The 288,358-nt window shown below is 42.2% G+C and overlaps 7 protein-coding genes and 1 pseudogene across 12 annotated transcripts; 5 read left to right on the forward strand and 3 right to left on the reverse strand.

The window, feature by feature from the left end:
- Positions 1-4,891: 4,891 nt before the first annotated feature.
- Positions 4,892-83,005, reverse strand: TMEM104 (transmembrane protein 104). Of its 5 annotated transcripts, none has more exons than XM_036757583.1 (10): positions 82,902-83,005; positions 81,869-81,994; positions 80,203-80,324; positions 74,471-74,552; positions 73,642-73,744; positions 72,826-72,906; positions 70,315-70,414; positions 69,718-69,823; positions 35,273-35,366; positions 4,892-7,753 (listed from the first exon to the last, which is right to left on the reverse strand). In XM_036757583.1, the coding sequence occupies exons 2-10, from the start codon at positions 81,911-81,913 to the stop codon at positions 6,993-6,995; spliced, it is 1,494 nt and encodes a 497-aa protein (XP_036613478.1). In that variant the 5' UTR covers positions 81,914-81,994; positions 82,902-83,005; the 3' UTR covers positions 4,892-6,992. The 5 variants fall into 5 exon arrangements, with proteins under 5 accessions (XP_036613478.1, XP_036613476.1, XP_036613474.1 ...); XM_036757581.1 differs by having other exon boundaries at positions 69,718-69,826; XM_036757579.1 differs by having other exon boundaries at positions 69,718-69,826; positions 82,736-83,005.
- A 142-nt stretch (positions 83,006-83,147) lies between these two features.
- Positions 83,148-91,360, forward strand: NAT9 (N-acetyltransferase 9 (putative)). The gene is given in 8 exon segments (XM_036754012.1): positions 83,148-83,220; positions 84,263-84,370; positions 86,398-86,507; positions 87,005-87,148; positions 87,773-87,832; positions 88,076-88,170; positions 88,262-88,371; positions 88,373-91,360. Coding segments are annotated over 7 exon segments (654 nt in total). The 5' UTR covers positions 83,148-83,220; positions 84,263-84,293; the 3' UTR covers positions 88,431-91,360.
- On the reverse strand, positions 91,042-112,484 carry SLC9A3R1 (SLC9A3 regulator 1). The gene is made up of 6 exons (XM_036754011.1): positions 111,792-112,484; positions 98,808-98,969; positions 97,574-97,727; positions 94,075-94,115; positions 92,503-92,589; positions 91,042-92,085 (listed from the first exon to the last, which is right to left on the reverse strand). Exons 1-6 carry the CDS (start codon positions 112,254-112,256, stop codon positions 91,894-91,896), a joined length of 1,101 nt encoding a protein of 366 aa, XP_036609906.1. The 5' UTR covers positions 112,257-112,484; the 3' UTR covers positions 91,042-91,893.
- Positions 112,485-113,794: 1,310 nt separating this feature from the next.
- On the reverse strand, positions 113,795-208,935 carry RAB37 (RAB37, member RAS oncogene family). Of its 2 annotated transcripts, XM_036758174.1 has the most exons (10): positions 208,861-208,935; positions 136,397-136,507; positions 121,387-121,497; positions 119,968-120,009; positions 119,224-119,290; positions 119,040-119,092; positions 117,563-117,628; positions 116,377-116,433; positions 116,211-116,287; positions 113,795-116,026 (listed from the first exon to the last, which is right to left on the reverse strand). In XM_036758174.1, the coding sequence occupies exons 1-10, from the start codon at positions 208,933-208,935 to the stop codon at positions 115,918-115,920; spliced, it is 768 nt and encodes a 255-aa protein (XP_036614069.1). In that variant the 3' UTR covers positions 113,795-115,917. The 2 variants fall into 2 exon arrangements, with proteins under 2 accessions (XP_036614069.1, XP_036614070.1); XM_036758175.1 differs by lacking the exons at positions 136,397-136,507; positions 208,861-208,935 and adding an exon at positions 124,301-124,393.
- On the forward strand, positions 159,733-174,269 carry LOC118849093 (CMRF35-like molecule 1). Its single transcript, XM_036758173.1, has 7 exons — positions 159,733-159,820; positions 164,080-164,412; positions 167,445-167,556; positions 168,481-168,593; positions 170,109-170,131; positions 170,651-170,812; positions 173,597-174,269. Exons 1-7 carry the CDS (start codon positions 159,784-159,786, stop codon positions 173,738-173,740), a joined length of 924 nt encoding a protein of 307 aa, XP_036614068.1. The 5' UTR covers positions 159,733-159,783; the 3' UTR covers positions 173,741-174,269.
- A 28,554-nt stretch (positions 208,936-237,489) lies between the features above and the next one.
- LOC118846995 (AMMECR1-like protein) lies at positions 237,490-238,281 on the forward strand. The gene is made up of 2 exons (XM_036755648.1): positions 237,490-237,662; positions 237,774-238,281. Exons 1-2 carry the CDS (start codon positions 237,490-237,492, stop codon positions 238,279-238,281), a joined length of 681 nt encoding a protein of 226 aa, XP_036611543.1.
- A 6,833-nt stretch (positions 238,282-245,114) lies between these two features.
- LOC118846996 lies at positions 245,115-247,730 on the forward strand (annotated as a pseudogene).
- Positions 247,731-280,082: 32,352 nt separating this feature from the next.
- On the forward strand, positions 280,083-280,371 carry LOC118849203 (mitochondrial import inner membrane translocase subunit Tim8 B-like). The gene has a single exon (XM_036758277.1). The coding sequence runs from the start codon at positions 280,083-280,085 to the stop codon at positions 280,332-280,334; it is 252 nt and encodes an 83-aa protein (XP_036614172.1). The 3' UTR covers positions 280,335-280,371.
- The last annotated feature ends 7,987 nt before the right edge of the window (positions 280,372-288,358 follow it).

Raw genomic sequence — 288,358 nt, forward strand, 5'->3', positions numbered from 1 at the left:
CTGGGTTATTAAACATAGTTTGAGAAAGACTGGCCCCTGGCCGCCTTCTGTATCTTTCAGAGGTAGACACCACATAGCCTTTTCCCATGCTCTGGGACATGCGTATCCTCATGGCTTCATGACTGAGCCCAGATAGGTCACCAGGCAGCATCTAAGGCCTCAGCCAACCACTTCTTCCTCCCACTTCCCGTCCCTTTTCTGTGGGAAGCCACCCTGGGCCTTCACCAGGGTCTGTAGGGATGCTAGGGAAGTAGAGTCTGATGGGCTCTGAGATGGCCCCACTGGCCTGCCACCATGCCTGAAACCCTATCTTTAGAGATCCATCCCTTTGAGTTAGAAAGCAGTCATCCTAAAATGTAATGCCTTGGGGCTCTGGGGGTTTGCCCATATGAAGGGAGCCCTAGGTATAAGGCACTGGGGGAGAAATAGGATGTGGAAACTGGTCATGCAGAAGTCAAAGCTTGCCCAGTGCCAGGACCTGGGGATCACTCTGCAAGAAAAAAGTGCCCCTTAGTGGGTGAGGAGCTTCTTGCTGAGGAGGACAGTGATGGAGCCTGACTCTCTTGCTTCACTTTTCTCCCAGCTGGCTCTGGCACCTGGTGGCAGTGGTGGAGAGAGGGAAAGAGAGAGAAAGGGAGAGAGAGAGGAGATAGAACGTGAGGAGGAGGAAGAAGAGAGGGAGAGAGGGAGAGAAGGAGGAAGAGGAGGGGAGAGAGGGAAAGAGAACGAGAGAGAGAGAGAGAGAGAGAGAGAGAGAGAGAGAGAGAGAGAGAGAGAGAGAGAGAGAAAATAGGCTGGGAGGTTAAGCAATTTGCCCAGGGTCACACAGCTAGTTAAGTGTCTAAGGAAGGACTTGACTTAAAGTCTTCCTGAATCTAAGTCCAGAACTTGAACCATCATATTATGGTGCCTCTAACATGGCAAGTAATTTGCACGTCACGCAATGACATGTACCGTAACTGCTCCTGAGCAGAGGGGCTCTGGGTTTTTAAGGGAAAGTTTTGGGTTCCTCCTCCAGGTAGGGCCTGTGGTCATGGGGGAAGAGGGAGACTAGCTGGAACAGCAGAAGTTGGGAGTTACCTTTGCTTACCTAAAGCTTCCTTTGCTTTCCAGAGGGTAGGCTGACACAGGCTGGGAAAACGAGGGGTTAGTCTCTCCTAAGATGTCCCCAGCAGCCTGCTCCATAGTCTTCTTTTTTCACTCTCTACCTTGTTCCTGGCCACTCCCATGGTCAGCCTTTGGCCCATCCCTCTGCCTCTGATCCTGGTCCTGCATGGACCAGACAGGCTATGTTGCCTAGGTTCTGAAGGAGTTATGGTTGCTAGAAAATCACTTCCCATCCTCACAGGCCCTTCTCACAGAGGCCATGTCGCCCCACCACCCCAAATCCTATAGGGGATGAAGGAGTTTGGGGAACTGGCCTGAAAGCACCGAATTATACCCCAACCAGTCATTTCTTTAGGCTGAGCAGGGGGTTGGTTGGGAGAAAACAAGGAATGGATTTAGGAACACTGACTTAGAACTGGAGGGTCATCTGTTTCTTTTTACAGAAAAGGAAACTGAAACCCGGAGAACTGAAGTGATTGGCCCAAGGCTATAAATGGCAAAGCTGGGATTTGAATCCAGATCTGCCGACTCCAAAACCACCCTCCTTTCCATTGCATCATGCCCTCTCTCCAGAGTCGACAGTTTAGAAAATCTGCACGAAGAGACCTTGGGAGCAGGGCCTGAGGGCCCGCCAGAGGGCAAGAGATCTTCAAAGGCTCAGACCACTCCTGGTTTCTCCCTCAAACGTAGAAACAGTGTGGACCTCCCACCAGAACCTTTGGAACCCCTCTGGGGGTGTGGGGTGGTGGTGCTTGTGGCTAGCTTAGATAGCTGTCTGGAAGAGACTTTGGAAGTCATCTAGGACTTCTACGTCACCTCTGGCCTCCTCATTTTGCATAGGAGGAAGCCAAAGCCCAGAGAGGGGTCATGAAGTAGCCAACGTCACACAGCTGCTTCATGAAGTGCTGGGACAAGAACCCAGCTCCCCTTACTCCCAGCCCAGTATTGTTTCAACTGCGCCATGCTGTTTGGGGAGCGTAAACAGAAGAAAGGTTGGTATTGATTGGGAAGGCTGGGGGAAAAGGAACTGGCAGACACCTGGAGCTGAAGATTTTGGGGCGATCCTTTGGGAACGAGAATCTGAATGGCTACGGTCTGGGCATCAAGGGAGAAATCTCTTGGTATTCAGCCCCTACTCCGGCCTGCCTCTGGTATCTGACATGACAAACGGTGCTCTGCACAGGAGTTGGTTGTGGTGGATGGATGGGTCTAGGGATGGGAGGAAGCAGTTCGGGAGGAGCCTGTGCTCGCCCAAGGTCCCCAGATAGTCCTTCAATCTCTCCCCACTGAAAAGAGGGCTGTATTTGGAATAAGAGGGCATGAGATCCGATTCTGGCTTGGCTATTTCACCTGGGTGACCTTGGGTGAACTCACTCTTGGGGATGGTTTTCTCACCAGTAAAATGAAGGTGCTGGTCTAGACGATCCCTAAGGTTCTTTGGTGCTTTAAATCTACCCCCAAAACTGGGGTAGGGGAGATTGGCCCACTGTCGCCACCTCTGACGGTTCCATTGCTGGGGCTGGGGTAGGAAGCTGCCACAGAGGGGGAGGGGAAATAAGAGCACCCTTTATCACTCCTCGGTCCAAGTTCATTAACAATAACTGGGAAAATAACTAAAAGTCCATACCAAGCTCCTGGAAGGAGGCTCCTATTGCTGGGAATCGGGCCTCTGGTACGTGGGGGAAGGGGCTCAGGGCTGGATTGTCCCGGCATCACAGGGTCACAGGACTCTTACGCTACAGGGGTGCAGTGGCTCCCTAGCCCTCTCCAAGGTCAAGGCCTCACGCTGTCACAAGGAGGGATAGAAAAGCTGTTCCACAGTGTGAAGTCTGGAGGTGGAGATGGTGGACAGAGCGTCAAACCCACCACAAAATAAGTTCCCACCTGCAGAGAGGCTGCCTGAATCTTTCCTTCCCATCAGGACTTCCCATAAACCTTGGACAAGTAGGGGCTGCTGGTGTTTTTAAAGATCTTCAAGGAAAGCTTGTCCCCAAGTTGCCCACCATCAGGTGCCACAGGAGCAGCAACGGCTTTCCCTATATCCCCCGGGGGAGCATGGGAGACCCTAAAAAGAATCTGAAGTTGGCAAGAGGGACAGGGGCAGAAAGTAGATGATAGGCTTGAGGTTCTAGCAGGTCTCTGTACCTCCTTAATCAACATTAAATAAATTCAGTAAAAGAGGTGTCTTGGGGAGAGATCTCTGGCTCTAGGGCTATGAAATTAATTCAATATCAATCAACAAGCATTTATTAAGTCCTAACATGCCAGGCACCACACTAAGAGCTAGAGCTATAAAGAAAAAAAGCATCGTTCAGAGGGGCAGCTGGTATAGTGAATACAACACTGGTACTGGAGTCGGGAAGACCGGACTTCAAATCTAGCCTCAGTCACTTACAAGCTGTGTGACCTTGGCCAAGTCACAACATCCGTATGCCTCATTTTCCTCAACTGTAACCATGAGGATGATGACACTATCTACTTCCCAGGATTGGTGGAATGATTAAATGACATCTATTTATAAAGTGTTCAGCACAGTGCCTAGCACATAGTAGGTGTGTTACACACAAAGAGAGTCCAGAAAGACATTATTTCAAGTCAAAGTCCTATTATGTACACAGTTGAGGAACCTGGCACATAATGGGCACAGGCTGACTTTTGTTGGGATCTAGGCTCCAGGCACTGTCCATTCTATGAACAGGGATTCCTTTGTATGGCCTACGCATCACTCTATCAGTCCCCAAAGGGCAACCTTGTCCAAGGAACTGGGACCCCGGCAGTCTCGGCGGAGCTGCTGCCCTGGGAAGGGAGCCAGCGTGGTCCCAGCGGTTTCTCGTTGTGAGCTCAGGTTTCTCTGCCTCAGTTTCTGCAATGCTTCAGAGAAGAATCCTCATCCCTATGCACCCATTTGCTCTCTCTGTCTTCAGCTTCTGACTGGTGTTGAGGTTCTTGTGGGGCTGGGGAGAAGACACTCTGTCCTCAGTTCCACTCTGACTTTGGTCTTTGCCTGTTGCTAAGGCTGCTCTTGGCTTCCATACTGTGAGAACAGCTGTGTGGTTGTGGGCCTGGCAAGGTGCCCTTTGCTCACCTTCCATCACTTAGCAATGTCTACACCACCAACCATCTGTCCCATCCAATAAGCCTGAAGCTGCCCCTCTAGCCCTGGCATTATTGGTAAAAGGAGCTCATACCTCAGAGTTGGGCACCACAGTGCAGGAGGAGATAACTGTTCTGATCCCTGAATCCCTCTAGTCCCAGGGATGAAGGTGGACATGAGACAAGGCCTGCTCCATTCTGATACAGTTCCAGGAAGTTGGGTTCCAATTCAAAACAGGGCATTTTTACAGAGTGAGATCCCTTTCTGCCTTGGCAACTCACCTGGACCTCAAACATTAGTCAGAGCATCCTTTGAAAATCCCAGTAGGGGCCTATGGTTCTTGGTGGCACAGGCAAAGGACCAGCCTTGACTTCCTTTGGATAGTACCCTAGGAAATGGGATGGATGCTCCTGTTTTCAGCTTCTGCTCTAGAAAAACAAAAGGAATCAGACAACTGAGTATTGGGCAGCTTCCCAGCCCCAGCATCTATTACATCTATGCCAAGCCTTCCACACCTGGAGATGCTGGTGTCTGAGTCACTGAGGTAAAGCAGGACAACAGTGAATGGCGGCTGTGCAATACCTCTATGTTTAATGTATCAGACCCTGCCTTACGATGTTCTTCAATTTGCCAGTACCATCTCTGGAGCCCAAAACAGTGAGACGGCTTAATTTTCTTTGTCCTTTGTGAGGGAATATAATTGGAAAAGAGTACAGATGTTTTAATCAAGTTTTTAGCAAACAGCTAGGGAGATCTGGGGACAGCCCAGACAGCAGGATGGGCTAACACCTCATTATTCTTGTCACTGAAGGCCCAGATCTCTCCTTGCCCCACCCCATTCTCCAGTAGCAGCCAGAGACAGCATAGGAAGTCACCATACGGCAGATGGGGAAGGGGCATTTATTTTTCAAAAGGCTGGAAAATAATTACACGTAGTGATGAGCTATGAGACAAAACACAAGAAGACGGATTGGAAGAAGATAATGTCCAATTAAGCCAATCTAACTCTCAAAAGCATCCCGCTGGGCTCAGGCAGCATGAATCTAACAGCAGGGATGTGTCCGCTTCCCAGGGCCCCATCTTCACGCTTAAGGCAATTCTCCTTTCCTCACCCTATGCTCCCACAGTCCTCTGGCAGAAGTCTTCTTTAGATCATCTTTACCCTCAGGGACTGGATCTTTTCCTGACAGGGAAATGTGTGGGACGCATGTGAGGAGAAATAAAAGGTGCTGAGCAAGGCACTGAGATTAGGTGTGTTGCAGGGAGGGGATCAGGACCAACCTTAGAGAGAAACCTCCCCCCTCCCAACAGAACCCTACCGTCTACATTTGACTGCTCTCGACCCCAGCCCACGGGAGCACAGAGAACGTGGGATAGTGTGAGAATAATCTGGGCCCTACTGTATCTCGGCAGGAGGGACCCAGGCCCTGATGCTGGAGAAGGCACATTTGATGTAGAGTTCGTTAGAGTCTGTATGAAAATGACAGGGCAGCAGCAGTTGTGAACATAGCGAGCGGAGAAGTGAAGAGCAGACAGAAGGGGGCTGGCCTCGTTTCAGAATAGCATGGCCTGCAGCAAAGGGATGATACAAGACGAAGAATTCTTGGGTCTATGGAAGAAGGAAATGGTCGGTGGAGGGGACGCGGGGCTCCCTCCCATTATCCTAGGTGTAGCAAGATGATAAAGGAAGCATCAGGTGGCTGGCCACTGGCTGCTCAGGTGCCTCTCACTCTTCTCTGTTGTGAATCAGATCAATGTCGGACCCCCAAAGGACCACTACTCTCTCCCTGGGAGCTGTGATTTCAGCTGTCAGACATGTCAAGAGTCACCCCAAAGGTGACCAAAGGCACCGAGTGTGTCTGAGATGATTGTCCATCAGGGGGGTCCCAACTTACTGCCCATTCCAATGCTATGCTTAACTTGCTTCAGAAAGATAAGCTCAGGGCACTGGCATGGGGCTGCCACCAGAATGTCCTTGGCCTGCAAGAGGGTACAGTATCTCCTTCACCCGGCATGCCTCCAAAGTGAAGATTCAGAGATTCCCTTTTATTTCTTGCCCTTTCTCATTAACCCGGAGGACTTAACAGAGGATTTAAGTCCTGGGGATGTAGAAAAGATGAAAGGGCCATTTTATTTTCCCTCCTAGGGAATACTAAGGCCCCAGTCAAGGTAGGAGCCCTGGAGCTGACTCCAGAACTAGGTCAGTATTTTAGTGGCCTAGTCTCTACTTAGCACCCACAGCAGGGGCGCCCACAGCTCTCCTCCAGGGACCCTGCGGTTAATCAGCTCTCCTAGTCCTTGCGGCTCCAGGCCTTGTTTGCTTCTCATCGTGCTAAGGCAAAAGGGACATGTGCTTTCACTATATTGGTTTCTTAGCAGTTCAGGAAGCAAGACGTGTTCTGGGTGAAGGAGAAGCAGGTAGGAGGGGTTAGGGTTCAGTGTCAGTTTCTGCAACAGATCTCCTAAAACAAAGACCTAAGTCCTCCCAGAGCCTAGGTGGGGGTGAATGAGTAGAGAGGCACCCATTCTGTCTAGTATAAATAAGATGTCACAGTGCCAGCACTGCTTCGAGATTCCACCCAGGGTACCATGCAGGGGACTCAGCAGTTCATCTCTGGTTGGATCTTGGGAGTGGAGAAAGGTAACGGGCCTTGTAACAGCTATCAGACTTGATTACCAGCAATGCCATTGTCTGCCCTGTGGTAGAAGGATAGTGGGCATGAAGGTGAAGGACAGAGGAAGGCCTGCAATCCTGCAGAAAGGATCCAAGTGTTGGGAAACGTTCCCACAGTTAAAGCTTTGTCTCACTGAGGATTATGTTGGCTGTGACAAAAAGGAAGCAAGAGAAAGCCCAGACAAGTACAAAGCCCACCCAGAAGGTACTTCGGAAAGGGGACTTGTGCTTGTTGACAGTACCAGAGCCAAAAACAAGCTTGGTGTCTTTCCGGCTGTAGTACACCAAGAAGGCAGGGATGACATACTGAATTCCATTGCCAGCATAGGCTCCTGTGATCCCCACTAGGGACTCCAGGTCATGGGTACAGAAGGCCACGAGGATGGGAGGTACCAGAGTGATGACAGGGAACACAACTCGGTCTACCACCCATGGGTACATCTCTCCCTCCCGGTGGAAGAGCGTCTTCCAGTTGTTGCGCAGAGTCACAGCGATGATGGGGAAATTGGTGCTAATGGTGAAGACGGGGAAGAGACCCAGGAAGAAGCGAATCACGGCCAGGCGTATTATATCACAGCCAGTGAAGTTGAGAGTATACATGTCCATGAGACTGTCACTGTGGAAGCAGAAGATGGCAGTGAAGGAAAGGAGGCTGTAGAATGCCAGGATCAACACATAGTCCAGCAGCACCAGCTGGGTGATGTGCTTTTTGGAGGAAATGGGTGTGATGAGGGATGGCAGCGAATGCTGGCACATGAAGGAGTAGACACACACCCCAAACAGGTTGCGGATCCCAGAGAAGTCTGCTATGGGCGGATGCCCTTCTCCTTGCCCGTGTCCAATGCGGATCAATGCCAGGATAATCATGATGGCAAAGGCTGGGGAATGAAAGATATCAGTCAACAATGATTGAACACCCACTGTGCGCAGCACTGAGTATGGTTCTCCTACGACAGCATGCTGCAGGAGGGCATGGGGAAAAGAGAGCAGGGTCTCTGGCTTGGACCAACCCCCCCCCCCCCGGCACAGACGGGTAGAACCTCAGAATTGGAAGGGACCTCAGAGGACATTCTGTACACCTGCACCTGAACAAGAGTCTCTCCTACAACATCCCTGACAACATCCAGACTCTGCCAAATGTGGGAGACAGAGAGAGAGAAAAAAGGCAAATGTGGAATTAAAAGTCATGTAGTTGAGACGCTACCAAAGTGCTAGGTCTCAGCCAGGAGTGGCAGCGTGAATTGACACAAGACTTCTACCTGGGGCGTATATCTTAAAAATATACATACATATACATATTGTGTGTGTGTGTGTGTGTGTGTGTGTGTGTGTATTTATTTAATTTTACTTTACAACATTCAGTTCCACAATCTTTTGAGTTCCAAATTTTCTCCCCCTCCTTCCCCCCAAGACAGCATGTGATCTGATGTAGGCTTTACATATGCATTCACATTAAACATATTTTCACATTAGTCATGTTGCAAAGAAGAATTATAACCAAAGGAATAAATCATGAGAAAGAAGAAAAAAAACAAAAAAGAGAGAGAGCAAATAGTTTGCTTCAATCTGCATTCAGACTCCGTAGTTCTTGAGTGGGGCACAGAATCTTTCTTCAACTAACACCTCAACAGGGATTTAAGTGCCCATTTAGTGGGGTGGGAGTGGGGACATATAATATTCACATAAATAGGTGTATACAAAACACACCAAAGTGGGGGTGGGGGGGTGGGTGTGGTGGGGGAGGCACTAACAGCATGGTTGTGGGGACTAGGAAAGGCTTTGGGTGGAAGTTGAAGGAAATTCTAGGCAGTAGTGAGAACAGGAGGTCACCAAAAAGGCCAGCATGGCTTGTTCCTGGACCTTGCAGGGGAGACATCACTCCTTTTTGGAGAGTGGTAATGCCACAGAGATAGGATGAGCTGAGAGACAAGAGCAGGCAGCCTCTCACAGTCGGTGGCAGGGAATCCAGCTGAGGAGGGGGTGCAGGCTTCCTGTCTGACCTTTAACAGAGGATCACCAAGCTCACCCATCCTCCCTCCAGGAGCCTGCTTAACAAGGAACTGCCTGAAATCAAGGTGCATATTTTCCTTTCTCTTGTCTTGGATTTCTTGATTTTATCTGAGACAGAGTCCCTGGAGGGCAGAGTTTACTGTCCTTCAGTTAATAATAACAGCTAGAATTCACACAGCACTTCAAGGTTTGCAAAGCTCTTTCCACGTTCTCTCAACTGATCCTCACGACAACCCTGTGAGGTAGTTGCTACTATTACCCTCATTTTACAAATGAAGAAACTGAGGCATGAAGAGGTTAAGTGACTGGTGCAGGGTCACCCAGCTGGATGAGCCTGAGGACTAGATTTGAATTCAGGTCTTTCTGACTCCAAGTTGAGCACCTTACTCACTGGGCCACCTACTGTTACAGCAATCAGACTGTTCCCAGTTCTTCCCTTTTGGGATGCTAAGACTATCAAGTCTCCCCTTGGTTTGAATGGGTGGAAAACCTTTTGCTGTCTTTGTTGTGGAATATTTCTCAGCACTGGAGGCAATCAGGAATCACTGACTTGTACAGGATGTGATACTGGGGATGGGGAACTTCCACACACCCAGCCTGGCTCTGAACAGGATATAACTGAGGTGAGCTTGGTGTTTGGCTTTTGGGGTTCACTCACGGAAATGAGTGTTGAGACTCTGGGCAAGCCGCTGTGGCTGTCCCCACGGCTTTGCTAACCCAGACTCATTGGTTCTTTGGTAACTATGAATTGTGATTTGAATCAGACAAGGTTTGTCTGTTGATGTTTGTAATTTCTATTCGTACTTGCTCTGAAGTTCAGGGTGCTGGCTTTTCCTCCTGAACTAAGTGAATGATATTTGTATGTTTGATTAAAGTGAGATTGTTTACCCCTTTAAAGTTACTTTCCTTAGTAAAGCAGATCAACAGAACCTGTGCTGGCAGCTTTTGTTGCTGGTGTTATTGGTTTTACACAGTAGCTGCTGGCCACATTGTTGCTACACCTACCTGCCCACAACAAATCTGAGGGTACAAGCCACAAACCCATCTAGAACTATGGGGCTGGGAAAGGATAATCTTGGGGCTTGGACAAGGGGGTGTGGACTTACTGAGAATGACCGAGGCTATCCTAACAACAGAGAGAGAGACAGCTGAGAGCACAAGCAGTTGAACCTCAGCTACTCACTCTGAGAGTGCAGAGACTTGGGACTTTAGGGACTGTTACCAAATACCAGAGAGCACTCTGGGCACTGGGGATGGCTGGGATGTAGCGTACGAAGAACAGCGAGAAGGCCACTATGGCTTGTTCCCAGATCCTCTTGGGAAAATGAGAAGCTTACGGGAGGGATTCCTGGAATGGCTGCCATTCCTAGGACAAGCTGGGTTCAATCTTCATCCAAGAGTTGGCTGACTCCATTTAGTTACCCCTATCTTGGATCCCTTAACCCAATCCCCACTAGAAGAAGCTATAGTTGTTAAGATTCATGGTATTAAGAATTTCCATTGCAGCAGCAGAATTGGGTCCCTTTCGATCTGGCCTATGCTCCCATCTAAACAGATTCTTGGCATCTGCAATCAGAATCACTTGAAGGCCTCAGAGCACCCTTCTCTGGAAGAAATGTCCTCAGTGGCACTGATAAAAATACTTTACAGCAGCGCTCCCTCAACTTTTCACCTTATGATCCCCTTTCCTTCCCTACCAGATCAAACGTCCCCTCCTGAATGAGCCCCAATTCCTAAAATAATGACAACAATGAGTTTTCAATAAATGCAGAGGTAGGGGCACCAGGTGGCACAGTGAGTAGAGTGCCAGTCCTGGAGTCAGGAGGACCTCAGTTCAAATCTGGCCTCAAACACTTGACACATGTACTAGCTGTGTGACCTTGGGCAAGTCACTTAACCCCAACTGCCCAGCCAAAAAAAAAAAACCAAACCAAACAAAAACAATAAATGCAGAGGTTGTTCATGGGAACTGGGCAGGAAATGCCTTCAAATCTTAGTCATATTGCCATAGAGAGCTCATGATAGGAGGTTCCCATAGAAAAGACTTAAGAGTCCAACTCCCAAGGAAGCACATGTGCCTGGTCCACAAGAGCTGTCTGCATATTCTCATTTCTGCCCATGTAATTGCTCTCCAGGAACCAAAAAAACCCAAGATAACATATTCAAAGAGGATCATGGAAGCTTCCCTTATTACTCCTATTAGAATTTTTTTTAAATTTGGAAGTTTGAATTTTTTGTTAAAAAAAAGTAAATTTTTTAATGTTTCATTCATTTATGTGCATATTTTAGGGTATAATTTATATATACCCCTCCTTTCATACTACCTTATAATAAAGGTTTAAAAAGAAAAAAAGCAGTTCAGCAAACCTGACCCATCCACTAAGCAGACTTCCCCACCTCTTCAACAAAGAGAGAACAAAGGAGATACCCATCAACTGGGAAGGAGCAGCGTGTGCATGTAACGGACTATTTCTGTGCTGCAAGAGATGATGGATAAGACAAGTACAAGGAAGCATGGAGACTGACACGAACTAATGTCGAGTAAAGCAAGGAAGACCTAGAAAAGAACACACACGATGACTACAACGATGTAAGTGGGAAGAGTGCCACGCAACAATGGAGGCCGAGAATGTTGCACAATTCCAACCAAGAGAGGGAGGTGCATTTTCTCATCTCTCCCAGGCTTGGTCATTATTATGATGCAACGTTCAGTTCCATTTTGTTGTTCTGGTTTACATGGCTGTAGTTGCTGAGTGTGACGCTTTCTTGGTTCCGCACACTTCACTCTGCTTATCAGTTCATATAAGTTGTTCTGTGAATCCTCCATTTGCCTCACTTTTTACAGCACAGTATGACTCCACTGCACCCCTGTAGCACAATTTGTCTAGCCCTTCCTCAATCGATGGCACCTAGTTCTCTATTACTTTTCATCAAAGGCATCCCAAATTTCCAATCTCACTCTATCACTGACAAAGCCAGAAGAGAGAAATGAAAGAGAAGAAGTAAGATATTGCATTGCTAGCAAACACACACACACACACACACACACACACACACACACACACACTTTTTTCTTTCTCTGGAATCCTGCTCTCCCCTCTCTCCCCCACCATTCATTCCTGGCTCTCCAGAAGACCAGTAATTCTCTCCTTGCTCTAAAGAAAACATCAATCTTTATAGTTACCATTCAGTCAAGGGGAAAGAATTGACCTATTTCCTTCCCCTAGACACTCTGCCTACGTAGCTGTCTCTAATTTAACCCTTTGCTTAATTCCTCATGAGAAGCTAAGGAACTTCCTGCTCTACGAGAAGTCATTTAGCCCTAAAAGGTGCACTATGAACATTTTAGTGCAAGGTTTCTTAACCTGAGGTCTGTGAACTCTGCATTCTAAATGAAAAAATAAATAAACAAAATCTAAAATATTATTAAGTAAACATTTACTTTCAATTTAGATAACCAAATTTAATTATTAAATAAAATTAAAATTTCATATTATAAAAATATATGCTGGCTTCCTCTATAATGCTATGTATATTTTATGCATTTAAAAATGTTATTCTGAGGATGGCTCCATAGGTTTCGATAGACTGCCAAAGGGGTCCATGACACAAAAAAGAGTTAATCACCCTCGTTCTGGTACAATGATGTCTTACGTGTGTTGGGGTAATCACAATGGAAGGGAGAGGACAGCTGGCATATGTCTTTATGTGATACAATGGGCATGGGATGTGAGAGATGGTGGGAGTGGACAGATGGCACAGGTGGCTGGATGGACAAAGGAGAAAAAAAGGACTCCACAGCATATGCCCGCAGGTATATCACAGCTTAGAAAAAGCTTTGGCAAAAATTGGAGATGTGGAGATAGATGGGGCTCCCTGACCGCCATTAAAACAGGCTGTAAAACTCTGGGTTGGTTATAAACACTTGGAACTTTGAGTTTTGCAAGTCTCTCCATGTTTAGCTTCAAATAAGTTTCTGTGGAGTTATGAGACACGGAGGGAAAATAAGGGCAGCTGACTGTGGCTGGTCCGGAATAACAATAAACATAAAAATTTTCAGGTGTACGAAATGCTTTATTCACAACCACCCTATCAGGTTGGCGGCCAAAAAGCAGTATCATTCCCATTTTACAAAGGAAGAAAATGAGGCTTATGGAGGTGAAAAGACGAGTCTAGACTAGCAGCCAGTCAATAAGCATCTAAGTTTCTCAGGTGCCAGGCATAAGGCTTGAGACTACAAAAAGTCCCCAAAGGGCAAAAACAGTCCCTGGTCTTCAAGGGGCTCACATTCTAACAGAGGAGACACTCTATAAATAATGGAGCACACACAAGAAGTGCAAAGAGCAGACTGAAGGTGTTCCTCCAGGGGAAGGGGCAGACTGAATGAGGCCTTCTGCCCTCAAAGAAGCTGGGGAAGAGGACAGGAAGAGGTGCCTCCCAGGCACAGGAAGAGAGCCAGCTGCAGAAGAGGCCCATCCATCTGCACTGTGGAGCTCATGGAGGGCAGGGTAAAAAGAATGGGAAGGGGGGAAAGAGTCAGGTTACGAAGGACTGTAAATGCTAAACAGAGAAATTTCTCTTTGCTCCTGGACCTAAGTGGAGGTCCCTGAAGCCTGCTGAGTAGGGGATGATGTGGTCACAAAAATCACTTTGGCAGCTGAGTAGAGGATGGACTGGAATGGGGGGAGACCAGTTAAAAGAATATTTTAATAGTCCAGGCCAAAAGGGTTGAGAGGAGTGACTGTGCAAGTGGCGAGAATGGGGAGGTGGAGGGGGAAGGAGCGATGTTGTGAAGGCTTGGCCATGGATCTGATAGGTGGGGTGAACGAGACTGAGGAAGACAGCAAAGTTGTGAGCCTGAGTGACTGCCGGGATCATCATGGTGCCCAACAGCAACAAGAAAGTTGGGAAGAGGTTTTGGGGAAAAGAGTAACGAGTTTGGTTTTAGACATGAGTTTGAAGCGCCAAGGGAACATTCCATTCAAGATGTCCAAGAGGCAGTTGGTAATTTGGGCCTGTAGCTTACACGACAGACTAGGGTTTAGATATACAGATATGGGAATTATCTGCATAGGTCATAACTGAATCCACAGGAGCTGATGAGATCACCAAAGGAGATAGCATAGATCAGAATGAGAAGATGGCCCAGCCTAGAGCCTCAGGAGACACTCATGACTGGCCGGCAAGACCTGGATGAAGAATCAGCAAAGGAGACTGAGGAGTGATTAACAGCTAGGAGGAGAATTGGGAAGGGCAGGGTCCCCAAAGCTGGCATTTATACAGCACTTTAAAATATCTCCTTTTATCATCATAACAATCCTTGGAGATAGATGTGACTGAAGGAAGAGCAATTCTTATTTTGGGGCTGGAAAGCAACTCTCAACAGTCAAATACCTCTTCCATGCCTCTTCTCTACCCTGTGTTCACTAAGCTGGATTAATGAGCAGAAAGCTGCACCAATGAGGAGAAGAGGGCAGATACTTTTACTCAGCTTGAAACTCATTTCAGATTTTTTTAATTAATTGCCCTCTTTAAGGGTCTGAGTTGCCTGGTGATGGGATAAATTGATATAGGAGGTAAACAGGTGAACAGGCGTTATACCTAAAGTGAAATATGTCTGAGGGCTGGTACATGCTATATAGAGCTTACTTTTTGGGTGAAAAACAGGAAAATGACTCCAGCTCTCCTCTCCTTCTGAGGAACAGTAGGGAGGGCTGACAGGGCTCAGTAATTAGCTTGTGCCCCACTTTCCAGGAGCCAACCATTGGAAAATCAAGGGGGAATCTAGGGGCCTTGTAAATGTCATGTGTTGGTTCCTACTGGAAAGATAAAACCCATGGGAAGAAGCAAGCCCTCTTTATGTCTCTCCATGTCAGCAGAAGCTCTCTCTCAAGATGGTATCATCTATTTTTTGAGCAGAAGTGGCTATAACCCTCCTACTCTTCTGAGCAGTGACAACACGGCATGCCCAGGGTTGGGCTCCTGCCCTTCTCTTGTAGTTCTGGGGTGGTTTGCTTCAGGTTGGCCTACCTCACCAAAAAACTTCCGAGGCAAGGCAAGGGCTTTATAAGCCAGGGCTAAAACAAGGCTTGGCTTGGTCTAGTAAATTTACTCAGCTACTGCTCTCGAGCCAGATTTCCCAAGAACTTGTTATTCTTTCCCCATTAGACTCTTATTATGACCTTCTTGTAACACAGTAGAAAGTCACAGGTTTGGACACTTGGAGATTTTTGCCATTTTGCTTTTTTAAAACTGTTATCTTTGAATTTTAATAAGACTCACTGCTTAGACATGCCTGTACTCTTTCCCAAGACTCCTCTACAGCATGGTGGCCACAGAAAATGTTTGGTAGAGAGGCATACCCATCTACCATGAACAAGTACTTTCTCCAGGTTCCTGTAGTTAGATCTATGTCCTCTGACTCCTACCTCTGGTTACTTTTCTCTGACATACAGAGAACTCAAAGGCTCGGGATACTGAGCTTCACTTTTTTAAGTGAAAGACTCCAGGTTCCTTCATGCTTTGGTAGCCTTTGTGGTAGACTAAAATGTGGAAGAGATCACGGGCCCTAGTGATCCTCTGGGCTCTCAAAGTGGTCATGCTGGGGGCTGCCAGCTGGCAATTCCTGAGAAAGAAACAGTGAGAGAAAGAGCCTGGGAATAGTATCTAATAGAGCAGAACTCCTCTGAAAGCATGAGACTCTTCTAGGCCTTAGAAATGTGGACTTTTGAGATTGCTGAGGAGAGAAGACAAGTCACTTGTGCATCTTAAGCAAGGTTTTAAAATTATGCCACCTGGGTAACTGCCCACCAGGGGTTCTGTGCCTTTACTAAAATATATGTGATTTATCACAAAATACATACCTACTTGCCACAGGCGGAGGAATCTTCTGGCATTATAAAGTCCTACTTTTAAAAGTAATACTATAAAGTACCCCTTGTTGAGCCCCACTGTCTGTTGCATCCTAGGCAGCTGTGTCCCTTGCCTATCCCTAGTTCAGGACATTTGAAGGAGTCAGCAGCAAAATAATGATGATAAGTAGAATGGAAGCAAGCTAAGGCTGTAATATGCTCTGCTTTCCCATCTATCTTAGTTCCCAGGATACTTGAAGGGTATCTAATACACTGAGTCATAATTCTTAAAAAGCCAAGATACAAGAATGGCTTCTGCTGTCCCCATGCAACAGTCCCCCAGCTCTGGGAAGTCAAAGTCAGGGAAGACAGTCTTGGGTCTTGTGGAGAGGCTACTGGGACATGGGAGTCAGAAAACCTTGGGTCAATCTTAGCTCTGAAAGTGACCAGCTCTGTGATCCTGGGTAAGTCAATTCAAAGCGCGCACACACACCCCCATGTGCTAAGTACAAGGCACTGAAAATACAAAGACAACAATGAAACTGCCCTCACAGAGCCTCTGTAAAATGGAGATGACACTTGTACAACCTGCCCCCAGTGATGATGACAGTGCACTAGATGCCTTAAACTATACAAACCTGAGTTGTTATTATTTGCAATCATCCATCTCAGGGCCGTTTCCTGAATAGCAACCCTACCCAGGCTTGCTGATTTCAGAGGATGACTCTTGACAGCTTTTCAAGGTACTGAAGGTGGGGTAAGGTCCACTTCTGTGCCCCAACCTGGCCTGCCCCAGAGGGGGCCAAGGGTGAACACTTCCGAGTCTGATGCTAGGCTGTTGTTAATGTTAAACCAATGACCAATGTGGCCACGCTACAGTTTTGACACATCCAAGACAGAGCTCATTCCTCAAGGTGGCTGTCAGGATGACAGAGCTCTCCTCTCCAAGCAGAGAATCAATATACCAGGGGCTAATGATAATGAAGAGCTGGGCGGTGTGCCTGCCAACAGCTTGGTTGCTAAGGCACTCCAGACAGTGAGATGAATTCTGTCTTTTGATGGGGAGAAGGGAAAAAAAGAAAATTTGGCTCAAGGTGTCTTGCCTTTTATCCTATGCTTTCTTTCTCCTATACCTTAGAAAGGGCATGTGGGAATATGTGCATTTACTTAATTTTGTGCTCATAAATGTACTTCCATGAGCTAGATGGCCAGAAAATAGAGCTGAGACATGAGATCAGGGACTGTGGGGAGGGGGGAAATGTTACGAAGGCAGAAGCGTCACAGTGATGTCCTAAGAAAAAGAACTTAATGAAAATTCAAAAGTAACCCTTGCTTTTAAAAATGGGATGAATTTTAATTTCGTATTTGCCCCCTAAAGAAATATGATCCCCAAAATATAGACACTAAATTGGCAGGGGAATGGAAAGGCACATCTAAAGTAGCCCTGGTGAAATGGAGGTCTTTGCCTTGGGGTTGGTGGGGAGGGGTAACTGAGCAGTAAGGTCAGAATCAGTGGAAAGAGGATCCCAGACAAAAGGGTATCCCTCATCATTGTTCTGAACCACATGGTCCGTCCACTAGAAGTCAATGAATTAGAGACCAATTTAGGGAAACCTAGGGCCAAATCCAGCCAGCCACCTATTTTTATACAGTCCCAGGAGTTAAGAGCAGCTTTTACATTTTTAAATAAAACTTAAAAAATGTAAAAACTGTTCTTAGCTGGGAGCATACAGAAACAGGTGAGGTTGGATTTGACCCACAGGCTATAGCAGACCCCTGGTCTAGCTTTTACTCGAGAGCTGCCCTGGCTGAGACAATCTTATATACTAAAAATGAAGTTTTTAGACTTCTGAAAAATACAGCGTCTGGCTCCTGAAAAGAACAAGGCTCTGATCAGACCTTTTTTTTTTTTTAATCTATCCAAGTAGACGAATTTGGTTATTACATCAGTGTTACTTTAGCCACCAATGTCTACTAATCTTATTGTCACAAATTTTACAGAAATATACAGACATTGTTCGGACAGCCTGGGCTAGAATTTTAGCTAGGTGACAGCAGTGGGGAAGGTCCTATAAAATCCTATCCATTCTTTGGTACCCAATCTGTGTTTGCTTATATAAATCTGACCTGTTTCACAACATTTTGTCTTCTCAGGTACATGCAGGCCTTACAGATATCATAAACCCATCAGAGACTTGCAGGAAAGTGGAAAATTACTCTTACTGGAACACTTTCTTGTCCAGTCTTTTCCACAGTGATTCCTCCTAGGACGTTGACCTCTAGGGTCTGTGGGACTCAGGTGAAATTTCCTTCACAGAATCAAAATTATTCCCTGTTTCTGGATGGGAAGAAATTTTCTTTTGGAAAATCTGGGTAACTTTCCAAAAGATCCCACTGGTCTTAGTCTGGTTTCAGTCCAATTTGCATCTGAAGTGATCACAGAGTTTGGGCTTGTGCTGATAACCTAGTATCACTTCAATTTACACCGACCTGAGATAGTCTGAAGTCAATCTGACCATCTTTCCATGCTCACTTTTCCTTGTGACTTTTGAAAAGAGCCTGGCTCAATCCATTCACCAGCAAAGCAGAAGAGAAGATTCTTTTAAATAGCTCTTCAGAACCAGGACTCTGGCCCGGTGCTACCTTATTTGTCCCCAAGGACTCTGACAGCCTTTCTAACTACAAAAGTAACACAGGAAAGTGGCACTTGATAAAAGAGGTATGTCTCTGCAGCAATCAAGATAAAATATGAAATCATAGGTTCTGGCCCATTTTCTCTCCTCTTACAACTTCTTTATGCCCTAAAGGATATTGCAAATGGGACAAAAGAGGGCAAAGGTCTATTTACTTCATTCTAACCCTGGCAAGGCTAACTCAGTTTTTAATCATTGCCAAACGGCAGCTGAGAGAAGTAGGGCCAATTAGTAGATTTATCTTCTTCTAGGAGATTGGAAATGTAGAAGTTCAGGTACTGTCAGCATCTTTAAGGGTGGCTGCACCTACCTACTTTTCCATTTCCCATATAGCTAGCTAAGTCAAAAAGTAGGGGAGAGGACAAGGTAGGAGAGTAGATAAAGAGCAGTGAAGTATATGGAGAAAGTAAACAAGCTAGCTTTTGTTGGGGGAGAAAGATAGTGGCGAGTGAGGACAAGCGTCTTGGGAAAGAATTGGGGTTAGTGATAAGGAGCAGTGTCTGGTGGTGCTGTGTTTTGTTTTGTTTTTTGACACTAGGTTTCCCTATTTTGCCCAGACTGGAAGTGCAGTGGCCAGTCAAGGGCACAATCCCACTACTGATTGGCAAGGAAGATTTGACCTGCTTTTCAACCTGGTGCTTCCCCTTCCTCCCCTCCTACCCATCCCCAGTGGGTCACCATATTGGTGCTAAACCTGGTGTGGATATCTAATTAGCTTTAGAACTTCTGAGCAAGTGATTCATCAGCCTCGGCCTCCCCAGTGGCAGGGGTTACAGCTGTGTACCATTCTGCCTGGCCTGGAGCTCTAGTGCTCCTAATCTTAAAAGGGTTACATTGGCTCCATAGAGGCATATGACTACCTGAATTTGTTCCTAGTTCAAAAGTTCAATCTATAATACATCACAGGGGGCAGCTAGGTGGCGCAGTGAGTAGAGCACCGGCCCTGGAGTCAGGAGGACCTGAGTTCAAAGTCGGCCTCAGACACTTGACACACTTACTAGCTGTGTGACCTTGGGCAAGTCACTTAACCCCAATTGCCTTGCCTTCCCCCCTCAAAAAAAAGAATTATAATACATCACAGCTGTTAGTTATTATTGGACAGATACAATACATTACATTAAACACATTGTCTTGTGCTTGTCTTCCTTAGTCTACATTTCACAGACTGGCAAGTCAAGGCACCTTAGAATAAAAATTATTTGCACCCTCATGGCCTGAATCTGGGACATGGATATCACATTTCAATAGCGCAGGAATCAGAGATGCTCACATTTAAGGTTATCCAAAGAAGAATTAAAGCTGAAGTGGTAATGGCTTTTGTTGAGGAACAGTCAGTCTATTAAGATAAATTAAGTGCCTACTACGCACTAGGCATCGTGCTCAGTGCTGGGGACACAAAAAGAGAAGAAACACAGTCCCTGCCCTCAGGATTTAATGAGGGTGACAAGTGAAAAAATACAAACATGCTATATACAGGATAAAAAGGAAATAATAGAGGAAAAATACTTCCTATAGGAGATGAGATTTTAGTTGGCCTCAAAGGAAGCCAGGGAGGTCAGGAGTCAGAATGGAGAAGGGAGAGTGGTCCAGGACTGGAGAAAAACCCAGAGGGAATGCTTGGAGCTGAGAGATGGAGGGTCTTATGCATGAAACAGTCCAGAGGCCAGTGTTCATGGGAAATGGGAAATTTCCCATGTTCATGGGAAATAAAGTCTAAGAAGAATGGAAAGGTGGGGGGTGGGAAGAGATAGGTTATGAAGGGCTTTGAATGCCAAACAGAGGATTTTGTATTTGATTCTAGAAGTGTGTACTGGTGGTGGCAGTGGCAGGGATCAGGGAAAGATGACATGATTGGACTCGTACTTTAGGAAAATCACTTTAGTGACTGAACGTAGCATGGAGTGGAGCTGGGAGAGACGTGGGAGAATTCTTGAGATCAGCTCTGATGTGAATGTAATATAGAGAATTTGAATAAAGAGCTACTTTGCGGTTAACTTTTGATTAAATACCTACAGCATTAGGAAACTGCAGCTGTAAGATGTGGTCTCTGATCACACAGAGATAATAAATTAAAAGTAGAAATGAGATGAAAATAAAGCCAAAACAGACATAAAAGAGAAAGTGGGTTTTCCTGCTTCATCCCGCTTTGTTGTGTCCATATAATAAAGGCAAAAAAAAAAAAAAGCTGCAGGGTAGTTAGGGTGATGCCCTTAAGAGATAATAGCTATGAGCAACAGAAATGGAAAAAAAAATATGTCTGCTAAGTATAAGGAAAGGTTATGAGCACAGTTGTCACATTTAGACTGTCAGATATTTAGGTTACCCAAGGCTATTTACCATGAGTTATTCAGGCAATGCAGGTCTGAAGAGAAGGTGATGGCTTATCTAGTACCCCAAAAACATACCGCTCCTTGCAAAAAGTGCAAACCATAAAAAGGTCTATGGGAAGAAAGTTAAGACTCATTGCAATGTTGAGGAACTGCTACCAATCTGAAGTTCTTTTCCCTTCTGAGGGAAGCCCAAACACAGAGTGGTGCTACAAATTCTGAGGATTTTAGGGTCTTAGAGGAAGGTAGTCTTCAATGTACAGGGAGAAGAATCTCATCAATTGTTTGTGGGCCAACAAGAGCCTGGTACATGTGTCTTCTGCATTTTCTGTGGGAGAGCAACAACAGGTGACCTCTATTCAATAAGCACATTGGTCACCTCGATTACTGCAGGGCAGGGGATTTGGGAACACTCTTACCCAAACGTGAGCTATTTTATGAGATTTCCCAGAGGCTACTCTGGATGGGGGCATAATGAGCCAAAGAATGGTGTGATAATTTGGGGTAGCTCCCAAGATTTAACTTGGTCCAAGTAAGCCCTGGGGTTGGAGTCTGTATCAACCTACCCTCCTGGCTGCATTTCAAGTTATCCGCCCCCCTCCATGTACTCCATGTTTCTAATCGAATAGACTACTAGCTATTCTTGAACTGGATAGATTTCCTGACTGTATATTTGTACAGTCTGTCCCTGTTGTGTCCCCCATACATTTCTAGTGCCTAGGATGCACTTTCTCCTCATCTCTGCTTGCCAAGATCCTTATCTTCCTTAACAGCTAAGTTTGAGTCTCCAGCTCCCCTGCACAGACTTGACTGATTCCTCAGCTGAAAACATCCTTTTTTTCTGGTTACATTTTCCTGGAGTAACGTGCCCAGATCCCTTCTTGGTTCCATCACACCCAAGCCTGTCTTGTACTTACCTTGCATACACTGCTCCCCACTAACAGAGTATGTTCTTTGAGGGTAAGGGTTGTGATACTTTTTGCCTTTACATTCCCAGCGCTTAGCGCATGGTCTTGCCCTCTTGCACATGGTGGGTGCTTAAAAAACACTTGCAGAAGTGAATTAAAAATCCAGCGACTGTCCTGAAACTGAAGCTACCCCAGACAAATAAAGGATCTAGCTCTTTACAATCTAGCCCCAGGCTATCTTTCTCAACTTGTTTCACATCATTTCCTTTCACACACTCGATAGTCTATTTATTTATTGTCCCTTGGATTAGGCCTTCATATCACGCCTCCAGGCCTTGTTTAGGCTGTCCCCCACAGGTGGAATGTACCCCTTCCTCACCTTGGACTCTCTGAAGCCCTGGCCTCCATCAAGGCTCAGCTCATGGGATGCCTTGCTCCACCCCCCTCATTAGTTTCTCTTCTTCCTCAAATCATCAGAGTGTGTGTGTGTGTGTGTGTGTGTGTGTGTGTGTGTGTATGTGTTTACATGTTGTGTCCTCCCGGGAGAATGGAATTTTCTTAAGGACAAGGCCTTTTTTCTTTTGTGTTTGAAACAGCAACCGTTCAGCACATAGGAGGTGCTTAATAAATGCCTGTTAGGTGAGGAGACCAGTTAATTTTAATGATCTTTCTTGAACTTCTAAGAAACACCACAGAGCAGGGGTTTGTTTCTTGCCAGCATCTAAGCTGGGTATTGAGTGCCCACAAGATATGAATCCATTGGGAAATTGTGACAACAGGGCTTAGAATGGGAAAGATGTGAAATGGCAGCCTCAGACACACAGTCCTTTTTCACATGCTGGTCCGTTCTCCTTAGAACCAATGGACGATCTGAGGACACAGATCAGAGAGCCCAATCTTTAAGTATAAGGGAAATAGCCAAGAAATGCATGGGGGGAAAGTCTGATTGGGGAGGTGGCGGGGAATTCTTGTGTGAAAAATTTGCTGTGTTCAATCGTTCCAAGGGAGACTTCCAGCCTTATTTATACTAGCCAGTCCCACTGACAAATATCTACCCAGTCTGGAAAACAAATATGGGGCATCTGTCAGTTGGAGTGGATAAAGTAGAACAAGGAAACTTTATGAAATAAGCTTAAGCTTGTCCATGAAAGATGAGGAAGGAAAGCATCTGACCCATCATAAAGGGAACAGAGACAAGGAATAATATGAGAACTGTTCGCTTAAAGTGCACAAATGACCAAAGGGAGCCCTATAGGCCCACAGCCACAGGAACTGAGGGAGGGGCAGCACTATCCAGAATGGTCTTTATCAGAGAGACTTTTTTTTTATTATTGTCAAATCCGTACCCTCAGAAGCTGTTTGTGGCAGTCTGCCAGCAGAGGAGTCAAAAACTGGAGCTAAGTAGTCATTCTGTCACAATCCCTTCAAGCTGGAGAGTTTGAACAGTATACCGGAAGTCCCAGGCAGTAACAAATTCCAATTACAGTCATCCCTTCCACATTGTGACTTTCTCCATTATGATTCTGATATATCATGGCTTGGCATAAGAAATTAAATGGGAATTTTTTGGGAATTTTGTGGGAGCTGCAGATGACACAGAAAAAGTTTAGAAACTCAGAAATGTATAAAATATGTGTATAGTATTATGTAATATTAATATATTTTATCTTTTAATACCATAGTAATTCAGACTTCTCTGGTGCACAGAGAGGGCCAAAAAATTTTACACAGATTTTCCAGACTGTGGGGGCAGGGGATGCTATGCCCCTAACCCCCATGATGTAGTTGGTTTCTTTGATTGATGAGCAATACTCTAAAGCAGTGTCACACTCAAATACTGATTTAGAAAACCACAAATTAACATTATCTATGTGGCATTATGTATTTTCACTTATTTTGTTAAGCATTTCTCAACTCTATTTTAGGGCCCCAAGTCTGACATCTTCATGCTAAAGCATCTGTTGCTGGGCCATCAGTCAACTCCTGTGGTAGTTTCTCTCCTACGTTCCCTAACAGTGTCCCACTGATGGATATAGATAACTCTAGATCTAAAGCAAGGGCCCACAGGCTTTTTGTTAGTGAAAGCCACTTCTCATTTTCCTCAAGCTTTTAATCAGTAGAAAGGAAAGGGTACAGATTAACAGTGAAGTCCCTAAATAAAGGTGAAGGGAGAGGGCAACAGCATGCATATTTTCCTCTTTTTCTTTAAATAAGAGAGGTATAGGGGACAATGGAATATGATGGCAATAGGCTTGGAGGCCTAACATATAATGCTTGGAGGTCTGGCTGGGTACTCCCTCTCCACTTAAAAAGGTGAAGACTGCTTTATACTTCTCCCCTGAGGCAAATGTAGCCACCTCTTTGACCTCTCTCCCATCACCAAAAAGACTCTGAAGCTCTCAGAATCTCGGAATCATGGATCTCTTGAACTGGAGACACACAGAGATTACAAAAAGGGATCTGCTAAGACTCTGCACTCATACTCTTATAACTGGGACCTCTCCTCCCTACAGAAGAGATGTTCTTCATATAAATAAATTCAAGAGTTGGCAATTCTAACTTTTATTTCAATACAGAACTATTCTAAGTCTATCAACCTTGCTTCATTACAAAGTGTTTGGTGTTTATTATTTCAAGTAGTTTTTTACTTGATTCTCCAGGATTCTCTAGATAAATCATCATATCATCTGCAAAAAGTGATAATTTAGTTTCTTCTTTTCCTATTCTAATTCCTTCAATTTCTTTTTCTTCTCTTATTGCTACAGCTAATGTTTCTAGTACCAAATTGAATAATAGGGGTGATAATGGACATCCTTGTTCACCCCTGATCTTATTGGGAATGCATCTAGTTTATCCCCATTACATATAATGCTTGTTGATGGTTTTAGGTAGATGCTATTTATAATTTTGAGGAAGGTTCCCCTTATTCCTATGCTTTCTAGTGTTTTTAATAGGAATGGGTGTTGTACTTTGTCAAAGGCTTTTTCTGCGTCTATTGAGATGATCATATGGTTTCTGCTAGTTTTGTTGTTGATATGGTCAATTATGCTAATAGTTTTCCTAATATTGAACCAGCCTTGCATTCCTGGAATAAATCCTACCTGGTCATAGTGTATTATTCTCGTAATGAGTTGCTGCAATCTTTTTGCTAATATTTTATTTAAAATTTTTGCATCAATATTCATTAGAGAAATTGGTCTATAATTTTCTTTCTCTGTTTTAACTCTACCTGGTTTGGGTATTAGTACCATATTTGTGTCATAAAAAGAATTTGGTAGGACTCCTTCTTCACCTATTTTCCCAAATAGTCTACAAAGTATTGGAATTAGTTGTTCTTTAAATGTTTGATAGAATTCACATGTAAAACCATCTGGCCCTGGAGATTTTTTCCTAGGGAGTTCGTTGATGGCCTGCTCAATTTCTTTTTCTGATATGGGGTCATTAAGAAATTTCACTTCCTTCTCTGTTAGTCTGGGCAGTTTATGTTTTTGTAGATATTCCACCATATCTCTAAGGTTGTCAAATTTATGGGCATACAGTTGGGCAAAATAATTCCTAATTATTGTTTTGATTTCCTCTTCATTAGAGGTGACCTCACCCTTTTCATTTTTTATACTGGTAATTTGATTTTCTTCTTTCTTTTTTTTAATCAAATTGGCCAAAGGTTTGTCAATTTTATTGGTTTTTTCATAAAACCAGCTCTTTGTTTTATTTATTAATTCAATAGTTTTCTTGGTTTCAATTTTATTAATCTCTCCTTTGATTTTCAGTATTTCTAATTTGGTATTTAATTGGGGGTTTTCAATTTGCTCTTTTTCTAGCTTTTCCAGCTGTCTGCCCAGATCATTGATCTCCTCTTTCCCTATTTTATTCATGTAGGCATTTAGAGATATAAAACTTCCCCTGAGAACTGCTTTTGCTGCATCCCATAAGTTTTGGTATGTTGTTTCATTATTGTCATTCTCTTGAATGAAGTTATTAATTGTTTCTCTGATTTGTTCTTTGGCCCACTCATTCTTTAGAATTAGATTATTTAGTTTCCAATTAGTTTTTAGCTTATTTTTCCATGGTTCTTTATTAAAAATAATTCTTATTGCATCATGATCTGAAAAGGATGCTTCTACTACTTCTGCCTTTCTGCACTGGATTGTGAGGTTTTTATGCCCTAGTACATGGTCAATTTTTGAGTATGTGCCATGTACCACTGAGAAGAAAATATATTCCTTTTTATCCCCATTCAGTTTTCTCCTGAGGTCTATCATATCTGCCTTTTCTAAAATTCTGTTTACCTCCTTAACTTTTTTCTTATTTATTTTGTTGTGCACAGCCACAGATATATGGATTCCGTGAGGACCAACCCTGACATACTGCGCTTTTCTCAGCAACCTAAAGGGCAAGGACAACTCCAGGGGACTCACGATGGAGAATGCTATCTTCATTCAGAGAAAGAACTGCGAAGTTTGAATACAGACTGAGGCACACTACATGCTCGCCCTTTCTGCTTCTCTTTTGTTTTTGTGTTTTTTTTTTTTTTGGTTCTGTTTCTTCTTTCTCATGATTCATTCCATCGGTCAAAATTCTTCTCCACGACCTGACTAGAGCATAAATTAATTCAATGCGAAGTTATACATGACAGTTATATGGGACTTCATGCCGTCTTGGGGAGGGAGGGGGGAGGGAGGGGAGAAAAACTGGAACTCAAAACTATGTAGAACTGTGTGTGGTAAACTAAAAATAAATAAAGAAATTTATTTAAAAAAAAAAGATATGTAAACAAAGTGTTTGGTGAATAAACTAGCATCATTTACCACTTATTCTACTCATTGTCATTTGTTTTGGATGACTGGTTATGTGTAAGAATGTTTGGTCTTTTAGAATTCCAGTTCAGCAGCTGGCAAGAAGCAACTGGGGCCAGTGAACAGAACCAATTCCCTCCCAACAATATCGCATCTTGAGAGCTTGTGGCCTTGCTTTCTGGGCAGGGGCTCCTGGAATCCAGCCTCATTTCAACAGATGGCAAAACAAATTCCTAATTAAGCACAAAAAAACTTTACAATTCAACACATTTATTTATGATTGTCCAGTCCCTTTGGTGCTCATTTTCCCCCCTCGTCTTTGTGGAGGCCAACCCAGCATATTGCCACCCTAAGTTCTTACCACCCCTCTAGCTGTGAAAGGAGCAGCCCCAGTCAGAGTCAGGGTAGAACAGGGTGCTGTCGTGTGGGAAGAAAGGAAAGATCACGGAAGGTGCAATGTGACACTGCCACTTTCCAAAGACAAAAAAGTTAGACATATTAAAGGTAAACTGGCAATTTTGCATCAACTTGGGTGAATAAACCCAAATTGGAACTTAGAAAGGGAACAAACTGGGTTTTCACTTTCATCATTTGTGGAAGCAGACATTTCTTGGGGTGGGCTTAGGCCAGAGGAAATTACTTAGAAAGTTTTTAGTATCTTGGCTCTGAGACAGCATTAACAGTAGATGGGTGGGTAGGGAAGGGGAGGTCCTCCACCTATTAGAGTTAAATAGTCTGTCATGTCTGGCTGCCTCAGAGTTTGAAAAGCTTCCATCTTTCTTCAGCTGACCTTAGGGTAGTGATATGGAAGAAAGTTTTCTGCCAGATCCAAAATGAAAAATAGCCAAGTGGCTCCAAAAATCCCAGGCAGAAACTGACCCCTTAGGCTTAGCTGCATTTTACAGTTTAATTAATGGGACCAATTCTTCTTTTGGCCCAGAGAGGCTCTATGTCACTGAGGTTTATTTTTTAAGCCCCAAGAAAGGTCTGGATACCCCATGGAGAAAAATCAGTCAAGTATTTATTATGTACCTAATATGTGTCAGGTATTATGTTAGCATTAGGAATATAAAGACAAAAATGGAACAGCCCTTGAACCCAAATGGAGTGTGGAGAAGTATTTAGAATCCTGGGCTTTGAAGGAAGCTGGGGATTCAAAGAGGTGGAGGTAAGGAGGAAGAGCATTTCAGGCATGGGGGTGGGAGGGCAACCTATGCAAGGCCAGGGAGATGGCAGACCTAAAACCAGCTGTGAGGAGCAGCAGGTAGGCCAGGTTGGTTGGCACACGGAGCACATGAAAGAGAGTAATGTGTTATAAATCAGATATGTCCCAAAGCAGGGGACAGCCAGATTGTGAAGGGCTAAATTTGCATCTCATCTTGGAGTTGTTGGGGCTTTTGGAGTAGGGGAGTACCGTGGGCAGACCTGTGCTTTAGAAATATTACTCTGGCAGCTTTGTGGAAGATGGATTGGAAAAAAGAGACTAGAGGCAGAGAGAATGACCAGGAGGCATTTGCAATGGTTCAGGCAAGATGGAATGATGGCCTGAATTAGGGAGATATGCATGTGAATGCAGAGAATGGAGCAGATTCAAGAGACATTGTAGAAGCAAAAGTGACGAGACCTGGCCACTAATTGGACATGGGGAGTAAAGAGTTAAGGCTATCTCTGAGGTTGTGGACCTGGGTGATCGGAGGCACAGTCTGGCTTTCAACCAAAAGAAGAGTTGTTGAGGCTTATGACTGTTTGCGACTATTACCTACAGCAGCACTCTTGAAAAAAGTACAAGGCACTGAACAGAGAACTGACATTTGGTTACCACTTGGATCAGGAAAAAAAAACAAACTGGAAGTAAAAACAAATGTCAAAAGCAGTGATGTCACCACCAAAACCAAAAGGGCAAATGACCTTCTTAGGCTGCTCTCTGCTCTGTCTTGCAGCTGCCAAGAGCCTCCTCACCACTGTCACCTTTTTCCAGAAAGAGGCAGGGACTAGAGATCTAGGAAAAGGACCAGCTCTCAGAATGGGAGAAATAAGGAAACACTGGCAAAAATGAGGGAATGATTCATATTTGTCCAGGGGTAAGCTGGTAGCAAAGATGGGTCTTTAGATGGCTACAGCTGAGAGGAAGGCAGCTTCCAGGGTCCAACTCTGTATATCCACAAATGAGGGACTAACTTATGAAGCTATTAGTTATTTGACAGGACACTGCCTTCTAGTTAAGAGAAGAGAGAGAAGCAAAGGCTCCTACTCAAGAGACAAAAGCCTTGTCGGCACAAAAGCTCAGCCAGATTCAACTTCTGAATACTTTCTATAGCACCTCAGAAGCTAATTTTGTTTTAAAAGCTGGAAAGGATGGTAGTATAGTCCATAAAGAAGGTATGCCCATAAAAATTGGACTGAAATAGGAAAAATGCAGTAAAAGAAGAAATCTTCATGGACCTGGAGGCCTTTCTGGCAAAAGGTCAAAGCCCCCTTTGGGGGTGGAATTCTGGGTCTGAATTGAGCCCAGTTTGTCTCACATTCTGCACTGCCAAAAATCACTACTTCCTTCCATTTCCTTAATTTCTATCCCTTAATAAATGTAGTGCTCACAAGACAGAGAAAAAAAATCCATTGCACTAAATAGTCACAGAGGTACTATGAAAGCTATTAACTATAATTATCTGGGGCAGTTGTCTCTTGATCACATTAAAATATGAATTTCCCCTAAACCTTTCCTAACATTGCCTCTGTCCTCCCTGACAAGGGGAAGAAAATAAGAACAAGACACAGCATTTGTGCCAAGATTTAATGATCCTCCTCCCCACTGTCAATATAGTGAGTGCAGGACCGACCAATCATGAGCCAGACAGGTGTCAGGCTCTCAGGGACCCAGGGTGAGCTGCAAGGATAGTGTAACTGGGGCAAAAGGATTTGGACCAATGAAGGGTTTGCATTTTTCATCTTTATGCACCACTACTTAATAAAAGTACCCCTTTTTCTTTGAAGGGCATTAGAGTTTGCAAATCTTTAATGTTTACAGACTCTCAATAAAAGAAGTAGATGTCCTGTATTTCTAGGCCACCCTGACTTCAGACATATAGAGACATTACTCAGGGTGACTTGTTGTTAACACTACTATCCATGGGCATGGTTAATCGTGGTGTTACCAATTCACATGGTTATAGCTCTTCCACAACAAACAATGGGGCTGACTTGCTTAGAAATTTGAGATGAGAGCATCACCTCTCAGAGTAACATACATGAACTAAGGAAACTGAACTAAGGATTCAGACTGTGCTATGTATTAGATGAGGTTTCTCAGGGGAACAAAGAAAACACAGATAGGATATGTGTATCAGATTTACAAAGTTGAAAGAAAGAGTTAATAATTTGAATGTTAGAATCAAGTTTTAAAAAGATCTCAAGTTGGAAATTTTGTGAAAACAAACTAGTTTATCAAAACTACCAAGATGAAATTTGCCAGTGATAAATGTAAAGGTATGCATTTAGTTTGAAAAAGTCCAGAGCACAAATAGAGGGTGAGGATGACATGGAGAAGCTTCAGATGACTAATATGAGACAGTAATGTGATATGACTACAAAAAAGGAAATATGATTGTAGGACAGATAAGAATATAATGTCCAGAATTAGGGAGGTAAGAGTAGCTCTGTACTCTGCACTGATCTGACAACAGCTGGAGCACTGTTTAATTCTAGGCACTTTGGCAAACCGGTGTAAATCCAGAGGAGAATGAACAAGATTGGAGAAAGATTGGAAATCGTGTTATATAAGGGAAAGGCAAAAGAATTGTGGTTGTTTAGACTCTAGAAGAAAAGATTTAAGTAGGGTTATGATACTAGTCTTCAAAGTAAGAAAGGCTATCTTATGGAAAAGGGATGAGACTTATTCTGTGCCATTCCTGAGGGAAGAATGAGCAAAAATAGAAATTATAGGGAGGCAGATTTTGATTCAATCAAATGAAGAATTTCCTAACAATTAGAGCTACAGAACGTAGTGAGCTCTCCAGAATTGGAAGTGTTCAAGCAGAGACTGAATGACCATCTGTCAAGGAAATTATAAATGGGATTCATCCACAGTATGGTCGGTTGGACTAAATTACTTCTGAGGTTTCTTCCAAAGCTAAGGCTCTATTATCCTCATTACAATCTAGTTTGTAATGCTATAGGTGAGAAAGCTAGAAGTTTATAGACAAAAGGATGCCTGAAAATGATCTGAATAGCTTTGGTGTGCACCGAGTCTGTTAGTGTAGTTAATTTGAGTCTTTCATGAGGCTATAAGCAAGGTGCTCTGTTTGCAGAAGAAGTCATGCTTAGTGAAAGGGCTGGAGAAGGAGACTGGGGAACAGCAGCGCTACAAACACAGAAGAAGCTCCATTCCTGTGGCTTCGTTTATGACCTCTATCTTGAAACTCACACGAAGACTGTGATGTTGGGTGATCCAAAGCTGAAGCATTAATTTATAATCACTTGTAATTAAACAGACCTATCGTAACTATTCTAAGCTAGGACTAAACTAGACCTTTTGATTCAGGCTCAAGGATTAAAATGAAATGAGGTGCTCATGAATCATAAAATACAATAAAAACATCTTTACTAATCAAACAACTGAAAAAATGTATCTTCTAAGGATAAAAGGATATATGATTCTCTTCCACTCTTCCACTCTATCTTCCACTGAGCAGTTGAGAAGGGAAAGTGGAAGAGGAGGTGAAAGGAAAAGGAGGAGAAAGAGGCTCTGACTACAATTAGGCTGTAGATGAGACCCTGTCCTCAGAGGTACACAGCTCCTCCTAGGGCAACAGCACTTCCCCTGACATCTTCACAAAGTAAACAATTCCTACTACATTCGAATTCCCTTGGAGTTAAGGTCCCAAAGATTTCCTAGGGGACACTCTACCACCAAAATAATCTTAAAACAACCCTAGCAACAGAAGGAACTTCATAAAAACATAAAATATAAATAATCTTTTGAAAAATGGAAGGTAATTTCAGGGGCAGTTCATAATGTCTTCTGAAGTAAAAACTATTATGATAGCCAGAGGCAGCACCAGAAACATCAGGTTCACAGAATAATTGACAATATATCTGATACAATCACAGGTCTGGATCATTTGAATCAAGCCAGTTATGAGGTAACAGGACTCTTGACTCTAGCTTTCTCCAGAACCTAAGTTGATACTGGGACTCTGCACTATCACTCGCTTGGGTGTTCCCTCACTCACAAAGTTAAACTTCCCCTCCCTCACAGCCCCATCAAGGGGATGGTGCCAAATTTTGGTGCCTACACAGAGGAGCTCACTCCTTTCTTTTACAGGTGTTGGAGGAAGATTCCCTTTCACCTTTGCCTAGTAATTAAAGTTTACCACCAAGTCAGCCAGAGGACCTTCCTTTTTCCAAATGAACTCATTTGTTCAGACTGTAAAAATGGAGTTTCACTTCCCTCATCTCAGTAAAAAGAAAAATAATCTCCCAACAGTTGCACCACTTGGTCTTCCAAAATCTTTTTAGTAAATAAAGAGCTGTATGAACTATCTTGGGGGAAAGGGAAACAGAATAGTTTCCCCAGGTTGTACAGGGGCTTCTGAAGAGGGAAGGGGTCAGAAACTTTGAGGCTCAGACACTCTGCATGAAGGATGGACTGAGGAAGAGCTAGAGAGGGTCAACTAAGTCTGTTCAAAAGTAGTTCAGTCTAATATGGCAAATCCTCCTAAAGCCTGGGGCCTAGACACCATTTGGAGTGAAATGCCAGCCACAAAACTTGAAGCTTGGCAGAATGGGAGGACTTGCTATGTCTCCCACCTCTCAAAGTGTCCCTAGTGACTGGATTAATCATTACCAAGGTCTAGTTGCATCACTATCTCTCATAACGGGCACAACCAAGCAAATCAACAGGCAAACCAAGCCGAACAACGTTTCTCAGGTTCTTGTAGGCAGGGGTCCATTGGGTTAACGGAAGAGGCAAAGTATTGGGGCTGGGACTAAAAGTCTTGGCCTTTTGCAAAATCACAACCTAGTCATGAAAGGTATTAACAACTGGAGGGTCCAAGTAAGCATAGTCTTGGATGTGCCATTTCTATTTAACAATGGAAGCCTCCTATGCCCCACCCATTTTGTTGGGCGAACTACACGGAATGGCTCAGTAACCTCCAAAGGCTTCTTTTTCATCCTACCCACAATAAAAGGCATAGAAGCTACCATATGCCTTTTTACAGATACTGACTCCCAAGATTCATAATATCCATGCCCACAATATACTCCTCTTGATCAACCATTATAATGAGAACCCAAAAGGGGGTCCTTCCCTCAGTGGTATTTCCTCCAAAACCCCAAGAGAAACTAGGATACCTTTATGAGGTTGTTGAGATTCCTCTGTTCTGCTAGTATTTTGCAGCCCCTTATTTGTTTGGCAGCACCCTACTTTCAAAGCCACAGTGCCAACTGCAGCCCTCACCTTCAGGGAATTCATTACAACAATCCCTCAAATTCACAAAGAGTTGAGTGGTTCTCATGATCAGAGATAAGAGGTTTTGGGGATGTCTTAAATTCTGAAGACAGAATGACCTTTACTGCCCTGATATATACCCTAATATAATTTTCTAATATTCCTCTCACCTCCAAGCTAATCACCAATAATCTTCCTATTTACCCTGTGTTTGAAAAGCCACACCCAAAGCTCCTCAGAAGAGCTGCTCACCTCTGTGCACCTGACATAATGGTAGACCCTGTGGCTTCTCCCATCGTGCCCAGAGTGCCTATTTGTGTGGTGAGCTTTATTTGTGCTGACAGTTACTACAGTTTCCCAAATCTTCAACAACTGATCTGCCTAGGCTTCTACAGTGTCCTGTCAAGGAGGAGTTCATGTCTAAAGCCTGGTGCCATTCTAGTAGGTGTCTGACCCAAAGATAGAGTCTAACAATACTCAAAACTGGCTGCTCATAAGAAGTGGGGGGCTGAGGCAAAGGTGTATAAATGCAATCCACCAAACCCATCTCTTTAAATATTTTACTCCTTCCTTTGCTGTCCTCCATTAATGGCTGTTCTGGGAATTCATCTTTTATGGGGCCAAGTATGCAGAACTCCCCACTTTACCCATCTAAACATACAAAGGGCAATCCCCATCTGGAGCCTACAACTGATTCAGCTGACTCTGTAAGAGCAAATCATCTGTAAGTTCTTCCAGCCAAAGGAACTCTGTAATTGACAAAGTCTAAATTGTGCCATTAGATCACACCCTTATTAGTCATGGTTCTAATGATTCATTAGCTTACTGAATAAATTTTTTTCCTGCAACCTCCCAAGTTCCTTGATATTAAAAGCCCATCCTCTGAATTTCCCATAGAGGAAATAACTTCTCTGGTAAAGGGTGAGAGGGAGGGAAGGACAGTAGTAATAAGGTACATTTGAGGTTTTTTATTATCTGACCTAATTTTCATTTACAATCATCCTAACAGCTATTTTCCTCCCTGGTTTCCACAAGGTTTGACACGTGCCAATGAAAACCTCTAGGTTAATGGTTATGTTTCCCACCAGCAGTATTGGAGGGGGAGGGAGGGGGAAGAATTAGCAAAGCCTTTTCACTTATATGATTACCAAATCCACTGATCTTTCTTATGCCTTTCAAGGTATCTCTAACTGCCTAATAAAGAACAATTTATTTTTACTCTCTTTGTGTTGGCCAATCAGCCTCTCCAGAGCTGTCAATTAAGAGTCATGGAATACTCCATTCTAGTATATTCTCACCTACCTTACCAAACTTTCATTCCACCAATTCCACAGGGTGAAGAGTTTTTTCCTTGCCCCACAGAAAAGCTTCTCCAGAAACACCAAACAAGAATTTAGCTACTAGAAATCAGGGCCTGTATTTGGCTGTCCACTTAATCGGGTCTCTCCTTCCACAGCACCCTTCTCCAGCAACCCACTCACTTCTTGTGCAAAAGGAACATATCTCTACCACACTGCCCAATCAACCAACTGTAACTACTCATTCCTACTAAAATGTGCTGGAGGTATTAACAGGTTCATTCCTTCCTCTAGATACCTGGAACCAACCAAAACAAAAGTCCTATTTGCCCCTGGATGGAGGGTTTGTTGACACAAGGGAAGAAAGAATCCTAAATCCTCATACATTTAATTCTAGGTGGATAAGACGGTATCTTGGCCTAGGACAGATTGATTTGGCTGAACTATCTGTGATAAAATTGTTATGTGTGCATTTTCCCAAACTGTACCTAAGGAAGTTGACTGATCCTGTCTAATAGGGCTTAAATCATTTTTAAAGAAATTCTTGGGCTGCAGTGCCTCTTCATGAATGAATGCGCTGGGAAGTTTCTAACTTGACAGTAAGCAACATATATGACAACTAATGATTTGTGGCTGGCCCAATACTCTTTGAAGGGTGCAGAGCAAAGTATTTAGCCTTCATAAACACAGCAATTAGCATTCTGCTTCAGCAGGAATGCAGCTGGGAACCTAGGGCCCTGTCTCATCACTGTGGGACACCGGCCAAGTCATTTATCCTTCTGGGTCCTCAGTTTCTCATCTCTAACAATGGTGTTACAAAGAATACACCTCCGTTTCCCATTTACCTTGCAGGGCTAATTAGAGAATAAGTGAAATGACATGTGACACTCTCTCCCACAGGTGTTTGAAACTGTTCTTGAATTAAGTGCTCAAGCTCCTTGGAAAGAAGGCATTGTCAGTTACGATGATGATTGACAGACAGAATTCCCAGAAAGGCATAGGATAGGAAGTAGGAGAGAAAGAGACAAAGGAAATGGGATGGCCTTGTAATATTTCTCAGACTTACCAATCCATCTCATCAGAGATGTCAAGATCTGGAGGTACTTGGTCTTCTGCACATCAAAGAAGGTGAAAGGTCCAAGAAGCAGTGTGAACATAGCCTAGGGAAGAAAAACCAGAGGAAAGGCAAAAAGAGAAAAAGCCAGTCTGTAAATAACCTAATGTTTACGTAGGGAACCACAACAATAATAACATTATAATAGTATCTGCTCTTATGTTCCAAGCACTGTGCAAAGCACTTTTACAAGTACTCTCTCATTTGACCCTCACAACAACCCTGTGAGGTAGGTGCTACTATTATCCTCCCCTTACAGATGAGAAAACTGAAGCAAACAGAGATGAAGTGACTCACCCAAGGTCATACATCCAGTAATTATCTGAGGATGGATTTGAACTCGGGTCCGCCTGACTCCAGGCCCAGCTGCCTCCAACTATCATATGAATGTGGTTAATGTCTAATTCAATTTACCTCTGGGTTAGTTTAGGCTGAGTGGGGTGAAACTATCCTAGACTTGCATAAATTGCAAGGACCAGCGATGGAATCAGAAATGAAAACTATTCACTTTCCTCTTAAGAGTTTCTGAGATGGCATTCCTTGGCAAATCCAGGGTGCCACCAAGAGGATGGTTGAGTCACCTGTGTATAGAACTCTGCACTAGATCTCAGGGAAAGGAGAATGTGAAGACATAGATGATCACTGACCACAGAGAGATAGCATACATCAACAGACCTAAGAACACTTACAAACAATGCATTAAGTACAGATTAATACAGTGTAAACTGAGGAAATATGTGATGAAGTGACCTGGAATGAAGAATCAGTTAGGTAGTAATTAAATAAATCTTTTAGCTTAAACGGATGAAGAAGAGACCTGGAGGAGAGTACCCAGGACTGACCTCTGAGGCAAACCACTTAGAGCAGCAGCATTATAGGATGAAGAGAAAAGGAACCAAATCTGGCAAAGATTTGTGGTGAAGAGGAGGAAGAGATTGCAGACCTAGATTACCTGGGACAAGTAGTTCTCTCTTTTCTTCTAGCCGCTGGAAAAAGTACTTACAAAAGATTTTTATCATTTCCCTTGGAAACTGATCTCTGAAAAACTGGAACTCTCTTTATACAAAAGTTTTGCAAACTATTGACTCAAGAGTGTGGAGAAGACTTTCATGCCAAATTTGCTGCTCAGGGTGCAAGAGAAGAATTAAGTTGTTAGTTGGAGTTAAGATGATGGTTCCATTTCCAATCTGCCACTCAGAAGCTGCTCTTAGCATCAGACCTTATTAACATTTACACTGTGCCATTTTCTCACATTAATGCTAATGATACCCACCAGAGATGCACCAGACTGGGCTCCCGAAAGCTGAAATGTAGAGAGAGGGACAAACTTCTGGGAGCTAGGCTCCAGTCCTGTGATCTCAGTGAATACATTAGAGCTGCTCATCACGGCCCCTGTGACAGGCAGGCGCTTGGCACAATGGGGAGGATGAGCTGTACTACCTTCCCCCATCCCTATCTGCCTGGAAGAAGAGGGATGTGGAACAGAGTGGGGGCGTGGGGACAGCAGGATGTGTGAAGAAGCTGTGACCTCTTATCCAAGTCCATTACTGCTGTGAGAATGAATGACATTAAAGACTAAAGTGTTGCTCAAGGAAAAGGCTCTAATTAGGCAGGGCGGATAAAGTCTCTTGGCAGTCACCAGGGATGGGGAGAAAGAGCAGAACTGAGAGCTCTTATTCACTTGTGGGAATAGGGATCTCTGCTGACTTTGTTCAAGACAGGGGAAAGCTAAAGCACTCGGGTGGAACTGGGGGGTCAGGGAGCTCTGGGAAAAACCTAGGGGACAACAAGAATTCGGGTCTTCTTCCCCTCTCACCTTGCCTCCAGAGTGGGATGCTGAGAATGCAGTCATGCAGGCAGAGTCACCATTGAGATTTCTGTAGCAAGTCTGTATGCAGCACCATCACTAAGTCATTTAGGAAAATTACCACTTCAGGGAAGCTTTCCACTGATGAGTTTCTTTTTGAAGGGTGGGGAAGATGAATAAATACAAAGTCATTTGCTACAAATGTTCCCAAAGGACCGCAGCACACTAGAAACAACTCCTGGTTCAGTTCCCCAATTCTCTGCTTGACTGGAGGTCAGTCTCACCTTTCTGACCTTCGGTTTCTCCGTGTGAAAAATGACAAGGCTATCTGGAACTCATTTTGGTGCCACTAATTCAATGAACGATAGAGCTGCAAAGAGTCTTCTGAATGGCTTTAGTAGAGAGATGAACATCAAGTTTGAAATAGGGCAATTAGGACTGTTAAAATGCAAACACAGAGATATTATCCATTTCTGTGCATCACAGCCAGGACTCTCTCTTCTTTAAAAGGCACTTCTACTTAGCACTGAATGGTAAAGGGTTAAGGATGCGCTGACCAAGGACAGTGCCAAATAGGTCCTGCTAAAAAGCCCTAGAGAATAGTGGCATATGTATTCTGGAGTTAGTCTCAAATTGAACAGGACAGGGAGTTATCTGACAGCACAACTGAGTGAGATGGAAATGCTGTTTCAGAAGCCATTTGGGGGAAATTACAGGAGTGGTTCTGGTGTAGGCTGGGTCAGTATTCATTATGGGAAGCCATATATGAAGTCTAGAAAGAGCCGGAAGGCTGAGATCACAAAGAGGAGTCCAAAAGGTGGTGGGGATTTAAACGGCATGCGAGTTTAAGAACGGGAACACAATGCAGGACAAATGAACAAGAACAAAGCCTGGTCTTTGTGAATATGACTGCTGTCTTGCAAGTAGCTGGATGTGGCTTTTATGTGGTCCTAATCATCCCTCCACTACTTGCACTAGATCTTTCTTCACCATCAACCACTTAATGAGTGTCTACTATACGTAAGGAATTGTGATATGTTAGGGATACAAAGAGAGAGAAGGCAAAGGCCTTCTAAAAGTTTAGTGTTGAGTAGTGATTGGTTCATGCTTTGTGTTTGTATCCCCAGTGCCTAGCACAGTGTGGGGCAATCAATCAAATACACATTTATTAAGCCTCTACTATGTGTCAAGCACCCTGCTAAGGCAGTCCTTGCCCTCAAGGAGCTTACAACCTAACTTCGGGGTGGCAGGGTGGGTGAGGGGGGCAGGGACAGGACACACACAACAAACAAATATGTACAAACTATATATGGGATAAATAGGAAAAAACAAAGGGACAGCACTAGTATTAAGAGGGATTGGGAAAGGCTTCCTGTATAAGGTGGGATTTTAGTTGGGACTTAAAGGAAGTCAGAGAGGTCAGTAGTCAGGGATGAGGAGGGAGAACTTTCCAGGAAGGGGCACAGCCAGAGAACATTCCCAGAGCTGAGAGATGGAGTGTTTTATTTGTGGAACAACAAATAGACCAGCGTCACTGGATGGAAGAGTATATGTTGGGGGAGTAAGACATAAGAAGGCACGAAAGGTGGGGTTGGTGGGGACAGGTTAGGAAGGAGTTTGAATGCCAAAGAGAGCATTTTGAATTTGATCCTGGAATGAGGAAGCGATGAAGTTTGAAGCGATGAAGGGGTGTCATGACCCAACTTGTACTTTAGGAAAATCATTTTGGTGGCTGAATGGAGAATGGAGTAGTGTGGGGAGAGACTTAGGCGGGTAGAGCCATCAGCAGGCTACTACAATGGTTCAGGTGTAAAACGATGAGTGTGTGTACTAGAGTGGTGGCAGTGTGCCAGGAGGGAAAGGGGCCTATTTGAGAGGTTGCAAAGGTAAAAGCAACAGGCCCTGGCAATAAATTGGATATGGGAGGGTGAGAGATAGTGAGGAGTCCAGATTGACTTCTAGGCTGTGAGCCTGACAGACTAGGGGGATGGTGTTGCCTTCCACAATAATAGGGAAGATATCTGTGACAAGATCTTTTTGAAGACACAGTCTAGCAATTTAATATTCAAGGCCAGTCAGCAGACAGGGCTGGTTTTTGTAACAATTTTTAAATAACTAAGCATACAGAGTCAAGTACACCACTCATGACCCAACTTTGTTGTGGCAAACACACACAGACTGTTAAACACCAGCCCCTTTCAAAGAGCTGATTAGCTCATACATCGGACGCAACTGAGACCATGAATCAGAGGCAACTGAGACAGAGAGAGACAGACAAAGGCTGGAGATAATTAAGGAACAGGTGTCTTTTGAAAATTAGCACAAACCAGAACACAGTAGCAGCAAGGACCAGGCATTCAAAGTGAGAAAGAAAGAGGACTCAAGAGAGAAGCCAAGGAGTGTTGTCACAAAACAGTAAAGCTGCTTTGGGTCCTGGGAAGAAGCAGGGTCTTCAAGAGACAGAGAGAGGCACCAGCATCTAAACGGAACTAAAAGTTTTAGCTGCAGGCTGAGACAAAAACAATTTATGAATTATATGTATCCTCTCTAGTAGCAATGTTCAAAATTGTTCTCATACACTGCTTCCTGCCCCCCCATCCTTGTTTCTTAAATAAGAGCTAGATGACTCCCTTGGATCTTCTAGTTAAGCCCATACAATATTACAGAACAGCCAGCTCCTAAAACAATTTCCTATTTCCCAAATGGTATTATCAGGTCAAATTTACTTAAAAGGAAAATGTTTTTGGTATAATAAAATCCTTAAATCGGTCACCAATAATAAGCTAGACCCACCTATACTACCTTGACATAGACTGATGCTGCCATATCAATACCTACCCAGTGATCTAGAGATAATGGCAGCCTGGAGATCCTCCCACCTTCCTGGATCAATGGACATCCAAGGAGCAATAAAAAGGTTTGCTAGGGTCTTGACTGGATAATTGAGATGATGTTTACATGGCACCAAAAGATTCTTCTTTTTTGGAGGAGGAGGTGAGGGTAGTAGTGGCAGTGGTCACTGTACATATGATTTAATTGCTCCTGTTGAGGAATTTCTTCTACCAGTGCTGCAGAGTTAAGGTGTTAAATCACTTATCCAGGGTCACACTTCCAGTGTATGGCAAAGGTAGAGCTTGAACCCAGACTATGTTTCTTCTTGCATTCCATGCATTAACAGAATAGGTACTATGTTCACTAGAATATAAGCAGCAAGGACAGGGGGCTGACAGGAAGGAGGCATGACCTCATTCCTTCCAATCCTGGAATTTAAGGACAGTAGACAGACTTCCGTTCTTAAGACAAATCTGATCCATGCTAATCTGACCTGCTAAAGATGTGAAGATCTATTTTTCAGGAGGAGTAAAGGGTACAGTCTGTGTTTGAAAGATGTGGGAGAGAGGGAGAGAAAAAAATCCAAAATGGGCTAATCAGGGCTAAACTCTGAGAGATTTCTGACAGATGACACTTTTGCCAGGAACAGAAAGGAAAAAGTCACCGTTAACAGAGGAACACTCATCTTAAAAGGATATTAATTGTAGACAAGAAATGAATCATTAATAATAAGTTCCATTCACCTCTTGGGAGTGGTATGAACAGACCCATTTTGTACAGTTAACACCTAGTAACATCATAACCTCTTCACAGAAAAACTAATAATACTTGGGGCAGAAGAAACAGTGTAGTCTAGTTAAAAGCACGTGCTACACTTGTGGTCAGGAGACACCTTGATTATTACTTTGACTCTGATACATGTTCTTCTGACACTTATTTGCCATGACCCCGGACAAGGCACTTAACCATTCCTAGATTCAGTTTTCCCAGTTGCAACATGGAGCTAATGATATTGTTTGCTGTCATGAGAAAAGTGTCTTGTAAACCTTAAAGTGGTACATAAAAGTGAGTTACTATTAAGGAAGAATGTGGCATATAACTTAAACCAATATGATCTGGATCATACAAGATTTACGATGAGCTTTATCTGCCACATAGCTACATCTTACACAGTTTTGTGTCAATCCGTTTTACAAATAGAAGGCTTCAATGTACATGATCATTCCTTTCTTAATCTTGTTTTATATAAAACGCACACACCCACACACACACAGATGCTGAAGAGTGGAGATACGGTATATCTTTCATTCAATTGTTCCAAAAAGGAAAGCAGAACATGTGTGGGCAAGCAATACACATACACATTACACACACATGCACATATATATACATGCACACACATGTACATACGCTACACATATATAATATATACATACATATATGCACAATAACACAATAACCTTTAGACTCATCTCTTCTGTCCCTATATTCTGCTATATGGCTGGAATGAAACTCACATTTAGCACTACAAGTTAAGGAGCTTTAAATTGTCTGGCTTTGAACATTACAGTAAGTATGAACTATTCAATCCTAACTCTACTAACCTGCCCAATGTTATTTCCCACTATTCTCTAATAATATAACTAACTTTCTTTCCAGTTAGGAAATTCTCCCAATCCCCTGTAAACCAAGTTCTAGTCTTTGCCCATGCTGCTCTCTTCAACCTGGACTGACTGCCTCGTCACCAAATTTGCCCTTTCCTTTCAGGCCCAGCTCAAATTCCTACTGGTTCCGTATTTTCCCCAACTACCTTAACCCTTAGTGGTTTTTCCCTTTTGAATCCTTACCACATTACTTAACAGGTGATAATGCGTCAGTTGTAATTCCCCAATGAAACACCAAGGGGCCTTTCTCACAATTCTTAACACAATCTGGGCATAGTATATACTAAATAATTATTTTTTGGTTGCTTTAGTGGAAAGAGTGCCAACTAACTAGTGTTAGTACCAGAGAGGGGAAGGTGAAAGGATTCCAGTTCTGCTAATTTGTTAAGCTTCCTTTTTTGGAGTCAATCCTGCCATTTATTGTTTCTGCTTTGGTGAAGCAAAGGCTACTTGTCACTTGCCAAGTGTGGAGAGTATGCTACTCTGCTTGACAACAGCTAACTGTAAAGGGAAAGAACAACTACTACGAAGCAAAACGGAACGTTGTAAAATTACCCAGAATAAAGTTTGCCTCAGAGAAGAGCTATGAGAAGACACCCACCCCCTCAGCATTCTCCTCTGCTGCAGATATTGGGGTCCCTAGGTCAGGAACACAGTATTTGACACCAGATTTTTTTAATGTATCAATTTTGAATTTTTTCCTATTCTTTTTATTAAAAAAAAAGATTCGTTACCAGGGTTGGCTCTAGGAGGGGAGAGATGGAAGACTGTACACAGGGAAATCTAAATTAGAAATGGCACCTAAAATAATTTACTACACTGGTGTCAAAAAGACCATTTTCATAAAGAGGCAAAAGTTGAAGAGGCTGTATGACCACTTATTAGGGATTCCTTTTAGATACAAATTGGACTAAAAGGAGTCTCTTCTAACTGTCAGATTCTGTGATTTTCCAGAAAAGAGTTTGAGGCTAGCATGTTTTTTAAAAGTAATTTTTAAAAACCAAACAAACAAAACCTGGTTTTTTTTTGTATTCATTAGTTAGATGGGACTACTGGTACTTTTCTCTTATGAGAAAATAAATTTGTCTGGAAAGGGCTTGGGGAACTGCACTGGTAGATCAGGACTATGTTGCCTATTATCAGTTCCCAGGGAGTCAGTCCTATTGCATTTTCCTCTGCCAACCCAATCCCCACAGTGGTGTTCTTAACCCTACGGACTGAAGTTTCCACACCATAATCCCAAGCTGTCTTGCTGTTTTATAAGAGGTCCTTACAAATCTCATTATCATTTGCAGCCAACTGATGATTATTTCTCAAATACTGTCATAAGTTGTCTAAAACATCAGTTCCCCCAAAGCTCCCAGGTTCTCTCAAGAATTGATGACCTTCTCTCTCCAGTAAAGGATAAACTGTAACTGCTAATCAAGATTCAAGTTTAGATGGGGCTCAGTAACACTGGTCCTCTTCTTTCTCCCCTCTATCATCTTCCAAAAAGACAAGCAGCAGAAAGGGGAAGGGGTGGACATATACCCTTCCTGCAGGGGGCAGAAGGAAGTGGAGAGAGAACATCTGCTATACAGATGGATATGGGATGCATGAGGAGGGCAGTGGGGTTTTCAGTTTCACTCTGTGCCCCTGCCATGTTACCCTCTGGAATGAAAGCTAGTGAACTGAGAAGGGCAGACAGCTAGTGGTCTTTTTAAAAGAAAACTAAAAGAAGGATAGCTCCTTTGTAGCACTGGCCTTGAGGTTAAAAAAAAAACAAACAAAAAACAGAAAAGGCAGTCAAGGAACTCCAGAATTGGGCAAGAAGGGGATGGGGATGGGGATGGAGTATTTCTTCAATATTGAGGCAGAGGAAAAGCTGGGATCTTAATGGAAAGGAACTGAAGACAGTAGTTTGTGAACCACCCTGTGCCCAGCAGGCTATGAGCACTAAGCAGTAGGCTCGCTAAATTGCTACATGGGTAGTTCTCAAAGCATGGGCTTATTTATTTTCCCCTAAAAACATATTTTTTTCCCTTAGCTTTTACGCTATAGTGAGTCAGAGTTCCTAGGAGCCAAAAACTCAGCCCTCAGCAGCTTTTTCCACCTGTGAGCTCCTGGGGCTTTTACATAAAAGGCAGGCAGATTCACACAGAGCCTCCTTGTTACAGGGCTAGAACTCAGATTTCTCTTTATTTCTAGCTGGTGTAACACTAGCTTTTCAGAGTGGTGAATGGGGCTTATGCTGACTCTTTTCCTATAAAAATACTGGGATATACTATACAGCTAGTTACTATACATGTGAGTCTCACGTACATATGGAGAAGGAAGCCTGGGTCTATAGGTACACAGTATAACACACTGTTGATTCATTGTTGATGGGCAATCTGAACTAACCATGAAGTGATCCTAAAACTACTCAAGCTCATGGAGTGATACAGAAAGTTCAACTCAAGGCTACTGAAACATTCTTGTTGGGAGGTAGGTACTGTGAGTTAGCTAGGGCTAAAGAATAACCCACATGAATTCTTTCCCTAAATTAAGACTTAACTGGACATAAACAATTTAAAGAATACCATTTTTATTTCCCAAAAACTTGTATGCCTCTCTGGCTCATAATTTTTGATTCTTTTGGGGATTTTCTAGTCTAAGATGATTCAAAAGGAAAAAGAAACCAAATAATTGCAAATTTGCAGTTGAAGTAATTCGGTTCTCCTTTTATCCTTAATTCTATTCTTAAGTGATGAGCGTCACATCCTAAGTAAATATTTTTCAGTCCTTAGAGTATTAACCAAAAAGCACTTATTAAGGGCCTACTGTGTTCTAGGTAATGTGGATACAAAGACAAAAATGAAACAGTCCCTGTTTTCAAGGAGCTCACTTGCATTCTATTGAGGAAGACAACATGTACATATAAAGCTATACAAAACACAAAATAAATACAAGGTGGATTAAAGATGGAGGGCAATAGCAGTTGAGGAAATTAGGAAAGGCTTCATATAGAAGATGGTGACTGAGCTAAATTTTGGAGGAAGTAAAGGACTCTATGAAACAGGAGTAAAGGGACAGAGCATTCTAGGCATGCGGGATGGCCAGTGCAAAAACACGGAGATGTGAAGAGTGCTATGTGTAAGGAACAACAAGAAGGCTGGGTTGGGTAGACCGTAAGAATGGAAGTCAAGAAGTAATGTACAATGAGGCTGGAAGGTTAAATTGGGGGCAGGTTGTAAAGGGCTTTAAAGTCAAAAAGAAGAGCTTATATTTTATCCTATAGACAATAGGGAACCTCTGGAGTTTATTGAATTGAAAAGAGACACGGTCAGATCTGTGCTTAAGGAAAAACACTTTGGCAGCTCCATGGAGGATGGTAGGAAGACCAACCAGCAGGTTATTCCAATAGCTCAATGAGGTGATGACGGTCTTTACCAAGATGGTAGCTGTGCTAATAGTGAGAAGGGGATATATGCCTTAATTAAAGACCTCTCTAATATGACCTCATGGTATGGAGATAACCCTGACTATGCCAATGCTTTTGTAGGATCTATCAGACTATGGGTCTGGCCACTGTTCAAAGATATATCTACTTAGTTCAGAGAGGGTCATCATTGGAAGGTTGGTTAAATGGTAATCAATGGAATAAAGGGGTTTCAAGATCAGTACTGGTGAAATGAATAACCATTCACTCAAAAATTTAGATAGCATTTATTGCATGCAGAGAAATGTGTTAAGCACAGAGAGAGATAGTTTAGAAGCTCTTACTTATATGGACTTTATATTATAGTGGGGGTAGGGTAGCATGAATTCAGATGACTATAATGCACAATATTATAGAATAAAGGTATTTTTCAAGGGCAAAACAAAATTCTACTTCATGTCCAAGGGAAAAAGCTGACTTGAAAGAAAAGGAAAAGATCTGTGGAGAAAGTGACATCTAAATAGGGCTTTAAAGAAAAGGTGAGAATTCAAAAGGCAAAACAGAGGAAGGACATTTCAGGCAAAGAAAGTAACAAGGCAAGGATGTGGGAAAATATGTGATAGTTTCTGAAACAGAGAGTAGGCCAGTTTGGTCCAGTTAAGAGTATGCAAATGATGAATGCTGGAGAGGATGTGAGAAAATTAGGGAACTAATGCACGGCTGGTGGAGTTGTGAATTGATCCAACCATTCCAAAGAGCAATTTGGAACTATGCCCAACTGGCAATCAAACTGTGTATGCTCTTTGATCCAGCAATACCACTACTATATCCCAAAGAGATCATAAAAAAGAGAAAAGAACCCACATGTACAAAAATATTTATAGCAGCTCTTTCTGTGGTTTCAAAGAGTTGGAAATTGGGGGGAATATCCATCAATCAAGGAATGGCTAAATAAGTTATGGTACATGAATGAAATGGCATACTATTGTGCTATAAAAAATGATGAGCAGGAAGATTTCAGAAAAATCTGGACTTATATGCACTGATGCAAAGTGAAGTGAGCAGAACCAGGAGAACATTGTACACAGTATCAGCAACATTGTGTGATGATCAACTATGGCTGACTTAGTTCTTAGCGCAATACAATGGTCCAAGACAAATCCAAAAGACTCATGATGGAAAATGCTACCCACATCCAGATGGAGTCTGAATATAAATGAAAGTATACTATTTTTACTTCCTTTGTTTTTTTCATGGATTTTTTTCCTTTTATTCTGTTTCTTCTTCCACAATATGATTAATATGGGTATATGTTTTATAAGATGGCACATAACCTATATCAAATTGCTTACTGTCTTAGGGAGTGGGGAGAGGAGTAGAGAGGGAGAAAATGTGGAAATCAAAATTTTATATAAAAAAATGAATGTTAAAAATTGGTTTTACATGTAACTAGGAAAAAAAATACTATCTATTGGGGAAAAAAGAGTATGCCTGAAGTATAATGATATGAGATGAATGAATAAGCATTTATTAAGTACTTAGTATATACCAAGCACTGTACTAAACACTGTGGATACAAATATAAAAGTGGATTCAAACCCTGACCTCACAGAGCATACATTCTAATGAGGGAGATAACATACATAAGAGAGTAGTTGGTCAGAGAGACATATTTTCATTTAGAAAGCCATACAGATGGTGAATGAAGCCATGAAGGACTACAGCCAATATGTTGGCTATCTTGCCAAACCTTGTATCATCTGAAAATTTAACAAGCTAGCAATACATGCTTTCATCAATCAACAGTTTCCCTTGGGGCTGGGAAACAAAGACAGCAATGATTTGAGTTGAGAAAGCGAATAGCAGCAAGATGGCAAAGCTGCAAGAAGTAGAGAGAACTCAATGCCACCTCCATCTCTGTCCTCCCCACCCCTGAAAACAACAAACCTCCAATGAACATATCTAGAAAATGTACCAGATAGAATCCTGATAGGGAAATCCAAGAGAAAAAAATCACCATGAGCCATTTGGTCATTTTTCTAGCCCAGGTCAGCATGGAGAGACAGAGAGATCTGTGGGTGCTAGGGATGGGGTCTGGCCAGGAGCACTTTGTGCAGAGTACAGCAGAGAATGGCTGTGTACTAGGACAAGAGGAAGTCCTAGACATGGCACTGAGACCTCATGCAGATGCTGGAACAGGTGCCAAATGGCAGGTGTCCCTGAGATCCTGGAACAATACAACCTTCAATACTCTGAGAAAGCAGCAACAGGACCAGCCTAGACCTTTCCTCCAGAAGAATGCAGGGCCCAGTCCTAACATCAAACCTAAAGTCAGGAAGTAGGCTGTAAAATGAGCAAATAAAGAAAGAACTGCACCCAAAAAAGCTACCATGGCGACAGGCACGCTCAGGACACAAATCCAGAAAATAAAAGAATGACTCCAAAACGTCTACAAGCAAAGCCTCAAAGAAAAATACAGCTTGGGCGCAAATTCGACCAGAATTTATGGGAGAAAGCAAGAATTTTAGGAAAAAGAGTTAAGTCATTTTCATAAATTCAATAAGAGCACTAGAGTAAAAAAAAAACTGGAAAAGAAATGAGAGCTATGGAAAAAAAGAATTGGAAAGGGAAATAATAGCCTGGCACAAGAGGTACAAAATTTTGCTGAAACAACTCCCTGGAAATCCGAATGGACCAAATAAAAGCCAATGACCCCATGAGACAACAAGAAATATTAAAACAAAGTCAAAAGACTGAAAAATTATAAGAAAATGTAAGGTATCTCCTGGCAAAAACAACTAACCTGAAAAAGAGACTGACGAGAGAAATTTAAGAATTAGTGGATTACTTAAAAGCTATGACCAAAAAGAACCTAGATATCATAATTCAAGAAATCTTTCAAGAAAGCTGTTGTTAAATTTTCAGTGTGAGCATTTATACCTCAGAAGTCAGGGCTTGATTTACTGTATGTTGGTTAGACTTAACAAGTGGTTCTCACAAGCAGGATTTCTGTACATTTTTAACTTGTTTATTGGGAGCTCTGAGAACACCTATCAATTTTCTTTTTGGTGAAGAGTAAATCTTTTTAGAGCTGCCCCACATTTTGTTAATACTGTCTAGGTTTTTGTTTGTACACCTGGTGGATCCGTGGATCCATTATCCATTTTACCATGCTAAAAGTATATGTTGACTGTATTGTGTAGGTATTAATTGCTTTAAATTTGTTTTACCCATTAAGCTTTGATTTTAGAATGCTGGTCAGTCCCTTGACATATTCAGTCTCACCATTCTCCTTGATAGGCTTATGCTCAATGTGTCTTACCTGGAGAAGACCAGAGTATTTTTAATTATTTCCTTCATCCATTGTTTCAATTTGACATCTAGATTCAAGTTCAAAACCTTATCTCTATTCTTCCTTAGCGCATATTAAGAATTTTACACTCGAGTCTAAATGATATTTTGAAATTGTTGGAGAAAACTTCCATAAGATGAAGTAGTTATTTAATATGTTTTACAGTGGAGTCGTGTGTGATATTATCCACGTATATTAAGTAATTGATATCATGTTTTGGTAGGACTCCTTCTGCCTTGAAAGTCATACTCAGTTCTATTCAGGAGTGATGACATGGATTTGAGAATAGGCAGAACCACAGGAGACTTATTAAATTGTTTCTTGGGAAGAAGTCACATTTTATATCAATTGTTCTTGACAACAGTATATTGGGTGTCATGTTAAAAAGAATAATATTTTCACATGAAGATCAACTCTAGCATTATCGCTGAGGTAGGATCTATTTCATATATTTGTTCTTCATGAATAAGTCACTGGAGGAAAATTTTGTCAAAAGCTTTTCAATAATCCACAGTCAGGGAGCAGTGCATTATGGGGCTTTCAGGTGGCCTGTTTCATTAAACTGATAATGATGATACTTCTTGTACCACCACCACCATCATACAAGAGGAAGACTACGTTGATAGTGGTATGGGGAGGATGTGGAAGCAAGATTTGTGAGGAAAACTACTGCAATAGACGGGAGGGTGGTAATAAGGACCTGTATTAGCATGTTAACATTAGGAACCAAGGGGAGACAATAGATGTCAAAGATGATACAGAGGTAAAGTCTTGGTAAATGAATCGGATATAAGCCGAGGAAGAAGCATCAACAACAACCCCAAGGTTGTGAACATGGGCGAAGTGGTGCCACAGGCACTAAAAGTGAAATCAGACAGAGAAAAAGGTTTTAAGGAACGATAATGAGATTGGTCTTGGACATGTTGAATTTGAGGTGCCAGGGGAACCATTCAGATAGAGATCTCCGAAAGGCAGCTGGAGATGTAGATCTGGAGCTAGGAAGAGAAATCAGGGCTGAAGATACAGATTTGGGAGTCATCTGCGTAGACAGGTTGTTGCAGTCATGGGGTAAACAAGATTTCCCAGGCAGATCATATAGAGAAGAGAAAACAAGGCTAAAAACGGACCATTAGAGAAAACACACATGAATATAAAATGTCCAGAATAACGAAACCACAGATCCTGATGTACTAAATTAAGTACAATACATGATTTCACCAAAAGCTCAATGATTCCACTGGAGGATGCGAATGGGACAAGTTCATGTTCTACTGAAATTAAGATCTCTCAGAGCTAAAGAACTTTTGGCTAATATTCTTTTAACAGTTCTATTACTTCCAATTAGACAACTCTAGAACAAAGTGGATTTAGATGATGCCATAATTTTCATTGGGCAAATGTGAAGTATTTTTTAACATGAAGAAGATGGTTTTGAAAGGAAAGCTAAACAAGTAGTACATCTGTGGCTTCTTTGAAATTCATAATCCAGTGAACTATCCAAACCTATACACCCTAAATCTGTGATATGATGATGCATGATGGCACCTAATATAGCCCATTTGATCTTAGCTGTATAGGTGGTATTTCATAGAGAACTGTTCAATAAAGATTTCTTAGAAATGACAATGAAATATTTTTTGTACAGTATTTCTATGTCTAATGAGCATACCAACTTAAAAAAAACAAACTCTAATGATACATCCATAGAGAGAAAATATGGAATTTTATATTCATGGATGAACTATGTAGTATGTTATGGAATAATGGCACTGCTATTTCCAAAGGTAATTTCTTAGTATATTATATTAGTATATTATGATGGTTAACCTAATCATAATATAGGTGCTACTATCCTCTCACCTACTGATAAATCAAAACATTGTTTACTTGGTGGAGGTAGAGTAAATGAAGACAGCTATTAGATCAAATTTTTTTTTCAAAGTCAATATAGAGAAGATTTAAAAAAACCAGAATCAATGACTATAATAGCTTCAGAGGGTGGGTATTATTTTGGGATGAGACAACATGGCCACTTCATTAATCAAGGTTGTTATCCTGTGCCATTCATTAGCATGCAAAACAATACAAGCCCATTTTGAATGACAGTTGCGAAATCATAAAATGTCTAACTAAAGCTAACATTGCAGAAGGGAGAACAGGCACTGGATCATCAGTGGAGGTCAGACAGTATCCCAAAGCTAAAAGATTACAGCACAGAGAAAAATCTAAAGCCACCACGTGATCAGATGAGAGAGAGAGAGAGAGAGAGAGAGAATATGAATGAATAAAGCAGCAGGAGCTAGGTGGTGCAGTGGCTACAGCGCTGGGCCTCGGATCAGGAAGGCCTGAGTTTAAATCTGGACTCAGACACTAGTTGTATGACATTGGGCAAGTCACTTAACTTCTGCTTCAGTTTCCTTATCTGTAAAACGTGGATAAAAATGGCATCTACCTCCCAGGGTTGCTGTGAGGATCAAATACATAGTAACTGATACAGTGATTGTAAAGTGCGTAGCACAGTGCCTGGCACACAGTAAGCACTATAGAAATGTTAGCTGCTATTGTTATTAACAATATTAATTATTAATAATTATTAATAATAATAACAAAAAGTAGCTAAGAATCAGAGGGTAACATGACTAAATGGGTTATTTCAATGAATAATGCTGCTATCCTAATTGAAAGGCCAAAATTTTTAAAAAAAGCTATAAAACTCTTACAGCACAAGACATTTGGATTCTTCCACATTTAACTCATCACATGGACTGCAACAAAACTCTACAAACCCGCTGATCACATGCTAGTAGGTCCACCCTTATTTAGTAAGTGGCCAATAATGAGGATATTTCTAGTGCGGGTGGAATCTGACAGAAATGAGTCCAGGAGAAGACTTCAGGCAGAAACCAAAGAAAGAGATGACTGTTTTGTCTCTGATGCTGAATCTGTAGATAGGCACTGAAGCGGATGAAGACGTCCATGTTACAGTGCGCTCCCAGAATACCACAAGACAAAAGTACAACTGTCACAAACCCAGTCACAATGATACTTCCAAGCAGATGGCAGATTCAGTCCATTTGTGATTTTTGCCAAGGAAGGAAGGAAGGGAGGGAGAAAGAAGCCTCTTTGAATAGAACTGAGGAAAACAAGTGCTTGAGTATGGTTGTCAGTAAAGTGGTAGTTCTGATATGAGCTGAGAGTTCCCAGGACTGCTCAGAGCTGGTTTACAGAGTTTGAAGGCTATGTGGAGATGTAAGGCCTGGCTGCAGGGTAGTCAACAGCTAACAGAGCATCACTCAGCAACTCCTGAGAAATCTGGGTGACACCTACTGGGCTCCCCAGAGATATAGGCCTGTCAACATGGTAGTAGTTGAGGTTACTTGGCAGGTGGCTCTTGGGTTTAATGTTGAGTTTCTCCACTAAATGTGCTGACAGCAAAGCAACCCTTGACTAATCTGGCATCTACAAACATCCCCAGGGCTCCTGAAAACCTTGACTTCTTATCTAACAACAGCCAGGATTAGGAACAGTTCTAGGGAGAAGAACCAGAAGAGCTCTAAATTGAATCAAAACTTGCTTTTGATCGATTTCCTTCTCTTGCCCTCTCCACTCCATTCTCCAATCCCCTCCCTTTCCAACAACCACAGACATCTAATCTATTCCCACAGAAAAACGTGCATTTCTTAAAAGACAAGTCTTCAAGGGACAGAAATTGTTTTCAAAATATTTATAAATTACAAATGAACACACAAAAACATGCTCCCTATCACTTATTGTAAGAAAAATAAAAATTAAAACAACTCTGGGGTTTCACTTCACTTCATGTAAATTAACAGATTTAAAAAGATAGGAACAATCAAATGCTGAAAGGTCTGTAGGGAGAGAGGTTCACCAATGTACTTTGTGAAGTGGCCCAATTTTTCTAAATTTCAATTTGGAATTGTGTAAGAAAACTTTCTAAACTATCCACTACTGGGCCTGTACCTCAAGGAAGAAAAAGTCAGAATCAAAGGCTCAATATAAATCAAAATATGTACAGTGACATTCTTTAGTAAGAAACTAGAAATAAAATGAATTCCTATTGATTGGGATATGGTTAAAAATAATTATGGTATATGAATGCAATGGAATATTATTGGGCATTAAGAAATGATGAAGATTTCAGAGAAATACAAAAAGTTGCATAAACTGATACAAAGAAAAACAAGTAGAACCAAGGGAACAATATATATAAATACAACGACAAGGCAAATAGAAAGTTGATCTCTGAGTAATAGAAAAACTAGTGGAGGCCTGTTCTTGGAGAAGAGAATAACAAAATTTTCTCCTTCATTATGGCAGAGAGGTTGGATTATTAGGAGAACAGGGCTTCTGTATAGATATTTTCTTTAATTGTTTTGGTAAGGGCAGGGGGGCTCTTCAGACTAGATGGGGGAAATAATTGAGATATAAAGATGAAAGATATCAATAAAACAGTTTTTGAATTGTAGAATACATGACTCCAATAGACTGAAATCTCTGCTTCCTGCAAATGGCACCAATTTTTATTTATCCTCAAGAAAGTCCTAAAAGGGAAATAAGACCTTTCCCTTATTTAATTGATGAGAAAGCAGAACAACACAAAAAGGCCAGATATTTCGGACTAAGTAATATAGCTAGGTTTGGGTTACAGCTAAAATCTGGGTCTCAACTCCCACTAGAATCGACTGACTTAAAATGTTTTCCTTGAAATCTTTGTGAAAAGGGTTCTACATGGGTAGCCAAATGTCATCAGATCATTCAAGTGTCCCTTGGGACAGAGCCCTTAGAACAGGGTAACAGAGCTGACACAAATGACTCTGTATTGCAATGTAGAGGCTGGGAAATATTTATACCTCTAAAGATAGCTCTTAAAAGGAATAAAATCGAGAGAAATGGAACAAATTGCATATTCTAAGGAGCATGTGTCTTTCCTGAGCTCACACACTAGCGCTCAGTAGCATGTGATCAGCACCCCTGAGCAGTCTACATATTCGCACCACCATCTCTTCTCCGTCCCAGTCTCTAGAAGCCTGACATACCACAAACCTGGTGTCTATATCACCACCTAAATGCTTCAGCTTAGGGAATGGTCAGGTGGTGACAGTGTTGCAGTTGGGGGTGAGAGAACAGTTCTGTCCCTGAAATAGAACCCTCACTCCCAACCACCATGTCTACAAACTTCAGGGCTTCTCAGGAGCCACTGAAGTTCTGGCACTCTGACCTGTCATCACTGCAGGGAAGGTTCTGCCCTCCTGAGGCTTTTTATTATACTGCCTAAGGATCCAAAGAAAAGTCCCCTCTGATCTGTCATCAAGGTTTGCTTCCTTGGTAGGGTAGGGGGAAGGTGGTAGCAGGGAAGGAAAGATTCCATAATCTTGCTCCTGGGTCAGCTATTCTCATGGCTGAAAAGCCAGATGGCATGATGCCAAAGCTGGAAGGGTCAGGGGAGGTAGGGGAAGGTGGGGGGGTGGGAAAGACTGGTTAGGGTGGCACTCAACCTGCTGCTGGGGAGGCCTCGGCCTCAGGTGTTGGACCCCCTGCTAAGCTGCAGCAGAGAGAAAGCTGATCAGATATGTATACCAAATATGGTACCACTACAGTGATCCTGGGAATGGAGGACCACCAGGCTACTGAAGAAGGGGTGACCTGACCCAGGTAGGTAAAATGGAGCAGGTTAAAGCTTCCATGCTGATCAGCATTGGGATCAGGCCCTTGAGTGGCTGCTGCCCTTTCAGCCTGGGATAGGGAGGAAGGAAGAAAGGAGGGAAGGAGGGAGGGAAAGAAGGAGGGAGGGAGAAGGGTCTATTCACTTAATGATCTTAGCAAGCAGGCTTTAGAAGAATTCTAAGTTCTTATACAGAGAAAATGAAAAAAATAGAAAATAGGTTCAATATCCCCCACAAAGGTAATCATGAAAATCAGACTGTTACATCATTTTAAAAGATCTCTCCGTGTCAATAAAGTGGGGGGAGGGGGCGGGGAGACAGAAAAATCAAGCTAATGACAGCACACGTGGTAGTTGAAGGATGGGGGTAAGATTGAGGACAAGTCACAGTTTTGCTTGAAAGATGGAAAAAGAGGCCACCTACTTCTCTCTTCCTGTCTGCTTTCTAATCACCAAAGATGTGGCAGAATCAGGAAAGCAGACTGGCACTGAATTGATGGCACAGCTTCTATGGGAGTAGATTGTGGGAAAAGAAGTAAATAAGAGGACTTGAGCTGAATAAGGAGAAGGAATTTGTGAAAGTGATTTGGAGGGGTTTGGACTGGAAGGAAAAAAAAATCTCTAGGACCAGATTCTACTTCTAGTTTCTGTGAGAGAAGACTAAAGAAAAAAAGCAAATATTCAGGAGGATCAAGAAACAAGGCCCTGAATGGAGAATGAGTCAAGAAGAAAGACTCAAGAAAAATAAAAATGATGAGGCAGTTAGCAAAGTAAACAAGAAAAGTTATTACTGAATCAGATGAACTGGCTTAACAAATAATGGGATAATCTGAAAATAGAAGGAAAATAGCCTAGTGCCTCTAATGTTGCTGTTAAAACTAAGGAAATGGAACTGGGTGTGCCCAACTAAGTTACTAAGAGGTGCTAAAAAGTTGAAAAGGTCCTAATAGGTGTTTCGGAGATAAGGTCTAACAACAGGTAATTTTTTTTTTAAGGCTGAAAATCTAAATCATTATGAATAGCAGAGAGAATTTTTCAGTGACCATACAATATTTCTATTACTGCCAAGTTACTATCTATGCTGCAGGTATAGAGTGATCTTTCTTCCTTCTAGGGGAGAAGTCAAAGAGACTCGAAAGATGCCTTTCTACACTCTAAGTTGAGAAGGACAATGAAATATTCCTAAAAAGAACAGAAGCGGGGCTTCAAGAAGGAAAAAAAAGTCTTGAGTGTTAAAGGAAACCTTTGACACTTGTCAGGAGACTGGAAAAATGTCACTTAGAAGAGGAAGGGAAGGAATTCCAATGAGAAAAAATTGGGAATTATTTGAAGAGATGTGCGGCTACACAGGGAGCTCACCAAACAATTCAGATTTTAAAGTTATATAAAGATGTCAGAAAGAGCGGGTGATAGAATGAATATAAAAGCATGACAAAGTCCTGCAAAAATGGAGTCAGGAGTACTTGAACTTAGAATAAGCTGACGCTGGTTAGGGATGCAAAGGACAACAAAAACACAATTTTTTAAGCTAAGAGGGGACCAGCAGAAAGCACTGTTGGGGTGCATGAGGTGTAAGTAACAACAGAGAGAAGGCAGAGAACTATCCAATTTTTACTGTGCTTCTCTGACAAGCAGAATAATCTCTACACTGGAAATGACAGAGCAAAAATAACTAACAGGGATTTGATAACCAAGATAAGGAAGTAGATTGTAAGAGCATTGTGTATGTGTGTGTTAAGGCACAAAAGCCCAAAGTATAATGACAAGTTAAATTAAAAAACAACCAAACAAATAAATAAAATGGCCAGTTGTCATCTGGATAACACACAGACTGTACAATGATGTATAGCATGAATATGAAAATGTTGGTCAAAGTCAGATTGTGAAGTTCCCTCAATCCCAGGCAGCAGAGTTTATCTCTACTTCTGGAGTACAGACCACAATGATTCTCTGAATTTTTTTGAGTCCATTTGATTGTAAGAACACCTTATCTACTTGATGAATTCAAGTCACTTGGCTTAGATAAGTTACATTCCTAGCTACTAAAAGAACTGGTAGGTATGACTAGCAAACAATAGTGGCATTTCAAAGATCATAGAGAACAGGAGAGATATCACAGAACTGAAGAGAAGCAAATGCCTCAATTTTCAAAAAAGGCAAGTTGATAGAGCATGTAAGCAACAGGGCAGTGAACTTGACTTCAATTTTGGAGGAAATTCTTGAAAAGAGAGTAATTAGAAAGAACCAACATAGCTCTGGCAAGACCAGGCCATGTCAACCTAAGCCCATTCGTTTTTTTGACTACGTTATCATAAGAGACAGAGAATTTGTATGACATGTTACAGGAATAAAGACAGGGTCTCTTGGTTTTAGCTAAAGTAATGACTGCTGTTTGGACCTGGCCAGCAGAACGCCCTATATGCAACACCTGCTTAGCTTTGAAGTGACCAGCAGAACTCATTTATCTATAACAAATGATTAGAGAGCTAGCAGCTCTCTAGGCAACATAACTAGAGGCAGTTTGAACAAAGAGACTTCCCTAATTGACTCTCTGAAGCCTCCACATGAATTAAGTCAGTGATACAGAAAAGCATTCTACAGTGTCTTCACCAGAAATTCCCCCTGCTGCTGGATATGTGAGCTCATCCCCTTAAAGTTCTTTTTGCTACTGTGTTATGGTTCTTGTTATCCTGGTAATTCCATAATTTGAACCCAGGTCCTCTGGGGACTACAGTTACTAAACAAGCAAGTAGGTAAGGGTAATGCTATAGATATAATTTATCAAAAAAACATTGCACAAAAGGTGTCTTATACTATTCTTGTAGAAAAGATGGAGAAGTGTGGAATAAACAATAAAACTAGATGGATTGAGAACTGACCAAACAATAGTGGCTAATGATGTACTGTCAATTGGCAGGAGGTCTCCAATGGAACCCAGGCATCCTGGCTCATCCTGTCTATCCTGGATAAAAGCACAGATGACAAGCTTATCAAATCTGGAGGTGACACGAAGCCTACACACCAGATGATAGGGATCAGATCCAACAATATTTTGACAGGCTGGATCACTAGGTCAAATCCACTGAGGTGAAATTCAATAGGCAAAATTTTACACCTGAGTTTAAAAAAAAATCAACTGTGCAAGCAGAGGTTGGGGGAAAACAGAGTTAGTTGATAGTCTGAAAAAGACTGGAGAGTTTTAGTGAACTATGAACTCAATACAAATCAGCAGTTGATGTGGCAGCCAAAATAAAAAAGCTAGTTCATTCTTGGGGGGCACTAAAGAGAACGCAGCTTCTGGGAACGAAGGAGGTGACAGTCCCTCCATGCTCTTTCCTGGTCAGACCTCATCTGGAGTACACAGCACACTTTAAGAGATTAGTGATAGCCATGTATAGTGCTGCAACCTTGTAATCCCAATCCCTGCTCTTGGGGAGGCTGAGCCTGATAGTTTGATTGAGACTAGAAGTTCTGAGCTGCAGGGCACTAAGTCAATTTGCCATCCACACTGGCACCAATATGGTGAACCCCCGAGGGTGGAGGGATAACTGCAAGCTGGCTCAAGTCAGAAACAAAGCAGAACAAAGCCACCTGTGCCAATCAGCAGTGGGGATCAGACTTGTGAGTGGCCACTGCACTTTCAGCCTGAAAAGAGAGGTAGACCCAGCCTCCAAAAATAACCCCAAACAAACAAACAAAAGAACACAGATAAACTGGAGAGCATTCGGATCAGGGCAGTGAGTATGGTGATGTGTCCTGAGCCCCTTTCCTATAAGGGGTGGTCAAAGGAACAGAAGATGTTTAGTCAGGAAAATAAAAAAACTCAGGATTTCATGATAGCCGTATTCAAATATATAAAGGGTTATCATGTGAAAGAAAGATTAGATTTGTTCTCTTTGGCCCAGAAGGCAGAACGAGGAATAACTGATAGAAGTTTCAATGAAACAAATTTAGGTCTGAATTAAGGAAAAATTTCCTAATAATTCCAAAAACTGAATAGGCTACCTAAGAAGCTAATGAATTGCTCCTCAATGAAGGTCTAGAAGAAGCCAAATGGCCATTTGTCAGGAACGTTATAGTGGGGATTCCTCTTTGAGTATGGGTCACACAAGATGGGCACTAAGATCTCTTACCTTTCTAAAATTCTGTGATTCTGTGAGGATCTCTTTCAATTATGTGCCCCTCCCCATTCCATCTGAGAGGAGGAAGAGCTTCCTAAGTAGCTGCTCCATATTTCCCTGAACTCTGCCACTTTCCCCACAGGGCAGGCCCTGGATTGGCATCAATCATTCAGAGGTAACAAATGCTGCCAATGAAGGGAGAATGGGCCTAGCTTTATCTTGAATTGGGAATAGCTGAGTGGCATTCAGATGCTGCTGAGCTTCCCGAGCAATCAACAGCTCTCAGGATAACAAGAAAGGAAGGTTGGCACCTGTGCCAAGACAATTGTAATGCAGTAACCCATAAGCACTGTTTTTTACCTGATGTCATGTTTGTGGGCTAGCAAGAGCCAGGCACAACCAATCTCAACAAGACATAACTAACTCCTCCTATTGCCAGCCACTGGGTGTAAGCCCTGATGGTGACAGGAGTAGAAAAGCCATTACCACCTCCCACCTCTAAAGATGCACAGTAATCACAGCTAGGCAGAGCTGGCAGAGTATTCTGACTCCAACAGTTCTTTTTCCACTACATCATCCTACATTGGTTACTCCAGGGGAACCCTGGTACCAGTAAACTCTCTATAGCACCCCATGCCACAGGGAAAGTGGATGCCCTTCTTTTAGTGGGTTTCAACCTAAGGTTGGACATTTCCTGCAACTAAAGGGCGAGGTATGCCACTCCAGGTCCTTACTTGTTTGTATGCCTCCACAGACTATTTAAAAAGCCATTACAATCCTTGCTTGTGGCACCTGGTCAGAGGTACTATAATGGAGGTCACAGAGCTAACTGTCCAGGCAATATCACCTGATGTGAATGGATCCTCTAACTTTGGAGATACTACCCACACACCGGCATTAAGTATGCCCCTTGTACTGCAAAGGGGTAGATGCTGTAGGATTCATTTGGAACAAAAATAGCAGTTTACATCTATATCATATTTTCAAATGCAAAGTACTTTATATTCATAATCACAATTGATCTGTACAGCAAGAAGTAGTGTAATTACTTAAATTTTACAGGTGAGGAAAGGGAAGGAGATCTAACTTATCCAAGATCACATGGCTAGTATGTGGTAGAGGTGAGATTTGAACCAAGTATCTTACACTGAGGTGTGAAGTAATGATTCCCTGGTTCACTTAAATTCAGAGCCCATCAATAACTCTGGCTATGTTTATAAGACACTTGCAATGCCAGAAAAATTTTGGGCTTCTTCAACTGATAAAGTTGAAAACAAGTTCCTTGCTCTTTCATCTTTTGATCTCCCTATAGCTATGGAAAGACTTACATTAATTGATGGAAAGTGAAGGGAGGAAAGTCAGAAGAACAATACACAAAACGATAAATGAAAATCAGTATTGGGAAATTACAAAGAGTAAGTTTGACCCCAAAGAAGAGATATGAAGAGACACCTCCCCGACTCCTTTGAAGATCTGAGGGACAGAGGAGGGCAGGGAATCCACAAGTGAATGGCAAATTTTTTTCTATCGGTTTTGCTGAAACTTTCTTCTCTTTTTCTTCTTTAAAATAAAAATTCTTTGTCACAAGAGATGATTTTTTGGGGGAGTGGAAGGATATAGGTGGAAATCTAGACAATGTGAAAATAGAAGATATCAATAAAAATCTATTTAAAAAAAGAAATCTCCCTAAAGGGTAAAAGCCATTTCTTTCACATTATTTAGGCCTGATGGAGATTCAGTTCAAAATGCACTTTTTATTCACCTGCCATGTTAAAGGTAATATGCGAGGCACTGAGGATACAAAGACTAAGTGACCAGCCCTGGTCCTCAAGGACTATTACACAGTAGAAATGTCAGGGAGAGGTGGGCAGTTACTTCAGCCCTCCTCATTGTCAGGTCATCTCTGTGCTATGTGGCCACAAATCCCAAGGAACAGGGTGACAGTTGGATCAGTAAGAACAAACCTACATCTCAGTTTTCCTAAGGGAAAACTGAATTGTCAAGGGAACACAGATTACTTGCTACTAAGGACACTTCTACCTTCTGTGCTGTGAGAAAACAGAGGGCTCAGAGCCTCAGAACTGTCAATTTGGCACTTAACCAAATTCACTTGGAAAAACCACTATCACAACCCCCTCCCCTCAACCTGTTTCTATGCTTAGAATGAAATAAACCAGATGCCTCCAAGAATGTGAACAAAAGTCACTGTAAGCCAGCACTATGGGCCCTGGCACCTGGAGACTTGGTTCTATCGCCAAAAGCCAGCTCATGTTTTGACAGCATAAATATATTTCTTGAATCATTCTTTCAGGAAGGGAAAATGGAAACCTGCAATTTCCCTGACTGACTACTATCTAATTTTCTATAGGCACAATATTTATGACATGTGCATTAGTTAAGTAATCACTTCAGTGGCTCCTTGACCTCTCACCTTCCTTCATGCCAAATTTCCTAATTATATTACCCCAGGAAGAGCAGAAAGTGGTGGGAATGCTTGGATTTGGAGGGGAAGGAGAGAAGTCAGGTGCCCAAAACACAGAATCCCTGCAGAGAGAAACTGCAGAGCCAGAGCTAACTCCACCCCTTTCAGGGTGACGTCTGACCTCGAAATAGATAAGGAAGAAGAGAACAGGATTCTTTCCCAGCACCAAATAACCTTGGAGGTAGGGAAGGAGGGGAAAAATCTTAGTTTCCCCTTAGTTTAGACTAGCTTATTAACAATCCCCATCAGATTAAATTTTAAGAAATTACTCTATCCAACCTATTAGTTCCCTATTAGAAGGACACAGTGAGACTCTTTCAAGTGGGCTCAAGCTATAGTCCTGCCTGAGTTGATGTCTTGAAATGTCTCTATCCCCCTGTCCCCAATCCATTGGTTTGACTATAAAGCACATAGAAAGGGCAGCCAGCAACATGGGACAAAGGATAATGAGAGTACCTATTAGCCTGAAGTCAACCATTGCCAAATATTTATTGCCGGGATAATTCCTGCATCAGAGTTGTCTGCCACATGTCAGAAGACTTAAGATGACTTGTGAATTTTGGGCTACTTTCTTCTCCCTTGGGATGGGTTTACTGTACATGGCACAGCAAGCTCCTGACCACTGCTTTGTTCCTGGATATAATTCAACATGGGTAAGGCCTACTCACTGGAGAAGCCTCTTGGGGGGGGGGGAAGGAGGAGGGGTTGCTGCTCCATTGGCACACTCTGACAGATGGCTAAGAGTCCAGGGCTGAGCTCTAACAAAGCGGATGGGGAGGCATACAAGTTCTTTGTGTATCAGTTTACTTATTTCCAACTGCAAATAGAAAATCCTGTCAATCTCCTGCTTCCATGTAGTTTTATACTTAACCATCTCCACAGGGTTATGCATCTCATTTGTAAATTTTCATAGAGAAATATTACGTTATCAACAAGCATTCAGTCAATAAGCATTTATTAAGCACCTGCTATATAATGTCATGTCTCCTCATCCTTGAAGGGAAGTTCTCAGATATTAGTTAAATCTGCCTTTTTGCAGTTATGCTTGCTCTATTCTATTGCATATTTAACAGAAACACAGAACATCTATTCAGCATCACCCTATGCAACGTCCCTTCATATACTTGAAGAGTTATTAAATGTGTCTTGGATTTCACAATCCAAACTTCTGAATCCCATCCTTACACTAATTAACAAATTATTATGAAAATGCACCCAAATGTTCAGATGGGCTCAATGCTCACAACTTTATGCAATGTATTTTCCTGTCATTTTCAAATCCTTTTTTTGACACTTCCTCAACTCGCTAAATTGAACAAACATTTATTCTATAACTACTATGTGCAAAGCACTAAACAAAACATTGTCCCTGGCCTACTAATGTTGGCATATATTTAACCCAAGTATATAATGTGTCCAATGCTCAACACAATGCCTGGCACATACATAGTATGCACTTCATAAATGCTTACTGACTGACTGATTTAGTGCTTCATGACTTCAAAGTGTCTTCACACAGGTTATTCTCATTTGATAGCTTATACTTATGCACCACAACCTAATGAGATAGCACTTCTGGTTGGAAGGGATGTAAACACCAGTAGAATATAAGCATTCAAGTCTTATTTGAAAGTAAACTTTGTCTTTAACTTAATACTACCAGGGCCCTGGGAAGCTCTTCAGTCACAATGTCCCTCTATATTATACATCCCTCTGGATACAGTTCAACGAAGAGGAAAGCACAACTCAATAATTTTTAAGCCCTGTGGATCAAGAATAAATGTTAATACTTACTCAGAACAAGAACCATGAAGCTAGAGTGGGCTTTAGGTGTGAGAAGTCAAGTTTAGCCTTGTGCCCAGAAATGAGATTTTCCAGGAACAAAGGGAAATTTTGAACATAAGGTTGGTTCAGGTTTCAGTGCTGCGGGGAGGTGAGGCAGTTGCTAAGAACAAAGCTAGGAAAAGGGTAAAATGAATTTGTATCCCTGAAGAAAATAGGTATATATCAGAGATCAGTAATAGCCTAAGAGAGAGAAATCCTAGGTTTCATCCCTGATTGCCTGGCTTGTACAGTGGGAGAAGCTCAGGGTAAGACTGAAAAGTAAAAAGGGTCCTGGAAAAACATGACACAGAAGGTTCCCAGCAGGGATGAACATTCCCCATAGAGAGAAATTTGGAGGCAGACCAACTAAATTGGTCTGTCCATGTGTGGTGGGTATATATAACAAACTTCATATTGCTTTCCTGGCTCTGCTATGCCTACACTAGTACTTCTTAGTTGAACTATATAAAGGGTCATAATCCCAATCCTGTTTTGGCTTTTTCAACTATGAGAGCTACAACTTTGCTTATTTTTATACCTTCGTCAGAAACATCCACCCCAAAACAAAAACCACAGTTTACCTCCCTTTTTATACAACTGATTTATTCTGAAAAAATTTTATGAAAATCAAATGTTTTAAAAAAATAATTATTTAGATGTACAAGGAAACCTCAAATACTTTTATAAAGCAAAGAATCATTTTCTAACAACAAACAACCACACAATTTTTGTTTTTTAAGTTTGGAATTCAGCTACTTTGCTAGTGGAATGTCATCAAGCCTAGAAGGGGGAAAGTAACCCCAACAGACCGAGGCAAAGGTGGGTTAGCCTGCTTATGCAAAGAGAAAATTATACCAGGATGGAGGCCAGGGGTAGGAAAAAGAGTCTGAGGTGAGTAAAGAGATGTCTTATAATTCACTTTGCTATATGAGAAGAGGTAAGGGCAATGGAGGCTGAAGAAACAATTATTTTTAGAGAAAGTAGAGAAAAGTTATCTTTTCAGAAAGTAGAGTAATAGTGGAATGGAGAAATACATGCCTTTCTCTGGACTGGCACACAGCAGGTATTGGCCATTTTAGAGGCAGGACAAGCAGGTTTAATGCCAGTAAGCAGGACTCATGTTCCTGAAAGCCGTATTCAAAAATAAAAACAGAGAAAGCTTGAAAAAAACATCCCAAACAGGCAGAAAGGGGGACACTGTAACTCAGGCTAGAGAACCAGTGGTGGCCTACACCAGCAGGCAGATGCACATTCCTTAGGATGACGGTGGTCTTAAGCCAGTATCTACTGGGCAGAGGTAGAAAGACATCAAAGGAATGGTGCGTGAGTAGTGCACAAGTAATCACCTGGGGGCCAGGTCTCTCACCTAGTTCTGTTGACTAGACAAAGAGGCAAGTTCACAATCCCTTGGCAAAAGCCTATAGAAAAATTCCAGTGTTGAGAATGAGTGACAAGATAATCTGGACTTTATTTAGAAATAGGCAGGAAAAGGGAGTGGAAAAAAAAAGGGAGAAGAAAGAGCTAACAAAAAACCATTCTTTTCATTAGGAAGCAAACAGAAAGCTTCTAACAACAAAAAAACCACCATAGCCCTGTCCCTGCTACTGATACACCTGCCCCCCAAAAGGGAACTCCAGCTAAATGCCTCAAAGCCAGTCATTCCAATCCAAGCTCATGTAGGTGCTTGGAAGCATGGCTCCCCGTCTTTGGTTAACAGGTGAGTATGTTGGTAGACTGCAGGAAAACTTCTCCCCGAGATCCAGTCTCACGGAAAGAAAGGTGTTCAGGGTTCAGCAAATTTGATGTCAAGCTGCATCTTGGATAAGTACACCAGTCCAGATGCTCATAATGATAGGCTTGAACCTTGTGGTTGGCAGGAAACAGAAAATAACCAGAGACTAAAGAGCTACCAAAAATAAAAATTCTCAGAGATTCCCAGCTCTAGCACACAGTTTGACCAGTTACATCTTCCATTTTCACTCTCCTTTTCTTCTACTAGGAAGAACCTTTCTGTGCTAGCTGACAAACAGAAAATTTGATGGTACATGCATGGGTGGAAGGGAAAGAAATGGAAGAGTGAGGGGCGATGCATGACACATTAACTTCTCTGCTTCAGAATGCTGAGTAAAGGGCCCTGGTTTCAAAAGAAAGAGCTAGTCTCTCCTTTCCAAAGAAATAAACCCTCTGGCACCATAGCGACAAGCTGTATCCGACCTGTGGGAAGTTTCCTGCCTCACCCTATGTGTGGGCTTAGTTTCTTCATCCAACTTGGCCTCATTTCACTGATTTCCCATCTCCAGTGAAATCACTAGCATACCTTGCACACACACTGAAAAACCTGTTGCTTGTCTCCTTCCTCTTGACTGGTCCTAAAGGCCTCTAGGACCACTTTTGCTCCAAAATTAGTAAGAATATTCGATTGAAGGCAGCTGTGACCCACTTATTAGCAGATGCCATAGCCCCAGGGCACAGTGGCTGAGACAGAGAACACAGGGAGAAGCGTCCTGTCTAGCAGTGGCAGGGGAAGGCAAATGTCCTTGGAAGACACGCTCTATCCCAAGTAGGACTGCAGTAAGTCCAAAAAGTCCATTTCACTATTCAGGAGGCATGGATTAGGCAAGGAAGGGAGAGAGAGAATCGATCATGTGGATGAGCAGGCTATACAAACAGATTAATGTTCTGATACCATCCTTATGACCTGTCCTTACTGACCAAATCCTACATCCTGGCATACAGAAGCTAGCTATATTCCACCTCATTTAAAGAAACCTGGATCATAAAAATAGGATCATAAGGCTTGAGATTCTTAGCTGGGAAAAGTGAGTCCTTAAGGGAAGGGAAAAAATCTAAGCTCAGAGATCAGCACTATCCTGAGGTCACAAGCCTCTTCCCCTCAAAAAGGCCATTTGCTTTCAAGTGGTACCACCTCTATAAAATATTTTCTAAAAAATCATTCAGATGTTTTATCTGTTATGAATATCCTGTGGAAGGCACTTTACCTAGGTATTTTTACGCATGGAAGAGAGTACCAGGCTGGCAAAAAGAAATGGCTCATGGTACAAAGAGACAGCATGAGGCTTTTCATGGAGAAAAATCAGTGAAAACACAAAAGGACCCCAGGCTTAACATTCTACCGTACCCATGAATTCTCTAGCTAAAGCCAAACTTTTTTGTGCCTCTTTTGCATTCCTACCCCTAAACTCAGACACCCCATTCCTTACTATTTAAGGAATGGCCATCCAGAAGAGAACCCCAGAGAAAGTACACACGCACTGGCTTTGGGCAACACCTGAGCAAAGGCTGTAACTCAGTACTGGAAGGATGAACTCTGTAACCTTAGTCCTGTGTTTCCCAAGACCTCAGGACTGCCCTGCCTAGTTCCAGAGCTCTAAGGAGCATGGCAAGCTGGGGGTGACCTTGTCACTTCTCAAAGTGAGCCAATAAATGCGCCCTACTCATTGCCTCCACCTTACAATCAGGTTTCCAACCAAGCTAAGCTCCGCTTTGCCATCTGTGCTCCCAGTTCTTCTTGGCTAGTACCCGCTGGGCTGCCTATGATCTAGCAGCATCTGTTCACCTGTAAGTGCTGGATACCACATCTTTTTCCAATGGCGATGAGCTTGAAGTTCCTAGGGAGTCCCCACTTACCATTACAGGTTCTTATAGGAGTTCTCTTTGGTACTCCCTGTGAAGAGGGGATGAGACTGATGGAAATAATGGAGATATGAGAAAAGAGAATGAAATCACTTAGCACTGTCCTGGACCACAGCAAAGTGACATCTGTCTTGCTATGGAGGTACTCAGGACAGTCTGACCACTGGAGGAAGCTTTTATGCTTCTACAGCATCAGTGACATATACAGCTTCTTGCTGCACATAAAAGGAGGAAATGCTAAAATCTAACTTATTTTTGTTCAACGAAGTCAAAGGTGGCATAATAGGAAACTCCTCAAACTCCTTCCCAAGTTTAGAGATAAGCCTGTCCATTTGGAAAGGGCGTACCATTCAATACTTAACCATTTAAACCAGAAGGAAGAGAATAAGATGGGGGAAGGGACGCAAGAAGTCAAGATTTCAAATCTTGATCTTACTGATAAGTCACATGGACGGTAATTATGGAGCCTGTACTGCTGTTGGTTCCAGCTGAGGCTGGCATTCTAGGATGCCCTTTAAAGTGGAAGCATTCAAATGACTCACGAAGCCCTTTGGCATCACAGCACCCTCACCTTGTGGCTAGTCTAAGGAAGGATAACAGGGAGAAATTGACTCATATCAGATCCATGAGAAAGCACAGATGTAAAAGACCAGCATATCACATATCAGCTTAAGAATCCCATAGCATTCATAGAATTCTGGAAGCCTCTATTTAAAGCCCAAAGGTCAAATGATCAGCAGGTCTAAGAGCAATGAGTGACGTTCTAGTCTACAGAGATCGATGACTCGTGTAGGACTGGAAAAAGCTGTAGCCTTTCAGATGGGCTACTTTTAGTTAATAGCAATCAAGAAGCTACATAATCGGTGTCTGTCTAAAGAGGACCTTAATATTCCTACACATGCTCACTCTGGGTGTGAGTCTTAAAGGTGGCTCCAGAAAATAGTAGATACCATTTTTAGAGGACCTTTTGGACATTACATAACAATATGTAATTTTTTTTTTGAGCCTTCATCCTCCACAGAACATTTGTCCTAGAATTGAAATGCTAGCAATGGTTATTACTAGACCCTGAAAAGCCTTTTTTTTAAAGGACTCATCCAGAAAAGACAGGAAGAATAAGTTTGTGGTTAACCTGGGAGCAAGTGTTTACATAGAATATATAATTTGGGGGTTCAAATGAATTTCCTTACCCATTTATAGTGCTTTTCTGAAAATTAGAATATCCAAGAATCTAAGATCAGCAGCAGTCTCCAAAGGAAATGGATATTTCTTTGTCCTTGAGAGACTGGGGATATATAGGCCATACCACCCTTGTCCCATAATCAGGAGAAGCTATTTGATTTTACTGGATCTTCTAACCACAGAGCTCCATGTACTTTATAAGCCCTGTTGGACACATTTGGTAGGGAAGGAAGCTAGAGTACAGACAGATGTCACAGATGTGATGCAAAAAGCCAGTGCCAAAGAAGGCAACTAAAACCTCTGCTAACAAAAGATAGCAGAGATTGTTTGGGGTCAGGTTTTATACTTTCAACATCTTTGGAGATTTCTTCCAAAGTTTTAAAGTAACTTCTGAAAATGCACAATTCAGCACCTTTGTTCATTCATATTAGTTTTCCTAACATTGGCCAAAAAAGAAATGAGGGGAAAATCACACCAAAAAGCTTAGGAGAAAATCTAACGCCTCTAAGAGGAGAACCTAGGCAGGAGGGGAAAGAAGCAGCCAATATCTTTTGCTTCCTCCCACCACCAAAACTCATTTAAAAAAAAAATTTGCAGGCACTAATATCAATTATCCTCATGACTTATGGGTGCAATATCTAGAAGATGCAGGCAATAATTAATGAGCGTCTGCTTTCCTGAAGAGTTCCTTCTGTCTCGGTCAAAGAGTTATTGAGATTCAGGGAAGGAGGCGTCCATCATGTGGAAGGTTAATAAGAATAAGCGAAGGAGCAATTTAATAAGGCAATAACATCACTTCTAAATAACTGACTAGGCAAGTGACATTATCAATACTCCTGGGGTTCAGAATCTTTCTAACATAGGGGTGGGTACAAAAACGGGTAACATGGGGAATGAGAAAGAGACGACTAAGTGGTCTCCCTCCATACATCTAAGGTGCTCTGGTTTTTTCTTTGTCCTCGATATATTCTGTTATCAGCGATGTGCTCCTAGATCCCTAACTCTTCCACACATCTACACCAGTTAAAAGCTCCAGATGGCTTTGCAATAGGCCCTTACAGTTACTAATGCCTTTGCTAATTTTATCAATCAAGACGGCGTTTTGTGAAATGCACTGCAGGATGTGTTTGGGATAATAGCATAACAGGGCCTCAGCTGTGCTGCTAACGTGGTAACTCTCCCTGCAGCTCTGCTGGGGTTATTCTGCCCACTCATGATAACAGGAAGTGGGGGGGGACGGGACAGAAAAGGGAATATCAATTATTATCTTGGTATCAAATTTTCACCAGATCCAAAATGAATAGGTCAGAGCTACAATTCAACTGAAAAACAAAATCCTAGCCCCAATTTGACAATGGAAGAGAGGAAAACCAGGTCATGTTACTGCTCCAGAAATGCAGATAGCAAAGCAAGGTCCACCAACGGTTTATCAATATAATTATGCCTTTAATTATGAGGTGGAGAACTGGAAAAGTAAAAGCAGCTCAGTTACACTTGGAGCTTTCATATCCAGATTTAAATAGCAGAGTCTGCTTGACCCAGCGACACCCCTTTTAGTTCAGTGGTTTTTGAGTCAAGTTGCCAATTCCTCTGAAGCCTCAGCTCTCTCTCCGTACCTTCCAGACCAATAAGTAGCTATATATCAAGTCAGCATGGCACCTAGTGTATCTAAATCTGTGTCACAGGCAAAGAGTACCAAGAAACAGCAAAGAATATTAATAGATGAGATGCTGCAAAAATTAAAGAGAAATATTTCTTAGTGTCATTCACAGAGGAGGCAGAGATAAATAACTGCCTCTGGTTTTGAATCTTATTAACAAAGCCCAACTCATATACGGTTCAGTCTTTTCCTCCCCACATCTTATGGTACAAGGCAATCATGGAGAGTCTAAAGATTAATTGTATTTGTCAGAAAGGAAAAGGGAAGGATTGGGAAATAGGCAATCTGCCTCGAGATCCTGTCTGATGATGGCCAGGAAACAGGGTCAAGGATAACACAGATCACTCCAACCTCGAAATCCTAATATACACCTGGATATCCCTTGAATATCCACTACAGTTAGGTATGATGGAATTAAAACAAAAATTCCTAGAAAATGAAATCCTCTACCCTAAAGATACTTTGCTAAGTAATTTCCCAAACACTATGGATCAAGTACACAGGCCCTGGAGATGCACCAATGAGCCTTTGTCACCAAGATGGGGCAATCATTTGTTCAACAGAACCACCAATATCATTGAGTGACTAAGAATGGTATAAGGTTGTGTGGATCCTGTTACATGGGGAATTTTACCAGAAATTTAAGGCACTTCAAACACCCCAGGTAATCGCAAGGCAACTCCCTCTGCCACAAGACCTAGTTGCCTGATATAGCAGCATCAGCCAGGGCACTTACCAGGTAGATGCGGTAGGCATCGATTCGTCTGATGGGGCCCCAACACACGTCTGTGTCATTGTACTTGGTGCTGGCTTCCACATCACAGGAGTGATTGCCAGTGGCACTGCTGGTAAAAAGAACACAATGGCAGTCTCCTCACTTCTCTGTGGATTTCACCACATGGTTTGGAGAGAATGGATCATGAATCTACCAGTTACTTTCTTTTTTGTTTTTAATTTTCTTTTTTTTCCCCACCAGTTAGTTTCTTTACCTCATTAACCGGTAGTGCTATCCTTCAGGAGACAAGCTTTTTAATGCACAGCATATTCCTACAGTACCTTCCCCCAAGGACCCAGAAATCTGTTATCAATTCAGTCATTTTTATAATAAGGAAGAGGACAGAGACTATGTCTCTTGGAGACTGAAGGGGAAGGGGTGGCCTGAACAGAGAAAAACTGCTTAAGAGTTGTAATATAGCCAGTAATGGAATTCCTTAGAGTGAATTGCTTGGCATTGTGCTTCTAGCCTGTTGATCCTGAGTTAGTTCTGGGTTCACTGGCTAGCAGAGGGCACCATGTGGCTAAAAGCGGAATGGGCAGAAAGGGAGGCACTCACCAGGTCACCTGCATAAGCGATAAGGGCACAGCTGCAGCATAGATAGCTAGGTCCCCATAAAGGTAGATAATGATACAAAAATAGAACAAGTTGACTCCCACTGAAAGTGACCAAAAAAAGAGAGTTAATCAGCCAATAAGCCTAGGAGAAAGACCTTTATATACAAAATTTTAAAACAGCTCGATTTTTAGCCTTCAAGTCAGAGAATTTCAGTCAGGACAACAGTTTCTGCTTTCAGAACACTGCCTCTCCCCGATATGACAGGGGCAGGCTAAATGTCCAAACCCACAAAGTTCCTTTCGTCTCCTGGTCAATCAGGCCTGAGGCAACAAGTACCACCTGTGCTCTCAGCTTGATTTTCTACTCAGATGCCAACACTCCCTAGGAAGAGAAACCTCTCCCTCTATTCCAGCCACTAATGGCACTAGAACATCAGTTCTGTCTATAAACTGCTACCAAACATCCCTGATCAATAATTTCATTTACAGGACATAAAACAAAAAGATCAGTAATTTCCTGTTAAAAAGATGGATAAGCCCAGAACTTCTGATTACAAGAAATGGATCTGGAACTTCCTAAAGCCTAATGCTCTTTAATTGAGGGAGGCAGACCCTCTTAAGGGAGAACACAGGAGTGCCAACTAGGAATCAGGAACTACAGTAAACAGGAAGGAGGGTTCTCCCTACTCGTCAAAGACTATTCTTATGAATAATCTAGTTTACTCATATGTTATGGAAAAATAGGCTAGTTCATAAAAATAAGCACTGGTATGTGGGCACTTGAGGTTCAGTAAAGGCAAACCTTAAAAAATAAAAGTTAAGGAGTAAATTTATGAGATGCTTAAAATTCTCATCCTGTTTCTCTTTAAAGAGAAGACTATGGATGGAAAGGAATTCAATGTGCATCTTCTAGGGGGAGAGCAATGGGGCTAAGGAAGTAAAAGCACACTGAAGTGTGGACTGGGAAGGACTATTTAGTGCTGAATGATATCAGGGAAAAAATACCATTTGTGAACCTCCAATAAAGTACTAATTTAACATTTCAGTGGGATATTGATGTTTTCCTAGCTTATGTCAGTAGAACACAAGTTCTAGTAGGTCCTACTAAGCTACAAAATCTTTGAGTACAGGCCTTGTAATGACCTGCCTAGCGAAGTCTGAGACAAAGACTTATAAAGGCTGGCCACAGGGTGATGAGTTTTCAGCAAAAGCAACTCTCTACAACAATCTACTAGGTTATAGAGCACCTATGATCTGCAATGGTGGACGAGATAGCCTCACAGATGAAATCAGAGATTCCAGAAGACTCATTTGTGAAGCTGGTTTGGTCCTCCACATGTTCCTACTGTAGTCAGCCAGACCACACTCCCAATGAAGAACAGAATGCACCATCTTTAGAAAAGGAATCTCTCAAAAGCAGCTCAGAAGCTTTTAGTTTCATATGCCTAACCTAATGCCAACTGGGCAAAGAGATTTCCAAGATAACCAGAAAGTAAAGGAAAATGACCTATGACCAACTAGCTTCTGGAAAGTGGCAGAAAATCTTTTAGGTAAAATGTAGAGGGATGGATTGAGAATGTCATAATACTTTAAGGAAGAAGAAGCAGAGGAAGTTAGACCAAAATGATCTTATTTTGGCTTTCTCTCGCAGGTACAAAATACTGTTTCTGGGTTGCCCTGGGCCTGAGTCAACCGGCATCCTCAAACTTAAGCCAGGTTCCTCTTAGAGCAGAGTGAGGGAAACTAATTATAAACAGAAGACCTAGGTCTCTAATTGCATTCCCAGTAGCAACCTTAGTTTCAATGACCAAAAAAAGGTACATGAGTTCCTGGCACCCTCTGCTGGGCAAAATATGCTTCTACTGCAATAGAATGGATTGCATTTGAAATCGTTCTGTCATTAAGCCAGTGGCTACAAGGTTCCTAGGTAGAGCTGACAAGCAAAAAGGAAAGTGGCAAAAGTCAGATTTCATGAAGAAGCACTGTGAATACTAGAGTGTTCCCTTACTTTTAGTTGCAGGAAATCAACTTGGGGAAGCAGTATGGTGCAATGAATAGAACGTTGAGTTTGGAGTCTGAGAACCAGGTTTTTAACACCAACTCTGCCACTTGTTTTGTGGGTGATCTTGGGCATATCTATTTACCTCTCTGGGTCTTAGTTTCCACATTCACAAAATGAGTGTGATGGATTAGATGATATCTAAGGTCCCCTCCCGACCTAAATCTACAATCTTATGACTTATGAATCAAGGATTAGAATATAATCTGGAGTTGGCATTTCTTTAGTACCCACGAAGAAGAAATCAAGTGTCTGAGTCCAGGGCAGCACTGTTCTCCCGGAAGTACTTCAGCTTTACCTGTGGAGTGAGGATGGGTTAAAACTGTTCCCCTGACAAAATTCCAAGGGCTCAAAGAGGGTCAAATAATTCCATAACTACTGGGACAATACCTGGAAAATTCAGATTAACTACAGAACCCTAGTTGAGAAGAGATAGAAATCTTAGACTGATACCTTTATTGAAGAACATGGAGGCCATTTGTCCCATCTCCACACGATCAGCGATTTCAAAAATGTTAGGAGATCCACGTCTCTCTGCAGGTTTGGGGGGAAAAAGGTAGAGGTTTTGGTTGTGTTTTGTTTTTTTTTTCCTCCCCAAAGCCATACAGGGAATAACAGAAGTGGGATCTGAGTTTGTATCCTTTGGCTTCAAACCCACTTCTCTGTCCACTCCTTCTTCTCCATTTCTTCATCTTACTTGCAGGGTCTTTATCCTTCTCTTGCTCTTTAAATAAGGTTGTCCTTTATAGTTCTTTTCCTGGCCCTCTTTTTTTCCCTTTACATACACATTCTTTTAGTGATTTCCTCTACCTGCTCCCCTCCCCATGGTTTTAATTATCTCTTCTCTGAAACTAATTCTCAAATGCCAGCTTCTCAGAATTCTTGTCCTGTATCTCCAACCATCTCTTTGCTATATCCATCTGGATATCTCCCAAAAATATATGGGAGCCAAAACCCTCTACTGTCATAATTCCTGAGAACTTATCATCATCATCTACTCAAAGCAAAATATCTCACAGGGATTGTGGTGGACATTTTTAATGGGGAGTAAAAGAAGAGCAAGACTGACCCTTGGTTTAGATGACAAAGAGATATGAGCTGCTTCTATTTTCTAGATGGATCATAAGCACTTCCCAGAGACCATACAAAAAGATGACAAATCAGCACCTCCTCAAAAGCAAGAAACCTCACTCGTATCACATAATGGGCACTAGAATTCTAATTACACTAAAGAAGGAAACGAGGCACGCCCAGAACCCAGAGACTTACGCACAGACAAGATGGGCTGTTTCTCTGACCGATCATAGTTTTCCTGGATGAGAACATCATTATCAGAAGCTGTAGAAGAGTCATCATCATCATCATCGTCCTCCTGGGCATAGGGGACAGGGAAGAAATGGGAGAAATACCCAAGGAGGAAAATGTCATTGCTAAGGGCTTACTTACCATCCCACGGAAAGCTTACGGAGAGGGGAAGGAAGTAGAGAGAATCATTTGAACTACATGAAGTATCTCAAGTCTTCTACACTAAACTGAAAGACAGGGGTAGAGAGATTCCACGGAACAATATATAGCACAGCTCCTCGCCAAAGAACTCAAGATAACAAGAGCAGATACAACTGATATACGTAAACCCCCTTATGGGTATTATCGCACTTTAGCCTTTTACTAACATTGTGAGATGACAGATATTACTCTTCACCTTAAACAGATAAGGAAGCTTTGGCTCAAAAAGGTTAAGTGACGTGCCCATGGTCATATAGATAACAAGTATCAGAGGCAAGGTATGAGCCCAGATCTTCCTGACTCCAAGTCCAGCGCTATCTTTTAGGCGGCACTATCTCCGATAACTTTCAGCTCTACATCTATGTTCCTATAAATTGATGACTGAGCCCACAAAGAGAAGATAAGGCAGAGGCAGAGTTGGAACCCAATGACTACTCGAGAAAAATCGTTCTCTTTTTCAAGTCTACACAGAGCTGTGTTAAGCTTGACTTTGGACTTAGCTCTAGACCGAGAACCTTTCATACTTTACATGAGACAAAAGTGATAACTGGCTCCCAATGACAACAACGTCTGCCCGCAAGACAATATATACCTTACGGCTTTCCATCCTCTTCCAACGGAGCTGAGCATTGGCTGCTGCCATGGCTTCCATTACAAAGGTTGTGGTCATATAGCTAAAAGGGAAATCAGAGGTTTAAGCGCCAATGACCAAAGGAAAGAGTGGAGAGTAGGACTAACAGTACAGAAAGTAAAATGATTTTAAGTGTTATTTAGGTCCTGCAGCCTGAAGTTCTGTCTTATTGAGAGCCCCTTTTTTTCTTTCTGTAGAATAAAGCTTTCAGGACACGATTTTTCCTGAGAAAGAGATCTATAATTTTTTACATGGCAATGTTTACATTTAATATATATTCCTATTGGGCTGAAGAAGAGACGAAACAAGACAGGATGATTGCTGAGGAGGCAGAGCCCAAGCGTGGAAAGAGATCTACAGCCAGGACAATTCAGTTATCCAAAGAAGTCAAGGGTGCCTGGGAGGTGGTTGAGCCATAAAAAGTCCTTCAGTTTCTGGAAAAGATAGAGGGCAGCTCTCATCTTTCCTTCTTAGGATAAGGACAAGTAACCAACTCGTGGTTATGCACACTAAAGGAGGGAAAATGAAATGAATAAATGAAAATATTTTGTTGTGTTCTTGACTTCATTATCTTAATTTTTTTTGGTAGCAGATTTACCTTCCTAGTAAGTATCATTAATATTAAAATTAGCAAATATTCCCATTATATACATTAATAGGAGGGCTTGCTAGACTCAGGAGTGTGCTAAGAAGCCAGAGTGTGATGAAAAATTTGTCATGAGAGAAAGAGAAGATATTGTAGCAATCTCTTTTTGGTAGGGATTATGGGAGAGAAGGGAAGTGCCACATTCTTAAAGGGACTAGAAATTAAGGACCATGAAAATTACTATAGAAATCATAGATTCAGAGCTGGAAGGAACCTCAGAGATCATCTAATCCAATCCTTTTGTTTTACAGAGGAGGAAACTGAGGCACAGGGAAGTTAAGTGACTTGCCCAACGTCACGCAAGTACTAAGTATCACAAGTAAGATCTGAACCCAGGTCTTCCTAACTCCAACCACATCATCATGATTATTTCCAGAATTCATTGATGCTGAGGACCTGGAAAAGGACTAAAGAGGACTACTTCCTTTCCAGAAACTTCTCTGGTATGAACTTAGTTCCCTTCCAGGAAATAAGCCCTTGCCTTGAAACAATCTCAAATCAGACTCTACTTTTTATTCAGTAACATTAAACCTTGCTTGCCTATTTGGAAATCTCATTGACTCAGCAGCTTTCATGGGGTGCTGGCATGAAATTGAATAGACTGACTTCTCGGCTAAGTAGGTCTGGAGTCAGGCACAAGAATGGGAAAAGAAATTCTCAATCACCCAAGGGTTAAATGGACCCTACCACTATCTCTTTTAAGGGCAATCAGCTCAGAAGCAACCAGAGACTAGAACTGCCACTCTAATTTATCATACTTCACTCCCTGGAATGGCTTTTGAAAAGGACAGAAGGAAAAATTATATCCTTGTTGAAGGCAATTACCTACTTTGAAGTGACCATTTTAAGGGATTCGATTTTTTCACCTCCCTTTAAAATTTTTTAAAAAAGAAAATCAATCTCATTTAAAACAAAATTATTTCTCAATGCTCTGTAAACACAACTCATTGATTAGATTGAAACATGAGTTATGCAAGGTGTATAAAACAGAAGCTCCTATTTGGAAGCCACTATCTCCCTACCCTCCCCAAGCTCAGTAACCATTTTCCATTCAGATGGCAAGTTTCAATAAAAGCTTTATGAAGGGTACAGGGGAATTTATATCACTGTCATACTGGGTTGAGGACTCCAAGACGTCTTGGATCCTAAGGCTCTCAACGTAAAACTGGGACAGGCCTTGAGGTTGGCCTCAAAGCGAAAGTCCTCAAAGATAAAAACTGAAGAGCTTCTTTTTTGTTTGAAATCTTTAGCTCTCCACAACCTAAGCTGCACTACTTCCTCTCTCTCCCTTCAGCATTCTAAACTCTAGCCAAAGTCAATAATACCTATTTCCCAAATTTCATCTTGCTCTCATACCTTCATGCTTTTACATATATCAACTATGAGATACAAAACAGGTGTCACCTCCTTTATGCAGCCCTCCCAGGTAGAAGTGATCCCCATCTCCTCAAATTGCTTATGCTACTCTGACCTTTTTTTATGTACTTAATCACATTCTACCTTACATTACAACCACTTGTGTACGTATCTCTTCGTTCCCTAACTTCACTACATTATTAGCTCTTTGAAGACATTATGAGCCTTTGTCATGTTAAATATTTCTATTTCCACTGCCCAGTTCATGGCGGTAATAAATGTTTGACCTGAATGAATGAAAAATGAATTATTTTATATTGCCTCTTTAAGGTCTTGCTTTTATCTCCAACTATAAAACTGATTTCATGTCCAACTGTCTCCAAAGAGACTCCATCAGACTCCAAAGAGATCCTTTGGCCATTCTTTTAAATTCTTAAAAAAGAGGAAGAGAACAGAGAGCACTTCTACCTCATGACAACACTTCCAGTATGAACTGGGCCTTTTACCTAACAGGGTTCCTTTTTTGACCTCTCTGAAGCCTTTCACACTATCAATTACCCTATTCTCCTAGCTGCTCTCTCTATTCTCTATAGGGTTTTGTGACACTGCTCTCTCCTGGTTCTTCTATCTCTCTGACTGCTTCTTCTGTGATCTTCTTCACTGGATCGGAAAGTTAGGTGCAGCACTGGATAGAACTCTGGGTCAAGAGTCAGGAAGACCTGAGTTCAAATCCAACCTCAGACACTTATTATCTGTGTGACCTGGGCAGGTTGCTTAACCTCTTGCCTGCTTCAGTTTCATCCACTGTAAAATGGAGATAATACAATATTATATAATATATAAAAATAAATACTATATAGTGATAGTATATAATAAAATGGGGATAATAACACTATATAATAATAATAATACTAACACTCCTGGAGTTATCATGAGGACCAAATGAAATAATATTTGTAAAGCACTTCGCATAGCACCTAGCACAGAGCAGGTCCTTAATAAATGCTTGTTTCCCTCCCCTCTGCCCCTGTACTGACTGTGGGTGTTCCCCCCAAGGCTGCACTAGGGACTCCATTGCCACCACCTTGTTGATGATTCTCAGATCTCTGATGTAGCCCTAAACTCTCTGCTGTCCTTCAGCCTCATTATCTCTGCCTATTCAACATCTTCAATTCAGTATGTCCAAAACTAAACTCCATCTTTTCTCCCAAACTCTCCCCCTTCTGAAATTATCCACTACAACAACCCAGGACACCACTATCCTCCTGATGATGTGCCACGCTCAACTCCTCACCTACCTTCCCCCACATCCAATCTGTCACCGAGTCTGGTCCATTCAATCTTTGTAACATCTCCTGCACATCCACCTTCCTTTCTTTTGACACTGACACCACCCTCGGGCAGGCCCTCATCACCTCACACCTATACTATTACAACAGCCTTCTAGTTGGTCTCCCTGCTTCAAGTTTCTCCACACTCACGTCCATCTTCCATTCAGCTGCCAAAGTAAACTTCCTAAAGCACAGGTATGACCACATCACACCCCCTCCTGCTCCCTGCCCCTCAACTAATAAACTCCAGTAGCTCCCTATTTCCTCCAGGATCAAATACACACTTCTCTGTTTGCTCTGAAAGCCTATCATAACCTGGACCTTTTCTACCATCCAGTTTTCTTACATCTTACCCCCTCCACATACTCTAGGATCCGGTAACATTGGCCTTCTTGCCGTTTCTTGCACAAGACACTCCACATATCCCAAATCTGTGCATTTTGATGGGTTATCCCCCACGACTGGAATGCTCTCCTTTTCATCACCAATCACCCCCTGCCTCCCTAAAGGGTCACCTAAAATTATGCCTTCTGCAAGAACACTTCCCTAGTCCCCTTTAATGCCAGTGCCTTCCTTAGACATTACCTACTGTTTACACTCACATGTACCTAGCTATTTTCATCTTGTCTCCTCCGCAGACTGAGGACGGGTATTGCATTCGCACAGTGCTTTGTATATAGTGAATGCTTGTTGACTGATTGATAGGACCCTTCTAAATGACCTTGCACCTTACAGGCTTAATTGTTGAAAAGGATGCTATGAGTAAGACTACCACTGACAACCATTCTGAAGTTCCAAGTAGTGGAAAAGAGAAGGCATGATCCTGATCCCAAACTGTTCCATGCAGTGTGAATATGAAATTATCAATGCCAAGACTACAATGTCAACGGTTATCCAGTCTTATCTACTCATAACCAAAGAATGAATCCTACCTACAAGAGTCTTCTGGTACACTTGTCTTTCGCAAGACAAACCTTTTTAGTTCTACATGGTTCAAATTGTTGGGATTCTTTTTTTTTAAACTGTACTGAGGCAAAACTCTGCCTTCCTATACGTTCTGCTGACAGCAACTTCTTCAGCTAAGCACAAGAGCTCTAATCTTTCTTTTGGATAATAGCCCTTCAAATATCTGAAGACTGTTCCCATGTTCACCTTTAAGTCTTCTCTTCTTTAGGCTAAGCATTCCCACATGCTTCAACAGATCCTCAGACACCGTGATTTTGAGGACTCACTGTCACCCTTGGCATCTGCTCTTGGGCATGCTCCAGTTTGTCAACATCTCTTCTGAAAGGTGAAGTTCTGAACTGACCCTCTGGATGGACACAACACTCTCACTGAGTCTCACTCACTTCTTTTAAGGCAGTCTAAGACCGCGTTAGCTCCTTTGGCTCCATCACCACACTGAGCTTATAATTTGAGAAGATATCTGTCCTATCGAGCCATTAAGAAGGGTTTGTCTCTGCTTTCTAAGCAAAGAGACCCTCTGAGCTAATTCAGAGTTAGAGCAGGTCACAAGCATTTCCTCTGTCTCTCCTCCCTGCCCCATCTCAGCTGTAACTACCACTTAGGTTTGCAGTGGGACAGGGGAAGTTAGGCCTGGGACAAAAGCCACCACTCATCCTTAAAGAGAGCCAAACACTACCCTCCACTTCCTGTTCCTCTCCTTCAACATACAATCATAAGGTAAAATCTAAGAAAGGAAGAGGAAATGAAGTTCTAACGTTTATCTTATGGTATGTTTCCACAAATATCCATTCTTTAGGCACTCGTAACTTTGTCACAATTTCCTCCTGCCCTGCCCTGGTACTGTTAAATGGCCCACGGCTTTGACTGTAGGCTTTTGCATTTTCACCAATATATTTTAAATACTAAAGTGTTCCATGGCTACCTTAATTTAGGAAATACTGCCCTGAGGATTAAGGAGTAGCACTCCTTCTAGGCATGAATCACAGTAAGGTTAACTCTTGATTGTGTACTTATCTGGAAATTATTGAAAGCAAATGATAAGTCTCATGCTGACATGCCCATCATTTTAAGTGCTCCCAGGGCCTTCCCCCAGTGTCAGGTGGCATCTTCTCAAGAGGTGAAAACTGACTTTAATATTAGCCTAAAAGCAACAAGTTAAAGGAAAGGCAGAACTTGTAGGAGAAAAATAAGAAGCTTACTGTTCATCTTATTTGCACCATTTGCTTTTAGTGCATATAACTAAAATCTGACGATAAATACTTTGATTTGGACTTAGTTACATTAGAGGTTGTGTCTTCCCCAAGGGTACTGGTACAGTAATTTAAAGGAACTTCTGGCTTTGGAGTTTGAACAAACTCAGAACACTGAAGACAGACATAATAGTTGCATCTTACCTCATGAAGCCTAGGAACAGGAGAAGGACTAGGCTGACAAGCCAACCAGCAGTGGCAAAAGCCTTGGGCATAGTGAGGGCGCCAGTGCCCACAATCAGGTTGAACATGTACACCAGTCCAACCTGTAATCAGCAGAGAAGTGGCATTAAGGTCATGCATGGTATTGATTCTCACATGCAATGGTTTCAAGGGTGGGTGAGAAGAGCAAATCTCAAATACTAGGAGAGGACTTCAGACAGCAAAGTATGTGTGGAAGGAACGTGTTCTTAGATCAGAGTACCGCAGAAAACTTGCACTATATTTTTTCAAATGTTTCTCATAGCCATACTTTCCTCTTCATTAAAACTGTCACCCTGCTCTAAGTTGTCACCAGCTTGTGCTTAAATTATTCTAACAGACTCCTTGTCTCCAGTTTCTTCCCTACTTCAACCTATTCTACTACAAGTGTTGCCCAATATGCTTCCTTCCACTCTTTTCTTGGAATACTGATTATGTAAGTTTTACAAATGAATGGGCACTCCCTAGGGGCCACTCTCTGACTTCACTGAGACAACACAAGATCTATGATCAAACCTTGGCCTAGGACAGCCATGGCAGGTGTTCTGAAAAAGAAATATTTCATCAGTTCTTCCATTTCTGGGACATTTTCTTTTTCAAACAACTGACTTTCTGATATGACCTTTCCTTTTACCAGTAACCTCTAAGGGCAATAAATTGAAACTGAGCTTCTTGTATATCATCTGTAGTTGCAAATTGTTCGAGGTGCTTGCTAACTGAACACCAAAAGAACTCATACAAATGCTGACAATTGTAGTTTAATGGTTAATAAATCACATAAAAAAAATACACACCAAAAGCTAACACAACTACAGACAGAAACCCCAGGCAGAAAAACAGTGCACAGAATAGGGCATCCTATAGTGACTTAAATACAAGAGTATCCAGAAAGAAGACCCTACCATCTTCCAAGAAAGCCCACTCTACTTTTATCTAGGTGACAATGTGAATTTATCATCAAAATAATGCTGGCTGAGTAATTTACTCATCTAATTAAGAGGACAGGCCAAGTGATGCAATCATGACCACCCAGAGAAAATAAACCAAATATGATGGATGGAATTAAGACAAGACAATCCATCTGAAGCGCAGGCTCCATCAATGCCAGCTAAAATCAAAACCTTCTCTTACAATCCCCAGTGCCCCTTGTACCATCTAAGACAATAAAAGTTGTGCAACAAATTCAGCTAACTGAAGACCCAAGGGTTTGTATATATGGTATAATCGTATATGACACGGTCAAATTCTACCTACAAGACACCAACAACTAGATAGACATTCACAACCCCCTAAGGAGAGGATGTTAACAGAAACTCTCTCTAGGCATATAATCTGACTGAAAGAGAACCACAGCATACAGCAAACATATGAAAACCTTTCTTTGACTGTGTAGAAGCCACAGAAGTTCCCATTTTAAACTCCACACACAGTAGGTTGTTAATAAAGGTTTGCTGAATTGAAGTAATGAACTGTTCCTCTACCTTTTCCTTGGGTCCATCCACTAGAACAACCATCCTACCTAGTCAACTCCCCAAGGGACCACAGGTCTAGGTAGTTTTGAGGCAGATATTCTCCAAGGCAACTCAAAGGTGCTAAAAATTATACTTACATAGGGAGAATAAAGCTCCCCGGTTTCTGTGATTCCACCAGCCATGTTCAAGATGGGTAGAAAGGTTCTCGTTGAAGGTCAGCCTGTGAGGTTGGGGTTCTGTCTTTGAGGTGGCATCAGGTGCTGCTGTCATGGTCCAAAACAAAACAGGGCTAAGAGATTTCTTACAAAGGATCCAACAAGAGGAGCTCCAGGCTCCCTTCCCCCTACTTCCAATACCCTTGGCACACAGACAGTTATCTCATGGGCAGCCTCAGTAACATCCCCCACCCCCACCTACTGAGTAGGATCCGCTTCCCTAGGGTCTGTCTGTCCATATGGCTACTTGATGGTCAGCTCTCTATCCCTAGGTCATGCTAGCTCTCATGCAAATAAGGCATTTTTCATAGTATAGGAAATACTAGAAATGAGTGTCAATGTCAACAGTAGTCAATCAATAAACATTTACTAAGTGCCTACTATGTGACAGGTCCTGTGCTAAATCCTGGGGATACAAAAGGGGGCAAAAGTCAGTTCCTGATCTACAGGAGCTTACAATCTAATAAGGGAGACAGGTAAACAAACACGTACAAAGCAATTTCTAATTTTTCCTGCTCTCTACCCAGCTCCTCAGACATCGCCTCGGGTTTTCATCGGTGTTGGGGACTCCCTGGACTCTCTCCATCAACAGGGACCAACCCCCTTCTCCGACTTGGCAGAGAAGTCGTAGCGGGGCACCTGAGACACCCGGGGGTTAGGGATGACTGGCCCAGCTGCACGTGGCCGGTGTCAGGTGCACCCGGGTCTTTCTGACTCTAAGCCCACCATGCCAGGCTGCAAACAACAGCTGCTCGATCCGCGCCCCGGCCCCGCCGAGCCTCCCCTTACACCGAGCACTCGCTTCCCAGCTTCTCTCCCTCGCTGCTCCCGTCCCAGCTTCCACATTCCCTGCAGGCCGTCGTCAGTCTCTACCCCGCCCCGCCTCTCCTTCCCAAGCCCGGGCCTGTGCGGGCGGCGAGTGATGCGGTGGGCTGGGCACCTATGAACAGCTGACCTCGCCTTCGCCGCCGCCTCCTCAGGCGGCTGTCCCCAGCAACCGTCTCCAACACAGCGCCTGCGCACAGCGAGAGCACCATTTCCGTATACGTCACGTCACGGAGGGGAGCGGAAGGAAGGAGAAGGCGGGGCAGAGATCGTCGATTGGCTCCAGAGGAGGGGGGCGGGACCAAAGCGCAGGCAGAACGGCGGAAGTGCCGTCTGCGCTGGTGTACGCGTGCGTAGAGTCTCGGATCCCGGATCCCGGATCCCGGATCCCGGATCCCGGATCCCGGATCCCGGATCCCGGATCCGGCATCCGACTTGGACAGGTGCACGTGAGACTTGACGGTGGGACCGGGTGTCCCGGCCTGGGGTTGGGGGTGATGGATAGTAGGCTCGAGGACGGCGCCAGAAGCCGGGGAGAAAATCAGCTTTGGGACGGGGGCGTGGCTGCGCGAGTCTTGCGGGGCTGGGAGCCCCGGGACGGGAAGGTTGTTGACCCCGGAGTCTTTGCTGTTCCGGGGACTTGCCTGGAAGCCCGAGTTGTTCTCAACGTCTTTTAATAGAGAGGCGACCGGACTGGGAGACAGGAGTCCCGGCTCGTGTCACCTCGTGCCAGCCGCTGAGACGTCGGACAGGCCGAATTTAACTTCTGGGCCTCAGTTTGCTCCCCTGTAAAAAAATGGACTGGGCCTCAGGTTCCTCCTCTGTATAATGGGCTTGTTACGAGGGGCCATTAGAGCTAATGGAGGCAAAAGTAAAGTATTCCATGCAAATGAAATACTATATCTAGTCTGAATAATAATAATAATAATAATGTTTTGGAAATTTGGATACAAAAATTTAAAGCATAAAAATGTAAAAGCGTAAAGTATTCCTATATGAAAACAGTAGGTATAGGGACTGGCTCCTTGATTTCATTGCTATACTAACTCCCTCTACTAATGCGGGTGGACCACTTGCCCAAGGGTCACACAGCCACTATGTGTCAGGGAAGGCACTTGAACCCGGGCCAGCTCTCTGTCCACTCCCTGCCACCTCTCATGCAATTGCAAAAAGCATTTAGAGTACGGGTAATACTAGTAAATGTGTGCCAGTCTTAGTACCTACTTACTACGAGCCAGGCTCTGTGCAAAATGCTGTGGATACAAAGAGGCCAAAGACAGTCCTTGCCATCAAAGAACTTAGAATCTAATAGGGGAGACAACATGGAAACAAATATATACAAAGCAAGCTGTGTGCTGGATGAATAGGAAGTAATTAAAAGAGGGAACGCCCTGGAATTAAGAGGGGTTGGGGATAGTGATCGTGAATCAGCCTGGGGGTCCTTTGACTTTCAGAATGTTGGAAAGGGCCAAAAGGAGATCAATTTTACAGGAGGAGGAAATCCCATCTTTCTGGCGCAACCATGAGAGTGAATCAGAACACTATGCTGCTGGGACAGAAGGTGATCCTGGTACCCTACACCACAGAGCATGTACCCAGGTAGTACCCCCTCCGACTGTCGCCTAGTTGTAACCATTACTACCTAGATAATATAATGTCTGGTCAACAAACATTTATTAAGTGCTTATCGTGTACCAGGCTGGTTTTAGAAAGAAAGGTAAACAGTCCCTACTCTCAAGGACCTCACCGTCTAATGTTCTAATATAACGTATGTATGGTTATGTAAGGATTATCTTAGAATCTGTAGCTTCCTTTAGAAGACCCCTGAGGTGCTATATACTGAACCAGGTGTTTCCTGATCCCCTCAGTTATTAATGCTGTCTCCCTCTTGAAACTATTTCATATGTACTTGGAATTTATTTATCTGTGGTTCTGTTGGATTCCCTCAGCCTCCTTCTCCAGACATACCAATCCCCAGTAGAATATAAAGTTCCTTGTGGGCAGGGACTGTTTCTTTTCTCTATTTTTGTCTTTGTATACCCTCAGCTCCCCCATGTTTGAGGAATTGAACGAGTACCCCAGAGCCAGCCCTGAGCTTTTAGAATGGGGAAAATTTGAAGAAAAGAAAAGCCCAGTTCCTTTTTTTCTGAAAGGGACCTTGGTCATGTGAAATAATATAATATTCAAAGGGAAAGTGAATCTGAGGTGGAAGACCTGCTGGTGACCCCATGAGTTTCCTTCCCCACAAACACACTTGATTTTATCTTTCGTTCTCAGGCCTTCAGAAGATGTTCTAGATAAACTCTGGGTATTGAAATAAATTTCTCTTAAAGTCATTCCCCCAAAGCATCATTATTGGAGTAGGTGTGCCTTGAGGAGAACATAGACTGGTCTTAGCAAGCTAGAAAACTTCAGGTGTTACCTTGTCTTTCAATGACCAGTTTAGCTAAATCCAGAAAGGTTTATCATAAAAAGCCTGGTTACCAGGTGATGAGGTGGCGCCACAGCACTTCATGAAGACAAGTATTTATGTCCAGTGGAATGTAAACCCCCTGAGGAAAAGAACTGTCTTATTTTGTCTTTGTATCCCAAATACCTCTTTGTTGTTCTTCAGTCGTGTCCCAACTCTTCATGACCCCATTTGGGGTTTTCTTGGCAGAGATACTAGAGTGGTTTGCCATTTCCTTTTCCAACTCATTTGACAGATGAAGAAACTGAGGCAAACAGGGTTAAGTGACTTGGGTCACCCAGTGACGAGGCAGTGTCTGAAGCCAGATTTGAACTCAGGAAGATGAGTCTTTCAGACTTCAGGTCCAGTACTCTATTCACTGTGCTACCTAGCTGTCCTAAGCACCTTAAGAGGTGCTTAATAGTTGCTCATTTGATGGAATTGAATTTCAGCCTGAAAGTTTGGAATGAGTCCTCCACTAATGAAATAATGAATTTTTTGATGTACGACAAAAGAGAAAAAAGAACTTATCCTCTCTTCCTTAATTGTAAGGCAGTAATGTTCTGTTGATGTCAGTGATAAAGCTAACTTCCCGAAACCCTAACCTCAGCCTGAGACTCTTGACTTATATTAACATTAGATTAATTTTAAAAGCCAGTACAGTTCCTGGCTGCAGGGTGTATTCTCTCAAGTGAACAGCAGCAGAGTATCTGGAAAATATGAGAAGCTTGCATGGCTTGTACTTCTTTAGTAAGGGGATGGGAACAGCCATGGACCAAACCCTTGGAAAGGCTTAGTTGTGGCCTGACTTTGTGGACACTTGCCCAGTCAACTTTGCAAAGGTCAACTTACTGTGCTTTACTTTCACTCAGGAATTCCTGGAATGTTTGTGACCCCAAGCTGATCCCCTTAGATAATCGCTCCTAAGGCTGAGCTGATCCCTGTGTATGATCCCCCAGGGCTGGCTGGACCTCAGTGGCTAGTGCCCTTGGGCCTAGCCTTTGTGGGTAGCTCCTACCCCTTCCGTTGGTACTTTTCCTAACCCCTTGACAACCCATTCTGCATGAGGTCTCTGAGCAGTAGTAGTGTTCCTGCCACCCCACCCCTACAGAGTTCCAGGGTACATTCAGCAGACCAGGTCCCCTCTTTTCTTAGACTTTGCCTGCTTTCCTTTCAGATATCATGAGTGGATGAAGTCAGAGGAGCTGCAGCGGCTGACAGCCTCCGAGCCTCTGAGTCTGGAGCAGGAGTATGCCATGCAGCACAGCTGGCGAGAAGATGCTGATAGTGAGGCATTGGGGGTGGGGTGGAGCCTTGTGCTGTCAGGTCCACCCATGGGGCTCTTTGGGAGAGGTGCCTTGTGCTAGAGCTATTTGCTTCTACTCAGTATTTTCATCAATTTGCCTAGACACTACTGCCCAAGAAAAGGGAAGGGGTTTCTTTTGAGCTTGGCTCTCCTTCTAGTGGAAGGAAGGCAGAGTCCGGGATTGTTTTAGAGATAGCAAATCTACTTTCCTTTGGCCCCAGATCTAAGCACCATATCTCCATCAGCTGGCCTGACTATTGTGTTTCCTTTCCTGAGTCATTGCCTGCTAGGCATGGCTGCATTTGGAGAATGCCTGGGTTTTGTGCCACTATCAAATTTGAGGCTCATCTGAAGGAGGCTCTGGGCCTTGTTTTCTCCTCCCTCCCAGAGGCTGGGAGAACATTGCTGTCCTCATGGGGAGAAGAGGGAAGATATTTTGGAGGTCTAGTTGTAAGCCTACACCCCATCTGTCCACCAGAATGTACCTTCATTGTGCTGGATGCAGAGAAATGGCAGGCACAGCCAGACTCAGCTGAAGAGAACTGTATGGTGGGAGACGTGAACTTGTTCCTTACTGACTTGCAGGACCCAACTTTGGGGGAGATTGAGGTCATGATTGCTGGTATATGTCATCTTGCTTTACTCTTCCCTTGTTTTTCATTTCCCTACATTGCCCTAGCCAACACCCTCCCCCCCCTTCCTTCTTAATTGTCTTAATCTTTAAAGCTGGGTGGGTCCTCACTTATCCAGGAGAGCCTGTGTGTTGAGAACCAAGTACCTGGCTGGGTCCAGGGTGGCTCCTGGAACATACTGTAGTCTTTTGCTGGGAGACTCCCCTGGGGAACAGTCAGAGCCCCTTGGGGTATCTTGACAACTTCATTTCCCTTTTGTTAAGATGTCACTTTTCCTTTCTCCTTCGTGGGATAATAGGATTTAGAATTGAAAGGGAATTCCCACATAGTCCAACCACCTTATTTTTACAGATAAGGAAGTTGAAGTCTAGAGAGGTGATGTGACTTGTCTAAGTTCACCTTGGTAATCAGTGGTAGAAACAGGCTCTAAATCCGTGTTTTCTGATGCCACCAAGAGTCTAAAGTGCTGGAGCTTTCTCCCTGCTCTGGTGGGTCAGTTGCCTGGAGATAGGTAGTTCTTCTGAGGGCTTTCCCAGAGCCAGGAGCCCTTTCCTCTGCTGCTTAAACTTCAGTCTCTCCCAAAAGAACCATTCCATCTCTCCTGTTTCCTTCAGAACCCAGCTATCGACGCAGGGGGTTTGGCACAGAGGCAGTTCTGATGATGATGGCTTATGGTAAGGATGACAAGCCAGCCAGCCACTTGGACTATGTAAATATTTGGTCTGGGATGAAGTAATGCCTCTGGGGCTTAGGCTTGGACCTTGATTTTACATTGCTGGGTCACAGGCTGCCTCCCAGCTATAAGACCCTAATGAGTCTGGAGAGAGGACCAAGGACTGGGTGGGTGAGTGGGTGGTAGTCCTTTTTTGTTTTGTCACCAAAATGTGTGTTCCCTTTTCTTTGCCATGCCCTGGAAGGAATGACCACACTAGGTCTCAACAAGTTTGAAGCCAAAATTGGACAAGAAAATGAACCTAGCATATGCATGTTTAAAAAGCTTCACTTTGAGCAGGTAAGAGTATTAGATGGGGAAAGGTTGGGATGTCAGGTTAGCCCAGTGGTTAGGGGCTTGGAGCCAGTTTTATTTTCCTTGGCTTTCATAGGTGACTATAAACAACATCTTTCAAGAGGTGACACTGAGGCTACTGGTAAGTGAGCCAGAGAGACAGTGGCTTCTGGAGCAGACCAGCCATATGGAAGAGAAGGAGTACAGACAGGAGCTGGTGGAGCCACAAAGCTAACAGTTGCTCATCTTCCTGGGAGCCCTACTAGCTGGCCTGGTCTTGTAGGGAAGACTGTTGGATGGATGGAGGAATCTAGTCTATGCCTCGTAACAGCATAAAAACAGAGCCCTCAGTCCTAAAGTTTCCTTGGCAAGCCAAGTGTCTTCTCTCCCTGATCAGGGGAGTTAAAATACCCATAGATCATTGACTAGGTTGAACTTGACTTTTGATGAGAGCAGCTTTGCTGAAGTAAAGATAAGGGAAGACTCCATTTGGAATCAGGGATAGGAGAGATCCATGAAGGATGTAACTATGACGATTTACACTCAGCATGACTACGCTGTGCCTCCTTTGAGGCGCAGTGCCTGCTCGGCGTGGCTACTATGTATGGAGAATGCTGGGGTTTTGTTGCCACTGGCACATGAAATCGAGACTGAGTTCAGAGAAGCCTGAAGAGTGGACAATAGCAGGTTTGGGAGAGAAGAACCCAGAGGAATCCTTGGAACTGGCCATATGACCTGAACTGAGTGAGAGCTCTGGATTGATCTCCAGCTTCTCTGTATGCCCAGCCTCACAGCACACTCTTCCTGATGGGTGCAGGCCCTGACGTCAAGTTCTAATCAGTAGTACTAACTGGGGGGAGTCCAGAAGCTGCTGTGATAGAGCAGGACTTTCCTTCATGAGGTAGTACTCAACCCTGGCATTACCTTGCTGCTCTCCATATGGCCACCAGGTGGCAGGAGAGGAGCAATCCAACATAGCCTGGGCTGAGCCACCGCTAGAGAAAGACTCTAAGGTTTGGGACCACCACCTGTATTCTGGCCATCATGAAATACAGGGCTGTTTCCAAAGTATTACCCCAGATATAAGATTCTCGAGAGTTTGTTTACTCATCTGTAAAGTAAGGGGATTCGAATAATGATCTCTAGCATTTAGAAATTACCTGGACAGGTAGGGAAAGAACCGAAATCCACACCCTCTATTTCTGGCCATCTTTGAAATTGCTAATATAATGCCTGCCCTATCAGCCACTCCACCCCATTCTTGCCCTAGTCAGAGAGCCCCAAGGGCACATATTTCTCCCTTATCTTGGCATGCGAAGCTGGGAGGGGCCGTGACCCCAATTCAGTCTTAACAGTAGGAGGTTTTCTAATTGTAGGGATAGGGGTTTGGGACCAAAAGGTTGAAGAAAGTGAGTTTGGCTTGAGTTCTCAACTCCCAGTTCCTAACTGTTGATAGTCCAATATTGAGGCCTTTGAGAGAATTATAATTCTCTTTAACCAAAATTTTTCTTTTACCTGTCTTTACCTCATAGGACTTAGAGCTGGAAATGGTCTAACAAACCCCCTCATTTTAAGGTGGGACAGTCGAGACCCAGAGAGGTTAACTTACTTCCTCAAAGTCGAATACAACAAAAACCAGCATTTGAATCCAACTTCTAGTGACCCAAAACTCAGTGCTCTTTTTCTTAGAGCACTGCCTTTCTCTGTGCCTTTAAGGAAGGGGAGTCAGGGGAACATCAAATCCCCTGCTCCTTTTCATGTGGAATGGATACCACTACCAGTTAATCCTAGTAGATACTACAGGTCCTACCTGACTGTATTCCCAGACTGGTAACTTCTCACCCCTGATAAATACAGCTAGGGACCAACATCTACAGTCTAGGTGACTTCTCACCCCTATCTCTTTCCAAGATAGAACATACTGCCCTCATCTTCTAACTCTGCAACTTTTATTGCCCCCAAGCTGCTGCTTTGTGTACAGTACGTGCTGGGATTGGAGTAACAAAACTAATGTGAGCAGGGCTCACTGCTTCAGCCAGATAAGATAATATCATTGGAGCTTGCTCAGGGTCTCACCAGTCCCAGCAATCTGTGAACCACTAGCAGGCCAGGCAGAGATTAAAGCGAAGTCCTTGCATTCCCACCTACCTCCCCCAGCCCGGGGCTTAGTGCCTCCTAATAACCCAGGCATCACTCAACAGAAGTCCTCCCCTTCTTTTTCCCTGCTTCATTCCAGACTTCTAATCACCTAGGACTCAGCCCCCATTCCTCACTGTGCCAGACTGAAGTTTAAACTGTAGGGGACCCAAAGGTAAATCTGAACCAAGTGACTGGTGGTAACGGCTGTATGAGTAGGAATTTTTGTACGTGGTCTGACAGAAGCTAGGAAAGGGATGCGGTAGGATTAGGGGTTCGAGGGAAGAGAAGCTCCCTGTATTTCATAATGAGGTGCTAAAACTTTTTTCTACCTGCTGAAGGATTGCAAGTTCTATCCGTGACTTTTGTACCTAGAGGACAAAGTACTTGTTTCTCCACCAGTTACTACCCTGAGGTATATACCTGTACCTGTTCAGACCTAGCCACTAAATGAGGCTTGGCTGGCCAGGGAAAGAGTTTAATAATCTCTATCCTGTAAACCTGCTGTAGCCCAGCACTCCTAGTGCAGAGTTCTGTGAATAACGGCAAGTGTTCCAAGAACTAGGTCTACTGGTTTTCCCCTACTGCCTTAGGTTGATAGGGCAGAGAAGGTGGACCTGCAAACAGCCCCTCCGACCTGGGCTCATAACCACCTTTTTCTTTTCCAAAGATCACCTGGAAGGGAGAGGTTGGCTCTAGGACATGGAATAAGCATACAGGGAAGGGTTAGAGGAACCAATGGAATTTGTACTAGAGGTTTATTACTGATTAGATTGTGAGCTCCTTGAGAGCCAGGGACTTTCTTTGTATCCCAGGTCTTAGCAGTGTCTGGCATGGAGTAGGCACTCTGTAAATGTTTGTCGCCTGACTGATGGGCAGAGCACAGCTGGGAAGGCCCTAGGTAGTACTGGGTTCAAAGGCTTCTTACATCTGTTACCCTAAAGCCCAGGGCAGTGCCATAAGTAGCCTTAGAGTAGGGACAGAACAAGCTCAAGACGAAACAACTTCTTCCAACGCAGGAACTGGGAAAAATCATGTTAATCATAGCACAAAAAAAAAATCCTTCTAGACTTATGTAAGACACTAAAACAAACATTCCCCACCCCCCAAAACCCAAACACCCTGATTTATAGCTTTTAGGGAGAAGACCCTGTCCATCCCTGAGCTGTGGTTTCTGCCCTTAGCGCTTCTCATTCAGCCATTCCCTGGCTCTGGACGGTGGGTGTTGTTAGGATGGCATGAAAATGAATTGGGAAAAAAAAAATCTATTAAATCGTCTCACAGTCCTCCAGCTGGCAGGGGGTGGAGAGAATGTAATCAAGAAGTGGAACCTTCTTAGGGCCCTAAGAAGAAGGGATTTGGGGAAAGGTGTCTTCTCATTAGGACAGAATAGGAAAACATGCTCCCTGGGCTTTAGAAAGAACATGGGTGTCTAGGAAAATCAGATGCTGGTGCTGATTTGTACTTTGATTTGGGGTGAGTGGAGAAGAGAGGAAGACCAAGGGGCACAACTCAGTCCCCCCACCTCCAACCTCCTCCCCACTCTCAGGTGGTTTGGTGGGAAGGGAGGAAGGAGGACATTGGAACAAATGCTCAGAAATTACTAAAGAGTTCATTTTTCTTGCTCCAGTCCATCTGTGGTGCGCGTTTGCTGCTCCGTTTCTGGTGAGCTCGCTCTTTGGCCACCGCCAGGGAGATGTTGAAGTCTAAAATGGGATCAGAGGAGGAAGATGTAGAAGAGGGTGGCGTGGAATCTTGTTTCTTGGGACCATCTTGAGACTCCATCTGATGACAGCAAAGGGGTGAAGTAAATAGTAACTCACCACCACCAGACCCTCTTCCTCTCCCTTTCCCCTCACCCCACCCCATTGTCCAACCACTTTCCTTCTAGCCCTGAGAGGGGTGAGATGAGAAGGGGCGTATTTCTTAGCTTTGGTTCCAATCCATGGCCCAGGGACCTAGGTCACACAGAACAACTAAATGTGTGACTGGATGCAGGCTGGTGTGCCAGATGTGCTAACCCCAAAAGCTGGGAAGCAAGCAGAGACCTGGGCTGTCGCTCACTAGTCCTATGCTACCTCAGTATCTGTATAACTCAGCACCTCCTTCCCCACCTGGCCTCTGAGAAGTTCCAACTGGAAGAGAGATTTTTGTCTCTAGGGAGGCCATTCACTCTGTCTCAGCCCCTGGGCCTAGGCATACCTCGTCACTAGTTTCACTAAGTGTAGATCTCGAAGATGCTGGTTTGGGGCTCTCACACACTGCTTCAGGCCAGGTGGCACTGCTCTCCTGGAATAAAAGAAGAAAGAATATATGTGAGTGTGATTGGTTAGGGTGAGAGTCCTCACATGGTTAAGCATCAGGGCAGCCTAAGATGAGGGACTGTAGCAAATGGCCATACCCACCCCAGAACCACTAATACTCCAAGTCCAGCAGCTGCAGTGAAGGATTTCTATTCCTGAGAGGGGCAACTCAGTTTGAATTCCTGGGAAAGACTATAGATAGCCCACTGTAATATTTAGCCAAAATGGCAGGCCTTGCCAGCCTGCCTCTGGCTTTTAGTTACAGACCCTTGGGTTTGAAAGTAGAGATGTACTTCTTGCAAGATGGGGATTCTAGGGGATTTTTTTGTGCCTGGTGAGAGAATCTTGTTCATGATGCTCCCTGAATCTCCGGTACTGTGGACCTGCCTGCCATCTCTGGACCCCGGAAACCTCCCCTAAACCTGCTACCCTGGAGAATATGAAGAATAGTAAGGGGTGTGGAAAGTGCTGTGCCTATGACCAGAGGTAGGAATAAGGGTCCCAGGACACCTAGGGGAACTAGTTTTGAGAGGAAATTGTCCTATTCTTTCTATCTCTACCCCTACCCCTAAGGTTTCTGCCCTGGGATGTATCTTTTCAGAAACACAGCCCAGCTTCTTCCACCCCATCTTCCTACCAGCTCTGTTCATTGGGTTAAGGGGGAATAGAATGGACCCTACAAAAAACACCCATCCTTCCTCCATACTACCCCTTTTAGGAAAGGGCAACTTCCCCCAGCATAGATCTCCTGGCCAGGAGCATCAGCTTGGCTCCCTGCCGCTCCCATGGTTCTCTTAGGGCCCCGGCTGGCAGACAGCCCCTGTAGTCTCCTCCCAACCCCCTGTTCCTCATTTTACTTCACTGGGCAGGGGGGAGGGGGATGAGGGCTTTGTTTTCTCAACCCAGACTTGGAAGTAGCAGAGGCTGGGCATTGGCTGGACACTGAAGCTCTGTTCTTCAAGGGAAGAATAGTCTCCTCTGTGTGGTAGGAAGTGGGGGCCATCACCCAGTGACTAGGCAGGGAAGGAGGATGGGCCTTGGAGGGACCTACAGCCATGCCGCCTTTCCTTCCTTCCGAATAAGCTCTGCTCTGAGCTAGGGTCTGTATGGGTAGGACTGAGTGTCAGAGCTGAAGATGTGGGATTTTTAGCAGATCTGAATTTCAAAGATGGAAAGCTTCAGAGACCCCTTCTTCCCGACCTCCCTGATTGCTGTCTCTGTCCTCTCTCTCTCTTCCTCCCTCCCTCCTCTCTCCTGTTTGTCTCCCTCCTTCACCTCTGTATGTCTTACCACCCCCCGCCCCCATCTTTGTTTCTGCCTGTCTTCATGTCTTCTGTTTTGGTCTCTGTTCTCTCTCTCAGACAGACAGACAGACAGACAGACACACACACACGTCCTAGATCATTAAGAAAGTAGTTATTAAAGTCTGGAGGAGCAATTTCAAGCAAGCAACAGAAGAAACATCCTTTACCTTCTCTACCTCTCCATTGGCAACAGGTTCTGGCAAAGGACCTGTAAGAGTAAAGAGGAGAGAGCATATGTATGTGGATGATTCCAGAGGCTTTGGCCATTATCATTACTGACCTAAACTTGGCACGAATATTTCAGGGAGTGGGCAGGGAAGGATTGGAAATTGCCCTCATTCTTTGGGTCTCTCCAGGAGAAAAGAGCTGTCACCTCATGTCCCTGGCCTAGAAATTCAGGAAGGCTGATCCATACCATGCTGACTCCCCCCAAAGCAAAAGTGGGGAACTCAGCAATCTGGTCTGGGAAGGGAAAATCTTAGGATGTAAAGAATATAAGGCAGGAAGGGATGAGGGCTGGGAGAGGAAAAAAGGAAGGATTATGTGGGTGGCACCTATACCAAGGCCTTAAGATTTGCTCAGTGCTTGAGTCACAATAACCCTCTCAGGTAGTGAAACTATTATGATCTCCATTTTACAGATCAACAAATTGAGGCACTGAGGGATTATGCAACTTACACAAGGTCACAGGATAACAAAGGTATAATTGAAATGAAGATCTGACCAAGGCCACTGTTCTTTTCCCTGCATCAACAGCGAGTATTTTCCTTATGGCTACAAGCACAGGTTTTGGTGATCCCATGTAGGTAGATATCTTCTGAATCCTTAGTTTTCTTTATTAAAAATTGAATTTTATGACCCCTCGAGTGGGGATGAGGGCCCTAAGTATTAACATTGGGACATAGCTTACAAACAGCTTTACCCTAGACTCAAGAATGACCCTGGCTTGAGGGTTTACTTTATCAAACTATTCCAGGGGACAACTGAACCTCAGGCTTAGTGTCCTGGGTTCTAGCACTGTCACTGAGGTCTAGGACTGCTTGTTCCAGATCCATTTTCAGGGCAAAGCCTCAGAGCTGTGTTACCAGGTGCCCTGGGGCCCATGGTGATTCCCAGCCCAGAACGAGTGGATGAAGAACCTAGTTGTTGCCCAAGGAGAGCAGAGGCTCCCATTTCAGAGAGGAAAGGAGGCATAGGGCTAGGAAGCATCTGGATGCCATCACAACAGCCCAGTTTCTACCACTTTACCGCAGGCCTACACAGTTGCTATCAATGGGAAAACCTTTAGCATTTGACAAAACTAGACATTAAGAAATGCAAACCAAATCTGTAATGCAAAAACCAGCACAAAATCTGCCTATTAAAATGCAGAGCTGTCAGTCCTGAAGGGGAGATGTCAAAATGAAAAGATGGATAAAAACAGCAATTGTTCTTCTGAAAGTAACATTAATTTTACATTTATGGGGATGGTAAAGTTACTGAATTACTATTTCCTGAATTCTCATTTCTAGGACTTCAATGGCACAAGGTTTTTGTTTTGTTTTAAAGGTTATAGTGAGGCGCTAAGTGGCGCAGCGGATAGAGTGATGGGCCTGAGTTCAAATCTGGCCTCACATACCTACTAGCTGTGAGATCCTGGGCAAGTCATTTCACTAAGTTGTCTGCCTCTGCTTCCTCAACTGTGAAATGGGAATAGTATCTCCCTCCCAATAATACTTGTAGCACTCGGCACAGTGCCTGGCACACGGTAGGTGCTTAATTAATGCTTGTTCCCTGTAGTTACCCGTATTTGTCATGTCATCATCATCGACTTTAGTCCTCTGTAAACTATCAAAAAAAAGTCAGCGTTCCTTGAAAGACCTTTGACATGAACTGGAAACCACCCAGCTAGGGCTGCTCATTTGTTTCTGATAGCAAAGACGTAACCGCTCTGTTGCTGTGAAATGTTTACTCAGTTGCATGCACCCCTTCGCTTTCTAATTCTCTAGTGTCCTCATGGGATACCTGAGCATTAAGTGTTTTCCTTGGGAAGTTTCTCTAGGCAGTTTAAGACTTGCTTAAGAGATGCAAAGGAAAAGACAAGAAGTGTGGGGGATGTCTACCCGTCTCTGGTCAGGATTCCACGACTTACCGTCATCCAAATGAAAGCTTTCCAGTTTGCCAAGCTAGTCACAGCTCTTACTGAAGCCTGATTAGCAGTTCTGTCCCCTCCTCAGCCTCTCATTCCAAGGGCCACTCAAGGACTTCCTACCCATTGAACTCCCCGGGCACCAGAGTGGCACAGAAGATAGGGCCAGGCTTAGCGTTAGGATGACCAGAATTCAAATCTTGCTGAAATCTCCCACGAGTTGTATGAGCCTAAGCCAGTCACCTAGCTCCCTACAGCCTTAGTTTCTTCATCTGTAAGTACCTATACCTCACAGTGTTGTTGAAAAAATGAAGTATAAGAACATAAGCAGAAACCTATGGTTTCCCTGGTATAAGAAAACCATCCTCTATCTGTGCAGGCAGGCAACTTTCCAGGCAGCTCTTCACAAAGGTTGTGACCTGGCCCGGTCATATACTTAAAACCCTGGTCTTCCTGACTCTGAAGCTGTCTCTCTAACCACACTGTCATACCACCTCACTTCCATATGTAAAGGACTTCGCAAACCTTAAAGCTAAAACGGATAGCTAATTTTATTATTATTCCTGGAGCTCCGGGGCCCCATTTTTGCTAAGGCCTTGGGGTTAAAGTCAGGAGATAAGAGGCATATACTCAGTGTCAGCTGAAAAACAGCTTCCTAACTCCTCCCCTCCCCCCACCCCAAAGTATTTCTAAACATGTGACAGGACTGTATTAATAAGCCACCAACCTGCCCCCTAACACCAAATTCTCCCAGGGGACCTAGCCTGTGGCAAAGTCCAAGCTGGCCACACCCTCTGCATGGCTCACAGCCCAGGGAGCCATCTCCTTCAGGGTCCAGTACAGTGAGCAGGGTCCACTTAACCCCTTCCTGACTAATGCCATGGCAACACTGCCTAGGCAGGGATCAGAGTAGGGGGAGGTGCAAGGACTGGAAGAGGGAAGGGCAGGGGCCAGGGGGACCCGAAGTGGGAACCAACTGCTCTGCAGAACATGCCTGAAGTTTCCAAGACAACCTGACAGAGGGGAGGCAGAGGGGGAAGGGAGAGAAGCTATCCCGATCCTACTATTTACTGGAGCTGACCTGACGAACTGACAGAGTTAACCCTTTCACCCGCAGAGCCCATGACAAAAGGCCCTTGGGGAAGTTGTAGAGAGAGAGGAGAGGGTAGCCTGGTTCTCTTATTTCCCTCTCCCCACCCCCATCCATTAGAGAAAGGACCATCTTTTCGAGTCCAGTTCTGCCCTTCCCCCAAGCCCGGCATACTGCCTTCCCTCTCCCAGCCTTCAGCTAAAGCACCCCTGCCAACTCCCTCTTGCCCTGCCCACATCAGGGCCTCAGTGCCAGCTCCCCTTATCTGTGCCAGCTTCTTACATCTCAGGAAGGAAAAGTAAGATACAGTGCCAGGGGCTCTAGCCCCAGAAGCCCTAAGCACCTTAGCAAAGGGGAAAGGGAAAAGGAACCAGCCACCTCTGTCCCTGAAATCCAGGCACCCCTCCCCGCTTTGCCATTTTACTCTGCAGCTAGTATTCAAACTCACCACTCAGGTGTTCCTGGGATGGTATCACTTTACACTTTTTGAAGAACTCATCTGTCTCCTCATCCACAACCAGCAGCTTGGTCTCATCTCCACCAGCCTTGATCGCAGTGACCACATCCCCATGCTGTTTCCCTTCCATACAGATCCCATTCACCTGTGACAGTAGGTAAAAAGGACTGGAGGAGTGACCCCAAGCTTGGGAATGTGGGGGTGGGGTGAAGAATGTTCTCCATCCTGTGCCACTTTACAACCCAAGGGAGCTCCAGATCCCCATCCTCTGGCCCTTTACCACAACTGGCAACAAAACCCACTCACCAATCCAAAGCAAGGACAAAGGACATCATTAGGCAGAGTGGAAAGGAAGAGGAAGAGATTGTGAGCTCTTTGAGATGATGGGCTGGGTTTTTTTTGCTTGTTTTTTGCCTCTCTTTGTATTTTCAGTGCTTAGCACAGTGCCTGGTATGCACCACAGGCTTAATAAATGCTAGTTAACCAGCTGTGAAGAAAAATAAGTTTTGGTTTTTTCCCTGTGGGAGCTACTGCTATAATGGACTAGCCTGTTAGTTAGGTGGTTGGATTTGGGGACAAATGCAAACCTGCTTTGTTTTATGAGGGCTGGCCCATTCTTACTACCTCTCAGCGGATCCAAGGCCTTTTAAGAACTTCCATTGCTTATTTCTTCAGGTGAAAAGGTATATAAACTAGCTAATTCCTGTTTCCTCTTCTACCAAATCTCACAAGTCTGCCTAACATCTCAAATGACAGTTTCCCTTTCCTTCCTCCTATAAAAATAATGCCCCCAAAATGCCATCCTGGGGAGGGAATCAAGATGGGCATAGCCTCTTAAGTCCTCCCCAGTGGTTCCTGTGGACTTCTTCTGGGGATGGCTCTAAGAGTCCAGCTTAGCTATACTAAGGACTACAAAGCCCTGTGGATATGCAGCTGAGTTTGTCTACAGACAAGAGTGGGAACCTGGGTAGTGAAGGCCAGGAATAGGAAAAGGATTTCATTTGTTTATTCAACCAACATTTCCTGGGTCCCTTCTTCTTAGGTGCAGAACACTGTGCTAGGAAGGATTTTGGGGGGATCCAAAGATGAATAACCCAATTCTTGCCCTCAAAAAGCTTACAATCTAGTTAGGAAAAAGCTCAGTAAGGAGAGGTTGGGAGAAAGAAGGAGAGAGAGAGCTTGAGAACCTGAGGAATAGGGAATTTAAAAGAAGAAAAAATATTACCTCCACAATCCGATCCTGGGCCTGGAGCCCGGAAGCCTCAGCTGGTGAATTGGCATCCACAGCTCGGATGTACTGACCAGGTTTAGACTTGTCACTGTGCAGGTTGAAGCCATAGCCATTGGGACCTTTTTTCATAGCACAAAGTCGGGGCCTCAGCTCCCTCTGTGTACATACAAGAACAGAGACTTTAGCATCTTATGCCTTTCCTTCTTTATCTCCTTCCCATTCTCATTCTGGGCTGTAGCCTCAGTCCTAGACCATTCTTTCTATAAGCAGGCTTAAGACTGAGAGGAGGGTTATGGACTTGGACCCTACAGAACCCCAGACATGTGAACATGGTATTGTGGAAGAGCCCTGAGTTCTAATTCAGATTATGACACTAATTTGTTGTGTGGTCTTAGGCAAGCTTTGCCAGGGACTCAATTTGGTTACTTACAAAATAAAATGGGGTGGGGGGAGGTAAAGAAGAGCTAGATAATCTTTAAGGTTTTATCCAGCTTTTATATTTAATTTGAAAAACATTCATTAAGCATTTACCGTGGTCAGAACTCTGGGGGTAGGGAGATGCATACAAAGTTTAGATTAGACACAGTGCCTGCCTTCGTGAAGTTTACAATCTAGTAATTTCAGAATCTATGGCTCCTCGTTTTAATTAAAATTTTACTCTTGTTATTAGTGGTATAGAAGCGGTATAACACAGTGGATTTATTTCTAGCCTTTTTCAAGTTCCAAATTCTCTTCCTTCCTCCAGTATGCCCTCCATCCATTGAGAAGGCTGAAGCACAGTCATACGTGTGAAGCCATGTAAAACACAGGCACAGTGTATTTAGTCCTGGGTTTGGATTGAGGAAGGTCTAGTTTGAAGCTAGCCCTTAACACTTACAGATCTGACTCTGGAGAGGTCACAACCTCTATGGTCCTTAGGCAACTCCCTAGAATTGATCTCTTAAGTTGTGATAGATTGCCGGGGTGCACTAGAAGAAGCTCCCTGAAGAGTCTGAAAATATGGGTCCTTCTTAAATTCACATGTCAACAGCCAATCATGAAGCACACTGCCCACCTCCTAACAGGGAAATGGTGGACTCGGGGCAGACTAGGACCCTTCTTTTTTGAATGCAGCCAATGAAGGAATTTGTTTTGCTTAACTATGCATATTTACTACAAGGATATTGTTTTTCTTTTTTTCTCCAGGGTGGGAGCACTAAGGAGGAAAGAAAATGGATTTTTGATCATTGAAAAAAAAAAATTCCCACGCCAACCATGTGCTGGGGTGTCCGACCCTGGGGAGTAGCAGGGGAGATGGTCTCTTCCGTGGGAGTGGATTGAGGTTCTTGCTCTTCCCTAAATTGAGGCCAAGAGAGAGGGATAAGGATGTACAGCCAACTTAGTCTTTAAGAAAGAAATAGGTAGTTACCCCTCTGAGCCCTACATTGTCTGCAAGAAGAGCATAGCAATAAGGTAGACCTAGAATAGTGTTTACTGAAAGCCAGGCTGTTTGTTTACAGTAAACCTTATCCTTACCCAAGTTACCTTGCCTTAATCATCTAATGGGAGTCACCTAAGACAAACTGAGACCTGGGAAACACCTTCGCTTAGAAAGACCCAGGTCTCCCACAGCATCCGGGCCATCTCCAGTCATCCTGATCTGTATCTTGCCACTGGACCCAGATGGCTCCGGAGGAGAGAGTGAGGCTGGTGACTTTGCACAGCCCTGCCTCACTTAAATCCAGTTCACTTGCAAGTCATGACATAACCTTCCTGACGTCATGGTCCTCTTCGAGAAATGAAAAACAAACAACACAACATCATATCAACTCCTCCCTCCCAAAGCTCAGCCAAAGAGCCAGTTCCCTCTGCAGCCAAGAAAGAAGAGTAGATATTTGGAGTACAGGTGGGAGGAATGATCTGGGTATCAGGAAGGGCAAGGAATAGAATAGATAACTAACTGGAAAAACCAAGGCTTGGTTATCTTCATGAACTTCCTGACTCAGGAGAAGCTGAAGGACCCAAGAGTGCCCAGGTATTCATTATTCCATCACTAAGGGAAAAGCTGTATTCACATGAGGGGAAACTTGTAGACCAGGGCTATGTACTGAAGGTATTGCTGGTATGGCCCTGGTTGAAAGTGTAGTTTGAGAATTTGCATTGGGAATGAGGGTATTAAAACAATTTTTTAAAATGGTATCTGTGGATTTCTTCTAGACTTTCAAAGTTTAATATGAGAAGCAGCTTAGATATAATGAAAAAAAAAACCTACACTGGAGACCTGGGTTCCAATTCTCTTTGCTACTAAATCACAGTGACCTTGGTTCTATCATTTCTCTTTGTGCCTCAGTTTCTCTATAAAATGAAGAAAGTGAATTAGATAATAGGATCATAGTTTTAGAGCTGGGAGGGACCTTAGAGGCCCAATCCAACCCACTTGTTTTATAGATAAGGAAATTGAGGCACCAAGAAATTAAGTTGACTTCCCCAGGGTCACATTTGAACCAGGTATTCCTTGACTCCAAGTCTATTACTCTGTCTATGACTGGTTGTAAGGCACCTTCAGCTCTGGACATTCTGTAGTTCTATCCCCAGTCCAAGTGAAAAGTTTTAACATCCAAACTGCTATACCTGGACTTTTTTTTCTTGGGGGTTGAGATACATAACAAGATGACCTACCTACCTTCAGTCCTCCCCATCCCTGCCCTCAGCAACTTGGGCAATCTAGGCAAACCTCGAAGATTCCTGTTGGACCTCTAAGCAAGGGGCTAACAGCTAAGAAGAACATGGTCTATCTCTTAATAGCTCCAGCACTTTGATAGGGATGGTGGCAATGACTTTCCAGGTATGAGTGTGAGAGGGAGAGAGGCGGTCTGCAAGGGAAACCTTCAAGAAAAAGAACCCAAACTCAGGCTGGGAGTGGCAAAGTCAAGGAGGGAGGACCCAAGTTGCAGCCACACTTCCTGCCCTAACTTGCAAGTCCCATGGTGACTAAATGGCTCAGCCAACAAACTCTGGGGTTTCCTTTGGCAAAGCGCCCACCTTCACTCCCCTCAAGCCCGGCCGCCACTTGTATCACAAGAGAGGGTACCAGGTTCTAACAGAGGAGCTCCTTAATTTGGCAGTTCTCTCTCTTTCTCCTAAAGTGTACCAGGTTCTACCAGAGGAGCTCCTTAATTCATCAGCTCTCTCTTTCTCCTAAAGGGTACCGGGTTCTAACAGAGGAGCTCCTTAATTCAGCAGTTCTCTCTCCCCTTCTCCTGCTCCCTCCCCTCAGTCTTTTACTACTGCCTGGAAAGGCAAAGAACTGAAGAGTTCTGGATCTTGAGCAGTTCCCTGGCATATACAGCTTGGGCTGGGAAATTCAAGCTTGATTACTCTGGAGTGTGCAGGGACAGAGCTCATTGCTGGGGTGTATGGAAGGAATGGAGGCCAGAACAGGAGAGAAGGTGAGCACCTTGCCTGTAATTCCTTTGAGACTCCAAATGCCAACTACCTACATTTGGGCTTGGCTATCCTTGGTTGTTCTTTCAGGGTCAAAGGCAGAGCGTAGGCAATGGAGGAGGTGTTGCAGATGCACCTTTTGCCTCCTAACCTACCCAACCCTCTCAGCTATGGATAAGGTTGGGATTAGCAGACCTAACAAGTAATGTTACCTCCTACTTGGGCCACCTGGAATTTACTCTTCCTGCTCTTGCCTCCCAATACTTGGAGGTACTCCACTCAGCATAGTTCATAAGGAATCCTCCTCTCCCCACCCCATCCACCTTCATGTGGAATCAAATCAGCACCCTTTCTGTGCCCTCCAATACTTCATATCTGTGCTTCCCTCCCCCCCCCCCCCATTCTGGGGATGAGGTTCTATTCTCTCCAGAATGCTAATCCCTTCACAAAGCTGCAAGTCTCACCCTCCTCCCTGGAAATGCCAAGGTGAGAGGGAACAGGTCTGACAAGTTGTTGCCAAGATCAGCTCGGCTTTCTGTCCCAGCCAGACCCACAGCAAAATTTCCTCCACTCTAACCTGCCCACCCCTGGAACTGGTGTTAAGAAAGCAAGACGATAAACAAGAACTGGGAGACTCTGCACAGGTGTCCCTATTATTCTGGGGTCTGCAAGTTGCACAAAGCCCAAAGTGGAGCATGGAGCCAGCTTAGGGTAGAAAGAAAAGCATTTACCAAATGCTAAAGTCTCTCACCCCTGCTCTAGCAGTTTCTCTAGGGAAACTGAGGTCCATAGAGCCAAATGGCTCAGCTTCGGGGTTGGTAAGAAGGGAGAGACAGACACTGGGGTTCAGTTTCTCTCTCTCTCTCTCTCCTCTCCCTCCTCCCCTCCCCTCCTCTCTCGGCTATGGGCCTTCTTTGCACTAAGGCATCTTGGGGACTGATGAAACCCACAGCCTTCCTTCCGGAGTACTCAACTAATATAATGGAAGCTGTTGCTGTCTGAATTACAATGACCAGAGCCCCAGAGGTGAAGATTGCAGTAGATAACAAGTCAGTGAACATTCCTGGGTTTTAGACCTTCCACCGAGAATGTGGCTTGGGAACTCAAGGCTAGCTAGCTTAGGAAGGGTGCTGAGCTGTTGTGGAGGGTGCCTTCCAGGACTGGCAGGACTACACAGGCCACACCCAACTCAAGCTCCCCTTCCTTTTCAGGGCCTTCAGTCTGTACAGTTTCTTTGACAGATCCTCTTTTGAAAGGTAGCACAGTCTAGAGAGGTTCACACAGCCAGATCCGGGATGATGGGGAAGCAGTAGTTTTGTTTGCCTCTCTGCTCACTCAGTGCTTTAAGGAGAAGAAAAAAACAGAGATACTCTTCCCAGAGCAGAGAGAGCACATGATTATGAGGCCAGGCCACTGCTACTCTCTTTCTGGGGAAACAGTCCAAACGCAGTGGATTAATTGCATAAGGCCCATTGCCCCCCTAGGTGATGCCCTCTGTAGGCCTGAGGATAAGGAAAGGATAGTTGGGCTGGGTTAGTGGGCCAAGATATAGCTAAAAAGGCACCGGAAGTCACGGGTGGTTTTTCTAAAAACATTGAGGTACTCACAGGAAGTGGCCCAAGTCCTACCTTCCAGTGTCCCTGAGAGTAGAGGTCCTCTTTTAAACTTGGCTTTCTACCCACCCAAGGGGAAGGGAGCAGTTCTAACCATCTCCTTTCCCCTGCCCTTCCAATCTTATCCTCCTCCCCTCTCCCATGTCGGCACTTTTTCCAGGGTCACTGAGTCAAGGGTCCATCCCCTACGGAGTCTGAGGTTGTTAGCAGGAGATACTCTTTCCAGGGGCAGGGTGGTCTGTATGGTCATCCAGAAGCCTTGTCTGCCCTCTTGGAATCTGAACAGCGGTAATTGGGGGTAGAGGGCTTGGGGGCAGAGGTTCCACCAAATGACACTGCCATGAATGCCACTCTTAAAGTAAGTGTTGCCCATTGTCCAGGGGCTCTAAAGAATGAATATGGTAGCTTAGTCATGCTGATAATAAAAAGGACCTCAGAACAAGCATTCCCTATTCATTAGCTTTAAGGGGTTGGCCTAGGTAAAAAGCAGGACAAAGAATGAGCATACGCATAATCCAGAGAGCAGTTTACATGCCCAAACTAGCAAAAGGAGTAACTGGGGCTGGGCTGTCCTATGCTGGGCAAACATGACCCTTGCTTCCTATCTGACTTCCTAAGATACTGTCCCTTTATCAGCTTCTCCCTAGGACCTTTCCCTACTTTTCTGAACCAGTCCCAGATCCCATCATCACCCCTCCAAAAGGATGGCTGCCTTCATTGTCCCCATCTTCTCCCAGAAGTCAATCACCCTGGAATCCATCTCCACCCTAGAAATAGCTGTCACTACCCCCAGACCTTCTCACAAGCTGGGCCCTGAGAGCAAGCCAACTGCTCTCAGGGGAATTCAATAGGCCCCATCGGCAGCCACCTGGAAAGCCCAGGAAAGACGATACCCTAATCCGTCTGTGAAAGTCCCTAAGGACCAGGCCCATGATTGCTCCCTGCTCCTCACTCAGAGCGCTGCCAAGCAGGGTGGGGGAAATGACCTGCCCCTTTCTCTTGTCTGTGTGGGCACTGACCCCTCCCCCAGCCCTTGATGTCATGGTGATGGGTGCTATAGAGACAGGAAGGCAGCCGGGGAGAAGGGGGTGCTACTTCAGAAGGGTTAAAGATCTGCTTCAGGTTTTTGGTCCTCAGTGCCAGCTGCTGGGGTGGGGGGCGGGGAAGGGAGAGTGTTGGGGGTGAGGCAAGAAGGTTGGATTGTGAGAGGTATGCAGGACTTGGGCTAAGGCTTTCCCATCCCCCTTTCTCTCACCACCCCTCCACCCCCCACCTCCAGCCAGGCTACCTGCTTATTTATGCAAACAAGGGCTGGCTCAGCTACTACAGCGACTCTGATACAGGAAAATCTGGCCCCTGAAGGGTGGCCTGCCAGGCACAGTCCCAGAGATCTCGGCAGCCCCAGGAGGGCAAAAATCAAGCCTGTGAGCAAAACAGCTTGGCTCCCAGAGATTCCTGGGACCCCAGGGCACACAGGAGATAGGATGCTAAAAAAAAAATGGCAAATAGCCCTCAGTTTGTGTTCCTTCCATAAATCTCCCCCTAGTTTAGGGGAAAGTGGAAGGAGGAGATGACCTGACTGGGATCTACGGAAAAGGCTGAGCAAAGTGACTGTATATACATATATACATACGTATACACACATATATATACATACACGCATATATGTGTATAAAATGGTTTTGTTTTCCTTGCCTACTCAATGGGTGGAAGAGGGGGAGGTAGAAGGGAAAAAATTCAGAACTGAAAATAAAATTGAAATTTTTTTAGAAATGGGAAAAAAAAAAGGAAGGGGACATTAAGCAGAATGGGACACCTTTTACCCCAATCAGGCCTGGCATATCCTTAGAAGATCAGGTCACTGGACTCTTAAGCCCTGCTGCTGCTCTCCCTCCTCCCAACCCTGGAGGCAAAGTTCAGACAATCTATGTAACCCAACCTGGGCACAGGACACATTGCCCTAGGAAGTGGGCAGGCCGAAACCATGCACTAAGCAGACAATTACCACCCCCCTCCCACCCCCTGCTGAAGACAGTTATGATTCCCTCCTCCAGCATGATCACAGCACACGGTAAACAGTTATTGTGATACAGTAACTTAACCTCTTCTTTGTGTTTGTTCAGTGCAAAGTTTACTTCTCTAAGCCCAGTGGGGTGGGAATGGTGAGGGGGCACAGGACGTAAGCCTGTGGCCAGTTCCTCTTAATACCCCTGGTTGCTTACCCCAAGAATGTTAGGCTAATAACCTTGTTCCCTTGCTCTTGTCCAGGGAACTATGGGCGAAAGATCTGGAGCTGAGGCTTAAGGGGGAAGGGGTGGAGCAGGGAAAGCCTGGGATTGGGGTGGGTTGGTACCTGGCTCAATATCTACCTAAGGCTCCTCCATGCCTGCCCAAGCAGGTACTGCCCCACAAGTGCCTCCCCCACCCTAGACCTTAGTGGACCCAATTCTGGTCCAGGTAGTAGTAGCAGGAGATTAAAGGGTTCACTCATTTGTTCAGCTGCCTATCCCTTCTTAGGGCTCCACTCTGGGTGGAGACAGTCAGCCTTAATAGCCCCCTAACAAACCTCATGACTGATTTTGGGGGTGGAGGTTGCTTTAAACTGGCAACCCTGTGACTTTTCAGTGTTTTCCCCTTTGGCCAGATCCACTGTGGATTCTGTGGGTACAGAGATAGCCAAAGAGGATATTAAGCAGTGCCAAAAAAGACAGGCCTGGCATCACTGCTGGGGCCTTGATCTCTGGGCTCACCAGAAATTCTAGGCTGAATAGCCAGGAATGCCCTCCTACCCACTCTCCCAAGCTCCCATAGGTCAGGCCAACTATGACCTGTGGGGGAAACTTAATAGATTTTGTATTTTTCCAAGGACAGGGGTAGCCTGAACCTCTGGACATTGACCAGTGGCCTGGCCTGGGGGTGGGAGAAAAGAACGATGGGTACTGTACAGTACATGGCCTACTTTGTGTAGGTGTTCTCAGCTCTGAGGTCTGATAGTGAGACTTAGATCCCAGAGATCATAAAGGAGGGTTCATTAACTCACCTTCTAGAAGAAGGCCACACCATAAGCTCCAAGAAGGGTCAGCTGGAGCTCCTCCCAAGGAAAAAGGGGAAATCTGTCAAAAGGCACCCAAATGGGTCCATCCCGTCAAGTAAATGCAAAGGGATGTACTAAAGGTGTTTTCACAGCCCCCTTTCCCCCCATCTAAGCTCAGGCCTCCCCTGGCTTTGTTGTCTATATACCCGAGGGAGCATCCTGCTGAGAACATCTGAGCAGGGAATCTGAGCTATTGCACACTACAGATACCAAACATCAAAACTGGATTTCACAAATTCAGATCTTGAAGATTGATTGAGATCTTAAAAATCTCCCTCAAGGGGAAAACTGAAACCTAGAAAGGTTAAACAACCTTTGACAGACAGTAAGAACGTGACAGATATAGTAAGAACTTCTTCAAGGACACAGATGTGATACAAAAAAAAAATAATAAAAGCTCACATTTAATTGTGGTCTCTTGATCCTTAATTACCCTGTTAAGACAGGTCCTATTATTACTCCTCATTGTAACATATGAAGAAACTGAGGTAGAAAGTGGTTAAGTGACTTACCCAAGGTCACACAGCTAGTAAGTGTATGAGGCAAGACTCAACACAGGTCTTTCTAACTCCCAAGCCCAGCTCTCTATCCACTCACCACCTAGGTGCTCCAGAGTAGAGTGGGGATTCAAACCCAAATCTTTTAGACTCCAATCCAGTGTTATTGGATTTAGTTCAAATCACTTAATTTTTTTTCCAGTTTGGCTTTCCTAGAATGGACCTAAAGCGAAGGATAGCTAGAAGAATCTGCCTCTGGGAGAAAAATTCGTCTAGATGAAGCTTCCCCCATCCTAAGTACCCAAACTGGGAGAAACCAGGAGGATCTCCGAGAACCTGTTATTTGAATCAATACTCTAGTTGATTTTCTGCAACAAGCTTGTACGTCTGACAAGAGCTTGGGTTTGTCTCATGCATTAAACACTATCATTTTATATCACAGTTATAGAGTTTTGTGTCCCCATCACAACCCCCAACTAAATTATGAGCTCAATGAGACCATGTCTGATGCCCAGCCTGTAACAGACTCATGCCATATATAATCTTTGTGCTCCCTTACATAATTGTGACCTAGTAAAGGTCTTTTGAATTTGAACAACAAATTTTCTTAGCATACCCCTCGGAGTGCAAAGAAAGGGCACACTCACCTCTACTCTTGGGGGAAGGAGGGTGGGGAGGATGAAGAAGGTAGTCCAGGGCCCTCCTTACCCCACCTCCACATACCAAGCTTTCAGATAAGGAATGCTCACCTTATCTCCTAGGGGCTTAAAGGACACAGGGTTCTCTGCAGAGCAATCAATCCACAGAAAAATTCACAGGCTGTAAGGAACAGCCAAGAACCAGACGATAGTGTTCTGGCAAAAAGTACCAGAATCTCTGACTCAAAAAGAAAGCCCTGGTCACAGTAAATCAAACCTGATCCCTATTTTAATCTTTTCAATGACCCAACTGAGGTCAACATAAATCTCCTTTCCTCAGGAAACACTAAAACAAAACAACCACAACACCCCATTGGAGTCTAATCAATCTGTGCCCAGCCTACCTACTACCTGGGTTCGAACTGGAATATCCATCTTCTCCCCACCCCACAGATCAGGGATGGACCTGCTGGAGAGCATCTTTGAATGAAGACCAAAAAACATGGGTATGGCCTGTCTGAAACCCAGACTACTGAAGATACCTGAATATGTATATACCAATGTAATGGAACAGGGTCAGTGAAAACACTTATTTTTGAGCCAATAGACTTGGGTTGAATCCCAGCTCACTACAACTTACTAATTGAGTGCTTTGGGCAAGATACTTAACCTGAGACCCACTGATAAATGGGGATACCTTTATATTGCTTAGAGGTACCTCCCTGGGACTCAGCTTCCCTTTTTTGTAAAGTGGAGTGGTAATAGTCGTATTGCCTAGAGGCACCTTCCTGATACTCAGTTTTCTCATCTATAGACCAATGGCACAGTGGAAAAAAAATGGACTTGGAGCCATGGGGACTTGTTTGTGAGGATCAAATGAGAGGATACATAAAGCTGTCAAAAGCTTTAAAAATGTGAGTGATGACCATGATGAGCTGGCAGTGAGAGGGTTGGACCATCTTTCCCAGGCAGGGAACCTCCTTCCTTCCTGGGGACAGGGCAATATTTATTATTACCTACACCACCCACAAGACAGTGGACACCCAGAGTCACTTTAATTTCAACAAATATTTATTAAGGTAGTTTATTGTTGTTCAGTTGGTTCAGTCATGTCCAACTCTTTGTGACCCCGTTTGAGGTTTTCTTGGCTGAGATACTAGAGTGGTTTGCAGCTTCTTTCTCCAGCTTGTTTTACAGATGAAGGAAACTGAGGGAGACCGGGTTAAGTGATTTGTCCAGGGTCTCACAGTCAGTAAGTGTCTGAGGGCAGATTTGAACTCAGGAGGAAGAGTCTTCCTGACTCCAGGCCCACCACTCTCTATCCACTGAGTCACTTATTGGCCCCTATTGATGCATAAAACAAAACTCCCAAACATTCCCTGCCCTTAAAGAGCTTATATACTGTATTTACAGTCAGATGATCTGACTTGGCCACTTAACTAGCTGGGAACACTACAACTTAAAACTGCTTGAGGACAAGGACTCTCGAGTTCTTTTACTCTCATCTCCAGTGCCAGGTGGAAATGAATTAGGTCATCAGCTCCTTAAGTGTGGAGACCTGCCTATACTTCACCCCACAGCACCAAGATCAGAGTGTTAAGTATAAGCAGTTCAATAAAGAGGCAAACTGAGCATAATATGTATTGAATCCCCCTGAGGACAGTTTACCGGGCTCAGGCAGCTGTAGCTACCTTCCCCTGGAAAAGTGCAAGCCAGTGCAAGCTCTCCCATAGGCCTTTAGAAACCTACCCCTTTGTCCCCTGGGGAGCTTTAGCTAAACACATTTCCCTAGACAGAAGTTGTGGGAGGCTTAACAACCCAGAGAAGGAAGTTCAAATTCTCTCTCGGATGAGGGGAGAGGGCATGACTTGGGGAGCCACTTGTGCTTGAGGACTTCCTTCACCAAGAGGGAAGGAGCTGTTCCTAGATCCCCAACTTTCTCCCTTCAAGCTTTCAGGAGAAAAATCTGGAGAATGGGGAGGTGGGGGAAGGGGAGATAGAGACTAAAGTTCATTTAATTTAATAAAGAATAACTGATGTCCTCAGCATAAATTTCAGGACAGTGAACTCCACGTGAGGATTGAAGGTTAGCTGCTCCCTGACTCACCTCAGGTCATCAACTTGAGTCTCCCTCCTGCCAGGAAGCTCCTGCCCTCCCTTCCCCGAACATGTGCCTTCAGCAGAGCCAACCTGGCACAGACAGGAAGTAAGAGCCAGTGGAGGTGGAGGATGGTGTTCCCAGCACCCAGCTAAATCCAGGAAAAGGTTCCTGGCGACCTAACCTGTTGTCCCTCTCCACCCTGCCCCCCATCTCCCTGCAGGGTGCCCTTCCTCCACTCTGAGATCTGCCCAGTCTCTAGTGCCAACCCTGTCCACATTAGCCAGCAGGAAGCCATCTGGTTGCAAGTTAACAGTCCAATTTTCTGGGAGACCAAGTGCTGAGGACCTAGGTTCTGTTCTTCCCAGGCTGGGCACCAGCACGGAGTCCCTGGAATTCAGCGAGGCCAGGGGCCCACCCCTCCCTGACTCTTTAAAATCTCCCATAATCTCTGGGGACAGATAGCTCAGAACAACAACTCTATACTTCTCCAACCCCCATCCTCCACCAGCTGATCCAAGTTGGATCATTTGGGGAAACACCAAACATGGAAAAAGCAGCAAATTACCCCAGCTTGTTTGCCCTGAGAAATCCTCCACTCTCCCTTCACCAGGTCCCCTCCAAGTCTCTTTTCCCTCAAGCTTCCCAGATAAAGGCTTATGCTTACTTCTCACATTCCTGAGACTCATAAATCCTCTTGGGTGGCGGTATCACCACCCCTGAGACTCCCTTCTTTTCTCCTCCTCCCCACCCCCATCTTTGGCCTCTGCCCTGTTCCAACCCCCTCCTGCCTCAAGGCAGTGGGGTTTGTACCTTCTTTCTTAGAAGCCACCTCACACTTTGGGAGGGATGAAGTCCAACCTGATTGAGGTTAATGATACACAAGTTATGCTCCCCCTACTCTCTGCTTAAGGTTAAAAAAAAAAGCTTTCCCAATTTCCCCCTCTTCTCTACATTGCCACCCAGCCTCGCCGCCCCCCCGCCCCCGTTCTAAACACACACACACACACTGCTGTGGCTCCCATTCCGGGGAAAATAAGAGGATGTATATTCCTCTAGCTCGCCCTTTGCAGCTCGACTCTCCAGGCATCCCTGTACTCCAGTTCCCACCCACCTGTGGCTGCAGAGAGGAGACTGCCCGGCTCGTGGCTGACAAAACGCACACACACCGGAGCGAGGGTGGAGGATGGGAAGAGATAGCACTTGCTCCCCGGAGAAAACAGGGTTCCACCCCTCCACTCTTTGGGTTGCAGCTGGGGGGGTGCCTCTAAGAGAACAGATAGGGAGTGGGGCAGCGGATATACTTGTCTGCGTGAAAAGAAGTCGATCTCGTCAAGCTCCCTAAGAGCTCCCAAGAAAGAGGCGGCAGGCAGTCTGCTTCAGCGTGGCAGGGACGGGTCCAGGGTGGGGGTGAGGGGAGACAGGAAGGGACAATCTGAGAGAGACGCGTCGGCTGGGCCAGCAGCAGGCGGAAACAACCTCCATATCGCGGGCTTTGGCTTCAGAACGAATCGGCGGCGAATTCGGGGCTTTATTCCAACGACACCCGGGTGCCTCCCTGAAACTCCTTTCCCCCTCCCCCCTTAGAATCCCAGACCAAGGAGTAGGTAGTTACCTGTGGCGGTTGGCTCTTCTCCTCCCGCGGCTCCCCGGGCGCTTGTGGCGGCTGCTTCTCGCCTCCATCCGCCGGCTCCTCCGCGGCCCTCTGCGGGGGAGGCTCGACTGGCCGCTCCCCCGGATGGCCGCGCAGTAGTTCTTCTCGCACCTGGATGCCTAGCTTCTGCAGCCGCTCGTCCGCCTCCGGGTCGACCACCAGCAGGCGCACGGAGTTGAGCGCGGCTCGGATGCGGCTCACCACCTGCTGGTGACTCTCCTGCTCCACGTTCTCACCGTTCACCTCCACCAATCGGTCACCGGCCAGCAGTCCCGCCTTTTCGGCCGGCGAGCCGGGCTCCACCAGCCGGATAAACTGTCCCATTTTGCCCTTCTCGCCGTGGAGGTGGAAGCCATAGCCATTCGGCCCCTTCTCCAGGTTACAGAGCCGCGGCAGGGGGCTCCCGGAGTCACCGTCTGCGTTCATCTTTCTCTGGAGCAGCTCAGGGGCTTGCAGATGGGGCCAATTCACCAATCACCCCCTCCCACCCCCCTGCCCTAGGAGGCGGGGATCTGGGATGAAACACAGCAAGGAATCCCCGGCCCGGGAGGAGGGAGTAGGTGTCTCGGAAGGGGCCGCCGCGAACTCAGTTCTAAGTGCCGAAGTAAAGCCAAGCGGCCAATGACAGTTCCGCACCGAGTCTGAGCGTTCCAGAACCTGTCACAGCCCCTTATCCCGGGGGAGGGGCAGCTCAGGCCCAATTAGGAACCGGCGGAGAAAGGGGGTGGTGGGGTGCTCTAGCTGGTTGAACAAAGAGAGCCAATGGGGACGTGGAAGGGGCGGGGGGTTGCTAATAGGCACTCTGAGCGGGCAAAGGAAAAAGTGCCAGAGAGGTGCATTACAAAGCTTCAATTAGGCGGGGGTGGAAGGTGTGGCATCTGGAGTTTGAGGGAAGGAATCCCAGCTGGGTTCCCTTAGCTGCGCTGACGCATCAGCATCAGCTGGATTCCGAATCCCTGATTAATGGTTTCGAAGGAAAGGGGCTATTGCAGCAGACCCTCAGCTAGGGGAAAGGAGGGACCCTAGGACCCTGAAAGTCCCAGGAAAAGGGCGCTCGGGTTTGGTCTTGGGGGCAGTTTGTAGCAGATTGTGAGATTATTACGGTGACTAGGGAGGCACCCCCTAGGAAGAAATCGCTTTCCCTTCCAGGGACAGAGAAGTCTCAGAAAATTTTAATACTAAGGGCACATGGCCTAGTCAGCCCATCCACCCACCTCTTCCTTCCTGGAGAGATGTTTAAATAATAACATCCTTCAAGTTAGGGGAACTTTTGGGAACCAGAATTGATCCTATAGCCCCAGGACCCCATCGCCGAATACAAAAGCACGGGCCTAAATTCTGCTGTGGGGGGTGGTGGGGGAGGAACTATAGCCCACCCCCAACCTCCTAGGTACTTCTCCGGGGGAAGGGGGGGGGAGGGGGGGTAACGTGGTTTTTCCCGAAGGGAAAATGAAGATTGCTAGACTGGGGAAGGAATCTCTCATCTAATCTAGGAAGAGGAAAGGCAGGGAGGAGGTGGTGATGTGGCCTGATGGGACCTGTTAAGGATCGAGATGATAGTCTGAGGATTCGAGAGTAGAGCCAAACACGGCATGGATTATAGCCAGGTTTGACAGAATTCCCAAAGAAGATTCCTCAGGCAAAATGTCCTTGGGGCAAAAAAAGCACACTTTCCCATACAGGTACATTACCCATCACACTCTTGGGGAATCTTTAATTCTGATGCCAGGTTGCTAGGACTTTCTGAAGAATGTTTCACTTGGGTTGATTCTCATTCCCTTGGCCTGGTAGGCAGCAGCTTGCTGGGGCCTCTTGGAATCATGGGGGAAAAGGGGGAAAGCCTGGTCCTGGCCCCTGGATTTTCCCCATTCGATCTACCTACTTAGCTTGGTATCCCCAGGAAGAAGAGGTAGAGCCCACTGCCTCCCACCAAACCCTCTTCAAGGAATTCGTGGGACTTGGTATACTCTCCAAAATACTGCAGTTTAATTCTGAAAAACACACAAATGCCAATATTAACCAGAGTAAGAAGCATCACTTTCATGCAAGACAAGATTCCCTCAGGCTGGAAGAAATCTGGAGCCACCTTTCTGAGACCAAGCTGGAAGGCCCACCTTATTGTAGGCCAAGGTTGTTGGTCTCTGACTTGAAAGCCCAACTGAGGCAGCCACACAAAATTACAATGCCCTTCTTTCCCTCACTGTCACATGCTCACATCTGGATTGGAATGGGAACAGAGGCAAGAAAGCAGGGTTGGCATGAAGAGCTTGGACTGACTGGAAGAAGGTAAATGGGCAGGTCAGACACTGGTTTGTGGTACTTGTACCTACAGAGTCCACCTGTCCTGCAGTAGGTGAGACAGGACTTTGGGAAACCAATCACTTGGATACCCTCCTGAGGCCCTAACCGTGGTGATCTGGTGCCATACAGGTAACTTATTCAGGAAAACCAAACCAAACCAAAAAAAAAAAAAAAAAACCCCTATCTCCTGAATCCCAATTGATCTAGCCTCATTCCCAGTGAGGCTTCTGGATCCTGAATCAGTATGAGTTGAAAGAAGAAGGGAACCCTATCTAGCCTTTGTGGCACCTAATGCCATGGACTGGGACAGGTGTTAATGGGAGAGTCAGGTCTCTGTTTGCTCCATTCCGTTTACTTTATCTAGGTCAAAACCCTGGAGTTTCTTTTAGAATGGTTGAATGTGGTAGGGAGATTGGCAGTCTGGGTGAAGGCCAGTTTTGGTCCAATCCTCAAGGAAGGAAGAGATGAAAGGTAGGGAGGAGGGGCACCTAGGTGGTCCAACAGATAGAGTACTAGCCCCGGAATCAGGAGGACCTGATTTCAAACCGACTTTAGATGCTTGCTAGCTGTGTGACCCTGGGCAAGTTACTTAACTCTGTTTGCCTCCCTAAAAATCAAAAAATTTTTAAAAAGAAAGGGAGGGAGAACTTCCTCACTTCCCCCTCCTCATCCAAAAGAAATGCTAAAACTACTCTAAGAAGCTATATGTTGAGGTTGCACACTTACCAAAAGCCTTGGGTCAAGAAGAGAAAATCCTTGGCCTGACTCTCAGCTGCTCACTGACACTGAAGACTAGGATGGAACTCCCCAGCATGGATAGTCTCTCAAAGCTCTTTAGTAAGGAAGCCCAGAAATATGTGATGAGGGAGCCCAGAATCCCTTTTTTCAAGTGCCTCAGATGGGGTGGGGGAGAAAAGGTCAAGAGGGGGAGAAGGACATCAGGAATGAGTTGTTTTATTCTCAGATGGGGATCTTGGGAAGGAAGGTAGACAAAGCTAGTTGAACTCACACATAGGCACACAAGCTGAAACCCAGTTCACACCTTCACATGAGTCTTCTCCTGAGGTTTTCACTCATTTGACTTTTGGTGCTTAGGAATCACACTACAAGTTAGACCACAATGATTCAGTGGTTATTGTGGTCCCTGGGCCTCTGGGAAACAGAAAGTACCAAGGCTACCTGTCTCTTATGAGCTAAAGTCTAGTGAGGTGGCATAGTGGCCACTAATTGCCCTTTTCTGGAATCTCCTGGTGAGCTGGGACAAAGCCACAGTCTCTCTAGTTACAAATTGGCTGGGGGGGGGGTGCTTTGCCAGAGAATTTGGATGGAGGGGCCCTGAACTGAAAGGTAATAGAGAGATTATCAGCCCCTGGCCTCTGCCTGTTTCCCTGAGGGAACTGAATTTTTTATTTTCCAAAGTTTTCACTATTGTGGTACCAGAACAAAATTTAAATTAAAAGTATCTTTGGTCCTCAAATGCCCAGAGACCCATACCAGGGACCCAGAAACAATAACCACTGGGAGAAAGGGAGCAGGGAAACCTGGAGTAAGCCTGATGCAGGAGTCTAGGTCCCTCCTGGGGGAAAGCAGTGATGGGATGTTGTGTATGTGTAACTTATTTCTTTGGCATTCTTTATGCTCACTTCTGCCCTTTGTGCCTTGTTTTCAGTTGGGGGACTCATTCCCCCATTGGAGTACTCAAGATGTTAAGAGTTCAGTCTGGAGGTAGGGAACAGCACTAAGCCCAGTGGCTAGTTCTCCCCAGGCTCCCTCCTCCCCTTTTCTCTCACACAAATGGACAGCAGCTAGGCTGTTTCTTCTGGGATTCCACATAGTCATGAATCTGAAAGCTGGGCTCATTCGCCTGCTGTTGCCCAGCTCGGTGCTTCAGCTCCCTGAAAAAGGCCAGGGTTGAGATCACAGTTACAAAAGAGTCCCCCCTAATTCCCCATGGTCAGAAGTGATAGGACCCTCAGGCTCTGAGGCATTTCTTTACTCCTGGGGATGATGATAGTGACACTCTTCCTCTCCCCCACCCCAGTTGCCAAGAAAGGACCCTCCCCTGTCCCACGGACTGACCTGGCAATAGCCAAAAAGGCTAGCTCCACATTCATGCCTGTCTTAGCACTGGTTTCCATGAAAGGCACACCATATTCCTGTCAATTAGAAATGATTTTCAGGATCTGTCTTTCCCCCTGGTCCCCCCTTCCTCAACCCTCTCTGCGTCCCATAGGCAATCACTTACTCTGGCCAGTGTCTCTCCATCTTCTGACCGGACTACCCTTTCTCTGCTCACATCCGCCTGCAAAATCCACACCCATCACTCTGGAGAGGGATATCTTCTCTCTCCCCTCCTCTCCCGCCAGAGCCCAAGCCTCTCCCTTCCCAGAGCATGGGCCCTGCCTGCCCTCTGCTGGTTGCCTGTGGGACTCAAGGACAGTTGACTGCAGACAATGCCAAGGAGATGGGGTTAGAGATGGGTACTGGGACAACCTATGGCTGAGGCATTAGTTTTACTTGGGATTGTCACGGAAGACTTCAAGATCCCAGAGGTATCAACCCAGGATCCTGAAGACTGTGGCCAATGCAGTCAAGTCCCACTATAGCTAAGGATTTGGGAGTCCATCGCAGAAGGGGGTCAGTCAGCCTCAGTCCTTAAAGCTAACTCCACTATAGAAAGGATGTGGACATAATATGGATGACTCCATCTCCCATACCACTGAGGCAGGTCAGGCCTTATGTGATGATGGACAGAAAAGACCATCCTCCATATCCTCTCTTGAAATCTCCTAATCATTTTCCTAGTCAATTTCCTAGTGCTAGTTTCCCATCTCCTAGTCAATTTCCTCCCCTGAGGGGGGGAAATGTGGGAGTGTATGGAAGGGAGGAGCCAAAGTTGCCACCTTCTTCCACCACATCCACACATCCACAGATTCCCTATACCTTTGGAGCTCTCAGATTTTTTTAAATTTATTTTTTATTTTTAGTTTACAACACTCAGTTTCACAAGTTTTTGAGTTCCAAATTTTCTCTCCTTCCCTCTCCTGCCTCCCTGCCAAGAAGGCATGTAATCCCATAGGTTCTACATATACCTTCACATTAAACTTATTTACATAATAGTCCAGTTGCAAAGAAGAATTATAACCAATGGAATGAATCATGAGAAAGAAGCAACGAAACCAAAGAAGAAAAAGAGAGAGCAGATACTTTTTTGGAGATATTAGGTAGTGTTGTTAAACTTTATAAAAGTCTTATTTTATTCTTTGTTTTTATAACACAGGGAGTTATATTACCTACATGATATAGGTAATATAAAATAAAAGTTTGAATAAAAGTTGTTTTTTTTTAATAGAGGAGGAGGTAGTTTGTGACACTAAAAGAGGGTAGAGAGTTTACCTTAGTGGGGTAATTGGCCCAGAAGCAATACGTACCTTGTTGCCTAGCAACATGATCACCACATCCTTTTGGGCATACTCGTGAATCTCAGTTAGCCAGGCCTATAAGAGAGAGTGGGATGAGTGAGTGGAGAAAAAAGGGACCTGATTGGATGACAGGACTTCCAGCCTGGGAAGATCCCCACCTACTCCCAATCGATGCTCTACCCTTTCCCAGTACCCTCTTCACCTCCCATCAGTTATTTCCTCTGTACTGCCTCATTTCATTGGTCACAGTCAATTCAAATTAATAATCATTTTAATCAAATCAAATAATCAAATTAATAATCACTAAGTATCTAGTCTGTGAAGAATACAAAGATAAAAATAAAATAGTCCTCAAATTCTACTAAGAGAAAATAAGTCTATCTGTCTCCTATATCTCAGCTTTCCTACGTATGTTCCCTCTTCCTGAGGGAGAACCTTAGCCAAACTCATCAACCAATCCATCAATCACTTAATTAATAAGCTTTTGTTATCATATAATATATCATAATATATAAGCTTATCCTGTGCCAGGCACTGGTGAGTCAAAAATTAAACAAAAACAGTACCTGCCCCCAATAAGGTTATATTCCAACGGAATGTTTTCTGTATACCTATATCTATGTGTGTGTGAATGTGTATGTAGACATACATATAAATACATATGTATCCATATATACATATATGTATATGCACCCACATCTTTATTTATAAGTGTGTATACATGTAAATACAGGTACATGCAAGATATCTCAAATGTTGCACAGTAGTAGGAATGGAACCTTGGAGGGGACCCCATACCACTCCTAGTTCTCTGTGTTGTAATCCTTATTTTAAGGTCCCCCCCCCTTTGCCTGTGAGGGCTTCCTTCCCTGACTGCCCAAGCCATACTCTCTCTTTACTCTGAACCACCCTGACACTGAAAAGTTTGTGTATTTCCCCACTGTAAGCCCCTTTAGGGACTCTGTCTTATGCCACTCCTTTGAAACTCTCTCAATATTTAGTGTAGCGCTGCTCTACACGTAGCAAACAGTCAGCGACACTTTGGGTTTAGTCTTCTGAAGGGCATAACCTCTCTTCTTGCCTTCTGTTTATTCCCCACCCACCCCAGATTACATATACATTGTCCTAGCCCAAACTGGAAAGAGACCGTCACATCCGGTGCCAGTAGTACCAGTGGCCTGAGTCCCTAATTGGTAACTCAAGAGAAGCCTGAAGTTGTTTCTATATACTTTTATATGAAATGTGTACGTGAATCACCCACAGGGCTATGTTCAGAGTCGTTTACAGGGCCCAGCAGAGGCTGTAGGCTTCTTACAGACTTCAACTTATTTGCTAATAAAACACAAAAGGGCAGTTATCTCTTTCTGACTCATCAGCTCAGGTGCTTTTAGAAAGTAGTTTGGCTCCCAGGGCAGGGAGTCATGGTGGGGAGGGAGTCCTGGCCTTGGGCACTGTCTGGGGGAGCCACAGAAAGGGAGGGACTTACCCGGATATTGTCAAAGGAAGATTTGTTGGTGATATCATAGAGCAGGAGCAGGGCTAGAAGGGGAGAAAAAACACAGGGGGAATTTAGGAGCTCTGCTGTTGATAGAGGGAGGAAAAAGGGAATGGGAACTGTGGGGGAAGGGTATAGGGCACAGAGCCTCTGGGGAGGTGGTAAAGAGACCTACCCTGGGCATCCCGGTAGTAGGCGTGGGTGACACTTCGGAACCGTTCCTGCCCTGCTGTGTCCCAAATCTAAGAGGAGATAGAAAATCAGTAAGAAGCAGAGAGAGGAGAACCAGCCACTCTAGGGAAAAGAAAGCCTTTTGAAATAAATGAGATAAAGGAAAACATGACTGGGCTTTTCTTGCACTGTGCAAAGTACAAGGTGGAACTCCCTAAAGTGTAGTGGGGCATATGCCTGGTAGCCTGGGACAGACCTATTCTTTCCAGTGAGAAAGGGAAAACTACTGGTCCAGAGTCCTTGGACATTGGCTGCCTAACGATCTAACTTCTTGGAATTTTCCAGGCTCTTTCTCAGGAGATCATCTCACCCTAACCTCAAAGAGTGGGTGAGGAAGAGTAAGTGTAAGATGTTCCTTCAGCACTGGAGGAAGAAGCCATTTCTAAAGTGAAAAGGGGACTGGACATGGAAGGCTTCTAAAATATTTGTTTAAAAGCCTTGGGGCAAGGCTAGAAAGAGAAACCTTAAATTGAGAGAGACCTATAATAGAAGCCAGGGAGCTTGAAAACTGTTATTTCTATATAGACAAGAGCAACTTCCTCCCTCTCTAGGGCCCCACAGGAAGTTACCCCAAACAGAACATAACCACAACCCTTGACAGGCCTCCTGTGGCTAAGTCCTATCAGCACAGGCGGCCTGATCATTCCCTCTCCCCTCCCCATCCCCCAACCCCAATCCTTTGACTTACCTGTAGTTTCACTTTCATACCATCCACAGTCACCACTTTATTCTAGAAAAGAAGTAAACAATAAGGGTGGAGGGAAACTGGGGAGGTTTGGGGTACCCAAGTTCTTCATCTTTTAGCAGGGATCGCAAACCCTGACCCTCTCAAGAGAGCTTGGAGATTTGGAAAGACATACTATCTCTTGTAGTCACACCCACCCATGGAGGTAGGAGGGGCTCCAAGAGTAGAAGCTTTAGAACTGACTCTCAGTTGTCTCTATGCCAGCCTTTTTTTTTTTTCCTAACCTCCCCTCTCCTGTTCTTTGCTCTACCTTGGGATTGGGATGGTGGAGTATGGACTGAGGCATAGTGTAGTTGAAAGGCTGAGCCCTATTTCTTAATAAGAATCAACAGCCAGGACTCTCCTTATCTTTTCTCTACTCCATGTCTGCCACCCCAGAAAATATTCAGTACCTTGCATACTCTAGTAATTTAGTAAATGTTTATTGATATCACTATGACTATCTCCTAGAGACATGGTCCCACAGGTCCAGCCTGTGGACTTTGATGTGGAACTACTACTTGGTGACTGAGCCAGCTTAGCCTAGGAGCCAGGTGTCTAATTAAGGAGGAGGGGACAGAGCCACTGCCATGGAGATGTTACCTGTCTCCAGCTTTCACCTATCTTCTTTTCCCATGACTGAAGACCTCCAATAAGCCTTTCCTCCTAATTAGACTCTCAGTTCTTTATGCTCATATAACAGGGTGGTTTGGGGTCTCAGTCCAATGGCCCAGCTATCTCATATACCTGGGCTGGGGCCAGCACAAATGTTGACTCCTTCCAGTGCTGCTGGAGAAGTCACTCCTGAGACTGATGGCTAAGATGGTTGAACCAAGAGAGGAAGTCTTAGAAGTTCCCTTAGACCTTTTTCCACAGAAGGAGAACCCAAAGATTATGGACCATTTAATATCCAATATCTTTCTCACAACATCCAATCCTATTAGACTACAAGTTCTATGTGATAAGAGACTGTATCTATTCTTTATCCTAATGCCTAATACAAAGATTTGTACATTGTGAATTACATAAAGAATTGACATTGAGGGAATTGGGATGCATTCTCTCCAGAGGGAAATAGGAAAGATAAAGCAGAGAAGATAGCATTCCAATCAAAAGAAGAGGGGAAGAATCATTCTTCTCTTTGCTATCCCTAATAGGTAAATGTTATGATCATTATTCCCAGATTTCCCTGGCTGGGAAAAAACCAAGGGATTGTACAATTCCCATAAGTCTACAAAGCAGTGAGAGCATAAGAACTCAAATGCAGAGATCTTCTGTGTGAATCCTCAACAAACATGGATGGAAGGAAGGACAATGACCCCACTGGCCATAAGCTGGAGCCCCAAGGCCCCACCTGTTTGGAGGAGCCCACAGCCACCTCACCCGGAAGTCTATGCCGACAGTGGCTATGAAGGTCTTGGACAGGAAAGTCCCGTCTTTGAAATGGATCAGGAAACAGGTTTTCCCAACGCCTGAGTCTCCCAACAGCATTACCTAGGAGATGAGGCAGAGTTGGGTTAATAGGGTTAGGCAGGACAAAAGAGCTAGTGAATGAAGGGGAGGGAAGGTAGCATAGGTGCCTGCTCATTAATTTCTTATTGATTGATTGGGGGAGTTTGGCAGTAAGAGGCTCAGAAGTAAGGCAATTGTTTTTCTAGATTCCAGAGAGCAGAACAAGGTGCAGTGGGCATAAATTAGAAGGGAAAAAAAGGCAAAGTTAGTCTTGATTTCATGAAAAACTTCCTAATAATTAGAACTGGCAGCTTTGGGAGGGAGAGAATTCTTCTTCATTGGAGGTCTTCAAACAAAGTCTGGATGACCACTTGCCAGACACATAGTAGTAGAGATTCTTGTGGAATGTGGAGCCCTGTTGGCGTCTACCCAGCCCCACCCCACATGCCTTTCTAATCAGGGAGATAGTCATTTACCAAAACCATTCCTCCCAATATGTCCAGAACTCTGCTTCCTGGATTAAGGATGAGTGGGGAGACACACAAAACATGGTGTGGTGGAAAGTTGTTGTTGTTTGTTCTTTGTTCTCAAAGAGGACCATGACATCAGGGAGATGATGCCATGACGTGCAAGTGAATTGGATTTAAGTCACCAGCCTCACGTATTCCTCCTGAACCTGGGTCCTAGTATTGGCTCTACCACTGAATAACTAGGACTTTGGGCAAGGTGGATGACTTCTGGGGGACATGTTTCCTCGTGTGTAGAATGAGGACCCTGGATGAAATGCTTGATAAGATCTTTTTCTGTGCAAATATTTTGTATCTACAAGCTGGTAGAGAGGGATTGGCTAACAATCTGGTTGAGCAGTTTACCCCTGGGGTGGAAGGAGAGGGTAGATAAGAGAATAAATATATCCTAGCTGCCTATTCCTTGTCTTTCAGGCTTCTGTAATCTCTAACTCCAGTTATGGGGAGGGAGGAGTGGAAGTTGCCTGTTTTATATGTCATGATAGTTACCCTCCCAATCAGGCAAATTCCATTAAATGCGAACACAAACAGGTCACCCAGCATCCCCATCTTCTAAGCAAACAGGTGAACTGGGGACCTCTGCTCTGTTATCAGCAAACTAGATGCTAGGCTCACTTACATCCCAGGACATTGGGCATCAGAATTTCTCCTCCCTTTCCCTAATCCAATTAAGTTTTTGATTCAACAGACATATATTAAGACCCCCATATGTGATCTTTGGGAAGCCCATTTCCCACCACAACAGTAGGCACTGGGGCTTTGGGAGGGCAAGTTGAATACTTTCCTTCTGAATGGCCCAAATCAAAACCTTAGGACCCCATTTATATCTGCTTCTGATGAATGAAATGTTTTCTGGTAGAGTGCTCTGGGATAGGAGTATGAAAATCAAGGCAGGCTTCTTGGAGAGAGGCAGGGTTCTCTTCACACAGAAGGAGTAGCTATGCCCAAATATATACCATGTCCCCCAAAGGGTCCATAACAGAGCAAGGCTGGGACTTAACATATTGTCCCTTTCAAGTACATTAAAGTTCAGTTAAAATGACCTTTTTGCTATTCCTTACTCCAAGCCCTGTCTTTGTACTGCTGTTTTCACATCCTGGGAGTGCCTTAGAATCACTCAGTTTAAACCCCACCTCCTACAATAAACATTTCCTGATCCCCCACCCCAACCTGCTACAATTCTCCCTCCCTAATTATCTGGAAATTATTTTGTATTTATTCTGTATACTGTATGCCTGTATATTATGTGTGTATGTTTTGTCTCGCCCCTTGGAATGTAATTTCATTGAGGGTGAGGGCTATTTCTTTTATTTGCTTAACAACTAGCGAATTATGGGGCAGATTGCTGGAGCTTAATAAGAGCCTGTTCATTGATAGATTCAGTGGGAGCACTCACTCTTTCATCATCTTTTTCAGAGAATCTAGGAATAACTGAACTCTTCCAGGACAGTGAAAGGATTAAATGAAGCTAGTTGTCCTAGGTTTGATTTTTCCGGAGAAAAAGAGTGAATTCAACTAGCCCAGGGTTATTTCTTGACGTCTATTATGGTGAAGTGGAGACAGGAAGAGGAAAAGGCTCAAGAACCGGTGACAAACGGGGGAAAGCACACCACTTGACTCTATTTTAGGATATTTTAAACTAAAGAAGCTCTTGAAAAAAGGATGAGTGAGGTCGATCTAAGCAATGGGTCTTGAGACAGAACTCCTCTAAGGTTTAGAAATTGGCCGTGGTGCTTAGTCGGTTTCCTCGTATGTAAAATAAGAGTCATACTAGGTAATTTTGAAGGTCTTTTCCCTCTCCTAAATCCGGATCCCATTTATCGAGGCAACTCCTGGCCCCTAGGGACGGGCATCCTCCTTGCAAATCGTCTCCCCCCAAACCCATAACCTTCGACTCCGTCGAACTATTAGATTGGGAGAAACGCTATTGGGGCTTTCTAGGGACGGGGCTCCCACTGGAGATACTCTTGATGTCTGGAAGTTTTCCAGGAAGGCGTTCTAGGTCCAATAGAATCTAGCTGGGTCAAAGAATTGGGAGTGAGGTGTGGGAAGGAGTTTCCCCAGCTCGCCCTGCCATGACATTCATTCGCCGGTCAGAGAAGTTTGAGAGGTCCCTGGGGGCAGTTTCACCAACAGCAACTAGACTACCGTAACTCCAAGAAGAACTGGGTGGCCTGGAGTGAAATGGAGCTAGGAACTGAGCCCGGATTGGCTCAATTCAGGTGAGACAGAGAAAGAGGGAGGGAGGAAGACTTCGGGAAGGGGGCAGAGCCTTTGCCCTGGGGTTCTGGTAGTGGGAGTTCTCAGGGCACACCGACCTTGCCTGCTAGATCGTAGCTTGGACTGCTGGGCGAGAAGCGCTGCGGGGTCCCGCTCTCCTGGGCAACAGTGGTGCCAAAGGGGCTCCTCATGTCCCTGGTTGAGAGGCTATCCCAGACTGATGACCACGAAGAAAACCCGCTCAGCCCCTCCCGAGGCTCCACTCGCCCTCTCTTCTGCCACCTCTGGCCAGACTGTGACGACCCGCTACTCCCCTCTGGCTGGCCCCAAGTGGGCCAGACATCCTCCCCCCAGGTCGGTTCCCAGGGCCACCCCCGCACACGCTTGCCCCCCGCGCTTCCCCGGGGCAGCTCCCCACTCTTCGTCCTTTCCCCCAGAGGGGAGGGACTAGAGGAAGCGAGGGTAGGGAGGTGCCAAAGGGGCAAGGAGGGTTGAGACTCCTTAACCAAGTCTCAAGTTAAGGGCTGCTCCATTAAGGCACCAGCCAAGGAGGCTTGGAACCAACGCTTCGAGGGAAGAATGAGGTTGAAGACTACATCAGTTCCAGCAAAAGGTCTTTTAGACGTCAACTGACTAGCTCCAGCCCTTCATTGCTGTCATGGGGTTATAGGGCTAGCAGGTGGCGCCAGAGCGCTGTCCCGGGCAAGTCCGACCGGGGTAAGGGCTGGGTTTCCCACTGTAACTCCTGCACCACGTGCTGTTTGACTTGGCAAAGCTGAGAGAATCCACTCTGCGCTCTAGCTCCAGTCTCCTATTTGTTTCTTTTTTCTTTACGGAGTTTCTGCTAATCTCATACTTCAGCTTTATTGAATGCAATTTAATATTCAGTTCCTGCCTCCCCTCCTGCCCTCCCCCACCCTCGCCCCCAGTTTTCCCTCATTCTACTGCTATAACTCCCTAACAAATTCAGCTCTCCCGAAGTCGCATTTCACTAGAGCAGGGATTCTTTACTATTTTTGAGCCATGGACCCTCTGACAGTCTGGTGAAGCCTATGGATCCCATCTCAGGAGAATGTTTTTAAGTGCATAAAGTATATAGGATTACAAAGGAAATCAATAATAGTAAAATGTTTTTTTTTAATTTTAAATTCACGCCAGGTTAAGAAACCCTGCTTGACTAAAGGGAGGTAATTATTTCCTGTCACTGGAGGTCTTCAGGCAGTCTGGATGAGGACTACCATTCAAAAATTGTACAGGAAATTTCTGCTAAGCTATGGGTTGAACATCGTGGATAGAGCAGGGGGCCTGGAGACAGGAAGACTCATCTTCCTGAGTTCAAATCTGGCCTCAGACATCTAGTAGCTGTGTGACCCTGGGCAAGTCATTTAACCCTGTTTGCCTCAGTTTCTTCATCTGTAAAATGAGCTAGAGAAGGAAATGGCAAACCACTCTAGTATCTCTGCCAAAACACACACACACACACACACACACACACTCACACAAATGGGGTCCCAGAGAGTCAGACACAACTGAAAAATGACTGAACAAAAGCAGATGGCCTCTGAGGCTCCTTGCCACTCTCAGATTCTATGCCTACGGTCTTCCACGATCCACAAGCTCTCATTCCCTACAGGGAGGGGTTGAACTACTTTGTCTTAGAAGCAGGACAAACAAACAACTGTTTGAGGATGTTGGACCTCAGTCTGTAGCCCTGTACTGCATACAGCTGCCTACAGCTCAATGCTTCCCCTTAGGTAAGAATTATTAAGAACAAACACCCGGATCATCTTGGTAGTATCTGAAGAGAGGATTGTGAGAACCCTACTGCTTGAGATGGTGTAGGGGGTGTGTTGGGGTGTGTGTGTGTGTGTGGGAAGGGGAATAGGATCACAGATTCGGAGCTAGAAGGGACCCTAGAGGTCATTTAGTCCAACCTTCTAATTTTACAGATGAAGAAACTTGAGAGGAAGAGACTGAGGTCTAGAGAGGGGAATTGGCTTGCTCAGAGGCCCATGGGTACCCAGATTCTCTGACTACAAACCCAGTGAAGAAGGATCAAGTGTACTAGATATATCTGTCCCAGGCATCACAGAAATTTTTGTTCAGTCATTTTCAGTCATGTCCAACCCTTGGTGACCTCAGTTGGGGTCCCCAAAATAGCCAGGAAGTAAATTAACCTCAAAGCTCACTTCCTTCCCAGTTCACTCTACTTTCTGCTTCACTTCGGTGGTCAGCCCTCCCATCCCATCCCATCCCCCAGGGTGACTAAACCCTGAGGCTTACTCCTAGACTGGTTAGTTCCTACTTGGAACCCCCTCCTTTTTTCCACCTTCCTTTCCTTATTAGTAGCTTTCCTCTGATAGAATGTAATAAGCTCCTGAGGAGTTGGCATCAGCCTGACACATAACAAAGATTTAATATGTTCTTTATCTAATTAATCTAAACAGTTGAGTCAACTCTGGGGAAGTAGGTGTACAGCTAGGACTAGTTACCTTAAGGAAAATAGTATAATAAATACTTGTTGAATTTAATTTAGTTTGATCCTCAGCAAATTTGTATGTTACTGTATCATTTGTATGCTACTCTCAGCATCTGTATGGAGGTGAATTCAGGTTAAAATGACCAGCAGGAACATCAGAGAAGTCACCAGAGAGTATGTAAGTGGGGCAGAACAGTGGCATTTAAATTCGCACATGATCCTTGGGTCTTTTTTGTATGTGGCAATTTAATTAGGGAGACCTTTGGATTTAGAGCTCAAAGAGCCTTAAAAAGCATCTAGTCCAAGGCCCTTATTTTATAGATGAGGAAACTGAGAATCAGAAGTTATGACTTGCCTAAAGCTACAGAAGTGATAAATTTGAGATTTGAACTCAGTTCTCCTTACTCAAAATCTAATGCTTTTTCCACCACTCCAAAGGTTCTTAATCTTGTTTGTGTCACCTCTTTTGTAGCCTGTAACAACAATGTTACTTGCAGTTACTGTGGCTGTGTAAGGCCAATAACACCAGCACACAGGAGGGCTGCTAGCACAGGTTCCTTGATCTGCTTTTCTAAGGAAAGCAACTTTAAGGGGTTTACAATCTTATTTTAATTAAATATACATATATCATTCACTTAGTTCTGGGGGAAAAGTCAGCACCCTGAACTTTCAGAGAAAACACAAATGGAAATTACAAACAGGAATCATGAGCAGAGAGAATAACGGAAACCAACAGACTGGCTTCTATCTGTCTGACCAAATAACAATACACAGTAACCAGAGAGAGAAGCACCAACATCTGGGTTTTCAAAGCCGGGGGGCTTTTAACGGCTACTCAGAGTCTCATCTGGCCAAATCAAACCCGTGTGACCTAGGCCTTCCTGTGATTTAAGCAGGTCATCAAAGACTCCTGATTCAAAGACTCTTGATTCAATTGCCTTAGTGCTGAGAAGAACTCTAAAACAAAAGACAACAAAAAGTCCCACTTTACTTGCTATCACACAGCCTAATAAAGTCTCCTTCTCAGAAGAATGTTTTAAATTCATAAAATAAATAAGATAAAATAAAAATAAATTCATAAAATTCACAAAGAATGCAGTCTTCAAAATTTTTTTTTTAAAGTTCAGGATCTTAAAAACCTATTGCACTATTTAACTTACTTCAATAAACAATCAATTCAAGTTGCCATCTTGTGCCTCCCTGTGTCATTGCTCATCCAAACCCCAGAGGGCAGCAGGCCCAAAAACCTGGTTGAGGCAATGGCTACTGGTATACCTACCTAGGTCAATTTATCTCTATCTCTTTGGATTTCAGGGGCTTAACCAACCTTGAATAGTCAAGTTAAAGGTCAAGGAAGGCCACATAGAGGTTCCAATGAAAGAGGTCAACAAGGAGGAAAATGCAGATTAGAGGGAATGAGAGGCATTGCTTAGACACTTTTTTCACATCTGGTTTCCCTTCACTTGATTGTGGGTCTGTTCACAGCAGGAAGCTGTAGCCTGTATTTCACCGTATAATTGTTGCAGATTTTATGCCAATTTTATTTTTGCAAAAAGGTGGGGGTGCAATCACCATGTGAATCTTTAAAAACTGTGCCAGTATTACTTAATTGTCTTTGGTGCAGGATTAGGATGCACAGAATACTTGTGAATATACATTAAAATTGAATACCGACAATGTGTGTGCACTGAGAATTCTAGGCTCCAGCTCACAATGCACAAGAGATAAATTTGTATCCATATGCCACTGGTGAATACATTGTTGCTCTATTTACCTTTTAAGCGGCATGATGAACAGAATTATACCATGTGACGATTACACCATGAAAGGATATAAACCAATTTTTGGACTGAAAAAACAGGGTGCGACAATGATGTGGTGGAGATGATTATGTGGTGAAATACAGTATCTTTCTGTCTGGGAGACCTCTCCCACAGGACACTGAAGACCTTTCAGATGGTTTTTGGAAAGACCTTATTTGTAATGGGAGAGTTGAATGAATAAAAGCAGAAAAGGATGCTGGTGCTTGTATCAGTAATTAAGGTGAGACTTTCTTTTACTATTTTCTCTTTTAGCGTTTATTTAGTCAAGTGCCCTTGATGAGTCTGGCCTTTGTTTCTTTGATTAGATCTGGAGTCTCTGATGACTTGCTTGCCTCAAGGGAAAGCCTAGTTTACATGAGTTTGAGTCGCATGTTGTGACACCCTTTGACCCTGAACAAGATATATAAACTCAGAGGTTTGAGGTTTTTCCTTGGGGCTCTCACTCACTGAAAGAGTGTCATGTGACTTCAAGAGACTCTGGGCAGCTGTTGTTAAGAGCCCCCCAGCTTGTAAACCCCATGTTGGGACTTTGTTAAACCCTGGTAACTATGATTTGAGATTTGAATCAGACAAGGCCTGTCTGTTGATGTTTATTTATTTGTATTTGTTTTGAAGTTCAGGGTGCTAGCTTTTCCTCCTGAACTAAGTGAATGATATTTGTATGTTTGATTAAAGTGAGATTGTTAACCCCTTAAAGTTACTATCCTTAGTAAAGCAGATCAAAAGAACCTGTGCTGGCGGCTTTTGTTGTTGGTCTTGTTGGGTGTTACACCCCTACAGTAGCTGCTAGCCGAATTGTTGCTACAATGCTTCAGACTACCCTTTCTGTTTTCTTCATCAGCATCCTTACAACTTTTGGGGATTGCTTGTCCCTAAAAATAGGTAGAGTTTGTTTAGTCATGTCCTACTCTTTGTGACCCCATTTGGGGTTTTCTTGGCAAAGATACTGGAGTGGCCTGCCATTTCCTCCTTCAGTTTATTTTATAGATGAAGAAACTGAGGCCAACGGAGTTAAGTGACTTGCCCAGGGTCACACAGTTAGTAAGTGTTTGAGGCCAGATTTGGAGGAAAAGGAGTTGACTCTATGGTGATTCTGAACGCTTTAAGGTGGGAGGACTATATAGGTTCTTGAGGGAGATTGGGCTTGCCAGAGAGGGAAGCATTTTGACAGTTTATTAAAGTAAATGAGAAGTTTTTGTATTTCATTGACAGTGAAATAAAGGCTAGCCTTGAGAGCTGAGGGCACTTTCCCCCTTTTTGTCGCCAAATTCTATGTTCCCAGGGGAAACCCATCCTGGAGGCAGGAACTGATAGAGAAATAATTAGTGGAGTCACTTAGGCAATGACGTGATGCAGTAGATAGAGCACTGGGCCTCCTGTTGGTAAGACTTGAATTTAAATTTGGCTTCAGACACTCACTAGTGGGGTGACCCTGATCACCCTGCTTTCCTCAGTTTCCTCATCTATAAAATGGGGATAATAATAGCACCTACCTCCCAGTGTTGTTGTGAGGATAAAATGAAATATTTACAAAGTGTTTTTCAAGGCACTATAGAAACGCTAGCTATTATTATTGTCATCACCACCACCACCATCATCATCACTACCACCACCACCACCATCATCACTACCACCACCATCATCATCACCACTACCACCACCATCATCATCATCATCATCACCACCACCACCACCATCATCATCACCACCACCACCACCACCATCATCACTATCACCACCATCATCATCATCACCACTACCACCACCATCATCATCACCACCACCACCACCACCACCATCATCATCACCACCACCACCACCATCATCATCACCACCACCACCATCATCACCACCACCACCACCACCATCATCATCACCACCACCACCACCACCATCATCATCACCACCACCACCACCACCATCATCATCACCACCACCACCACCATCATCACTACCACCACCACCACCATCATCACTACCACCACCATCATCATCACCACTACCACCACCATCATCATCACCACCACCACCACCACCACCATCATCATCACCACCACCACCACCATCATCATCACCACCACCACCATCATCACCACCACCACCACCACCATCATCATCACCACCACCACCACCACCATCATCATCACCACCACCACCACCACCATCATCATCACCACCACCACCACCATCATCACTACCACCACCACCACCATCATCACTACCACCACCATCATCATCACCACTACCACCACCACCACCACCATCATCATCACCACCACCACCATCATCACCACAACCACCACCATCATCATCATCACCACCATCACCACCATCCTCATTATCATTATTAATCCATCACAGACCTGAGCGGAATTGTAGAGAACTAAGCTTATCACACTCAGAGGCTGAAAACCCCTCACTTACCTGGTGAATGACTCAGGCCCTGACTTCAAACAAGCTAATGACATCACCATTGTTGCTTCTGTCAACTTCATTACCTATACATTTACATGGCACTTTATAGTTTACAAAATGCTTTCCTCACAACTCTGTGAGGTGGGTAGTGTATTATTCCTATTTTACAGATGAGGAAACTGAGGGTCAGAAAGGGAACTTGACTCATTCATGGTCATACAACTAGGAAGTTAGGACTTGAAGCCAGATCCAGTGTTCTTTTCGCTGTACCACACTGTCCCTCCATCAGCTATTTTTGGAACAGTGGGACAGAAATCTATTTAGGTAGAAAGCACCAGAAATATTCAGACTCACGTCAGGGCTTTGGTGCATATGTTGGCCAATATCACTCTTCTGATTTGCCTCCCATGAGATCACTTGAAGTTATTGTCTTTCACACACTCCCAACCCCCACTTTGCCCCCAGCCTGGAGTCCCTTGGCATTGCTTCCTACTAAAATAAAGGAGAAACACCACTCTGTGACATTGCCAACCTTGTGTGACTGGTTCAGCCTGGGGCCTTAGGAGTCACCGATCAGCATCCTGGGACACCCAGCTCTTTGTCTTGGAACTGGCCCAAAGAACCTTGCTTTTGGCTTGATGGCTTCCATCTTTCACTACTTTCTAAAATGATAGATCATTGAACTGTAACTTGAGGAACTATGTTTCCTGGGTCAGGTTTGAGTTCTATTGCCTTCAATACTAAATTACTTGACTCTCTTCTTCTAATGTTATTATTTATATTTATTTTTATATATTTTATTTTATACATTTATGTTTATACATGTTGTCATTTAGTGCCTGGTTCTTAGACCCACTTCCCTGCTTCCTCCTTCTCCTACACTTTCCATTTCACAAGAGATACATAAGATTTTATTTACAGGGAAAAAAGAATGTACAAATTCAGGTAAGGTTATTAGATTGAGCAATGGCTAAATAAATTGTAATATATGAATACAATGAAACATGTCTGTGAGGTAAGAAACAGTGACTGAAAAATTCAGAGAATCATTGGAAGACTTATATGAAATGATGCTAAGTAAGCAGAACCAGGAAAATAATATGTGCAATGACTAAAATAATGTAAATGGGAAGAACAAAAAAGCTCAAATTGAACTCTCTGTAATTATGATGACCAAGATTGTTCTGAAAGGAAAAAAAAAGATTAAGTGTGAAATTAAAAAACAACAACAAGCCAAATCTAACTAGTCCCAGAATTGGTGGCCCTCAAACTTGTTAAGCATTTTATCTAACTACAATGCCCCAGATCTGGCTTGACATATAATAATTTTCTCTGAGCCTTAGAGTCTCTATTCCCTCAGGCCACCCAGACAGAATGGTATCTTTGGTTCTAGAAATCTCTTGCCTCCCAGCTTGGAAATGACCCATGCTATACTCTAACCTTAGAGCATTAGTCCATTCTTCAATCCCTAGCCCAACTGGCAAACATTTTTATGAAATGGACTCTGTACCCCACTAAAATTCCTACGGGATGGGAGGTAGAGCCAAGATGGCAGAGTAAAGGCAGGGACTCACCTGAGCTGTCCCCAAACCCTTCCAAATACCATTAAAAATGACTCTAAACAAATTCTAGAGCAGCAGAACCCACAAAAAGATGGAGCAAAACAAATTTCCATCCCAAGACAACTTGGAAGGTCAGCAGGAAAGGTCTGTTGCACCAGGGTGAGAGAAGAGTGCAGTCCAGCCCAGGCTGTGCCAGCCCAAACCAGGCTCCACCAAACCAGGAGCAGGCCATGGGAGTGACTGAATCAGCAGCAGCCAGGGCTGCTTCCAGAGCTCTCAGCCCACAGATGGCAAGGGGGTCGAACAACTGGTCAGAAGGAGATTACAGGGGTCTTTTTCTGACACTGAGGTGAGACTCTGTTACTTTGCCTATACTCCTATCTGTGCTGTGGTCCTGGGTGGCAGTCCCAGGGTGAGAAGGAGCACTGGCACAGAAGAGCTTGTGGTGGCAGTGAAGAGGGGACCCTCCTCATGGTTCCAGGGCAAAAAAGAATGTTTGTGATTGCTTACAGACCAGAGCATAGGCCAGGAGAATAGTAAACACCTGTCCTTAGATCATACCACCTTGAAAGAACTGAAAACTTACAGATCCCTAGAAATATCTCTGAAAAAAGCTGCACAAAACCCCTGAAGCTTGGGACAGTGTACCTTCCACCCTGGAAGCAGAGCACTACTTTAGCAAAGAATTAAAAGTCAGCTGATAGGCTTGCAAAATGAGCAAGCAACAGAAGAAAAAAAAAACCTCCCATTATTGAAATTACTATGGTGACAAGGAAGATCACAAAGATCACAGAAGACAACAAAGTCAAAGGTCCTACATCCAAAGGCTCCAAGAAAAATATGAATTGGTCTTGGGCTATGGAAGAGCTCAAATGGGATTTTGAAAATCAAGTAAGAGAGGTAGAAGAAAAATTAGGAAGAGAAATGAGAGTGATGCAAGAAAATCACGAAAACAAGTCAACAACTTGGTAAAGGAGACACCAAAAAATACTGAAAAAAACCACCTTAAAAAAATCAAACTAGGCCAAATGGTAAAAGAGGTCCAAGAAGCCAGTGAAAAGAAGAATGCCTTAAAAGGCAAAATTGGCCAACTGGAAAAGGAGGTCCAAAAGATCACGGACGCAAAATAGAAGCTAATCACTTTATGAGAAACCAAAAAACAATAAAACAAAACCAAAAGAATGAGAAAAATAGAAGACAATGTGAAATATCTCATTGGAAAAACAACTGACCTGGAAAATAGATCCAGGAGAGATAACTGAAAAATTCTTGAACTTCATGAAAGCCATCATCAAAAAAAGAGCCTAGACATGATCTTTTAAGAAATTATGAAGGAAAACTGCCCTGATATTCTAGAACCAGTGGGCAAAATAGAAATTGAAAGAATCCACCATGCATCTCTTGAAAGAGATCCAAAAGTGAAAACTGCCAGGAATATTAGAGCCAAGTTCCAGAGTTCCCAGGTCATGGAGAAAATATTGCAAGTAACCAGAAAGACATGATTCAAGTATTGTGGAGGCACAATCAGGATAGCACAAGATTTAGCAGCTTCTACACTAAAGGATTGAAGGACTTGGGATATAATATTCTGGAGGGCAAAGGACCTAGGATTACAACCAAGAATCACCTACTCAGAAAAATTGAATATAATTCTTCAGGGGAAAAATGGATATTCAATGAGATAGAGGACTTTCAAGCATTCTTGATGAAAAGACCAGAGCCCAATAGAAAATTTGGCTTTCAAATACAAGACTCAAGAGAAGCATAAAAAGGTAAACAGGGAAGACACATCATAAGGGATTTAATAATTTTAAACTGTTTATGTTCCTACCTGGGAAGATGATATTGATAACTCCTAAGACATTTGTCATTATTAGGATAGCTAGAAGGAATACACATATAGACAGAGGACACAGATTTGAGTTGAATATGAAGGGATGATATATAAAAAATAAAATTAAGGGGGGAGAGAAAAATGTACTGAAAGAAAGAGAAAGGGAGAGGTAGAATGGGGTAAATTATCTCACATAAAAGAGGCAAGAAAAAGCTTTTACAATGGAGAGGAAGAGGGGGAAGGTAAGGGGGAGTGAGTGAATTGGCTCAAAGATACACACTCAATTGGGTATAGAAATCTATCTTACCCTATAGGAAAGTAGGAGGGGAAGGGGATAGGAAATACAGTTAGCAATAGTAACTATGGAAATAAATTTTTAAGCAAGTTTCTCTCTGATTAAGGCCTCATTTCTCAAACATGGAGAACTGAGTCAAATTTATAAAAATAAGAGCCATTCCACAATTGATAAATGTTCAAAAGATAGGATTAGTTTTCAGATGAAGTAGTCAAAGCTATCTATTGCCACATGAAAAAATACTCTAACTTACTATTGATTGAGAAATGCAAATTAAAACAGTTCTGAGGTACTACCTCATACCTATTAGATTGGCTAATAGGACAGAAAAGGTAAATGACAAATGTTGGAGGAGTGTGGGAAAAATGAGACTTTCATGCACTGTTGGTGGGGTTGTGAACTGATTCAACCATTCTGCAGAGCAGTTTGGAACTATGCCCAAAGCGCTATAAAACCATTCATACCATTTGACCTAGCAATACCACTACTAGGTGGTGTATCCCAAAAGAGATAAAAAGGAAAAAGGAAAAGGACCTATATATGCAAAAATATTTATAGCAGCTCTTTTCTGGGGGCAAGGAATTAGAAACTGAAGGGATACTCATCAATTGGGTAATGGTTGAACAATTTGTGGTATGTGATTATGATGGAATACTATTGTACTATAAGAAATGATGAGCAGGATGCTCTCAAAAAAACCTGGAAAGACTTGCATGGGCTGAGGCAAAGTGAAATGTACTGGGTACAAAGTAACAGCAATATTGTAAGACAACCAGCTGTGAATGACTTAGCTATTCTCAGGAATGCAATGATCCATGACAACTCTGAAGGATTCATGACAAAAAATGCTATCCATCCCCAGAGAAAAAGCTGATAGTGTCTGAATATAGATTGGAGCATACTTTTTTTTTAACTTTCTTTATTTTTCTTGAGTTTTTTGTCTAAGTTTTCTTTCACAACATGACTATTATGGATATGTTTTGCATGACTACTCATGCATAACCTGTATAAGGAAGGGGTGATAGGGAGGGAGGAAGGGAGAGAATTTGGAACTCAGAGTTTTAAAAACTAATATGAAAATTGTTTTTACATGCAACTGGGGAAAACTAGAATACTGAATAAAAGCTAAAAAAAATTCCTATGGGATGATTGAACAAACTTCTTTTCCCAACCAAGAGACAATGAAAGAAATATATAATTGGTACTTTCAGTGTTTCTGTCACCTCCAAAAAAGACAATTCCTTTCCTTCCTCTTAGGATCTATTTTTGTAACCTTCTAAAACTGGTTCTATTCTTATGTCAGCTTCAGAAGCCTGACCATTAGGCTAGTCAATGACTTTTACCATACCTGAGTCTAAGAGGGAGAGCTGGGAATATGCCAGAAATCACATGTGATCTTTTCCTACCCCTATGATTCTAGACAGGAGCTCCCTGTTTCTTTCCAATGAATAAAAGGGAGAAGAGAACATCCGAAGTCTTTCTAGGGAGAGTGTGACTACAAACTGTAGGCAGCCCTGGTTAGAAGCTGAGAGAGAGGAAAGCATTTTCTGGGAGTAAGGTTACTACGCCATTAACCTTCTTCCCATAAGCTTGTATTTTGAGAAGCAATATATTATCCTGAACAGTAAAGTTCTATAGGGGAGTGCACTGAGAAACACATTTTAATCCTTTGCCTTGTCCATGGGAACTCATGTGACCATGCTAAATTCTGACCTTTTAAAATCTCAAACACCAGGTTGAGCTGCTGCCTGAGGTCCTGGAGCATAGCCAGCTAGTGAGTGCTTACTGTGAATCCGATGCCCACGGTGGCTGAGAAGGAGCCTGGGATAAACTTGCCCTGGTCAAACTGAACCAGTAGAGATGTCTTCCCCACACCGCTATCTCCCACCAGGATGGTCTGTAAGAATGCAAAGGTGAAAGATCAGGAACACCGAATATGATCCAGTCTTCTACGAAGCAACAATGATTGAGAGTATAAATTCTGTACCCATATGCCCCTGACTCATATTCACACAGAAATACACATATTTGCCAATAGTTAAACAAACATGATTAATGATTTTATATTACATATTCTGAAAGGCCCATGGATGAAGTCATATTTCTATACATTGCTGTATTCTGTCTGTTACCTTTTTAATCTATTTTTTCATCAGTATTCATGAAAGATGTTGGTCTAGGGTTTTCTTTTTCTACCTAATCTTTGCCAGGCTTAGGATATTTGACTTGTGGAATAAAGTTATAATATTGTTTTTCCTCTACTTTCAGAAATATTTTATATACCATAGAGGTTAATTTATATATTTATACATAATATATGTTTTATATATATTTATGTATAATTTGAATATATATTGTCAGGTGCGTTTTTTACATAGCAGTACATTGATGACCTATTTATTTTTTCCTTCTGAAACTGACTTATTTAGGCTGTTTATATCCTCTGTCAATTTGGTTATTTTATATTTTTGTAAATAGTCAACTATTTCTTTTGTATTTTCAGTTTTATTGGTATAGAACTGTAAATAATAGCCTTTCTTTATTTCCTTTGTAATAATAGAATTATAAACTCATAGGTTTGGAGATGAAATGGATCTCAGAGAACATCTAGTCCAACACCCTGATTTTAAAGATGAGGAAACTGAAGCCCAGAGAGGTTGAACAACTTGTTTAAGGTCACACAAATAATAAATAGCAGATCTGAGATTCAAATTCAGGTCCTCTGACTACAAATTCAGTGCTTTCATTTGCTAATTGTATATTAATTCTATTGGTCTTGGGGAAAAGTTGTTTTATTTATTAATGCATTTTCTCTATTTTATTTCTTTTTCCTTTTAATTGAATAATTTTTTCTTAGCTTGTGTAATGCGGGTTGAACATGAGGGTCTCTGATCCATCTGAATTGATCAGGAAAATTACAGATCAAGTTAGGCCCCAGGAAGCCCCTAATCCACCATTGACTTGATGAATTTGCAGGGAGAAGACCTTTGTTAGGAGGAACTACTAGACATGTGTTAGATCTGCCTCCTGATGAATAATTAACTGAGATTCAGGGGGATGTACTCTTGTCAAAAGGAGTTGCCCTCTTCGAAACTTCCCAGTTTTGTCGCAGGTACCATCATCTTTCTAGTCTTTCAGGTGCATAACCTTGGCATTATCCTTGACTTCTTACTCCCTCTTTCCCTCCCTTACTCCCTCTCTCCCCTCACTTTCAATCACTTGCCAAGTCCTGCCTTTTCCTGCCTCCACAACATCTTTTCCATCTGACACCATCGTTCCACTTACCCTGCTCCATACAGCCTTCTTCACCTCTCACTGATCGCCTTCTAACTGGCTTCCCTGCCTCAAAGTTCTCACCACCTTAGTACAATCTTCATTCTGCTTCCCAAGTAAGTTTTCCTGAACACCCTGACCAGGTGATTCTAGTACGCAATCAACTCTAGTAGTGTGCTTTTACCTCTAGCACCAGCTTTTAAAACCCTTCACAGCTTGGTCCCAATTTATATTTCAGGCCTCATTGGGTATTACTTCCCCTCCAGCACTCTTTGATTCAGCCAAACTGGCCTTCTCACTGTTCCTCACACAGGACACACTGTCTGCAGTCTCTGGACTTTCGCAGCAGCCATCCCCTATGCCTGAGATGCACTCCTTCTTTATCTCCACCTCACAGAATCAAACTGAGACCTGCTAAAGACCTTAGCTTTAAAAAGCCAAGGTCTTCCATTGCATCCAGGGCCATCTCCACTTGTCTTGATTTACATTCCGGTCACTGGACCCAGATGGCTCTGGAGGACAAAGTGAGGCTGGTGACTTTGCACAGCCCTCCCTCACTTAAATCCAATTCACTTGCATGTCGTGGCATCATCTCCCTGATGTCATGGTCCTCTTTCAGAGTGAAGGGCAAACAACAGCAACAACCACCACCACCTCACAGAGAACCCCTCATCCTTTAAAATGGAGCTCAAGCACCATCTTTGGCATGAGGTCTTCCTGGTATTGTTCTCCCTACCAAACTACCTTGTATTTATATGTTTGTATTTTTTCACTTTATATTTATGCTATATTCATTTTGTGTATGTTTGCATACATATGTATGCTTTGCATATATTTTTATTTATTTACTTTATTTTTATGTTATATATGTACTTGCTATCTCATTATACAAATATAAGCTCCTGGTGAGTAGTGATTGTCTCATTCTTTGTTCTTACATTCTGAGTGCCAGGCACATAAGAGGTGATTAAAAATGCTTGATAATTGATTTGTACCCTGCACTTTCTCTCTTTTGGACTTCAAAATAGATTTCAGCAAGGAACAGAAAGATCTGTAAATATAAGATTTAAAATTCCTGCTTTCTTTTGCTATTTTGTGATGCAGTCTTTTTAATGAATATTCCATGAACAATTTAAAACAATTATATTCCTTATTTCATCGATTCATTTTACTTGCTATAGCTATCAAATCCAGTTTCTCCTGTTCAGCTCCCAGCAGCAATGGCAACGTGACATTGGAATATATGTGCTTGCCAAAGGTCAGCCTGAGCCTGGCAATCCTAAACATCCCAGTGTGAGAAATAATTCATTTGGACCCTTACTCTATTTGAATCAGTGTTAATCAGTTTGATATTCTACATAAATCACATTGGGATAGATAGGTTCTTACAGTGGGTCTCAAACTTTAATGTAATGTTCACTACTTGTTTACCAAGTTATGAGGCTCACTTGAGCAACCACAAGAATGCTGACAAAGATATCTCCATCCTGGGGGCAGCTAGGTGGTGCAGTGAGTAGAACACCAGCCCTGGAGTCAGGAGGACCTGAGTTCAAATCCAGACCCAGACACTTGACACACTAGCTGTGTGACCAAGCAAGTCACTTAACCTCAATTGCCCTGCCTTCCCCATCCAGGAAAAAAAAGATATCTCAATCCTGCTTTGCTCAAAATCAATGTCCAAATCCAGCATGGGAGGGATGCCTTGATACTTTGGAAAGTCCTCCAATTTATTTTTGTACCTCTGGACCTCTCTTGCTCTTCCAACATGAGGAAGTGACCATCTTATGACCACTTAGTCAGTAGAGATGCCCCGTGCTTCTCCCAATCTGTGAACCCCTTGCTAATATGTCATTTTTGGTCCTCAAGAGCAAGGTCTTTCAACCAATGAGATTCTGTATTTTACCATGACTCTTTTGCATATATGGGTGTCAAACCCTATAAAAACAAGGTCCTGGAAGAAGGAAGGACCTCAGATCTTGAGGAAGGTCTGAGGTCCATTTCATTACAGGGGACCATGGACCCTTGAATAAAGTGCCATTGGCTCAGAGTTCTGCCTCAGTCTCTTTTATTGTAGGTTGGACAATTTTAATTCCCGAACCAGTCCTGGATCCCTTCTTCAGCCTCTGTTTCCTTTTCTGAGCAAAGGTCAGTGGCTAGTTTTCCTAAAACAAATGGAAGTTTTCAGTCTTGAATTTATCTTTAGTTAGTTCTTTCTTTGAGAGTTCAGGAGCAGGCTACCTTCAGTGGTTTCCCAGCTGCCAGTAACAGAAAAGATTTCTGTAAGAGCATGCTTCTTAGAGAAGATGACTAGCAAAAAGATTACCTTGCAGCTGGGGAACTAAAGTGATGCAGTGAGGGGCCAGGAGCTCTGGCCCTTGCCAGTTCATCATGATGTGGTTGTGAGTTGCTTGTAGGGTTCAGGTTTAAGGGGAATGGGAAAGATCTGGCCAGCAAGCCCACAGTCTTCACCTTCCAGGGCCATATGGTGAGTCTAATGTGTTAACTGACTATTTTTCATGTTTCTATTTATGGTGCCTTGTGAATCTTGTGCATCTTATACAGTTTCTTTGGTAGAGAAAATAAAAAGCTGTCCCATACCTTGTACCTCTATCTTATGTTGAGTAATTTTGTGGAAGTCCATAAATATTTATTTAGCACCAACTATGTGCCAGGCGCCCCGATAAACACTAAGAAGGAACCCTGGTGCCCACATATTAGGAAAACCTAAACATGAGCCATACTTAAGTTGTTTTAGAGATTTTCCTGGTGTTTTACTCTGGGGGCAAATCTAGAGAAAGAAATTCACTTTCTTAGGGGAGTCAGTACCCTCAGGATTGATACCAGTCCTTACGAGCCCTCAGTCCTTGGGAAAGCAGGGGCTGAGCTACTGGTAACACTTGAAATTGGCTTATCCATTTGTCAATTTTCTAGTTTTTAAAATTGCAAAGTAATTCTCTATTCCCTTTTTCATATTTGGAGAGATGATTTTGCCTGAGCACCACTTTGGCAACATTTCATAAAATTTTATATTATGTTATCCTTATCTTCAGTATAGACTGCAATTGTGTATTTAATTTGCTTTTTAATCCAAGCATTACTTAACAGCTTAATCTTTGTGTAATCTTCCTTGATTGCTAGGTCGGTAAATGTGGCATTTACAATTTCTAATTTTCTTCAAAGCTATCTGTAACCATATGAAAGAAAGTTCTAAATCACTATGGATTAGAGAAATGCAGATTAAAACAATTCTGAGGTACCACCCTATGTGTATCAGATTGGCTAATATGAAAGAAAAGGAAGATGATAAATGTAGGAGGGGAATTGGGAAAATTGGGACATTAATGCACTGTTGGTGGAGCTGTGAACTGATCCAACCATTCTAGAGAGCAATTTGGAACTATGCCCAAAAGGCAATCAAACTGTATGTACCTTTTGATCCAGCAATACTGCTACTAGGACTGTATCCCAAAGAGATCACAAAAAAGGGAAAAGGACCTATAAGTAAAAAATATTTGTAGTAACTCTTTCTGTGGTAGCAAAAAAATTAGAAATTGAAGGGATACCCATCAATTAATTGGGGAATAGATGAACAAGTTATGGTATATGAATGTAATGGAGTACTATTGTGCTGGAAGAAACTATGAGCAGGCAGATTTAAAAAACAAAACCTGGAAAGGCTTGCATGAACTGATGCAAAGTGAAGTGAGTAGAACCAGGAGAACAGTGTACACAGTAACAGCAATATCACATGATGATCGACTGTGAATGACCTAGCTATTATCAGCAATACAATGATCCAAAGGACTCATGATGAAAAATGCTCTCACCCTCCAGAGAAAGAACTGATGGAGTCTGAATGCAGTTTGAAGTATACCGATTTTGACTTTCTTTTTTTCATGTTTTTTTTCCCTTTTGGCCTGTTTCTTCTTTCACAACATGGCTACTATGGAAATATGTTTTACATGATTGTATATAATCTGTATCAAATTGTTTATCATCTTAGGGAGAAGGGAGGTGAAGGAGGAAAGGGGAAAATTTGGAAATCAAAAAAATTTTAAACAAATGCTAAGAATTATCTTTGTGTAATTGGGGGAAAAGATATATTACTTAAAATAAATAAAATTTCTGATTTTCTGAATATATCAATAACAACCCTGTGACCTAGAATATGCACATTTTTGTAAATGTTTTGTGAATGTTTCAATGTAATTGAAAAAATATTCCCCACTATTTCTATTCAGTTTACTCTTTGTGGCTATGAAATCCAGTTTCTTAGTGCTCTTTTAAAATCAGTATCTTTCTTGTTTATTTGATTATATTCCACTAGTAGAGGGGTGAAATCTTATGGCTAAAACTGACTTTCTAATTCTTTTTGTCAAGCAGTGAACTTTGACAATTAAGTTGCCATATCCTGAAAGACAATTTCAGTTTTGGCTTATGGAATTGGAACCCTTGTGGGTCATGATGGTATAACCATCTATCTGTATGTTTGAGGTGAAGTGAAGGTGCAGATTATAAGACATAAGGAGGTTAATGAACTGGGAAGCAAGTGCACTTGAGGGGAAATTAACACGTGAAAAGAATTTTGCCAGTATCATGACAATATTTGGTATAGAGATGATGACTGTGAGCCAGGTACTGAACTCTTTGAGAAAGGAGGAAAATGACCTGGGTACTGGAAGATAGCTGACACCAGAATTGGGATTGGGTAATATATTTGGATGGATGGAGTTGACCTCAAAGAAGAAGTGGTTGAATGAAGGTGATAAAGAAAGAGCCTAAAAGAGGCTGTGAGGAGCAAGAACTATCTCCACTCCCCCTCCTTGTCCACTGTCTTGGAGGGTATGAGAAAAAATGGATGTTTCCAGTCCTGAATTTACCTTTGTTTGAGAGTTCAGGACCAGACCACCCTCAGTGGTTTCCCAGCTGCCAGTGAGGCAAGAGATTTCCATAAGAGCATGCTTCTTAGAGAAGATGATCAGCAAAAAGATTACCCTGCAGCTGAGAGACTAAAGTGATGCAGTGAGGGGCAGGAGCTCTGGACCTTGCCAGTTCATCATGATGTGGTTGTGAGTTGCTTGTAGGGTGCAGATTTAAGGGGAATGGGAAAGATCTGGCCAGCAAGCCCACAGTCTTCACCTTCCAGGGCCATATGGTGAGTCTAATGTGTTAACTGACTATTTTTCATGTTTCCTGTATCTATTTATGGTGCCTTGTGAATCTTGTGCATCTTATACAGTTTCTTTGGTAGAGAAAATAAAAAGCTGTCCCATACCTTGTACCTCTATCTTATGTTGAGTAACTTTGTGGGAGTCCATAAATATTTATTTAGCACCAACTATGTGCCAGGCACTCTGATAAACACTAAGAAGGAACCCTGGTGCCCACATATTAGGAAACATAAAATTTCATATCATGTTATCCTTATCTTTAGTATAGACTGCAATTGTGTATTTAATTTACTTTTTTAATCCAGGCATTATTTAACAGCTTAGTTTTCATATAATCTTCCTTGATTGCTAGGTCTATAAATGTAATATTTAAAAGCTATCTGTAGCCACATGAAAAAAAGTTCTAAATCACTACTGATTGGAAAAATGCAGAATAAAACAATTCTGAGAGATCACCCCACACCTATCAGATTGGCTAATATGAAAGAAAAAGAAGATGATAAATGTTGGAGGGGATGTGGGAAAATTGGGACATTTGACAAGTCCCCGTTTTATTTTTGTACCTCCGAACCTCTCTCTCTTGTCCAACACTAGCAGGTGACCATCTTATGACCACTGTTGGTGGAGTTGTGAACTGATCCAACCATTCTAGAGAGCAATTTGGAACTATGCCCAAAGGGCTATAAAGCTGTGCATACCCTTTCATCCAGCAATACAAATTCTAGGTCTGTAACCCAAAGAGATCATAAAAATAGGAAAAGGACCCACATGTCCAAAATATTTATAACAGGTCTTTTTTGTGGTGGCTAAGAATTGGAAATTGAGGGAATGCCCATCAATTGAGGAATGGCTAAACAAGTTGTGGTATATGAATGCAATGGAATACTATTGTACTCTAAGAAATGATGAGCAGGCATATTTCCGAAAAACCTGGAAAGACTTATGTGAACTGAAGTTGAAGGAAGTGAGAAGAACCAGGAGAACATTGTACACAGTAATAGCAACATTGTTCAATGACTAACTTTGAATGGCTTAGCTCTTCTCAGGAATGCAAGGATCTATGACAACTCCAAAAGACTCATGATGGAAAATGCTATCCACATCCAGAGAAAGAACTTTGGAGTCTGAATGCAGATAGAAGCATACTATTTGCTCTCTTTTTTTCTTATTTTGTTTTGTTTCTTCTTTCTCGTGGTTCTTCCCATTGATTCTAATTCTTTACAACATGACTAATGTGAACATATGTTAAATATGTATATGTAGAACCTATATCAGATTGCACACCATCTTGGGGAGGGGGGAGGTGGAGAAAATTTAAAACTCAAAATCTTATGGAAGTGAATGTTGAAAACTAAAAATAAATAAATTAATTTTAAAAATAAATAAAAGGAGCTGTGAGGAGCAAGAACTGTCTCCCTCTCCTTCTCCACTCCCTTCTAAGGTATGAAGAAATATACATCCAGGATTAGAGAGGATAGCCAGTGCTCTCAGGAGAAAAGCAGATTTCTGTAATTGCAGGGCGGTGAAGAGTTCTAATATGAAGGACAGTTTGTTGAAAATAGAGCAAGGGCTCCATAGGGCATGATGGAAAGGGAAGGTAATGTTAGACAAGGTCCATGGAGGATTATGTTTGAGCCTGATAGGGATGAGGAAGTAGGGAAGTGGTATCCATGGAAGAAAGCTTTGTTCTATGCAACTTGCAGCTTATAATCATGGGAATTCTGAGTGGAGCCACAGGGCAGTAGAATGTTACTCCCTTTCTAGAAGCAATGGTAGCATTGATTTGGTTACTGTTCTGTGAGCAAGACGTGGAACGAGGAGGGGCCACATGGGCAAGGCATGTAGCAAGATGCTTATCAGTTGGCTAGGTCATGGTGTCATGGTGGGATGGCCAGATGGGGTGACATTCCAACTATTTACAGAATATAGAGGCAAGGTTTGACTTTCTCTCCAACCAAATCTAGACACTGGTTGTACTTGTCAAAAAATGTTTAGCAGTTATTGAAGGAGTGAGAAGGAGGGGAAGGGTTGAATGCAAGAGAGTGAGAATAGATGAGAGACTAAGTGTGTAGAGAACAGTTGTCGAGTACTAAATGTGGACCCTTGGAGCCAATTCTTTTTTAGGTTCTTAGGGAATGGGTTCTAGAGCTTGGCCAAGGCAAGTAATCCCTGACAATAGACCTGGCCAGAGAAACTGCGTATGAGGTCTGAATCCTAGAATCACTGATTCCAGGAGGTGGGCAATACTGAGCAACTGTTAGATTTCATCTTATGTATGTGAGTTGGCATTTTATTTTTCTTTTATAAAATAGTATTTTATTTTTTCCAGTTGCATGTAAAGACAATTTTTAAGCATTTGGTTAAAAAAATTTGAGTTCCAAATTTTCTCTTTCTCTTCCTCCATCACCTGCCCCTTCCCTAAGATGGTAAGCAGTTTGACATAGATTATATATGGGCAATCATGTAAAACATATTTCCATATTAATCATGTTGTGAAAGAAGAAACAGAACAAAAGAAAAAATGAAAAAAATGAAGAAATGAAAATAATATGTTTCAATCTGCATTTAGATTCCATCAGGTCTTTCTCGGGAGGTGGGTAGCATTTTTCATGATGAGTCCCTTGGAACTGTTTCAGATCATTATATTGCTGAGAATAGCTAAGACATTCATAGTTGATCATTATACAATGTTGTTGTTACTGCGTACAGCACTCTCCTGGTTCTTCTCACTTTACCCAACATCAGTTCATGTAAGTCTTTCCAGGTTTTTTCTGAAATCAGCCTGCTCATTTCTTCTAGCACAATAATATTCCATTATATTCATATACCACAACTTGTTCAGCCATTCCCTAACTGATGGGCATCCCCTCCTTCAAGTTGGCATTTTTCTGAGACACTTCCTCTAACACTGAAAGAATAAGAGGGTACCCAAGAAGAAGCCAGTTGACTTAGATTTTGGAATGTGTTTCAGATATGTGCATGCATAGGTGTGTGTGTGTGTGTTAGAGAGAGAGAGAGAGAAAGAGAGAGAGAGAGAGAGAGAGAGAGAGAATTAGAATTGTATTTGGGTTTAAACAAAAGGCAGAGAGAAGGACCTGTAGGAAGGGAGCCATACCAAGCATAAAATACAGAGTCCTGCTGTGTTGATAAGCAAAATGGGTTCCTTAGCACTTAGTTCAACCAAGTGCTCTTGAATAGTTTGGCTTTTGTTCCCTTTGAGTAATTTAGTGTATTTCATTGAGCCTTAGTAGGTGCTAAGCCCCAGGCCCAAACTCCTATTAGGTGTGGAACCTTAGTGGGTGTGGATTGGCAACTAAGGTGGGGCCCAATGTGGGGCTAACTCCAGGGAGGGCCTAGTTTACATCTCTAGGAGAGCAGAGGCTTTTAGACCACGTGGGTTTAAATCCGCCTCTTTGTGACAATTCTAGGTCACGTGGGTGAGTTGCATGTGTGATTCACCCCTGATGCTGAAAAAGATATAAAACCAGGGGTTGGCCTCCTCTTCCTTGGAACTCCAACCCACAGCCGTGGCGGCTCGTGACTCTGAACCAGCCCTTGTTCTGAGCTCCCGGGCTGAACCTAGATGTTGGTCACTATGAATTGTATTGGGTCTGTCTGTTGATGTTTGTAATTTGTTTGTACTTTGCTCTGAAGTTCAGTGTGCTGGTCTTTTCCCCTGAACTAAGTGAATGATATTTGTATGCTGAATTAAAGTAAGCTTGTCAACCCCTTCACCTTGCTTTCCTTAGTTAAGCAGATCAAAAGGACCTGTGCCGTTGGCAGCTTTCTGGGTGCTGGCTGTGGGTGGATCTTACACCTCCACAGAAGCTGCTAGCTGGATTGTTTAAACACCTGCCTAGCATGGAATGGAGGTAGGGGATGGGACTTTTTTCTAGAGTACTTTCATTCTAGGGGATTGCTTCCTCTCTCTGGAGACCTTTCCATACCTCACCTTAGGTGTTCTGGTGCATAGCCATCACCAGTGATCTCTTATTTGGCAAATCTGATATTTTCTCAAGCCTTATCCTTCTTGACTTTGGAATTGGGGTTTTCTAACACTACCTCCCCTACCATGGGGCTCTAGGGCCACTCCCAGGGTTGTTTTCTCTCTACGGTCCTTCTCTTGTTACTGAGCTTCAATATCTGTCTTGCTGGGTTCTTCTTAGAGCCCCTCTGTGGTTGTTGCTGGGCCATACTTTCCAACTACACCATAGTGAAAAATAATTCATTTGGACCCCTACTCTATTTGAATCATTATTAATCAGTTTGTTATGCTACATAAATCACATAGGGATAGATAGGTTCTTATAGTGAGCCTCAGACTTTAATGTAATGTTCACTACTTGTTTACCAAGTCATGAGGCTCACTTGTGCAACCACAAGAATGCTGACAAAGATATCTCCATCCTGCTTTGCTCAAATTCCATGTCCAAACCCAGCATCAGTGGGATTCCTTGATGCTTTGGAAAGTCCCCATTTTATTTTTGTACCTCTGGACCCATCTCTCTTGTCCAACACTAGCAGGTGACCATCTTATGACCTTTTTGAATGCCTAGAAGAAATGAAGCAAGAGACAAATGAAGTAAAAAGATCTAGAGGGAAGAACTGAAAGAACAAGTAGCTTAGAAAAGAAAGTGATGAACTTTTTCCAACTTGCAAGATCTCTGAAAATTAGAATAAGCCAAACAGAAATCAATGACTACAAAAGAGCAAGAGATAGTAAAATGAAATAAAAATATTTAAAATTAGAAAAAAAAAGTTATCTGCTATCAAAAACAACTGATCAGTAAAAACAGATGAAGGAAAACTAATCCATGGATCATCAGATTCCCTGGAAACCACAATTTAAAACAAAAACAAAAACCTGGACACGATATTATAAGAAATCATAAATGGAAACTGACCAGACACATTAGGAAAAGAAAGCAAAGTGAAAATAGAAAGAATCCACTTATCACTTCCTGAAAGAAACTCTAAAAAATATTCTCAGGAATGCAGAAAATGTTTTTGACAAAATATAATACCCAGTCCCATTAAAAACACTAAGAAGCATAGGAATAAATGGAGCTTTCATTAAAATGATGAGTCGTATCTATCTAAAACCACGAGCAAGCATTATCTATAATAGGGACAAGTGAGAACTCTTCTCAGTATTGTCGTTTATCTTTAAATCTCAAAGAGAGCCAATGGTATCGTGATAGTGATGTCTTGACTTCACATGAATTGTATTTAAGTGAAGCAGACTGTCAAAAAGTCTCTCCTCCAGAGTCAATGAAATCCAATGGCAAGACAAAGGTGCCCAGGATGAATGACTTATCATTGAACCAAATGGATTCCTATAGCAATTTAAGTCTGTTCCCCAGCCGTTAGAGCACTAGGTTGAGAAAAAGAACCAGACTCCAGGTCTAACTTTGCTACTCATTTATCATCATACCTTAGAAATCTTACTTTTCCACAGTTTCTTCATGTGTAAAATGGGAAAGGAGTTTGGGTAGATAAACTGTAAGTGGACTGCCTAAAGGCTCTCCCAGACCTGAGGCATTTACATTGCCCAGAAAGAGTTCATGACCCAGAGTCAGGAATAGCTGAGTTCAAATATGGCCTTGGACATTTATTAGCTGTGTGACCCTGACAATTAACAAATATTTATCTTAACAAATATTTATTTCTTTAAAAATGTATTAGTTATATAATGCTTTGGTTCCAAATGTCAATACCTTCAGCTTCTTATAGGATTTATTTTCCAAGACTGGGGCAAATTTAGCTGAAGTAAAAAGGTGTGGCTTGGGGCTACATTGTAATTACTTCTACACAAAGTAGTGGTTCACTATTTGACAAAAACTACTGGGAAAACTGGAAAGTAGTCTGGCAGAAGCTAGGCACAGACCATTGTCTCACACTGTATACTAAGATAAGCTCTGAATGATTTAGACATATAGGGTGATATAACCAAATTAGGGGAACATGGAAAAAAATTACTTGTCAGAATAATGGCTAGGAGAACAGTTTATGACCAAGCAAGAGAGACAAAGAATCATAGGAGGGAAAATGGATGCCAATAGTCATACAAAAAAAATTCTCTAAATCACTAATAATTAGAGAAATGCAAATTAAACCGACTCACACCCATCAGATTGGCTAATATGAAAGAAAAAAGTGACAGGAGCAGATGTAGGAAAATAGGTACACTAATACACTGTTGGTGGAACTGTGAACTAGTCCAACCATTTTAGAGAACAATTTGGAACTATGCCCAAAGAGCTATAAAACTTCATATACTCTTTGACCTAGAAGTACCAATACAAGGGCTATACTCCAAAGAGATCAAAGATAAAGGAAAAGGACCTACACGAACAAAAATATTTTGTGGTGGCAAAGAATTAGAAACTGAGAGGATGCCTATCAATTGAGGAATGGCCGAATAATTTATGGTATATGATTGTGATGGAATACTATTGTGCTGTGGAGCAACTAGGGGGCGCAGTGGACAAGAGTGCCAGGCATGTGCCATTTTCCTTTTCTGTCGTATTAGCCAATCTGATAGGTGTATGATGGTACCTCAGAGTTGTTTTAATTTGCATTTCTCTAATCAATAGTGATTTAGAGCATTTTTTCGTGACTAGATAGCTTTGATTTCTTTATTCGAAAACTGCCTGTTCATTTCCTTTGATCATTTGTCAATTGGGGAATGACTTGTATTCTTATAAATTTGACTCAGTTCTCTATATAGTTGAGAAATGAAGCCTTTATCAGACACCTGTGCTGTAACAGGACAGTTCTCAAAATAATTAGTTGAAATTATAAACTTTTTAAAAAAAGCAATCAGTATGAAAGAGATTCACAATTTTTATATAAAATCTTTTTGTACTGTACTTTGCAATATTCATTTGGAGTTTTTTGGTGTTTGTTAAGTTCAGAGTTAAAAAAAATTAAATGATCAGATCCAAAAAGAGAATAATACTTATTGCCTCCATGCCACCTTCACCTTTGAGTGGCAGGATGCAACCTAGTAAACTGAGATAAAACTTGGAAAGACAAAAGAAGAATTTGAAAACTATCTTTGGAAGCTCATTCCATGGCTTTCTCTCCTTTTAACAAAATTTTCCTCTTTAGTATTGTGTAATGTGTGTTTGTGAGTGGAGATTAGAGTCTCATTATGTCATGGAATATATACCGAGTTTAGACCCTCATCTCCTCTTGACTAGATTATTGCAATAGTCTTCTAACTGGTCTCCCTACAAGTGAGCTTGTCCCCTCTCCAATCCATCCTTCCCACTGTTGCCAAATAGATGTACTTAAAAGAAGAGTCTGACTACGTCATTCCCCTGCTCAAGAGACTTCTATAGCTCCCCACTGTCTTTAGGATGAAATACAGACTTAGCTTTGGACTGAGTTCAGCTTTGGATATGTTGAGTTTGAGGCATTGGCAGAACATCCATATGGACAACCATTGTGTAACAAGAGATAAGTAACTTTTTAAAGGCAGATAGGTGCCACATTTGGGCCTTGAGTCAGGAAAATTCAGCTATAGACAATAGCTTCATGACACTGGGCAAGTCACTTGACCACTGCCTCAGTTTCCTTAACTGTAAAATGGGGATAATAATAGAACCTACCTCCCAAGGTTGTTGTAAGGATTAAACGAAATATTATTTGTAAAGTGCTTAACACAGTGCCTAGCATGTAATAGCACTATATAAATGCACTATATAAATAGCACCTTGTGAAAGAAAAGATTGTGTAGGGGAGAGGACAGGAAAAGAAGGCCAGAGATTAAACTTTTGTGTGTGTGTGTGTGTGTGTGTGTGTGTGTGTGTGTGAGAGAGAGAGAGAGAGAGAGAGAGAGAGACAGAGAGAGAGAGAGAGAGAGAGAGAGAGAGAGACAGAGACAGAGACAGAGAGAGAGACAGAGAGAAAGAGACAGAGAGAAAGAGACAGAGAGACAGAGAGAGACAGAGACAGAGAGAGAGAGAGAAAAAGAGAGAAAGAGAGAGAAAGACAGAGAGACAGAGAGAGAGAGAGAGAGAGAGAGAGAGAGAGAGAAATTTGGAGAAGTTGAGAAATTGAAAGAGGAGAAGGACTCAAACTGTTGAGGGCCATGTGTGGAGACAACGGGATAGGAAAGATAGCTTGTGGTGATAGAGTTTGTATGATTTGGCAACTAATTGGATCTATGAAGTGAGGGAGGGCAGAGTTGATGAGAATGACTGCAGATCCGGTGACTTGAAGAATAGTGGCACCCTCAGTATAAATAGGGAAGTTAGGAGAAAGGAGGGAAGATAATTCCATTTTGAACATATTGAGTTTGAGATACATTTGAGAGATCTGGGTAGAATTATCCAAAAGGCAACTGGTGGTGCAGGGTGGGAGCACACTAGGGAGATTAGGACAGGATATATAGGAAGTGTGACAATTTGGGAGTCATCTACATAGATATAATAAATGGAGCCTAGGAGAGAGGATACATAAACAGATGAAGGATCTAAGGCTCTGTCATGGGTGGACATGGATAATGAGGCAGCAAAGGAGACTGAGAAAGAAGGAGCAGATGTTTGGGAGGAGAACCAGGAGAGGGAACTGTCATGAAAACTAAGGGTGGAGAGAATATAGAGGAAGAGGATGTGGCCTCCAGTGTCAAAAATTTATAGAGAAATGAAGAAGGGTAAGAACTGAGATATCATCATCACCATCAGATTTAGGGATTAAGAAACTGTTAGTAACATTGGAGACAAAACCAGATTGCAAAGGTTTGATAATTGAATGAGAAGAAAGGTGGTGGTAGCAAAGAGATGACAGTTTTCCTCTTCTGCCCCCCCCCAACCTGCCCCCACCCCAAGAGTTTAATCTGGAAAGGAGACAATGGCTTAAGGAGGTATCAGGATCAAATGAAAGATTTTTAAGGATAGGGAGGACTTGGCTATATTTTTAAACATTCCTGAAGATGTGGAAGAGATTTAAGATGACAGAGAATAGGAGTGATTGAAGTGGGGCAAGCTCCCAGGGGAGTTTAGGGAACAAAAAGGCAGCGGGGAAGGATTAGACTCTGGCTAGGAGAGCCTTATCTTTGTCAGAGACTAGAGTGCAGAAGGAGAGAGCAGCATGATGTAGAGGAGACTTAAGGTATAGGAATAAGGGAAAAGAGGAAACTTAAAATAAATTATGTCTTTTTCCCTATGGAAGGACACTTGTCCTGATTAGCCCCAGAGAGCAGAACTAAGAACAATATATGGAAATTCTAAAGGCAGGGTTAACCTTGGAGTAAGGAAAGCGTTGTAAGGATAAAAATTCCCCCACAATTAGAGCTATCAAAAAGCGGAATGGGCTTGCTATATGTTGATATAGTTGTTTGCTATTCACCTGAAGGCTAGGTGACCACTTGACTGTCCCACAATAAGACTGCCTCTTTAACGTGATGCTGACTTACCATGGATTGTAGAGGGGGTGCTCTTGTGGTGGAGATAATAGTGCTCCTCTACAGTTGAAAGAAGTGGTCACAAATTAAAAAAAAATAAAAAAAGAAAGAAAGAAGTAGTCACGTGGGACCAAGTGGCTCCACTTGTATCTCTAGCTCCAGACTTTCCATTCCTTTTCGTCTTTTTTACAAGGTGGTATGGAAAGCAGGAGGCCAACTTCCCCCACTTTCTCTTTGTTATTTCCACTTATCAGTTGCTATGTAGCCCTGTATGTAAAGAGACCTAATAAATGAGTCTCAACCAGTTTATGGTCCTCTTCATTCCTGACGAAAGGGGGACACTTGCAAGGTATAGTGGAATGAGAACTGCACTTGGATTTAAGAGACTCTCATTGCCAGTACCTTCTATCTATCTATCTATCTACCTATCTATAGCTATAGATAGGTATATATCTGTCAAAAGCAGCTGACTGAAGCTGACCTGGTCCCCATTACCAGACCTATGAATTGCCTGTGGCTGACCAGAAGTTATCACTCCCAGCCTTGGACTATTTTATAAATATCCTAAACTTTCCCCTCTGGGACTCCGTAGCGTTCTCTATGGACTTTCATTTGCTATGCACAACAACTTAGCTAGTGAAACCACAAAATGTCCCAACCCCTTTGCACCTGCAGCTCCTCTCCCTCTACCCAAATCCTTTATAAAAACCCCATGTCCAGCCTCCTCTTCAGGTTCCCCTGAAGTCTGCCCCAGAGCAACTCTGCCACAACTAAAGATCATAATTTTTGCTATGCTGGCTGACTTCCTATTAATCTAGGTTGACAAATCTGTCTATCTATCTATCTATCTTTCCATCCATCCATCCATCCATCTATCCATCTACCTATCCATCCATCCGTCCATCTATCTATCCATCCATCCATCCATCTACCTATCCATCCATCTATCTATCCATCTATCTATCTATCTGTCTATCTGATGTATGTGTGTGACAGAAAATTGTTAATATGATTGTTAATATAAGGACAGAAATTGTTAATGCCAAATGTAATATTATTTGCCACTCCCTTAAATGATCCTAGTAATGTCAGAATTTCAGTAATGTCCTTGCATTCCTACTCTTAAGCTAGATTCCTACTCTTAACTCTACGTTAGATTGAGCTGAATCACACCCTCAGTCCCCTCACCCTGGGATTTTACCTTGTAAAGGAATTTAACCTGAGCTGGATCTCAGCTCCTTATGTCCTTGCCCGCTTCCATTGAGATTCATGGCATGAAGGCAAAATAGCCAGAATAAAGTAGTTTTCCTTGCCTGGATTGTCAAGGGCCACTGCTACCTCATCTATGTCCTCCCACTCTCCTCCTAAAAGCACAAAAACTTTTTCATGGGTCTGTTTGGTTAGGAAATCCCCTGGACATCCTCCAGGATGGCAGAAATCTGCTACCCTGTTATCTAAATGAAAAATGCTTTATTCCTCAAATCATGGCTTCAATTTATTTTAGGACTTGACATTAATGTGTATGTGTGTGTGTGTGTGTGTGTGTGTGTGTGTGTGTGTGTGTGTGTATAAAATCCTGGGCAAGTGGCTTAATTTCTCCTAGCCTCAGTTTCCTCACCTGCAAAATAGGTGCTGTTTTGACTAGTACACACCCTATCATAGAACGTGTAGAACTGAGCTGAGCTTCCCTGGCTACTTCAAGGGACATATATGATTAGCCCTGTGGAACTTTGGAATAATACAGGAAACACTGATGGCATCTGGGAATAGGGGCTATGTCAAAGAAGACTAGTCAGCGAACCAAGAAAAGTCATCTGCTCAGTAGATTTTAAAACTTCCACTCTTGCTTTCTACTTCTCTCCTGGATATATATCATGGAACTTCCTCTCTTGGACATATTGTAAAGGGGAGACAAGTCCCCCTTTTCCCTCCTCCAGTAGCAGTGGTGGCCATTTGAACATGAGAGCAGACATGCATTGGCAGGGCTGCATGACAGTTCCCTTGTAGCTGCTGCAGTCTCTACCAACTATCCCCTTCCCTGCCCTCCATTTATGATTCTGAGACAACAAGCAATAGCACTCAACTCTTTGTCCCCCCTCATCTTTCCCCCAGCCATGGAGCTGAGGTTGAAACAAAGGAAAGAAGAAAGCTTGCACTGTCTAAGGTGCACTCTTCCACCGAAGCACTTTTACGGTGCTACAGCAGTGGTTAGCCAGAAAACCAAGGAATGGTGAGACCTGGGGCAAGGAGCCAACATGTATGCCAAGCTTGAAAGAAAGAGCACTGGCATCTCTCCAGCTCAGGCCAGTTCTGCCTTTCCAGAAGTCCCCTGGGACAAAGACTGAAACAGGTGGAAAGTTAATTCTCTAAATTTGTTTTGCACGATTACATATTTGTAATGGGTTTTGTTTTTCTTGCCTTCTCAATGGGCAGGGGAGGGGGAGGTGGGGAGGAGAGGAGGCAAACCTAAAAATAAAATAAAAGCAATTTTTTTTCTTTTTTTAAATAAGTTAATTTATTTATTCTTAGTTTTCAATATTCACTTCCATAAGTTTTAAATTTTCTCCCCCTTCCCCTCTCCCCCCGCCCCAAGATGGCATGCAATCTGATATAGGCTCTACATATACATTCCTATTAAACATATTTTCACATTAGTCATATTGTATAGAAGAATTAGAATGAATGGAAGTAATGATGAAAAAGAAAAATATAAAACAAAACAAAAAAAATAGTCTGCTTTGATCTTCATTCAGCATCTATACTTCTTTTTCTAGATGTGGATGGCATTTTCCATTATGAATCTAAAAGTGAATTTTTTTAAAGTTAATTTCCTAGTGTGGGAGGAGACTGAGATAGTTTTTAGGGCCAGCCCTTGGGGGCATCTGCCATTGAAAGGGATGGAGTCAGAAAATAAGAGGTATGGGAGTATAAGAAAAAAGATGGAAATTATTCAAGATCTCAGGAGGAAGCAAACTCAATTATAAACCTTGAGCACACACAGATAAAGCAACAAAAGAAGATAATAATGGAAGGAAAGATGGCTTCCAGATCATCTGAACCAGTACAAACATCTTTGAATAAACATTACCAGACAAAGGAAAATGAATCAATACTTAATAAGCCAGAGGACCCTGGGGATTCCCAAGAGAACATGGAACCACAGCAGGAAGTTCCTGAATGGATTAAAGGAGAATTAAGATTTCTAAAAGCTGAATTTATGGCTTGCATAACAGAAACAATGGGCAAAATAGAAAAACTGGGATCTACAGGGCCAAATCTCACCAAAAGAGATAACAATTAATTGGGAAAATAAATATACACAAGTGAAGGATAATTTGGGAAAGAGAAGGAAATAGCAAAAACATTAAAAGAAAGCATGAGATTTTTATATAAGCAAAACATATTGATTTGGAAGATGGCATGTATTGCAACAATTTAAGGATTACAGATCTCTTAGAAGGATAAGAAAAGAAAAATAAATCTGAATACTGATGGAAAAAGCTATGCACATCTAGAGAAAGAATTATGGAGTCTGAATGCAGATTGAGGCAAACTATTTGCTCTCTTCTTTTCCCCTTCTTTTTTGGTTTCGTTTCTTCTTCCTCATGATTCATTCCATTGGTTATAATTCTTCTTTACAACTGGACTAGTAGGTAAATAAGTTTAATGCAAAGAACCTACATTGGATTACATTCCATCTTGGAGGGGTAGGGGGGAGGAGAGGGAGAGAGAGAAAATTTGGAACCCAAAAACTTGTGGAACTGAATGTTTTAACTAAAAATAAAAAATAAATTTATTTTAAAAAAGAAATAATACAAGAAAATTGTTCAGAACTTCTGAATACAGAAAACAAAGCGTCAATCAAAAGAAGCCACGGATTGCCTCTAGAGATTTAGGGAAGTATCTTGAAGAGGACACTACACTTGAATCTCTTCAGCGAAGGGAACTCCACTACCTCACAAAGCATTTCATTGCTTTTGGGTAGATCTAATTTTAGGATCAGAGAAACCATGGAGACACACCATATAATTTAATCCTACATTTAGAGCTAGAATGGTCATTAGACAGCATCTAGTCTAACCCTTTCATTTTGTAGATGGAGAAACCGAGACTCAGAGAAGTTAAGTGGCTTGTCCAAGGTCACATAGACAGTGATAGAGGATGAATTTGAACCCAGATGCTCTGATTCCAAATCCCCAATGCTTTATCACATTTTATTAGGGAATGCCCAGGGATGCATACTGGCATGGTGGGCCTGAGTCTAGGCAAATGATAGGGTGAAATGCTCACCAATCAGAAACCAGGGTCACAGGTTGGAAGTAGAGGCTGAAGAGGAGGTGGGATGGCATGAAGAGGCCCAGGAAGTGGCATAATGGGCTTAACACTGGTTAAGATAAAGTGAAATGGTTACCAATCAGGGCTGGTTTCTAGGATCCCTGGGTAATGTAGGTGGATCATGAATCTGGTGTTTTGAGATGGATGTCACTTCCTGACCATCCTCTTTAGCCTCCATCTCTGTGTAGAACTGAAAATCCTATCCCTGTCACCCTGGACCAGGGGTGGGGAATCTGCAGCTTCAAGGCCACGTAAGGAATTTGTTCTGTGAAGTTTGGATTCAGTCAAAGGGCCACACTTGAAGACCTATAGGGCCACATGTGACCTTGAGACCACAGGTTCCCCACCCCTGCCCTGGACGGTGATGGGCAAGCATTTCCCCTTATCCTGAGCCCAGTATCAGGCCCACTATACAACTTCTGGGTCATCTTCATGCTATGCCACTCTATCTATCCTCTACCAGTGTGTCCGGGAACCATTCTAGGCAGAGCTTGGGATAAGACTTAAATGCATTAGTATTATTAGTAATGATTACAAGAAACTATAAAGAACAAACCTCAGAGACTGGGTTGAGGAAGTTTGATTTTGAATAGATGCTACACATCTGAGTAGCATGTATCAATTCTTCCTAGATCCTTTGTGTCTGTAAGTCTTTAGATGTCAAAGACCTTTAGAATCCATAAGAATACCTTAGGTAATGGGGTAGTTTACAAAGCCTTTTTCATGATGTCAGTAACAGACTAATAGAGACAGACATGGCAGGGTTTTAGGTTAATATGACCTGGGATAGCCTATATAGCCATCTGGCTCATTCTCTTGCTCATTCTCATCCCAGATTCTAAGGCAATCAAGGAATTGCTTTAGATATTTCCTTGCATATTACTAAAATCACATCTTTCCCATTAATCACTTCCAGATCTGCCTGTTTCTCCACAGTGTTTCCTCGTTAAACACTCTAATTTCTCAAGGTTAGGCAGTTAGGTGGCACAGTGGATAGCTTGCTGGGCTTGGAGTCAGGAAGACTCATCTTCTAGTGGTCAAATCTGACCTCATACTTTTAGCTGTGTGACCCTGGGCAGGTTACTTTAATCCTGTTTGCCCCAGTTTCCTCATTTGTAAAATGAGCTGGAAAAGGAAATGGCAAACCATTCCAGTATCTTTGCCAAAAAACTCAACAAAACCAAATGAGATCACAAAGATTCAGACACAACTGAAACAACTGAACAACAATTTCTCAAAGCTACTGGGCTATATAATATGTTAACAAAATCATAATAATACAAAGACAAATAATTATTTACAATCTTACGGTTGTGAGAATGATTGTAACCAAACTCACTTCTATCCCTGCTGTTACTGACTTATCAATTCTGAAAAGTCTTATCACTGAGGCCTCTCTGGATGCCAATTATTAAAATATATTCTTAAGATTTCAGCTAATGTGGCATTTAAAAAGGTTCAAAGGACACAAATTCTGGGCAATTTTAATCATTTTATTAATAATGTCAGCATGTTTATTAATACAAGGATGGTCATTTGGCTGTCTCTCTCTTAGAATAAGACCCCTCATAGTGGTGGGCTCACAGTTTATATGCCCTTCAAAGAGTAGCTGTTCTTGAAAGTGGTAATCAACTCTGACTGGTTAACAATTAATGAGAATTAATACTACAATGAGAGAGTGGGCTATATTATAATGAGAGTCTTGGGCCACGTGACTTAGATCACCCGTCTTGGTAAAAAAGACTTATCAATTTCCATATTACCCTGTCTGACAAAAGGGAGGATCCATATTTTCCCAGACCTGTCTGAGCAAACACAATGAGCAGGAATGCACCCATTAACTTAAACTTAGAATTTCTTTTACGTCTTGGTTAGATCTCAGTCTTTCTGTCTGGGCAACTGTTTTGGAAAGATTTCCTACACCGGTTGATTCTGGATGGGGAAGTAGAAAAGGGGGAGATTCTTGGTCTTAATACAATAATTAGTTATTAATATAAGAGAGAAATAAACATTTCTCATACTAATAATATTTTATTGCAAGAGTTAAAAAATTCTCTAAGGAAAGAAATTCTCTTAAACTTTTTTTTTTCTTTTAATTTATATTTTATTTTTTCCCCAATTACACGTAAAACCAATTTTCAACATTTGTTTTTAAAATTGAGTTCCAAATTCTCTCCTTCCCTCCCCACCTCCCTCACTGAGAAGGCAAGCAATTTGATATAGATAATACACATGTAGTCATGCAAAACATATTTCCCTATCGGCTCACAGTATTTTTCTTGCTTTCACAATTAAAATGGACTCTAGAATGGTGGATAACTGCCATTCTTTCAAGATCCTATACCCTCTTAAAGGTCGAAAATGGTTTCTATTGTCTCTGGATGTGGCTATTGAAGCTGGTATTACAGAGATATAGACTGTGTAGAGCAGGGGTAGAGAACCTTCAGCCTCAAGACCACATGGGCCCTCTAGGTCCTCAAGTGAGTCCCTTTGACTGAATCTAAACTTCACAGAACAAATTCCTTTAATAAAAGGATTTGGTCTGTAAAACTTGGACTCAGTGAAAAGGCTGCACCTGAGCCCCATGTGGCCTCAAAGCCACAGGTTCCTTACCCCTGGTCTAAAGACAAAAAGAACCTTAGAAATTATCTATTACAAATCTACTCCCCAATTTAACAGATGAGGAAACTGAGATCCAACTAATTAATTTGAGAGGGATTGACTATTTCTAATACTAGAACTCACACATTGGTCCTGGTTCTTACTCCAACTAGGCACTTGACACTTTTTCGTTGACTTTTTCCACTAGTGGTATATTTCACCCTTTTACCTCCTTCCTCTTTTACTTCTGTTTCCAAATATGAAATAAAAGAATAAGGAAGTGGATGAGCGTCAAGAGAAAGCAGAACAGTTGAAAAACAGAGGAGATTTGTTCTAGTGTGCTGCCTCGGACAGACTGAGACGCTGTAGTGCGAAAAGATAATGTATCTGCTGTCAGCCCTTCTTCTCTGGCTCCCAGGTGAGTGGAAACTGAGTCTCCAAACATAAGAAATGATCTCCTGGCAAGATTAGTTGCTGGCAGAGGGCTAATAGAGATGATGGTGCTGGAAGAAAACACCTAAGGGAAACTATGTAGCTGGTGTGTGTGTGTGTGTGTGTGTGTGTGTGTGTGTGTACAGGAGAGCTTGTCCTATGCTTGCATGTATGCGTGTATATATGGTGTATACGTATATACAAACATACGTACATACACATATAAATAAATAAATGAGACTACCTATCTATCTATCCTCATGTCTCCTTCTAGAAGTTCTTTTGAATGACTTTAGGATTACTTCTCCAGGAAAATCCTTGTACTACTATTTCTTAATCAGCCAATCATTCTTCAGGTATTTATTATCTACTACGTGCTTTTAATCTCCTTTGAAAATTGTACATTTACTGAAAGCCAAATGAGCTCCCCGTAGAACAACCACCCAGCAGCTGACTACCCAAAAAGGACACTCACGGTTGTATTTTGCCACACAGATACCAAACACCAAGTAAAGGGGCGGGGAACACTGTATTCTTCACAGTCAGTGAATGTATTTCCCTAGTTTCTTTTAGTTAACTTTCAACAGTTTATGGAAGTTGAGAGAAGACTTTGGGGGAAGAACGGAATGCGGATGAGGGATCTGAAGGAAGGTAAGATAGAATTTGCCAGGCAGGGAGTATAGCTTCTGGACAAACAGCTAGCGGAAGGCAGTGAGTGTGCTACACTGGAAAAAGCACTCATTCTGGAGCCAGAGGTCCTGGGTTCAAATCTTATCTCTGATGTTTATTTATGACTTTGGCCATGTCACTTACCCTCTCTGGATTCATTTGTAAAGTGAGGCTGTTGGTTTAGATACCTTCTGAAGTCTCTTTAAATTCTATAATCCCAAGAAAAGAATGTAGGAAGCTGGGTAAAAAGCTTGGTTAGAAAGGAGGTCATCTGGGGCAGAGGAAAGATAAAGGGAGAACCACAGTTAGGACAGAGAGGGTTGTAGGAATTGAATGAGGGGTAAAACTGTTATCCCCATTATTGTTCTGTAAGAAAGGGTGAAGAGGCTTTCCTTTCCACCGGTTCCGCCATATTCCAGTGAGTTGCCAAAATGACGAACACAAAAGGAAAAAGGAGAGGGACATGCTACATGTTTTCTAGGCCCTTTCGAAAATATGGTCTTGTCCCTTTGACTACGTATATGTGAATACACAAGAAAGGTGATAGTGTAGATATCAAGGGCACGGTTCAGCGAGGAATGCCCCGCAAACGTTACCACGGCAAGACTGGACGAGTCTATGATGGTACTCAACATGCTGCAGGCACTGTTGTAAACAAACAGGTTAAGGGCAAGATTCTAGCCAAGAGAATTAATGTGCGTGTTGAGCATATTACGCATTCTAAGAGCAGAGATAGCTTCCTGAAGTGTGTAAAGGAAAATGATCAGAAGAAGAAGGAAGCCAAAGGAAAAGGCATTTGGGTTCAACTGAAAAGCCAGCCTGCTCCACCCAGAGAAGCGCACTTTGTGGCAAGGAACCTGAGCTGTCGGAAACCTTACGGATTCATGGCATAAATGACTGCTAAAAAAACAATAAAAAAACTTGGATTAAAAAAAAAAGACAAGATGAAGGGGATATTTTCAGAAAAAAAAAGCTGGGGAGACTTGTATTAACTGATACAAAATGAAATGAGTAGAACCAGAGTAATTTATAACATGATATATTATATAACATTATAATATACACATATATATTTAAATCATCTTTGAAAGACTTAGTAACTGACCAGCAAAATGACCAACCCCAATTTCCAGGGACTCATAACGAAACATGTAATCTGACAGATTCAGAATGCAAATTGAAGCATATTTCCTTCCCTCCCTCCCTCCCTCCTTCCTTTCCTTCCTTCCTTTCTTCCTTCCTTCCTTCCCTCCTTCCTTCTTTCCTTCCTTCCTTCCTTTCTTCCTTCCTTCCCTCCTTCTTTCCTTCCCTCTTTCCTTCTTTCTTTCCTTATCCTTTCTTTTGTGCTCTTTCTTTTTTTGTGGGGGTGGGGCACATGGCTAACACAAGAATTTTTTTTTTGCATGACTATACTTATTTGTAATAGATTTTGTTTTTCTTGCCTTCTCAATGGAGGGGAAGGAGGGAAAGAATTTAGAACTGAAAATAAGATAAAATAGAATTTTAAAAAATGTTATTCCTAAAGTGATGGAGACACTATAGAAAGGGAATAATGTAATTGTAACAAATACAGAAGGGAAATTCTCTCTCTAATAACAATATCCATTAAATACATTTATTTCAGTGAATATTATTTAATATTATTTAATTTAATTAATTTAATATTATTTAATATTAATATTAATAATATTAATATATTTAATATTAATTAATATTAATATCTATTTTGTAGAAGACATCATGCTAGGCACCAGAGTTCAAATCCCACCTCTGTCACTTCTTAATTCTGTGATCATCTAGAAGTTGTTTTACCCCTCTGAACTTCAGTATCCTCACCTATAAAATGAGCAGATAAGAGATCCTCCCTTCCTGATTTGTTTTTGTTTTATCGTATTGGACCTGTGAGGCAGCATGGTAGATTAGATAGAGAGCCAACCATGCATTCAAGAAGAGATTAAACTAAATCCATATGCCAAGCCTACATAGTCTAGTATTACTCTCCTACTTGGTCCCAAGACCTTTAAGTCCCTAAATCAACTCTCAGAGAAGAAACATCTTTTCCTTGGAGTAAGAAATGCTCTCTCCTTCATCCTTCCCCTATTTGTAAGCTCTAAAGAAGATATGACTCATGACTTTGGCCATGTCACTTAGCACTTTAGGGGGAGGCAATCAGGGTCACATGGCCATTAAGTATTTGAGTTTAGATTCTAACTCAGGTCCTCCTGACTCCAGGGCTGGTGTTCTATCTACTGCACCAACTAGCTGCCCCAGTTTAGTGTTTCTATGATCCATCAGGTTTATAATAGGTAAATGAGACCGAAAACAACAGGCCCTCCTCTTAAGTCTCTTCCCCAGGGCAGGTTATATAAGCAAACATTTATTATATGTACACTACATGCAGAACACTGGGCTATGGGAAGGGGGAGGATTGAAAAGAGGGAGGGGAGAGTGTCTGGGGTATATCTCATTGCAATTTTTGTTTGTTTGTTTTGGAGGGGGAAGGCAAGGCAGTTGGGGTTAAGTGACTTGCCCAAGGTCACATAGCTAATAAGTGTCAAGTGTGTGAGTCTAGATTTGAACTCAAGTCCTCCTGACTCCAGGGCCGGTGCTCTATTCACTGCGCCACCTAGCTGCTTCATCTCACGGCATTTTGGATGAATCCAATCTACTTTGGGGATGGTGTCATATCTAACAGTATCGGGACCACTATGCCCTTGAGGAGCCAAAACAGCTGGCTCTAGCATCCAGAGCATACGACAGGCCCTTTGAACTCAAGAACTGGCTATCCTGCTCAGTGAAATGAGCTTCAAGGACCCGAGCAGTCCTTCATAGCGAACAAGCATTTATTAAGCTTCTACGATGTGCCAGGCACTATGCTAAGTGCTGGGGATGCCAAAAAAGACAAAACAAAACCAAACCAAAAACTCGGTCCCTGTCCTCAAGGAGCTTACAGTCTAATGTGAAGAGACAGCATGGAAACAGTTGTGGACAAATAAGATGTACATAGGATAAACTAGAGTTAATCTTAGTGGAAAGGCAATAGAATTAAGAAGCACCAGGAAAACTTCTATACCATCCCAAGGATTCTCTTGGGAAATATGTCTACTTCCTAAAGGGCCACTTAGAGATAAGTATAATAATGATAACAACAACAGCTATGCCAATTCATTTGATCCTCACAACAATCCTTTGACGTAGGTGCTATTGTATTATTATTATAATACAAATGAGGAAACTGAGGCATAGAGCAATTAAATAAAATGCCCAGGCTCAAATAGCTACGGAGTATCTGAGGCAGGATTTGAACCCAGGTTCTTCTCATCTAAGGACATAGGCTCTATCCATTGCATGACTTAGTTACCTCTGTTAATAAATCATTAGTTCCTTCTAATTCATTTTCTGAACTTTAACTTTCTTGCACACTGAGGACATTGCAACATCTATGCTTCTTTGGCAATCTACTCTAGCTCAAATTAAAGGTGCTTTTGACCCCTGTGGGTAACTGTACTCCGGGGCTGCTCTCAGTTCAGTGGTTTTAGCCTTGAGGAAATGAGATTCTGGGTTTATATTTTTCAGGTTGTTTCTCCAACAGAGAGGTATGGGGCCCTGAACACGTGAAGTATGAAGAGAATAGCGTGGCAATTGTACAGTGTCATTATGCCCAAGGATGGAAGTCGTATGTGAAGTGGTGGTGCCGAGGAGCTGTTTGGAGTTCCTGTACCATTCTTGTTGAAACCAAAAACTCAAAGAGAGAGAAGGGTCGTGTGTCCATCCAGGATGATATCAAAGCACTCACATTCACAGTGACAATAAAAAACATCAGAAAAACAGATGAAGACACTTATTGGTGTGGGATTGAAAGGGTAGGAGTTGACCATGGATTCCAGATTAAAGTGACTGTTTTCCCAGGTGAGAGACTCCCATGGTATGTATTTGAGGTCTTAGGGCTCTGGGTTAGAGAAATAATGACTCTGTCCCCTCCTCTGTGCCAGAAAACTGCTAGATGTGTTCCTACCCTCAGATGCAGACTGTAGGGTCAGTTTTAGGAGGATCCAGAAGAGATGGGTTCATATCTGTGTTTATATCTGAATCCTTTTATGCCCTGGCCCTCTCACCGTGTCCTCATTGCCCTCAGAGGGCTTGGACGAAGCTGAGCTTTACCCTGAAATGGTCCCTGGGACTCAGCTCCTAAGCTTATGTTAGGACCCCTCTCTAGAAAAGCCAAAGCTGGTGTTTTTGGCAGGGGGTTGCGTGTCCAAGGGCAATCATGCCAAATGCATATTATACCTGGACGCTGTATATAAAAATCATAGAGAGATGTCAGAGACCCTGATATCTCTAAGAGCCCATGCTCCATGGGATTACCAATTGCCAAAGCTTCCTTAGGTCTTGTTCCTTCCCTGCCCTCCTTTTCCTCCCCGTACCAACCCCAGAATGTGAAAGACTTAGGCACCAGTACGCTACAGTGGCCAAAGGTATGGGAAGTCTTGCTAATCAGGCTTAGTTTGTGGTAAGATATGAGGGTCCTTAGTTTCAAAATATCTCCCCCACCCCCATCATGCTGATTAACTCCTTTGTATTTTGGGTTATCTTTCCCCAGTGCTTTTGTAAGATCCATTAAGATCCTAGCACTTATATCAAGGGAATTGTCAGTTAGGGTACTTGGATATAATGCAAGGTTGATCAGATTCATTTGTAGGTCACCCCTCACCCTTCCATTTGACTCGTTCTCATATTTAGTCTTATCATCCTGAGCTCTATAATAATCCAGGAAGTTATGTTTGAATATTTTTTCAATTAATAAAATTGCAGCCTCTTGCTCATAAACTTGTTGAACAAACTGGAGAAACCCTGAATCCCTTAATCTCTTATGATCGAGTAAATATTAAGTTAATGAATGTATTTATTAACAAAATCAATAACAAAACAAATGCACAGGTAGATTATTTATAATGTTTTGAGCCAGAGTAAACTCAAACACTCACTGTAATAGCAGATGCCTTTTCCTCACTTCTGGAGATGAAATTCCACCATTTAGTTCACTTAAGATACTGATTAAAATTTCTCAAGAATTCTCTCCACATTTCTCCTCAAGAAAAAAGTCTTGAAGAAAATGTTATTTTGGTCCTTTTTCTTGTTCCTCTTTTCAGCCATCACAGGTAGCCAGAATTACATGGCACCGAAACTGAAAGTTCCACACAGAATCTTTATAGTATTTTTGTTTCTTCATATAATAAGGAAATACAACTCAAACAAGAAATCCCTCCTAATCTTTTCTCTGTCTTCTCTATAGATTCTTCATAGATTCAAGTTAACCTACACACATTCTCTAACTTTATTAGGAAGAGGTAGCTCATAGAGAATTACAACTATAACTTTAAACAGTCATTTCAAATTTTTGGTTTCCCCCCTGCCATGTTCCATTTGGCTGCTAAAGACACAGTATTTTTAGTCTCTTTGGTCTAGCTTACCAAAACAGGTGATGTATATGTGTTTCAAAGTTTTCATTCATGTTGCATTCTTTTAATGAGGAATGTTTGAAAGTTCTACATGCTATTAAAGGTTCATTTCCCGCTCCCTCCCCCCCCCCAATACAATTAGTTTAGCAAGGGTAAGTTGTTTTTGGTTGTAAGCCTTTATCTTTTTCCTTTTGGAATATTATAAGATTTTCTCTTCTTTAAAGTTGTTGGTGCTAAGTCTTCCCAGATCTCAGCTGTTTGGTACTTGAATTCTTTCTTTCTGCCTGTTTGTGGTATTTAAAAGCTCTAGATTTTAGCTATGACATTCCTGGGTATATTCAGCTTGGGGTTTCTTTATAGGAAGTGATCAGTGGATTCTCTTTAATTTTTATTTTGCACTCTGGTTGTAGTAAATCTGAGCAGTAAATCTTTTTTTAATGATTTCTTAAAATATATTGTCCAAGTTTTTTCTTTGGTCATGGTTTGTTTTTTTTTTTTCAAGAAGTCTGATGATAGGGGCAGCTAGGTGGCGCAGTGAGTAAAGCACCAGCCAGGAGGACCTGAGTTCAAATCTGACCTCAGATACTTGACACGCTTACTAGCTATGTGACCTCGGGCAAGTCACTTAACCCCAATTGCCCTACCTTCCCCCCTGCAAAAAAAAAAAAGAAAAAAAGAAGTCTGATGATTCATAAATGATCTCTCCTTGACTTGTTTTCTGAGTCAGTTTTTTTAAAAATCAGCAAATGTAGTTTTCTCTATTATTTTCAATCTTTTGACTTTGTTGTGATATTTCTTCTTGTCTCATGGAATCACAGAGTTCTATTTATTCCACTCTGTTTTTCAGAAAGACCACTACTTGGGTAAGCTTTTCCATCTTTTGTTCTAATCTATTTATTCTCCTTTTAATATTTTCTTCTTAAAGTTTAATTTCATTTATAATCTTTTTTAAAAAATCTCTTGCTTCAGTTCTAAAGAAGAGTTTCTATTCCTTCTCCTGCCTCCAATAATTGTGGGGGTCAATTTCAATCTTTGCTGTGGAGTTTCTAAAAGAGCTTGGTTTCTAGACAATCTTTCACACTGCCATCTTAACTAGAATTCCAAGAAAATTTATATAAACCATAAAGCTACACAAGTGAGCTATTTTTATTTTTGTTTTGAGAGTACGGGATACATGGAAGGAGGAGGCCAGGAAGCAATGACAAACTTCCTACACTTAACCTTTTGCCTGGGGTTAGCCCTGATCCTGACAATGATAATCTCAGTTTCTCCACAGAAATCTCTAGGGGCATAAGAACAGTGGGTGAACATTATTAGTAAAGCCTACTCCATTGATTTGTTGAATGGTTTAAATAGGAAGAGAGCCTGACCAAAGTGGCCCCCATCAGCAAATTCCTTGAGAGCTCAAAGATATTGTGTTGTATTATAAGGGAGTGGCAAGATTTGTCTGATAGTGACAATTGACCTGGCTTGTATATTTAGCAACAACCAGAGTGAAGACAACCACCACTACCATACCAACCACTACAACTACAATGGTGAAAACAAGCACAGAAAACATCACTGAACTGGTAAACAACTATTCTCATGAAAGGTAAGGGAAACTGATGAAACTCATCCCCCAGGTATAGTACTGATGGGAACTCAGATCAGTCAATGCAAGTCTGTGCTAAATGCATCTCAGCCATAACATGGTCCCATGGAAGATTGAGGATCAGACTAATCACTCCTCTGACAGTCTACTGTTATTTTCTCTGGGGTAGGGAACTGGATCTTCTTTGTATCCCATCTTTGTACAGGGCCATGCAAGTAGTAAATACATTTTTGTTTTGTTGGAGTTGCTTTGTCAGGACCTCTCCTACTTTCTGCCTCTTTCTTGATTTGCACAATATTACTTACACTTTTGATGAGTCTCTCTTTCTTTAGTCTCTCAACTGCCATGTTGGTTCTTCTAAATGTGGGTTTCACTGCTGCTTGGTAGCCCTGACTTTTCACTAAATTCAGAAAACCAGAATTCTTTTTTGAAACTGAGATTTGCTAAAGAGGCAGTAATTTTTATCATTGGGCATCTCCCTAGTTCCAAACATCACCATTCTACCAAAGTATGTGAGCTGGTGAGGTACAATTCAAAGATCACTGGATCTGGAGTCAGAAGATGTGAGTTTGAGTTCATCTCTGCTTTTTGCTACTTGTTTGGCCCTGGGCAAATCAGCACACCCTCTCTGGGCCTTGGTTTCCTTCTCTGCAAAATAAGGAGGTTAGATAAGGTAATACCTAAGTATCCTTCCAGCGCTAGACCTAAGATTCTACAGTTTATGTTTTTTTCATAGAAAGACATTTAAATTTTTTCTATTAAATAGTATTTTTTGAATTGCATGTAAAGACAATTTTTAACATTAATTTTTTATATAAAATGTTGTCTTCCAAATTTTCTCCCTCCCCTCTCCCCTCCTTAAGATGTTGCTATCTACTCCCGGAGGTAAGCATTCCCTTTGTTGGGATTTCCTTTTCTTTCTAGGCTTGAAATCACAGATCTCCAAGTCCTACTGCCCATCATCTTTGGCATTTTATTGGTAATGTTGGTGGGAACCTCAATTCTAGCTGGGAGAATGGTGCTGAGACAGAGGAAAGGTTAGGAGCCAACCCTGGGTATGTGGAGGGGGAGAAGGAGATGAGAAAAATAATTCTCTTCTGGGACATCTAAACATTTTTTATAAGGTCAAGGGCAGCTATAGGTGAGGAGGGTCTAAAATTGAAATGCAGCTTCTAACTTGAAGGGAGAAGCTAGAAGAGCTAATTGTATATGGGTCCTGAGGTGGATAATGAAGGGAAGTGGTACACACCGTTCAAAACTATAATTATGTAAGGTATGGTAATTGGTTCTAGCCCAATGGAAACATGCAATGTAAATATGAATAACGTAACCCCTCAGGGATTTGTTATAGGTACTAATCAGGAGCTGACTATAGATGACCTTTCCTACTCCTCCATTTACTACATCACCAGAAGATTACTTCCCTGAGTCACTACTTCGGGAACTGATGCTTAGACCCTGGCAGGAAGCCAGGGTCACATGTCTGGGGCGTTGGTCGTGTGGTTTCTGTTCTCTTTTCCATGGTGGATTTCCCATTTAGGCTCTGAGCAGCAAAGAAATAGGCGCACTTAGGAGCTGTCCATCTAATCTAGTAGATTTTATAAGAAAGTTCAGAGATGTAGAACAGAGACAGAAGTAAGATCTAAGCATAAATTACTATATATGTGTGTGTATGTATATGTATTTGTGTACATATGTATTTATATATGTATATATAACACAGAATTATTATATATAATTAATATATAAATATATATAACACATATTATATAAATATATTTATGTAATACATATCATATGAATAAAACTTACTATCCACTCCTTTTATCTTACCCTTTTCTAAGCAGAACTGCTAAGTTTCTGTGAGCAGTGGCTATGTGATTTTTAACTTCTGCCTGGGGATGATGTGTGTGTCTTCCATTTCTGCATCCAGACTGGGAGGGCTGGTCATCATTGAAGGATCTTCCCTACTTCTCCCTGATTTGACAATGTCCCTTTTCTCATAGTACTACACTGTTCTTTCACAAGGGGTCAATTTCCTATCTCAGACTGGTGAGAACTGCATCATTTGCCTGTCTATTTCCACTTCCACATTTTCACATTTGACACATTTGTTCTGGCTTCGTAGTTTAATATGCATTATTAACATTTTCTCTATCACTTTCTGAAGTCTAGATAATCAACAAAACAATAAATCGAGCCCTGATTCACAGTGTTTGCTGATTTGTGAAGTGTGAATGCTTACACTGAAAATTTAACAATCTGCTGTCTGAGCTGTCTGGTTCAAGTTGGCTCCAGCACACCCTTGATAATGTCTATCCTCATAGAGGGTTGTATTGGACAAAGAAGACCATAGGATTTAGAACTGGGGGAATCGATTGGCTCAATGCCCTCATATTATAGATGAGAAGTTAGGCAAAATGTGCTGCAATCATAAATTGCTATATAGACACAAGTTCTTGTCACCCACTAGTCTGTCTTGCCCTTCTCTGTGAATGATGGGGCATTCTCACTCTAAACTTCTAACTTTTGGTGGTTTTTATCCCTTTTAGAAGCTGAAAAAGTTGCTGAGCTGGTAAGAAATGCTTCATTATCATAGGGGTGGGGGAAAAAGCCTCTCCATTCCAAAAGCTTTCATGTGTAATGAATTCAGCAGGGATTATTGGGTGTGCTCTGTATAACCTACCAGGAAGGGCATATGTACATGTGCTCTAAGGACTGAGCTTTCATTGGCCAGTCCCACATTCTATAAATATTTGCCCTAAAATATGAGGTAGAAATTGAAGATTTTCAAATCTCATAGTAACACTTGGAGAAGGTAGCTTTGTCAAGGGAGACCAGGAGAATCAGTAGGAATTATAAGAGGGGCAACCCAAACAGTCTCTGAATTCAAAATGGGGGTGGGGCAGAATCTGATGGAGATAGAATGGGGAAGGAGGTGTTGGGAGATGTTGTGGGTATTGTACCTGTGGGTGGGGAGTTTTTCACTGAAGAGAGTTCAGTCAGAAAAAAAGAGGAACTTATGGTCAATCTGGAGTAGGATCATTTACATGGCACTGGGTCTTTTGTCTAGAGCTCTCAAAACTTTCAACAGGCACCCCAGCCGACAGAGGAAGGCGTTTGTTATGCAAACCTGACCCTGCATCGGAGGACATCCAGAAACTCCCCTCCAGATTCTCCAAAGACAAAGGCTTCTTCTCTCCCAGCCTCCTCCAGAGTCAGTAGCATCCACAAGGAAGTGGAATATGTCACTATGGTACGTGCTAAGGTGGATCTGTTGTATTTTAAATTCAAACCCTGATGCTGGAGGGAACAGAGCACTAATTTCAGAGAATGTCAGAGGTAGGTTACCCTATACATGATCTAGTTCAAATCTCTTATTTTTACATTTGTGGAGACTGAGTCCCAGAGAGTTGAAATGCCTTCTAGGAATCACAGAATCTGAGTCAGAAGAGTTTTTTAAAATCCATCTGATCTATTCTAACCTATGCTGTTGTGCAGTCATTTCAGTTGTGTCTGACTCTTTGTGACCCCATTTGAGGTTTTCTTGGCAAAGATACTTGAGTGATTTGCCATTTTCTTCTCCAGCTTTTTTTTAAACAGATGAAGAAACCGAGGCAAACAGGGTTAAGTGACTTGTCCAGGGTCACACAGCTAGTAGGCCAGATTTGAACTCAGGAAGATGAATCTTCCTGAGTCCAGGCCTTTTTCTACTGCACCACCTAGATGCTCTATTCTAACCTATGCTTAGGAACAAGTATGACCCATATTATGTACAAAATCCCTGCATGGTCATCTACCCTTTGCTTGGCAAACTCTAGTGATGGGGAACTCATTATCTCCTGAGATAACCCATCCCGGTTTTCTTAAAGAATTTTTTTTCCTTCAATTACCGAAATTTGCTTCTCTGCAACTTCTATTCATTGCCCCTAGTTCTATATTCTGGGGTCAAGCAGAAGAAGTTGAGTTCATGTGTCAGCCTTTCAAACACTTGAAGAGAACTGTATTCTTCCCCCTGCCCCAAGCCTTCCCCTGCCCCATTGGGGGGGATTTCAACTGACTTCTTTCAACTGATCTTTATATTCCAAGACCCTTCACTGACCTGGCAACCCTCTTCCCTCTGAATGCTCTCCCAGCTTATCAATGACCCTCCTAAAATGTGTCACCCAGAACTGAACAAGAGACCCCAGTTAGGGTATGACCAGGGCAGAGCCTACTAGGATCATCACCTCTCTTCTTGTGAACCTCAATGCAGCTAAAGATCGATTTAGCTTTTTAGCTTTCCAAATCATACCAAACCATAGTGTGCTTATAATACTCTCTCTCTCACCCTAATCAAAGTCAACTGCAAGTCATGTCATCATTTCCCTGATGTCGTGGTCCTCTTTGAGAACGAAGGACAAACACAATAGCTTTATAATACACTAAATCCTCCCCACCCTCCCTGATCTTTTTCGTAGAAAGACATTTAAATTTTTTTCTATTAAATAGTATTTTTAATTGCATATAAAGACAATTTTTAACATTCATTTTTTATATAAAATGTTGTATTTCCAATTTTCTCCCTCCCCTCCCCGTTCCTCAAGATGGTAAGCAATTTGATATAGCTTATATATGTTCAATCATGTAAAACATCTCCCTGATTTATTTTAAATGAATTGCTGTCTAGCCTCACCTTCCTCATATTGTCCTTAGGAAGTTCATTTTTTTTTGAAGCCAAGTATAAGACTTTAAATTGATTTTTTTCCAGTTCCATCTGACTAGATTTGGCCCAACATTCTAGCTAGTTGAAATCTTTTCAGATCCTCATTCTGCTGTTCAGTATGCTAGTTGTCCCTCCTAGCTTCTTTTCATCATCTGCAGATTGGATAGACATGCAATCTATGCATTTGTCTAAGTCTTTGGTTGTTAAAAACAAAGTTAACTAGCATAGATCCCTGGGGACGCTCCATTAGAGAACTCCTTCCTAGGTGAATGCTTAGTTTGACCATTCAATTAAATCTGAATCTATCTTACTATGCTATTGTTTAACGCTTATGGATGTAGGGTCTAGCTCTGGCCTGCCTGCTTGTTTTTGTAGTGCTGGTGAGCTAAGAATGCTTTTTAAATAGTAAAACACAATACAACTTTATTTAAAAATAGAAAAACCATTCTTTGCTAGCTGCCCATACAGAATTGGCATTGTTTGCCAGTCCTTGGTCTAGCTCAAGCCTCGCCATCGTGTCCTGAAGAGTGGCAGAAGAAATTTTGTCAAATATAAAAATCTAGGTAAATTATATCTATTAAGGGGGCGGCTAGGTGGCGCAGTGAGTAGAGCACCAGCCCTGGAGTCAGGAGGACCTGAGTTCAAATCTGGCCTCTGACACTTGACACATTTAGTAGCTGTGTGACCTTGGGCAAGTCACTTAACCCCAATTGCCCCGCCTTCCATCTTCTTAAAAAAATTATATCGATTATATCCCACCATCTCCACCTCATTCAGTGATTCCATAACTACGTTTAAAAAGGAAATGATGTTGGTGTGACATGATTTGTTCTTGATAAAGCCTTTGTTTCAGTCCGATTCCTTTCTTTCACACCTGAGGAAATTGAAGCCCTGAGATTAAATGACTCATACAAGATCATGTAACTATTAGTAGAAGGTTCAGGATTTGAATTCAGCCCCTTTGACTTGAAATTCAGTGGTTTCTCCACTGTCATGCTGTTCTCTTTAGTGGTAGTTCTTTACTAAACTTTAGTCCCTTTCAAGCTTGAAGTCAAGTTGCTTTCTTCTTCCTCTCCACCTCTCCTCCCCCTTCTCACTTCCCTGTGCCCCTGAGTCATTGGCCCTGGAAGTCAGCGGGGATGCTGGGAGTAAATTGAGGAGCACTGAACCCCCCCCACCAAGTCTCCACGTTCTAGATAATGTAAGGAGGAGGTATTGGCTTTTTCCTCTGTTTCTTGTGACTCTTTACATGGCCATGATCCAGGCCTAACATTCCCTCCCACTCCATTCCTTCCCTGTCAAGCCTCCCTCTGACTGTTTTGGTTTGTTTTGCAGGCTTCCCTCAAAGGAGAGGATATATCCTATGCTACCCTATCTCTGGATACCCCAGACCAGAGCCCAATATACTGCAACATGGAACATCGGACCACCCACCATCCCCTGAGAAATCCTATTGAGAAGACTGAATACAGTTTATAAAAGAAGACTTAATTTTTCCCCTAGTACCTCCTTCTCAGACCTTAACTCTGACTTGACTTGTTTGTTGCTTCTTCCTCCTCCTCCTCTCTCACCTTCTTATTCCAAGGACATGTACTCTGGCGTCTGACTAAAGAACTGCTTAACCAGAGGATTCTAACTGGCTTCATGTTCCCTTGGGTGGTGGGGATTGTCTGTTCAAAGAGAAAGAGCGGCCCATTTGTTAAGATTAAAAGAAAAAAAAACAGCTTCCATTCATTCCCTGTTTTCCTCTTTTTGGAGCATTCCATTTGGGAGTCAGAAAGCCTCTTCCTCTGACTTCTAATGAGGAGAGAGGGGAAATTTTACCCCCCTACCCCCCAAGGAATGGCAATGGCACACGCTCTGCAACAAGAACATAATTGGGTCTGAGGCTGGACCTCAAGTCCTTGGCTGACTCTTCTGCTCTGTGTTTCTTTCCTTGAGCAGGGAAGATTGATCAGTGATGCTGAGATGGATGTTTCTACCAGTGCCAGAAACCTTATAGGTTCAACATGTTGGGAATCACTGAGTCTGCACGCTGGTCACCCAGAAGGAAGTGATCAGATAAATTATATCGATTATACCCCACTATTGATCCAACTTCTTGGAGGAGAGATAACTACTGCCAGGAGGATACTGTAATAGATACTGTAGGATACTACAGATAAGAGGACTGAGAAAGACTATGCTCTGTCCTGGCTTGCCAAGAGATCTGGACTTGTGCACTGGGCAAAGGGTATAAGCTAGAGAGGAAAGTGAAATATCTGTTCAGCAGCAGCCTTCATTTCCTGAGAGATTATAGTAGGAATTATGTGTTATTGTATTATGTTTTAAATATTTGTTAAAGCATAGTTAAAGGCATTTTGTGTTTTGTGTATTTCTCTTTGGGTGGAAGAAGTAAATGGTTGTCCTCCACCTGATCTGCTTTTCTAGAAGTCAATCCCTTTTGGGGAAACCCCAGACACGAGCCATTCCTAAGCTTTATCTGTGAGGTTTGGAGATTTATTGAACCAGAGAACATGAGAAAAGCTTGATCCCTTCTCGTAAGAGAGGAGGTGTCCCTAAGACATAATCTCAGTCTTTGCAAGGTCAGAGCTACGGCATGTTGGTGGAAAGAAAGCTCTCTTCCCTGGAGGCTGGGGAGCACTGGGCTGTGACTCTTACACATATGAACCCTTTCAAATGAGGTAGCTACATGGCACTGTGAATAGGGCACTGGGCCTGGAGTCAGGAAGCCCTGAGTTCAAAATCTAGTCTCAAACACTTACCAGCTATGTAACACCGAGAAAGTCACTTAACTTCTGTCTGCCTTAGTTTCCCCAACTGTAAAATGGGGACAATAACAACACCTACTTCTCAGGGTTGTTGTGAGGATCAAGCAGAATAATATTTGTAAAGCACTTAGCACGATGCGGATTGGCATGTAGTAGGCTCTTAATAAATGCTCGCTTCCTCTTTATTTACATTTTTTCATTATCCTGAAGTTTACAATCAACAACTTAAATATTCCCATATACACAAAAGACAAAGAAGATGGCACATGAAATCATGAATACATTAAATATAGCTTGTGTTTATAACAAACACATTAATTTAAAAGCTGTCATTTCTCCCCAAAGCTACCCTTGTTTATATCTACTTCTGAACCTCCTGTTCTATTCGGAACTTAAAAAAAAAGTTCCGTTCCCCTCTTTTCTTTCTTTTCCTTTTTGGGGGGGCATTATTTTTTATAATCCCTAATTCTCTGATATCCACCACCCCCTTATTAAAACAAAACCCTCCATTGTAACAAATACGCAGAGTTAAACAAACAAACCCCTATTGACCATGATCAATACACACACACACATATATAATATATATACATACATATATACACACATATAATACATACATACACATACATATATACATACATAATACATACACACACACACACACACACACACACACACAGTCCCTTACCTCTCTCTCAGGGGAAGGTCAGTACCACATTCCAGCACTGGTCCTCCAGATTGCATTCACAAGAAGTCTTAAATCTTTCGAAGTTGTTTTTATTACAATGTTGTAGTTATCATAGAAATTATTCTCCATGTTCTGCTCACTTCCTTCTGTATCAGTTCATATGTCTTTCTAGGTTTTTCTGAATCCATCATTTTTAAAATTTTTTTTTTTTGGAGGCAATTAGGGTTAAGAGACTTACCTAGGGTCACACAACTAGTAAGTGTCTGAAGTCGGATTTTAACTCAAGCCCCCTTGACTCCAGGGCAGGTGCTCTATCCACTTCACCACCTAGCTGCCCCTTTCCTTTTGTAATTTCTTATGACGCAATAATACTCTATTATATTTACATATCACCCTTTATCCAGCTATTCCCCTAATTATGGACACCCCACCTTAGTTTTGAAATATTTGCTGGAACAAAAAGTACCACTATAAATATTTTCGCATGTAAGCTTCCTTTCTTTATTTGATCTCTTTTGGTTCTATGCCCCATAGTAGCATAGCTGTGTCAAAGAGTATTCACAGGTTAGTGACTTTTAAAGTATAAAATCAAATTATTTTCCAGAATGGCTGGACTAATACATAACTCCAACAACAGCGCATTAGTGGCCCTGTCTTCCTACAGTCCCGGCCACTCTAAAAATCGTAATTTTTTCCCTTTCTGCACATTTTGCCATTCCAATGGGTATGAAGAGGAAATTCAGAGTTATTTTAATATGTATTTCTCTTATTATAAGCAGTTTGGAACACTTTTCTACGTGATTGCTGATAGCTTGTGTTCCTTCTTTTGAGAATTGCCTGTTCATCTCCTTTGGCCACTTATCTATTTTTGATCATTTATCTATTTGTGGCTGACTCTCATTATATATTTGAATTCTTTCTTATATGTCTTGGATATTAGACCTTTATCAGAGAAATTTGCTGCAGATTTTTTTCTCCAATGAACTGCTTCTTTTCTAATTTTAACTGCATTGATTTTGCTTGTACAGAGGCTTTTCAATTTTAAGTAATCAGAATTGTCTGTTCTATCTTTCGTTAACCTTTCTATCCCTTGTTTGGTGATGAACTCTTCTAATTCTTCTATGCAAAATGTATCTCCAGGGGCAGCTAGGTGATGCAGTGAGTAGAGCACCAGCCCTGGAGCCAGCAGGACCTGAGTTCAAATCCGGCCTCAGACACTTGACACACTTACTAGCTGTGTGACCTTGGGCAAGTCACTTAACCCCAATTGCCCTGCCTTTCCCACTCCAAAAAAAACCCCCAAACAAACAGAGAACCAAAAACGGAAAGTGGTTTATTTACATTGAAAACCTCTCTGGGGGCAGGTAGGCAGGAGGTCGATAGAGCACTGGCCCTGGAGTCAGGAGGACCTGAGTTCAAATCCAGCCTCAGATACACTAGCTGTGTGACCCTGTAAACCTGATTGCCTCCAAAAAAATTTTAAATTTTTTTAAAAGAAGAAAACAGATCCGAGGATGGGAGAGGCAGGACAAAATGGGAGATTATTCCAGGCATAAAGAACTTGGAGGGGAAGGCTAAAGTTGGGAAGGAGAGGAGGAACTAAAGTAAAATGGTGAGAAGATATTTGTGAGGAACAAGTAAAGACAGAAGAAAAATCAATTTGTGAAGATTCGAATTGAGACCTGTTCTATAGTTCCAGAGACACACAAGACAAAATGGGGACACTAAGTATGAAAGTAGGGCTGGAAGCCTTCTAGGAACAAGAGAAAGGACCAGAGAGAGGCTTAGAGATGGGCCACCTACCTCCACTCCTCCCCCCCCTCCCCACTCCGGAAAAGACCGTGAGGACTTCCTATGGCCAGTAGAAATTCTCATAACTTTCTCCCTGGATTCCTAGCAAGGATGAGGTTGTTGAGGGAGCTAGGTGGCACAGTGCTTAGAGTGCTGGCCCTGGAGTCAGGAGGACCTGAGTTCAAATCTAGCTTCAGATATGTCCTAGCTGTGTGATCCTGTTTGCCTCAGTTTCCTCATCTGTAAAATGAGCTGGAGAAGAAAATGACAAACAACTCCAGTGTCTTTGCCAAGAAAACCCCAAACGAAGTCATGGAGAGTCAGACACAACTGAAACGACTCAACAACAAAAATGGTGCAACTAGGTGATAACAGCGGAAGTCAGGAAGACCTGAGTTCACATCCAACCTCGGACACTTCCTAGTTGTATGACCCTGGGCACTTAACCCTGATTGCCTCCAAAAAAACAACAACAAAAACAAAGGATACCAGAGGCATCATGTTAGTTAGGGGTGTGAGTGGGGGAAGCGAGTAGACGAATAGGCGTCTTGCAGTCCAAAAGTCTAAACTGCTCCTTCCAGGTTAGATTTCTTCATTAGAACCCTTTGTTCTTTCCCAGGCCTTCCCCTTACAGTACTATACTCATCTTTCTCCATCTCAACCCCTTGGCGAATCAGTTCAACTCCGCACTGTCCTCTTCCCTTGAGTCCCTTGCCTCCCGATGCTATTTCCAGACTTGCCCTGCAGAGCCTCAGCTCTGGATTATCCCCACCATCCACTGAATCACTGCTACTCATACGCTGCTGAATAAAGCTGGAGAAAATCATGAAACTCCTGGGCTGCATGATTTCTAAATCCATGATCTCCTGGTCCATTATGGATGGTAGCAATAATGTAAACACGGGATTAATATACAGAAATGTGGGTGTTCTCTTTGGTTTTCGTTCAGTTGTTTCAGTAGTGTCTAACTTTTTGTGATCCCATTTGGGATTTTCTTGGCAAAGATACTGAAGTGGTTTGCCATTTCCTTCTCCAGCTCATTTTGCAGATGAGGAAACTGAGGCAAACAGGATCAAGTGACTTGCCCAGGGTCACACAGCTAGGAAGTGTCTGAGGCTATATTTGAACTCAAGAACACGAGTCTTGGGGCAGCTAGGTGGCACAGTGAGTAGTCAGGAGGACTTGAGTTCAGACACTTGACGCACTTACTAGCTGTGTGACCTTGGGCAAGTCACTTAACCCCAATGGCCCTGCCTTCCCCACTCCAAAAAAAAAAAGAACATGAGTCTTCCTGACTCCAGGCTCAGGGTTCTATCCACTGTGCCACCCGGCTGCCACTAATGTTGGTACTAAGCTAGAATAAATCCCCAAGGATCTGAGAGCCGGGAGTATAGTTCTGTGAACTGAGTGGGTTGAGGTCAAAGACTGGTCTGGAGAGAGCAATGTTTTGGGCCAAGGAGGATCAGGAATCTATTTATTTGACCAAAGACAAGTCAACCAGCATCGTAGTTGTTATTCCTCTGTTCTCTAGTCAACCAGGAAATGCAGTAAGAGTAACAGTTTAGGGAAACTTTTTAGACAGAAAGATCCTGGAGGAGGAGAAATTCGATAAAGACTTCTTGGACAGAAGGCAGGAGGAGAAAAAACCCACTTAAGTTGGTATTTGTGCATCTAGGGAGAGAGCATTTTGGGCCCGAAAGTGAGGAGTGGATGTGGAGGTGAGTGAAAAAGGACCAACCCTAAGGACCAAGAGCATGGAATGTGGAATTAGAGGTTCTGGGTTCAAATCCTAGCTGTTTTACTTACTAATTGTGTCCAATGGGCCTCGGTTTCCTCATCTATAAAAAGGGACTAGGTCAAAGTCCCTTCCTGATCTAAGTACATGATCCTATAATCAATCATGAGACCATAGAAGCAGAGCTAACGGAGTATTCTGGTTGGCTCAGGAGAGACCCAAGTTGGAATGAATAAGACCCAGACTAATCATTTCATTTGCATTGGGACCTTTAAATTGATAATACTGTATCTGTAACTTGAGAAGCAATGTAGCATAGTGAGTAGAGGACTGGCTTGGGGGTTAAGATAACCTGGGTTCAAATCCTACTGCCCACACGTAATAGCTGTATGACTATAAACAAGTCACTTAGCCACTCCGGGCAGCTCGGGTTGTAAGTTATGGCAGAGCTGCCACTCTGCATTGGGAGAGGGAAATATCACAATGGGAATTCCCCACACAGGCCTGGACCAAAAAAAAAAAAAGCCAACTCTGATTCTGTAACTTCCTTGCCAACACAGTTTGTACCTTGAATGATTACATTTTTTTTAAGCAATCAGGGTTAAGTGACTTGCCCAGGGTCACACAATTAGTAATTGTCTGAGGCCAAATTTGAACTCGGGACCTCCTGACCCCATGGCTGGTGCTCTATCTGCTGAGCCATCTACCTGCCCCTAAGATCTTGATTTTAAAATTTCATTTTAAAGATGAGTGAACCCTTATCTCCTGAGTGGTGGTGAAAAAGTCATGGTAGAATACAAGGGAGTCTTCCGTTTGGTAGCTTTCCAGGCCTATTTCATGATAAAACTCTCCAGATTAAGATACCAGTTCCTATGGGTGGCAAGTCAATTTAATGGAAAGAGAACTGGTTTGGGAGTCAGGAGACCAAGTTTTAGTTCTGGTTCTGCCACGAATTCACTGGCAAGTCACCTCCCCCTGGGATTTAATTTTCTCTCCTATAAAATGAAAAGGCTCAACTAGCAGATTTCAGGAAACTGCTGAAGTCAGCTCAAACTAGCTCCCTAGACCCCATCCTCAGATTTTCTATGTGAGCATCTCCACCTTGGAAACTGGCAAAGACTGCAAATCAGGGTTGATTTACTACTGTTTTGTTGATGTGTGGACTTAAGCGTTAGAGAAAATGTTAATAATGCAAATAAAAGTTAAAAGTGTATTATGCCTACATTTTTACCCATAGAAAGTCAGTTAAACATTTAACAGTGTGTACACTCCTGGTTGATTTCCGATGTCCCTTTCAGCTCACACATGCTAAGATTCTATGATCTAGCAGTATATGAGGTGTTCAGGGAGCACTAGCACCTCTGGTGTGAGGGCTTGCTGAGCCCTTTTCAAGGGTGCTCATCCATCTTTGGGGTCCACTTTCACCCAACTCTCACCTGTGTCTCCAAGAAGCTACATAAACACAGACCTTAAGGGCACTTTGAATTTAGGATAGATTTGGGGGCTGAGCCCCGTGAGATAGCATCAAAATGTCCCTAGATATGAAAACCATCTTGGCAGATGGGCTAAACCAGGTTGAGGGTAATCAAAAGGCCTCAAACATGTCAGTGAGTTAGAGGGATGTCTTTCCAAGCAGGTGTAGACTCCCCCCAGAGGAATGGATGGATGAGAACAATTTGTTCCAGTGGCCATGAAAGCGGCTGCACCAGGCACTGTGGAGCACGTAGACCTTGGTTAGACATAGAAGATACCAAGGTCATCCAGTGAATCCCAGACCATCACCAATCATCCTGACTTTTATCTTGCCACTGGAAGAGAGGGTGAGGCTGATGACTTTATGCAACTCTCCCTCATTTAAACCCAGTTTATGTAGGAGTCTAGACGTCACCTTCTTCAAAAAATGAAGGACAAACAATAATAACAGTTTTCACCAAGGTGTCCCCCTTTATTTTGCCTTTGCTTTGCCTCCTTCCCTTTTTCATTTCCTAGAAGAGGATTTGTTCGTTGCTTTACAAATAAAACAATTTTTTTTTTTCCAGGGAAGATCACTAGCTTTGCAAAAGAACTCCAGGTGATCATGCAAGTTCATTTCATTTCCCATATGTCCTGGTTAGCACAGTCTTTGTGATGGTCCTGTATATGTTACATATGAATCTATACTCTCCTAAATTCATGTGGTTGTGTCACAATCTTTTGGTATTTTTTTCCTCTCGCTTGTCCCTGCAAATGCTCAATTTGGGGTAGTGTTAAGTTCTTGTGGATATTCATAGACTGGTTCCGTCAGAGCCAGGAAATAGCCCTAAACTGCTGTTCACAGGCACAATTTTGTCTTCTCTCAAGAAGCCTCTTTTTGAGTCAGGAGCAATGAGTTCAGACAAGCTGCCAGCCACACAGTACAGATGATCTCTATTATTGCTTTCTGGAAACAGACACACAGCACGGGGTGGTACACGCATGGTAAGGCTTCATACACCCATTGCAATATATCAGTCCTTCTGTCATCCTATGATCTCACTAATGGGGGTGTTTCCTTCCCCAGCACAGATTAAGATTAAAATAAATAAAAAGATCAAGGGTTTGTGGAATGCCTTATGCTGCCAAGGCCCTATGCCTCCATAAAACTGAATTTGGAGCGATTTCACAGACATTGACTTAGCTGGGTCTCAAAGCAAGGTTTCTTTGCTCTTTTCCCCTTCCACCACTTCCCCCTGATTATGAGACAATACTGTTTAATTTCTACTGCTATTCTGTGCAGTAATATTTCACAAGTGGCCCCAGGCTCTGGGGCCTAGTTTGTGCACATAAACCTAGAGCAAAAAGGGGCCCCTCAGCAGAAAGGTAGAAGAAACAAGCACCTTCACCCTCCTGCGTCTAATTGTGGGTCTTATTACACTCTGAAAAAAAGGTGAAGACATTGACTCTGATTATCACCATTTCTTGGAAAAGTTTAACTGATACAAAGTAGCATCCACAAAAAGGAGGTGAAAATAGTCCCCAAACGTCCTCAGACAGAGAACACTTGATCCAGATCATCTCTAAGACTGCTTCAAGGTCTAACATTCTATGATGCTAAAGTAAGAGGAGTTAGAGGGGGCGTAATACAATGGAAAGACTTCTGGATTTGTAGCCAAGAGGACCTACATTCGAATCCCTGATCTGCCACTCATTCCCTGTGTGATCTTTGAAAGGTAAAAACTTGGGCGAGGCTTAGTTTTCTCATCTGTAATGGAGCGCCTGAAGCACCCCCTCACGTGTAGGGCCCCCCCAAATCGCTACCCCCTGGTCTAAGATACTCGGTAGGTTCATTTGCACAGCTCACAAGCCCCCACCAATGTTTGACTTTGGTTAATGTTAGCCAGAAGACACATTTCGTTTAAAGCAAAGGCATTTAATGACATATAAGAAGTGATAAGGTACTTGGACTCCAGCCCTACGACCATATCGCTCCCTAGCCCAAAGGCCCTATCTCTGGCAATAACTCATAAGCGGGCCCCAGTGAGGCAAACTATCTTTCCGTGCTAGAGGAACAAGCTGACCCTATAGAAGTTCCCTGTACAGAGCTGTCTTGTACTGTTTCCCACAGTTGTATATAACCCTATAACCCAGAGGTCAAGCTATAGAAGCCAACTCCTGAGGCTATCTTGTACAAACAGGACAAGGCCATGACAACTGTGACATGGTTGAATTACTGATGTAACCGACCAAAAACCACACCTTTTAGATCCTCCCCTCCACCCCAGTTTCCAGTAATGAATGAAACCTGTATCCAAGGTATAGAAACTTTATGTTCCTTAAAGAACTGACCATGACCATTCCTTGATTCTCCACCCCACCACCTAGTTAGCATGCTTGGCACACCATTTACACAGAACTTTTTCTATATAAGCTTTAGCACAGGGCTTCTTAAACTTTTTTCACTCTCCACCCCTTTTCACCAGAGAAATTTTTATGTGACCCTGGGTATATAGGTATATAAAACAGGTATACAAATCAAAACGTACTGATCATAAATCTGAAAGAAATTCATTTTAAAACAGTTCTTTGGTGTACATATAATTTTACATTTTTTAGAGATGAAAGCAAATTTGCATACTAATAAGATGGATGTGCTTGTTTATTTTTATGTAAAAAAGTTAAATCTTGGTGAATATCTAATACTGCAGGATGTAGAGCATCTTCAACATTTTTCAGAGTTAATTGATATTTGATTTTATAATTGTCAATGCTGAGAATGCCACTTTGCATAAATATGTAGTAGAAAATGGCAAAAGTATGTTTAGGGCCATTTCAGAAATTGTTGGAAATTCTGTCCTAATCTCAAGCCAAAATTCATTTAATGACTTTGTATGTACAGTAAAAGTGCCGCAATTCAAAACATGCAATAGTCTTGAATCTAAGCCAAGGTGTTTCTGGCAGCATTTGTTGGCATTGTGTTGTGCAAAGTGTGCATGTTGTGTTTTCACAACCAAGGCTGTGGTGAAGTTTCTCTACGCAACATGGGCAAGTGCTGCTAGAAACACCTAGAATTCATTATGCATTTTATTTTGAATTAATTTTTGGTCATTACTCATTCAGAAAGCTTTTATGGTTGCCAAATTTTTCCTGACCTTCACATTCAGTCCCATATGGGGTGGAGACCTGAAGTTTAAGAAGTGCTTCTTGAGCATCACTCCCATTAGGTTGCAAGTTCCCTAAGGAACTTCACCCACTTTATTAGTGTCACAATAAACTTCTGCCCTTTGACTAGAAGATGGATTAAGTCCTTGAATTCTTTCCAGAAGACTTTACCTTATGTCTCAATAGTTTTGGGGTCCCTGTACCCCATCAAAAGAGTTAACAAAAAAATACAGTTGTCCCTTCCATATTGCAACTTTTCCCATCGCAGTTTTGATATATTGACATAAGAAATTAAATAGGAATTTTTGGGTAGTTTTGCAGAAGACGTGAATGTCACACAAAGACCAGCAGACAACACAGGAAAAGTTTAGAAATTCAGAAATGCATAAATTATATGTATAGTATTGTATAATATCAACCCAAATTTTAAAGTAAGGTACTGTAAATACCCCATAAAAGAAAAATAAGAAATTCAGATTTATTCTTTAGTACTAAAGGAGGGCCAAAAAATTTTGCATGGATTTTCCAGATTGCAGGGGTGCTGCCTACCCAGCCTTCTGCCTCCATGATGTGGAAGAAATAACTGTAGAAAATTCCCCATATAAACCTGAGGCATACACTATCATTTGGAAGAGCAGACATGCATAAGGATCACACATGTTGTGAACTGATTTAACCTTTTTGTAGAGCAATTTGGAACTATGCCCAAAGGGCTATAAAAATGTTCATACCCTTTGACCCAGCAATACCATTACTAGGTCTGTATCCCAAAAGAGATTTAAAAAAAGGAAAAGCACCTACATGTACAAAAATATCTATAACAGCTCTTTTCTGGTGGCAAAGAAATTGGAAATTGAGGGGATGCCCATCAATTGGAGAATGGCTGAACAAATTGTGGTATGTGATTATGATGCAATACTATTGTGCTATAAGAAATGATGAGTAGGATGCTCTCAGAAAAACCTGGACTTACATGAGCTGATACAAAGTGAAATGTACTGTGTACAAAGTAACAGCAATATTGTAAAATGATCAGCTGAGGTTACTTCGCTATTCTGGCAATACAATGATCCATGACAACTCTGAAAGGACTTATGATGAAAAATGCTATCCATCCCCAAAGAAAGAACGGATGGTGTCTGAATATAGATTGAAGCACACTTCTACTTCCTTTATTTTTCTTGAGTTGTTTTTTGGGGCGGGGGGGTGCTCTATGTTTTCTTTCACAACATGATTATTATGGAAATGTTTCGCGTACCTATACATGTATAACCTACATCAAATTGCTTACCTTCTCAATGAGGGATGGTGGAGAGGGAGGAAAGGAGAGAATTTGGAACTCAAAGTTTTAAAAACAAATGTTAAAAATTGTTTTGACATGTAACTGGGGAAAATAAAATACTAAATACAAAAAAAAAATAAGGATCACACATGAAGGATACAGAAATATATGGAACATATATGGTCAGGGTATACATTTGTTGAGGGAAAACTTGTATTTCCAACAATGAAAGACCACCTACGTCTTCTCATGATGTTATTACACTGCTCCCATGGGACTGCTGTTATGGTATCTCTTCTGGGCATGCTGCTCCACTGGTCCCAAATGATCTTGAAATGACTGTTGCAGATGTCGTCTCAGCTGAGTATTGCTAATCTCATGGTATGTGTTACTTCATAGTGTCAGCTTGCCTTCTAATGGCCAGTCCCTGCTAGGAGTATAGGCTGTGCGGGGTGTTGCTTCTGGGCTCATTTGTTTAGGCCATCTACTCATCTTCCACTCTGCTAGGGCTTCTTGACAAGAGCCTCTCACCAATAAAGGCAGACCTATAGCTCTTTAGTCAGAGTCACCTCCCACCAATAAAAGCCACACAAAGTGCCCTCCAGACTAACATAATATCTTTTCTACCTCTGTCCCAGAAATAAGATCAAAGGGTTCTGTTAAGATAATTTATTTAATTTCGGGTTAGAAACTCCCAAGATCCCCTCTGGTTTGACAGTGGATTACACTGAAATTTCTCATCTGATTTCCAATAGCATACCTAGTTTGTTAATGGTAATATTGTGGCTCTCCAATTAGATTTCAGAATCCGATTCCAGCTGTTTACAGCAAGCCACATCGATTGGAATGCCCTAATAGAAGTTAGTATAACCGTATAACTTAACTATTTTCCTAATAATAATGTTACCTAGCTAAAAATAAAAATTCCAGCTATTTTGAGTGATGGGAAACAAAAGGCCGTAAATCAATTGACAATGTGTCATACCTAAATATGTAATTTCTACTTAACTATCTAGCTACTAGCTAGATATAAGGCTTCCCAACAATTTAGAACAATAAGAAAGAAAAAGAGAAAAAGTTAGTTGGGCTTGTGTAAATGTATCACTATTATCTCATGCTTCCTATAGTAATGTTGAGTTTCTTTAATGGTTTTCTAAAGAGTCCAGCTGTTGATGTCAATTAGCACCAAAGAGAAGATTGTACAAAGTCGGGCCACTGGGCAAAATATAGTCTGAGTGACCCCCATATTTTAACCATGCTCAACCTTTGGGTGCTGTGCTCAGGCAGACTGCTGGAGAGGGTTCCTCTTTAGACTATTCTCATCACCTGGACTGCTCCCATAGCCTGCAGACGACTCAAGACGCCTGGGGGGAACTACTCCCCAACACCTGCAGGTTAATCCCATTTGAGGATTACTCCAGAACTAATCTCATCTCCAGATGATGGGAGGAGATGAGATAACACTTATCCTTTCCAGTTTGAATTCCTCACTCTGGGAGTTTATTGTTTGTTCGTTTTAAGGTTCTTCACCTTAATCTAGCAGCTCCTTATGTCTGGAATGTTCCGCCCTCCCACTTTGCATTTAGAACTTGTTCATTTCTTTAGGTGGTGTCCAACTCTTCCTGACCTCATTTATAGTTTTCTTGGCAAAAATACTAGAGCGGGTTTGCCATTTCCTCCAGTGGCAAATAGAGGTTAAGTGACTTGCCCAAGGTCACACAGCTTGGAAGTTTCTGAGGCTGGATTTGAACTCAGGTCTTCCTGACTCCAATTCCAGCGTTCTATACCACCTACCTGCCCCACAATACCAAATACCTGAATGCTAATAATACAATCATCTTTCACACCCATGATCTCATTCTATCCTCAAGTCAACCCTGTGAAGTAAATCATTCAGGGACTATTTTTTCCCATCTTGCAGATGAAGAAATAAACTTAGAAATGGAAAGTGACTTTCCTAAGATCCTACAGGTAGTTAGAAGCAGAGCTGAGATTCCACCACAGGTCATCTGGTTTCAAGTCCAATGTTATTATTTTTTTTTCTTTTTCTGCATTAATGTGCTAAAACTGAGAGAATTCTTCCAATCATCTGGATAATTTCAAATATCGTGGCCAGAGAGCAGCAGGACAATAAGTGAGCTTTCCACTTTTTTATTTGAATGTTTGCTAGAGTATAGATACAATATTGTGTAGACACATTTCTCACACAAAATACTCCATCTCCCCATTCTGGGCATTTTCACTGGTTGTCCTCCATGCCTGGCATGCTCTCCCTCCTCCAGTCTACCTCCTGGCTTACTTGGCTTCCTTCAAGTCTCAGCTACAATCCCACCTTCTGCAAGAAGCCTTCTTGGATTCCCCCTTGATCTTAGTGTTTTCCCTCTGTGATTATCTCCAATTTATCCTGTATATAGCTTGTTCATACATAGTTGTTTGCATACTGTCTCCCCCATTAGAATGTAAGCTCCTAGAAGGCAGGCCTTTGTTTTTGTTTGCTTTTCTTTGTATCCTCAGTGCATAGCACAGTGCCTGGTGCATTTGTGGTTTAGTCTTTTCAGTCATAGCTGACTCTTCATGACCCCTTTGGGTTTTTTTTGAGGGGGGAAGGCAGGGAAATTGGGGTTGAGTGACTTGCCCAAGGTCACACAGCTAGTAAGTGTGTCAAGTGTCAGAGGACAGATTTGAACTCAGGTCCTCCTGACTCGAGGGCCAGTGCTCTACTCACTATGCCACCTAGCTGCCCTCTCTTTGGGGGTTTTCTTGGCAAAGATACTAGAATAGTTTGCCATCTCCTTCTCTACTCATTTTGCAAATGAGGGAACTGAGGCAAACAGGGTTGGATGATTTGCCCAGGGTCGCAGAGCTAGTTAGTTTCTGAGGCTGGATTTGAATTCAGGTCTTCCTGATTCTAGGCCCAGCACTCTATCCACTGAGCCATCTAGTCACTCTGTCTGGTGCATAGTTGGTGCTTAATGGAGCTAGTTGGCACAGTAGGTAGAGTGCTGGGCCAGTGTAAGAAACAAGTGCCTTACTGAGAACTCCACATGGTCATTAATGAATTCAGAAAGAACTTTTATTTAACATTCTTTTGCAAGAGAGGGGTGAGTAGGAAACACACACTAGTGGTGCAAAAACAAAATCTTTTATTCCCTGTCCAGAATGAAAATCCCTCCCCTGGTTGCCCATTGTTTGGGAACTGCAGAGTTTACAGCCTATCTGAGACACCTAACCCTGCCCCCCACCCCCATGAGTCTCCGCCCCTGTTTACATTTCCCTTTCCCCACATTTCAAGCTCTAAATGCTTTTCAGGACAATTCCAACTCTGGATATCTCTGTTTCCCCTACTATTAACATAAGAAAAGTCTCATTATTCAAGACAGTGTCTTGGGTTAATGATCCTCATCCTTAATGGAGCTTCACCTGGCCTTGCAGGAAAAATGCATTCTCAGAGAACAAAAAAAGGGAATATCCACTCTCAACCTCCACAACTACTGTCTCTACAATCGGTTTATTTCCTGCATTAGCCATCCTAAATTTCGAAAATCATGTATCTGTAACAACAATGCTACTTGCTGCTAATGTGGCTGTGTAAGGCCAATAACACCAGCACACAGGAAGGCTATTAGCACAGGTTCTTTGATCTTCTTTTCTAAGAAAAGCAACTTTAAGGGGTTAACAATCTTACTTTAATTAAACATACATATATCATTACTTAGTTCAGGGGGGAGAGTCAGCACCTTGAGCTTCAGAGAAAACACAGAAATGACAAGCAGAAATTATGTAAACAGAGCAAAATAACACAAATCAGCAGATAGGCTTCTAGTTGTCTGTCCAAGACATTACATACATAGTTACCAAAGAGAGTAGCACCAACATCTAGATTTTCAAAGCTGGCGGGGAGGGGAGTTCCTTAACAGCTACCCAGAGTCTTGTCTGGTCAAATCACACTCTTCCAGTGAGTGAGCCATAAAACAAAATACTAACCTCAGAGTATATAACTACTTCTTCAGGGTCAGAGGATGGACGTCACAACCATACAACTCAAACCCATGTGACCTAAGCCTTCCTGTGACTTGAGCAGGTCATCAAAGATTCACAATTCAATCAAAGACTATTGATTGAAACAAAGGCAAGACTCAAAGTTACATTACAGTATCACAGGATTTCTGTGGAAACAAAAATTGAATCATTCCATATAGCCAGGAATCAGAAAACCCTGGAATCAGAAAAGGATTTAGAAACTTCTGAACAAATCATGGGCAGGACTTCACCAGCTGTTGAAAGCTTACCTCTTTCAGGCATGAGAATTTCAAGTGGACAACAACGAGTCGTGGGGATTGAAAGCAAACCAGTCCAATTACCAGAAGTGCTTGGAGAGTTGACTGGGAAATGCTAGAAGTTAAATGGCCTGTCAGTTCTGTATCCCTTACCTGACATTCATTTGCTGCCTAAAATACACAGAAATTTCTCCATGATGTGATTCCTTTTCCCTACCACCCCTACAGAGGCCTGTTCTAATAGCACTTCCAGATGACTGACTGACTAGGCACCGATGAGGTTCTTGGGTGTTTGTGCTTGGACCTCAGTTCCAAGATCATGTTGATTGCCAAAGAAATGATGCAGTTTGAGGTTGGGTGGGTGGGTGGGGGGAAATTCAAGGAGCCCTCGAGGACCAGAGTACTGGACAGGGCCATCTGAAATGTATTCACAGAATCAAGCATTCTTTAAGTCAAGGTGGCAAAGATTTATTAGGCTTTTCAGGGGGCAAGAATTCTTAAGGAATCTGCAACTTAACAGGAATGACACTAAAGCTTATACAGGAAAAGTAGTGAAATCTTCACCCCCTCTCCCTCCCCAAAAAACTGAATCAGTACCACTTCTACAACACAAATCCTAGGATCATCAAATCATAGACTGGAACTCCATGGGAAGGATTAGGCTCCTAGCTTTAGAGCAGGAAAGGACCTTAGAGGCCATCAAATCCATCCCACCCTCATTTTACAGGTGAAGAAACTGAGGCACAGAGAAGTTAAGTTTGTTCAATTCATTAATTCAATTTGACTTATTCAATTCAATAAACATTTATTAAATGCCCACTATGTGTCAGGAATTGTGATAAACACTGCAGATACAAAAAGAGGCAAAAGACAGTCCCTGTCCTCAAGGAACTTACAATTTAATAGAGACAACAACATGAAAAAATTATATACAAAGCAAACTATATATAGGATAAGCATGAAATAATTACCAGAGGGACTTGTTCAAAGTCACGGAAAGAAACAAACCTATATTAAGCGCCTACTATGTGCCAGGCACAATGCTAAGTGCTTTACAAATGTTATCTTCACAAAAACTTTAGGAAGTAGGTGCTATTATCATCTCCAGGTCACAGCTGAGAAAACTGAGGCACATAGAAGTTAAGTGATTTGCCCAGGGTCATACAATTAGTAATGTCTGAGGCTGGATTTGATTTCTGGTCCTCCTGACCCCAGCCTAGAGCTCTAAGTACTAGACCAGTGGTTGTTGTTCATTCATTTCAGTCGTGCCTGACTCTTTGTGACCCATCAGGGGTTTTCTTGGCAGAGATACTGGAGTGGTTTGCCGTTTCCTTCTCCAGCTCATTTTACAAATGAGGAAACTGAAGCAAACAGGGTGAAGTGACTCATGCAGTAAGTGTCTGAGACCGGATTTCAACACAGGAAGATGAGTCTTCCTGACTCTAGACCTGGCATTCTGTACACTTTACCACCCAGCAAACCAGTGGCATCAAACTCAGATAGAAATTGGGCCACTAATCCGCACATGAGGATCCCTGCCAGCTGCATATTGGCTTAATTTTGAGATGTAATATTATCTGTCTTATTGTATTTTCATTTATTTTGTTAAATATTTCCTAGTTACATTTACATCTTGTTTGAGCTAAACTTGGGAGTGTTACAGGCCCCATGCCCACTTGTTTTGATGGTAGTCCATGCTGCCTCTCAAAAAAAAAAAGTCTATCAGAAGATGGTTTCAGTCTTCTGAGCTCAGGGCTAGGGGGGTCTGCATTCCTTCCCTGTATCAGTTTTCTACCACTATATAACAGGGATTACTGAGCAGACTCAAAAAAGTGAGTAGAACTTTAGAAGAGAAAGGACATCCTCAGAAGCTGAAGGACTGGGGCTCAGCTAGTTGAAACCCATATAAGTGACTTCCTTCTTCCTCAAGCCAACTGGCTAAACAGACTTTTTAAAAAACTAATTCATTTCTTTTTAGTTTTCAACATTCACTTCTATAAGATTTTGAGTTCTAAATTTTCTCCCCTTCCCCAAAATAGCATGCAATCTGATATAGGTTTTATATATGCTTTTGTATATATGTGTGTGTGTGTGTGTATATATATACATATATTATATGTATATTATATACATTTTATATGTACATACTTTATATATACACACATATATCTATATGTATACACATTCATAGTAAGCATATTTTCACATTAATACTGTTGTAAAGAATTGAAACCAATAGGAGAAACCACAAGAAAGAAGAAACAAAGAAAGAGTAAATACTGTGCTTCCATCTGCCTTCAATAAACAGCTTCTTTATGTGAAATTAGGGTGAGGCTGGGAGAAAGGTTTTGGTTGATATTGGCTTCATATTGCCAGTCCTCTGGGGCTAATTGTTCCCAACACATGGCAGATCCCCCTTTAGGCAAGAAAATGAGCATGGCAGCTCCAGTCGTGGAAGCCAAAGGTAGGAGAAGAATTTGAAAGTCGTAGGTACAGGGTGGGAAATGGGCACTCAGGAGCAGGGAAAAGAACTGGGCTTGTTTTTTTAAAAAGATCAATCACATGCTCAGCTTGAGAAAAAGAGAGAGAGAGAGAAAGAACAAAGCCTCGAGCTAGGCTTACAGCTCTGGAGGTGGGAAGGAGTGATGCTTAGAGATGAAAAAGAAAGTAAAGGGGAAGATGAAGTTAAAAACAACTTGAATCAGGGAAACCAGAGGGAAGCCAGCTGCATTTTGAAGAGGATTTCAGAACTCATCAAATATTGAGTAACATAGTCACGTTGGTGGGAGCTATCATGGTAATGATCGACCACTAATCATAACTAGAAATGCAAAAAGGAAAGGAGACTGTTGATTCTATTCGAGGTCAGGGAATTGGGAACGATCCAATGAAAGATGCTTAAGACGAATGGCAATTCTTGTGAGGGCTATTTTCCTTGCAGTAACTGTAACTAGGAATTTTTAAAGCTAGGGAAAAATAGTTGAAAGGGAGGACAGAAGAGTGCAGTTATATTGGGTAAAGAGGTGGTCAGGCCTTTGGCTCCCTTGGGGATTGAGGAGAAGATGGGCCTGGGAGGGGAATGCCTTGATGAGGAAGTCACACAGGCTAGTGAGAGTTGATTGTTAAATTTTCAATGTCAGAATTGACATTTCAGAAATTGGCAAATGCTACAAATTGGGGCTGGATTTATTGTTTTGTTGATTGTCTAGACTTAAGAAATCAGTAGAGAAAATGTTAAAAATGTAGATTAAATTTATGTTATGGTTACATTTTTTCCCAGAGAGCCTTTGTTAAACCTTTATCAGCACACCATTGGGAAGGGAGAAGAGGGATTAATGTTTTGACCACCCCATTCTGCTGGCTGGTAGAAGATTAAAAGGTGAGGTTCAGGAAATCTAACTATATTGGTGATTAGCTACAAGACTGTGTTTTAGCAACACTAGTTATGGTTTTGGTATTTCCCACCACATGGGTACTGAGTGTTTGAGGGTTTGGCCCAGGGTTCTGAAGGATCTGACTGGTATAGACAATGTTTAACATTCCCATATCTGGTTTTGGAGGGACATTTTGCTAGTGGCACTGAAGGACACCAATGTTCTTGAGTTCAAATCTGGCCTCAGACACTCCTTAGCTGTGTGACCCTCAGCAAGTCACTTAACATCCCTCAGCCTTGGTTTTCTCATCAGTCAAGTGGGGATAATAATAGCATGTATCTCACAGGGTTCTTATGAGGACCAAATGACATGACATATGTAAAGTGCTTTACAATCCTTAAAGTGCTATATAAATGCAAGCTATTAATATTAAAATAGCTTTTAGGAGATCGCCATTACAGACATTTCCTTAAAAGGCAGCCCAAATTAAAGACGAAAGTGCTCAGAGACAGGAAATCACATTGAGTTTGATTTTTCCCAGGCTCAAAGAGCTTTGAAAATGAGCCTGAGACACTGGGTGGAGTCAACCTCACCTCCTGCTCAGGGCTAACCAAGGCTGGCCATGATAGAAACGCTGAGTGAGCTGCCACCATTGCCGGTGATCAGCTGCCTCCTCAGCAGCCTTGAGGCCAAGCATCACCTGCTAGCTCTGGAGCCCCAATCTCGTGAGCTAACCTCACTGTCCTCCTTTCTTGCTTTATTTATCCTTCAGACCTGCCTCAGGAGGAGAAAAAGAAGGAACAGCTGGAAAAATCACACAGAAAGCCACAACCTTCTCACATGGATTTCTTCATTGTCCTTGACTTGGTGTTAGAAATTCAGCAACAACTCCGGTGGATTCTTTCACTCTGAGCCATAGAATGTTAGAGGGGGAAACAGATCTTAGGTGCTATCTAGTCCAGGGGTTTGTAACCTTTACCATGAACCCCTTCGGCAGGTTAGTGAAGCCTTTCATTAGCTGTGGGACAACACCAGCATGTTGTTGGTTCATGTTCAGTGCTGGGCTGAAATGCTGAAATACTTATAAGTCATTTAACAGAGCAAAGATATACAAGGATACAGGGGTACCTAGCTTTAACTTTGGTAGAGGCAGTAGCCTCTCCGGCTTCCTCATAGAAACTTGTCTGAGAGGTCAGGATTCCATGTAGGTGAGACCTTTTGCCAGGAATCTGCCTCAAGGGAAAAATCAGCCAATGAGGCCCAGGAGATAGCTTTGTCTCCTTTTAAAGAAAATTAGGTCCCTGAGGAAGGGGGAAGAGAAGGACCGTGAGCCTAACTGAAAGGTTCCCGAATTTTGTTGGTTCCCGACATTCTTGGTGTCTCAGTAATTTTTTCATAGCACCTCTGGACCTAGAGAAGTACCTTACAGTTCCATTTGTTAAGTAGTATTCAGTTGTTTCAGTAGTGTCTGACTCTCTGAGACTTCATTTGGAGTTTTCTTGGCAAAGATACTAGGGTGGTTTGTCATATCCTTCTCCAGAACATTTTACAGATGAGGAAACTGAAGCAAACAGGGTTAAGTGACTTACCCAGGGTCACACAACTAGTAAGTGTCTGAAGCTGAATTTGAACTCAGGTCTTTCTGACTCCAGGGGCAGCACTCTATCCACTGTACAACCTGGCTGCTCAGTTAGGTCAAAACAGTAAGTATTTATGTTCCAACAACTTAGCGACATATAACATACACACACACACACACACACACATATATATGCACATACGCATACATGTGTATACATATATACGCACATATCTATCTATACACACATATACACATGTTTTAATTTTTATTTCATTCTCAAATAACCACAATTAGGGCAAAAGACAGTCTCTGCTCTCAAGAAACTCATAGTCTGCCCTAGAGGTTGTCTAACCCAAGTCCCTAATTTCATTTTTAAAAGTGCTTTATTGGAAACTAGTCTAAGCAGATAGTAATTTCTTAATTAACCTCTTCTGTTTTGGACTTTGAAAAAAATAAAGAATTAAATTGTTTCCTCAGAAAAAAAGAAAAAGAAAAAGAAACTCACAGTCTAATAGAGCAGACAACATGCAAACAAAATGGGATAAACTACAAATAATCAACAGAGGGAAGGCACTAGCCTTAAAGAGGATTGAGAAAGCCTTTCTGTAGAAGGTGGGATTTTAGCTAAGACTTGAAGGAAGCCAGGAGGTGGAGATGAGGAAGAAGAGCATTCCAGGCATGGGGGAAACAATCATTTCCTAGCAGGCTGCACTCCTCTGGACTTCATCATGTCACTTCTTCATCCTCGGTCACATCATAGATGTCACACTTCAGAATTACCCTTTGTCTGTGGGGCCCCTCCCTCGATTGGAGAGTGGAGGGCTTCTCTCAGAATCTCTATTTAAAGAGGAAGCACAGACCAGGCATCTCTTCATTTCCCACTAGGCTGTACTCCTGTAGATTTCTCCATGATGATTCCATGCTGGGTGCCTTCTCTCCCTGCCCTGCCCCTCCTTTTCAATGTCCTTTTATGTGATTTCTTCTCCATTAGAATGTAAGTTCCATAAAAAAAGGGAAAAGAACCCCTATATACAACAATATTTATAGCAGCTTTTTTGTGGTGGCAAAGAATTGGAAACTGAGGGGATGCCCATCAATTGGGGAATGGCTGAACAAGTTGTGGTATACGATTGTGATGGAATACTATTGTGCTATAAGAAATGATGAGCAAGTGGATTTCAGAAAACCTGGGAAGACCTATATGAACTGATGCTGAGTGAAGTGAGCAGAACCAGGAGAACATTGTACACAGCAACAGCAACATTGTGTGATGATCAACTTTGATAGACTTGGCTCTTCTCAGCAATACAGTGATCCAAGATGATTCCAAAAAATTCATGATGGAAAATGCTATCCACATCCAGAGAAAGAGCTATGGAATATGAATGCAGATCAAACCACACTATTTTCTCTTTTTTGTTTTTTCTTTCTTGTGGTCTTTCTCTTTTGTTCTGATTCTTCTTTCACAACATGAATAGTGTCAAAATATGTTTAATATGATTGTGCATGTATAGCCTATATCAGATTGCTTGCTGTCTTGGGGAGAAGGGGAGGGTGGAAGGGAAAGAGAAAAAATTTGGAGCTCAAAATCTTATAAAAGTGAATGTTGAAACTATCTTTACATGTAATTGAAAAAAAATAAAATACTATTAAGTGCGGGTGGGGGGAAGAAGGGAAATGGAAAAAAAGAATGGAAGTTCCTTGAGGCCAGGGGCCTTTTTTTCTTTTTGCTAGTAGTTGTATCCCCAGGGACTGGTACATGGTAAACAATTAATAGATGCTTGTTGACTCGCTAGGTTAGTCACCGAAAATGCCCAAAGTCAGAAGATGGACAGTTGCATGTAAGGAATGACGAGGGGGTCAGTGTCACTGGATCATAGAGCACTTGAATTGGTTCAAAGTCATGGAAAGTAAGGCATCACCTCCTTTATCGTTGTCTGGGTCCTGGTTTATGAGCTTGTTAGCTAGAGTTGTGTCCTCTCTCATTTCTCATGATTCCTGAAACTGCTCAGGGAGCGAAAGAAGGCAGAGTATATGCAAAGAGGGGGAGGGGGAAAGCTTTTACTCAGATTGTTCACATGTTTTAAATTATTTATTCGCATCAAATATTCAGATTTGTGAGAACAGCAACAAATCTATTTTTAAAACTCCCAACATGAGCATGTGGTAGGTGCACTCAGTGTTTCCAAACTGTCCTCAGCCTCCAACCCAAACAGCAGTTATGAGTTACTTGAGTTCATCTGGTTTGATACCCAACTGTATGGGGCCTTCCTCAAAGAGAAAATGTAAGCCCCAAATGACTATCATTTGGCAGATAGCTTACAGTAGAGTGAAAGGAGCCCTGGGTTAGGAGCTATAGTTTCATGCATTCAGAGTGGGAAGAGACCAGAGATCCTCTAATCTGGGGGTGAACAAGCTACAACCCAGAGCCAAATCTGGGGCTCTAGTTGTTTTTGTATGGTCTACCAGGGGTGGAGAACCTGAAGCCTCGAGGCCACATGAGGTTCCCCACCCCTGGCCTAAGAGCTAAGAATGTTTTTTACATTTTAATGTAAAACTTTGTCTAAAAATGTAAAAAAACATTCTTATCTCAGGCACATAAAAACAAATTGGGGGCCCAATTTGGCCCTTGTTCTCACAGTCTGCTGATCCCTGGTCTAATCTAACACCATTATTCTACAGATAAGGAAGCTGAGATTCAAAGGGAGGGCAATTTGCCCATGGTCATATAGGGTAGGAGCAGCATGGCTTCCTTGGTTTCACATTCAGTCTTCTTTCCTCTATATCCTGGTGCCTCTCTTAAAAGACCTTGGTTTGAGCCAAGCTCTATCATTTGACTAGCTCTATCACTTTGGTGGGCTCAGGGAGGACTAGTACCTCTGGTGTGAGGGCTGCTTGAGCCCTTTCAGAGCTGCTTTCCACCTTTGGTGTCCACCTGATCCACCATCTTTTGTGTCCACCTGATCGATCTAACTCTCACCTGTGGCTCCAAGAAGCTGCAGCATGTGCAGTGGCCACACCCCAGTAAACCATTTCGTCAGACGGGCTAAACCAGGTTGAAGGTAAGTGAGGAGTCTCAAAACCATTGGTGAGTTAGGAGGGTGTCTACCCCACCCATGTGAAGACTTCCTCTGTGGAATGGGCAGATGAGAACAATTTGTTCCAATAGCCATGAAGGCAGCTGAAGCAGGTGCTGTGGAACACTTAGAACCTGGTTAGACACTGAAGATGCCAAGGTCATCCACTGCATCTTGACTCTGTTCTGCCACTGGACTGTGATGACTCTGGAAGAGAGAGTGAGGCCAACGACTTCATGCAACTCTGCTTCACTTAAATCCAATTTACGCAAGAGTCAAAAGACATCACCCATACCAGAGCAGGGAACCTGCAGCCTCAAGGCCACATGTGGCGCTCTAGGTCCTCAAGTCTAGCCGTTTGACTGAATCTAAACTTCAGAGAACAAATCCCCTTAATAAAAGGATTTGTTCTGTAAAACTTGGACTCAGTCAAAAGACTGCACTCAAGGACCTGGAAGGCCACAGGTTTCATACCTCTGACCCATACCATTTTTACCTATCTCAAGTCCTGTGGTGACAGGCAAGTGACGAAGCAGCAAGTGCAGATACACTGGAAGCTGTAGTCACAGCCCTGCACACAGGTGACCCAGGCCATATAAGCAGCAGTGTGATTCGGCAGCCCCCTGGGTGTCTGAGCGATCTTTTATAGATCACACTGCTCACCTGCTGGTGTAAAGAAGGGGCTAGAAAAAGTACCCTAAAAATTGTCTGCTTACCCAAGCCTGACCTGATTACTGTGGCAGGGGAGGATCCCGCCCTATGGTCAAAATACACAAAAAGGTACAAAAACTTGTGCAAGGATTATTCACTCATCATCTATACGTGGAATGTGTGCACACTTATAGACAACACAGAATCCAGTAGACTTGAAAGACGATCAGCTCTTGTTGCAAGAGAACTCAGCAGGTTTCTCATCCAAGTAGCAGCCCTGAGTGAAACAAGGCTGGCAGATGAAGGTCAGCTTACTGATGTTGGAGCTGGATACACATTTTCTGGAGTGGCTTCAGCGAAGTGGGGTGTGGTGAAGCTGGTGTAGGTTTTGCAATCAAAACTAATCTAGTCAGCAAGCTTGTATGCCTGCCAAAAGGAGTGAAAGACAGGCTCATGACAATGCGACGGCCACTTGTAGGAAAATGTCACGCCACCCTCATCAGTGCCTACGCTCCCACCATGATGAACCCTGATGAGGTCAAAGAAAAACTTTACAAAGACCTAGAGACCCTTATCATCAATGTGCCTAAAGAAGACAAGCTTACAACTCCGGGTAATTTCAATGTGAGAGTAGGTTCAGATTATCAGACTTGGCAGGGAATCCTTGGGAGGAATGGAGTTGGAAACAGCGACAGCAATGGTCCCTTACTACCGAAGACTTGTGCATCTCGTGAGTTTTTCATCACTAACACTTTACCTTTACACTTTGCCTTTACCTGTGCAATAAAACTTTACGGATTCACTCTCGTAGCAAACACTGGCATTTAACAGACGATGTGATTGTAAGGATAAGAGTGAGACAGAATGTGAGAGTGACGAAAGCAACTTGTGTGGTGCAGAGTGATCACAGACTTATCCTCTCCAAGCTAAATATTTGCCTTCCAGAAAAGTGGTGGCCCCAAGGCAAAATGACTACCAGGAGACTTGATGTCGACGGATTAGAGGGCTTCTCTGAGTGGGAACAGTTTGTGGCTAATCAGGCACAGTTTGTCACTAAACTCGGAGGGAGAGCTGGCAATGGTGGAGCAGAAAAGGAGCGGGCAGCTTTCAGAGATTCGTTGTACAGCGCTGTATTTGCTCATCTAGGTCAGAACACTTGCAAACATCAAGTCTAGTTTGATAGAAATGATGACGAAGCTCAGAAGCTGCTAAATGAAAAATGGGAACTCCACAGGGTTTACCAGCGGGACAGTTCAGCCGTCTCGAGGAAGGCAGCGTTTAACTCCATCAAAAGTAAAGTACAAGCAAAGCTTAGAGAGATGCAGGATTCTTGGCTCGGTGAGAAGGCAGATGAAGTTCAGTTTTATGCCGATAGTAATAATCCAAAGCGCTTTTATGATGCCCTGAAAGGTATTTATGGGCCACAGATATACGGTGCATCTCAACTACTCAGTGCTGACAGAGCCGCATTGATTAGTGATAAGGACATGATCCCCGAGAGATGGGCTGAACACTTCCGTGGTGTTCTCAACAGACCGTCACCAATCGATGCTGAAGCCACTGACCGTTTACTCAGGTGGAAGTCAATCCCTCCCTAGCTGAAGCTCCAGTGGAATAAGAAGTTTTGAATGCCATTAGCTTCCTCTCCTGCGGCAAAGCACCTGGTGCTGAGTCTATTTCCGCTGAGATTTACAAGGTGGAAGGGGGGTCCTCGGCTCATACAAAAGCTGAAATTTTCTGGGTCATACGGCAAGAGGAGGTTATCCCCCAGGAGTTCAAGGATGCCTCCGTTGCCCGTCTCTATAAAGGTAAAGGAAATAGATCGTCCTGTGATAATCGCGGGGTTAGGGGTGGCGGTGGTCTGTGTCTTAGCCACTACTCAGTCACAAATTCTTGCCAGAGTCCTTCTTAACAGGCTGATCCCTCACCTGGAAGGTGGCCGTCTACCTGAGAGCCAGCGTGGCTTCAGAAAGGGCTGAGGAGCGGTCGCTTTGGTTCTGTCGCCCAAGAACTCAAGGAGAAATGCCAGGAGCAGAACTGAGGTACGCAACATTTGTGGGTCTGACTAAGGCCTTTAATACTGCCGGTCATGAGGGCTTGTGGAAAATTATGTCAGAATCGGGTTGCCCGGAGAGGTTCATCAGTACCGCGCACCAACTTCCTGACGGCGCGCTTGCCCAGGTTCCGGATAATGGACGATGCGTTTGTGCTTTTCCGGTCAGCGATGGAGTGAAACAAGCCTGTGCGCTCGCTCCCGCGCTCTTCAGCATGATGTTTTCAGCCACGTTGTCAAGAGCCTTCGATGAAGATGAACACAGCGTCGAGGTCAGCTACCGCACGGATGGTAAATTCTGCAACTTGAAAAAGCTACAAGCCAAGACTGAATGTGAGGGGGCGCTGGTACATGATTTTACGTTTGCAGATTATTGTCCGCTCGATGTAGCCTCCGAAGCTGAGATGCAACAAAGTATGGATTGGTTCTTTGCTGCTTGTGCTAATTTTGGCCTAACAATGAACACCAAAGACCCAGGTGCTCCATCAGCCACCGCCGCACCATCCCTACGTGGAACCATCCGCGACTGCGAATGCAGAAGTTCTGAATGCTGTGGATAAGTTCACTTACCTTGATAGCGTACTTTTCAGCGACGTACACATTGATAATGAGGTTGGCGCGTGCATTGCCGGAGCTAGCTCAGCGTTGGGGAGGCTCCGAAGGAAAATATGGGAGAGAAGAGGTGTTAGATTGACTTCCAGACTGAAGGTCTACAGCGCTGTGGTGCTGACCTCATTGTTGTATGCCTGCGGAACCCGGCAGTCTGCCAGCGCTGTGCCAGGAAACGGAATCGCCTCGATTTGAATTGACTTAGGAAGATCCTGAAGATCGCCTGGCAGGATGAGGCGCCAGACGCTGAGGTGCTTTCCCAGACTGCACTGCCGAGCATTCGGACTCTGCCTAAGACAGTGAAAATCCAAGGGGCCGGCCACGTTATCTGAATGCCAAACACGCTCTTGCCTCAAAGACTTTCATGGAGAACTCCCATAGAGCAAGCGCTCGCATCGTGGCCACTTCCGCCTCAGACACGGATTAACCATGTGACCCTGGGCAAGTCACTTAAACCTGTTTGCCTCAGTTTCCTCATCTATAAAATGAGCCGGAGAAGGAAATGGTGAAGCACTCTAGTGCCTTTGCCAAGAAAACTGCCAACAGGGTCACCAAGGGTCAGGCATCATCATCATCATCATCAACAACAGCAACAACAAGGACGACAATGACAACAACAATGACAACTATGACAACAACAATGATAACAACAATGACAATGACAATAACAACGACAATGACAATGACAACAACAATAACAACGATAATAGCAATGACAATAACAACGATAACAGCAATGACAATAACAGCAACAACAACAATGACAACAATGATAATAGCAATGACAATAACAAAAACAATGATGACAACAACAACAACGACAATGACAATAATGACAATGACAACAACGACAATGATGACAACAACAATGACAACTATGACAACAACAATGATAACAATGACAATAACAACGACAATGACAATGACGACAACAACAATAACAACAATAATAGCAATGACAATAACAACAATGATAACAACGATAATAGCAATGACAATAACAACAATGATAACAGCAATGACAATAACAGCAACAACAACAACAACAATGACAACAATGATAATAGCAATGACAATAACAAAAACAATGATGACAACAACAACAACGACAATGACAATAATGACAATGACAACAACGACAATGATGACAACAACAATGACAACTATGACAACAACAATGATAACAATGACAATAACAACGACAATGACAATGACAACAACAACAATAACAACGATAATAGCAATGACAATAACAACAATGATAACAGCAATGACAATAACAGCAGCAACAACAACAACAATGACAACAATGATAATAGCAATGACAATAACAACGATAACAGCAATGACAATAACAGCAACAACAACAATGACAACAATGATAATAGCAATGACAATAACAAAAACAATGATGACAACAACAACAACGACAATGACAATAATGACAATGACAACAACGACAATGATGACAACAACAATGACAACTATGACAACGGCAATGACAATGACAACAACAATGACAACAACGACGACAACAACAACAACAATGATAATGACAGTAACAACAATGATAATAGCAACGATAACAGCAATGACAATAACAGCAATGACAACAACAACAACAATGATGACAACGACAACAATAACAGCAACAATGACAACAACGATAATAGCAATGACAATAACAACAATAATGACAACAATGACAATAACAGCAACACTGACAACAACGATAATAGCAACAACAACAGCAACGACAATAACAGCAATGACAACAACAACAACAACAATGACAACAGCGATAACAGCAAGGACAATAACAGCAAGGACAACAACGACAATGACAATAACAACAATAACAACGATAATAGCAATGACAATAACAACAACAATGATGACAACAACAACAACGACGACAATGACAACAACGACAATGATGACAACAACAACGACAACTATGACAACAACAATGGCAATGACAATGACAACAACAATGACGACAACAACAATGACAACAACGACAATGACAATAACAACAATAACAACAACAACAGCAACGACAATAACAGCAATGACAACAACAACAACAACAACAATGACAACAACGATAACAGCAAGGACAATAACAGCAACGACAACAACAACAACTATAACAATAACACCACCACCACTGCCACCAACACCTATTGTACAGAGTGAAGAAAACAGAACAGTGGATTGGAGAGCGTGTCCCAAAAGTCTTAGTAGAGCTTTAAGCTATGAAAACTTAAATTTAAAAATAAATAAACTAAAAATTAAAGCTTCGCCAATCCTTTTGGGACGCCTTGTATATATGTCAGATATCATCATTGTAACAGAATTTGGACCGGCACCCACCCCATGGAATATCCTTGGGAACTAGCCTGTTGTGCTTTTGCCACTTGTGGCGAGACACGTGCTTTGGCCTTTTGCAGAACTCTAGGCTTCTGTTTCATCTCTATACGCTGCCTGCCCACCTTGTCCCCTGAAGCTTCAGAATGGATTAGCCAACGAGCAGGAAGAACTCAGGAGAATGGAAAGGTAGAGCCAGCTTCCATTAATACTCTTTTCTTTCTCTCTTCCGAATGTGTGGCTTAGAATAGCTCTCTATTGGATTTTTTTTTTTAGATTTTTTCATTTTTAGTTTACAACACTCAGTTCCACAGATTTTTGAGTTCTAAATTTTCTTCCCCTCTCTCCCTTCTCCCCTCGCCCCAAGGTGGCATGGAATCCGATGCATGTTCCACATATACCTTCGTCTATTGGATTTCTTATGGAGGGAAGAGGGATATCATCATTCCTTGTCCCTTGGTAACCGTGGATGCTATGAACCCATGGCAGCAATCACTTGTGTTTATCCAGGTGAGCCCGAGACTGGACCTTAAGTCTCTGGTTGACTCTTCCTCTTTGTGTTTCTTTTCCTAAGCACAGGTGAGCAAACATTAATCCTGGGATGGATGCTTCCAGCCTTGGTAGAAGCTCAATGTGTTCCAGAAGCCGGGAGCTCGGAGTTTGCAGCTCTGTTACATTATCACTAATATGATTTCAGCAGTAGCGAGTGAACATTAGATAATAATAACTATTTAAGCAGATTTAAAACGTCTTTATCGCCTACCTATGAAACCCTGAGATATACTGACTACAGTATCCCCCCAAAGGAAGGGAGACACGCTACTTAGAAAGCCAGGATCATGATTCTGCAAATTTCTTACGTAAGAACGCGGATCGTACGCGCGCACGAGTCCCTGTGGATGTGTCTCCAGGACAGCGTGTGTTTATTTGCCTCTCTGGTTCTGCGTGTTTGTAGCTGTTACTCTTTCCCCGAAGTCGCCTCATTCTTATTGTAAGGCGGTGCGATACGTACACGGCCATCCGCTGAACATGAGGGAGAGCCATTTAGTTTGGCTGATTTCCGAGAATATCCTTCCGTACGATGATGCGGGTGCCGCGGCAGATGAACAAACAGAATCTCCTCCATATCCACCTATTTGTGGAGAAAGTCCGCGTCCGATGTAAAATGCTGTTCGAATCAATAAACCAATCACCAAATATTTACTGGGTACCTATACATTAGGGACCAAATGGGATGCAGAAAATAACCTCTGCGCTCAGAGAGGCATAGTCTAGGCGGGGAGATGTATTCGCATGGTTACTATAACTTCATCTCTAAGTTCTTCTCCTAACGAAAACCAACTCCTCTACACTCAGACTTAAGCCCGTGACCTCTCATCTTCTCTAGCAGATTGCTTCCTGAACCATCCCCCCTCCCTCATCTTCAATCCCTTCCTGTCTGATGGTTTCTCCCCCGCCGCCTTTAACAAGACTTTGCCGCGGTTCAGTCACCTCAGTCACGTCTGACTCCTTGTGACTCTATTTGGGGTTTTCTCGGCGTACCGGATTTGCTCGCCGTTTCCTTCTCCGGCTCATTTTGCGAATGAGGAAACTGAGGCAGACGTGATTTAAGGGGCTTGCCCCCGGTCGCACAACGAGTAATAAGTGTCTGAGCCCAGATCTGAACATGGGGAGATGAGTCTTCCTGATTCTAAGCCCGGGACTCTATCCGCTTCACTCTCTGGCTACCCCTTAAAAAGACTATCCTTATCCTAAAAAGCAAACAGAACTTCACTAGGCCCTGCTACCCCCGAAGCTACCGGCATTTATCTTTTCTTCTTTCCTCTACCTAAGTCTTAAAAAAAGGTATCTGCGCTTGCGGCCTCTACCTCCTCCCCTCCCCCTCCTCGACACTTCGCAGTTTGGCTTCTGGTCTCATCACTCAATTGAAACTGCTCTTTCCCAGGATACCAACGATCTTTGGGTCGCCGTATTCTTATTTTTCATTCTTCATCTTTTTTAATCGACCCGCTTCGTTTGACACGGGTGACTGCCGTCTCTTTCTGGGCGTTCTCTCCTTTCTGAGATTCTCTCTCTGCTCCGTCCTACTTCTCCTTATCAATGAAAAAGGACATGACCTCTCTCTATAAGCCAGGTTCCCCTATGACCTTTGTAAACCCAGATCTGGGGCTTCTCGGCGGGAGGAGATGTCTCCACTTTCTGGGTTTGCAGGAATTCCATTATCATTAGTTACATTATCAGTAGTATTATTGAAGGGTTACTATATAAACATGAGCTATAATAATAATGGTAGCCATTATTACTAGTACTTAAGTAGATTTTAAGATAGGTTTGACGGTACCTTTTTAGTCTCTTTTGCTTACTTACCATCCATACCATACTTCCTGCTTGTGTTCCCTAAGCTTCTGTCCTAAGCCCTTTTTCTTTTCTCTCTACACTCTTTCTCTTAGTAATCTCATCAGCTTCTGTCTGTCCGGATGACTCTTACATCTCTAGATATTCAGCCCCAGTCTCTCCCTTGAGCTTCAATCACGCATTGCGACTTGCCTATCGGACCTTTGAAACTAGATGTCCCAGAGACATCTTAAACTTCACATATCCAAAACTGAATTTATTCGCTTTCCTCCCAAGTCCTCTTTCCCCCCCTTATTCAATCATTTTCAGTCATTTCTGACTCTTTGTGACCCCGTGTGTCTTGGCAAAGACACTGGAGTGGTGTCGCATTTCTTTCTCCAGCCGGATTTGAATTCATGAAGATGAATCTTTCCAACTCCAGGCCCAGCACTCTATCCGCTGCATCACCTAGCTGCAAATTCCCCTTCTTCACCTTGCCCCCCACCAAATTCCTTATTCCTATCAAAGGAACCACTATTCTTAAGTCTTTCAGGTTGGTAACCTCAAAATTACCTCTAATTCTCATGTCACTGTTCCTCACCTCACATATTTATTAATTGCCAAATCTTGCCATTTCTACCTCCACAACATTTCTTGCCTCTTACCCCTTCTCTCCACTCACACAGTTACCATCTTAGTTCATGCCTTCATCAACTCTATAGCACTTAGTACATACAGTCCATGAAACTTAGTAGGTGCTTAATAAATGCTTGTTGACTTGACTTCTTACATAGATTATTGAAAAAGTTGCCTGACCAATTGGTCTCTTTGCCCCAACTCTTTCATTAATTCATCATCCATACTACTGCCAAAGCAATTTTCCTTAAGTGCCAATCTGACCATGTGGCTCCCTGTTCAGTCAACGCCAGTGACTTCCTCTAGCCTCTACAGTAAAATAAAAACTCCTTTGTTTAGCTTTTGCAACCTGGCCCTATGCATCTTGCACCCAACCTATCTTTTTTTTTGCATTTTTTGGACGTTACTCCTCCTCCTGCACTCTACAATTTAGGCAGACTGGACTCTTATCTGTTTCTCGCACATGATACTCCACCTTCCAGCTCTATACCATTTCACCGGCCATCCCAAATGCCTGGAATGCACCCTCTCCTTAGTGCCACCTCATAGATTCTTAATCTTCCTTTAATATGCAGCTCTAGCATCTTCTGGAGGAAGCCTTTCCTGATCCCTCCAACTGCTAGTTCCTTCCCTCCTAAACTACCTTATATTTAACTAGTTTGTATTTATCTGCATTTATTCACTTCATATTTATGCTGTGTATACACATCCACACACATATATATGCGTTTGTTGTCTCCTCCCTTAAAATGTAAGCTCTTTGAGAGCAGGGATTGTCTTACCTTTGTCTTTGTGTCCACAGTGGCTTAGCATAATGCCTGGCATATAAACACTCATTCAAGAAACACTTGTTGATTGATTGATTTCTTTGCTTTGAGGGTCATTGAGTTGAAGGGGAATGGAAATTGTTAAAGGGTTTCCAACTATATATTGTATTTTCTGGGGTGGTAACCATAGCTAAAAGGACTCAAGTATGAACAACAGCCTGTGTATTATGTCTCAGAAGAAATTTTCTTTTAAATGAATGATATTCCCCCCCTGTTAGATTTTTTTTTAAGCCTGGAGAGATGCCTACATTAATTTGTTGGGACTATTTTCTTTAACTTGATTTGCACATGTGTTCGTATCTGTGTACGTACTTTTTCTTGCTCATAAACATTCTGTGTGGACTGCGTATTCATCCCCAAGGATCTCTGTGCAGGGGACTGAATTCCCGTTGAACTAATGAAATCTTCCCCAACCTGAGGTGATTTGAAAACTTTTCAGAGAAAACCAGTGCATGTTTATCCTTCTGCATGCAAGGTATTCCCAACCTGAAGACAAATGTCCCTTGGATTTTTGAAATCAACAGCCCAGTCTTCAGCTCTCTCCTCTTTGTGTCAAGAAAATACAGTAACCCTTTGACTACAAAAAAAATTAAAGAACTGGACTACCTGAAGCTTTTCAGCGAATTCACAAGATGCTGATATAGGAAGGGAGAGGAAATATGAGGAACAGCAAGAAGAGACAGGAAACTTATGGGAAAGGGATGCTGAAGGCCAAGTGGGGATGACAACCAGTACTGGACTCTTATGAGTGAAAACAGAGCTTTGGAGCTCAATTAGAGAGCATTGTACAGAAAGAAAGCTCCTTTTTGATCCTTATCATCACTTCAACCTGAGACTTAAGGCTCAGAAAATTGGGACTGACACTTCAAACTAATGTAAAAGGCATCTGTCAAGGGCCTACTATGTGCAAAGCACAATGTTTTAAAAAATGGAAACACACACATGCAAATCAAGGTAAAGAAAAAGCATTCCAATAAATAGACATAAAAAGGTACCTCACTAGTCTTTAAAAATCTGACAAGGGCAATGTCATTTCTTTAAAAGAAAAAAATTTTTCTGAGAGAATATTTAGATTGTTGGTCAAACCTTAGGTCAAACCTTATGTTAGGGGATACACTGATAGGAAACAAGTTCAAGTAATTTACAATTTAGGGAGAAAAAAATGTGAAATTGATATAAGGGTCAAAGACACAAGTGCAAAGGAGAAGTCCAGGAAAAATGTTATGAGTAAATGTTGAGGTAAAAACCTCGAATGCAGTCGGGAAAGCATTAGATAGAGATTTGGCTTCAGTATCCTGATCTGCAAGACTTGGGGAAAGGTAGACCAGATAACCTCTAAATTCCCGGCAGTGGAGGTTCTGGGTTTTTGCAACTAGCCAACTCTTTCCGGAGACCTCTTGGCAGTATGTGGGACTCAGAGGCAGCTTGCCAAAGCCCTTCTGGCAGCCTTGTTTGCAAGCACAGTTCTAATCTGACTCTCCGAAGTCTATGCCTGATTCTAATTGTAGCCTAGAAGGCTAAGAACCCAGATCTAGAAACTGCCGCGGGAGCTAAACAGAGCTTTTTGCTCGAAAGGCAGTGGAAAATAGAAATTCGTTCACAGCTGCAGCGACGGAGAGATGGGAAAGTTTTTAGCGGTACACAGAAGTTCAGATTCGGTGACCAAAGAGGAAGGGGAAGAAAGTGAGAGGAAAGATATAGAACTTATTTAAGTGTATGAACCAAAACTGAGAGGCCTCTTGAGCTGCATTATTTCCTCAATTCATAAGCTACTTCCCCCAGCTTTTCTCTCCTCAGTACAGGGCCATAAAGCCACTAGGTTTGTTTTTTTTTTTTTTTTTTTTTTAGGAGAAACTCCACGGGAACACAAAGAATTGGCTAAGTTACCGCTCCACTCTAGATGGGGCCAAGTGGAATCTTACCTTATGCAGTAGCTCCTCGTTGTAACCGGGGTGTTCTACTCCTCCCTTGTAGGGTTCAGCTCTGGGCAGGTCCATGCCCGGGCTCAGAGTTTCTTCTCTTTGATCCCTCCCAATGCCGGGCTAGCAGCTCTCTCAATTGCTCTGCGTCAGCTGTCTTTCTGTATTACACCGCAGAGATAAAGACACCGGACTAAGCCCCTATTCGGGGTCCTGTGGGCTCCAGGTTGCAGTCCTCAGGACCAGTCTGCATCCGGTTTTAGCACCAGATGGATCTCTGGGGGAAGGCAGTAGCTACGCAGTGCTGAGCAGGCGGCAGAGGCTGGGGTGGCGTTGTTTCAGAACCAAGGACAGAGCTCAGAGGCATTGGTACCTGGGACAACTCTCTGACCCAAAGGCAGGTTTTAGTAGTTTCGGCACGATCCTGCCTAGGTCAAAGGGTGGCTGCTGCGAAGTTGCCAGGATACTGGGTTTCCGCCCAGCCTCAGCTGAGGCTCCTTGCACTACTACTCAGCTTTGCCTGCCTCTTTGGCGGAGTCAGACTCCAGAGGCTCTGCGGCTGGCTCTAATCCCAGGGCGTTGCGGTTCTGGCACTGCCAATTCCTACTTCTACAATACCTCGTCACACACGCACCTTGTCTGGTCGTCCCCGTGCACTTACAGAATAGTCCAGCGTTAGTACAGCTCCCCTTTCTGTCCCTGAACAGCAGGCTTGGAACCAGAAATCCGGAAGTTCTGGGCTACCTTCTCTGAACTTTTGGAATTTGAAACTCACTGACCTGAAACTCAGGGTCTCACTCTCCATCACCTCCATCCCTAATAAAAAGGCTTGGGGTTATTCAAGTGGCAATAGTCAGTGGCCCTCCAATGGAGTCTCTGTGGTTTTCTCCATGTAACTTAGCATCCAATCTTCAGTTGCCCCACAAGGTAAGTCCCCATACATCAGAGCGGGAAAAAAAAAAAAAAAACCAACACCACAACACAAACCTGACTGAATTTGAAGTTAGAAAAGTTGGGTTTAAATCCAGCCTCTGCCACCTACCACCTGTGGGATCTTGGAAAAACTGCTTACCTTTTCTGAGCTTTAGTTTCCTCTTCTGTAACATGAGATGGTGTAACAACAGTGCTACTTGCTGCTACTGTGGCTGTGTAAAGCCAATAACACCAGCACACAGGAGGGCTGCTAGCACAGGTTCTCTGATCTGCTTTTCTAAGAAAAGCAACTTTAAGGGGTTAACAATCTTACTTTAATTAAACATACATATATCATTCATTTAGTTCAGGGGGAAAAGTCAGCACCTTGAACTTCAGAGCAAATACAAACAGAAATTATAAACAGGGAAAATATAAACAGATCAACAGACAAGCTTTTGTCTGACCATAGCAATACATGCATAGTTACCAGAGAGAGAGGCACCAACATCTGGGTTTTCAAGGCAGGTGGCTCCTTAATGGCTATTCACAGTCTCCACACCAACAATCTCCCAATGAGTGTGCCCCCAAAGCAAAATGCCAACCTCAGAGCACATATGCCATGTTTAGGGCCCTGGGGCTTAGTGTCTACTTAGCAAAAGGGTGTTGGAAAAGGCTTAGCATCTACTTAGCAAAAAGGTGTGGGAAAGATCTTTAATCACTAGTACCACAACACATATGTTGTTTCCAATCAATGACAAACAAAGGCAAGACTCATCAAAGGTACTTAATTGCCTTAGTGCTGAGAAGCACTACAAAACAAAAGACCACAGAAAGTCCCACTTTACTTGCTTGATTCAAACAAAGGCAAGACTCAAAAGCACTTGATTGCCTTAAGTGCTGAAAAGCACTCCAAAACAAAAGACCACAAAAAGTCCCACCCTGCTTGTCATTACAGATGATCTAGCTAGGTGATATCCAGGGTCCCTTCTACATGTGAAATCCTATGAACTTTTGAATCTTCAAGGTCCCTTCCAGCTCTAAATCATATGATAAATTATCTCCCTCTGTCTCAAGGGTGGATGTAGGAGAGGCAGCCAGATGTGGCAGAAAGAGCACTGGTTTGACAATCAGAAGACTGTCTAAGTTCTGGTCCAACTTCTTTCACTGACCAGGCAAGTAACTAATAGCAATTTGAAAAAAATCATATCTGTAAAATGGAGACACTTTTCTTCCTGATAGTTTAGTTTAATGGGTCAGGTGAGAAACTGAGTATGAAAGCTGAGTATTATTATCGCACCTTGCAAATAGAGGGTTTTTTTCTCAATCTTTTTTTTTCTTTCCTGCTGAAGGGATTGGAGGAGGGATCAATCTGGACCTGATTTTGTTGGTGTGAGGGACTCCTGGTGTGTGGAAACTTCCTCTACCAATGCATATTAGTACCTTATAAGCAATTTCTATTCCTAGAGAATGGCCAGGAATACTGAGAGGTAATGCTGGCTGGGTCATGGTCACTCAACTAGTACATGTTGGAGGTAGGACTCAGATTTTCCTGACTCCTGTGCTAGTCTCTATCCACTATCATGCTGCCTTGTAGTCAATATTGAATATATTTACTCTTGTCAGGATGCAAGAGACCTTTAATGAGCTCAGAAGAATATCTTAATTTAAATTATACCTTTCTACCCAACCACTCCCTCATTTCTTGCTGACTTTTATAGTTAGGTGGTCAGAAAAGAGGCCATCTGGTTATTTCAAGATGGGCTTTATGGGAGTGTCTATACTTCAGTAATGTCTCCATGGAAACAGAGTCTGATCTTTAGCTCTGTAGGCTCAAAAACTTGATTTTATCAATTCTCTGGAGCTAGTCAGACTCTGGGGAATTTGTTTACAGGACATTGTAACCAGAACACCAATTTATCCAGTTACAATGGTCCAGATAGCATGATCAGTACTGGATACTCCTTCCTGGTTTCCCCAGAAGACCAAATTCACTCAGTACAGATGATTGCTTAGTAAGCATAGAATTAGATTATACAAAGTTTAAGCATAAGATTAGATTAAATAAAGTTAGATGGTCTGTTAAGCTGTTGTAATCATTCTGTTCTCTAGGGATATTTCTTTCTAAATAACTTAGACCAGTCTCCTAAAATCAGAACATCTTCTTCCCTTGGGTAGTCCTGGAAACACTCTAATCTTACCTTCTAATGTGCTTTTCCTAGACTCCACACTTTTTGTATTTGTCATGACCAAGTCAAGATTATAGCTTATTTTATGGTAGTTTCATTTTAAGCTGATGCCTTCTTGATAAGAATACTTCAATGGATCCTTAATTTCATTGGCGTAGGCAATCCCTTCAATGGTCTAGATTGCAGCCTTCTGATATTCAGTACAATTCTTGTATGTGTTATTTCAGAGGATCTACCCTATACCCTAGAGAACTCCCTCTAAGTCTTTTAACATTTTGGGTTAATATTGTACCTGTACCTTTACAAAGAGAATGGTTTTGTGCCATCTGTTAGTAGTTTTTCTGTGGGCTTCTGCCTTCATATGTGCATCTGTAATATGTAATCTGTAATATGGCTACCTGCTAGGCTCTTGTGACCCATGCATGAGAAGACATTCCTAAGAGATTTAAGATTGAGCATTCTTCATGTGATCTGGCCTTTAAAGAAGCATAGCTGTCCTCCATCAAAATGAGGAGTAACCTCAACTCTGGTAGCTGATATATTGAAAATAATGCCCCTGAGGCAGATTTGGGAACACGGAGTTTATTTTCATGCATATGGCATGAAATAATTGCATGAAATAATCCTTTCAGATTATTTGCTGGCATGTACATGTGAAGAACCCCCTTTTGAATATGCCCTTCAATTTGCTGTAACAACAATGTTACTTGCGACTGCTGTGGGGATGTAAGACCAACAACACCAGCACACAGGAGGGCTGCTAGCACAGTTCTTTGATCTGCTTTTCTAAAGGAAAGCAACTCAAAAGGGGTCAACAATCTTACTTTAATCAAACATATACACACACATACATACATGTACATATACACACATATGTATATATACATATGTGTGTATATATATGTAAAATTCACTTAGTTGAGGGTAAAAGTCAGCACCCTGAACTTCAGAAAAAATACAAACAGAAATTACAAGCAGAAAAAATACAAACAGAAATTACAAACAGCAAAGACCAACAGACAGGGCTTCCAACTGTCTGACCAAAAGCAATACACACATAGTTACCAGAGAGAGAAACACCAACATCTGGGTTTTTCAAAGCTGGGGAGCTCCTTAATGGCTACCCAGAGTCTCATCTGGCTACATGGCACAAATAGTCTTCCCATGAGTGAGCCCCAAAGAAAAATGCTAACCTCAGAGTATATATACACTTCTTCAGGGTCACAGGGCATCACAACCTTGGTGATCCAGGTTCATGTGACTCCAACTCATGTGACTTAAGCAGGTCACATGGGCCTATTAATGGATAGGAAAGATCTTCCCATTAAGCAAAAATACATTAACAATACACTTACTTCTGAGTGAAGGATATCATTCATATTTACAGCTAGATGTTACAAATGTAATAAGGGCCACTTCATGGAGCATGCCCAGAGTTGTCCTTCTGATGAACCATGTGGGAGCTCTGGAGCCTGTTTTTGTCAGTGTGGTGACCCAGCATGGAAAGGATTTGGCATTTTAGTATTACATGGCAAATCCTGAATGATCAATTGATCCTTTACCCCCATCCCCACCACCATGATAGCAGCAGGGGAGTAGGGAGCTGTGTCAGTTAAAAGAAAAGCCAGTTTCTGGGAGGCACTGTCTTGCTTCTACACTCCAAGAGGAATAATTTAACACCAAGCTCTCCAATGAAGAGTGAGGAAAGGCTGGCCCAGTCCCCCCATCATCATAATAATCTTGACCACATGGCAGTTTGTGTAATGATGAGTTTGAATTTGGCCTCCTGGCTTCCTTTTCTTCTTTTATGTTTGTTCTTCCTTAATCTTAAGTGAGTTAGTATGTAGTTTGAGATGGACATATCTAGCCTTGGAAGCAACCATACAAGTTTAAGAGGTCTGGAGGTCCTGGAAACTATTGCGTCAGAGATGAATTTTCTGTAGGTTGAGGAGGCCCTGCCTCCACTCCTCTTGTTGGTAGCTATCCTCTCCAAGAGTGCTGGAATAATTGTTTCTCATGCCACCATTTAGCTCAGACCCAATAGAGCAGAGTATTTGCTAAAAGCTATAAGTATTGGGGCTGCCAAGGTATTGGGCTATTTTCCTCAGTTTGCAGGTGGGGACTTGCATAAAGAGGGGCTGCCTCTCTAGATTATGCTGGGGAAGAGAAAAAAGAAAATACTTCCATTTGGGAAATATTTGCTGAGAACATTTCTAATGTTTGTTTTCTTTTCTGTTCTGATTAAATGCTTTTACCTGCTTTAAGTTGTGGTGTGTTTGTCTACATTGTTGTGGTTGTGAGGCTCAAATGAGATTGCATGTAAATGAGACATTAGGTGAAAAGCACTTTGCAAACCTTAAAGCACTAAGTTCTTCTCTTTTTTCTTCGTCTTCCTCTTCTGTTATTATTTGCCTCTAGTCACCAAGTGATGACTGGTGATGACTTCATTCCCAGAACCTTCTACTACACTTCTGCTGAACTCAAGTAGCGTTTATAGAGCAATACAAGATTGTTTCTAGTAAATGCTCAACAACTAGGCTAGGGGTAGGTGTGTGCACACACACTTTTAAATTTAATCTATATTATTAACATTTTCTTAAGTCTAGAAATGAACAAGGCAATAAATCAAGCCCTTATTTGTAGCCATTGTTGTTTTCTGGGGTGTAAAAAATAGGCTGGTTAGAGCTGGCTCCAGCACATCCCTGGAGTCATCTAATTATTCTTAACCTTAGTTTCCTCATGTGTAAAATGAAAATAACATTTCAGTGTTGTGAGGATCAAATGAAATAATATATTTAAAGTGATCTATAAACTGTTACGTGCAAGCAGGAAGAAAGGGCTTGTCAGAGAACTCTTTTAATTCCCTGCAAAGTCTCTTTTCCCTCTTCCAGTTAGCTAGGTTTCTGTTTTGTATCTGTTGCTTTCAATTTTGATCTTATTTATTTACTATTAAACCCTGCTGGCCTGCAGAAATGCTAAGTTGTATGGGTGCTTGTTATTTAAAGCCTATAAATATTAGGGAGAGGATGAGAGAGATAGTCCTTTTTACTCTAGGGAGAGTAAAGTTTGGTAGGGTGGGGACTGATCTGGGGCTTGAACCTATTAGGATGAAGCAAGGGAACTTTGCTAGACTATAGAAACCTGGCATGTGAATTCTAGAAATAAATCATGAGCTGGTAAAAAGCAGTGAGGAGAGGAGCGTGAGTAAGCATACTTTCCTTTTGGTACTTATGGTCACTATTTTTGTCAGGCTGGAAGGAAAGCCACTCCCCTCCAAGGGAGGAGATTGCTGAAAGAAAGCTGTGTTTTCTCACTCCCCAACTATGCTGGCAGCTTAGACTGCCTTGCTCACTCGCACCACCTTCTGCTTCCATGCTGCAACTGTGGCTTGGGTGGATGCATGATGGACCCAGGCACCTACTTAAAAGAGCAACATAGCATTCAGCAAGAGGCTAAATTCCAAGTAAACAGTGTTGCAAAACAAATGAGAGTATGATGCTCAAGTCTGTTATCAGTTCAGAGAATATTAGAGAGGTTTGAAACAGAAAACCAAATAAAGACTTGATAACCAGATAGAAAGGCAGCTAAGAAGCACAGTGGATAGAGAGACAGATCTGGTGTCAGGAAGACCTGAGTTCAAATCCAACCCCAGACACTTATTAGCTATGTCACCCTAGGCAAGTCACTTCACCCTGTTTGCCTCAGTTTCCTCATATGTAGAATGAGCTGGAGAAGGAAATGGCAAACCACTCCAGTATCTTTACCAAGAAAACCCCAAATGGGGTCACAAGGAATCTGAAACAAATGAAAAATGACTTTAAAAAACCCCAACTAAAAACAAACAGAAAGGCTTGAAAGTGAGGCAATATCTTAGCTGAAGAAGTGACTGGGAGGTAAATAGAAGGCACATACTTTATTGATCTTTCTTTCCTTTTTTTTTTCTTTATCTTTAGCACCACACACTAATTTGTTCCTTGCCTCTTAGAAGCCCTTTCTTATAAAAAATAGGTAGAACAAATCCACAGAGTCCATGACTGAAAATGTGTCATTTTGCATCCCTAGTCCATCACCAAGAGGCAGAAGACCCGATTCATCATCCATCTTCTGGTGTTATTACTGTTTACTTTGTTAATCAGAGTTTTGAAAGCTTTTGAAATTATTTTCCTTTATACCAGTGGATTTCAAAAGTAACTAAGTGGTGCTGTGATACCTGAGTAGCCAGCTATTGCTAGAAAAACCCTGCCCCCAGCCCCTAACTGCAAACCCCAGTCTGCATAAAAAAAAACAGACTGAGTTCCTGCCGTTTGGCCAGTGTCCTGGGCCCCTAAGACATTTCCAAAGAATGTAAGCTAATTACCAGGAAAGCCTAATGATCTTCCTTTGTCTAACTGAGTGGGCTGAGAGACAACTCTATCTCTCGTCTCAACAAACCCAGCTGGAGCATCACTCGGTCTGCCTATGGCCTTGAAGGATGAAAGCCTCAGCCCCAGATATTCTTTTGAATTATATGACTTCTGCCTTATCTTGAGCCTTCCTTGTTGTGGGAGTTATGGCAAGATGGACACAGGGATCCTGGGTTGTAATTCCAATTGACACTTTGTCAACTATCTGATATGTTGTATTTACAATCTATTCAGGAGGTTCCTCTAATGTATCATGGTCATAAAAAGTGAAGTAACACAGGCTTGCTGAGTCTGCAAAGTAACATATGTAAACTTCAAGAGATAATTAAGCACTGAATCCTGTACTGTCTATATAAACTACCCTCTCGCTTCAAACGTGGTCGTTTGATTTGGGATAATTTCCCCGAATTACCGCCGGCTAATAAACTTCTCCATTCAAAACTTATACTCTGTGGCGTGTCTCACTCGCTTCTGGTATAACAGCGCAGTGAGTAGAGCACTGGCCCTGAAGTCAGGAGGACCTGAGTTCAAATCCAACCTCAGACATGTGACACACTTAACTAGCTGTGTGACCTTGGGCAAGTCACATAACCCCAATTGCCCTGCCTTCCTCCCTGCAAAAAAAAAAAAAGAAAATACCAAAGATGACAAACTTACTTCATTATACTTATCCAAAATAAAAGGTAGTTAAAAAAAGTAACTCTGACTCCCCCCATGACCCAAGACTTCTGCATTGCCCAGTGCACCCCCGCCCCGCCCCCACCACCCCGCTGCATTTTGTTCTCTCTGTTCTTCCTGGCTTGGTGTTGAGAAGATCATAATAGCAGCTCTGTGGGTAGAGGTGCAAAGCTCTCTCGGTTGCTGTAAATCCTGGGGGAGAAGTCAAGGAAGAAGAGGATGAAGGTATGGAGAAGGAGAAAGAGAGGTGTATCTATCCTAGGTCTCAGGTACTGAGTCTGGGGGCTTACTGCTTGGAGCCCTTCTTTATTGCCAACTTAAACAGTCAATGTGTTGTTTTTTTCATAGAAAAGACTCTTGTGCTATGCTTAATTAATAATAGCCAGTATTTACATGGTACTTGACATACATTATCTTATTTGGTCCTCACAAAGACCTGTGATGTAGGTGGTACTATTATCCTCATTTTACAGATGAGAAAACTGAGGCTGAAAGAAGCTAGTAACCTGACCAAGGTCACAAAGCTGGTAAGCATCTGAGGCAGGATTTGAACTCGGGTCCAAGTCTATCAATCATCTGCTGTACCATGTGACTGCATCTTGTGAGCAGAACAAGTTTGAAACTACTGTTTACATTATTGTGGTCATCATGTAAACCATTCTGTTGGTTCTGCTTAGCTCACTGCATCAGTTCATATAAGTCTTCCCAAGTTTCTCTTAAGACTTCATATTTGTAATTTCTTATGACCCAGTAATATTCTCTTTGTAGTAGGTGCCACCTGGCATCCTCTGGCCTTCAGCCCTATCTTTTTATAAGTTCCTAGAGAACAAAGACTACCTCATTTACCTTTAAACTCTGTCTAGGTCTCAGAAGAATACCAGGCATGATTGTTCCATAAGAAGTGTTCTGAATTTGAAGTCTAAAATGACTTATAAGAAAGGGATGGATTAGTACTGGAGTGATTAAACATTTGTGCAAAGAGGGAGCTGACCACAATAGCATTTTTATAGCTACTTCTTTCAAGTATCAAGATTTACCTTGCCCCTGATCAGAACTTAGTTTCCTTACCTCAGCCACGTGTAGATGAGGCTCTAGCTAGGTACATGGCTCAGTTAGACTTTCAAGGTATATATGAAGTCAGTCAGTCAATAAACATTTATTAAGTGTGTACTGTGTATTAGGCACTGTGCTAAGTGCTTGAGATACAAAAAGAGGCAAAAGATAATTTTAACCCTCAAGGAGTATACAATCTATGGGGGGAACCCTGGTTATACAACTTAAAGACCTGGAATGAGGCTTTAGGTAGCACTATAACAGAATATGGCTATTTAGAGAAAGGTAGCCTCCTCATGTTCCAAATTAGACAATAGAACCTTCTCTGCTTGACTCGTTGGCTGTGTATTATTCTAAATCTTACCTCTGGGCTAGATGTGATGATCATATAAGCATCACTGAAAAATGAATACAGTTCTTTGGATCTGAGGGATTTTTCACTGGCATTTGGGCAGGTGAGACAGTAGATAGTGTGCAAGGCCTGAAGTCAGCAGGACCTGAGTTGAAATGTGGTCCTAGACATTAGCTATATGACCTGGGGCAAGTCACTTAACCTCTGTTTGCCTCAATTTCCTCATCTGTAAAGTGTGGGGGGGTAATAATAGCACCTACCTCCCAGGCTTGTTATGAGGATCAAATGAAGTATTTGGAATGTGCTTAGCTTAATGCCTGGCACACAGTAGGTGCTATATATATGTTAGCTATTTTTGTTGTTGTTGAGGCCAACCTGGGAAGATGTCTGTACGGAAATGGGAGACCTGGAGAGCTGCCCTCCTTGGTGCATTCTACGTTAGTGGAGTGCATATGTCCTTCCTGTTCTCATCTAGTCAAAGAGGTGTGTTTTTTTGCTTATTTTTATGCCTTCTACCTTGTTGACTCAATTTCACTAAATATTGGCACTATACTTAGAACCAGTGTGCTCCTGGTCTGGAACATTTGGCATAGCCAGCAGGATTTGATGATGGATTTATGACTTGCTGAAAAGCAGGGCAATGGCCAATGAGAGAAGGATGGGGCACTCTGATTACCATGGTGGCCTATCACCAGTCCCTGTGGCTGTGAGGGGTGAACCCCACTAATGGCAGAAATCCAGAGCCCCCATGGACCCAAGTCTATTCTGCACGAGAGGGAATGAGAAGGCAAAAACATCACCTGCCTCACCATTTCCTGCCTGCTATTAATTGCCATTGAAAAGCCGGCTGCAGAATTAACTAAAGTGAAATTAAATGATACCAAGCTAGTTGTGTGCACAGAAGGCAGAAGGCCAATTACCAGACCTGTGAAGACCCAGTTGAAGGCGGGAGGGATGATGGTCCTGTGGGCATTTTGTTGCTATGTTGTCTAAACTGTGTTCTTTTTATAAGTTCCTAGAGAGCAGAGACTGCCTCATTTACCTTTAAATTCTGTCTGGCTCCCAGAAGAATATCAGGCACTCATGGTTGCTCAGTAAGAACCATTCTGATTTTGAAGTCTAATGTGGCTTGTAACGAAGGGATGGATCATAACTCCTCCTAGTACTAAAGTGATTAAACATTTACATGAAGACAGAGCTGACCAGAATAGCATTTTTATGACTACTTCTACAGAGTATCAAGATTTACTTGGCCCTTGACCTAGAACCTACTTTCCTTACTAGTTAGGTTCTTCATGTTCTGGTCCCTAAACTAGTGATGGGCCAACAATGTTTTTAGCTAGAAGGAACCTTGGATGAAATATCATTCAATTTCCTCAAAATCTGACCATAATGCATATTTGGACATGCACAATGTGGGAATCTGTTTTGCTTCACCATGCATATTTGTTACAATGGTTTTGTTGTATGTTGTTCTTTTTATAATGGAAGTGAGAGAAAGAGAAAAGAGGTTTTTTATTTATAAAAAGTAAATAGCAAAGGAAAGAAAAAACACCTGAGCATGACAAAGTCTCAGAAAGAAACAATTTCATGTCACTTCATCTATAACATGACATGACATGATCACTCAAGTGGGATGGTTGGTGATAGTTCCAGATGAAGGGAAATGCTCACAATTGGTAGTGATAGATCCAGAGACTTGAATCCTAATGAGAAATTATCCAAGGAAATGAGAAAAATCTGACTTCTTTTAAGAGCGATTTGGGGTTCAGATATTTTCAAATGGAACTCTATCAGAATTTGGAGTCAGAACACCTCAGTTGGAGTCTTAGCTTTTACGGGCTGTATTAACTTGGGTTTTCTCTTCTCCTTTCCTTTTAGTATTGACTCTCTGGACCTCAGTTTCATCATCACAACAACCCTGGGAGGTAGGATTTTACTGTGATTCCCTATTTTCCATTTGAGGAAACTTTGACAGATAGAGATTAAATTCCTTGCCCAGGGTCACACAACCAGTAAGTGTTGGAGGCTGGATTTGAAGTCAGGTTTTCCTGACTCCAGGTCCAGCACTCTCTCCACCCTGCCACCTGTCTGCTTCTCCTGGGAAGGGAAGGAAAACAGCTCTGATCTCAGCATTCCAAACAATTCAGTACCTGCTCCATATCTCTTATTTCTGGTTCAATCACACAGCTCCAGCTCTGTAATGTGGTGCTGAAGATCTCCTGGCTGGTTTTTTCCCTCTATGGTTCCCTAGGACACTCCTCTCAGTCCCCAGTGTAGCTGCTTATGCCAGCAGTGGTCAAGATTGCTGTTATTGTTCATCCTTTGTTCTCCAAGAGGACCAATGACACCATGAGGGTAATGTCTTGACTTGCACCTGAATTGGATTTAAGTGAGGCAGAGCTTGAGCAAAGTTGCCAGACTCACTCTCTCCTCCAGGGTCATTGAAGTCCAGTGGCAGGACAGACTGGTGATGGCCCAGGGTGCAGTGGATGACGTTGGCCTTTCTAAATTAAAGTATTTCTCAGGTCTCAGTTTGTCTGAGGTGATGCCCTTTCAATGACTGAGGGCTAGGAAAGAATTGAGACAAAATATGGCTCAATTTACCATCACAAAAATATCAATCCGGGAGGGGAAGACCCTAAGAGTTTTGGCCAGGATCAAATGAGATGATAATTATAAAGCACTTAGTCAAGTGCCTGGCACATTGTGGGTGCTTTAAAATGCTTTTCCCCTTCCTTGTTCCTTTCCCTCTTGATGCCCATATGCCTACTTTCAATGAATATTTCCTTACTCCTCTTGCATGGCTTCAACTGCCCTCAGATGGGGGGTGGCGGGACTTGCTTGTCAGTCAAAGTCTGGCTGTGCCCAGATAGAGTGAAGGCAAATTCTTTAGGGGTAAAGGAAGGGCAAACATGGCAACATTTACATCCTGACCTTCAGTTATCTATTACCAGCACCCATACCTCCTTGGAAACCTGAAGGTATGTTATGCACATTAACTTCAGAAAGAGTTAACAGTATATATTTAGCATAACATAAATGAGTTTGTTATTGTTGTTCAGTTTCATTTGTGTCCAACTCTCCATGACCTCATTTTGGGGGGTTTTCTTGGCAGAGATACTGGAGTGGTTTGCCATTTCCTTCTCCAGCTCATTTTATAGATGAAGAATTGAGGAAAGCAGGGTTAAGTGACTTGGGTCACACAGGGTCACATAGCTAATAAGTGTCTGAGGCTGGATTTGAACTCATGAAGATGAGTCTTCCTGATTCCAAGCCCGGTGCTCTATCCACTGTACCACCTAGCTGCCCCATAAATGGGTTTACGTGACTAGAATCAAGCGTATAAAGTAGTTTTACATATCCTGCCAGATAGTGGGTAGAGTGAGGGGTGAGGAGAGGCCAGAGAAAAGCATATGCTAGAGCAGGGCTTCTTAAACTTTTTTCACTCAAGACCGCTCTTCAGTTGGTGTTGCATGCCCTGAGGGCACGTGCAGTGCAAAGTGCGCATGCTTTGTGTTTAGAACCAAGGTTGCAGCGGGGTTGCTCAACACAGGCAAATGGTACCAGAAACAGCTCAGATTCATTCTACATTTGATTTTTAATTAATTTTTGGTCATTAAACATTCAGAAACCTTTTACTGTTGCCAAATTTTTCTTGACCCCATATGGGGTTGCGAGCCACAGTTTAAGAAGCGCTGTGCAAGAGTACAAAGTGAAGAAGTAAGGAAAAAAGATGGGGAGTAGGAGAACAGTATCAAATGAAAGCATAGAAGAAAAAAAGAAGTGTGGGATGGAATAGGAACAGAAAGGAGATAGGCAAAGGGCTAAAGGGGGATGGGGCAGGAAGAGAGAAGGTGGAAGGGTTAATGTTCAAGAAGTGAATTCAAGGAAGCAAATGAATAAGCAAAGTTCAAGAAGCGCTATTTTCAAATTTTAATTCCCAGCTACCAAAAAACTGACCCCAGCTGGACTCAAGGTGTCATGAGGACTCAGCCTTCTTCAGGTGGTAACTTCAACTGAAGATTTACACTCATTTGCCTGTTTCCACTGAGGATTTTGAGGGGATTAGGACAACAAGTGGTTAATTGTGAGAATTGAGTGAACCTATCTTGTGACTCAGTTCTGGAGCCAGGCCAGTTCCCTTTCTATCCAATTATGGGTTTAGTACAAATTCTGTTTTGTAAGAAAACTTTCTTGGAATTTGAATTGGAAGAAAATCTAATTGTTTTGTTTGAACCTAGTCCTGCATGGTTGGGAAGCTGGACTACCTCTACCTGATGTTTAGAGACCCTTAACTAAGGACCTTGGTTATACTGACCAGAAACCCAGTCAGATCCAAAGACTGGTGCAAGGAGTTTTCTCACAGCTGTACATTTCAAGCAACCCAAATATCTTATCTGAAAACTACCCCCATACTGATCAATCAGTTATTGTTTCTATGTTCCTTTGATTCTTCACGGAAACTTGGGAGGAATGGGGCACTTTTTTTCTGAATTCAGGGAATTGCCCCGGTTCATTCTCCCTCTTTCAATTTGGAAAGTCCCTAATCTTTTCTCCAAGTAGAAATAAGATTACCTAATGTAGCATTGTTTCCATTTAATTAATTGACCTTATTTGTTTGTTTTTAATGTATAAAAGTTTATCATCCCCCTGTATTTGGGGTCTAGGCCTAAGCTGGGGAGGTCTGGTTCTGGTTTCTTGGGCAGTTGGCATGCATTGCTTAATAAATTAATATGTTCAGGAGACTGAACCTTTGTTTCCTCAGTCATTTCATCTTTCACCGACTACATAAGTTAACAAATTGGTTCAAGGTAATGGAGAGCCATGCTTTTGGTGAGAGAAGAAGCTGGGCCAGTGTTTCGGGCATGGTAATAAGTTGACAGAAATACTGATAGACTTGGGGCAAATGGAGAGAGAGTCCCTAAAGTTTGTCAGAGAAAAAAACCCAATTGGCAGGACAATTTTCTAGGGTGGGATGGAGGGTGGGGGAGGGTCAGAAGAACCATCTGGTTCCAAATCTGGCTTGGCTTTCCTCTGTAGAGAGAGGGTACCTGAGGAGGCAAGCCAGAACCAACCCCCCCTACCCACCTCCCACCCCGACATCAGAGATGTTTGTAGAGTGGAATCAGAGTTTGGAATTAAGAGTAGAAGTAGAGTGAAATCATAAAAGATCATCAATTATTAGCACTTGAGTGATTTAAGAGATTATCAATTACAACTCCCTTATTTTACCAATGAGAAAGCTAGGGCCTACAGAGAAGAAGTGATTTGCTCAAGGTTATACAGCTTCTTAGTACCAGAGCTTGGACAGGAACCCAGGTTGTCTTGCCATTTCCAATGAAGGGTTGTTGTTGTTTGTCCTTCATTTTATTTTTTTTTTAAATTTTAAAATTGTTTTGGTGATGTTGGTCAATAGCTAAAATCCATAAGAGCAGAGTGTTTCTTTTCAATCCAAGTTGAACATGTACAATATGGTCTTGATTACACTGTTAATTTACTTATCAAACTCTTTCATCATAGTGCAGAGGTAAACTTTAGCCTAGCCCCAGTTAAATGAACAAAATCTGGAATAAATAATTCTGACATACTAGGCATCCTTAGAGTAATATTTGCTGATAGTCTCCTCCAACCTCTCTTAACCCAAAGCAAGAATGAAAACAAAACAAAAAGCACAACTCACATGTCACCTTTTACATAAAGACTTTCCTGACCTTCTCTCCTTCTACTTACCAACATTTTTTCCTTCTTTTTTTCCATTTCTTCTTTTTATTAATTCATTTTTAGTTTTTGAAATTCATTTACACAAGACTTTGAGTTACAAATTTTCTCCCCATCTCTCCTCTCCCCCTCACCCCAAGATGGCACGCATTCTGATTGCCCCTTTCCCCAGTCTGCCCTCCCTTCTATCACCTCACTCCCTGCCCCATTCCCTTTCTTGTAGGGCAAGATAGATTTCTATACCCCATTTCCTGTATATCTTATTTCCAAGTTGCATGTAAAAACAGTTTTTAACATTTGTTTTTAGAACTTTGAGTTCCAATTTCTCTCCCTTCTTCCCTCCCCACCCCCCTTCCTTGAGAAGGCAAGCAATTCAATATAGGTTATACATGTATCATTATGCAAAACACTTCCATAATAGTCATGTTGTGAAAGACTAACTATATCTTCCTCTGTCCTATCCCATCCCCCATTTATTCAATTTTCTTCTTTGACTCTGTCCCTTTTCAAAAGTGTTTGCTTCTAGCTACCCCTCCCCCAATCTGTCCTCCCTTCTATCATCCCCCCCTTATCCCCTTCCCTCCTACTTTCCTATAGGGTAAGATACCTGATGGAGTGTGTATATTATTCCCTCCCTAAGCCAAATCTGATGAGAGTAAGGTTCACTCATTCCCTTTTACCTCCCTCCTCTTCCCTTCCATTATAATAGCTTTTCTTGCCTCTTTTATGTGAGATAATTTACTCCGTTCTATCTCTCCCTTTCTCCTTCTCCCAATATATTCCTCTCTCACCCCTTAATTTTAATTTTTTTATATCATCACTTCATATTCAACTCATCCTGTGCCCTCTGTGTGTGTGTATATATATGTGTGTGTGTATATATATATATATATATGTGTGTATATGTATATGTATATGTATGTATATATTTCCTTCAACTACTCTAATACTGAGAAAGGTCTCATGAGTTACAAATATCATCCTTCCTTGTAGGAATGTTCAACTTAGGAAGTCCCTTGTGATTTCTCTTTCCTGTTTACCTTTTCATGCTTCTCTTGATTCTTGTATTTGAAAGTCAAATTTTCTATTCAGCTCTGGTCTTTTCATCAAGAATGCTTGAAAGTCCTCTATTTCATTGAAAATCCATTTTTTTAACCCTGAAGTACTATACTCAATTTTGTTGGGTTGGTGATTCTTGGCTTTAATCCTAGCTCCTTTGACCTCTGGAATATCATATTCCAAGCCCTTCCATCCCTTAAGGTTGAAGCTGCTAGATCTTGTGTTATCCTGATTGTGTTTCCACAATACTTGAGTTGTTTCTTTCTAGCTGCTTCCAATATTTTCTCCTTGACCTGGGAACTCTGGAATTTGGCTACAATATTTCTAGGAGTTTTTCTTTTGGGATCTTTTTCAAGGGGTGATCAGTGGATTCTTTCAATTTCTATTTTACCCTCTGGTTCTAGAATATCAGGGCAGTTTTCCTTGAAAATTTCTTGAAAGATGCTCGTCTAGGCTCTTTTTTTGATCATGGCTTTCAGGTAGTCCAATAATTTTCAAAATATCTCTCCTGGATATATTTTACAGTTCAGTGGTTTTTCCAATGAAATATTTCACATTGTCTTCTATTTTTTCATTCTTTTGGTTCTGTTTTGTCATTTCTTGATTTCTCATAAAGTCTTTAGCTTCCATTTGCTGCATTCTAATTTTTAAGGCATTATTTTCTTCAGTGATCTTTTGGACCTCCTTTTCCATTTGGCCAATTCTTTTTTTTAAGGCATTCTTCACCTCATTGGCTTTTTGGACCTCTTTTGCCATTTGGGTTAGTCTATTTTTTTTAAGATGTTATTTTCTGCTGTATTTTTGGGGGGTCTCCTTTAGCAAGCTGTTGACTCTTTTTCATGATTTTCTTGTATCCCTTTCATTTCTTTTCCTAATTTTTCCTCTACTTCTTTTACTTGATTTTCAAAATCCTTTTTGAGGTCTTCCATGGCCTGTGACTAATTCATACTTTTCTTGGAGGCTTTTGATGTAGGACCTTTGACTTCATTGTTTTCTTCTGGCTGTATATTTTGATCTTCTTTGTCACCAAAGTAAGATTCTGTAGTCTGAGTTTTTTTATGCTGTCTGCTAATTTTCCCAGCTAGCTACTTGACTTTTGAGCTCTTTGTCAAGGTATGACTCTGCTTCCAGAGTAGAGAGTGCTCTATCCCAAGCTTCAGGAGTTTTGTGCTTGTAGGCACCTGTGAATTTTCAGTTTTTCCGAGGTGGTATGATACAAGCGGAGGAGTTTCCTCCTCTCCTTTTCTGTGCTCTGGTCTGTGAGTGACCACAAGCACTCTTTTCTGCCTTGGAACTGCTAGGAGGACTCCCTCTCCACAGCCACCACAAACTCTGCCACACCAGTGCTCCTCCTCACCCCAGGATGGCCAACTAAGATTGTGACCCACATCCAAGCAGGGCAAAGCAAGAGGATCCTGCCTGTTTCAACAATTCAGCTAGCAGCTGCTGTGGGGGGTGTAAAACCAACAACAACCAGCTCACAGAATGCTGCAAGCCCAGGTTCTTTTGATCTGCTTTACTAAGGAAAGCAATGTTAAGGGATTAACAAGCTTACTTTAATCCAGCATACAAATATCATTCACTTAGTTCAGGGGAAAAAGCCAGCACCCTGAACTTCAGAGCAGATACAAACAAATTACAAGCATCAACAGACAGACTTTGCCTGATTCAAATCCCAATTCATAGTTACCAGAGTTTAACAAAGTCCCAACATCTGGTTTGCAAGCTGGAAGGCTCTTAGCTACAGTTGCCCAGAGTCTCCACATCAGCGAGCCACCAAGAGTGAGAGCCTTGAGCAAATAGCTCTGTCTTCTCCTTTTATACAGTTTCAGATGTCATCAAATGTCATCTGAGCGACCAGAACTTAGGCTCCTTCGATTGGCTCTGGTGTTAGCACCTTCCTTCATTGGCTCCACCTGGGGTCCCACCTTAGTTACCAACTCACACCCACATAGGCTTAGCACCTAATAGGGGTTTGAGTATGGGGCTTAGCACCTAGTAAGACTCAATCAAAGACACTGAATTAATCAAAGGAAACAAAGGTCAAACTCTTCAAGGGCACTTGGTTGAACTGAGTGCTAAGAGCCCATTTTGATTGCCAACACACTGCCTCAGCACCAGCAAAGAGATCCCTGCACTCCTGCTCTGATCAGCCTCTTGATTCCCCCCATCATCTGTGGGCCTGGAGCTCCAGAAGCTCCAGAAGCTGCTGCAGACACCTAGGCCACCCTGGGGCTGGGGCTGGACCTCACCTTTCTCTCACCCAGGCCCACCAGAGTTTTTCCAGTGACCTGCTAAGTTGTCTTCGGCATTTGTGGGATGAGAAGTCTGGAAACTGCCACAACTCAGTGATTCCGTGTCCTGAGGCCTGCTCCGCCCTGTCTACTCCAGCCTGGTCTCCATCCTTCATTTTCAAAGAGGAGCAATGATATTGGGTGATGACTTGTCAGTGAATTGGATTGAAGTGAGGCAGAGTTGTATAAAGTTGTCAGCCTTATTCTCTCATTTCCAGGGTCACCTAAGTTTGTTGGCAAGACAAAAGTTGGGATGACTGGCAATGACCTAGGGTGCAGCAGATAACCTTGGCATCTCTGATGTCTGACCAGGCTCTAAGTACTCCACAGTGCCTGCTTCAGCCACCTTCGTGAATGTTGGAACAAATTGTTCTCATCAGCCCATTCCTCCAGGGGAAGTTTTCACATGCTTGGGGTAGACATCCTCCTAATTCACTTAAACGTTTGAGATCTGTCAGTTATCCTCAATCTGGTTTAGCCCATCTGCCTAGATGTTTTATCAGGGTGTGGCTTTGTGGCCGCCAAACATGCTATATAATTATCCCTTCCACATCAAGGGGGTTAGGGATGTGGCACCCCCGAGATCTGGAAAATCCAAGTGAAATTTTCTGGCCCTCTCTTTGTATGAGAGAAGTCTGAAACCCCTTTCATGGGGTGTTTACAGTACTTTACTGAAAAATTTGGATTAAGCATTTGGTCATAGACTATATGTAGGTCAGTGTTAAGTAAAAATACTGTATGAAAAAGAGCCCTTTCTGATCCACTAAGAACAGTGTGTTTGGGACCCATAATTTTAATAGAGTTTATGGTGTTTAAACAACCCAAGATATGAGAAACTTGAGATGCAAACATCACTGCAAGATCAACGCTAGATGTCATGTGAGAGACTGCCATAAACAAGCATGGCATTCCCAAACCAATGTGTAGAACTGCAGTTTTTTTTAACTACAAATTTAATTTTAAGAAAAAAATTGTGTAGCTGTTCATTTATGCTATTAAGCAGGAAAATACATACTGTACAGGTAATATATATAACATACATTTTGTGCATTTATGAGTCACTAAACTTTTAAATACACCTATATTTCTAGCCTTGGTATGTCATCTGCTGGCTTTGGAATTCTTTTTGTAAACTTTAAGTTTTTACTTATTTTAATTTTTAAAAAGAAATTGTGCATATTTATGGTATTAAGAGATAAAATATGTTGCTATTACATAATACTATCCATATATTTTATGCACTTCTGAGTTTCTAAACTTTTCCTGTATCATCTGCTGGCCTTCCCATATCACCTATAATTTCTGCAAAACTCCTCCAAAATTCCTGTTTAATTTCTTTTGCTGACCCATGATATATCGAAACTGTGATGGGGAAAGTTGTGATGTAGAAGGGATAGCTGTAGTTTCTTGGAGCCACAGGTGAGAGTTAGGTCAGAGGTGGACACCAAAGGTGGATGAGCAGCCCTGAAAAGGGCTCACCCAGAGGTGCTAGTCCTCTTTGAACACCCCATACACTTCAAAGATGTGGGAAGAGGAACCAAGCAGAGCAGTGGAATTATAGGAAGACAGGACTATATCTTTGGAGCAGAGAGCCACTTCGGGGATATAGTTTTGATATCTCTAATATGTTTTGGACTTGACCTGAGGTTTTATTGACATTGGAAAATCCTAATGAGAAAAGCCCCTCTACCAATGCAGATTGGCAAATGTTCAAGAATTTATATTCTTAAAGAACTTCCTTCTCTAACGTATTATGGTTATGTGTGTATTTGTTTTAATCTTTGTACTACATCAGGGGTCAGCAGACTACCAAATCCACCATTCTTAGCTCTTGAGATGTACAAAGGCAGGCATATTTAGCTTGCTAGCTATGGTCTGCTGATCCCTATCCTAGATTATATGTTTCTTGAGAGTAAATAGCTGTTTTTCTAAGAAGCTAAACTACAGTCTGTGTGCTCTCCCTGCCCTGTCCTTATATCTCTGTCATGCTTCTTCAAAACGCACTTAAGAAAGCAGGACTCTGTCAGGTACTCTTTATCAATGAACATTTTAGAAGTGGAGACAGATACAGTATTCCTTATTTCATCTGTCATCATTTGTTCTTACTGTGATTATAGACAAAGATGAGCATACAAGATACAAAACAGTAAATAAAACCCAAGGAGTTGCACAAAGATGTGTGTGGGTAAAGGATATAGTATCATAAATCTCTAACTGGAAAGGACCTCAGAATCATAGAATCCAACCTTCTTATTTTACAAATGAGCAAACCGATGGATGCTATAGCAACATAAATACCCTGAAGTCCAACTTTTAGGAGAAGAGAGGGTTTATAGTCAATGGACAATGTGTCTTGTCACTCTAGACCTAGAATTGATTGCAAAAGTATATTGCGGGAATAACTCTGTTAATGGGATGCAGGTAAAGTGGCTCATTTCCAAGCTTTTCCTACCTCAGCCAGGGCACCCAGCTGGCACTAAAATTATACTTGCACTGTCTTATCAGCAATAGTGTGACTCCTTTTCATCTTGACTGACTGAGAAACATGGTAAATAAAGCTATCCTGGAATGATCTCAAGTCTAGCACTTCAGATTGAATATCAGGGTTTGTATATTAGAGTCAAATTACTTTTTCAATGTGATCACAGAATTTCAGAGTTGAAAGGGACCTCATAAGATATCTGTGTCTGTACCTGAATAATAATTTTTCTACAATACTAGTAGCTTTTTTCTTTAAGATCTTTACTGAGGGAGAACTTCACTATCTCATATAACAACAATAGACCCACTGACCCTGGGATCATCTCCCACTTGGGGTCCTAGCTCCGGGCTCAAGTTAGAATTAACTTTCTCTGTTTCTAATGCATAACATTCTATATTCCACCTCCATCCCTTTGAACTAGCTGTTCCCTGATTCCTGGAATGTACTCATTCTTCACCTCTGCTTCAGAGAATCCCTGTAAGTAAGCACTTTGTGAGCAAGAGTTTTTTTTATTCATTCTATTTGTATTCCCAACACTTACCACAGGGTCTGACACATAGTAGGTGCTTAATAAACGCATAATGATGGATCATTTCTACTAAGGTATCTAGGTTTCTAATGGTAATATATGAACTCTCTGGCTCTATTTCTATGTTTCAACTATTAGCTGCACTAAAACATCAACTGGAAGGCTCCAATGCAACTTGGCACAATGTCATTGAATGACTGTCCCATTACCTAGTAATAATACACCTACATAGCAGCTGGACCTAGGCTTTCCAGCTATTTAAAGCAATTTGAAACAAATGAAAGCAAATGACTGGACTTTAAACAATGTATTATATTGAAATTAAGTATGTTAGTCCAAGAAGGCTGTCTAGCCTTGTTATGGTAATACTTGGTTTTACTGTCTAGATTTTCAGTATTTCAGCTATTTTCAGCAAACCAACATCATTTGGAATGCTCCAATAGAGCTTGATTCATTGTCAATGTTTTGTATATACATTTAAGTACACATTGTACTTACCTACTTTGTTTCCTAGTAATGATTTCAATTCTTAATTAGAAATAAAGATTTTTAATTATTTATTGCAATGCAAAATAAAAGGAAACAAACTAGTTGGACTTGTGACAATGTATTTTACTATCTGTGTGACTCTAAGCAAGTCACTTAACCTCTACCAGCCTCAGTTTATTTATCCATAAAATGAAGATAATAGTAGCACCTACCTTCCAGTGTTGTTATGAGGATTAAATGAGATATTTTTCAAGTACTTTGTATACCTTAAAACATTACATAAATGCCAGTTTCTATTACTATTACTATTGTTGTCACATGATTTCTAGGCATCTATTAGGCATTGAATAGTAATATTGAGTCTTTCCAAAAATGTTTCCTATATTTCAGCAATTTATATTTACACTAATTGGGTGCAATGTCATTGCTTAGCTAAATTGTTCTCAAATGTCTTGTTTCTTAGTGACTATACTTCATTTGGTAAAGTAGAAGTAAGGGTTTGTAATTATTTAGAGCAACAAAAAACAAATGGGAACAAACTGGTTATTTTACAATGGATTTTACTGAAATCATGTACTTCATTTCACGTACATAATTATGTTCATGAATATCAGATATGATAGTCATTATAGCTATGAAGTCAGGAAGACCTAGATTGAAATCCCAACTCTACACATAGGAGCAGTATGACTCGAGGCAAGTCACTTGACCTCTTGGTGCTCCCTAAGACTACTAACTTCAGAGGAAGACCCAAATTGATAGAAGAAGCTTCCTTGCTCATCAGTTTTCTATGCCAGTGAAATCACAGGACCAGTCCCTATACCTATCTTATCTCCAACTAATAATATTTCATTGCAGTAGCTAGAAATCATTTTCTAAGTATAGAAAATAAAATTACTAATTTTAAAAAATAGAGTAAATGGATGAGCTTGTATCATTTGTGGAGAAAATACTTTATTACTTATTCATATTGTTTAAACCCAGCTTTTTTTGGCTAGAAATAGCCTAACCCAAAACTGTAGGTCATGTTGACCTCAGAGACCCCCTTGTGTCTTTGAGTCTACCCAAAACACTTTCCTGCCCAACAGCTTTTGACTTCCCCAAAATTTTATTGAATGTTTATATTTATCTTCTGATGTACATTTCAATTGACCTTTTCTATGTGCTGGCCACCCAGCTGTTTGTTCTTATGCTTTTATTTGAACTCTATATAATATAAACTCAAAAAGGCTGAGGGAGGGAACCACACCTTTTTCTGGCTTTCTCCTCTGTAGAAATGAGTTAATAAAATTCTTCCAAAAAAATTTGGGGGGGGGGATTTTGAGGTTTGTTCTCAACTTGACACAATGCATTATACATAAGTTATAGACGTGCTTTCTAATTCACTTTCTAGTTTCCTAATAGTAATATTTCATGTCTCTAACAAAGCTTCTAATGTTCTAGCTAATTCAGCACTACTTGGAATTCTCTAATGAAACTTAGCACAACAGTATTCTATTAAACTGTTATATTTACATATCTTGATTCTTTGTAATAACACTTTACTTAACTAATACATTCATTTAATTAGCTAGAAATAAAATTTTCCAGTTATTTAGAGCAATTCAAAAGGGAGCAAAAAAGGGATGCTTGACAGTCGATTACACTGAAATTATGTATGTGATTTCTAGCAGTCTACATAGTTTGTTAATGGTAATATTGTAGCTCTCCAGTTAGATTTCAGAATCAAATTCCAGCTATGTATTTACAGCAAAGCCACATCCATTAGAATGCTCTGATAGAACTTAGTACAACTGTATTATTTATCTTTTTTTTTTACTAGCAATAATATTAACTTAACTAGCTAGAAATCTCTAGCTATTTTTGAGTGTTGAGAAACAAAAAGCAATAATTCTATTGAACTTGTGACAATGTATCATACTTAAATACACAATTTGTACTTAACTATCTAGCTATTAGCTAGAATGACTTCCTAGCCATTTAGAACAATAAAAGAAAAAAGGGGAAAAAATTAGTTGGGCTCGTGAAAATGCTTCATTATTATTACATATTTGCTAATAATAATGTTGAGTTTCTTTGACTTCAAAGATTCCAGCTGTTGATGTCAGTTCCAGAACAATTGGAATGCAGTACTGAAGCGGTTCTCAAAGTATGTTCGAGGACTCTTTCAGGGAAGCTGCAAGGTCAAAATGATTTTTATAATACTAAGATGTTTTCATTTCTAATATGCTAAATGTCAACAGATACCTTTGTTGTTGTTGTTGTTTAGTCATTTCAGTTATGTTTGACTCTTTGTGACTCCATTTGGAGTTTCCTTGGCAAAGATACTGGAGTGGTTTGCCATTTCCTTCTCCAATTGATTTTACAGATGAGGCAACTGAGGCAAACAGGGTTAAGTGACTTGGCCAGGGTCACACAGCTAGTAAGTGACTGAGGTCAGATTTGATCTCAGGTCTTCCTGACTCCAGGCCTGGTGCTCTGTCCATTGTGCCACCTAGACATCAATAGATTTAACCCACATAAACCCAATCTCTTTATGGGAGGATCCTCAATAATTTTTAAGAGTGTAAAAAGATCCTGAAACCAAAAGTTTGAGACCAGATGTACTAGTGAAACTCAATGCAGTGTCAATGTATAATAAATATGAGCTAGGTTTACGTAGTGATGGAACATTTGTAAAGACTTTAGATTTTCTTTGATCTTCACAAAACTCTGTGAAGTAGAGGGTATTAATTCCCATTTTGTATATAAGGAAACAGAGACTAAGAGAGGCTAAGTGACTTATTCAGCTCTTAGAGCTAGTAATTGTCTGAGGTAGGGTTTAAACTCAATTCTTCTTGCCTTTAAATTCCCTTCATTCATGATTGGAGTCTTTTCCGAATCATCTTTATTGCCTGGTGTATTGTCCTCCACCCCCCACCTCTCCCACCCCCCAACCCCCTCCCCTATTCTCTCCTTCCCTAATCTCCTTAAGGGCAAGAATTATTTTACTTATCCTTAGTGCTTAGCATAGTGCCTGGCACATAGTAAGTACTTAGTAAATGCTTTGTATACCTAGCTATATATTGTCAGACAATATATACTATCTGACATGTATCTGGTTTCTGGTTAGTTTTCTATCTTTCTAATAGGAAGATAAGGATTTTCTAGCTAGGTTTCCACTAATAACATTATATGCATTAATCCATAGAATCTGATAGAATTTGGTCCTTGGTCAAACCTTGTTTGCCTCAGTTTCTCATCTGTAAAATGAGCTGGGGAAGGAAATGGCAAACCACTCTAGTATCTTTGCCAAGAAAACCCCAAATGGGTTTGTGAAACGCCAGACACAACTGAAAAGACTGAACAACAATGTTTCCTACTATGGAAATTTTCCTCCATTGCCTAGAAATAGATGCTTTTTCACTATTTAAATCAATTCATGCAAATGAGAGCAAACTTATTTCAGTGTCAAGGATTCATTCTACTTAGACTTGAGATATCATATCATATTTGAGTTTTATACTTGATTTCCAGTTAGCTATTTAGATTCCTGTTACTAATATTGGGTTTCTCCAGGTGAGTTTCCTGTATTTTAGACATCTGAATCAATCCCAAATCAATAAAAACTCTCTATGACATGTAATGCAACTTCAATACATAAATGTATTCTATTTAAGTATCTTCTTTCCCATTAACAATATTATACTCCATTAGCTAGAAATAGAATTTTCTATATATAGAACTACAAAACAGACTGGAGCATACTAGTTAGCATTCTGATAATATATGCTAATTTTTATCTGTAATATCTTTTTATATCGCTAGCTCCTATTAGGAATATGAATTTACTCAGGCTAGATTTCCACTACTACTACAATGAATAGCTGACATTTGTAGAACACTTCAAGGTTTGCAAAGCTCTCTGTGCACATTATCTCACTTGACCCTCATAACAGCCCTGGAAAGGTAAATGCTATTATGATCCCTATTTTTCAGATGAGAAAACTGAGGCAAACAGAAGTTAAATAACTTGCCTAGTAGGTTTTTGAAGGGTTTGAGGCAGTATTTGAACTCAGGTCCAGCAATTTTATATACATGCATCAATCCAAAATTTATAGGACCTCTCTCGTGGCACATGGTGCAATGTCAGTGTATTTTACTGATGTATCTTGTTTTGAAGTTTTCATATTTCATTCTATTATCTAGAATTGGCTCCTTCTTGCTATTTATTGAAACTATATAAAAAATAAAACAAACCAGATTTTATACAATATGTAATTGCTAGGTAAAGTACATGATTTCTTATAGTGTTTTTATAGTTAGGTTTCTAGTGTATTGCCATTTGCAGCCACCCAAAAATCAAAAGAACCGTCACCTACTTAATTTTCTTGGTTCCTAGTTATCATATAACACTCCTTTTGTTAGATACTTCCAGTTATTTTAAGCAATGTTGAACAATTTAATGCATATTTTTTGGTATTTTCCCCATGTATTCCATTCAGACACATATATGATTTCTGGTAGCGCAGTGGATAGAATGCTGGGCCTAGAGTCAGGAAGACTCATCTTCCTAAGTTCAAATCTGGCCTCAGACACATACTAGCTGTGTGATCCTGGGAAGTCACTTAACTTCTATCTGCCTCAGTTTCTCCATCTATAAAATGAGCTGCAGAAACAAATGGCAAGCCACTCCAGTATCTTTGCCAAGAAAACCCCAAATTCAGTCACAAAGAGTCAGATAGGACTGAAACAACTCAGCAACAACACCTGAATTGTAATGGCAATCCCTGGTTTCTCAAACTGGGTTCCCAGCATTCTTGCCACTTATATCAATCGAACATCAATAGGAACTCTTTAATGGGACTTGGTACTATGTCAGAGTACAACTCTAATCCACTTATGTATCTTCTTGCCTATTCCTACCTCCCACGGTTGTGATGAGGCTCAAATGATCTAATATTTGTAAAGCACTTAGAAACTTTAAAGCACTCTATAAGCATGACAGTTGTCACCGTTAGTGTTATTTTATTCCATTAGTCAAAAGTAGATCTATTTCCTTGTTTAGAACAATAGGAAACAAATTAGAGCCCACTCATCATAATGTTGAGCATGTATTCTATTTAGGTTATGTGTATGATTTCTAGTTTATAAATTTCTAATAATAATAGTTTATAAATTTCTAATAGTAATACTGGGTTTCCCACATTCTGGCTATATAAGTTAATCAGGCATTGGTAGGAACTCTCTAATTACGTACTGGGTAATGTCAATGGAAACTATATTCTTCTTCTGTATCTTATCTCCTATTAATAATAAGCTGTTCAATTAATTAGAAATAGATCTCATTAGGTATTTATAGCCATAGCAACAAAACAAAACAAAATAAAAAACTATAGTGCATACCTGTAGGGTTTTGTTTTCTTTTCTTTTCTAATATGTGCTGACTTATTGGTATGATTTCTATTTAGCTTCATGACATCAGATAAGAATATTAAATTTTTCTAACTAGATTTCCACCATTAAATCTATGTGTAACCAGTCCCAGCCTTGGCTCTGTTGAAGGAACTGCAGACCACAGGAGGTATTCCTAGCATGTGGACCACAGCATGGGCTGCCATGAAAATTGGCACCATGAGGAACTTCAGCAAAGGCCATCCATCACCAGGCAGATGGTATCCAAAAAAAAAAAAATAGAGAGATAAATAAATCTTCTTTGAACACTGTGAAAAAGATAATAAATCAGAAAAATCTAAATATAAGTCACTCTGGGGGGAAAGTCTTTTATCCTAATTTGTGTATTGGCAATTAAGGTGGGACTTATTTTACTGTTTTAGAATGCTAAATTAATTAAGTATCTTTGATTAAGTCTTACTAGGTGTAAAGCCCCAGGCCCACACCCTTTTGCTAACTAGATGTAAAGCCCCAGGTTCACACCCTTTTGCTGATTAAGTATGAATCCTTTGGCCCCTGAACAGAGTATAAAAACTCAGAGGTTGGGCCTGGCCAGGCCAGATGCTCTTCACTTTGACTGGAGGGTCCGCTTCTCTGGGGAGCCCCTGCCCAGGTGCATAGTTCCATGAAGACCGAGGAAGAGGAGGCACAGCCCTAGAAGTCCAGACTGCTCCAGTGACCGGGGAGAAAAGGTACAAAAAGCAGGAATCAAATTGGAAAAAGGAAAATTCATTGCAGATACAAAATAGCTCCCCTCCTCTGCTGTAGCTGCCCTTCAGGCCATATACATTTTCTGATTTCAGGTTCTGCAGCATTTCAGACCTCAAGCACTGAATCAGGATGGGAAGAAGATGCTGTGTTCCTCCACTAGAGCCCAAATTATCAGGAAGCGGAACACACAGTCACAGACACCAGTCAACAACTGTACCTGGCTCTAGTTCAGATCCTCTTCGGAACCACCAGCATGTAGATGGGACCAACGGAAGGGAGAATGTGTCTGACTTAACTCTGAGGCCTGGAAATTCCCCATTTACTCGAATGAATCCCACTTCGGGAGCTCTGAGTCCACTCTCCCGGCCCAATGGAACTGCCAATGCCACCAAGAATCTGGTGGTGACAGCGGAAATGTGCTGCTACTGCTTTGATGTCCTCTATTGTCACCTCTATGGTTTCTCCCAGCCACAACTTCCTAGATTCACCAATGACCCCTACCCACTCTTTGTGACATGGGAGAGGGGGAGAGACAAACAGCTTCGTGGCTGCATTGGAACCTTCTCAGCCATGAGTCTTCATTCAGGACTCAGGGAATTCACATTAACCAGTGCACTTATGGACTCCCGATTTCCCCCCATGACTCGCGAGGAGCTGCCTGAACTTTTCTGCTCTGTCTCCCTCCTTACTGACTTTGAGGATGCCAATGATTACCTGGACTGGGATGTAGGTGTACATGGGATTCAAATTGAATTCATCAATGAAAAAGGCATTGAAAGGGCAGCCACATATTTACCTGAGGTCGCTAGGGAACAAGGCTGGGATCAGATCCAGACGATAGACTCCTTGCTCAGGAAAGGAGGCTTTAACGCTCCAATTACGAATGAATTTAGAAAAACAATTAAACTTACCAGGTACCGCAGCGAGAAAGTGACAGTCAGTTACGCGGAGTATATTGCTTCTAGTCAACCTTGTTTCCAGAATGGCACTCTTCGTGCCCCGCCCCTCTACAAGCATGACCAGTCCCATCCCCCTGTGGCCGCCAGTGGCTATGACAACATTGGAGCAGGCGCCGCCTGTTCCTGGTCCAGTTATGTCCATCACTGCACCGTTCTATGATGCTAGCTTCCCTTGCGAGTCTGCCTTCCAGTTGATGGGGTAGGGGGACGGGGATTGCACTGAGTGAAACAGAACTTCAGGGGCCCAAAAGTGTTATCTCAGCCATTCTTCAAAATGGGGTTCGGGTGGATTAGGGCTCCTCCATAACTAGGAATTACCGTGTGAGGTGCAGAAGATCCTTAGGCGTGCAAGCGCCACTTCAAATTGCTGTTATCCGTGTGTCAGCCACACACTAGGAGCTGGAATTGTTGATTTATGAAAGCCCCCCCTCCCCCCAACCTCCTCCTTTCTTCTCTCCTTCCCACTTTCCTTTACCTACCCCAGATCAAGTAGGTGCCTTCCCCTACTAGTCTGGACAACAGAGTCCAACAAGAAACATTTTTAGGTTATTTTAAATTCCTTTTTTTTCTTTCTTTTTTTTTTTCTTTTATTTTACCAGAACACAAATACAAAATAGAGAAAAGAAACAAAAACATATAATAAACTTGAATATTGAAACTTAATTATGAAGTAAGAAAGAAAAAAAAGCATGTCATGTGCACAGCAGAACATGGGAGCAGATTCAAAATATGTAACAATAAATTTTCATTTCAAGAAAGCCTGTATGATAAATAATACACCTTATGTTGAGAATGGTCTGTCTTTTCTTTGCTTCTTCTGTTTTCTTTTGTTCTCTGCTGTGCACTTTTTAACTTTGTTCTTTTTCCCCTCCCCCCATCCCCCAGAAGGCTACAATATAATTTAGTTATGTTTCTTGATATATACATAGACATACAGATATATGCATATACTTATACATAATATACATGTATATATAGACATATACTTTCCCAAACATAATTTACTCCTGATCTTTGTTTTTATGTTTGTATCTTTTGTTTCCTATCCCTCCTGCCTCCTCTACTTCTACCCTCTACATTGCCCTCCTATTACTTGCCTACCCCCCTCTAAGGATCCCTCCCCTATCCTCCCATTCCCATTAATCTAAACTCCCTTTACCTATTCCCTCATTCTCCCCTCTAAAAATCCCTCCCTTATATTAATCCCTCCCTTGTTCTCTCCCCCCTCACTATACCCCTATAATTTTATTTCTTCTAAATTTAGAAGACTTATACTCTTCTAATTATATATATATATATATATATGTATATATATGTAGTTCTCTCTTGAACCCATTCCCGATGAAAGTAGGTTACCAGAACTACCAGCCCTCCTCCCCCATCTAAATCCTTTCTTCCTCTTGTACCTCTTTTGTATAAAATAGTTACTCTTTTTTAGCTGTTTCTACATGGTTTCACTTTTTAAATTCATATCATAGTCAGGTTTATCCTCCTCTCTAAGTTCAACAATTATTAATAAGAATCTCAGACATACATTTTACATTTTCTGTTATATAAGAGGTAAACAGTCTGTCCTTAAGAATCCTTTATAGCCAGTCTTTGGAATGTACCTTATGTTTGTCTTGGTTCTTGTATGTTGAATCTTGTATTAAGTTGGGGATTTTTTTAAATAAAGTCTTGAAAGTTTGAGGGTTTGTCGCATATCCATTTTTTTCATTCAAGATAATACTGAAATTTGTAGGATATGATATTGTCAGCCGAAGCCCCAGGTCTTTTGCTCTTCGATATATTGTATTCCAAGACCTGTGGTTCTTTAATGTCTCTGCTGCTAGGTCTTGTGTAATTCTAATTGTGGCACCCCCATATTTAAATTGTTTTAATCTTGATGCTTTTAATATTTTATCCTTGAGCTGGGGGTTTTGGAATTTGACTATGATATTCCTATGAGTTTTCCTCATAGGATGTCTTTTAAGTGGTGTTGGATGGATTTTTTCTATTTCTACTTCCCTGCCTTGTTCTAATGGTTCAGAACAATTTTCTGTAATTATTTCTTGTATTATTGTATCAAGATTCTTTTTTTGATCATAACTTTCAGTTAGCCTGATTATTTTTATATTTTCTCTTCTTGATCTATTCTCCAAATCTGGTGTTTTTCTTATGTTTCACTTTCTCTTCTATTTTTTCATTATTCATGTTTTGTTTAATTATTTCTTGATCTCTTATAATTTCACTGGCTTCACTTTGCCTAATTCTAATTTTCAAGGTGTCGCTTTCCTCCTTGAGATTCTGGATCTCCTTTTCTAATTTGTTGACTTTCTTTTCATAACCTTGTTTTTCTTGGATTTTTATTTTTATTTTTTTAGTTTTTCCTCCATCTCTGTCATTTGATTTTTAAAGTCTTTTTTAAGATCTTCTATAAATTCTTTTTGGGCAAGTGACCATTTGACGTTGCTCTTTGGGGGTTGGTAACCAAAAATGCGCTCCTTAGCACTTAGTTCAACAAGTGCCCTTGAACAGTTTGGCTTTTGAGTAATTCATTGAGCCTTACTAGGTGCTAATCCCCAGGCCCAAACCCCTATTAGGTGTCAAACCTTAGTGGGTGTGGATTGGCAACTAAGGTGGGGCCCAAGGTGGGGCTAACTCCAGGGAGGGCCTAGTTTACACGGGAGAGCAGAGGCTTTTAGACCACGTGGGTTTAAGTCCGTCTCTTTGTGATGATTCTAGGTCACGTGGGTGAGTCACATGTGTGACTCAACCCTGGCGCTGAAAAAGATGTAAAACCAGGGGTTGGCTGTCTGTTCTTTGGAGCTCTTTGTTGCAGCAATGGTGGTGCTCGGGACTCTGGGCCAGCCCTTGTTCTGAGTTCCTGGGCTGAACCTAGATGTTGGTAACTATGAATCTGTATTGCGTCTGTCTGTTGACGGTTGTACTTTGTAATTTGCTCTGAAGTTCAGGGTGCTGGTTTTTTCCCCTGAACTAAGTGAATGATATTTATATGCTGAATTAAAGTAAGCTTGTCAACCCCTTCACCTTGCTTTCCCTAGTTAAGCAGATCAAAAGAACCTGTGCTGTTGGCAGCTTTCCAGGTGCTGGCTGTGGGTGGATCTTGCACCCCAACAGAAGCTGCTAGCCGGATTGTTGAAGCACCTTTGCCTGTGCATTTTTTTTTTGTGGTAATAACTTGATTTTTGTAATCACCTCTACCCCTGGGGTCTAGGAAATGGTGCCTTTTGCCCCAGATCTTCAGTTCTCCCCTCTGGCCTGACACCAAAGTCAAACCTCCAACCTCCTATAAGTGCCCACAGCTGGGGGCTTTCTGCCACACTGCTTCTGCACTCACTGGGGGGTATGCTGGTTCCTTCTTACCCCCACCACTCTTCACAGCACAGCTGGGTCTGGCATTCCTCATCAGCAGAGGTTCCCTCAATGTTCCTGGGCTCAAACGCACAACTCCCCTCACTATCCAGGGTGAAAAGTTCTAGTGGCTGGGGTGGAGGCAGCCTCTCAGACCAACTAACCCCAGGACTTGCCACTAGTTGTTTAAGCAGCTTGCCACCTGTTGTTAAAAGGGAACCACACCTGGAAGTGTTTACTACTTGCAGGGACCAAACCTGGTACTGGGATTTTTCTTCAGATCTTCTCAAACTGTCCCAGGAAGATCCTGGTTGTGCCCCTGTTCTCCTTTGTCTCTACCCACACTTTGTTGGCCCTAAGGTGCTATTTTAACTCTTTTATGGGGGAAAATCTTGAGAGCTTGGAATTTTCTGACCTACTCTGCCATCTTCTCAGAATTCCCCCTAAATTCCTTTTTTTAAACTTCCGGTTTGGTGTGTACCAAGAGTTGATCGCAGCTCCCAGGCATCACAGGCTGACATCATGTTAGGGTTAAATTGTTGGGCACCATGAGTCCTTTCAGGCTCCTGTACAGAGACCATTCAAATAGCCAAAAGCCCTTTGGATGGCACATTGCAGATCTCACCATTGCTAAATAAACCCTGAATGTTTTATCTCTCATCCCACTGTCAGCTGGATTTTCTGGCACTCTTCTTGCATTGAGTTTACTGGTATTAAAGAGTGCTTTATATGATATAGCCTGCTCCTGAACAGATAGGAGATGCCTGAAGAAGGGCAGAATACATCGCTGAGGCTGTATGTGAACATGGAGATGCTCATGTCTCACCATGAAAGCTCTTCTTTACCACTAGTCTACCTCACCCATACATTGTTTTCAGTGCCTAGAGCTGGATTTAGGGTCTTGAAAGCTATGTTGATGTTTAAATACACAGTTCGGTCAGGGATTTTATGAGGACAGAGTAAGACAAACCAATCCAGTGTCTTGAGGCAGTTTTAACTTCAGGCAAGCTTCCTAGGGGACCTTTAAGCAGGGCAGTTGGGTGTACGGATCTTTTAGAGGGAAGACTCACTATTCTTTATTGTAGGTCTTCAGAGCAAAGCAGAGTAGTTTTAACTGGCAAGTCACCAGTCTTGCCTAACATCTTGGGAGTTGCCACCCCACCAGGGCAAAATGAAGAAGAGATCATTTTATTCCAGACCATTCAGACTTTCATGTGTGCTCGTACTTCCCTTTTCTCATTTTTGCTGATTTCCAAACATCTGCTGGTAAGGTTCCTCCTTCCTTCTCCTTCTATCTACTCTTCACGGCCCGTTCAGTGATGTCACTGTGCAGTGCTCCTACATATAACCCGTGAACTTGGAAGAAACATTGGAATAAGGCATCAAAAAATGACTGAGGAAGAGGAGGCCAGTTGGATGAAAGATTCTTATGATTATACACTGATTACTGGCAATAGTGGTTAGAGGACTTTGAGATGAAGTGCATGACTGACCCAGGGGATACAGTATCTGAATATATTTTTTAAAGTTTAAGTGTGATAATGGTGTGGCTTTTTGAAACTGGCTGACGGTCAAGTCAAAAGTTCCTGTGAGTTTTATTCTAATATGTAAAGGGGGAAATCTAAGAAACTACATGCATGCTGTTCTTGGCATTGCTGTCCTTCTAGTTTCTTGGAAATGTTTACAGAACATGATGCTCTGCCGCTCTTGAGGATACATGTTGTATAAGGGAAAGGTGGGAGTTACGTCAGGATTTCTGTGCAATATCACCCCAGACTGAATTTTGTGCTGGGTATTTCTCATATATCACCACTTTTCCCTTGCAATGTTACCGAAAAACCTTTGGAAGATGAAGGGATTGTTTCACAATTTCCTGCTGTTGAGAATAAATCAGTCTTGTTACAAACTAGAGTGATAGTAGTTACTCTTAGGTGCCATGGACTGATGTAGAGGGGTGCTTCAGCTCTGGGCAAACTAGCCACCTCTAACTGTACAATATTGATACATAGAGCTACACTCATTACTGTTCAAATATGCTAATTTCTAAAGAATTTTTAAAAAAGCAAAAAAAAATTGGTGCTAAGCTTTCACCCCTGAGCATGCTCAGTGAGACCGGTCATGCAAGCAGACAGTGACATACTATTCAAGCCTATTTTTCGTTTTTAGATGTTGCCCTGCTCTGTGTCTTTCTCCTGTGTATGATGTGTTTTTTTTTTATTTTATGAGAAAATTTTATTTTATGAGAAAATAATACTATAAAATATAAAATAAAAATTCCAGTACTGGGGGACTGGCTCACTAATTGCAACAAGCAAATGGAAGTGGGCTCCATGTCTTTGGAACGAAGAAACCTTACTCCATTTACACTCCCTCTCACATTTAAACCTAGTTTAGAAGTGGAAATGCTGTTATGCCTCTTGGTAGGGTGAGGTCAACAATGAACGGACCGAGGAAAACTGATCTGCCCTCTAGGGAATGGGCATAATCAGTATCAGTCCCACATGTGGTCCAGTAAGAAAGTAATTTAGAAGTGTGCTGGTCAAGGTCACCTCATAAAAATGAATGGCAGGTGGTTCTCAGGAAATAATCCTATGTCTAGATCATTATATGGCAGCTTTGCATAGGGAGATGGCAACTCCAAACTGAAACTTCATTGCCTTCCACTTGCCTGACAGCAGTGATTGGGATGGCAATTGGTTAAATCTCCTGTTTCTGCATAGTGTCTCATTTTGTCCTTGCACTGCCCTGCTGGACAAATAAATATTGTTTCTAAGGAACCAGCTTCCCAGTTTGCTGGTTTGATTTGGTGTTTGTTTCATCACTAGCTGTGAGTGCCTTTTGGTCTGGAAAGTTTTGATTGTCTCATGATAACCACAGCTAGGAAGTTATCTCTGTAATTATGACTTGTCCTTGTTTTACATTAACTAAAATAATGTTTTTGATCCCTGGAGTTTGTCAGTGCTGGGATGTTTCTACTGTGAGCTTCTTAAAACTTATTCACTTCATAACATTAAAGCAGCCATTGTCAGTAGACACCCTTTCAATTTGAAAGGTGTATAGTAAAAACATAAATATTTTATTGTTTATAAGAAAAATTGCCTTTAAAAAAAAATCCTGGATGCTCATTTAACTTTTGCACAGGATCAGTTATCTTTCATGACACATTAACATCTACAGTTTTCACTGACAGTTGTCTTTCTGTTGGTTTTCTAGAACTTTATTGTTCATTTCTTTCCCCTAAAGCAAGAGACCTAGTATGACCTTCAGTGCAGAGACGTCAGACCAATTCTTTGTATTATACTTGGTTGCCTCCTAGTTATATAACTTCTGAATGTAAATCATTGAACTCTATCCTCTAACGAAGTATTGTAGAGATTAAATCATAATGGGTAAAGATTTTTCTTTGTACTATCTCGTCTTTATACCATGTGCCTTGAACTATTTGGAGTAATAAAATTTTTTCTTCTTACTAACAAAAAAAAAAAAAACAAAAAAACTCAGTGGTTAGCATTTTGTCTGAGGCTCTCACTCACTGGAAGAATGTTGGTATGGAGACTCTGGGCAGACATTGTTAAGAGCACTCCAGCTTTGAAGAAACCCAGATGTTTTGTTTGGGGAGGGCTCTCATTCACTGGAAGAATGGCGCAGAACTCTGGGCTAGCTGTTGTAACTGCCCCCCACCCCCAGCTTTGCTAACCCAGATGTTGGTTTGTATTTGGTCTGTTTATAATGTATGTTTGTAATTTATTTGTATTTGCTCTGAAGTTCAGGTTGCTGGCTTTTCCTCCTGAACTAAATGAATGATGTTTGTATGTTGGATTAATGTGAGATTGTTAACCCCTTAAAGTTACTTTCCTTAGTAAAGCAGATCGAAAGAACCTGTGCTGGCAGCTTTTGTTGCTGATCTTGGTAAGTCTTATACCTCAACAGCTGCTAGCCGAATTGTTGCTATGATTTGCCATCTACTGTGATCTCTGAAAAAATTTGGGAAAGGACCGCAAGGAACTAGAAAGGAGTGCTGAAAAATTTCTAAGGAAAGATATATTATCTAATTTCAAATAAACAGGAAGAAAAATTTTCTCAGACATTTGGATGTATTTCTCTTGTTGAAAATCCAGAATCAGCATATATGTGTGTATGTGTATGTATATGTATATATATGCGTGTATATATATGCATATATACATACATATGCATATATATACCTACATATATATATATATATATATATATACACACATATATGTGAGAGAAAATACTCTACCTCATTCCTAGCTATGATGAAAATTCATTCAAGACTCCAGATCCAGTATGTATGAGCAAAAAACATTATTAGTTGATAAAGTTATTGTGGAACATGAATACATTCATCCTTCCAAACAGTACACTATCATATGCTTTATCCTGGGGAGTGAAAATTCTTCATATTGATGATATGAAATACTATATTAAACAAAAGAAAAAAGTATTGCTTATGATCAAGAAATCAAGCACATCAACAAGAGAGGTGGAAAAAGCCCTTTGTAAAAATAGAAAATTTATTGTTGTTCAATTGTTTTCAGTTGTGTCTAAGTCTTTGTGACCCCAGTGGGAATTTTCTTGGCAGAGATACTGGAATGGTTTTGCCATTTTTTTTCTCCAGCTCATTTTACAGACGAGGAAACTGAGACACACAGGGTTAAGTAACTTGACCAGGGTCACACAACTAGTAAGTGTCTAAGGCCGGATACCAGCCACCACAACAAAGCATTTTACCTTCAGCTGTCCCATATGCCTTGAATAAACTATTCTGCAAACTAAGTCCAGCAGTCTTTTTGATATGGATAAGAAGACATTTAGTCTGCAAAAGCAAATACATGCTAAATAAACAACAACAACAACAACAAAAAACCCAGAATAGATTGGGAACCAAGTACAGCCAAGCCTAAAAGAAAACAAAATGAGGGCTGTGTGAGCACTATTCACAAAAATACTAAGCTCTTCAAGCCCATCTTCTAAATGAAAAATGCAGAAACTTTGCGTAGTATCCTGAATATCAAGTTGTTAATGATTTCACATCCAAATTAGTTTATGACTTTATGGATGACAAAAGCAATATACCAGAAGAGTAAAATGCAGTGTTGGATCTTTTGCCCTCATTATTAGAAATACTTGGAAAAGGAATGAACCAGAAAAACAAGTGGAATTGCACCTTGTGTGTGTGTGCGCGCAAGCACATATACTAAATCTAGCGGAGAAGGATCTGGTGCAACTACTTCTGAATAACAATACACAAGGATATATTCCACGAGTTTCTGAATATCAAGGGAAAAAAAGAGTTCACATGAATTGGATTGGATTTTAACTGATCTGCCACTTACCAGGGGGATTAACAAGGCCCTGGCTATGGATTTGGTAGCTGTCCCAAGGACACCCTGCCTGGCTGATCAGACTTCCCAGTATAGAGAAGAAAGATACTGCCTTTATATTCTAGATAGTCATAGTTTCTGATCTTGATGAAACAGGTAAAAATGTATCTGGACTATAACAAAAATCAGACAGTATACTTTTTTCCATATACACGTCTGAAGAAAGGAGGCACCAGTTTCACCACATGTTTATGGTTCTCATCTTAGAGTCATTAGCAATTCACTAGAACAAACTACAATTCAAGTAAAGATAGTTATCAGTTTTATTAGTAAAGAACCTAAGGAAGTTAAAGTTCAAAGCACAGATCTTCAGGGAAGCAGAACCAAAAAGTGCAAACAGTATTATTTTTGTTATTTCAGTCCTGTCTGATTCTTCATGACCTCATTTGGGGTTTTCCTGCCAAAGATACCGGAGTGGCTTGTCATTTCCTTCTCCAGCTCATTTTACAGATGAGGAAACTGAGGAAAACAGGTGACTTGGCCAGGGTCATACAGCCAATAAATGTCTGAGTCCAGATATGAATTCAGGAAAATGAGTCTCCCTGACTCTGGGCCTAGCACTAGATTAGAAAGAAACAAAACAGGAAGACAGAAAGAAAATGTAGAATTATATTTAAAGAACAAAACAGAATTTGCTGCTACAGAAGAAGAAAACAGTGTTTATAGTTCACCAACATAGTCTTCAGTGGAATTATTTCAAACCAGTGAAGAAAATTCTCAATTTTGAGGTTTTACAAGCTATTCTGAAAACAGTGGTTCACATAATATGTTAAACATTTGGGAAGAAGAAAATGGGAAGAGTGTGTTGTCTGTGTTTCTTTCTTCTCCTTCTTCAATCTCCACATGAAGAGGGTACAGTCTCTGGGAAGCCCCTTGAACTCTCCTTGAATCTTCCCACTAGATCTGGCCTTCACCTGAGGCCACAAGCCTTTCCTTATCTCTAAGCCCAAATCTCTACCTAGCCTAGCCCTCTATTGTCCAGCTGCTTCCCACCCTTGATCCCATCAAAATCCCGTTCTCTTGTTTCCTGGAGTCTTGACCTCTAGTCACCCCAGTTCCAGACTCCTCCTTAAGACCCTCCCTAAACCCCTCCTCTAGTCACCCCAGACTACTTGACCACCCCTCAATTCCTCCCACAATCTTTCTGTGTATAACTCCATCTTGCTTCCATGAAGGCACTCAGATTCAATCTAGCTCAGATTGAATCTGGCCCTCTTGTGAAAACAAGCATCACAAAGGATGAGGTTCCTTAAGACAACCCAATATGTCGAATCCTTAATAAACTTTGTTTTTCTGTGGCTGAGAAGGCTTCAGTAGAATTCTTTTGGCAGGACCCGGATTGTCAGTATTTTGGGGTCTTGAGCACCCCTTACCATCAGCATTTTCTTTAACCTTACCATTACTTGCCTTGGAATGGCTGGTTATTCAATTGAAAACCCATGGGATAAGAAAAACTAAAGGTCAAAGAACATAGCAATTAGATTGGGGAAATTTAGAGGGGAAACCCAGGATGGTATGCCCAGGTCAGGGGATCTGGGGAACAAGGTCCAGCACAAGTCTTTGGTTGCCACATTGGTGGAGGGGCAAAGAATCCAAACAGTGTGAAGGCAAACTGGTGTGTTCATCTTACAGCTCTTTTTCCTTGGTAGTAACAGAGACAGTGGTGCAGGCCAGGAGGTAGAGCTGTTCCAGAAGTGGGCGGGCAGTAAATGTACAGGATGGAAGAGGAAGAGGTGGCAGGCATCCTCATGAAGATGTTCTTATGCAGTATAATGTTTGGGTCCATGTCTAGTATTTTCATGGTGGATGGCAATGGTGGTTGGTAATAGGATCTGGGATGGACTCCTCTAGTACTACTGAAAGGTACTTTTCTCACTGATGAGCCCTGTTGGTGGTGCCAGTTGGTTGAAGTAGAACTTCTGATCAGATGATACATTTCATTAACACCTGCCTGTAGCATGGTCTTATCCGTTAATTAGAAATCTGTTTGGTTTAGGGTGCCATGTGGTGTTAGGCCTTGCTTTTCTGATCACAGTGCTTGTAATTAATATGAGAGCAATAGGGTGAGAATCACACTACTTATGTGTAGTTGCAGTTTAATTCTTAGTTATGTAATTTTCAAGCATGGAAATATTATAATTCACTTATAATGTGTGATAGCATGAGGAAAATGCTTTAAGGCAAGCAATGCTAATGATTCAATAGCAATGCAAAATCAGTAGTCACCATAATTAAAAAGAATACCCAAAATTGATAACCAATAATCAATCATCAATCATTAATAACAAAAACACAATAATCCAAAATAAATATCCAATAATTGCCCCTTTGCTAATGTATGTAACTCTATTACACATATGGGAAAAACAAATCCAATTTTCTTAAAATGACTTTCTAAAATTAGAGTCTGTCTCCTCTTCTTACTAAACCTATTTTAGTGATGCTGTGGACCTGGACCCCTAAGAGGCCCTGGACTTTCCCACATGGCCCAGCCCCTGGCATCTTGCCTGAGGCATCTGGCCCATCCCCAGATACTCTATAGTCCTTTCACTGTGGCCCTGCAGACTCAGCCCAGACTACTTAACTCCTTTAATGGTCTGCACCTGGACCACCCCAGGCTATTTACCACTCCTTAATCCTATCTAGATCTTCTCAAAGTCTTTTGTTGTATATTAGTACCATTCTTACCCCCATTAAGGGGCAGATTCACTTAGAATCTCTCCCACTTCTATGTCACAATAAACTACTTTGAAGCTTGAGTGGTTGAATTCTTTCCAGGCAGACCCCCCCAACCCTTATATTTTGGGGTCCCCAGCACCCCAAACCACAACATATAGAACATTGAATGTGGCAGTAAAGAAGACTGGAATTCAAAACAGTCTACTGGGCAAATCACCCACTGTGCCTCAGTTTCCTTATTCGAAAAATGGAGACTGACCTCCCAGGGTTGTTGTGAGGATCAAATACATTAATATTTGTGAAGTGCTTTGTAAATCTTAAAGCACTATTTAAATACTCTCTATCGTTATTGTTCCCAAAAGACTTGAGTCTGGAAACTTCTGACCAAATTCACTTCTTTTACATTCTTTTTTCCTACATTCTTTTAACAAAGAATATAGAAATAAAACAGGAGCTGATGTTGCTTGATGACTTCTCTACTAAGGAAATAGTAAGACTGTTGTTATTTTTGTTATAGCAAAGTTAAAAGTCCTAGGAAGTTTCTCCCAGAAATCTTTGCCTGCTTTTAGCTTTTGGTTGGATCAACTTTCAATCAGGGAGTGGATTGCAAAGTATATGGGATCCTGTGGAGGAGTTAGTTTGTGAGTTTAGGAAAAATATCTCCCCATAAAAAGTAACCTTAGAGGTCAAAGAAATAGCTATATGGTTGTATAAATAGAGATCTTTGTAGTGATGAGCCTTACTGATTTTGTCTTCAAGAAGGCCGGTCTCCAGTACCTTAGAGATGTCCTCCTCTACCAAGATATTCTGATAAGACTAACCTCAGAAAAATGCTTTGTCCCACTGGAACAAACCTGATCTTTGGCCACTTCGCAGATCCTAAGGTTAACGTGTTCTAACGCCAAAGTTAATAAATTCTTCTCCAAATCATTATCTTAGAGATTTCCTGCTCCACCTGGATATTCTGATAAGACTAACCACAGAGAAATGTTTTATCCCACTGGAACAATCGTGATCTTTGGCCACTCAAATAAGAACCGTGGTTGAGCAATCTTGCCTGATAGACTCATTTTGCCTCTCTGTCTCTCTCTCTCTCTCTCTCTCTCTCTCTCTCTCTCTTTCTCTGTCTCACTCACCCTCTCTCTCTCTCTCTCCATATCTATCTATCTACCTATATCTATCTATCTGTATAGATAGATATATATATACAGATAGATAGATATAGATATATACAGATAGATAGATATAGATATATGCATACTATATATACATATATTGTATGTGTGTGTGTGTTTGTCTGTGTGTGTGTATTCCTTTGGTTGGTGCTTTGCAATCTACCTGACAATTGCCCATCAGCTGATGCTAATTAAGGTTTTTAATCTCTTAGCCTTGCCTCCGGATTTATTGACCTCCAATTGAACCCACCTGTAAAGTAATTCCTTCCTTTAACTGAGTCAGGCAAAAGGCACAGCCAACTCAGCTGTTTTCTTCAAGATGAGGAGTGTGCACACACGCATACATTCCTTTTCACCATAAAGGAGAATATCAGTCATACTGGAGTTATTTTGATGACATTTTTATGGAAGCAATATACAAGATTTCTAGATTTTTGTCCAGCTTCTTCAAAGTAATATTACATTTTTCTAAGTATGTTGCCAATATTCTAGCCTTTTGAATCAATAAAAACTCTCCAGATGGACTAGATACACTGTCAGTGTATAACTCCAATCAACTTTAAAAAGTTCTTTCCTAATATTAATATTCATATCTATAGCTGGATTTAGATTGTCTAGCTTTGAAGAACAACAAAAAACAACCGAAGCTAACTATTCAGTCTTTTCATAATATATGTTAATATATGATTTCTAGTTAGTGACCTAGCTCCCTAATAATCACATCAACTTTCCCCTTTTTTAGTTTGTCATCTCCTAACCTGGTGTACCAATCGAGTATCTGTAGGAGCTCTCCAGTAGAACTTGGAGCTGTGTCCCTGTGTATCTGTAGTCTACGTATGTATCTTACTTCCTCATTATAATATTCTACTCTGTCACCTAGAAGTGGACAACTTTTTGCTATTTAGAGCAATGTTCAACCAATTGGATCAAACCAGTTGGAATTCTCCCAGTATTCAATCGGCACATTGAATGCATGATCTTGAGTTAACTAGCTATCATTATTAGAGTAATGATAGGTTTTTGGTTTTTTTTTTCCCAGTGAGGAGTCAAGAATTTTAGCTTTTTACATCAACCTGACATAAATAAGAACTCTGTAATGGGACTTGGTCCCATAAGAATGGAAGACCTTAGTCCATTGAACTAATTTGTTTCCTACTAGCATCATTTCCTTCTATCGTCTAGGAATAGAGCACTTTTATTGGGTTGAGTACATTGGAGGAACAGAGTGCATATTTGACCATATGTGATGTCTCAAGTTACATGCATGATAGCTGTTGGGCTTTTGTGTAGTAAAATTGGTTGCCTTGCCATAGCTAGGGCCCAGTTGAAGTTGGATAAGATTCCTGTGCGACTCCTTCCAGCTTTGTTCGGCAGAGTGGGAGTGGGAGTGAAAGAGGCAGATGATGACAGTAATCCAGGACTGAGGTTTGCTGAAGGATGAGCCTCAGCAGCAGCAGCAGCAGCCACAACAAATGACAACATTTGCATAGCATCAGGCACTGTGCTAAACACTTTACAAATAAAGTTCTGAGAGGGAGGTGCTATAATTATTCCCATTTTACAGTTGAGAAAACTGAGGCAGATAGCGGTTAAGTGACTTGCCCAGGGTCAAACAGCCACTTAGAATCTGAGGTCAGATTTGAACTCAGGTCTTTCTGACTCCAGGCCTCTTGTATCACCTAACTGCCTATGATAAAATAAGGGGCAAGGAATTTGAGAGTAGAGAACAGTATAGAATTGAACTGGCTTCCTATCGAGTTAAGGCTAGAGAGGGAAGTAAAGTCAGAATAGAAGTAATCATCAGAGAAGATGAAACAGAGCTGAGAGGCACAGCTAATGCACTGGATGACTGAATCAGGGACCCAATGGTATGTTGACAGGCTGAATCTGAGATGAAATTAAACAGGGATAATTGTAAATTTGGAGAGGTACAAGAAAAACTCCACAAATATAAGATGGGGAAGACACAGATCGCTAACAATTGTTCTGAAAAAGATCTGGGAGTCTTAGTGGACTTCGGACCTCAGCGTGAGTCAGCAATGTGATGTTGTTGTGGTTTCAGGATGTGTTGTGGTGGAACTGTCTCAAAGAATCCCGTCAGACCTCCCTCTAATCCAGGTATGGGCATTTATTGAGATTGATGCCTTTCATGAAGCGGGCTAAGTTCCAAGAGGAACCAGCAACTTCAGAGAAAGCAAGATGGATTTTTATAGGGTAAAGATGTAATTACAGAATGGAAGTTATGAATATTAAAAAGGCAGGAGGGGTTTGTTAAGGGATTAGGTAATAGGGGAGGGGTCCCAGCTACAGTGGAGCTGCGCATTTAATTACCCAGAATGCATACAGAAAAACCCATGGGGGGGGTGGTGGTGGTAGGGGAGGATACATATGTATGGTAATGATATTATAATAAGCCTCTCTATGTCATAAGTTCCTTCTAGGTCAGTTCTTTATCATTACCACATAGGTGCCTACTTAGGGAAAGTCTTCTATTGTTTTGGGGTCCACATCCTGCTTGGGCATCCTGGTGGTGCTGCTTTCTGGTTGGCTGAGTATTGTGGTCCTATCTAAGACTAGATGGATGTGGTTGTGGTTGAGTACATGGACACACCTGCTATTTCTGTGGGAAATATGAGGAATGGGTCTGGGGGCAGTGGCTAGTTAGAGGCAGTGGCTGGGATCCCATCACATGGACATGCCTGCTGTTCTGTGAGAAATATGAGTTCATGGACACACCTGTTGTTCTAGTGAGCAGTGAGGCATAGGTGAAGAAGTCAGGATATTGAGTGTATGTGTGTGGGGGAGGGGGGTGGGGGTGGTGAGTGGCTAGCTAGGTGCAATGGGCCTGCTATTTAGTGGGGCCTACAGGGAAGTTAGAATATTGGGGATAAGGGCAGCTTTATTAGGATTCCATCAATGTGAAAGTCGACAGAAAGTTAACTCAATCTTAGGACTGCATGTTAAGGGGAATAACATCCAGGAATAGAGAGGTGATAATTCCATTGTAGTCTGCCACTGTCACATCTCATCTGGACATTGTTTCCAGTTCTAAGCACCATGGTTTTAAAAAGACATTGATAAACTGAAGACTATACAGAGGAGATGAATCAATCAATAAACATTTACTGAGTGCCTATTATGTGCCAGGCATCATGCTAAGCACTGGGAATACAAAAAGAGGCAAAAGACAATCCCTGCCCTCAGGAGCTTACAACCCAAGAGGTGAGACAATATGCAAACAGATGTATACAAAGCAAGCTATAAATAGGATAAATAGGAAATAAAAGAGAAGGCACTAGAATTAAGAGGGGTTGTGGAAGCCTGCCAGTGAAAGATGGGAGTTTTAGCTGGAACTAAAAGGAAGCCAGTGAGGTCAGTAGGCAGAGCCAAGGAGGGTGAGTATCCCAGGCATGGGAGTGTAATGGTAATCAGGGAAGGATTTTTTTTCTTTTCTTCTCTTTTGGGATGCTAAGGCTATTAAGTACCTTTAATGAGTCTGGCCTTGTTTGAATGGGGCAGGTAAAGTGGGATCTTTTTTGTCTAGGAGTGTTTCTCAGCACTAAGGCAATAGGGAGTCATTGATTTGTATATGACTTGGTGCTGGTGATTGAGGAACTTTCCCACATCCTGGTTTCCCACACCCTAAATGCTAAATTGGCTCCAGCCCTCAGGGTCCTGAACAGGGTATATGTACTGGAAGGTTAGCGTTTGACTTTTGGGGGCACACTCATTGAAAGGGTGACATGACTCTGGGCAAGCTGTTGAAACAGCCTCCCTGGCTTTGATAACCCAGATGTTGGTGCTTCTCTAGTAACTATGTATTGCTATGGATGGACTGGTTTGTGTTATTTGCTCTGTTTATAATGTATGCTTATAATTTGTTTGTATTTGCCCTGAAGTTCAAAGGGTCGATTTTTTCCCCCTGAACTAAGTGAATGATATATATATATATGTTTAATTAAACTGAGATTGTTAACCCCTTAAAATTGCTTTCCTTAGAAAAGCAGATCAAGGAACCTGTGTTGGAAGCCTTTCTGTGTGCTGGTGTTATTGGTCTTACATAGCCACAGCAGCTGGTAGCCACATTGTTGTTACAGGGGGACAGCCAGGGAAAAAGTATATTATCCATGGAACAGCCAGGAGGCTAGTATCACTAGACTGAAAAGTATGTGTCTATCCTAAAACAATTCCAAAAGACTCATGATGGAAAATTCCATCCATATCCAGAAAAAAAAATATGGAATCTGGATGCAGATCGAAGCAGACTATTTTCTTTTTTTGTTTAGTTTTATGTTTTTCTTTCTCATGCTTACCCTCATTCCTTCTAATTCTTCTATACAACATGACTAATGTGAAAATATGTTTAATAGGAATGTATATGTAGAGCCTATATCAGATTGCATGCTGTCTTGGGGAGGGGGGGAACAGGGAGGTGGAGGAAATTTAAAACTTATGGAAGTGAATGTTGAAAACTAAAAATAAATAAACTTATTAAAAAAAAAAATAAAATGAATGGTTAAAAAAAAAGAAAAAGAATGTGTCTGGGAGTAAGATGTAAGAAGACTGGAAAGGTAGGAGGGGGCTAGGTTATAAAGATCTTTGAATGCCAGAATGAGCATTTTGCATTTGATCCTAGAGGCAATAGGGAAATACTAGAATTTGAAGGGGGAGGGGGGCAGGGAGACATGATTAGACTTGTGCCTTAGGAAAATCACTGTAGTGGCTGAATGGAAGATGACTTGGAGTGGAGAGAGACTTAAGACAGGCAGACCCACCAACAGGCTATTGCAATAGTCCAGGTGTGAGGTGATGATGGCCTCCACTAGAATAGTGGCAGTGTCAGAGGAGAGAATCCGAGAGATACTGCAAAGGTGAAACTGAGAGGCCTTGGCAACAGATTGAAGATGGGGGTGGAAGGTGGGGGGTTGTGAGAGGGAGGAATCCAGGATAACTCCTAGGTTGTGAGACTAAGAGACTGGAAGGATGGTGTTGCCTTCTACAGTAACAGGGATCATAGGAAATAGGGAAAAGTTTAGTGGGAAAGATTAATGAGTTTGGACATATTGAGTTTATGATGTTTCTTGGACATTCAGTTTGAGATGTCTGAAAGGCTGTTGGAGATAATGAGATTGGAGGTCAGCAGATAGTGTGAGGCAAGAACAGTAGATTTGAGAACCATCAGCATAGAGATGGTAATTAAATCCCTGTGAGCTAATGGGATCACTAAGTGAACTAGTATAGAGGGAGAAGAGGAGAAGCCCCAGGAAAGAACCCAAGGGACACCTACCATTAGAAGTCATGAGCTGGAGGAGGATCCAGAAAAGGAGACAGAGAAGGAGTGGTCTGATCAGTAGGAGGAGAATCAGAAGAAAGTGCTGTCTCAAAAACCTGGGGAAGAGAGAATCAAGGAGGAGAGAGTGATCAACAGTGTCAAAGGTTGAAGAGAGGTCAAGGAAAATGAGGACTGAGAAAAGATCTTTGGATTTGGCAAGAAATGTGACGAGAAATCATTGGATTTCTGAAGGACTCTGAGTCGATGACATATAAAAATAGGTTGAAGGAGCTGGGTACATTTAGTTGGGAGAAAAGAGAGATGATAAGGGGCAGCAAGGTGGCACAGTGGATGGAGCACTGGCCCTGGAGTCAGGAGGACCTGAGTTCAAATCTGACCTCAGATACTTACTTGCTGTGTGACCCTGGGCAAGTCACTTAACCCCGATTGCCTCCCCCACAAAATAAAATAAAAGGCAGAGAATGATAATTGTGTTTGAGTTATTTAAAGGGCTGTGATGTTGAGGAGGGATTAGATTTTCCCTTGTTCTGTTTGGACCCAGCGGGTAGAACCAAGAGCAAGAGGTAGAAGTCAAAAAGAAGCCAATTGAGGCTTGATGTCCAGAAGAACATCGTAAGAATTAGAACTATTCAAAAGTGTAATAGGTTGCCTTTGGAGTCCCTTTCCTCGGAGGTCTTTAAGGAGAGACTGGATGACCACTCATTTAGTATGTTATGGAGGCAAGTCCTTCATGCGTAAGTTGAACCAGATGGCTGACGGGATCCCTTTCAAATCTCAAATTCTATGATACTGAGGACAAAGAATGGATTTAAGAAGGGGGAAGGATAGGGAGAGATAGAATAAATGATAGAAAGTTATGATCAGATAGAAGAAAATAAAACAAATCATTTTTTCTTCTAAATCACTATTAACTAGAGAAATGCAAATTAAAACAACTCTGAGGTACTACCTCACACATTTCAGATTGACTAATTGACAAATGTTGGAGAGGGAGTAGAAAAATTGGGACACTGACACAATGTTGGTGGAGTTGTAAACTGATCCAACCATTCTGGAGAACAATTTGGAACTACACCCAAATGGTTATAAAATTGTGCATACCCTTTGATCCAGCAATACTACTATTAGGTCTGTGTCCTAAAGAGATCAAAGAAAAAGGAAAAGGACTTATGTGAACAAAAATATTTTTAGCAGCTCTTTTTGTGGTGGCAAAGAATTAGAAATTCCCATCAATTGGGGAATAGCTGAACAAGTTGTGGTATATTATTATGATGGAATATTATTGTGCTATAAGATGAGCAGGATGCTTTCTGAAAAACCTGGAAAGACTTACATGACTGATGCAGAGTGAAGTGAGCAGAACCAGGAGAACACTGTATGCAGCAATAGCAACATTGTACAATGATCATGTATAATGTACAATGATAAATGACTTAGTTATTTTCAGCGATACAATGATCCAAGAAAATTCCAAAGGACTTATGATGAAATATGCTATCTACCTCCAGAGAATGAACTAATGCAGTCTGAATACAGATCAAAGCATACTTTAGAAAACAACAAAAAAAAAGACTTTCTTTATTTATTTATTTTATTTTTTTTTGTTTTTGGTCTATTTTTCCCCCACAACACGGCTTATATGGCTAATGTTTTATCCAGAAGGAAAGAGAAATTTAAAACTGGGGTATTTTGACTGAGTAGGTTCTCTGGAACCCAGGGACTCAGAACTAGGAGAGAGATAGACCGAGATAGAGACAGAGTCAGGCAGAGAAAGAGAGAGACAGAGAGAGACACAGAGAAAGTATTAGTGAGATTTTCAGGGTAGAGAGGATAAATGCTTTTACTGGAATAAATGAGTCAGAAGCAGTGACTGGCTTGGCTGGCATTGTGGCAGGCATCTGCTTTTTTTTTTTTAATTTTCCTGAGGGCCAGTGAATATGACTGGTAAGCAGAGGAGGAAGAATGGCTTCAGAGTTGGTATACAACAGCTACCATTATGTAGATTGGGTGGAAAATTTTGATATTGTGAACTTAAAAAAAATTCAGCAGGTGGGGAGTAAGACTCTTCACTGCTTCCTTGCCCACTAGTTCGGCCCAGGAACCACCATTTAATGGATATAGATGAAGGATTTGAGGCACAGAGAATTTCAATGAATTTGTAAATTCCTTCTACCCTTCTACCTCCCCCCCCCCCCAAAGGCAGTAATGATACTTTCTGGAAAATCAAAAGTGTCCCAGGGCAAATATTTGCATTAGGTAAACACATGTGCACGTGCATGCACACGCACGCGTGCGCGCGCACACACAGACACACACTTCTGGGGCCTGGTGAGTCTACCACCTATATTTCATTCATTGATTATAGAGGGATTCCAGAAAAATTAGTTTGGCTAGGCCCCTCATCCCCCTCCCCCACCCTTCACCCCTGCCCTAGTAGTGGTGGTGCCAACATATTTGCAAAGCCAATTCTTTGCAGCTTTCTGCTTCCCAGCTTAGCCATCTTTTAGTCCAACAATTACTGAGCAGCCTGTTATGTTTGAGGCACCATGCATAGTTGGTGCTAGGAGAATGGGAAAATGAATGAACCAAGTCTCCTAGCCCAAGGGGATTACAGTTTTATAGACATGAAAAGATAATACACAAATAGCAATCATATGAAATAAGACACTGTTTTGCAAACAAATTTAGCCATATAACATTTTTATACTGGAAATATCCTTGTAGAACCCATAAATTCTGGTTTGGGAGGCTTAAGGGTATAGAAAACCCTTAAGATAAAAGGGGTTTTGGACATAAGAGAACAATTTGATTCAATTCAACTAGGAAAGCATTTAAATGCCAACTGTAAGCAAGGCAATGGGAACACATAGTCAAAAAAGGAAAACAATCCCTGCCCTCAGGGAATTTACATTCTGCTGGAATATAGAACATATAAACAGATAAGTAAATGCCAGATAATTTAAGGAGGAGATTGCTAAAAGCCAGAAAGCTTTCTAGGGCTTCCAGTAGGAGGTAGCTGAGCCTTGAACTAAGGCTACTAAGAGATAAAAGTGAGGAAAGAGAAGGGAAGTGTATTCTAGGCCAGAGAGACAGCATATGCAGAGACCCAGAAGTGGGAGATGATCTGTTGAAACACGGGACCTACAAGATGACTAAATCTGGCAGGAAAGTAGAGTCCATGAAGGAAAATTCAATCTGGAAAGGTAGGCTGGAGCCAAATATACTCAAGCCAATTTTCATGACCCAAAATTGTTGCATATAATAAAAGAGTTTTTGATTATCTTGTTTAATAATTGAACAATAAATACTTCCTGCTTAACAATTTAGATGGGAAAATCTCATTTTCTCACAAAATACTCCCTTCACATCATACAGGAGACCAAGACTCTGCAGCAAGGAAGAGTGTAAGAAATGCTGAATAGGAGAGATAGAAAAGAATATGGAAAATTAGAGGAGGGTTCTCTCTTCTGAAATCCTACTTCTTTTCTTCATCCTTTCTCTCTCCCTTTACCTTTCCACCCCTTGCTATTTCTTGTTCTAGTCTTTTCTAGTTTCTCTTCATTATCTTAAACATATATCTTTCAAGGACCCAATAAGCTGAAGAGGTAACAAAGCCCTCTTCTTCAAAACCAGATTTTTGACTAGATTAACTCCCTGAAAATCTAGACACCTAGTGTTGTATCACAGAAAGAAATGGTGAGAATGAATCTCTGGAGTGCATTGAGAGGGTGTCAAAACTGCTAAGACCACAAGATGGCAGAATATGCCCAGTCACCTGGGCTTCTGTTCCAGTGTCAGTAATGGGAGGGTTGCCCTAGTTTAACGGATTTAGGAATCCTCACTATTTCTGCTGGGTTGTTTCTCCTTCTTAAGACTCATCCACCTCTGCTCAAGCTGGGGAATAGAGAGAGGAGAAGGATTTCCAAATCTATTTGAAATGCCACCCAAAGGTTAAATTATTACAGAGGGGTCATGGGGAGTGGGTGGAGATTCCCACTATGGGGGAACAATTTGGGTTATAGTGACCCTATTTTCAAAATAAAAAATTCAGGGCCAAGACTTTTGCAAAATCTTCTACATTTTCTTTTTATTGAGATTGAGACTGTCCCAGAATGATCATAACCTTTGATGTCTTTCTACGACTTACCTTTGATTCCTACCTATGAGGTAGCTAGGTGGCACTAGTTGATAGAGTCCTGGGCCTGGAGTCAGGAGGACCTGAGTTCAAATTCAGCTTCAGACACTTAACTAGCTGTATGACCCTGAGCAAATCACTTAACCTCTGTTTACCTCAGTTTCCTAATTTGTAAAGTGGGGATAATATTAGCACTTATCTTCTAGCACTATGGTAAGGCTCAAATGAGGTAACAGTTGTAAATCACTTAGCATAGTACCTTACACAGCAAGCACTATATAAATGTTAGCTAGCTATTACCTATCAATCAAGAAGAGCTGTGACAATCAAAGCAAGAAAGTGGGGTCAGAACCTTGGGTGGGTATTTCAGAATAGCTCTACAAAGCCCTTCTCTTCCATGAGGAGAGCCATTGAGGCACTATCATGTAATAGAAAGAATGTTGGATTTGGAGTCAGAAGTTATGAGTTTTAACCTTGACTGATTTACTAGTTGTATGAGCTTGGGGCAAGTCACTCAACCACTTTGTGACTCAGTTTCCTTTTCTGAAAAAATGACGGAGCAGCTAGACTAGGTTACCTCAATGGTCTCTTGTAGTTTGAAATCTGTGGTCCTGAGATCATCTGGAGGGTGCCTGAGTGGTATAAGAGAATTTCAAAGTCAGAAAGGACATCATTGTCCATCTATTCTAACCCATACTTGAATAAGAATCCACATACCCAATGAGTCATCTCTACTGGGACTCCTTACATAGGCTTCAAGGTTCTCTTGGCTCTAGGAAGCCAAGGAAAGATCTCAGAAAGCATTCAGTGAAAGAACTGACCATGACAGAAGAGCATGGCAATTAAGTGAATTCTGTGATCAATATACTATAACCCATAACAATAACTAAAGTTTTAAGAAAAACTTAAAGAAAACTCCTCTGCATTAAGAAAAAAAATGCAGTATAATGGAAAAAACAAAAAACACTGGCCCTGGACTCAGAAGTCGTGGGTTAATGATAATATCCTATAGTTTCTTCCTGCATCTATATAGCTTCTCAGAGAAGAAGATATACCTCTGCTCAGAATAATAGCCAGGAGGATACTGCAGTTGAAAGGCTTAAGAAAGCCAAGCCATGCTCTGGCTGGCCAAGAGATCTGGACTTGTAAGTTGTGCAGACAGAAGAGGTCAGAGGTCATAGAATAACGACTTTCGAGCTGGAAGGGACCTTAGAGACCATTAAGTTCAGCCCCCTCATTTTACAGATGCGTGAAAGTACTATATCTGTTCAGCAGTCCCACAAAGTGGGACTTTTGGAAGACTATAATAGGTCATAGGCTATTGTTTTATATTTTAAGTATTTATTAAGTATTTCTTCTGAGGAAATAAATAGCTGTCCTATATCTGGTATATACTTTGTACATGGAACTTATAGGAGACTTTGCTGCTTACAGCTCTTCCAAGTTCCAAATCATATCATTCTGTGATTCAGTTAAGTAAGGTACAGTGGAAAGGACGCTGGATTAAGAGTCAGAAGACTGGCTTTTGAATCCTAGCTTTTCCATTTACTACCTATGTGATCTTGGACAAGGCACTTAACTTCTCTGCACCTCAGTTTCCTCCTCTGTAAAATTAGGTAGTTTTACTAGATGCTCTTTAACTTTGCTTTCAACTTAAAAGCTGTGGTCCTATGATTCTATAATCTTAGATAGCAAGAGAAGACCTTTGGTGGAGAGAGAGCCTTTCATAGGTTCAAGTCCACAGCCTTAAATGAACTTCACAGCATGGTCCTGAAAGAACCAGTGGTTGTGATTGTTGATCCTCTGTCAATGACTTTGAAAGATGGTGGAAGCAATACCACTACTAGGTCTATATACAAAAGAAATCACAAAAAACAGGAAAAGACCTACATGTGCAAAAATATTTATAGCAGCTCTTTTTGTGCTGTCAAAGAACTGGAAAGTGAAAGGATGCTCATCAGTTGGGGAATGACTGAACAAGTTGTGGTATATTGATGTAATGCAATACTATTGCACTGTAAGAAATAATGAGTGGAATGGTTTCAGAAAAACCTGGAAAGATTTACATGAACTGATGCTGAGTTAAGCGAGCAGAACCAGGAGAACATTGTACACAAGTAACTGCAACATTTTGCAGTGATCAACTATGATTGACTTAGCACTTGTCAGCAATACAATGAAACAAGATGATTCTACCAAAAGACTCATGGTGGAAAATGCCATCCACTTCCAGAGAAAGACCTGATGGAGTCTGAATGCCAATCGAAGCATACTATTTTCACTGTCTTTGTTGTGTGTGTGTGTTTGTGTGTGTGTGTGTGTGTGTGTGTGTGTGTCCCTTTTGTTCTCTTTCTTCTTTTACAATGTGACTAATGTGGAAATATGTTTTACATGATTGCACATATATGACCTATATCAGATTGCTTGCTGTCTTGGGGAAGAGGAAGGGGAGGAAGGGAGAAGAACTCAACATCTTATAAAAAATGAATGTTGAAAATTGTCTTTACATGTAATTAGAAAAAATAAAATACTATTTAAAAATAAATTTTAAATATTTTTTGGAGGGGGGAAGGCAGGGCAAAGAGAGTTAAGTGACTTGCCCAAGGTCACACAGCTGGTTAAGTGTGTCAATTGTCTGAGGTCACATTTGAATTCAGGTCCTCCTGACTCCAGGGCTGGTGCTCTACTCACCACCTAGCTGCCCCTAAATATTTTTTTTTTAAAAAAAGAAAGATGGTGGAGAAACAAAGAGGTGCCACAGAATTGAAGGGAAGTGTCCCGATAGTGGCCCTCTAGCTTCCCCAAAAAGAAACAAAGAAGTATTTGTAAATTATGGACCAGAGAAGTTGACTATTATTCCTAGGAATACTCTAGAACATATTTTTATAGCAATAGTTTGTGAATATCTAAAGAAAGGAAGAGGCCTCATCAAGAACAGATTATGACAGACTTACCTAATTTTCTTTTTTGATAGGGTTACTAGACTGATGGATCAAGGCAATGTGTAAAAAGAACTTATCTGGATTTCCACAAAATATTTAATAAAATATCTCATGTTATTACTATCAACAAGACAGAGAGAAGCAGGTACAATCCGATACATTTGGAATTGGTTAAACTCATGAATGCAAAAGTGAGTCAGTATCCATTTGGAAGATCTCTATCGAGAGGTCCCAGGGATCTGTCTTAGGCTTTGTGTTCCTGAATATTTTTATCAATGACTTGGATGAAAGAATAGATGGTTATCTATTATCAAATTTGCAGATGATGCAAAGAATGGAGGAGGAGCTAAAAAATTGGATGACAGACTCAGACTCAATGAAGGATCTCAACAAGCTAGAAGGGGTGAGGAACATTGGGCCACACCTAATAAGATTAAATGTAATAGGTATAAACTTAAAGTCCTTCATTTGGGCCCGGTCAGCTTTATAAGTACAAGATATGGGAGGTTTTGCTATATATAGTTCACATGAAAAAGAACTGGGCATTTTAGTGAACTGCAAACTATTATTAGTTAACTGTTGGACGTAACAGCTTAAAAAAAAGTTAATGCAATCTCAGGCTGCACTGAAAGGCATGGTTCCCAGAACACTGCATTCTGCCCAGGCCAGGTCACATGTGTAGTACTCTACAGTTATCCCTTCCACATTGTAGGGGGTAGGGGCACACCGCCCCTGCGATCTGAAAAATCTGTGTAAAATTTTTTAGCCTTCCCTTTGTACTAGAGAAGAAGTCTGAATTATTATGGTATTAAAAGATAAAATATGTTGATATTGCACAATACTAAACATGTATTTTATGTATTTCTGAGTTTCTAAACTTTTTTGTGTCATCTGCTGGCCTTTACTTGTCATCTGTGCCTTTCCCAAAACTCCTCAAAAATTCCCATTTAATTTCTTATGCTCTCTCGCGATATATGGAAATCTCGATGTGGAACGGATAACTGTACTCAGTTTTGGGTGCTACATTTTAACAACATCATTGACAAACTAGAGCATTACAGAAAAGATAACTAGGATGATGAAAAGACTAAAGATGATGAAAGACAAACAGTTGAAGGAATTAGAGATGAGAAGACTTTGGAAGGGTAGGCATAGAATCATAGACTAAAATCTGGAAAAGACTGATCTAGTCCATTCTCCTCATTTTATAGATGAGGAAATTAAGACCCAAAGAGGTTACCTACCTAAGAGCAAACAAGTAGTAAGAGATAGAACCAGGATATCGAACATGATCTCCTAATTCTGAATCCACGAGAGTTGCCTTTGAATATTTGAAGAGCTGTCATATGGAAAAGGCTTTCATCAGTCAGACTTGCCCTGTGTGACCCCAGAGGACAGAAATTAGGGGCAATGAATAGAAAGAAGTTGCAGAAATGCAATTTTTAAAAAAATTAATTAATTTTTAGTTTACAACATTTACCTCCATAAAGTTTTGAGTTTTAAATTTTCTCCCCAGTCTTTCTCTCCTCCCTCCCCAAGACGGCATACAATCTGATATAGGCTCTACATATATATTCATATTAAACATATTTTCACATTAGTCATGTTGTAAAGAAGAATTAGAACCACAAGAAAGAAGAAGTAAAAAAAGGGAGAGAGAGAGCAAATAATATGCTTCAATCTGCATTCAGACTCCATAGTTCTTTTTCTGGATGTGGATGGCATTTTCCATCATGAATCTTTTGGAGTTGTCTTAGACCCTTGTATTGCTGAGAAGAGCTAAATCTATCAAAGTTAGTCATCGCGTAATGTGGCTGTTACTATATACAATGTTCTCCTGGTTCTGCTCACTTCACTCAGTATCAGTTCATGTAAGTCTTTCCAGGTTTTTCTGAAGTTCACCTGTTCATTATTTCTTATGGAACAATAGTACTCCATCACATTCTTATACCACAACTTGTTTAGCTTTTGCCCAACTGATGAGCATCACCTCAATTTTCAATTCTTGGCCACCATAGAAAGAGCTGCTATAAATATTTTTGTACATGGGGTTTTTTCCCCTCTTTTATGATCTCTTTGGTCTCTTTGATCTCATTTTTATGATCTCTTTGATCTCTTATAATCTAGTAGTGGTATTGCTGTGTCAAAGGGTATGCACAGTTTTATAGCCCTTTGGGCATAGTTCCAAATTGCTCTTCAGAATGGTAGCATCAATTCACAACTCCACCAACAATGCATTAGTGTTCCAACTCAGAAAGGCAAATTCTGATTCAATATGAGAATAAAATTTCTCACAACTTGAAGGTAATGAATTCTCCATCACAGGATATTTTTAATTAAAGCGTGGGTGACAGCTTGGGGACTTTGAAGAGGAAAATCCTCTTCAGGATTGTTGTTCATCCTTCATTTTCAAAGAGTACCATTGATATCACAGACAATGTCTTGACTTGCCAGTTAATTGAATTTAAGCGAGGCATGATTGAGAAAAGTTATCAGCCTCACTCTTCCAGAGTCATTAAAGTCCAGTGGCAGAACAAAAGTCAAGATGACTGGTGATGGCCCAAGATGCAGTGGATAACCTGGGCATCTTTGATGCTTGGTCAAGCTCCATGTGACAGCTTCAGCTGCCTTCATGGCCATTGAGACAAATTGGTTTCATCAATCCATTCTACTGGGGCAGTCTTTAGGACTAGAGGTTCTCTTAAATCTCTTCCAATTCTTATTATATCTTGTGAGGTTTTAAGTGGAGGAGCTAAGTTGAAGCAGCTCTCTTGAACAGCCTTGGTCTCTCCAGTGAAGCAGAAGTTGAGGCCATTTGCTGAGAGTGAAGGCAGCCTGCTGGGTATGAGAGAGGATATCAGGAGAGCCGGAAAGGTCTGTGATAGCTGACCCGGGGAATGGCTGAGGGAATCATTAAGAGGATCCTAAAATGATTTCAGAGAAGCAAGAAGGATGGCCTGGAAGAGATCGAACAGCACATATTAGTAGTGGACCTAATTATAATGCTTTCATAACTACTTCAGCAACAGCCACCAGCCCTACCAAGGGAGCAGAGGAAGTGGACAACCCTGATTGCCCAGAATTAGCCAAGTATTTATGATGGAAACGCCAAGGGATGAAAAAAAACTGGCTTACAGTGAAAGCATTGTTGAAATCACTGACTGAGACTAACTTTGGTCCCCAAGCTGGATAGCGATGCAAGGGAAACCAGAAGAAAGATGCTGGACCAGAAGATTAGAGACTGATCCAAGGACTGGGGAGCCAGAGGAGAAAGGATGGGCTTAACAGCAATGAGGGATTGACAGAGGGGAGAGGTAAAGAGGCTGTGTTTCAGAAAGGGGAATTTCAGAGCTGGAGATCTTAGAAAGGGGATCAGTCTAGATGATGTGGTAAATGAATGAGCCAGTTGGTATTAGTGTATCTAACTTTTCTTTTTTGTGATTAGACATGCGCACAAGAGCAGCCTTCTCATGATCCCAGTTATCCAGGATGAAGGTTCAAACAGAGGGCTCTGAGCAGTTCCATTTCACATATTCCTTCCATAGTCTTGACAGCCTAGCTTGCTGATCCTCCCAAAGGGAACATGAATTTGAAGAATTAGGTATAACAAAGGCCAGTCTTTTCTCTGGTCTAACTGTTAGTGCATCATTAAGGCAAAACCAAAGGTCCCTCGTTGAAGAGAACAGCCGAGGGGAGAGTTGAAGGGAGAGGGAAAACTCAGCCGTGTCCAAACTCAAGCAGATGCCACATCTGGCCACAGGGGGGCAGTGCTGCTATGGGGACCATTCATTCAAGGGCTGCTTTTTAAAGTACAGAGGATTCTGCTTTCTTGTCTTGACTCAACTATGTTTAGTTCCTGAGAAATCTACTCCTGTTTTTTCCTCTATTGCAGAAAGAATAAAGCTCGGTGAAGATCAGCAGGTGGGGTGTGCGTGTGTGTGTGTGTGTGTGTGTGTGTGTGTGTGTGTGTGTGTGATTCATACCAACAGACCTTCAGTCCTCTATCCTCTCAACACTTTGCCCCTGCTTTTGGCAACCTCACCCAGGACTGGGAAGGGAACTGACCTTCACCTTTCCCAGTTGGGCCTGACCTGTGGACCAGCCCCAGTCTCTGCCCTCTTCCTACTCTGACCATGGGAAGACTCTCACAACACCACCCATCACCCCCACCCCTTGCCCCCAGGAGCCTTGACTCTCTTCTATTTTATTTCCTTTCCTAAGGGGAGGGCATGTGCCCGGTGCCCTAGGGAATGATCCTTGACCGTTTGCACTTTCCCAGGGTGGGAAACAGCAGAAATGGGCTCCTGGACATTCTGCACAATGGTCCAGCCTCCTGGGGATATGCCCAAACAAACTTCCGGTGTCTTCACTTTCCTGGGAACCCGGCTGCTTGTCTGGGCTCTGGCCAGGGTAGTATGATTTTTCCAAAATAGAACAAGCTGAACACAGTCTCACGAGTTGGGACCTAGATTACCCTACTGGCACCCGATCTGGTGTGTTTTGTTAAAGATTAAGTTCCTGTTATGTTCTAGGCAAAAAAAGGAAGGAAGGAAAGAAGGAAGGAAGGAAGGAAGGAAGGAAGGAAGGAAGGAAGGAAGGAAGGAAGGAAGGAAGAAAGGAAGGAAGGGAAAGAAAGAAAAAGAAATAAAGGAAGGAAGGAAGAAAGAAAGAAAGAAAGAAAGAAAGAAGAAAGGAAGGAAGAAGGAAAGAAAGGAAGAAGGAAAGAAAGAAAAAAGAAAGGAAGGAAGGAAAGAAGGAAGGAAAAGGAAAAGAAAAAGTCTCTGACCTCAAGGAGAGTACACTCTATTCTGGAAATCAACAACATACACAAATATTAAACACACATACACACCTTCACAATATACAGATGTACATGTATATTGTAGATGTGTACACACACACACATCAGAACACTGGAGTTGGATACCTGGTGGTTTCAAGTAGAAGTCTCCCAGCATTCTTTGCCACTTTGACAGGGAAATACTGCCCCTGACTGAGGATGGAGCCTTCTAATCCTAAGGGATTGGAAGGACCTGAGATTCTAGACAGGTGAGAGTGAAATAAGAGTGTGCTGGAGCCAGCTCTAACCAGCTTGCTAGAGGATTGTTAAATTTTCAGTGTGAGCATTTACACCTCAGAAATCATCAATTGCTACAAATCAGGGCTTGATTTATTGTTTTGTTGGTTGTTAGACTTAAGAAAGTGTTAATAGGGGCAGCTAGGTGGCGCAGTGAGTAGAGCACCAGCCCTGGATTCAGGAGGACCCGAGTTAAAATCTGACCTCAGACACTTAATACATGTACTAGCTGGAAAAGTCACTTAACCCCAATTGCCCTGCCCCCCCCAAAAGAAAGTGTTAATAAAGCAGTTTTTTTTTAAAAAGTGTGTGCATAGAATTCCTCCACCCCACCCCACCCCCATCTGCACATACTCAGTTATCAAACATTTACCAGCACAACCCCTTATCTGCAAACTGTGCTTAAACTGGAAAGCTTAGCTAATGAAGTCATCACCAGACTGGAGGTCTGGTGACTTGAGGCTAACGCCAACAACAACAACAACAACGAACAACAACAACCTGCATTCACCTGGTACTTTAGGGTTGGCAAAGCGCTGTCCATCCATTATCCTGCTTGAGCCCCACAATACCCCTGAAGTAGAAGCAGGAGGGGGTTAGCAGCAGCTAGGAGTTTAGAGAATTTCTCCACTGTTCCTTGGAAATAGGAGAGAGAGGGGCTGAAACAATGAGGTTATCAACACCAGACCCCCAGGGCCAGGAAGCATGTTCTGCTTTCCTTATGTAGTAGGGGTTCTATTGGAGTAAATATTTAACAACAGGCTCTCCATTTTAAAAATGTAGGTACAACATACTTTTAAGTCTCATTTGTGTTATTGAACAAAGTGATGCATCCTCCATCACTTTCTTAAGTCTAGAAAATCAATAAAACAATAGATCAAACCCTGATTTGTAGTGTTTGCTGATTTCTGAAGTGTAAATGCTTCCTGAAAATTTAACAACAGGCTCTGATAATCCATAGAACATGTGTAGGTCTGAGTCTATAGTGGCCATGCCATGAAGAATGTGCTCTGTTGCCCAGTCTTCTTCTGGGAAAACATGTTCTTGACTCTGAAGACTTGTCATTTTGGGATGATGTAGCAAACCCATATATGATCCCTTGGTCCCATACCTTTTGAGGCCACATCAAAGTTATGTCAGCTAGGATTGGTCAGAAAAGCAGGAAGAGTGGCCTACGCAGTGTTCTTTTAAAAAGGGGTAGCCTCAGGTTTTAGAGGTTTGTGATAAATGACTTTACTAACCACCTTGATTTGCTTGGGCTTCCTTACCATCCAGAGGAGGCCAGAGTGACCTGGGAATCAGCCAATCAGGAGGCAGACTGAGCATCCCTTAAGCTTGACATCCCAGAAATCCTTCTCAGTTGTTTGCTTGCTGAACCCTCTGCTGTGCTGACAACCACAGAACCAACTTAAGCTGGTTCATAGTTCCAGGACCTTGGGAACTTTTCAGCCTGACCCTCTTCCTTGTTCCTAGGCACCTCATGGTCTCTGTGAAATGGCCCCTTCCTAGGAAACAGAAATTGAACCCAGGGGATTGTGGCAGTACCTGATCGAGCCATGAAAGGGTCATTCCTACTCAGCTTTTAGGTTTCTTTTTGTTTTTATAATCTGTGCAGCTTAACTCCAAAGGGAGCTCAGTTCTGACTGCTGCTCTGAATGCATGCCCACTGCTTTGAGAGAAAATAAACACACATACAACAACCCAATTTTGTTTGTCTTCCTTAGACCATACTCAGGAGGTTAACAGGTTGTGCCCCAAGGAGCATGCATAATGGGTTCATTGGGACCATTCTAGGAAGTGTGTGCCTGAGCTTCTTTGTAAACTTCCAGAGACACGAGGGACAAGCAATCCTCAATCCTGAAGAAGTTTGTACTTTGAGATGGTGAAACAATCTCCTTACTGGCCATTGTGCAAGAAGAGCCTCTGACTCAATGGGATAGTTAAAAAGACCCTCTTCCTTCTCTTCTTTTCCTATCTGCAAATCATGCTAGACTATCCAAACCTCTTCCTCGGGGGTTGGGGTGGGGGTGGGGGTGATACCCTTACTCCCCTCCAACTATTTGACAGCCACAAGCTCATGTCCTTCCTGGACAAGCCTGAGACCAGATCTCAAAGTTCTAGCTTCCTCTTCTACTTTTTGCTACTTTGCTTAATCATGGACAGCCCATGGACTGATTCTGGAATGGACATTTTCAGCCTTGAAAGACACCTTATGAGTCTGAGAGGCCGAGATGCTTTATCCTCTGATGATATGAGAGGTGACTTCTCTCAATATGTTGTGGTTTGGGATGCTGGAAACCATGAAATGCAAGGATGGGGGGTGGGGGTCTGCCATGAAAGAATTCAACCTCTCAAGCCTTCTTTCAAAGTAGTGAGGTTTATTTGTATAGCCAATAGAAGCAGGCTAGATTCTAAGTGAATCTGGGCAATTTCATGGGAATAAGACTGTCCCATCACCCTATCACATCCACTACAGCCCTTCTGGAAGGAAAAGACAACCACTGGCTACATGAGCCCAAAGCCTGTCCTGGCTTGCCAGAAGACATGGACCAGGAAAGAATTGTTTGGACAGTGCAGAGTTGAGATGCAATGTAAAGTACAGATTCAGCAGTCTTGCAAACTGTTTCCTGTTCTGATGTTTAAGTCTCCATCTCCCAGGAGAGTATGATAGTTATGATATTGTATCTTGTTCTAAGTTTCCTTCAGTGCCCAAAGTGAGTCTTTGTGTTTTTTAGCATGCCTTTTGTGCAGAGGAAATAAGTAGCTGTCCTATACTTGAGTGCCTTTCTATTTTCTCTTTTTGTGGGTAGCCCCAGACATGAATCAAGCCTAAGCTTTAAGTAATTTTCCTCTGGGCTCTGGTGTGGAGGAACGGGAGCACAAGAAAAAAAGCCTAACTGTTCTTTTAGGTAATCAGGCTCTCCCACAACTGAATCTGGTCCACGTGAATGGGTCCAGAGCTTAAATGGGCTTCTTGGTAAAGAGAACACAGTGCCCCAATCCTAAAGTCCCAGGAGTGGTAATTTATTGTTACGGTGAAAACCTTCCAGTGAGCAAGAAGCAAGGCAATATTCTCTATTTTCCTTCTTCCCTAAAATTTACCAAGAGAGTGTGATCTCTGTTTCTTAGGATTTGTTTACCCTTCTGTTTACTTTAGCTCTTAAGTTAGCAATTGAGATAAATTAAACATCTGTTTGGCAAACCTTTGTACGTATCTTTGTTTAACTTCAATAGAGCAGGCCAATCATTGAATGTCCAGGAGAGAAAGAAAGATTTAAAATGACACTGTTATTTTGATACCAACCCACTGGCTGGGGGCTCAATAGCTGAAAAATAGAATGACCGACTCATTATGTAGTTTCCCAGAGCAGCAAGAGAATACTTTTTACAAGGATGCCTCTAGGCAAGGGATAAGTCAGTAATGGCTGGAGGAGGTAGGGGGTTGGCTAGCTGGGCTGGTACGGACTGGTATTGGAGGTAAGACTTTCACTGTTTTCCTTTGAGCTTCTAAAGGGGAAAAAAAAAATCTCTTCTTCGGACCCGGAAGGAAACAAGGGAGTGGCTAGGAGAAAAAGTCGTGCCCAAAGGGAGAATCAGATTAGAATTTCTCACCCCCCAAGCCACTGCTGGAGATATAAAGTAGATGCAAAACCATTTGGGGGCAGAGGGCTACTAACATCTCTGGAGATCAGAACAGGTTACCTGTGCGAGGTGCTACCCGAACTGAGCCTTAAAGAAAGACAAGGATTCCGTGATGCAGAGGTAAGAAGGGAACGTATCTTTGGTGTGAGAAATGGTCTGCACAACCCCTGCTCAGAACCTAGGATTTAGATATTTTAACCCTCTCTGTGGTTCACCCCCCAAGTCCACTGCTGGACCCATCTCGAAGATCTATGAGATTCTATGAGTTTTTAGATTTTCTCCAGCAAAAACTGAATGCAGAAGCTGATTGATAAGGAGGTGGGGAGAGTTGGGGTGGAGGGGTTCATACTAAAATACAATCTGATGGAAAGACTTATTGGCATTAGAGAGTCAGAGTTTTGGCACTTGTAGTTGAGATTCAGATATAGAGGAATTGATTACCTGAGTTCTGCAGCAGGGCCTTCTGGGCCTTGCTCTCCCTGAGAAACGGTTGTTTATCTGGGCCCTGAGCCAGGGTAGAATGACCTCGTCTATATAGGACAGACTGGAAACATCTGAGGCTCAGACTCAGGCCACTGCTGGGACTAGGTATCTGCTCTGTTGCCCCCTATAACTCTAGTAAGAATACCTGCCAAGGAGGTTAGGCTAGTTTTTCCTTGACAAGTATTGAAACTGTCATTAAGACTTAATTGGGGGAGCCAGTTCTGAACTGGGCTGAACTCCCATGCAATGCAACTCAAGCCAGCTTGAGAGAAATTAAACTCTGGACACAGGCCAAAAAAATAAAAAAAGACTTAATTGGGGTGAAGGTGGTGAAGTGGATAGAGCACTGGCCCTGGAGTCAGGAGAATCTGAATTCAAATGTGACCTCAGACGCCTATTAGCTACGTGACCCTGGGCAAGTATCATAACCCCAATTGCCTCCAAAAAAAATACTTAACTGGTTCAGGAACCTAAGGATCCAGGCCACTGAGGGAGCTTCCTGGTAGTTTAAGTACTAAAAGCCATAGAACCAGAGTTTGCAGATTTTCCCTGCTGCCAGCAGGCTTCCTGAGACACCAGCATGGAAAGCCATGCCTACTTGCATCAACACTGTAGCCTTGTTGCGCATTCTTTCCCTGTTATTGGCTAAGTAGACCTCCTTTTGTTAATGGTTAGATGTTTGATAAGTATCTCATTTCATCGCACCCTTGAATTTGAACTCCCAGTGATGTGGGTGCAAACAGTGCCCTAAGGACTAAATTGCCTTTTTCCTGGGGATGCCCTAGTATCTTAATACAAAGGTACCCTAAGGGATGAGTTTCTCTCCCTGGCACCCCAAAGTCTCCTCCCCTTATCTTGTGTCCAGTCCAGACTCCCTTATCTTGTCCTTACCCTGTAAGGCTTATCCCATCCCCAAATCTCCAACCCCCATAAGAAACCCTAAAATCATCCTACAGGCTGTATAGCTTTTTGTCTGTATAAGTCTGGCCCCTTCCCTACATCTGGGCCTTTGTTCAGCTCCTTGCTAAATCTCAGGCCCACTGCTTTTATGTCAATAAAGCTCCCAATGGCTACAGAGAAGGTCTAGGTGAATTCTTTCACATTTGATGAACCAGCTCTCCCAACTCTGACCTCATCACCAGACCAGACTGAATCAAGCCTGGCCTACAACATACCCCACTTATCCCCACCTCCAAGTGCTTTCAAACATGATAAACAAATTGATATAATTTTTGTTATAGTAAAGGGTTAGACAATCTAGTGCCTTACAGCTCTACTCAGAATCCCTGTGATTCAGAGTCATGGGCTGCCTAGGCCAAATCTCCCTTTCCTGGCCATCATGCCCCATTCTACTCTATCTATCCATACCAGTCAGCCCCATTCCTCAGCTGCCTTTGTCCTGCTCTTCCCTACCCTTCCATTTTGCTCTCTATTATTAATAAATCACCCTTTATATTGGGCAATGCCCTCCCTGAGGATACTACTCTTTATATATCTTGTAATTCCTCACATTCATATGCGTCGTTTCTCAGTAGATTATAATCTCCTGGAGGGCAGGGACTATTTTCCTTTGTTTTAGTAACCCTCCCATCTAGCAGAGTGCTTGTCACCTAGCAGGTGCTTAATAAATGCTTGTTCAATTGTTTTCCCACCACCTTCTCCAGTCTTCTGGCTTCCCTCAACACACCTTGGGACACTTTCCCTGAAGTCTTCTGGGGGAGTCCAGGGGTGTCTTAGACTGAGCCCCAGACTAGTCTGGATAGAAAGATCTGATACATTGATCTCACTGCCCAATGAGATGCTAGGGAAACGGAATGTGTCCCGTCTTGTTGGATCTTCTCCTCTTCTCTTTCCCCCTCTTTCTTTCCCCCAAGCCCAACTACCCTTTGGAATACATATGGCTGATTCTAAATTCCCTATCTGCTAAATTCTCTATCTACCGTGCTGGTGGCACAGTGGATTTAGAACAAAGACCTGAGTTCAAATCTGGTCTCCAACACTTACTAGCTGTGTAACCCAGGACAAGTCACTTAACCTGCTTGTCTCAACTTCCTTAATTATAAAGTGGGAATAATGATAGCACCTATTCCCTAGGGTTGTTGTGAGGATCAAATGAGTTTACATTTGTAAAAAGTACCAGTCATATAGAAGGCACTCTACTAAACACCTTTGCCTTTTTCCTTCACTTTTCAGAGTCTTTTTGCACCAGAGTTGATCAGGTTCTAACCAGTTGGTGGGAAGGGTGCCTAAGGAGGGACAGGAAGAGAAGTAGAAAGTTTCATCTGGTTGGCCCAATTCCCAACTCGGGTGCCTTATTTAGGAGGAGAGAGCAGGGAACTCCTGAGTGCTGAACGGGGGCACTTCCCCTGAAGCTGAAAAGGCCCCATGGCCTCTTGTTGAGGGACATATACCTTTCTGGGATGCCATTAGCACCGCTCCTGCCTAGACCCCAAGACTAGGGGATTGTGTTGAAGAGAACTGGTCACCAAGAGTCAGGAGGATTGTCTCTAGCTCACATCATCTGTGGAAATGTCTCTGTATTCTTTCTTTTGAGCATAGCACTTTTCTCTCCCTGGACTTCCAACAAGGGGAAGTTGAGGATTTCTCTCCCTTCCTCTCCCCAAACCACCTGCTTGCCCCGATGAGCCTGAATCCTCGGTAACTTGCTTTTTCTTTTTTGTTCCACTTCTTGAGCCCAGCTCATCAACTACGGATTCTGAGAAATAAATGTTTCTAGCCATTGAAGCCACCTTGTGTGTCTGAGAGTTCTTGCTTTCCTAAGTTAGGAGCCGACTGCAGATCAGAAGATGATTTCCACAACAGCATCTGCTTGGAGGAGAAAACAGGCCCCCACTTTCTGGGAGCATCCTTCAGGTGAAAGACTAAAGAAAGCCATGCCAAGAGATCTAGACCTTGTGAACCCTCATTTAGCTCAGGTCCAGGACAAATGCGAATGCAGCATATCTGCTTAGTTTATCCCATAGACTTGTTTCCTTGAGAGTATAAGGAACATAATGGGCTATTTGAGATATAACATGAATCTGTAAAATATGTTTCTGTTTGTTGATTGATGTAATATATGTAACATTTCTGGCATATAATATAATACGACACAATATAATACAACACGACATAATGCGACACGACACAATACAATACAACATAATGTAATATAAATTATATATATGTCTTTTGCATATTGAATGTTTTCTATGGTAGAAGAAATATATAGCTTGCTTATACCTGATATCCATATAATCCATTGAATACTTTTCTAGAAAGGACCCTGCTATCCCCCTTATGGGGAGATCCTAGATATAATCCCAACCTAAGTTTTCTTTCAGAGATTTCTCTGGAGTTACCCTGGGGTGGGGGGAGAGCCAGAGAGAGAGGGAGAAGCCTAAACTGCTCTCTCTCTCTGATCAGACACTCCCTCCCCTCCTACAGAATGAATCTGGGTCCTAGTGAATGAGTCCCACTTTAACTGTCTGGTACATTTAATCCAGGGATATACAATTCAAGCCTGAAACTATTATCAGTTTTCCTTTCTCTCCCAACCCCACCCCACTGGGACTGGATCCGGACTGGGAGCTCCTGGGCAGGGACGTGGAAGAACTTCTCCCTTCTTCCTCCTCCCTCCTCCTTCCTCCCTTTCCCTTTACCCTCCTGGCAGAGTATGTCTAAAATGTAGAATGAGTCCTTACACAAGGCTGAAAAATGTCAGTCTTTTTTTGGGGGGGGGCCGGAGGGGGGGAGGTTGGAGCCACAGCCATCTGGATCAGCCAATGAAGACCCCCACAGTCATCTTTCACATGAATGACCTTGAAGCCATATCTTTCCCATCTTGAAGCTGGGCAGTTGATCTCTTGAACCACAGTATGGGGTTTTTGTAGAGAATATACTTAGAACTGGAAGGGTCCTTAGAGGTCATTTAGCACAACACCCTCATTTTATCAAAGCATCCATGAGAGAGGCAGAGAACTGTCCCAGTTCACACATGTAGTTAAGTAGCAGAAATGGAATGAAGAATAGTCTTCTGACTCCTGAGATGGTACTCTGAAGCCTGGCCCTGCTGCCTCCTACCTGTATAAGCCTGAGCAAGTCATTCAGAACTGTCAGCCTCAGTTCCATCTTTTGTAAATGAAAGGGTTGGATTAAGTGGCCTCTAAAGCTCTCCTTCACCTCTAAATGTGTAAATTGTTGTTCAGTCATTTCAGTGATATATGACTCTTCTTGACCCTATTTGGGGTTTTCTTAGCAAAGATACTGGAGGGGTTTGCCATTTTCTTCTCCAAGTCATTTTACAGATGAGGAAACTGAGGCAAATAGGGTAAAGTGACTTGCCCAGGGTCACACAGCTACTAAGTATCTGAGGCCAGATTTGAACTCAGGTCTTCCTGAATCCAGGCCTGAGGCTCTATCCACTCTGATACCTAGCTATCCTTCTAAATGTGTAGCTCTTAATTTTAGGAAAAGAAAATGACAAAACAATTTTGAAAGACTTGAGTTCTCATCAACACCATGACCAGCAATTCCAGAGGACTGCTGACAAAACATGCTACCTACCTCCTGATAGAGAGTTGGTGAATTCAGAGAGTGTGCGTGTGTATGATTTACATACATACATACATACATGCATATGTTGTATATGTAATATATGTGTTATACATGCATGCATATTTATATGTATATAGCTATATGTACATACACATAATATGCACACATACATGTGTGTATATATGCATATATATGTAAGGGTGGGACATTACCTTTGCGGGAATTTGTTGTATTTGACTATACAGGTTTGTAACAGGGCTTTTTTTTCCCCTTTTCTTTCTCATTTAGGAGTGGGATGGGAGAGAGAGAATGTGGATCTGAAAATTTTTTTTAAAAATTAATGTATTGTCTTTTTTGTTCTCGGATAGCTATCTCTGTTGAATTGTGCCATCATTTCATTGTTATAGTCTGTCATGATCTCTTTAAGAATCCTATTTTATCACTGATCATGTTCCATCCTTTCCAGCTTTAAAACAGCTGAAGATTTTACAAGTCTGTCTTCTAAGTCTTCATTTAAAAGCATCCAATAGGACTGGACCGCCTATAGAGCCCGCCACTAGAGATCTGCCTCCTCTGTGTTGACTTTGTTGTTGTTCAGTCGTTTCAGTCGTGTCTGACTCTTTGAGACCCTATTTGGGATTTTCTTGGCAGAGATACTAGAGTGGTTTGTCATTTCCTTCTCCAGCTCATTTTCCAGATGAGGAAACTGAGGCAGACAGAGTTAAGTGACTTGCCCAGGGTCACACAGCTAGGCAGTGTCCGAGTCTCAATTTGAACTCAGGAAGATGACTCCATGTCTGGCACTCTATCTACTGTGTACCTAGTTGCCCTCCATGTTAATACTACTCCACTCATCACCCTTCTTTAAATTATCTCTATAATGTAAGTCTTCAAGTTAGCCACAAATATAAGTCAAACCCATAGTCAATCCCCATCTTCCACCTCCCACTGCTGGAGTGGTAGGGACAGGAAGTTCAAATCTTAGCTCTGCTGCTCTGCGACCTTGACCAAGTCACTTCACCTCTCTTCCCCTTGTTTTCCTTCTCTGTAAAACCAGGGAGCTGGACTGAATGATCTCTGAGATCTCTTCCAATTTTAAAGCTTTTATCAAAGATGTTACAATACACAAACATGCCTCATCACATGTGTATATAATACATACATACAACACAAATATATATATATATATGTATTATACACACTCAGAAGGTGTCAGAGATAGGACTTGGCCCATTTCTTACTGATTTCAAGGGTGGCTTTTGATCTAATAGCATTTTGTCATTCTATTAGTCTAGTATTCTATCTGTCCCTCTCTCTCTCTCTCTCTCTCTCTCTCTCTCTCTCTCTCTCTCTCTCTCTCTCACACACACACACACACACACTCATGATCTCGAAATCTTCTCTCTCCTCTTCGTGTGTGTGTGTGTGTGTGCGCGCGCGCGCGTGTGAAGATTAGCAACACAGACAGGGAGTATGGTATTGGTATACTGGGTATATTGAATAGTGGGCCAGACTTAAAATCAAAAATACCTGGGTTCTGGTCCTACTTCTAAGATGCACTACCTGTGTGACCATATGACCCCGGGAAAGTTTCAGTGACCCAGAAACTCAGACTCTTCATTATAAACAACTGAGTAACTGCTTTACCTCTTTCCATGAGTGGAGGAATTTTTTACACAAGAATTCCCCCCATAATGAGATCACTGAGCCAGAACCCTCACCCCGACTCCTCCCAAAGAAGATAGTATGACATATGGTTGTACAGGTGAAATTCCTGGTATCTTTCATCTTTCCCCAACCTCTTCATATTAGCCTCTATTCCAGGTTCTGTCTCTGACTCCAGTCATCCCCATCATCTATGTAAGTAGGGGGTGGGGAAACCTGCAGCCTAGAGGACATATGTGACCCTCTAGGTCTTCAAAGTTCTGTGAAGTCTGGATTCAGTCAAAGGGCCGCACTTGAGGACCTAGAGGGCCACATGTGGCCTTGAGGCTGCAGGTTCCCCACCTGAGACCTAGGTTCAAGAGAGAGCTAAGTGGATAGAGAGGAACAGGAGAAAACAAGGAAGACAACAACCTTCAGAAAGCAATATAGTCTCTAACAGTCTGTGTAAATCAATGCAGATCATTTACAAATACTTGCCTGGCCTAGCAAAACTGTTTGATCCTATTGGGAAAACAATAAGTTGAAATGAGTCTATCATGGGATTCCCTGACTCCCCAGCCTGGCCGTGACTATTGGTGATGACACACTGGGGAGATCGCTACAAACTTCTGAGAGTCCAATATGAATCTGGAATGAGGATTCAAAATGGGGGACTGTTAACAGGGAGTCAGAAGAACTGAGTTCAAGTCTGGCTTTGTAACTTACTAGCTTCACGACCCTAAGCAATTCAATTTACATCCCCATGCCCCACCCCCACCCTCACCTCAGTTTCATCATTTGTAAAATCAGAGGGCTATACTGGTTGATCTTTTAAGGTTTCTTCCAGCTATGGCATTCTAGGAATTTGTGGATATTACAGGATTGTAACCTCACTGATGGGCAGCTAGGTGCCACAATGGATAGAGCACTGGACTTGGCATCAGGAAGACGCCTCTTCATGAGTTCAAATCTGGCCTCAGACACTTACAAGCTGTGTGACCCTGGGCAAGTCACTTCACCCTGTTTGCCTCAGTTTCCTCATCTGTAATGTGAGAAGGAAATGACGAACCACTCCAGTATCTTTGCCGGTAAAATTCCAAATAGGGCTATGAAGAATCAGATATGACTGAGTGGCAACCTCACCAATGCTCAGCAATCCTGTCCTATTTTATTTCATTCTCCTCCATGAGCTCCACCAAACATGTCTCCTCACCCACTCTGCTCTTTCCCTCCCGTCTCAGAGAATAAACATTCCTAATCCTTTCTGTTGCTTACAAACAACACTCTGTCTCCCTACTCTGGGCATTTTCGCTGGCGGTCCTCCATGCCTGGAACTTTCTGCCTCCTCATCCCCATCTCCTGGCTTCCTTGAAGTCTCGACCACAGTCCCACCTTCTGAAAGAACCCTTGTCCTCAAGGAAAGGGCTAAGAGGAAGAGAAATCAGAATGGGATTAAAAATTGAGATAAGCCTTTAAAAAATGACTGGAGAGATATGGTACCTTAGAGTTGTTTTGATTTGCGTTTCTCTAATCAACAGTGATTTAGAGGGGACTCTCACCAGAGGGGCAGACATGGCGGAGTTGGCCGAGGCCGATGAGGCCAAACTGCAGCGTCTGGTGGCGGCCGAACAGCAGAAGGCTCAGTTCACGGCACAGGTACACCTCTTCACGGATTTGTGCTGGGATAAATGTGTTGAAAAACAAGGAAGCTGTCTTGATTCTCGAACAGAAAACTGCCTTGCCAGTTGTATGGACCAATTCATTGATACCACTCTTACCATCACAAGCCGATTTGCTCAGATTGTGCAGAAAGGGAACCAGTAGGCTAAGCCTCATCCCTACCCTAAGTGGGGGAAATGAATGGAAGAAAAAATAGATCTGTAACTGGACAGTTTATACACCATGGCAGAGGTCTTTGTGAAAGGGTGAAGAAACTATGACCAAATCAACTTTGGGCTGTGGCCAAACCTGTAGTATTTAAAAAATAACAAAAGATGTTCAAAAAGTGAAATTTCTTTATTTGGAATTTTGGAATTCCAGATTGTATTACATCATTTATTTGATAAATATGACACCCCCCCCAAAGTGATTTAGGGCATTTTTTCATATGACTATAGATATCTTTCATTTCTTCCTCTGAAAACTGCCTGTTCATATCTTTTGACTATTTATCAATTGGGGAATGACTTATATTCCTATAAATTTGACTCAGATCCCTGTATATTTTAGAGATGAGGCCTTTGTCAAGATACTGGCTGTAAAAATTCTTTCCCAATTTTCTGCTTACCTCCTAATCTTAGTTGCATTGGCTTTGTTTGTACAAAAACTTTTCAACTTGAGATAAAACTGAAAAATCATAAATTCCAGAGAGGATGTGGGAAAATTGGAACACTGTTACATTGTTGGTGGAGTTGTGAACTGATCCAGCCATTCTGGAGAGCAATTTGGGCTTTATAGCAAAGGGCTATAAAGAAGTGCATACCTTTTGACCCAGCAATACCACTTCTAGGGTTGTATCCCAAAGAGATCATAGAAGTGGGAAATGGACTCGTATATACAAAAATATTTATAGCAGCTCTTTTTGTGCTGGCAAAGAATTGGAAATCAAGAGGATGTCCATCAATTGGGGAATGGCTAAATAAGTTGTTGTATATGAATGTAATGGAATATTATTGTGCTGTAAGAAATGCAGAACAGATGGACTTCATAACCTGGAAAGACCTACATGACCTGATGCTGAGTGTGGGGAGCAGAACCAGGAGAACATTATACATGTTTACAGACACACGGTATCTGTGATGACTAACTTTGATGGACTTGGCTCTTCTCAACAATACAAGGTTCAAAGTCAGCTCCAAAAGACTCGTGATGGAAAAAGCTATCCATATTTAGAGAAAGAATTACAGAGTCTGAACACAGATTGAGGCAAACTATTTGCTCTCTCTTTTATTTTCTTCTTTTATGGTTTTGTTTCTTCTTTCTCATGATTCATTCCATTGGTTATAACTCTTCTTTACAACTTGACTACTGTGTAAATAAGTTTAATGTGAAGGTATATGTAGAACCTACATCAGATTGCATGCCATCTTGGTTGGGGGAAGGGGTAGAGGAAGAAGGGGAGAAAATTTGGAACTCAAAAACTTGTGGAACTGAGTGTTGTAAACCAAAAATAAAAAATAAATTAAAAAAAGTTTAAAGTGCTAAAAAAAAATGACTGGGGAGCCCCCAGCATGTATATAGGCTGATGGAAAGGATCCAAAAGGGAGGGAGAAATAGAATGCATGAAAGCAGGAATGGATTACCAGGAACGAGGAATTGGAGAACATGGGACCAAGAGCATGGGATGAGGGTTTTCTCCAGCAAGTTAAAGTTAGCAATAAGCATTTATTCAGGGCTTACTCTGTGCCAGGAACTGTGCTGTCTTCCTTAATCTTAGTATCTTTTCCTCTGAGATTGTCTCCAGTATGCCCTGACCACATCTTGTTTGTATACAGTGCTTTGCCTGTTGTCTCCCTCATTAGACTGTGTTTCTTGAGAGAAGGGACTGGTTTTTTGTTGTTGTTTGTTTTTGTTTTTGCCTTTCCCAGAAGTTAGAAGAGTTCCTTGGAACAAGTGTAATGTTAATGGAATAGGAAGATCTTTCCTGTCCATCAATAGGGCTATGTGACTACATGTGTTCAATCACAGCTGTGATTGAACTCACATGCTGAGTCACATAGAGCCCATTGCGGGAGGGACTTGCCTAAGGAGGAGCTTACTCAGGGAGAGGCTTGCTTGTAGGAAGGCTTGCACACCTTTTGGTACTAAGCTAATTAGACATTGAGTCATGAGAGTTGTGATGCCTTCTGGCTCTGAGAAGTATATATGTATTCTGAGGTGAGATTTTGCTTTGGGATTCGCTTATGAGAAGAACCTTTTGATTCCCTGGACTGGACTCTGAGTAGCCATTTGTTCAGAGATCCCCCACCCACCTCGTCCTGACTACTCAGGTGTATCTGTGCTACCCTGATCTGGTGGTGTATATAGGTGGTTGTATTACCTTGTTCAGAGAGCTGGAGCCCTGTCTGTTGGCCTTTGTGCTATTTTCTCTGCTTGTATTTTCTCCACATTCAGAGTGCTGACCTTTCCCCTGAACTAGTGAATGTAATTAAAAGTAAGATTGTTGACCCCTTTAAACTTGTCTTTCCTTTAAGAAAAGCAGATCAGAGAACTTGTGCTAGCAGGCCATCCTGGGTGTGCCAGGGTGCTTGCTATTACACAGAGTAAGCCCCAAGTAAATGCTTCTTGCTGACTTGACTTGCTAGGGAAAACCCTTGACCCTGCCCTTGGCTCCATGTCCTCCAGGTCCTTGTTACTGGTAATTATTCCTGCTTTCATGCATCTTATCTCTCCCTCTCCTTTGGATCCCTTCATCAGTCTATATACATTAAAAAGTCTCCCCAATAATTTTTAAAAGGCTTATCTCAACACTTTAATCTCATCCTCATTACTCATCTTCCCTCCTCTCTCCTTATTTGACAAACTTCTTGGAAAAGTGGCCTACATCTGATGCCTCCACCATTATGAAATCTGGTTTCTGTGTCTGTCACTCCACTGAAACTGCTTTCTCTCCCAATCTATTCACCTTTCTTCAATTCTCATCCTCCCCCTGCCCTCCGCCTGACTTCTCTATAGCATTTGACTCTATCTGATATCTATTTCTCTAGATACCATCTTCCCTTAGCTTCTGAGGCCAGACTTTCTTGGTTCTCCTACCTTATGGACTCCTCCTTCCTTGGTTTTTCTTCTTCTTCCCAACCCCTCAAGGTGGCTGCTCTCCAAGGTTGTATCCTCATCTCTTCTCTTACTCAGCAATTTCACTTATTCCCACAATTTCAATTGTCCCCTCTACATGGATAACTCCCAAGTCTTTATATTCCATCCTGTCCCAAGAACTCCAGGCTTGCATCTCTAGCTGCTTAAAGGACACCTTTACATAGATATATTGCCAACATCTCAAACTCAGCATGTCCCAAACTAAGCTTATCTCTCCTCACAAACCTGCCCTTCTTTCTGAGTTCATTATTTCTGTTGAGGGTACCATCAATCACACACCTGTGTTCACAATGTTGGTTTTTTTTTTCCTTTTTTTTTTTCAGGGATTTTTTCCTTTCTCTCAAATCTCATATTCAGGTACCAAATCCATTTTCCCTTCTCTCTTTTCACTGCCAGCACCCTAATACAGGCCCTTGTTAACACCTGCCTTGAATACTTGGCAGAAATCCCTTTGTAGGTCTTCCTATTTTCATCCTTTCCCCCCTCCATCCTACTCTTCAGATTACTACCAGACTAACCTTCCTTAAGCATAGATCTGGCTATGCCATTTCTCTGTGCAAAATCTTTAAATGGCCCCCATTTCCTACTGGATAAAATTGAGATATCTGGCATTCAAGACACTCCACAATTTATCACGGCTACTTTCCTTGCCTTATCTCCTATTATTCCTTGCCACATACTCTGTGCTCTAACCAGCAGGCATCCTCAATTTCCTGGCACCCCTGGTTTCCCATGATTTCTTCCTTCTGTACCATTGTTCACACTGGGTCTCCCTCCCAATCTGCTGAATTTCTACCTTTCATTTAAAGTTCAGTTCAAATACCCACCCTGTTCTCCATGGTTCTCCTATAGATAATGACTTTTTTCTCTTCTCAGACTTAGAGTAGCACCTATTTTATATACTTAATAAAGACTACTCTATAGTTCTTTGTCTGTCAAATCCCCCAATTAGACTGAAGTTGTGAGGGTAGGGATCATTTCTTATCTAAACCTTGTACTTCCCTGAGTGCCCACCACAGTTCTTGGCACAATAAATGGGTGTTTGTTTTCTTCTTTTGTATTATTTTAGTCTTAGTATTTGTTTCTTTTTTCTTATTTTCTATTCAAGTTTAAAATAAAAAAAAATTTAAACCAATAGATGGGTAGTTTTGAATTGAATAGAGGAAGGGAAGAGGGAGAAAGGGAATAAGCATTTATTAAAATTAATATTCTATGCTAAGCACTTTACAAATATTATCTCATTTGATCAGTACAACTTTGTGAAGTAGGTGCTATTATTTCCATTTCACAGTTGAAGAAACTCAGGCAGTCAGAATGCCACCTCTAGCTTACATTCAAGTAGTGCTTTTCACACAACCACCCTGCGGGGTAGGTCATACAGATGACCATTATCCCCATTTTACAGATGAAAAATCTGAGGTTGCTCCCGATTGCCTAGCTGTTACTGTTGTTCGGTCACGTCCAACTTGTTGGCAAAGATACCTAAGTGGTGTGCCATTTCCTTTTCCAGCTCATTTCACAGATGAGGAAACAGGCAAAAAGGTTAAGTGACTTGCCCAGGGTCACTCAGCTGGTAACTATCTGAGGCTGGATTTGACTTTAGGAAGAGGAGTCTTCCAGGACTGACGCTCTGCGCACTATGGCACCACCCACTTGCACAGCTAACAAGTGATAAAAGCTGGAGCTCAAAGCTTTCTGACTTCAAGCCCAATTCTTTACACTTTATCACCCTGCATAGGTGGTTGCTGTTCCTTCCCACCCTCCCTCCCCACTCCACTCACCAGTACAGTGTAGCAGCACAATGCAGTGAAGAACACTGGATTTGGAACTGAAGGACCAGGTTTTGGATCCCAGCTCTGTGTGGCCTTAGTCTAGTCACCTGGCCTCATTCTTCTGATTCATAAAATGAGAGAAGGACTAGATGACCTCCACATCCCTTCGAGCTCAGATCTAGAATCCTATAATTCCTTCTGCCCCCTCCCTCAACATATGCTCCGTTATCCTCTGGGGAACCACAATCCTGACCTCGCTGCAGTGCAAGGAATAAGACAGTAGATCAGGAAGTAAAGGAGTCCTTTAGGCATCAGAACTGCCCCCGGCATCCCTGATCTGTACCCACCTCAATACCCAGAGAAAATCCGCTTGCTCGTCTTGCCTCCCTCTTCTGAACCTCAGCCCCTGAGCTGCTCAAGGATGAGGTCACAGCACTCTAGAGTTGGTGCAGGTGTTCAATAATTCATGGGGCTGCTCTTAGAGGGGGCAGGTTCCTGGAGGGCAGTGGTGGAGACGGCAGAGTAAGACAATCCAGACTCGGGCACTCCTGCTTGACCTTGGCACATCTTCCCTCCTGAACTTTCCTATCATTCTTGGGAGTGTGCCTTCCCCAGCCCACTCCCATTGATAGCACTCAGGGTTGCAATGAAACCAAGACTTTCCTTTTTGCAGATTGTGGAGAGTCTGTCATGCTTATGGAGACATCGCTGCTACCAAAAAAAGCTTTAGACGAGGTTTAGAAGTGGTATGGGGGTGGGGGGTGGGAAACGACGAAAGGGCAGTACAGAGGCAGCTGAGACCCATTACTGGGGAAACCTACTGAGTGTGGTTTACTTGTTTGAGTCCTGCCTAATTCTGTAACCCCTTTTTGGGGTTTTCTTGGCAAAGACACTAGAGTGGTTTGCCATTTCCTCCTCCAGCTTTTTCCAGATGAGGAAACTGAGACAAACAGGGTTAAGTGACTTACCCAAGGTCACACAGCTAGTGTCTGAGGCCAGATTTGAACTCTTAAAGATGAGTCTTCCTGACTCCAGGCCCAGCACTCTATCCATTGCACCACCTAGCTGCCAACCTAGCGAGTACTAGGAATCAAGAGAACTTACTCAGTGCTTACTCACTTACTTACTTTGGATAAGCTATTTACTCCTCTGGGCCTGTCTTTCCTGTTAGAACATCTTCACTTACCTGTGTGACACTGGGCAAGTCACCGTCTAGGCCTCGTCTCCTCACCTTTAAATGTGTTGTTTTATATGAAGTACTTAATCTGAAGTCGGTGAAGTTTTTATATATATAATATGTAACTGTTCTTTAATATATCATATAACACACACACTATGCTTCAATATACTGGGCTTCTTTCATAACCTTACATATTTTATTTTGTACATTTAAACATTATCTGAAAAGTCCAAAGGCTTCACCAGACTGTCAAAGGGGTCCAAGGTACAGAATAGGTTAAGAAACCACAGTCAAGCTCAGTGCTGTCAAATTCAAACAGAAATTGTTCAGTGTGTCCAACTCTTCGTGACCCTACTAGGGGTTTGTCATTTGCTTCTGCAGCTCATTTTACAGACGAGGAAACTGAAGCAAAGAATTAGGTAATTTAGCCAGGGTCACACAGCTGCTGTGAGGCTACATTTGAACTCAGGTCTTCCTGACTCCACCCGCTCTACAAAAGGATCCTAGCAGCCTTTTATTGACTTAGTTGGAAAACCTAGTGTTATCTATGTTTTATTGGGTTTTTATTTATTTTGTTAAGCATTTCCCAAATACATTTTAATCTGATTCAGGGTACACTAGGGCATGTCTGGGCTATATGTGGTCCCGCCCTGTGACTGACACCTCTGGTCTAGATACCTTCCAAGGTCCCTGGTAGCTCTATTTGATCTTCCCAACCCATAGTTGTAGTGAAGATAATACCAGATAATAGGTGGGAACTTATTCCCTTTTCTCACTAGTGTGTTAGCTTTTCCCTAAATCCCAGGACACCATCTCTCAGGGACCAAGGCAGCTCCACCGCTTTCATTCTGTTCCCAGGGAACTACTCCCAACCTGATTCTGTAAGCAACACTAGCCTCTGGGGTATATTTAGTTAAGAGCTCAACCAACAATGGAAAGAAAGCCTGACCTCTAGAAATCATCAACCAAGAACCAAGAACCAGAACTGAACGAAGCTGAACTGCACTATTACTAAGCAGTGCGTTGTTTAGTTTTGTCCAACTCTGTAACCCCAGTTGGGGTTTTTCTTGCCAGATACTGGAATGGTTTGTCATTTCCTTCTCCAGCTCATTTGACAGAAGAGGAAACTGAGGCAAACAGAGTTAAGTGACTAGCTCAGGGTCTCACAGTTAGTGTCTGAGGCCAGATTTTAACCCACAAAAATGAGTCTTCCTGCCTGGCGCATAGTAAGCACTTAATTTCCACTATAACAAGCCCAATGAGTGGTCGGTCAACCTATACTGAAAACCTCCAGTCAGGGTAAACTCACCAATTCCCAAGACAGCTAGCTCATCTTACTTCTGAGCCTAACTGGTAGCGGGCTTAGCACAGCATCTGGATCATAGTAAACACTCAATAAATGCTTATTGACTAAAGACATTTTTTTCTTGACCTCAAGCCTTAACTGGCCTCTTTGAAACATTCCATTCATTACTTGTAATTCTACTTTTTGGGACCAAGAACAAATCTAGTACCTTTCCCACTATGTAACTTTCAAATATCTGAAGGCAGATATGTCACACATTTCTTCAACCAATCCTCATCTAGCACTGGTCAGACTACAATCAAAGTTATTTTGGCCAGTTCTGGGCACAATTTTTTAAAGAGTGTCTCTCTTTAGTAAGCTAGACTACTTCAGAGTGAGACCAAAGGAGACAATGAAAGGTCTAGGAAACATTTTATTTAAGGAGTGGCTGAAGAATGATTGTGCTTAACCTAGAAATTTAGACAATAGTCTCCTGTCTTCAAACATTTAGAGAGGTTGTATAGCACGGGTAACAATGCTTGTTCTGTGTAGGCCACAATAGAACCAATTAGTGAATGTCAACAAGAATTTATTACATACCTACCCCTCCACAGGCACTGATTTCAAAATAGCAGATTTCGATTCAACATAATGACTAGACCTGTCCACTTGTGACATACACTTTCCCACAGGGCAGGTAATCATAATTAAGCAGATCAGAGGCTCATTGGGAGCCAGCAGGGTGGAGTGAATGAAGAATTTTGTAATTTAAGGACCTGAGTTCAAATCTATATCC

Source organism: Trichosurus vulpecula, chromosome 4 (genome assembly GCF_011100635.1).
Source record: "Trichosurus vulpecula isolate mTriVul1 chromosome 4, mTriVul1.pri, whole genome shotgun sequence".
Classification (NCBI taxonomy): Eukaryota; Metazoa; Chordata; class Mammalia; order Diprotodontia; family Phalangeridae; genus Trichosurus; species Trichosurus vulpecula.

Coding starts and splice junctions, on each gene's coding strand:
- TMEM104 (XM_036757581.1), bottom strand. CDS start 81,913: ATGGCTGGTGGAATCACAGAAACCGGGGAGCTTTATTCTCCCTAT. Junction 70,415..72,825: donor CTCCATGTTCTTCAATAAAG/GTATCAGTCTAA, acceptor GGTCACTTTCAG/TGGGAGTCAACTTGTTCTAT. Junction 35,367..69,717: donor ATGCCTACCGCATCTACCTG/GTAAGTGCCCTG, acceptor TTTCTTCCCTAG/GCTATGTTCACACTGCTTCT.
- SLC9A3R1 (XM_036754011.1), bottom strand. CDS start 112,256: ATGAACGCAGACGGTGACTCCGGGAGCCCCCTGCCGCGGCTCTGTAAC. Junction 98,970..111,791: donor AGAAGAGCCAACCGCCACAG/GTAACTACCTAC, acceptor GTATGTACACAG/AGGGAGCTGAGGCCCCGACT. Junction 92,086..92,502: donor TTAGTGAAACTAGTGACGAG/GTATGCCTAGGC, acceptor TGCTGTCATCAG/ATGGAGTCTCAAGATGGTCC.
- LOC118849093 (XM_036758173.1), top strand. CDS start 159,784: ATGTATCTGCTGTCAGCCCTTCTTCTCTGGCTCCCAG. Junction 164,413..167,444: donor TAAAGTGACTGTTTTCCCAG/GTGAGAGACTCC, acceptor TTGTATATTTAG/CAACAACCAGAGTGAAGACA. Junction 170,813..173,596: donor AAGTGGAATATGTCACTATG/GTACGTGCTAAG, acceptor TTTGTTTTGCAG/GCTTCCCTCAAAGGAGAGGA.
- RAB37 (XM_036758174.1), bottom strand. CDS start 208,935: ATGGACCTGCCCAGAGCTGAACCCTACAAGGGAGGAGTAGAACACCCC. Junction 117,629..119,039: donor CTTCCTTTGACAATATCCGG/GTAAGTCCCTCC, acceptor TCTCTCTTATAG/GCCTGGCTAACTGAGATTCA. Junction 116,027..116,210: donor GCCTTTTTGGCTATTGCCAG/GTCAGTCCGTGG, acceptor GGCCTTTTTCAG/GGAGCTGAAGCACCGAGCTG.
- LOC118846995 (XM_036755648.1), top strand. CDS start 237,490: ATGAATCCCACTTCGGGAGCTCTGAGTCCACTCTCCCGGCCCAATGGA. Junction 237,663..237,773: donor AGATTCACCAATGACCCCTA/CCCACTCTTTGT, acceptor CACATTAACCAG/TGCACTTATGGACTCCCGAT.
- LOC118849203 (XM_036758277.1), top strand. CDS start 280,083: ATGGCGGAGTTGGCCGAGGCCGATGAGGCCAAACTGCAGCGTCTGGTG.